This window comes from Chlamydotis macqueenii, chromosome Z (genome assembly GCF_036417535.1).
Source record: "Chlamydotis macqueenii isolate bChlMac1 chromosome Z, bChlMac1.mat, whole genome shotgun sequence".
Taxonomy (NCBI): domain Eukaryota; kingdom Metazoa; phylum Chordata; class Aves; order Otidiformes; family Otididae; genus Chlamydotis; species Chlamydotis macqueenii.
In genome coordinates this window covers 2,475,981-2,746,702 of record NC_141593.1, presented here as the reverse complement: position 1 = coordinate 2,746,702, position 270,722 = coordinate 2,475,981, and the positions used below count along the sequence as shown (strand labels likewise).

The window sequence follows — 270,722 nt, the reverse complement described above, 5'->3', positions numbered from 1 at the left end:
CTCATCCTTAGTTGATTAGGGGACACAGCCCGAGATGAGACACTGGGTCAGCGACCTCAGAGCCGTTCTCAAAAAAGATGAAAGAAGACGCTCTGTGCCGGAAAGCCTGAATCACACCTGCTGCCTCTGCTTTAACATGAGGACAGCTAAAACAGTCCAATAATGTAAAAAAAGGCATTTTCCACTTACTTAAATGAGTGGCCCGAGGCCGCTGCCACTTGGCAAACGTTTCTGAGGTTTATGTGGAGAAAACCAGGTTTGCGTGGATTTTTCTTTCAGTGTTCGTGGCCACCAGGCAGCAGAGGTGGCGTCACATCTCCATTTCAGTCAAAGCTTTGAAGAGGTTTTAGCAACCTCATCCACACATCGGTCAGCTGTGGTGCAACCTGCCCACCTGCAGGCACACAAAAAAACTCCCAAGCGTGAATTCTGGAATAGATTTCCAGGTTTTCTCCGTCTGGTCTGACTGCACTGGAAGGGCTCATCAGTTTGGGCATCACCTGCACAGAGACCGGGTGTTACCGCAGCGCTGACAGTCACATACCACAGGACACCATGCAGAAAACTGCACGTTTCTGGGATTTTTCTGTGATTTTCTGAATCAGCTCTTCAGCTGATTTAGCCAGACTGACCCAACAGAAGAGGGCACAAACCCTCAGCACCAAACCACGTCACCACCACCACTGGCTATTTCTCAGCTTTCCAGCACCCCCCCACGGCCAGGGGAGCCCACAGCACCTCTCGGGACTTGCAGCTGAACCTTCAAAACCATCCCTGTGTCCTTCTGCCGGACTGGAGGGGACGTATTTACCACACAACGCTTTAGTGAGGAAATTATCACCGCCCTGTCACAGCAGAAATCAGAACTCTGGAGTATTTATGTTACAAATAAGTCCCTGTGCAATTTTGGACTGAGACACCTCTGAGCTTGGTGCTTTCTAAGCCTCCCAGCCACTGGTTCTGCAGCTGCATGTAGAAGAAACAAGATGGTGAAAGATGGAAGGAACTCCACAGGAAGCCCTTCTCCGGAAGCACAGCACTATTCTAACATGGAAGCTCTTCCCAGACAGATGTCTGGCACTTCCAGACTTTTAAAAGCGTTTTTTTTTTTTTCCTGTAGTGCAGAAGCAAGAGGTCACACTCTCAAAGCACCGGAGCCGTTACTAGAGAAGCTCGTTAGCCTGGAACTGCATGGAAGGCTCAGATGAAGCGTTTCCAGTTCCAGGTTTGAACTCTGAGGCAGGATGCTCCTGGGAAGGAAATTAATTGGGGACAGAGCGAACAGCCCCTGATCACAGGTACGTGGGGCTCACCCAGGATGAAGGAGCGAGTTCCAGCGTACCAGGTAAAGCTGAACACACCATGCGAAGCGGAACGACTTTAAACTGAACTTTCCCACATCCCAGATGGAAGTTCTGATGCTGAGACCTCACATAGCATGCAGAAAAAGCCAGGAAATGAAATGGATGTTCTGGTATAAACCTCCCCCCCCCCCCCCCCAATTAACGATAGCGGTTTATTGACAGAACTGGAGTCAACTGCAGAGGATGGTGGCGTTTAGATCTCCAGCCGTTACTACTCTAAACGTGCAGCTGTCCTGAGACATGAGGACAGTCTGTTCCACAAGAACCCATCTTCTGAAAGCCAGGCACCACAATGGGTTAGACAGCGAGTCAAAGAAATACGGTCACAGCTACCGCAGCTACAGACCATGGTGAGGTCCAGTGAGTGACCACCCGTGACAAGACAGCGTGAACTGCTTCCCCAGTTGCCTGCCTTTCCCCAACATCAGCTGTCTAACAAAAAGGATAAAAACTGCCAGAGTGACCCCCAGCTCTGTCACGCAGTCTCAGCCACAGAATCCAGCTGCTACCCCTACCCGTTTGCGTAAGGGGAGTTTGATCCACTCAGCCATGAAGATGCTCCCTAATTTTTCAGGGTTCCTTTAGCAAGCGCGTGTCCAGGAGAGTTTAACTGCGGTTTTAAAGGCACGTGTTGCTCAAGCAGCAATAATTTAGAAGAGAGTATACAAGCCTTTTTACATGGAAACGTTTATTCTCATTGAGATCTGTACATTCAAGTCGCACATGCGTCTACGTCTTTGATGGAGCTGGAGCACGGGGTCACAACAACAGCCTGGTGTGTCTGAACAGTTTTAAGAGTTTATCCCTCGAAAGTAGCCAGGAAACTTGTGACTATTTCCTTCAACTTAGCTTCTGTCTGGTCAGAGATCTTCCCTTCGGTCCTGTTGAAAGAGTTCAGTTAGAATTCTAACACAGGTCAATGCCCGACTAAGGCACAGCAAAACACTTTACAATGAACCTTACAATTTCTAATAAAATTAGCAGATGACTTAACACACTTCTGTTTGAAACGTGAACCTGTGCCACTGAAACTAACGTAATGTCCTTCCCCTAAAAACAGAAGTCCTGTTTAAGAACTAAAGTTTGTCAAGAAACACTTTCAAAACAGCTGTGTGTCGTTCAACAAGGCTCTCTCTCTTCTGTAGAGCTACGCCTGAGAGGCGGAAGGTTCATGATCTGACTGGTGACAAAACGAGGTAGGACCAGTTTACAGGACAGATGATGGAAATAATCCCCAACAGTCCACGCAGCGGCATGGAAGGCAGTGAGCAGCTTAAAGCTATAAAAAATATGAACTGACTAAATTAAGTGATTTCAGTATCAGAGTAAGAGGAGGGGTATTCCAGTAGGTTCATTTTAAGCATCAGCTGCTCTCCTAAGCAAAGACTGGAGACACAAAGCTGAGCTCTGGACAGCAGGAAGGCTGACCTAACCTCCAGTTCTGGCATGGGCAGCTGAAGGCCTGACGTAGTAGTTCAGTGACTGTTACCTGCACTCCAGCCATCAAGTCAACACAACACCCTTCGGGAGAAGCAAGATAAACCATCATACCTAATCGTGGAGAGGAGGGCCTGGTGCTGGCTCAGTACATGAGCTAGGAAAGCACTCTCAAACTTAGTGATTTTGCTGGGCTCCAGCTTGTCCAAGTGACCTCTTACACCAGCATAGATGACTGCAACCTGTTCCTCAATAGCCATGGGAACTGCAGAAAAGAAAACATTCACGCCACTGGTAACCCTTACATCAGGACACACCAGTACTAGAGTCCTCTTCCGAGGATCAACTGCACACGGTTCAAATAAACCCACATTTACCATGTCCACAGAACGTCTTAATACTGCCAGAAAAGCCAGCCTCGTTAGCACAAGAGACTAATGAGAAACGCAGGCTGGTTACGTCTAAGACGCTCACCATACTGTCCTTGTTTGAGGAGCTCTGTCAGACGTACACCGCGGTTCAGCAGCTGCTGTGTGGCAGCATCCAGATCAGACCCAAACTGAGCAAAGGCAGCGACTTCACGATACTGAGCCAATTCCAGCTTCATGGTACCTGCCACCTACAACACAAGACACAGGGCAGACTGAGTCTAACCACGTTTTAGATCTGTCTAGTAGTCTGTAGGTTATCTTCAGCTGACAGCTGCCACAAGTCAGCTCTGCCTTGCATACCAGTCAAGTGAATCTCAAGATTCTAATAAACGATTATACACATTTCTAAAAATCCCACTACCTCCTTTCCCCTTTAAGAGGAGCACACCGTTCCTCCCTAAAATGGTGACCTTGATATTAAACATCTCTAATTCCATATCTGGATTAAAAGAAGTCTAGGGTTAAGAGAGCATTCTCTGTTCCTAGTTAGATCAGTACCCAGCTCAGCACAGCGTTACTAAACAGTTCTACATCTTTACACAAATACTATTTTCCTTTCTCCCTCCTCTCTCAGCAGGCAATAGAAACATCAAAGAGATCCTCAAAGTTTGCTAACACTACGGAATCCCAAGCTTCACTCCGTCTCAGAGTGAAATGGGTTGGAAAACCCACGCACTGCTCATTTGCAGTGAGAGAAGCAGCAGTTTCATGCTCACCTGCTTCATGGCCCTGGTCTGAGCAGCAGAACCCACACGGGACACAGACAGACCGACATTGATGGCTGGACGGATACCTTTGTAGAATAACTCAGTTTCCAAGAAGATCTGTAGGAGAAAATGGTTTCATTACATTGGACAGAAGCCTGGAAGCCTCCTCAGAGGCCTTCCAGTAAGTTACACAGAAGTACTGGCATGCGAAGAAGTTGTTCTACCTGTCCATCAGTGATGGAGATGACATTGGTTGGAATGTAAGCAGACACATCACCAGCCTGAGTTTCAATGACAGGCAAGGCGGTCAGAGAGCCACCTCCGAAGGCATCATTCATTTTGGCTGCTCTCTCCAGCAGGCGGGAGTGCAGGTAGAACACATCACCTGGGTAGGCTTCACGACCAGGTGGACGACGCAGCAGCAGAGACATTTGACGATAGGCAACAGCCTGAGCGGAATAAAGCAACCTTTCAGATGTCAGTAGTTCATGTAAAATTTTGAATTCCTAAACCTGAGGTGATCTTACAGCTACAAACACCAATGCCAGACTATGAGGCCTATAAACAATGTTTCCTGACCTGTTTGGATAAGTCATCATAGATGATTAACGCGTGTTTTCCGTTGTCTCTGAAGTATTCCCCCATGGAGCAGCCTGAATAGGGAGCCAGGTACTGAAGGGGTGCTGCATCCGATGCCGTGGCAGACACCACAATAGTATACTTCATGGCATCTGGAAAGAATTGGAGAGACACACCACTGTGAGTATATGACCTCACTGTGCTCGTAATCAGCAAATACAACACGCGTGAGAAGTACCAGTGGCTGAAGCAAGCCCAGGCAGCATCACTACGTGGTCACAGCGCAGACCACCGTACTAGATTAACACATCCGTTAGATCAACTAACTCAAGAAGTTTCAAGAGCAAATTCATGGCAGCTAACGTCTAACACTCACAGACTTATTTCCCATTTAAAATAAGGTTTAAACTTTCACTAAAATACACCTTGATTCTAGAAGTAACTCAGCCTGACAGTCCATGGTTTCCTGGCTGCTGCAAGGCAATACTACCCCACTTTGTTTCACAGTCTCAAAAAAATTATTGTCATTAAAACACGTGTGGGGGTTTCCTGCTAGGTTTGACTCTGCTTGACCAGCAGAAAAGAGGTAAGGTGCACGATCTCTTGCAAACTCTGTTACATATGCAGCCTTGCTCATTGACATCACTGCTTCCAAAAAGAAGCTATCATTTAATCCCGTATGTTTGGGCAGTAAAGCGTTTCCACTAAACTTGCAACTGCCGCTCATGTGGACTCGCATATGTAAAACAAATGTCAGGTCCGTAAATACCTGTAGGCCATAGCTTGTCATCAGGCCTGCCTGACTGCCAAAGGAAAGCTCTCAACTCTGCTGGAAAAAACCCAAAACCATAGGCTTGACTTTTCCAGAAGCAATTCAGCAGTTTTGGGGCCTCGTACTTGTCTTCTAAGCTGAAGCAGCAAAACTGAGGTTTTTTTTCCCTAGATAACTAAAAAAATCTCTCGTCCGCCAAAGGAAGTAGTTCACTCATTTAATAAAAGAATCCTGTCTGTACTCGCAGCTAGGAGGTGATAGTGGGATTCAGCATTATAACGAGAACAGGATGTCACTAGTCGCCAGGCTGAGCCATCTTAAAAACATCTGTACCTGCATCAGTGAGCCTCTTCACCAGCTGAGCAACAGTAGATCTCTTCTGGCCAATTGCAACATAGATACAGTACAGCTTCTTTTTCTCATCTGTTCCATCATTAAATCGTTTCTGGTTGATTATTGTGTCAATTGCAATTGAAGTTTTCCTGTGTAACACAGAGCTCGGTAAGTTAGGCTGCCTACAGTTCTCCCAGCCTCAACACAGTTCTGCGTTCAGCCTTGTACCTCGGCATATGCTGTACTCACGGCTCTGTTGAACGAAACATTTTTAGCTTGGGCATTTAACTTACCCGGTCTGCCTGTCACCAATGATCAGCTCACGCTGGCCACGACCAATGGGCACCAAGCTGTCCACAGCCTTAATACCGGTCTGCATAGGTTCACGCACAGAGATTCTGGGAATGATCCCAGGGGCCTTTAAGCCAACTCTTCTACGTGTCTTAGACGTAATAGGACCCTTTGAAGAAAGGAAACAACCTGTGGCAGTCTGTATCACACAGACACAAGCAGAGGTAGTAAACACCTAGTCACACTTACCTTCCCATCAATTGGATTGCCCAGGGCATCTACAACACGGCCCAGCAGCTCTTCCCCAACTGGGACATCCACAATGGCACCAGTCCTCTTCACAACATCCCCTTCCTTGATCAGTCTGTCATTACCAAACACGACAACACCAACATTGTCGGGCTCCAAATTCAAGGACATACCCTAGGACAAAGATCACATTATCCTGAGAAAACCCATGCCAACATGTTCAAAATTTTGATAATTCAACACCAATATGATTATTCTACAGTGTAGAACATCCAACATAATCTATTTCAATATTTTTTGTAACAATAGTCGATGTTCTGCTTTTATGTACAATGTGTGTATGTTCTTCTGTACTGGTGAGAGAATCTGTCTAAGCTTTCAGCTTACTACATAATTAATTACACTTGCAGCAGTCTAGCATTAAGTCATTTACCTCTGAAAAGAACAGAAAGGATAAGCAGGGTTCAAATGCAACATTTCTCGCCTGCCTAGGAACTGGACAAAGAAAAACCACTGGCTTCTTCTTGGCCTAAGGCGGATTAGGTCATTAAAAATATTGGCAAAGACGTTGCAGTACTCTCAGAACAGTGAGCTTTTTAACTCTACAGTCTACTCTTCAGACTGTAAGAAGCCAAACAGCACAGAGGCTATTATCCAACAGTAAACAGAAAAGTCAGCCTGAAAGCAAAGAAAATCCAATGCCAGATTCATTCTTAATACTTCCTAGATGAAGACAAATAAAGCTCAAATGTTGGCCAAGAACCACATATTGGTACTCAAATACAAAGAATAGTTGCTTTTTGTAGTATTATTTCAACTAGTTACTATTCAAGTTGCAATAAAGTCTGTAAAAGGTCCGTATGGGTAACTCCAAGCATAGTCTCAGATTCTCCTTCAAAAAGTATTTACATTTCTAGGCTAAACAAACTGCTGTATTGAAAGCTTACCTTCAGTCCAGAAGAGAATTCAACCATTTCTTCTGCTTGGACATTTCTTAGGCCGTACACACGGGCAATACCGTCACCAATTGAGAGCACACGGCCAGTCTCCTCAAGTTCAGCAGAGGTGTCAGCTCCCAAAATACGTTCCTCAAGAATAGAGGATACCTCGGCAGTACCTGGAAAGAGAAGTTTCAAAACAGATTTAGCGCATCAAGACACAGTATGAATTCAGTAAGCTTGTCTTGAATTTACAAGCCAAGATACCCTTTCTCAGGTATGCCACAAGACCTAGCAAGCAGCACTCTTCCTTACAATGCTTAAGGTAAATCATAGAATCACAGAATGGTTAGGGTTGGAAGGGACCTTCAAAGGTCATCCAGTCCAACCCCCCTGCAAGGAGTAGGGACATCTCTCAGGTTGCTCAGAGCCTCACCCAACTTGGCCTTGAACATTTCCAGGGATGGGGCATCCACCACCTCTCTGGGCAACCTGGGACAGTGTTCTACAACCCTCAATGTAAAAATTTTTTTTCTTAAGGTCTAACCTAAATCTACCTCCCTCTGTTTTGAAACCGGTATCCCTCATCCTGTCACAACATGCTTCTGTATTCACAGCTTCAACCTCAGCTTCAGTCAAAACACTGATGGCTGTTTAGTTATCAATTTCCTTCAGTATGTTTTACACTATTAGCAATCTCTGCCCCAAGAAAGCAATTAGATTAAATAGGTTAGACTTAGCACAGAAAGAACAGGCATGCTAGCTCCACTTGCAGAGCATTTACTTAGACTGGAGGCATATAAATACCCTGTCAACTGACTTGTAATCCAAGATCCAAATATATTTAAAGGAATTAAATACATCTACGGAGCAAGATGTTCAACATAAGCTATAAAAATGTATTCTCCATCCTCCTCAAATCTGTTTGGCAGTGTACTTCCAACAACTTTTTACCTCCTCAGTTAGGAAACAGTAAATAGCACTGTTAAACTGCTGTTTCCTAATAATACCTTTAGTTACCCTAAACCACTTCAAATATCACACGTGAACCACTACCAAAAATACAGCTATGCAGCACCACTGTCTTCTCTAAATACCAAGATGCTGGCAGCAAAAAAGTTGTACTCAAGGACACAAGGTCAAACCCAGGCAGGCCTGGGAAAGTTATCCTTTCCTTCATACTGTTACAAACAAAATAGGACACCGGAATTTTAGGCATTTTTTTCAGATAATTCTGCAAGAGAATAGAATCCTCATGAAGCGGGTGAGCTGTGTCAGCCAGCTGACATGTGACTACTCCTTTGGTTCGGGCATGATTTGAAAGTTATTAAAGGGAAGTCTCCTGGATGTGACTGTGTAACAGTTCACTGCTAAACACTCTCAGTACATAAATGTCCCGAAGTGTTTTGTCAACTGACACGCACTCCATATTCAAATTCCTTTTTGTCTGATAGAACAAGTTCTTAAACCACACTGTTACGTAAAGATCTCAGACTCACCAGTTTTCTGAAAACATGTTTTGGAGGCATGGATGTTTCTTGTAGCAACAAACGCTGCACCCAGGGTGTTTCTGGAAATCTAAAATAGGTAATTGTTTCAGTAACGGTGAGATTCCCTCAATCATTAAAAAAAAATGTTAAGAGATAATACACTGAAATTTCTGATCATGATCTTACATATCTAATATGTCTCAGTTTTGAGTTATGCTCCACAGCACTCCACTCACAAGTTGTAGTTACAGAACCAAGTCCAGCACTACTGAGCAAGGACAGATCGTAAAGGAGATCGCTCTAAATTACTCAGCTGCATTTTGCTGCATTGCACTGGTGTCACCATCACAGCACCGCAGCAGCTTCCAAAGCAACACCTCCTCTCGTTTGCCACCTTTCCCCTGAATATCAAAAGCTTAGGGCACAAGAAATCAGTGCATCCTTTATGGTACTACACAAAGAAGAAAGAAGACTGTGTCTTCTAACGGTTGTCCTTTATAAGAAAAATCTAAGTGCTGGACTTCTGAAGCATGGCTGGAATACGATAGGAAAAAAAAACCCCAAGACCCTGTGATAATAAATGCATTAAAATATTATCATAATCCTACACGCCAAGCAAAGCTCCCAGTGCAGTCCCATGCAATGTTAATGCTATTTCTCTGAAAGACTGAGCAGGCCTCTCCTCCGTTCACCTTCACAGGGGACACTGGCTGGACACAGACCCTGACAGATCTCTGCATCCTCGCTCTCTCCATAAAAACGTGGAGACAAAAAAAAAAAAAAAATGCCACCTGGACATGCCTCGCAGGTCAAATCCCTGACCCTGATTGGGATCTAGCACCTTTCAGGTATTAACGTGAACCCCAGCAGTGCCAACCCGCATCCCCGGGCAAGGACACGCCGTCCCCAACACTCCCCGACACACGTCCCAGATGAACGGATCCCCGCTCCTCAGCAGCGCAGGTGGCCCCGCTGTCACCCAGCGCTGAGCTGAGCGCCCTCCACAGACACACGGCCCTAGGCTCCCCAGAGCGGGAGGCCGCAGCCCCTCAATGTCACCGCGGCCCCCAAGATGGCGGCCGCCCCCCCTCCTCCCCCGCACCCCGCTCGCCCCGGGGAGGAGAGGAAGCGCTCACCAGGCCGGCCTGCCGCGGCAGGGAGCGGGCGAGGGCGGCAGCCACACGGGCGGAGAGCATGGCGGCGGCAGGCGGCGGCTCCTCTGGACGAGACTGAAGCAGACGCGAGGCTGCTGCCGGCCCCGCTCCCTCTCCACAAAATGGCGGCGCCGCGCTCCGCCCCTTTTGGCGGCGAGAGGGCGGGGCGTGGGCCGGAAGTGTTCCCCCCGCCGCCGCCGCTGCCGGCCGCCCCGCGCCTCTGAGAGATATATATACAAAAATGTATGAAAATGTTAAAAAAAAAGTATTTAAAAATCACGAAGTGGGGGTCTTAGAAAAACACCCCGTTGCGCCAGATGCCCTTGAAATGGCCCTCGGCGGGCGGAAGAGGCGGGGCAGGGGGGTGGGCAGAGGCCTGCAGGGGGTGAGGACAGTGGGGGCCTTAAATTTTTCACCCAATTTGTAGGTAATGTCTGAAAACTGACCCCGCAGGTGCCGTCAGAGGTGGATTTAGTCTGCCGAGGCGAAAGTGGCAAAACTCAGGCAGGCACAGTGTCATCCGGAGAGGTCAGTAAAGCACAGATCCTAGCAGACCTTTCGGGGAATTGAAAAGGTTAAGTGTAAAATCCTCAACCGTTTGGGCATGTGTTGGACCAAACGTGATGCTTCAGCAATGCTTCTTACACTGATTATTTCAGTAATCGCTTCAAATTCTGTAAAACTGCTGGGGAAAAAAAAAAAAAACAACACATTGATTTAAATAGTCCATTTAAGTCTTGTGCGTTTGCACTTTTTCTATATTGCTAAAGAAAGGTTGTTCCTTGATAGCTGTTTCATAGAATCTGTAAGGTTGGAAAAGCTCTCCAAGATCATCCAGTCCAAGCATCAACCCAACACCACCATGTCCACTAAACCACGTCCCAAAGTGCCACATCTACACGTTCTTTGAACACCTCCAGGAATGGCGCCTCCACCACTGCCCTGGGCAGCCTGTTCCAGTGCCTGACCACTCTTGCAGTAACAAAATTTCTTCTGATAATCTAAACCTCCCCTGCCACAACTTGAGGCCATTTCCTCTCGTCCCAGTTTAAAGGGTTTGACTGAGAAGATGTGCTTTTGAGGTGTATTTTCTAATAAGAAGCACAGCTTTTATATGAATTTATGCAAGCAGCGATAAACAAGCTATTCAAATTTCAATTTTTACCCTTTAACTTAAAAACAGGATTAACGCCTTTTTAACGAAAGGCTTTATATGCCTTTATTTGTGATTTGTGTTATGATATACATGAAACATATAGTCCCGTCAAAAAAAACCAAAATGTCCTCGTATTATTTCACTTGTTATGTAATATTGATATAGGGGAAAAGCAGATTATTTCCAAACGTTCAGAGCATTTCAATCCACTTTGGTAAAAATGCTTGCTGCAGATAGTGAATTGAACTGCTTTATTATTATTATTATTATTATTATTATTATTATTATTATTATTATTATTATTATTATTATTACTATTTTATGTGTTTCAATAATTTAAAAGTAGGAGGCTGGCTGAGCCCCACGCCCTCCGCTCCTCACACCCCATACACCACCCCTTCCCACCAAACTACAAGTCCCATCGGGCACCGCGGCGCGGAGGCTGCGCGCAGGCGCGGCCGGGCCGAAGGCGGGAGAGTCGAGGTGGAGGCGGCCGCCATGGAGGCGAAGCTGAAGCGGGTAACGGTCGGGCCGGGGGCTCTCCGGGTGCGGGATTTGTGGAGGTGGCTCCGTCCTGGAGCCGCCTTGAGCAGGGCCCGGCTGCCCCTCACCCGGCCGGGGGCTGCTCCCCGCTGGCCCAGGGCCTAGGAGGGGCCGCCGGGCAGGGCGGCTGCGTTTTCCTGCCTCTTTGAAGCGTTGGGGGACAGGCAGGACGTGGTCGCTGGGCGGGTTTTGCAGCAGTGAAGTCTATGTTCACCTATTTCATCTTCTGCCACCCACTATATAACAGCCTGAGCTCACTGACCTTGAATTGTAAGCTCACAGCAGGTTTAAGATGCTTGTTTGTGGAGACGTTTGGGTGCCTGAAGTTTTTGCATTTCAAATCTTTGAGAGTGGCAGAAAGATGTAATTCATCCTTTGTTCACGAACTTGGCTTTCTTGCAGTATTAGAGTTTTAATCTACATATAACATGTTTGCTTCTTAGGGCTTGATGGTTTTCTTCCCAGTGTAGTTCAGGGAATGTTTACTGCATGCAGTGTATGTAGCTGGTATAGTGGAAGCAAAAAAGGACATGCTAGAAATAAATGTCTTTTTAAGTTATAAGGCTGGGATATTTTTCCATCATCAGGTTGCTTAGATAGCCTTAGACAAAAACTTGTGTTTCCTCAGTCCTCCAAGTCCTCAATTATTATCAGTAATAATCTAATCTTTCCATGCCTCCTGAGAGCACTGGGTTGATCTCCCCCATTTCTGATCTTTTCAGTGGTAGAAGCTGTGCTCTGCAGGGCTCTTTGCCTGCACACTCTAGTAACTCTTTCTCTCCTGTTGGTCCGTAGAGACTATTCCCAGTTATAATGGTTTGGGCACTTCTATCTCACAGTGCTTTAGTGCAATTTTCACCAGCTGCCTAAACACCTGTTTAACATTTCTTGGACCATTAATGGGTCTGTAGCAAACTGATCATGTGAATAAAAAGATAAAATTTTATCACCTGGAGATAAGCAGGTGTCCATGAAGGGGATTAAAAAGGAAATGGTTTTCTAAGCTACAGAGGATGTTTGAAGAAGAGATAAAGGAAACTCTCTCCCCTTTTTCCACCCATGCCTCAACTGTGGTAGTAGGAGTTACTCTTCAGGAACGTGGGGCTTGCAGCACTTCACATTTCTCACATCTGTGAGCTATTTTCTGTTGTTTCACTTGACCGTTTACTCTTTTTTTAAAAAAAAAAATTTATTTTATTTTTTTTTTCCTTGCAGGTTACTTTATGGCTAAATAAAATATATGGGAATCAACCTATTCCACAGTACGAAGTGAATGCAAGGACAGTTGATATCTTGTATGAGCTTGCAGAATGCAATGAAGCCAGAGACAGGGATGTTTCTTTGCTAATAGAGGACATGAAGCAGAAGGCAGCAGAATATGAAGCAGAAAGTGAGTTTGAAACTCCATTCCTCAGTTCCATCAAAATTAGTTTTCCTCAGTGACCCTGAAGATTGTCTTTTGTTTAAATCTGAAATAAAAATACGTATAATTAGAATGAACTCAGCTTTTGTTCTGGTACACCTTTTACTACAATACATCTCGACCCTTCTTTTCAGCAGAATTTACGGTGACATAGGGTTGGTCAAGAGCAATTTTTTAAGCCACCTTGAGCAGACTGTAAATACGGACGAGCAGATTAATTGCTAAAACCTCCTAGCCTGCTGGGCTGAGTAGCACAGCACTGAAATATTGGCTGGATAGACAAGGAAGCAACTCTACAGCTGGTTTAAGAGTCTGAGCTGGTGCTAATCCACTGTTAAGGAAAGCACTTGAGGAATCTGAAACAACAGTGAGGTGATTAAGTTATGCTCGAGCTGCCTAGAGTGAGTGTTTGATAATGTGGTGGGGGTTTTTTTTGGAGCAAATGATTGGTGCAGGGAACCATAATACATTTTTAACGCGTTGGAAGATAGATTCCCATCTAGGCCTTAAAAGAACAGTAATATTAAAAAAAAAATGACTGTTTGGGGTTGTATTTGTTTTCCAGCTGGCTATCTACAGGGCATTCTGACCGAAAGCCTGGGTCTTTCTCTATCCAGTCTGTCCAGTGAAGGCATCAGCTACCTCAATGTCCTGGTAAACAGCGCAATGACACTTGAAACAAAGGACACTTCTCTTACCAGGTAATTGTTCCCACTGTGCATTGGGGGGGTGGTGCTTTGTGCTGTTTCCCTCTGTGTTTTTGATTCAGCAGTTTCAAACTTGACTTTCACATCAGGAATCTTACTTGTCCAGCTTCTTTTGCACCCCTTGGGTAGCTTTAGAGGACACAGGAACTAAGCACAAAGCTCTAACTCCTGATTACTCCAGCAAAAGAAGCCTCTGAAGTCTGAGAAGTGCCTCGGCCACAGTTCAGTCCCCCTTTTGCCCTGGCTTTTGTGGTCAGTGGCTGCAGGATGCTGCCGCTCAGACTGTCATGCCAGGTAGCACAAGCTAGAGCAGGTCTCAAACTGCATAAGCAAAGACTGAGGAGCTGTAACTGGTCTGTGTGTCAGCTCCTCTCCTACCTGTCCTTAGTTAATGTAGGGGGACTTCCTTAGCTCTGCCACAGAGAAACAGCAGCTGTTAGTCTGCTATTCCTGGGCCCCTCTCCCTAGCCTGGCTTTGACCCATAACACAGCAGGTTTGTGCTGAGCACTAGCACTAAGGGAGGGACAAAATCTGCCTTGGAATCCAATTTTTGTGTACTGTACGGGGGCTTGGCTCTTACAGCTTTTCTGAGCTGGAGGGGCGAGCAGCTTTGAACCGTTTGGGAAAAAGAGACTGAAATACTGCTGGGTGTGTCTCGGGGATGTGCATTTTCAGAGAGTGAATACAGTTTCTCTCAGGCGATTTGGCAAGCCAGGAGTGGAGCATCTGATCATGTCAAACCCAGTGGTTATATTCACTAGAGTGCAAGGTCTTTTTCACTTCCTCCTACTGAGACTGATTTCCCCTTCCACATTAAATCTTTGTTAGTTAAGGGAAGCAAATACCCTTAGTGACTTATTTTACTTTCCTCCTCTAAAATAGCTGGCAGTTACCTGACATAGAGAATCATAGAATCATAGAATGGTTAGGGTTGGAAGGGACCTTCAAAGGTCATCTAGTCCAACCCCCCTGCAAGGAGCAGGGACATCCCCAACCAGATCAGGTTGCTCAGAGCCTCATCCAGCCTGGCCTTGAACGTTTCCAGGGATGGGGCTTCCACCAGCTTTCTGGGCAACCTGTTCCAGTGTTCTATAACTCGCATCGTAAAAAAATTTTTCCTAATTCCTAATCTAAATCTACCCCCCTCTATTTTAAAACCATTACCCCTCGTCCTATTGCAACAGGCCCTACTAAACAGCCTTTCCCCATCTTTCTTGTAGGCCCCCTTGAGGTACTGGAAGACCGCTATCAGGTCTCCCTGGAGCCTCCTCTTCTCCAGGCTGAACAGCCCCAGCTCTCTCAGCCTGGCCTCATAAGAGAGGTGCTCCAGCCTTTTTAGCATCTTCGTGGCCTCCTCTGGACCTTCTCCAACTGGTCCATGTCCTTCTTGTGCTGGGGGCTCCAGAACTGGACACAGTACTCCAGGTGGGGTCTCACCAGGGCAGAGCAGAGGGGCAGAATCACCTCCCTCGACCTGCTGGCCACGCTCCTCTTGATGCAGCCCAGGATGCGGTTGGCCTTCTGGGCCGCAAGGGCGCATTGCTGGCTCATGTTGGGCTTCTCATCCACCAGCACTCCCAAGTCCTTCTCCTCAGGGCTGCTCTCAATCCATTCCCCGCCCAGCCTGGATTTGTGCCTGGGATTGCCATGACCCAGGTGCAGGACCTTGCACTTGGCCTGGTTGAGCTCCATGAGGTTGGCACGAGCCCACCTCTCCAGCCTTACTATGAGAACAAAAGCAAGTCATTTGTGTAAAGTGTGTAGAAAATAATGATAATTCCGAGTTTCAGAAAGCTGACTCCTGAGCATTCTCAATGAATCTGTCTTCACCAGCTTCTTCTGTGCCATCAATGATATGACTTCAGAGCTGTATGCAACAGAATCAAAAAACAGAGAAATGGAACTGGAACTGACCGACATTAGGAACAAACTAACTGCAGCGCTGATGCTGGAAAAGCAGTTGGAGGAGTGAGTAGTGGATGAGAAAAGGGAAAGATGTAAGCGGTACTGCTGATCTCTGCAATGTGGACCATGGGCTGTGGTAACTAACAAGAATAACTGAATTGCCAGGGTTTAGACACAATTCACAATATTTGGAAGTATCTATCAAAAGCTGTCTGCTGTGGACACCTTCAGTGATCAAAAGAGATTTGGGGTACCGTCAAACCCATTATTTTAAACTGAAAACAGTCTACAAGCCGTTTTCAGATATGGGCTGGCATCTTCCCCCGGTTGCTTTCAGCTGGGGTTGAAAGCAAACCTGACTTTCTTACTGCATTTAACTTGGACTTTGTAGTCAGAGTGAAGGAGCCACACAAAACAAAAATTCTTCCCAGATAAGAATTTCCTTTAACCATAAAGTCAGAGACATAACAAAAAAAACCAACAGTGTTAAGTCCGTTCCCTGGCGGATGTAATCTGAAGTACTTTGCCAAGGACAGCAGGATCAACCCCTGCCTTGAGTGAGGATTGGCCCAGATGATCTCCACAGCTCCCTTCCAGACTAATTATTTTATGTGTTTTGTCTTTTAAAGCAGTAATTGTGGTGCTGCTTGTAGCAAAGAGACCAGACCTGTGTGCTTTGTGTAGGTTTGCCACAAGAGGCCCCGCTCTGTGATATTAAGTTCAGTTTGTGTAACAGGTCTCAAACTGAATTAGGGTGTTATGCAGAAGACTGCTTTGATGAGGTGGCTTTCCTCTTGGACTTTTTTTCCCTGGCCTTTGGGACTCTGGATGTAACAGCTGTAGATGGTTCCACTGGGAAATCACACAGGGAAATGCAAGTTTTTCTCCATTCTCTCCCTTCTCATGTTGGTTGTATTACAGGATTTAGCTTAGGTAATTAAGCAGTATTTGTATACTGGTATCTCTTTGAATGTAAAAGTGTTTCTTTTTGTATTTTTTTAAGGGATCTTAAAAAAACAGAGGAACTTCTAGAACTAGAAAAGGCCAAAGGTGACAGCCGAGCCCGGAACTTGAAGTTCCTGAAAGACAAATCTGGGGATTTGAAAATCAGGATCAAGGCTGCTGAGGTAGATGGAATAAATTTTCTAACAAGATGTTGTGACGGGATGGCACAGTCATGGTTGGTCAGGCCCAGAATTGCAGATACAGAGACATTCCTGGAGCTTCCTAAACTCCAGGACTGAGGACTCTTGAGCTAACAGGACAACATGTTACTACACTTCAGTTGTTCCTGCTGTATTCATGGTCACTCCCCAGGACATCCTATGATAAACTCAAGGACACTTTCTCCTCTTTCACTGAGAACTGTGTCAGCTCGGACTACCTTGTGCTTCTTGTGAGGTACTGTCATAGGACAGTATACAGACAGCTGCCAGTAGAGCTGCCAGTAGAGCAGCTGATTCACTGGGGTAAACTGTGTGTCAAAATTCTGAATATAGGCATTTTTTTAAATTAATGAATGACTGAATACACAAGGCAGAAGTTGTACTGTCTCCTCCTTCACCTTTCCTACATGATGAAGGGCATGTGAATGCATTATTTAACAACTGGATGCTGTCCAATACCTTGACAAATATGAGATGGAAAATGTGGTATTAGAGTTGATGACATTTTACTGAGAAGCCTCTTCCCAGTCTTGCCCTGTCCTCTTCTCCCAGTAGTTTCCTGGAAAAGCTTCTTATTCTTTATATAAATTTCAGTAGCAAATGGTTTCATATACCAGCTACAGCTGTGTTTCAAATAGTACACATTTCTGTTGTTGACAAACTGCATTCTTCTTTCCTGTTTAGATTAAAACCCAAGGAAATAGTAAAATCTTTCTCCCCTCTGTTATATTTTATGGTGAGTTATGAATGAGCTCTTTCCTCTTTGTAGGAGCAGCTTGCTGCCACGGGGTTGGATGAGTCGCTGACACACGAGGCACTCGTGAGCCTGTCTGAGGTAGGACTTTTGGTCCAACATGGATGTTGTATGGTGGTACAGACCAGGCTTGTTTGTTGAGTGGTTTCAGGAAATACAGTTTGGTGTTTTGTTACTTTAACAAACATTAATGGTAAAAATAAGCATAAGTGAAAATCCTGTAGATGAATACCTCTGAACTGGGCTATGTTGGATGGGTTTGACTCTCCTAGAAACTGAAAAGTATCTACGGGTGCTGAAGTGGTACTATTTCTTCAGGGTTAGATGTGGGCTTCTTTTGTAGTTGGGAAGAAGCTTTCCTTCTAGACCGATTGAGGGGAAAAATTGGAATCTTTTTTTTTTGTTGTTGTTGCCTTTTGTTTTTCCCTCTCTTCGCCTTCTGCTTCTATCTGTAATTGGGAATATAGCCTACTAGAGAATTGCCATGGAATAAATTCCCTGCCACTGAAGGAAAATTGGCAGCCTGTGATATGCCTCCTCTCTGTGGTCTGTGTTATAAACAGAGTGGATATTCTGTGGACTATGTCCTGTTAGGTGGCTGCCTGTGTATTGCTATTACTAGATGGCTCTATTGTAAGCCTAGAAGGATAACTTGTTAAAGGAAAAGGCAGATTTCTTGAGTTACTAGCTACAAATTCTCCTGCACTGTGCTGGAGCATTTGTACATATGTAATATGTATTTGTGGTGGTCTGTCTTCACTCACCACACTTTAATATTTCCTATTGCTGTAACAAGAACTTAGTCTTTCTCCCCATTTCTTTTGCTAGCTTTTCCTGCGTGTTAGTGAGATTGAACAATGAAAATAGGTTTCCTGATTTTTGTTGTCATTCTCCTGAAGCAGCGCTGGGTGGCAATGTTTACATTGCACAGCGTTTCAGAAGAGTACTAACCAAAAATAACTTCTGTAGGAATTTTACATACAAAAAGTCACAGGCAATTTTCTAGACTTGTCATCTTCTAGAACCTGAGCATAAGGGCTCAGCATAAGTTTGACTCCCTGACATTTCTGTAGCTGCTTTGCCAAAAGCTCGGTGAATTGGGCAGCAAAAATTACTTCCTCTTCAGAGTGCATTTTTTTTTTACTTTGTTGATTATTTGAAAACTTGTTATTTGAGGACTGCGAAAAGCGCCCAGTTTTGAGCCCAAAAGAGAAGTTCTTTCCCCTTCTAAGAGAATAAGCAAAGCAGTGCAAGTCTTCTTGCTGCTGCATGTGCAAAGCTGTTTCTACACAGAAGCCATAGGCATGAGAATGTGTCCACTTTGTTCAGGCTCAGTTCTCTCTCTGGCTTACAGTGAGGTTGACAGTGAAAGTCCTCTGTCTTGTGGATTCTCCTTTGAAATCCCCTCTCCTTTCAGGGAGATGAGATCAGGTGGTTATAGTGTAAGAAAAGGCATCTGGAGATGTCTTCAGAACAAAGAAAAATTAACTGATAACTGTGTAAAAAAAGGACCTGGGTTTTACTCACAGGTAACTGAATCTTAGTTCATCTAAGATCTTTGTTAATCTTAGATCTACGTCAGATCTTTAGTTTCCCATGGTTTCTTCGAAGGATCGTGAGAGCTTTTACCAAAATCTGTAAATTCTGAAATGCTGTAGATAACTGTGGATCTATTTCACTGATGTACATCACTTCTACAAGTAAGACTAAAGAATATAATCCGCTTTGCTCTGTTCACAGGAACTTGCTCAACTGCAGGAAGAAACTGTGCCTTTGAAGAAGAAACTGGAGTCCTACCTAGATTTAACTCCTGTAATTATTTTTTCCACTGTTCTATTGTATTTGCCATCAGATTAATTTTAATGGACTTAAGAATGCAAAGGATATTGTTGTAATGGTTTGCGTGGACAGGTGGATCTCCTACAGGTCTATAATGTAAACAGAAGACTTTACTTAAACAGAAGGGTATCTGTTTATTAATCAAAGCCAAGAAATTATGTATGCTTACCAGGCAAACTGTTATGTAGCTAGAAATTAGACAAAGAAATGTGGAAGAAAATAGAATTCCTTAGTATAACTTTCTTTTTTTTTTTAGATTTACCAATATATTAGCTATACATCTCATCACACTGTCTATATGGTGGACACAGCACATTGTGCAGAGTTTGGAGCTCTGAGCAAGATTCTAACAATTATGAAGAAATAGCCAAATGTAGGCATTGTCCCCTAAACAGTATTCTAGCTTGTGTGAGTACTGGCTGCTCCATCATCTTCTGAGGAAGCTGGGCACACAGCTCTCTGAAATCACAGGTTTCTCATTTAGCTGACTGAATTGCAGTTTTGAAAGCTGCTATCTGTGTATTTCTTCTTCATTTTATATTTTGGCTATTGTTACTACTAGTCACTGTGCTAGGAGTTACTATCAGAGTGCTGTGGCAAGCATGTTTTTACAAAAAATATTTTACTCTTTTCAAATTAGAAGAACACTTGTTACAAAAGACTGTTTCAGTTAAGGGTAATTTTGTGAGCAACTTTATAGTGGCTTAAAGAAATTATGAGTAAACAGGGCTTTAGTCCATGAAACAGTAGGCCTTGAGGTTGTGTGATCTCTGTACGCTCCCACCTGTGATATTGGACTACTAAACCCAAGTATTTCCAGTCTCCTTTGGAAGATCGCTGTTGTTTTTACAGATAAGTCTTAAGGACTTTTATATTTGTCATTCAGGGGAGAAGCAGCAAAAAGTGGAGTGAATAGTTGAATGGGGCTTGGTTTTATTAAATACAATTGTGACTGTTTTACAATTTTGTATTTTAGTTACCTGATATGGGTAACACATATGGGTAATACAATATGGGTACCCTGTTACCTCCTCATCTGAGCACCCTACAACCTATAACAGAGCTAACCTCAGACCCTCTGTGTAAGAGGTGAAAAAGATTTTATTCCAGTTCTTATAAATGGGACACAGAGTTCCAGAGACACAGACTTGTCCAAAATCACATAGAAACTCTGCGATTAATCACGCCTCTTGGATTATGAACTAGGGAACTGTGTGCTGGGCCACACTTTTCACCTCCTTAGCCTCTCCATTGAGTTCCTGCCTCTCAGTACATCTTCCCTGTACAACTACCGTTGTCTCCCTCCTAGAAGAAAGGGATGAAAGAAGAGGATGGGACTGCTTCTCTTTTAAATCCATTTTACTCCAAGAGGCAGCTGCCTCCTTTCTTCAAGCTAAACAGGACATTCAAATTGGATTAGGTTCTCCAATTCCCAGCTCCCTCCCATCTTGCTGTCAGTGGAGACAGGAGGAGCCTTGGTGCCTCCTTTCTGCTGCAGGCAGGAGGGAAGAAGGTTTATCCTTGCAAGCTTATTGTGCTTTGGAAAATTCATGCACAGATATGTTTAAAATCCAGTTCCTCAATTGGTAGGTTTGGAAAATTGCTAAAAATGGGTCGGGTTTGGTTTTTGTTTTTGTTTTTTTTTTAAGAGTTTAGGCTATATCATACTTCTGAAAAATACATGACTGCCCAACCCAAACTGCTACTGGGCTTTTAATGTCAGTACCTTTGGCACGTGAAGGGTGTACACACAACTGATTTCATTATCCCTGAATTCCCCTGCGGCATATCATTAGACTCTTGCCAGAATGCAGGGACTCTGTATTTCCAGTTGAAATATTGATTTTTCTGCTCTTTTTCTCTCATCAGAATCCTTCCCTTGCACTAGTGAAGATTGAAGAAGTAAAACGAGAACTGGTAAGAGGTTATTTTTATCTTTCACAGATATTTAAACGAGTGCTGTTGTTCCCAAACAAGTTCTATATATTAATTGGTTGTGGGTTTATTTACCTTGGGTTGTAGTCTTAAAGATCTCTAGAGGGAAATATTGCTCTGGTAAGGCAGAAGCCATGCATGCTGGTAGGATGAACTGGTGGAGGAATGATATCTAAGCTACAAAGGCAATTGGGTGTAGTGGTATCAGTAGGGATTAGGTATCTATATCCCTGTGGAGTTTTTTTCTGCTTCATCTGTCAGAATGTTTATTCACTCAGTTGTGTTGCAGCTTATTGGTCTCACAACCTTCCTTGCTGCTTCTGGATGCTGAGGGCTCTAGGGCCCGTATTTTATTTAACAGCTGCCTTGTAGACTGCAATGGGGACCTTCCCCTATAAAACATAATGCCCATTTCATCCATGCCTGTGTAAGCTGCAGGTATGGTTGTTGGGAAACATTCATATACAGCTGTTTGGGAAGTTCATACGTAGCTTTCCTGAGCGAGCTGGGCCACATTTGAGCATAAAGCGTGTCTTTATTTCTTGGGGCTTCTGTCTGCTTGCTCATAAATAAATCACAGGGTATTCCATGACAAACCGTAAACTGTGATCAAAAATCACAGCTATTTGAGAATATTTTGTGCGTTTTCAGATGGGCCTGCTCAGGTTGGTAAGCCACTTGTTTTTAATTCAGAAATACAAGCTCTCTTTACCAGCCTGAGGCTTCTATCAGGTCAGAATACTCACCTCGGGAGCGTATCTGTGCAGCTTGAAGGTGTCTAATGCCACATTGGGGCAACAGTATAAAGGCAACTGAGCTCATTTAGCCCTTCATTTGGAGATTTCTCTCTAGTTGTCTACAGAGACTACTGCCATTTCCAGTTCAATACTGGAAAGTTAACCAGTGCTAATAATATCCCAAGGTTTGATCATTGTGGATATGTTTGTCTAACAAGTATGTCAGAAAACTGTTTTGTGGTCACTGATTCCTCTTGGTTTTCTTTCACACTAGAACGCCTTGGAGGTAGAGTTCTCAAAAGAGATTGACATGCTGACTCTTGAGATGCCAGAGCCCAGCAAATTCAAGTTCACCTGAAGTGGCCTGCATGGAAGATTTCCCTTCAATTGTCTATTTATTTGCACTAGTAACATAGTTTGGACTTCTTACTGTACTTCTACAGCTTTCTGCCTTACTCTTCTTGCTGTTGGATGGCACATTTGTGACCTTTCAGCAAGTGTGCTCATTTTACAGCTTCATGTAGCCTTGCATTTGCAAAAATCACCTATTTTTCATAAAAATAACCTCCAAACTAACTGTTTTCTTTGAGTTCTTTTTCCGTGTGATTCACACCTGTAACTGACCTCAGGATGGCACTGTCACCTGGAGATGTCCCTGTCAGGATGTGGTTGACCAATAGCCCTTAGATTTTAACTGATCAGGGAGTCTGGTTTTCTTCCTTTTCCCCATCCAGGCTCTGGATTGTGCTTTTTCCCTGCTGGATTGTGCAGCATTTGAGCCCACAAAGGGGTTTTTCTTGTGTGTGTGATGGCGGTCTGCCTTTGTGGAAACAGGTTGAGCTCTGACTTGTTTTACATGCGTTGTAGTACTGGCTTCACTGGCCAACTACTGCTTACAGGTAAGAGATGAGATGTAGCAGTATCGACCTCCTAAAATTCTGTTGTTTCTTTGTCATCTGAGAAAATGGAAGCCCATGTACAAGGATTTGAGAGATACCAGTCTACTATTGAGTGAGTCGCTTTTATTTCTCCTTACATAGAGCTAAGCAAATGAAAGTAGATAAATAGCTTTATGGATAGTGAAGTGATAGCTTTAAAAACAACAACAAAAAAAAGTACTTTCTAGTATGACCTTTCTGTTTCTGAAAATACATGGATATTTTTGCAGAACCACTGTGAGTTGTGACCATTTTGAAGCTAGATTGTCCTTTCCAATTCTACCTCATCTTCCAAAATGGTCCCCAGGGCCTTCCTCTTATTTCCAAGCCACCACCACCCCAGCTTTTAAAAGTTGTTTTGTACTAAAGCCAAAAATCTGCAAGTCTCCTGTGGATGGAGAAAAATCAAAACGTGGAAATAGTTGGCAGCACCTGAGGACATCAAGCATGGACTAGGTAGGGCCCGTTTGTACCGGGCAATGTCCAGACAAATAACAGTGGTGCTCTCAGTGACAATTTATAGCTACATCTGTTTGCAATTAGAGTTGCAGAAGATTGTGGTAATGATTTAGCATGGTGTGCCTGTCCCCAGGAGCTGTTACTTCACTGCAGAAATTGATTTCAGTGATCGTGATGAAGACAGATTGTATTGCTTCATGTCCTCCCTTGAAGCAATAGGATCATGAGATCCGTATCTGATTATACGGAGGGCATATCTCTGATTTCTAAGAAGCTGCAAGCTCAGAATGACACTAGTGTCGGTGAAGTGCCACAGCCTCCTCACCTTGTGACCTTCTTCACCTAGTTTCTTTCACCATGATGGGACAGAATTCAAGGATGTTCAGAGAGCCACTGCTGATGGGAATCTTCAGCCTCATCTTCTGTACACCAGAGGGAGTTGCTGTTTAGTTTCAGGTTTTCCAATCAAGACGTTAGGAAAGGGTTAGTTGCTTTAGTTTCATGGCTATTTGTCTTCAGTTCCTTCTGGGCTAGAAATGGCAAGAGGGAGTTGAAAAGCCATCTTTTGTACGTGGGGGCTAAACCAGCTAAGGTTCACAGAAATAACATGTGAAATCTAGAGCAGGCATAGCAGTGCAGGGATTGCTACAGGTACAGCTGCTGCTTACCAAAAAAAAAAAAAAACCCAACCAAAAAAAGCTCTGAAAGAGGGCAAGAGTGTACTCTTTCAATCTGGAAAGAGCAAGAGCATAATCTGATTTTTCCTGTTGTGGAAGGGGAAAGAAATCGTAGTTCTGAAAGGCATCAGACTATAGCTGGGTAGACAGCAGAGAATGATTTAACAAGAAGGCATTGTAAGGCACTGGAGGTCATGGCCTGACAATTAAGGAATCTTAATCACTGGAAGCTTTTAAGAGCAGATCAGAAATGCTTTGCCTAAGTGTTTATAATGCGTGGGAGCGTTGATCGTGCTTTGGGATAGGAAGACTGATTAGGTGAGGGCTTGAGGATGCTACCAGCCCGGATTTTCAATGAGAGCCTCAAGCCTTACCCAGCTAACGTTAGCTGGAGGCTTTTTATTGCACAGTGTAACCATGACTCAAGGCATGGGTGGACCTCCCGGGACTGTGGCACTCCCTTAGCACCACTTCATCACATAACACTGCACCAGTTGCGAAACTCGGGGAGTGTCCTCCCCGTGCGCCCGCGGGGCAGCTGCACCGCTCCCCGGCTGCTGCTGCCTCACAGCCTGCGCTGTCTCCCATTCCTTGGCAAAGAGCCCGAATACAGGCAGTGGCAGGGCTGGACTCGGAAAAATAGCCACGTGTTGCTTCCTAGCATTGCAAACGCACGGAGGAAAAAATACCCAGCAGCTGCATTTGAGTGTGTGCCACAGCTGAGCCATCTGCAGCACATGCAACATAAATCAGCGGCCAGTTGTCAGGTCTGCCAGTTCAGCTTCTCATGGAAATGAGGAAAGTCAAACAAACGGGATTTATGCCGTGAGTGGACTTGTGGGTGAGATTTCTCAGGTCTTCAGTTTTGCGTTTGCGTGGGCGGAGTGCTTTGCAGGGCGAGCGATGTCCTCCCACGCTGTTGGTGTTTTGGGGCAGTACAGGAATGCCTTGCAGAGGTCCTGCCAAGACAGGAGTGCGCCAGCCTGAATGCTCAGCTGAGGAAAGTGTTTGATTTTCGGGCTTCATCCTCTGCCCTGGCAGCTGTTGAGTGTTTCCACGGAGGTCACAGCGGGTGGTGAGGAGGGGTGCAGAAGGTTGGCAGCTGGACCACTCAGCTGTTGTACATTATGAAATAATTACCCAACTGAGAATGACACAGATGACTGGAGAGGGCTCTGTTGCTTCAGCCTCACTTCAGGTTACATCAGCTGCTCTGCTTTGAACTCCCAGTCTGATTTTCAGAGACATCTGTCTACTCAACACCTGCAAGCTGAGAGCAGTTGTGCTTGCTGGGAACTTCACGTGGGGCTCCCACAGCTCGGGGACAGCTTCACACAGAGTGGGACGCTGTGGGGCTGGAGCTGGAGCCGGGCTGAGCTGGATATCACTTGGTTTTACAGACAAAATGCAAAAGATGTGCATGCTTTATCACCACACACTCAATTAATGGAATTATAGAATAGTTTGGGTTGGCAGGGACCTTCAAAGGTCATCCAGTCCAACCCCCCTGCAAGGAGCAGGGACATCTCCAACCAAATCAGGTTGCTCAGAGCCCCATCCAACCTGGCCTTGAATGTTTCCAGGGATGGGGCATCCACCACCTCTCTGGGCAACCTGGGACAGTGCTTCACTACCCTTACTGTAAAAATATCAGTTTCTCCTCGTCTTTCTTATCAGCCCCCTTGAGGCACTGGGAGGCCGCTCTAAGGTCTCCCCGGAGCCTCCTCTTCTCCAGGCTGAACAGCCCCAGCTCTCTCAGCCTGGCCTCACAGCAGAGCTGCTCCAGCCCTCTCAGCATCTGTGTGGCCTCCTCTGGACCCTCTCCAACAGCTCCACGTCCTTCTGATGTTGGGGGCTCCAGAGCTGGATGCAGTGCTGCAGGTGGGGTCTCACCAGGGCAGAGTAGAGGGGCAGAATCACCTCCCTCGCCCTGCTGCCCACGCTCCTCTTGATGCAGCCCAGGATGCGGTTGGTTTCTGGGCTGCAAGCGCACATTGCCAGCTCATGTCAAACTTCTCATCAACGAACACCTCCAAGTCCTTCTTCAAATGCTTCCTCTAGCCCCTTGGTGAAGATGCCTTTAATGCTAATTAATCAGCACAGCTGCTTAATTAGCCAATATTGGCTGGTAAAACCCAGCAGCAACAAAAGTTTTTATCTCTCTTGCTTCCCCAGGAGATGAGGGCTGTAGCTCAGGGGTGGGTGAGCCCCTCGGTGTCCCAGGTACGTTTCCTGTGGTCCTTGTTCAGCTAGTGGCTGCAGAGGAGCCTGGCTAACTTCACAAAGGTGCAGGAGCACAGTGAGGGGATGGTTTGGCCGCGTTTCAGCAGCACGTTTGGGATTTCAGATGCTTGGCAGCCTGCAGCCCAGCTTGGAAAACAGGCGTTGTTTAAATGTCACTGGGAAGGTGAAGTTTCTATATATTCCTTCTGCAGAGGATGTTTAGTAATGTGCCAATGGATGCCGACGTCAGGTGCATGGCGATGGGCTCTTGAAAAGTCATTCTCCCTGTCTGGAGCTGGGGGGAAATTTTTGGCCAGAGGCTGGAGTACAGACGGGAGCAGGGACAAAGAAGCTCTGCTCCTGCCAAGAGCCGGGTGAGGGAAGCCATCCTGGAAGCCCTGACGAGCCAAAATGGCCTCACAAACAGCTTTTACTTTGACACAGGAGCATGGCTCAGGGTTGCTCCTACCGTCTGCTCCAGCGCTGAGCTAATTTCCTCCCATTGTCTTTGGGGAAGCACAAATGCCGCAGAGGGGATGCGGGGGCGGTGGTGACGGTCCCCTGGAAGCTCAGACACCAGGCTGCATGGCTGGGCCCTTCAGCAGCTGAAGGAGCCTCCGCCGCTCCCTTCCCCGGTGATCCTTTCTAGAGGTGTTACAGCGAGACTCCCGTTTCTCAACTGCATTTCTTCGTGGCAGAGGAGTTCTTATCGCTTGCTCATGGAGGTAACTAATGCTGTAATCATTTCACTCTTGGCACAGGCGGTTGAAGAGTGATAAAACGGAGCCAAAGGAGCCTAGAAGAGGCGCTGGGCTATACTCCCTAAATTCTTGCAGCCAGCACCGCCTCTTGCCTTTCCTCCTCCCTTCCTAATCTTTCAGCCCATCTCCCTGAAAATTCAGAATGAGTCCCCTGGTATTTCTCCTAATCTGGCATTTAAAATCTCAGGCAATAAAGCTTTCACCCCTTCCCTTAGGGAGACAATTTCCCAGCCTACGGATCTCCATTCAAAAGCTTTCCACCCTGATTCACCGCTTAAACATGCCCTTCCTTAATTTCACCCCATTAAAGTCATTAATGTATCACCAGTTTTCTCCCTTCATGCCACTTACTTCATTCAAATATTTACAGATCACTAATGTCTCCCTGCTTAGTTTACTAATTCTGCTGCACCTATGATAGTCAAAATTTCTTTTTTTTTTTTCCTTTCGTAATGCCTCCAAGCTGCCAATTCCTTCAGTCGTGTCTCTTTGCACTCCTTTCCATTTATCACTCTTCTTGCAAACGCGAGGCAGATGCTCACCGCCCTCGCCTGTGTCGTTATGCTTTTCTGTACGCCATCCAAAACTGCGTTGCCTGTTCCTCGCCGCCGTGTGCTAACGCCTGTGCAACAGCGTGCCGTCCTCCGGGTGTCTTTCAGGAGCTGTGCCTCCAAAGCACATCCTTCCCTTTTGATACAGATTCTGGGTTATTTTCCCAGAAGCCGCCGGCTGCGTTGTGGAAGTTGGTTTTAATTGGTGGCAGGGCACAGCTAGAGCTGAGCAGGGAATCACAGCAGACTCTGGATTAGAGCCCCCAGCAGCCCCACGCAGGGCAGGTTTTATCTTAAGTACGGATTTCGTTAGCGCCCTGCTTTTTCCCTCTTATGCTGACACTGCCGATATTGGATGCACCGACAAGGCTGGTGCTCTTGCAAAGGAAGATTTTTACCCGTTTGGTGAGAAATACCTTGCGAAGTACTGTTATAAAATCATGAATTCCTGAATATGTAGCTCTACTTCTACCTGAATCTCTCTCTTGTTCTTATTTCTCCACAATGAGACAAATTCTTCTCAGGTAGTATGTGATGTCTTTGTCCTTGTATGTGATTTTGGGGGGGGGGCGGAGTAGGTGCATACACACGTTTCTATACCGTCAGCCCTGTAACCAATTCTGCGCCAGGAGCAGTGGCTGTGGAGGAGCGAGATCCTCCAAGGCTGCCTCTGCTGTACGATGTGTGTTTAACACTTGATTTTCCCAGCCTTTTGGAGGCCCAGGTCAGGATTTCGGGACTGTACTGAAACGATGGCTGGCACGTTTTCAAATCTCAGAGCACTACCTACCACGTGCTGTGCAGCATATATATATATACCCTGGGGCTGCAAAGCTAACTACTGTGATTAAGAAACAACAGAACGACGTGTAATGTATGCACTATAATGCCGCCCTAATTGCACACCACGCCTCCCTCGCCCAGCCCGCAGGTCTCTGATCTCAGGGAGCACAAGATCACCAGCATCAGCGCTGGAGGGAGAACAAGCGTGGGCCGAAAGACTGGCGAGAGGAGTCTGCGGTGCTGGGCTCCCACTGCCTTGGCCTGCGTCTCTCCTGAGCTCGGCCCTCCTCACTGCCTGAGGGAAGATGTTTCGTTCTTCATGGACTAGTTCGGGTTGGCAGGGACCTTCAAAGCCCACGCAGTCCAACCCCCCTGCCAGGACCAGGGACATCTCCAACCAGATCAGGTTGCTCACAGCCCCGGCCAACCCGGCCTTGAACGTTTCCAGGGATGGGGCATCCACCGCCTCTCTGGGCAACCCGGGACAGTGTGACACCACCCTCAGCGTAAAAATTTTTTCCTTACATCCAGTCTGAATCTACCTCCTTCTATTTTAAAACCATTACCCCTTATCCTATCAGAACAGGCTCTAATAAAAGCTTTCTCCCCATCTTTGTTATAAGAACAAAACAGAACAGACTCTTTAAGGTTGGAAGAGACCTCCAAGATCATCAAGTCCAACCGTCAACCCAACACCACCATGTCCTGAAGTGCCACATCTACACCTTCCTTGAACACCTCCAGGGATGGTGACTCCACCACTGTCCCAGGCAGGCTGTTCCAGTGCCTGACCACTCTTTCAGTAAAGGAATTTTCCGTAATATCCAATCTAAACGCAACTTAAGCGCCCTTTAAGTACTGAAAGACCGCAGTGAAGTCTCCCTAGAGCCTTCTCTTCTGGTTTCCTTCTGCTTCCTCCTCTGCTCTTTTCCCTCCGTCAGCCAGCTCCAACCGCTGCCCTTGGTTTTCCCACTTCTCCTTCTCCGCTGGGAAGCCAAAGCGGTGCGCCATTAGCCCGCGGGTGGCTCTCTGTCCTGCCTTGTTTACCAGCCGTGGGCTGCCTCAGCCTGCCTCGCCAGTGGGGCGACCCCGGCCTCCGCGGCCTACGTGAACCGGAGCGCAGGCGCCTGGAGGGGCGGCAGCCTTAGCCGGGTGAGCCACGGGTGTCTTGTAGAGGCCCTCCCGCGGATGTAAGGGGTGTGCGAGCGTCACGGGGGGGGGGGGGGGGGGCGCAGACCCACGCGTGTCCGTGAACCCAACACGCCCTTCAAGGCGCCGCGAGAGCGGAACCCGCCGGGCCTCCGCCCCGCCCCTGATTCCGCTCTGCGCCGCCAGGGGGCGCTGGCGGGCGGCGGCGCGGCGGCCGCTCTGCGCGGGGCTCGGCTGCTCCGGCGGCGGCGGGAGGAAGTGACGCCGCGCAGCGCAGCCCCGCGGCCTCCGGTGACATTTTCCCGGGCGGGCGGTTGGGGGGGGGGGGGGGGGGCGGGCAGGCGGCGGCGCCGCGGCTGAGACCCGGCTCCTCCCGGCCGCCCATGCCCCGGCTGCTGCCTCCTCAGGGAGGAGGAGACCAGGAGGGGCCCTGCGTCGTCCAGGTGAGTGAGGCCGGCGCGGCCGGGGCTCGCCCGATGCGCGTTCCGGTGGGGCCGGGCCGCGGCGGCGTAACCGTTGCCGTTAGTCAACGCTGCGCGCCGGGCGGGTACCGGCCTCAACTCTCCCCCCCCCGTCCCCTGCGGCCGCCCGGAGCGGGCGACCACGGCCCCATGGCGTTTTGGGGGCCCGGTCCTGCCAGGGCCGAGGAGTCGGCCCTGCCTGCTCCGAGCATCCTCCGCGCCGGCCCAGGGTTTTCAGGAGAACGTAGGTGCCCGGTGGGTGATTTTCAGGGCTGAGCGGTTCGGTAAGGGGCGACCCCCCTCACGGCCCGACGCTGTGCTCGATACGCAGGAATCCAGCCTCGCCCCGCCGCTTATTTTTTTTTTTTTTTTTTTTGTCCTAACCTTGCTCGGAGTCAGCGGATGGAAGCCTTGCCACGGCTCCCGGGAGCCAACTTCTGGCCGCTTTGTGCTTCCTAGGACTCCTGTAAGGTGGAGTGGGGTCCTGTGAGCTGTTGGGAGGAAAACTCTGAAAAACCAGGCGTGTAACCACTCGGGTTTTACGCTTCTCTGTTTTATTTTACTTCAGTGTTTACCTTGGATGATGTGGGAATATGTATTTTATGTGGGGGAAAAAAAAAACAACAAACTTCAAGCTGGTCGTTGCTTATCTAGCCTGAGTTGCCCTTGAGCTCCCAGCATCTAATGCGTTGCAGATGTGGCTTTCGGCGACGCGGCCGTCGGAGGAGAATACAAACTTTTACTGTGCTACTTGTTCTTTTTAAAAAGGAAAAAGGCGGTCTGAGCAGACTTGTAATCTTTTAACTGTTTCCCCAGTTCCAGTATTGTAACTCTCTTTGCATTGAGGTTATTGGACTACTTAAAAGGCCACTTTTTTTAAAGACTTGACAGGGGTTTTTTTTTTGTTTTACATCGTGCAGCTGGCAGGGAGAGCTTCCCCCCTTTGTTAAATAGCATCTAATTGTATTTGTGTCTTAGTTTGTTAATAGTAGAAATCGGCTACATGTATTAAAGTTTCTAGGTACCTTTATGAATCCGTAACTGCAGTAACTTAGTTAAACAAGATCTTGGCTGTAACTAGTTACGTATTTCAAACTGGCACTTTCCCCCTAGCAAGTCATTCTAGCTTTTAAAAATGAATGGATAGTCAGAATTTGAACCCTGAAGCATTGATTGAAAAAAGGTAAAATTTCTCTTAATCCCCCCAATAGATTTTATTTGGTTTTAAGTTTTCTCTGGTACTTGTCAAGCATAAGACCTAATTACAGGTTCGCTTACAGGCGAGTTTTTGTATTTCCAGTTTGCAAGCTGAAATTTTAAGTACAAATAGTAATAGCTCTCCCTGTAGAACAGCAAACAAATGTTATATTTAAAACGTTTCTCTTAAAGTATTTTATGTTACTTAAGTCTATTAAAAAACTTAATGTTTGACCTTGAGGTGGAAACTGGGTATGGTGCTCTTCTGAGGTGTTCATCTTGTGGTTCTCCTGCCCTAATTAGCACCTGTAATTGCTGTTTCTGCGACAGAAGAGCTGAAAGTCAGGCAGTCACAACAGCGCAGGTTCCCCTGTTGCCCTGGAGGAGGGAAACATTGCCTTTGTGGAGCCAGTAGGTTTGTAACAAGCTCTGAGGAGAACAGTAAGTTGCTTGTTCTGTGTTTGCTAAACCCAGACGTGCCCCTGCCCCAGAATAAATGTACGATACAAAGGCAGTGAGGTGAGGAACGGAGAACTCGGCTATCCAACAGCAGTCATTCTTAAGTGTCGTTTTCTGAGTATTTCTCACGTCTAGTGATCTAGAGGAGTCTGGTGCTAGCAAAAGAAGCTCCAAAGTGGGTGGCTATGTGGCTACTAAAAGCTAATAAAATACTGCTTTCTGTGGTTCTGGCGTACCAGTAACACTGGTGTTTTGTCTAGGAGATTGGGAGGAGGGACAGTGGGGGTGATGGAAGGTAGTGTGTGAGTTTGGGCAGCTGGTATTTATGCTGAAGTATGAGGATAACCGTTCTGACTCACTTTTAAACACTTGAATTTTTAATTATAATGTGTTGACTATTTCTGTTTGCTCTGCAGCCTAATTGCTAGTTGACATCGTGAAGAGGTGCGATGAGAAATCAGGAAGAGGAAAGGACTGTGGTCTTACACATTCAAGCGTATGATGTGTGTTGCAGTCAGTACAGCCTGGCCGTCTATGCTTGCGCTCGATAAGTGCATGAAGGCTGCCTGCTTGGTAGAAATTAAAGTGCACAAACAAGTTGGGAAATGAGTGGATACATTAAACTGGGTGCTGCGGAGGAGGGGGAAAAGGGAAGGAACCTGAAGCCAACCGCAAGGCAGTTGAGAATGATCGATATGGAGTGGTCACAACACACACAGACCAAGCGCTGCTCTAACTGATAAAAGAGAGGTGGGAAGGATGTTTGTGTGTGTTTGACAAATGGGCAGATCGTGCTGGCAGCTGACAGTGTGGAGGAGGTGGGGATTAATGAGGTAAGGTAAGATTGGATGAACAAAGAGTAAATATAGAGAATCATGAGGGCCTTTGAACACTAAGCGTTAGGGAGATAACTAGACGGTGTAACTTGATCGCAGCAACAAGAAATAATTGCCTTGGTTGTCCTGACCCCCCATCTTCTTGCTGTGTATTTACCTTTAAAATGCAGGCTTCTTTGCCTTGCCTTGATTTTGTTCACTTTCTTTGCTTTCTCTTGTATAATACCACGTCAACTCCCTGCTCCGTCAAGGACGGAGATGCCATCTATGACCCATCTGTATATCAACATCTCACTCAAACATCTGTTAATGAGATGGGAGTTTCCGCGTACCACACTGTGAAAGCAGCTGCGGCCCGAGCATTCGCAACTGTCTAGTTGCCCTCTGACAGAAATGTCACTGCTAGATTTGTTAAAGCTTTGGAAACTTTTCAAATAACTAAATAGTTTCAAGCAACCTGTAATTTCATTTTCTATAGCATTTTAAAGATGGTGTGTTGATGTTACTTTTTGACAGAATTGGGTCTATGGTCAATCTCAGCTTCTGTGTTTTTATCTGCAGTTGATTAAATGACTTACAAAACTGTAAACATTGACAGAAAGTGAGCAGCAGATTTAATAACACATTTACTAAATCAGAGTGAAAGATTTAAATACCGTATTTGCAAGCATATAACTCGCACCTCAGAACAAGCACTCTGGAAAAGAAGTACCAAACCTTGAAAATCGTGGCTGGCTGGGGAACCAGAAATGAAGCAGCAGTGGGAGAGAGGGACAGGCATAGTGCTGGCAAAGTGCTCTGGGATAAAGTTATGTGGTAGGGTGCATGTCACTGTGCAGTTACAGCTCCGAGATAACCCATGGCTTACGTGGCAGGGAAACCACTTTTGTCTCTGTTTTCTCGTATGTGAATCGAAGTTCAGCAGAGAACCGACGCTCATGCCTTTAACTTTGGCATTGTAACTCGCAAGTAGCTGAAATGTTGTGACAGTGGAATGTGTGGCAGCAAATATAATTGCAGGGAGCTTAGTATGGTTTTCATGGTGATTTGTGTTGTCTTTCTGTCGCATCTTTGTTCCAGGTTTTTAATGCGAATGTGGCATCTACAAGAGTGCAATTCTGAGCAAAAAGAAAACTGGATGAAAGAGACTGTAAATAAAAATGTGCACACAGTGTAAATATTAGCTTCTGCAGTTGCTCTCTCATAGCACACTACATGTCTGAGCTAGACTGGCGTCACTGATACCTTGTCAGTGTTACTTCTGAGAGTTAGAATTTAAATTTGTGGTTGCCCGTTCCCATTTGTTAATGTTCCCTGCTTCGCGTGTCTGATCAGCATGAATAGAGCCTCTACAGTACAGCAGTTTCTCCACGGACATGACTTACGCTCTGCAGGTCGGGCACACATCGATTACTCATTCAGGACCGAAAATGAGATGCCGCTCAGTCACTGAGGTGTCGCCATTACACCGCTGCAAATGCGTTACTGAACACACAGGGAGGTCAAGTAACATGTGGTGAGTCAGCTTTAGATTCAGAGTGATCCAACCCAATATTTCTTTTTAGTTAAGAAGGTATTTAGGCTTTTATATCAATTTAACCACGTCGTCTGTCTCTTGAATGCTCAGAAATTGATTTAAGTAGCAGAATAGTGTACAGACTTCAGCCATCTCATGCCTTGTGGTACTTGGTCTTCATGAAGACGGCTTAAAAGCCAGTAGGACTCAATCTGACAGCTTTTTAATCATAAGCAGAACAAGTAGTCACTTCTTAATTAAAAGCAAGTATTTACAACACTTTCAAGATAGCATTTTTTGTCAGTATAATTGGATCATGGATTTGACTTTATAGTGAGGCTTCTGCTGTGTCCTGCACAATGCTCTCCTGCTTTGGTGCTTCAAAGTTTCCTGGAAATGCACGGCAGAGCCTGACCATGGTTGGATAAGTGTTGTTCTTGCTACGTTTCTGCTGTAATGTCTTGTTGCGCAGTGGTTGGTCGTTAGTCTTTCCAGACTTATTTTAGAGAAGGCAGATTTCACTTCCATTCATCCAGAATGGGTAGAGACGAAGTGACTCACAGTAGCAGAGCTGGGGATAACTAAGAGCCAGACTTTATAATACCAGTTGTCTGTGTGATTATGCAGTTATTACCATTTCAGTAATCTGTTTTTCATTGGGAATATTGCATTTCCATGATACCAGTTTGAGGTTGGTACTCTATGCTCCGATAGTATTGTCATACTTTCTGAAGTAAAAAGAAGCAACTTAATGTGATAGCCAGGTAAGTTAAGACAGTACTGTTCTCTTGTTCTGTGGCTTTCTCATCAGCTGGTAATGTTCTTCCTGAATCCTCAGCTTACTCTCCCAGTTTTGCTCTCTGGGAATGCCAACTCTTGCTAAAGAGAAAGTGCTCCAAGTAACCGGGATAAAGCAATATGTTAGGGAAAAGGAGGGATAAAGACTAGGTCAGGAAGCTGTCTGCTAATTCCGTACAGTTGTGGTGGAAATACAGTGTAAGATAGGGGGTTTTAGAGGCTCTCTCCTAATGAAGTAAGTTGGATGAAATGCTGATAGCCTGAGGCCTCATCATGTCTAATAAGATGTCTTTTGGAAATGAAGTTGTCATTATGGGTTGGAGTGGGCTTGTAGGTAGTAGTGCTTATGAGCTAAATTACTGGTAAATACAGTTTGAGTTGTCAATAGCTATGGTTCTTCCGGAGCTGATACCTTTCGATCAGGACTATGCAGAATCTGTGGGGGGTCAGAAGAAACATTTCTCAGTGTATAGTTTTTAAAAAGCCTTTAAGGTGAGGTTTTATTTTCCGTTGTTCCAGTTACTAATATTAGTAAGTCATCTGAAAGGTAATTTGGAGGCTTTGGATCTGCTCACTGTAATAAAGGAAATCCAGAAATTGTTGCATACCATAAAACTAAGCTAGGGACATTTAGTGAATTTCTTACCAGAATTAGCTAATTATTAAGGGCTTATGAAGTTACAGACCTCACTTAGGTCAAATTAAAGTCAGTTTGATAATAGAGACTTGATTTCAGGTTTGTTTTTTTTTTCCCCCACAAGATCAAAATGTTTTTTCTCCTTTTTAACACTTGTAGTGGATTTCACTCTTTATTTGTATGGAACTCATCAAGCTACAGCAATAATAAGACTGAGGTTTAATTAATGCTCCAGACTTGGTGTTCTTTTTTCCTATCTTGCCTTTTGCCGAGGAATTTGTATATATTGTTTAATTATTACTAACAATTAGTTTTATTCTTAAGAAAGCTCTGCCAGCTGAGCTTTTTTTTTTTTCCTAAATCAAGAACAATAATGCAACAAATCATTTTTGGGGAAATGGTGCTTTTACTTAAGAGTAAGTAAGGTTATTTTTGTTAGGGTTTTTTTTTTTAATTTATTTTCTTGTCAGTACTTGCATGGTACTGATGAAAAGGACCTTTTAATTTTCTTTTGCTCTTTTAATAGCTGTTATCCTCTTACATGCTGCTGTTTAATTCTGGTAGTCAAATACATGCAAAGTCTTCTGTGTGTTGTGGGAAAGAAGTGTCTGTTTCCTGGTCTGTCTGTTCCCCTCTCAAAGTAGAGGTCAAATTTCTTCACCTCTGCCAACTGGGAGTAGGTAGTGTAGGAAGTATCTGATAGTAAAACTCATAACGCATACGTAACTGGCTTTTGACCCAGTCAGTTTTGGTTTTTTGAAATACCCAAAGTAGCTTTTGTTCATTTGTAGAACCAACCTGTGTATACTTCGTACTGTTTTTGTAATTTGTTGTTTGTCAACAGCTTATTCTAAGTTAACCCTCTCCTGCACTGTCCTTTTTTTTCTCCTTCTGTAACAGACCGTGCCAGTGTCCACAGGTGTTTGTCTATGGCTGTGGTGTCCTACAAGAGTTTAACTTTTTTGTTGCACTTGTTTCTTAGAAAAGCTCAATTAATGAGAAGAGTGTTACGATTTGTAAAGATACAGACTCAAAGGTTAGCTACCATGAGTTAGTTATGCTCTTGAGTATAGTTCAGTGGCGCAGGTCAGCTTTGGTGAGAAGGTAGTGGGTTGTTTCCAGTGAAGCTATACCTGTTCCTTGCTGAGTCCTAATTAGGTCCTGACAGACCAGTGTCATGAGTGCTTCCTTCGTTAGGAGCACCTTGGACATGTAAAAACTACAATATCGGTTATAAGCAGCCTGGTGAATGCTAAAATCAATGGGCAGCTCTTACTGCTGGTCCAAAAATGATCAAGGGTTTGATGTCAGGAACAGACAAACAGCAGTTGGTATCTTACTGTTACTAAAATTGTCGTAATTTAAATGCAACATAACTTCGCCTGTAGTGCAACGATACTATTTATTTTTTTCAGTAGTGTACCTGCTGCAAATTCATGTTGCAATACTGAGGTTTTATACTACTAGCTTAATAATTAAAGTGACAAATAAATAATATTGATGGCTCATGGATGAGAAAATGACTTGAGATCGGGGTTTGGTTGGCTTACAGCACCTTTCCAGCCTTTCTGTAGAATTTGGACGTGTCACCTGATCTCTCTTCAGTTGGCCGGATGATAAACCAGGTATGTTACTGCCCTGTGCCAGGAAGATACTGGCTGGAAGCAAAGACACAGCACTGGTATTGAATTGAAATGTCTGAAGCTTTAAAATACCTGAGGGTCCATTGTTTATTTCCTGTGGCAAAGATGTATAAAAAGGTCTGATCATAAAATACTTTCAAACTGAAGAGTCCCTTAATATATCTTCAATCATCTTTGTTAAATGACTGTCATAAATCATTTCTAGCTCGGTGACTCAAGCCCTTAGATAGCTGTAAGAGATGGGAGATGCTGTGTGAGCTACGGAAGTGCCACGAGACAGCCTGGGCGGTTGTAGCATCCTTGATCAGGTAGGGTAGGCAGCACTGTTAATGGAAAGGAAAGTTGTAGAGAACTTGACAAAACGACTCCTTTACCTGCTGAGAGGATCTGTCCTCCTGATATTAAGAGTTGTGCAGTTCTGGAGTGGTGTTTTGCAAGATCAGGTGAATCGTCCAATGCTCTTCCTTGCTCCAGGCCTGTCCCTGCTGTCCATTGTGTAAGATGCTCACCTTGCTCTTCCTCCTGGACGCTGACTCTAGTCTCATTCAACCAGCTGGCTTAATGGTAAAGGTGCACAGCTTTCCTCTGGGAGGCTGAATTACAAAAGCACTCGATGGGTGCTAACTGGTCCAGCGGGCAGGCAGTTCTGCCTCTTCACTTCTAGAATGAATTCTGCAGTACTGAGATGACTTAACTACTTTAAAGTTACTTTGCAGTTGTCTTGATCTGCCAGTTGGAGCTATTAACAGGTAACAATTAGCAATGTGTGATTATTTTAAGGATATTTCAGATAAATATTGTTAATAGAAAGAAAATCTGTGCTTGAAGATCAGGATTAATTTGTTAGTGTTACTTCTAAGCAATTTAAAACATGATTTTTCTGTGAGCATTACTTTATTGACCATGGTAAAACAATAGACCAATGGTTCTTGAGAATCATAGACTCACAAAATGGTTTGGGTGGGAAGGGACCATTAAAGGCCACCCCGTCCAATCCCCCTGCCAGGAGCAGGGACATCTCCAACCAGATCAGGTTGCTCAGAGCCCCGGCCAACCTGGCCTGGAATGTTTCCAGGGATGGGGCATCCACCACCTCTCTGGGCAACCTGTTCTATTTATGTAGCATGGCATGAACCAGCAGAGGAAGCATGGAATACATTTCCTTTGAGTAACAGAAATGGATAGGTGAAGTAGAAAAATTTGTTGAACTAAATATCTTAAAAAAAGATGGTACTTCCATATGACTATTCTCAGTAGGTGATCTTGTGCCAACTGATACATGGCAGAGAGAAAAATAAATGAAGCATGGCTATCCTAGCATTGATTTCTACCACTAGTTTTGTTGAAAGAATAATGAAAAATCTAAGAGCAAGTCACTTAAATTTTAAGGAACAGACAGTAATAAAAATATGCCCCCTATAATTTTTTTGGAGTAGAGAGCGTTGTAGACTTTAAATCCCTGTGCACTTGAGAAGAATGGTTTCACTAGGAGAAAGAGATTAGATTTTATACGAGTGAGTGCAGCCAACCCTGTATGCCGTTATCTGTATGCTAATGAATTTATTTTTACAAGGGTTGTGATTTTTTTTTTTTTTTGTGGGATTCCAGTGCAGCTGGTGAATGTTTCTGGAAGCCTGCGTGCAGGCTTGTGAACTAACCCATAGCTGGTCGTTACCTTTCATTTGAAAGAGGCAGAATGTGTGCATTAAGCATTACAATGCAAAAACCTATATTCAAATGTGAAGTCTTGCTTCTTATTTACAAAGAAAAAGGATGCTCTGCAAACCTTTAACACCTGTACTTGTAATTTTTATTTAGTCTTTGGTAATTTGTATATGCAGGCTGTGGATGGCTCAGTACGAGCAGCGTATTTTTAACCTTCATTTGTTTATGCAAAACCAGTTGAAACACAGCATTAGTTTAATCCTTTCTTCCTTCGTTTCGCACCGAAATTATCTTACCAGAGTCCTATTCTTTAGGTTTGCTACCAGGCCTGATTTATGAATCATCTGATGAAGCGCCAACTCCACTCCCAGAAATGTGCCTGAGGTAGAATTGTATCCCAGTGAGTCAGCTTCAGGGCAGCATTTTCAAAGGAACACTATATAAATTACACAGTATCCATGTGGGGGTGGCTTAGTGTTATGAGAAATCTGCTCTCGAGCATCATGCACATACATCCACACAGAGCTGAGTCAACTGTCTTGAGTTAAATTGAGTGCTGGTCACGCTTCTGTTGGTTTAAGTGCATGGATATGTGTGCCACTTAGAAGAAAATTAAAAAGAATGTGTGGTATCTGGGGGAGGAGGTGAGCAAGTCCGAAAGACAGCAGTGGGGAAGAAAGCATTGGTATCTATGTTTGGGTTACTGTCGAGGTTTTGTTAGTGGGGGGGGGCCTAAGGTGGCAGCTTCTGTAGGAAACTGCTAGAAGTCGCTCCCCTTTGTTTAGTGGACTTGGCCGGGCCTAGAGCGGACCTGCTGCTGGCCAAGGCCGAGCCGATTGGTAGCAGAATGTCTTGGGATAACGCCTCTGCGATAACGTATTTAAGAAGGGGAAAACAGAAAAAAAAAAAAAGAGGAGAGAAGATGTGAAGTAGCTGAGCGGTGGCAGAGGCGCAGAGGGGGAGGCGCAGGCCTCATGGGCCTTGCAGGCCTCACCCTCTGGCCTCTCGCCAGGCAGCTGACTGGGCCCGACTCAGTCCAGCCCGGCTGCAAGAAGTGGAAAGGAGATGAGAAGTGAATAAGATGTAAAAAAAGATCCTGAGAGACATCTACCAGCCTGTTGTGAGGAACGGCTGCAGACGCCAAGGTCAGTTTGGAGGAGGGGGAGGAGTAACGCGGCTCCTGGCCAAGATTCCCCTGCAGCCCGTGGTGACGACCATGGTGGAGCAGGTTGTCCCCCTGCAGCCCATGGAGGTCCACGGAGGAGCAGAGATCCACTTGGAGCCCGTGAAGGACCCTGTACCGGGGCAGGTGGATGCCTGAAGGCAGCTGTGGCCCGTGGAGGCCCCGCTGGGACAGCTGTTCTAGAGGGACTGCACCCCGTGGAAGAGATGACCCACGCCGGAGCAGTTCCATGAAGGACTGTGGCGTAGGGGTGGGACCCCACAACGGAGCAGGGGAGGAATGTGAGGAGTTCTTCCCCCAACCATGAAGCAGCGGCGTGAAACAACATGTGATGAACTGACCACAACCCCCATTCCCTCTTCCCCCCTGTGCCGCTCGGGAGGGGAAGGTAGTAGAGATAATGTTAAGCTCGGGAAGAGGGAGGGGTGGGAGGAGGTTATCTTGTTCTCTGTCTCATTATCCTGCTGTTTGTAGTAATAAGTGAATAGTTTTCCCCAAGTTGAGTCTGTTTTGCCCGTGACGGTAACTTTAAGGATTTCTCCCTGTCCTTATCTCAAACCTCGAGCCGTTTTTCCTTATATTTTCTCTCCCTGTTCTCTCGGAGTGTGGGGGGAGTGAGAGAGAGACTGCGTAGTCTGGTCCGATCGGGGCTGAACTACGACAGTTACTTAGACATTTTGTTGTTCAGCGTGTCTGTATGTGTTATTCGTACGAGAATGTCACTGGCGAGTTTGCCGAATTAAGCATGTTCGCTTTTAGTGAAAAGGAGAGTGACTGGAGTAGGAAAAAGAAAACATGACCAACACACAGATACACTTGCAAAGGTTTTTGGTGAAGCTTTGTAAGTGGCCAGAGTCATTCGCACTTTACCTCTGCAGAGTTAAGATCCTCTATCAGAAGTGGATATAACTTTGGTATTTTTGAAAATTTTTATCTTGTATCATGAAGTGGACTTGTGCGTCACGGTCAGCTCTTCAGTATCCATAGTGATGTGCTGCTTCTGTCCTTTCCCAGCCCACCATCCTTAGATACATAGTCTGCCAAGTGTTTGATTCAGAGTTCTTGATGGGCTTGCGTGATTGTTTTCATTTACTTCTTTTAAAGTCAACTGTTCTAAACAATTTGTTAGCCTGGGTTGTGTACATTAGTCATTACCTCTCTCGCACCTCTGATTTATTCCATCTACACTCAGTTATGTTGAGTAAATGTGAGATAATGTAATCCACTGGTGATGGAAATAATTGTTTATCTAAGTCTGAGCCGCTATAGTCTTTAGTTCTGTATAAATGCCAAAACGTATACAGATTTAGATGACAATACTGATTTCCATGATGCTGGAGCTATAAGGTAGTAGGTGCTCTGGAAGGATCTCTATTGTTAGCTGTGTATTCTGAACAATTAGCTCCTGTACAGCAGTGCAGTTTAACTTTTGATTTACATAGTTACAAAAGCTTAAAGAACATACTTGATTTTATTTTCTACTAAAATGTAGGCACGGTTGTGAATGTAGGTACAGCTTGTGAATGAATGGGTAGTGGTGCGAGGAGGTAGGTTGTTCAAACTGTTTTTCTTTTGGTGCTAAAACGACATTAAAAGACAATGTTCTGCTAGATAATTTTTTTTTTTTTTCATTTAAACAGTTGCTAAAACTGGCACAAGAAGGTGATACAGTTGCAAGCAGGGAAAAGTAGGCCTCTGAATAAGAGGAAATGTGTCAGTAGTAAACTGAAGTGACTTCAAACAGTGAGTTGCCATGATCAACTTAGTACTGTTGAAGTAAGAATCTGTCCAGAGCTGCTGAGAAAAAGAGCTGGTTTACTTCATATAAACTAGGCATTCTTTATCATGAATCAGTTCAATAACACCTAAAATGATAAAGTACAATTAAGGTTAGGGTATCGTGGTATTTATTAAGTATTCCAGGCCTTATCGTTTGTTTGAGTGAAACTCATTTCCTTCTGACATTGCAGGATATACAATTATAAAGAAGAACATTTACCAAGAGCAAAGCAAACAAAAATATTATGAAGGATGTATGAGTGGCCAGTTATTGATTGATAAAGGGCATGCATGCCATCTTTGATATAACTCTTTGTGCAGTAGTATATATTACTTAATAGCATACACTCCATGAGAGTTGTTCTTTAGAAAGCTACTGAAACCTCTGTTTGAATTTAATTTTTTTGCTTTTTAATAATTTTTTATCTTCAAAAATCTCTTCTCAGAGCAAACAGTGCTGTGAAAGAAACACTCAGTACCTGCTCCTGTGTCTAGTTGGAACCTTTGAGTTCAAGGTGTGATGAGACCAAACAGCAGGTAGTTTTTAATCAGATTTGTTTTTTCATAAAAAGGGATGACTTGTTGCTTGCCCTCCCTTCCCGTATCTTACTGACAACTCTGGCAGAAAATTTCACTTATTTTGTTTTCTGCTCACTTAGTGAAATGAATCTGCCCAAGAACAGATGAGGCAGTTGTGGTGCAAAGGAGGGAATATGCCTGCGCAGTCACGATGAGGTGGTGAAAGAACAGGGGGTAAAACCCATTCCTGTTAGGGGCAGAGAGCTGTTAGGCTGGCTGGGCTGTCTCTGCTAATCAGACCTTCAGAATCCTTCTGGATTTCTTCACTAAAATGCCGGTTTCATGGTGTAAAAATTATATACTGTTACAGATAAATCCATGATTTGTAAATATTTCCCAGGTAAAGGTACAACTAGATATTTAATGGCTTCTTCATGCTAGTGTGCTCTGTGTGGCCCAAAAATAAAATAATTTGTGTTGGAAAAATCTAGCACAGAAGTTTTTACAGAATGCCTTCAGAATCATCGGTGCAGTATCTGTGCATCAGAAAAAGGAGAATGACATTTCTGAGCAGTGTCTAATTAAGTATCCATCTGTCTCTGTAAGCATCGCAGCTTATTTTTCAGTGCTCTGTTGTTCTCATTTAAGTAAGAAACTGGCCTTTCTGTGGCATCACCTTGAGATTAGCTTTTCTAATACTGTTACTAGAAAAGTGAGTGGCAGGAAAGGAATGGGAGTTTTTCACTACAGTTTCTTTCTCTCTCTGATCTGTCAATTTCTCAAGTAAAACTAAGTCAATACATTTTTCCTCTTTGAGACAAGGCTTTCCTTGGCATAGAAATTTTCCCCTGAAATGTCTTATATTCTTCCCTGCAGCAAAGTCTGTTTGAGTCACAACAGCCTTTTTTTCCCATTGAAGTAAATATCAAGGTTTTTTTTATATATATATGTACTAACGTGGATTTTTTACTTTTTAAATAGCCCATTCAAGGGACATGGAGAGTACAAACCTCCTCAGAGCAAGTATTTTTTTCCACACACATGTCTAAGTTGACTAGATACACTTTTGTGAAGTTACCGGTCCCTGTGCTGCCTGCTCACTGAAAATACAATTCACTGATCCCCGTGTGAGAGATCTGAACAACGTGGCTTGAGTAGTTAAAGTAAGATCCTCCTTAATAAATCTTCTTAAGTCGTTGAATTAGACTATTAGCAAGGGGGCAACAGGCAGAGGAAACATATTTTTTTCTGGCTCGTAGGCCAGAGAGACGGAAAGACAACTACAGGTGTTTTTGTATTCCCATCGGGAACTGTGAGGTAGATGATATTCCCAAGTAGGGCGTTTGTGAAAAAAGTCTCTTGTTCACTTCGGCTGCCCTTCAGCTTTGTGTTGAGCTCTGTGCTTTGTGCTCCCCAGGCTAAGAAGACAAATACTGTAGAGGCTGTTCTGCAGTTATTAGTATGAATATTGAAATAAATTTATTTTGTCTGGGCTAATATTCTTCTGGTATGTGTTTGAGTAACCAAATTTTTCCTTGCATGTACATTTCAAAACTATTAGAAAATACGTTTTTCTCTTCAAAGTACATGACCGGAGGAGAGCTGCGAGTTGCAGTAGAAGGTGCAATACATATCCCACTGTCTGTAACTCTTGGCCAGTCATTCAGTCATCAGATCTCTGTTTTACTTATTTGTATAGCAGAATTATTTGATAATGTAGATTTGAGGGTGAAATATGTAGAAATACTGATTTTATTACGGTATTGGGATGCATTTATGTCTCGGAACATGTGTATGCATCGTCTGAGTTTGTTGATGCTGTGCTGTGGCTTCGGAAATAAATGGGTTCTTACATGATATTTATTGCCTGCATTAAATTGCCATTTCCAGAAATTCTTCTTTTAAGTTGCTTTCAAGAGAGTTTTACTCGGCGCAAGTGCTGGCAAACATTTTTCATTATGTATATGTTCCTGTATTTTACAGGATGTATTTTATTCTTTTTTTTGGAAGTCAAGCGCTGGATTTACTGTTTGTTTTGAGGTTTGGGGTTTGGTTTTTTTGGTTTTTTTTTTTTTGGTTTGGTTTTTTTTTTTCCATATTTAGCAGACCTAGAGTTTTCATCTCTTTCTTGTATTGTTTGATATTAAGTAAGCTTTCTTTCCTTAGCTGGGGTTTCTATCCCATAAATATTTTCATAATTCCCTTGCACCGTACTGGATTTCATTCATTAGCCTGAAGGAAGCGTTAACTCTATTTTTGTATTCTTTAAAGATGAAGTTTCAGATTGGTTAGGGCAGACAGGACAGCACTGAGCTTTTCACTGTACCTTTTAGAAGCAGGGAAGTAGCCTTATTCCATGCTGCAGATGGAGGGGGAGAAGCAGCATAAAATTACATATTTACAATTACAGGCAGTTTGGGATGAATCAGGAAACTAAAAGAAGGATTGCCGAGGTGCACAAAATCGTCTCTGAACCATCCATGCTCTCTCAGGCTACTCAAGTATGAGTTGCCCTTGTTTGCAGAAATGTGAGTTTTTAAAACCAGTAGATGAAATCTTAACACTGTTTTCTTTTTCTTGTCCACACTTTTTTTGAGGTGCCATAAATATGTCATTCACTGTACTTCTAAAGCCATCAGCAATTTGTTCCATTCATCTGTAAGTGAATGTGGTAGTTAAAAGATCTTTATTCTGTGTTGAATTCCAAGTGAAAATTTAGGTGGAAGGCAAAGTGTGAATAAGGAAGGTAAAATGGCAGATACTAATCTCTAAAACAAGATTTCCTGAAGGTGCTTCAGGTGCTTTTGAGTTAGTTGATAGTGTGCAAGTTATCAATCTGAGAAATAGCTTGGGTTTTCTTTGCACCGAAGCAATGCCTTTTACTAAATTATAACTTAAAGTAGAATGTAGGATACTAGTGTGGGTGGGTAGAGTTTTGTGCTTGCATACTACTTGATGCTGTTTTCCTGGCAGATTTGAGAGAAACTAGATCAGCCTGTAGGTTCTCATGCAACCAGGACTTGTATGGGAGGCACTTGAGGAGCACTTGAATGGTGTATTAAATACTCTAAAAAGCCTTCACATGACTCACCAGCACGGCGGGTCTCTGCTGAGAACAAATCTGAGTTACACGTAGCTCATGCTTCTAAAGGCATTGCCTGTGGATGTCGTAAACCCGTGCCCATGACAATTTAGTATCACTTCATGGCACTTCTTCTAAATACGTGTTTCGTACGTCAGATCTGCTGGCAGAGCAGTTCCACTAGAAAAGGAAAGTGTGTGTAGTCTTGCTCTGTAATGCTGAGCAGCTGCTTGGTTTCTGCTCAGAGTGACTGGATTTCTCCTGTGTCACATTGGTACTGTAAGTTTGCAAATTACCGTAAAAATGTTATCATTTTATAAGGTTGAGGTCCTGTTCAACTGAAAGTAGATTTCTCGTAGATATGGAAGTTGCACTATATTCTGGTTTGTCCAGGTGGATGACTACGAAGTCTGGGAATTTTCAGGCTGACATTGTTCATAAAGGCTAAAATTCTCCATTACAATATGTTTAAAGTTCTAGGTAAAGAAGTTTAGCGTATGTTGCTTATCATATATTGATTTAAATTTTATAAAGTAAGAGTTTAGAAATATTTTTATTATTTTCTGATCCGTTTTGATTTTTCAGTGAAGGGAACCACACTTAATATGATTCCAATACCAACTTTCATGTGTGTGTACAAGGAAGAATAGTTTGGTGTAACAGGATGAGTTCACTAGGAAAAAATAAATGAAGAAAACCAATATGACACTAAACTGTGCTGTCTGGAACTGAAAGCAATGAGTTGTTTAGGTAGTACTGAGAAGAGTAGGACTGAGTTATGTGGGTAAATTGTTCTTACTGTTCTGTTCTTGTGCAGGCTGCTGTACTGCTGAAGTCCGAAACTAGTTCCACGCATCTTCGAGACCACGTGCTCCATGCTTTGAGACCAGGAGGACCTTGGTTTTTCTGAAATGAAGATGGAGGCAGTGGGAAAAGCAGAAGAACTTGTTGATTCGGAAGTTCCACCAAAGACTTCTGAAAAGCAAGAGACTGCTCCTGACGAAGATGGACCTATAGAACTGGAGACACAAACTGAGAAAGACACCGTGCCCACTGCAGCAGACTCTGCAGTGCTCTCTTCAATGCCTTGCTTACTGATGGAACTGAGGCGAGATTCCTCGGAGTCCCAGCTAGCTTCTACAGAGAGCGATAAGCCAACGGGTGGTCGAGTTTATGAGAGTGACTCTTCTAATCATTGCATGCTTTCCCCTTCTTCTAGTGGGCATTTGGCTGACTCAGATACATTGTCTTCCACAGAAGAGAATGAGCCCTGTCAAGCTGAAGCTGCTGTAGAGGAAGACCCTTCTGCAGTGTCTGGAGTTGCAGTTGGGAGGAAGTCCAGGCGATCCAGGTCCGAAAGTGAAACTTCAACAATGGCTGCCAAGAAAAACCGACAGTCTAGTGATAAGCAGAACGGTCGAGTTACTAAGGTAAAAGGTCATCGAAGCCAAAAGCACAAAGAAAGAATTCGGCTCTTAAGACAGAAACGGGAGGCAGCTGCTCGCAAGAAGTACAACCTGCTGCAGGACAGCAGTACCAGTGATAGTGACCTGACGTGTGACTCAAGCACGAGTTCATCAGATGATGATGAAGAGGTTTCAGGGAGCAGCAAGACAATCACTGCAGAGATACCAGGTAGAGGATGTTTTTTAAACTGAACTGTAACGCATCTGACATCGTTTCTCAGCTGTCATGCTAAATTAGATGAGTGACACTTGAGAAAAACCAGGAGAACTGCAGCTCTGTAAATTTGAAGACTGCAGTGTATTAATGAGACATGGGCAAATTTTAAAATCTGTTCTGAGGTTTCAGTGCACTTTGGCACACCAGCAAAGCATTAGAAATGGTAAATTGCAGGAAGGACTATCTTTGAATTCTGGAGTTTTCAGATCTTTTCCTTTGTAAGCCTATGTGAACTCCGATCAGTGCTGTCGGATCCCATTAGATGGCGGTAATCTAATAAATACATCCTTAAGATAAGTGGCCAACTTTGCTTTAATATATTAAGACCACAGCTCACAGCTGTGTTAGAAATAACTTAGCGTACCTCTTGCCCGTGTTACAATAAGGCCCTGTTCACTATTGCACTTACGCTGTGCTTTCAGCTCTACGTTTCAGTGCATGACAAACCTACTTAGCCTTATCGTAAATTCTTGCAGATTGCAGCTGGTCGCCTATTTTAGGACATAAATATGAATTTGTTTATGCAGGTGCCCAAGCTATGTCCACACCTAAATTTTCAACGTTTTAGACAAGGCTGTTACTGTTTTCCTATGTTATAAAGATCTATAATTTTTATACTTTTAACTTTCTGACATATCCATGTTAAGATGGGAGGCAGCAAATTATAAAGGCCTTCTCATTTTATTAGCAAAGGAATGATGAATTCTTCAAGTTTTTTTTTTTTGTCTGCTGAGTCTGTTATTTTATTAGCACAAGTGCCACGGACAGGATTTTATGTGAATTATTCTTGCAGCATATTATACCATAGAACCATCATCATATGACAATCTTCATATGGCAATCAAAAATAAAATCACATAAAAATAAACTTTTTGGCTTGCCAATTTTTACTGGGTTACATGCCTTTTTGCCTCTTGTGCTATTTTTTTTTTTTTTTTTTTGGAGATAAGTATCAGCTTATGTAGGGCAAGAACATTTAAAGGAAAACTGCAATAATTAGTCTTAAGTTGCCAAACTAATGTTTGCTAGATGAATTATTTAAAATATTTGCAGCAGATTTTACAAATAACTGTGTTTTAACTGACTTGATTGTAGTGAATGATTCTTTCACCGTGAGAACTGGCGTTTTTCCCCATGTATTGCTAAGAAGCAGGTTGTATAAAGGAAGTTAGTATTTATTATTAGAAGGTCTGGGAAAAGCTTAGTCCTTCTATAATTATTGTGTAGTAAACTTTTAGTAGATATCTAAAATTATTTTTACCAATTTAGTAGTTAGTCAGACTTCTAGCTTTCATAGTTTTGTGCCTTTTTATTTACTATATTTACACTTTGCTAGGCAATTAAACCATGATTTAAAGCCCGTTGAAGAAGACTGTTTAATTGAGTTTTGGGACAGGTTCCTCCCCACCCCCTAAAAAACCCAAACCACACAATAAATCCCCCAGGTTATATTTGTTTTTTAAGTCATAAAAGTACCCTGTGACCCAGATGGTATTTTCAGATCTGTTTAGACTTCTGCCTTCCGTTGCAGAGACCTGAACCCACTCTAGGGTACTTTTTCTGTGTTGCTAGGCTCTTCTGTATTTGAGCTCTCGGTCTTAGCCGTGAGAATCTCGCGGTGAAAAGATCCCATTGCAGCGCACAGAAGAACTTGATGATTTAGTGGTGATTACACCAAAGCCCAGTTTTACCTCCGATGCAAGATGTGGGGGTGCAAAAACCATCCTGAGGAACAGTTATATTTATTCTTATTTCGTAGCATGGTATCTGCTTGATACTAAATTACATTTAAGACATTAAAACTTCGGAGCTGTCGTTTTGGAATGAGATGCAATAAGTACCCTGCCACATTGCAGTTTTCCTTTGAATAGAAACAACTTGGGTTTGTAGGAAACAGTCTCCAAGTACAAAAGAAAAATATTCTCTATAGAGATAAGGACAAGGTTGGCCAAAAATGCATCCAGTGCTACTTGTGGGTTAATGAAATGTTGTGGTCTTAACAGATGCAGTGGAGCTCTGAGTCTGAGTAGGACTCCTAGCTCTCCGTCGCAGTGGTAGGTTCATATGCCATCTGTGATCCCTCTTCTTGGAACTGGCAAAGTGCTTAACTTAAATTATTTTTTTTTTGACCAGAAAGCCATTTTAGTGCACTTAGCATTACACTGTGAATATCCTCAAAATTTAGGGAATGAACGTGTAGTTAGGACATAATACAGGGTATCAAAAAGCATTATTGGAAATTCAGGCTGTGAGTGTCCTCTGCACACGGTCAAAAGCTAAGAGTTTTAACTTGAACTTGAGTGTCAAGAAATTACAATGCACCTGACGGAAGGACATAAGCATGAAAAAACTTTTGCCTTTGCTTTTGAAGAAGTCTGAACACATTGATGGAGAAGAGTTTTACAGGAAGCCTTGTGTTCTCCTTAGTCTTACTGTATTTGGACACTTCAGCTGTAGTGTTGGTTACTGTCTCAGCAGAGCTTATTATTGGGACTGATTTTCAAATGTCTGTTGTCTGAAAAATAGTTTTGCCAACAGAGAGGCTCTAAAATTTTTAGTGATAGTTTAACGTGGCCTTCATGTACAAAGATTGTACATACTCTGGCTCTTAACTTTCTATCAACACATGTAGTGTTACAGAAGACAGTTTGCTTGTGTGTGGTCTGAAAATTAAAGTGCCACATTTGAGAATACAGTAGTAGTCTTTTGTGTCATGTTACTAAATCTTTTCCATCTTAATAGTGCAGTTATTTTTTTAAACCATCCACGTCACTGGTTCTGAAATATGTTTGGCTAAATTTGTAAGGTAAATAAAATGTTCAGTGAAATATATAACACCATGAAGTTGTGAACTGAGCATTTGTGCAATAGAGTCAGTTCTCTCTGCTGAACTCAGATGTAATGTGGATTAAAATACTGGCAGACTTGTTTGTCTTCTCAAGAAAGATTGAAGAGTAAAGAGTTGAGCTCTTACTGGTGATACTTCAGTACAAATATTGTGAGCTCAGTAGGAGCTAGCACAATATTCGTTATTCTGAACGCATGATATGGTGTTAATTTAAACCTGAAAATACAGGTTCAATCTAAACATTATGAGTGCTACTGAGAGGCTTTTCACTGATGTGAACAGTCATAATCTTGGGCCCTTTATTTCAGGGAATGCCATGATTTTTGAATTATTGCAGATGAGGAGCAACCTCTTATCTTTTAATGAGTGAGCCTCTTTGTTGGCATGTAGGATTTTACCATTCTTAAACAAACACCAGATAGCATTCATGGCATAAGAGGATGATCTTTGAGTCCTGAAATAGGTTCTGCTACACAAAAGTTTTTCCTTTAAACAGTTTCAAATTTGACCATGCAAATTAATTCTGAATGAAATTGGCATGAGAGTGAGTCTAGGAATCAATATTTATTTCTGTGTAACCATACTTTTCTTTGGAAGAAAGGAGTTTTAAAAATTGAAATATAATACAAAAAAAAAAAGTCATTTCACCACCATTGTGCTTTCTACAGCTCAGAAAAATCTGAATTGAAATAGGGATGACTGATGTTTTAGGCTTTCAAAAAAAACTGTTGAAAAGTTTGAATATGCGGAAATTCAAAGAGAGAGACAGAGTGTATGTGAGGGACTCTCAACCAGGTTACTTCCTCCTAAGAATTGTGCATAGACCTTGGATGAAGCATCTTGCAGGGAATGAATTTGGTTGGTAACTCAGAATGACAATTGTATAAGAACAGGGGAAAAAAAAAAAATCTGTTGAGTGATCTGTGGTAAAATATTAATTTGGAAATGTTGGGTAGCATAATGACACAGAGGAATCCACCGTTGCTAATTAGAATGAAGAAGTGGCATATCTTCTTAAATTGTTAGATTGTCAGATTTTCTATATTAAATAACTTTGGATTTGGTCATTATTTGAATAGTACTTAATAGATCCCATGAAGAGACAGCATTGGGGACTTTCTTAGGTGCTTTTCTGCGTGAGGTGTCGTCCTGAAAGTAAGATATGAGTCTTGGATTCTGACTCCTTTGTGATAGCGGATTTCTTTGCCTTTTAACTTGATGTGACTTCAAAAACTATAGAGCTGTAAGTTTACAGATAGCAAAGGAACCAATTAGGTAAATGTTAGCATTTTTAATATAATAAAATTGCATTTTTAGACTTTTTAATACTAAAGGTCAGCAGTAAAGAGAAGATTGACTAAAGCTTTTGTTAGAAGAGCTGCAAGGGAAGCATATGAAGCATTGATTTGCTGCCACTGTAAATTGTAGATGTACTATGAATTATACTATGAATAATATGAATTGTACTATGAATTATACCTTTTAAAAATAGTATTGCAGGGTTATAATGTTTCAATACATAGTCTCTTCAGTTTACAAAGCAGCTTTGTCAACTTTGACCACGCTAGTTCATTCTTGACTTTAAAAGCCTACCTACGTTATGTCTCGCCTGTTGCCATCAATAGTTTTTATTTAAATTGCAATTAAAACTTACTCAACGTTACTTAAAAGTATCTGATTGTAAGTCTGTGGAAGTCAGGAAGACTGCCGCTTAGTTACTTGATGTGGGGATAAGATCCCTGACTAAAGATGAATAAACAGAATCATATTGGATGTTGGATACTAGGACTATATGAACAGAAGGGTTATTTTTTTCAGGGAGGAAAAAGACATTGAATATACAAAAGGAACCACAGTTTAGGAAAGAGGTACCATTTCACTTAATTACTTGTAGTTAAAATGCAGTCAGAGGGATTTAAATTAGCTGCTGTAAAGTTATGTATTCTTGAGCCGAGGACCAGAATGCTGGCTTTCCAGCCTGTCTGACAGGTAAACAATTGGGAAGGAAGACTTAAAACGTAGGGTTTTTAGTGGAAGGTTTTTGGCCCTGGTGGGTAGCATTGCTACTGCTCAGAAATAAGAGAATAATCCTAGGCTTTGTTTAGCTGTTACTGAAGGAGTTATGTTTACCTCATTTAAATAGCTTCTAAAAAGAATGTATTGTTTAATACTGTAATTTCATGTACACAGTGAAATCCCAATAAAAATTTAGTGCCTTATGTATTTATTAGTAAATATTTGCTTAGGTTGTGCAATGATTTCTCTCATTCTTAGGATATTTTCTATTATTGTTAAGCCAGGGGATCTCGCAGGTTTCACGTTTACGTATTGAATTGTCAGCTTCTGTAGCTGCTTTGTGTAGATTAATGTGATGCTTGTCTTGCTTGAATTACCTTAGGTAATGTTTGTGTGTTCAGAGGGCATGCACACGCTGTTTATTATTCCTCAAACATGTACAGAGCCTCCTTTTCTTGGGGTTTTATTGTTTCCTAGGGGATTCTTGAGTGAAACTTAAAAATATAGATACCACTGCCTTTTCTTATTGATATGTAGAGTAAGATAATGAGGATGACCGTCTTTTCTTGCTGCTAAAGTTCTTCCTGGTAATCCCAAAGCCATTTTAACCATCTTTTTGATGGATAGGGGGAAGGAGAACAATTTCCTTCCGACTGTGCCCTGTCTGTTTTCTGCCTTGCCTAGAATTAACTCTAGAAATGCTGCACAGCCCATGACCTGTGCGATGAAGGGCGCACTTTAGTTGGTGCGAGGCTGATCACTCCTGTGTCCCGTGTTGATTACCCTGTGATGCAGCTGTGTCCATCAGACCTAGCAGAGGGTGCTTTCACCTCGTGTATTAGCATAGCATTCACGTAGCTTTTCGTGCTTGTGTGTATGTGCTCGTGTTGTGTATTCTCTTCACTGGTGTTCAGTGTGTTTTCCAAAATGAGACCAAAAGCGTTCGGCTTGGCTCCTTTAGATCTGCACTCACTATATCAGCCTTTATCTCTGTTATCTTGTGTACAATTTTGTGTATGTTTAACAGTCCATTATAAAAGGGTTCAAGTGTCTAAGTAAAATGTGCATAATTACTCAGTTAAACAGTAGTATTTTTGCATTGCAGCTTAACAGAACTAAGTATGTTATTGTATAAAGGTTTTGACACCTTCAGATGAACTCAAAATAAATTCAGGGAAATTGGACTACTTTGATTTGTTTATTTAAAAAAAAAAATACTTTTGTGACAGAATTGTCTGAGAATTCTAGAATAAAAATAGTTTTGAAGCCAAAATTTCTATTATAACCTCAGTGAGTGTAAAATGTTGGGCTTTTTTTTTTTTTGACGGCAATACTGTTGGTTAATATTTTCTAATTCCTTCCCTGTTGTCATATCCAAGGGACACAATTAGAAAAATGTGTTTTCCTGAGTTAACATGCCTTAATAAACAATATTATGTTCTTACTTAATGATGTCTTATCAAATGGCCTCAATGTCTTTAAAGCTGGCTTCAGTCGTGCTGGGGGATCTGGAGGAGCGACCAGGGAAATTCCAGGATTGCTTGACAGGGGCACCGTGTGGGATAGGAACTGCATAGGCAATGTCCTGGAAGAGGCCATGAACTGCTTTGCCGAGATGCAGAGGCAGACAGAGGAGAAATTTCGCATGTGGATAGAAAAGCTAACCCGTCTTGACACGGATGAAGAAAGCAAGCAACAACTGGAGCCCAGGGAACCTAAAATTCAACTAGTTGGCCAAAGAATCCCCCCTACCACACAGTCAGGGGCTTTCATACAGATGCCTGATAGCCAAGTACTTCCACAGCAGTCGTTTAATTCTTATGTGAGCTATCAAAATGTCGATGCTACGCTAGAGTTTCCAGCGACTTTTAATAACAATTTTCCACCTGTCTTTCCAGAGAATGGGAATATTGCAGAGCCTGATTTGAATCAATCACAAACGTAAAAAAATCCGATCTTTGCGATCTTGCTATTACTTTGGATTATGCTAAAAACAAGGTTTGCTTTTCTCTTCGTATATGTTTGTTTTGATTTTCTCTTTTGGGCTTTATTACCATGGTATCATTTTTTAAAATTTATAGATAACATACGTGTAGTTTTAAAAAACCCGCAGTATACCCATGTGCATGTGCCAGCAGACGCATACAAACACCTTTAAAGGTGTGAGGGGGAACCACCCTAAGCTTTCATCACCAAACTTGGGAAAATACAACTTAGAATCCTTGCTTAGATATCTCAAAATCAGAAAAGCTATGTTTGCTACAATAGGAGCATTCAGAGTATTCCTTCAAATGCTCTTTTTGCATGTTAAAACATTTATATAAGGAAATAAGTTTTATGTTTAAAGCTGTGAAGTACCCTAGAGAACCAGACTACAGACGTGTAACATTTCCGTAACTGTTTACTCCCAAGTTTTGCAGCTTGAACATGTCACGCATTAGTTTTTTCTTCTTCCTTTTTAGGCAGAAGTAATAAATAAGCTTCTCCTAAAGATTTAGCTATATATACCAAATGTGCACAACTGATTTTTTTTTTTTCTTGTCTCCCATTTAGTAGTTCATTTTCTGTCCAGAGTTTTTATTAATGTCACTGCTGTGTTGCACATGGCATATTTATGGAAGCAGCTGTTTTATTTTGTGTGCACAAATATGGACACGTATACTTATATATATATGTGTTTGATTTGGGTGGAAGTAATCTCCTCTAATTTTAGGTGTCTAGCTTGCTGTTCTGTGCATCTCCTCAGTCAATGGGAAGAGGTGAGCACCTACAGAGGATACCTCCTGGCGGTGTCTTTCTCTTCCATTAGTTGTCTAAACCTCCCTTATAAACAGTTTGGAGTAGACAACTTCTGGCTAAAGTTAGGTGAGGTGAATCACACCCAACTGAGTGTGCATGCACAACCTGTACACGCAAAGCACTGCTGCTTCCTTCTGTGTATATACGATCAAACTGCATCCTTCATGCTGGAATAAAAATAGTCCTGTCAGTCCTGAGATAAGCAGCCGTCGGTGGATGGATTGAGCCTTGGCACAGGAATTTAAAGGAAGACTTGACAGTCAGATTAGTAAACACTGTGGTGGTCTGAAGGGAGAGGTTGCTGGTCTGGGTCAGGCAGCAAGAGCTTCTTCTGAACCACATTTGAATGCCACTTAAATCATTATTTACTTATGATGGGGAATGCCAGAGCATTAGTTTCACTTTAAATAATACAATAACTTGCTGTTGTGTAGATTTTTTTATACTGATAGTTATTCTGAATAGGCAGGCTTGAAACTGTGATGTTTAAAGTAGAATTAATTTAAACTATATATTAGAAATCTCTATTTAATTCTTACTGTTGTCATTACACACAGGGATTTTTTTTTTTATCACCTCTCCATTAAGGCCTTTCTTCGTGTTAAGTAACTTCTCTGTAGCTACCAAAAAGGGATACTTACCATCAGTTAGAACTTGCTAAAAGTTTCTAATGCAAATTAAATCAAAATTCTAATAATGGAAATTGAAAGTCCTTGCATAGACATAGTTTAAGTAAAGAGAACACTATAGGTCTCCTTTAGCTCTGTTATTTTGCTTTGTAAACCAGTCCCTTTTTTTTTACTAATTATTTTAGTGTAATTCCTTTTCTTCCTGTTGGAGATGTTATCTGCTGTAGGTCTGATTTTTTTTTTTTTTTTTTTTTTTTTTTCCTCCCTGAAGTCAGTGGGAGTTTTTCCATCAATTTGTAAGGGGCTTTGGGTCAAACCTGTAACAGGAACTCAAGAAGTGCTTTTTGTTATCAGTATAATACTAACACTGCTCTTTTAACATTATTCTTGGCCCTGACTTACTTTTTTTTTAAGTATGTTATACCTTCATTTTAAAAAAATTGAGGTTAGAGAGCTGTATTATTTTCAGAGTAACTGTTTGAAAGACTATGCAGGACATAATTTTTAGGGGGATAATTTTTAAATACTGGAATAAATTCTTTACAAATCACCTTCATGCCTAATTTTGATACAAAGATTTTGATACAAACTTGTAAGAAAACTCCCTCATCTGAAATTATGTGCATTTTTAGCTATAGGTAAAAGTTAAATGGGCTATTTTATGTTTGATTACAACTGAATCAATTTATCCTCATTTGTTTAAAACTTAAGATCCTTCAGGGAAGATTATTTGCTGATATAAAAAAAAAATTGGATCTTTCTGGTGTTCATAGATTTGAGAGAGATACATATATACAGACACACCCTTTTATGACGATGTTAAGAGCAGCATATTTTAAAGCATGACAACTTTACAATTCTTCCCATGCATGCAGAAGCAGCTTTTTGCAGTGACTGGTTTCTTTTAGTGTGTAAGTCACTTAACTCAGTACGTCTGTAAGCATGCCCTTAACTTTTTTTTTTTTTTTAATAAAATAGTATATATGGAGCAATTAGGTATTTCAAAACAAACTGTCTAAAGAGATCAGTTGAACTTATTTATCTCTCAGACTGAAACAGACTTTTACGTGCTGATGTTGTAAATGGTTGATAACTTTGTTAGAGATGTAAGCCAGTAAAATTTCTGCCAACTTTCAATATCTCGGTTAGGTAATCTCTTAAAAAAAAAAAAAAAAATTTGGAGTCATTCGGTGTAATAATAGATTAAAAAAAATTATTTGGTTAATACTTGCAAAATTGAAAAACTGTCAAACATTTTTATCCATTTATGTTAATTGTTTTGGTTTCTTTTCAATGCAAGTAGCTGTGAATGTGAAAGAACAAGCAGAGGGATTGTAGCAGTTGAGCCTACAGACTTCAAAGCTATACTCTTTCTAGGGTGAAATTATTTCAAGGCACCCAGAAGACTGAGGGAATAGTTCACATTAGGTATAATTTTACCTTAATTTCCCCACAAAAGCCACCTAGTGTTAAGAACATCTGTGCAAGACCAATGGTTTTGTAAATGGTAAATATTACTTTGGTCACTCTTTTCACTTGCCTCAAAACTGGAGCCAGATCTTCAGCCCCTTGGCAATGAAAAGCATGTGTTGATTTACACAGTTGAATATCTGGTCCATTAGCTTGTTTTCCACATGAAGAAGTATGTTTCTCCTTCTAGGAGCTGTTGTTCAGGTGTAGTATAACTTACCTGATGAAGGATTTGGCAGGCTGTGCAGTTGAACAGGAGCATCTCTCTTCTTGCTCTGTACTGTGAATTTGAAAGATGCAGAGCACTGAGAAAACCAACCTTCCCATACTGATACTAGTGATGAGTCTGTGTTTTAAATGTGTGTGCGACAGCCTTTGGCATCTCTTTGAGAAAACAGATTTTTAATACACAATTTAAGATTTGTTTTTTTTTTTCCTCCTGGAAATAATTTCTCTATTATATGACTGCAGTTAAGTTTGTCTTGATTTCCATTATGAGCTCTTACTTTTGAAGGGCTTTGACTAGAAACTTTCAGGGAGTTAAAATTTCTTGTGCTGAAATTTTAACACACATTTTAATCTCATCCGCTCTGTATTTCATTAAAGCAGTCTGGCCTTACATAAGACTATCTTAAGATGACGAGAAGGAAACTCTTCTGCTTTCCAACCCAGAGTTACAGTTTGAATGTACGTTTATGCTCACATCTCAACAAATTACTTCAAAACCACCAAATTTCACAAGTAGAGGAGAAATCAGTAGGACTTTTGCACAGGCATGGAGAATTGCAGATGATAATTTAGAGTTTCTCTAATTACCCTAGGTTTTATACTTCAGAATGGAGTAAATAAGCATTCTAGTTTCTTTAAAGAATTATTTTATGGTTTTGAAAGAGTAAATGCATCAAGTCAGACCAGCTGGTGTAGACTGGTGTAATTCCAGGGTAGATGGTGCCAGTTTAAACCCAGTTGGCCTATTGGAGTTTCTGTATTGCCATTTTTAAGATCAAATTATATGTTTTCCATGTGCTGTTTCTGCACAGGGGTACTTGAACACCTGTGTGACTGCAGTCAGGATTTAGTAGCAGGGGAAACACAGCTATTTTGTTAGCCTTTTTTCTGCAAGTGCAAAAGAAATAAGTCTTTATATAAAGGCTTAATTTAAATGTCACTAAATGTCAAACTGACAGTTCAGTAAATGAAAAATTAAAGGATCTGCCCCTGGAATTGGACCTGTGTAGGAGTCCTTTGAAGTCTAGGGGCTTTAGTGTGCAGTGTTTTTTGCAGACTTGGCTGCTGGTTCTTCCCCAGGCGTTTGTGCCGCTTCTCTCCTTCAAATGGGGTTTGGTAAGGAAGGTCTATGGGAAATTCCACCCTTCACACATCATTTTATCTGAGGGTTTGGGGTTTTGCTTCGCATGGTTCTAACAAAACATCTGAATTTTCAAGTTTTACTTAGAATTTAAAAAAAAATATAAAATGTAAAACAAGTTCAAGTAAAGGCAGTGAAACTTTATTCGGTGCTTCTATTGCAAAAAAAAAAAATGAGCAGGGAAAAAAAAGAAAAATCTTAAATATTTCAGACGTACTACTCTTCAGTGTTATTTTGAACAGTATTAGGATAAAATAATTCAGGCAGAAGTATACATCTATTTTTTTAAGTTCACAGTGTCTTTTAGTGTTTTTGCAGGATTGTTAGGTTATTTTATCTGAGCTGCTAGAGTTGAGACTGGAGGACCAATCTTAACCTCAGTGAAACGGGATTATATTTGGCAGTTATTTTACAAATTCAAATGTATTTATTATCACTGATTTAACTTGTTAATATATTTTGTCTTTTCCTGTATCCACATACTGTAAATCTCTTTTTAAAAAAGAATATTTCAAGGGCATTAAGAAATTAAATCCTAGCCCCGTTAAAACCTGTAGAAAATTTTTATTAATTTCAGTGGGGCTAGTATTTCACCTCATGAGAAATTGAATTTATTCTGCAGTTTTTGGTCAGAGAATCCTTTAGCTGACTTTAAGGGGAGTCTTTGCCTGATGAATGTGTGTAAATCGGGCCAGTAGAGCAGATGTTTTAAAAATAATCAGGATCTGCATTGTGACCACTGCAGTTACATTTGGCAGCATTAGAACTAATACACTGTTTAATTTGTACTGTAGAAGCTAAAATATTCAGGCTGATTGATAGAGATGGACAGTACCTTGCAAAACATGAAGCTAGAAACCGGTCTTTCTCACAAATTTGATTAGTCTCATAGTGTTTGATCAGCAAAATGAAGGCACATGGAAAATAGGCTTATTAAGTTAGAAGTGATTTCAAGTGCTCTGTTAAATCTCGCAGCCGGATCAAGCAGGGGTTAGTCTGGACCATCAAAAGTTTTGCATTAAGCCTGTACTGGTCCTTCCATGGGAAGATGCAATTTGTACTTGCAAAAATGTGATGTCTTCTGGAGGGGTGCGTATGGAGTGCATGTTTGCCTGCCTTTTCCTAATCTAAATTCTATTTATATAGATAATTTTTTTTAATTGTCATAGCTATGTAAGAATAGGGTGTGATGATTTCCAAAGCCGTCCTGATATGCTTTTGCAAGTAAAACTGGGGAAGAGGTCTGGCTAGTATATCTGCTTCCATAATTAATGCATCGTTGGGTGGCATCAGTGAAAATAAATCCTATCATGAGATATAAAGTGCACACAGCACTTGCTGGTATTTTCAATACACAGCCGTGTTCCATGTGCCTTTGCTTAACGCACAATGAAAAAAAGACTTTTATTATGCCTTTATGTACAATTTGATAAAACAAAACCAAGATATTTTCCATTTTATCGTCAAAAAGCCTGAAAGAATGAATGTTTATCAGTAACACTTGAATTTTTGAGATCCCTTCTGATGTGATGTATTAAAAATGATCCAATCTGAGAACAGAAACTCATTTGGTCATGTTGTTTTGATTTTATTATTTTATTATTATGGTAGAAAAAAACAAACACAAAAGCTTTACTGTGTGAAATGAAGGAAAATGTGAAGAAAGTGGATTCATTGTTAACTTTTTGTTCACTTTATGATTTTAGAGAGAATGTTGTTACACTACTATTGATTTTTATTGTATTTACAATGTATTCTTTGCCTAACCCTGTAAATTTTGAAATGTAACTATTGTAACCTGGAATAAATAAATAAATATGAATAGTAATGAAGTGTTTCATGTTACTGAACAACAATAAAAAAGCACAGATCTGCTGCCCCTCATCCTGCTCTGGGAGTTGTTTTAGCTAGTTTATGCCATTTGAACTGCACGTTCTTTATGAAACCGCAGCTTTGGATCATGTCTTAAATAATACCAGGTTTGTATTGTTTGTCTCAAACAAAAAGCCTGTCACTTCAGCCTGTAGTCTTGTATACAAAGCCTTTCTATTTGGATAAGGTACTGCTGTGTCTATTGTAAAACTCCTTTGGCATGTCACTTAAGATGAATCCTTTAGTTTTTGGCGCCCAAAATATGATTATTTCAATCACTGTAGCGATCATCTAATCTTAAAATTTATATATATTTGACTTAATCTTGGAGTAAATGGAGTTATCTCTGAAATGTAAGTGTAAACAAAGGTGTTCTTAGATCTTTTATTATTTTTAAAACATCTCAGTATTCTCTCTTTTTCTATAAAAATAAATGCAATTTAGTTCAGAGGACTGAGATGGAAATAAAGCAGTGCCTGCGTTCACAGCGAAGGTGCAGAGGCGAGGCTGGGAGAAGCTGTCTCTCCTTGGGTTGCCAGTACTTGGGTGACTCTGTGTGTTACCTTGTTAGCTTTTGAATGCTTCACGAAAGCTTTCCTAAATAGTATTTTAAAACTCGTCAATAATTTAGTAATTAAAAATAGCCCAGTAACTTGAGCAGAGTGATGTTTTCAGCACGGCTGAGCTCCTCTGCTTGTTAGCCTTGAGCAAGCTGCAAATCTCTGCTTGCCTCAGTTTCCCCCACAGGCATAAGGAGGTTAATAACCACCTCAGAGCTCTGAGATCTACTAATGGAAAGGTTTTTGTAAGAATAAAGTGCTGTAATTATAATTCTAACCTGTTCTGTGTCTTTTAAAGCTTAGGGTGATATTCACACCTAAATAAGGCAATTCAGACCACCCAAATTAGGCTTTTAATTTTCAAATTATTTCAATCAGGATAGTCCTCTGGAGATTTCAGTCTTTTTTTCCCTCCTTGTAAAGAAAATATAGTGCAGTTTATATCCCACCCACTAAGGTTGGATTTCATTTTGGTGCATTTCAGCAGTGTCAAAGTTAGGTGCCTTGTCCAAGGTGGAAGGAGGGGAGATGATGCTCCAGCCTGCAATTTCCAGGCTGAGATGACTTGGCCCTGAAGTTCCTCTCTCTGGCTACAGCAGGAGGGAGTTTAGGTGGCGAGCTGGGCCTACATGCCTAAATTTAAGAAAGCTAAAGAGAAATAATGACTTAAAGGACTAAATTCCTCATTCAGATTCTGCTAGCTCATGTCTTTTGTTTCCTATTATAAAGTACGGCTGTGCATTGATACACAGTGCAAAGGTATGAGGCTTTGTATAGGATTGCTTCTTTTAACCTACAGATAAAATTTTATGCTTGATTCCCCCTTTTTCCTTGTGCTGCCACTATAATGAATTAAGGGATAATAGGAGTGTGGCTCTTACAACACAGTTTAGACCACTGAATGCTGAGATGTGGCTCTATGAAATGCATGGGAGTGGCTAACAAATAAGAAATTATTGAATTTTCTATTTCGCAACGTTAAAGTTGGTATGAGTAGACCAGGATTTTAGTGCATGTGGCTTCTGATTCAGTTGTCGTGAGTGGAATTAGTTTTGATGAGCTCCGTAAATATAAGGGAGAATTGGACACTTGGAAATGCTGTCCCCATGATGACCTCTGCCTTTGAATTCTTTTTTTTTTTTTTTTTTTAAAAAAAAAAGCAGTCTTTCCCTCCCCCTGTTAACGTTAAATGTCAACAGCTGTATTTTGCTGCTGGTACTTATTAACTTTCAGCCTTGTCTTTTTCAAGCATTCTTTGCTTTAGAAATGAATTAAAGCTTATCACCAGGGAAATGTAAGTCTTCCAGGCTACCTTGGCTTCTCAAAAGATGTGTTTGTTTTTTTTTTTTCTTAAATAGATTGTTTAAATTACTGACTAGGAACCTCCTAATTATGCTACATTAAATTCTGATTGTGGCATGGTTTGTTTTGGTGTCTATTTTTCTATCTGTTGAAACACCATTACAGTCAGTAATTACAAGGCGTGACTCCATTGTAAAGAAAAGATGATAAGTTATGACTATAGTTGTAGTTAATCCTTTTACCTTTTTAACCTGAAAGCATTTTTTCCAGTTCTTATTTCCTAGTTGAAGCCAGTTGTCCTGATTTCTTGGTACTACACATTCACTTTGCATCACATCATTGGATGATCACGTAGTTGGCCGGGGAAATTTTATTTATTTTCTAATTTAACCCATCCTGTCCATCCTTGTAGACTGAAAAGGAAGCAGGCTTTTGGGAATGGAGGATTTTTAGAAGGTTTTTTTTTTTTTTAATATGCCTTTGCTGCCACTTTCATCTAGTTATATTTGTCTACAACCTGTATATTGTTTTTTTTTAATTTAAAAAAAAACCACACATAGACTTTTATTGCTTTTTTCTTCTTTTATATGTGCTGAGAATCCTAGGATTTGTTGCAGCGTTGTGGCCGTTATCTTGGCCTCGTTGGCCATTTACTGGTGATAGGTATGGATAACCCTTGTGTCAGGGGTCGTTCCAGATCTGATCCTGAAAGGCAAGGCTGAGAAAAGCGAAAATACATCTCTGCTGTGGTTGCTTTGTAAATAGGCAGCTCGTCTTTTCCAGATTGTTAAATTGGTGGCTATTGCACTGACAAATATAATTACAGTATGTAAATTATATTGAAAATATTTTTGTCTGTTTGATGCATACTAAATTTAAGCTAAGTTATAAGGTGTGCTGTTTGGAAGTGTGGAAGATACAAGAGTGGAGCTACAGATAACAAGTTTATGCTTGTATTTCCTACTGATGAAGACTTTCACACAAGTTATTTCTATGGGTAGGTGATGAGAATATCACTCTGCATGTATATACATTTATTATACATTTTTGCATGATTATACATGTAGGAGTGGTACAATTTTGACTTGAGACTATTGGTGCCTTGTGTCCAAATATAATTTCACTTGTGTAGACATGTCTATCTAAAACAAAATTTCGCTTCTGCTTTCGGAGAACTTAGTGAGAAGCGAGAGAGACAAAGAGCTGAAGGAAGAGTGCATAGCTCCTGAAATTTTGACAACCTATTGAAAAAATGGTCAAATAGTCAATATTGTACTTGACCCTCGTATCTTCTGCACTGGACTGTTTATTTTTGTAGATCACATTATATATGTTCACGCTGAACTCTGATGATCAGACTGAAAGAAAACATGCCTCTCATGATTGAGTCCCGTTGTAACTTCTGCATGTAATCTAATCACCAGCTCTCACAAATAATTAACTCAACATCAGCCAGCTTAATTTTGAACTTGGTATTCCATTATTTTGTAATTGCCTTTTAAAAAGACAAAGATTGCCTCTCAGTTAATTATCAGGACTTCTTTTCCAGTCATAATCATCAGCGTTTCATGTTATGAACAGTTTGGTCTTTAATACATTGGCATTTAACTACCCATTTATTTTTGTTGGGTCTGTTTTAAGTTTGTAATATAACATTGTTTGATGAAAGTGTTGTTTTGGAGGCGGGTCTGATTGGAAATATTTTGTGAATTTCTTCATACCTTGTTGCAAAACTTAGCTTTAGTATGGCTTGAGCAATATGGTCACTCTTTAATGAAGTGTTTTGCTAATCACAAAATAGATGTTTCTTAAAAGAGTGGGTTGAGTTATGTTTCAGGGACTAAATTACAAGGGGAAAAAAAAAAAAACCCACACCACAAAAATACCCACCCTAAAAACCTTAGTGGAAACAGCTTTTCAGAGAACTAAGTTTGAAACTTTTAGTTCATCGTGTTCTTTCTGTCTTCAGCAGCCACTAAACACTCCTAAAAGAAACCAGTCTTTCCTGAAAAAATCTTGTGATTTTATTCTTTGTGACTTTTAAAGATTTCTTCAGTAATTTTGTTGCTCTGAAGGGCTTATCTTGCTGAACACGTTATTAGTTTATAATTATTTTATATTATCCCATAGAAATTAGAACCTCTATGTATCATACCCCTAAAGAAAAGGCCTGCAGGCACTCAACTGCCGGAACTGCCTTGGAGTTAAAGAATTGCAGTAGCAAAGCTGCTGAGCTTTGGCCCAACTTGTTTTTCCATTTCATACTTATTATCGTGGATGAAGTCTTGGGCCAAAGAAAGTTTTGATTCTGCCATTTGCATTTGGGGAGTGGGAACTCCAACCACGTTCATCCACTGTGAATTGATAAGCTGTAGCTGAGGTTAGGCATTTGAGTTAAAAACATGCATCCTTTCAGAATTACAGTATTTATCCATTCTCTCTTTGCTTCCACATTAATCCTTGTCTTGAATCTGACTTTTTTTTTCTGACCCTCTTCTGTTTCTAGCATGCTTTTATTTCTCACAAGAAAATAATCTGTCATAACAAAATAGACCATAAATATCTTTTTGCTATTCCTCAAGAATAAATTCCAGAATCCTGTAAGCAGTTTTCTCCCTGTTTTCCCCTGTAACTTTGGTGACCAAAGATGCACATGGTAATCATATTGAATTAAAAACATATTTATCACTGCGCATTATAGGTTTTTTTTCTTGTTATTCTTGATCTTAAAAAAAACAACACCAAAAAACATAGCCACTTTGAAAAATTCCCTTGTCCTGGAGAGGCAAATGTTACGGAAGGGAAGTTGCCTAATGTTAAATTTATTGTCACTGGATCAGTTATATCAAAAAGTTAGTTTTATTTAATCAGCACTAAAGTAATGTAAGCTATCACATTTACATTGAGTTCTGTAAAATTCTCTAGATAAATATCTTGTCTTGCCAAATTTAATGTCCTGTAACTTACTATTTTTTATTTTAAACCTAAGGCTTTATCCTTTTAAGACTGTAAATGTAACATTGTCAGATACAAAGATGTTTATGTGTTAATGTAAAAGATAATACACAAATAACTGATACATTTATAAATGTATTTTTCTTACATTTGTATTTTCTGTGTATGCAAAGGTTAAAATGTCTCTGTAATCTCAGACTGAAGTTTAATAATTAATATAATCTATAGTTCTTTAAGAGCTTTGTGTAGGAGATTGCATTAATCCTTAAACAGCTTATTTATACTTTTAAAAGTGTCTTTCACGGTATGCTGAGTTCTAATCCACATTGCTTTTTCTCTCCTTCTGCAGATGGACCTCCAGTCATAGCTCATTATGATATATCAGACACAAATTCAGACCCAGAAGTGGTAAATGTGGACAATCTGTTGGCGGCTGCGGTAGTTCAAGAGCACAGTAATTCTTTAGCAAATCAAGACTCAGGATCTACCTGGAGAAACAGAGGGCTGCTGGATGAACTGAGTGCTGACAGAGGTTTGTTCTTCTCCTCTGATACTTCTTCCAGCGTCTCAGTCGGTGTCTCTCCCTTTCTTGCTTTCAGTATTTCTGTAGTTTATACAGTTTTAAAAGCTCCCTGTGTGGATTCTGCAATAAAACGGTATAGGTGCTTCTAAAAAATCTCTGACATGTATTCTGAAACATAACTGATAAAAATTGACAAAGATTCCTGCAATGTATTTTTGACACTAATTTTCTTAATTATTTCTTCTCCTCCTTTTCCCTCTAATTAATTCTTGGAACTTAGGTCTGGGGTTTTGGTGTTGGGTTGTTTTTTTTTTTTTTTAAAAAGGAAGGTGAGCTAAGCTTGTCAGTGAATGGTTGATTATGACGACCCATGCCACCAGGTAATAAACCGACCATAATCTCATTTTAAGTACTGTAGTTTTCTGTGTATGTCTTTTTTGTCTCTTTTGTTTGTCTCTATTTCTTTAAAATACAAGCATTAATTATTCCCATATTCCATCTGCATTTCTAACATACCTTAGAAAATTGGACAGACCAGCATCAGATAAAGATGACAGGTGAAAAGGTGCTGGTAAGTGGATTTAGCATCGAGAGGCAGCAAAGACATTTCCTTCAAGAAAGCAAGAGCAGGAATACTGTCGAAGAATTCAGAGGAGTTCATGTAGCTCATAAAAGTTGGTCAGCTTCACCAAGTGATGCAACTCTTCATTAACAGAAGAGTTAAGCAACAACGTGAAATGCTACTATGCTCTGGGTGCAGAGAGCTAACAGGGAATATTTCCTGTCAACTTCATTCCGTAGCCTTGTATGCCAACGTACTGCCTTCCTTTCCACTATTTTTTTTCAGTACACATGCTAAGATTTTTAGCTGCATAAAGCATGGATTTTTGCCTGCTGTGGTGGGGCACAGCAGTCTTTTGTTTGATGCTGTGTTTTCCAAATGTAAGCCTGGCAAAGGGCACCCTCATTGGAAGTGTCCTGAGCTCTGAGCTACTTTTCAATGTATATAAGGCTTAAAGAAATACATGTGGCTGATTTTGAAAGAGATGTTCCATTATTATATAGTGGACAAATCCATTATTCGAATATGAGAATCTCTGTTGCATTATTTTCACTGTGGTCCGTGGCTGGATGTTGTTCCAGCCTTTTTGAAGCTAGCTGGTGTTTTCCAAGCTCACTGGTATTGTCTGCAGGATAGCAACTGACTGGTAGTTAGCTGTTTGACCCTTAACAAGCCCACTCCCTTATAAAGTGGTTTATTAAATGATTAGAACAGCTGAATTTAACTTTATTATATAGCATTAACAGATTGGTGCTTCAAAGGAGTGTAAGGAAATAAAAAGTAATGTTTCTTACCAAGCTTTCCTCCACTTTCCACTTGTGTGTACAATGCTGCGATGCAGGTTGAAATTTGTCTTCCTTCCTCCACCTATATCCAAGGGAACTTGTAAGGAAGAGGTTGCCAGGTAAAAGAAAACTAGAAAACTTCAACAAACTTCTTCATCCCTGACCCTGTGGGAACATGTCCAGGCAAATTTACTCCTGGTGCTACGGCCGTGTCAACGTCTGAAAGGACGAATCTCTTTTTCTTCCTGCATACACCTTGCCCCAGAGCCCTGGAGCCTCCGTACACCTCCGACTGCACATTTGTCGGTACTGGCCTTTTCTTACCATGTCTGGGATTGCACGTTTGGAAAGCAGAATTTTTCAAATCTCATTCCCAAATTTAATCTTCAACCACTATCTAGGTTAACAGACATTAAATGATGTATTCCCATGGGAAAATAACAACGTAAGCTTTATCTAAGTAAAAAATCTTTTTAAGACACACTATCACATCTTTGTGCATGGGCAAATATTTGGGGCTGTTTTGCAAGCCCTGATGTTGCAGGGCAAACAAAATATCTCCTTTGGGTGTCGTCCTAATGTTCGTGCAAAGGAATTAACAGTGTAGGCATGTTATTAGGCATGAAATTTGTATGGCCAGAGGCTGTAAATCTATCTGTAGGATATAATCCTGATTTACACACAGCTACTGTTGCAATATTTATGCTGCTAATCATGGTTTGTCTGCTGCTAATTACGTCTTTGTTGTCTGAATGTAAAGCTATGGTAATACATGAAAACTCTTTTGGAGCGCTCATTTATACCTCTGGGGATTCATTTGGGGGCTATTTAAGAGGTGGTCTGCTTTGCCCGTCTGCCAGATGTTACCCTGTCTAGCACAGGGTGCAGGATGATGGCACGTCATTAATGCATTAATACAATATTTTAAGGCAAGTTGATATCCACACCGGTTCACGTGAATAAATGACCGAGGGTTGTGTTGCTGCTCTGCTGCCTATACTGTAGCAGCAGTGACGTTCAGGAGCGGGGCGATGCGAATCACCGGGGCAGTGATCACGTAAAGTTCCTGATTTGCATCGCCAGCACATGAATCAAAGCCTCCGAGCACTTCCATTTCATGTTTCACAGTGTGCCCAGCCGCTTCTATTAAATACCCATGACCTACTTGGGGGCTTTCTGGCAGTTGGTGGTATCTGCCAAGAAATGTTCAGCTGAACAGTAATGTCAGGAAAGGTCTGCCTGGGCTATTAATTCGTTTTAAGTTCAGCTGACAAATCTTTTTTGTCTTGTGAGGTGGAAACTCCTCCTTCAGGTACGTGACAGCACACAGGTTTCCTTCCCTTGCTAACTCTGATCAGACGTTGCACCAAGGGTCTTTCCTTTCCAAAAACTGAACATACCGTATGGACTATGCCCCTCTGTTTGCTTGCATCCTTTCCAAGTACTTCAAGCAGTCATTAAGTTTCCCTCACGCTTGCTTTACGTTTAATTTTTCTCTTTGTGTCCTCTTCATCTACCTGGGGGTATAATCAGTTCTGCATGTTCGCACACCTTTGAAATTTGGTGGGCCGTTATTGCATCCTCCTCCTCTCGTCTTTGAAGAGGTATCCAGACAAACTAGATAGACGTAATATATTATTCTAATCTCAAATTCCCTGCTCAATAAATTATTCTTCCCCGGTGTAATACAGCTGAGTTAGTGGTTTCAAAGAAGTATGTAGTCTCGTCTGCTTCAGGGCTGCCCAGCATCCGCCAGGTTACTGCTGAAGAGAGACAGTAGAAGTAATTTTTTTTTTTTTTTAGGAGGGGAAAAAAAAAATAGAAGCTATATTTTAAATTGAATTTTTTTTTTAATTGATTCTTTAAATAACTTATTTTCTGTAAAACAAATAATCATTTTGGCTGTTTTGAGTTTTCCATGCAAATATTATTGAATCTGTCACAACACAACTTCACTGATTGTGGTGAAGGACCTTCTTTGCAGAAAAGGCAAAACCTGCCACACTTGTTGTGAGTATTTAGAGCCGACTTGTTTGACAGACCAATGAACTGGAGAGCATTGAGGAGCTGCAATAAAAAAACAACGCTGCTATATACGGAACTTATGAAAAACAGATTTTTTTTTTTTCCAAGTATTTGTAATAATGTTAGCGCAGATGTGTGAAGCAGTGTGACCAGAAACTGATGGGTTTGATGTTTTTTTTTCATTGACCAACTTCCCTTATTTTTTTTTTTAAAACAAAAGAAAGTTAATTTTCCTTGGTGTGTGTGATGTTTCTGTCCAGCCTATAGGCTTTGTTTGCCACAGTACCATTGAGTGTGATTTATTAACAATCAATTGTCTTGTTTCTTTATTTCAAAGAGGTTTAGGCACAGTCTAACTCTTAGCATTGTTGTAAAATAACAGCTGGAAAGCCTAATTACATCAAGCATTCTTGATGCGATAGTCTGGCTTTGTCCACATTTGTGTGATGATGCCATCAGCAGAGCTGTTGTGACTGGATCAGTCCAGTGGTCATCCTGTAGCAGGTGTTGAACTGAAAATTGGATAACTTGATCTAATAAGATTTTCCAATCTCAGTGTTTCAGCCTTTTCTTTTGTTAGCTTGGAAAATTCCTTTTCCAGCTGATTTCTGAGTTGTGTAAACAATTCAACATTGGCTGTATTTGCATTTTTCCCATCTGTAGGTCATTTGGATGCAGGCTTCCTTGCAAGCGACAAAACCTCTTCTGGTAATGTCCAGATCAATGAAGAAATTAATATCGCCTCTTCTGATAGCGAAGTAGAGATTGTTGGAGTTCAGGAACATGCCAGGTACGAATTCCTTTTTCTTGTTCTACTGTTTCTGTTATTTCGTCAGAATATCAGTTTTGCCAAAATTCATAAAGATAAAAAACCTACTGACTTTCACTTCTGTAGTTATCCGTCCATGGCTGATGCCCAAAAGGTACCAAACGTTGCGACTCGACATCAAACATTAACAGGCTACAACATATGTAGTATTAAAATACCAAATACTGAGTTACCAAATTCATATAAATCAGGAATTAAACTATTAAGGGTGTAGTGTGAATATGCAAATACATAAGCAAAAATATTTGTGGCTTCTTGTTTCCTTTCAAAATATTAACTTACTTTAAGCATTTAATCAGCTTCCAGTTTATTTAATTTATCAGTAGTTGTAAAAATGCTGTGAACTTTTCAATGGTTAATGTCATAAGATAGCCTTTTTAGATTAAAAATTGGATCCTTGTGAATCTTGTTTGTATTTCAAGATACAAGAGAGTTCAAATCCCCAAAGCAGATGAGGGTAAGGAAGCCAGAGGTTTCTCTCAAGCTCAAACAAAAAGCTGTCCAGCTGTGCTTTAGCTATATTCTTGATAGGCATTTTTTTATGTTACTCTTCATCTTTATTTTATTATCTTTCCTTGGCTTAAGGTATTATGAAGCAGTTGAAGACTGCCATTTTCATGTAGTATGGAAAGTTAATTTGGTGGAATAAAAGCAAGTTAAAACAGTATGCAGACAAGCTCTTTCTAAAACTAGTCTACTACTTGGTGGTGCTTGGAAGCAGAAAAGGTGTGTGAGGGACAAGGAACAGAGCTGTTCCTCGTTGCCTTGAGAAAAGGAAGAAGGAAGGTGTATGGGACTCAGTTTCCCAAGCAGGAAGAGCGCAATCCAGTGCTGTTGGATGTGAGAAAAGGAAATTCTGAGGTGCTGAAGGAAGAGATTTAGTCATTGCTTTTAGAATACTGAAAGTCCTTGCATGGCTAACTGTTTTGGAAGATGCTAATTCCTTAGGAAGTAGCTCTCCGGGCTGTTTACCCAGCAGACCTAGGGCTTGGAGAATCTTTTTCCTAGTGATAAGCCCCGTGGACTTGTCCTCCAATAGTTGTTCCTGTAAATCTGTCTAGCGCTGTGTACACACAGCCCTTCTGCTTGTGGTCGCCTGTTCAAAAGCTTCCAGTGCTGCTTGCCTCGGTAATAATTTACCGTGTACAAGAATGGAAATGTTAAGTAAATGCAGAGGTGCTGTTTAAAATCAGTTTTAGTAGATGCGGACCAAAATAATTTCAGCAAAGACAGACATAAAGCGCACTTCTGTGCTTTCCTTCATTTCCATCTCCCGAAGACTAGTTCCGACCAGCTCCGTTGAATACTCACACATTTCAGTTGTTGAAATCCTATTGAGAATTTTATTTCTCTTGCAGGTCTAGGCTTGCAGTTATGAAGTATTGATGGGCTTCTGACAGGGTTGTCGTTTGGAAAAGGTTTAGGTTTTTGATCAGTATTTTTTGCATGCTTAGTTAGTATGGTGTTTGGATTCAGTTCTTTTTGCTCACACTGTTTTTATCATGCTGCATATTCCATGTCGTCGTTGGACTGGTGTGAGTCGTGAAACCCTAGAGTTTTTCCATCATCTGTAGTTTTTCAGATTGCTAGTGAATTGGTGGCGTTTCTCATCGTTGGAATATTACTTGGCATCTACTCAGGACATCAAGTCATGATTTTCAGTTTGTTTATTTTTTGTCTAATAGATTTTATCATGCATGTGTATAAAACAGTCTTCTTCTGTTTTTCCCTAGGTCCCCCACCCACCCTCCCTCCTTTTGTGGTTGCCTTTACTTGATCTCTTCCCTTAGCTACAGATTGGAAAGCATGTTCCCTCAGCTAATGTTTGATTGAACGTTTTGCTAGTGGCTGCTTGTGTGACTTGCTTGAGGATAAACATGTTTATTTTTGCAAGGTATCATTTCTATGAGATAATTTACAGCTTGCTTTTTGTCATCTTCAGGGAGAAAAATTAGTATTAGCTTTGCCTAAGTGTTGAGGACTGTTCTGTATCACAACGATGGACCATAGTCCCTGAGACCGAACATCATACTTAGTTGCTTTGGCTACGAGCTTTTATTGTCAGTTATGCTTAAAAATACTTCTTAAAAGAAAAATCCTCTATATTTGTTAGAGTTCCAGTCTCTTATTACTAACTCTTTGCAAATACGTACTTTAACTATGTATTTTTAAGACTGAAGAAGTAATAAAAAAGTCATTCTGAACATCACATCCAAAACTAAATACCATATCTGAGAAGGAAATGAGATATTTGTATTCAGAGAAGTTAGATCTCAGAGAATGAGATTTTTCATTCTATTTCACGAAACTCTAACCAGAGCCAAGAGAGATAAGCCTAACCTCTGTAGTTCTGGAGAAAATAAATTGCACTACCTTAAATTAAAACACATAAAATGTAAATGTCAGGGATATTTGACCAGTGCAGAAAACGTGGGTTCCTAAAATACAGTACACATGCCTTTGTAAAGAAACAGGAAAAGGTTACCCCAGCAGCCCAGTATCTCCTACGTATGTGTGCAGCCAGGAGCAGCTACAGCCACCACCAGTGCTTACAGAGCAAACCAATTTTCAGAGCACTAGGTACAAAGTTTTACTAGCACTTGTTTAAGATTTACAGCTGGGAATGCAGGGACCATCTTAAAGACTCTAGTAAATTCCTGTCATCACTTCAACGTATTAAAAAAAAATTAGTCTGTCTTTCATTTTGACTTTTTCTAATTGTTATTATCTTGTACTTCAGTTGTCACGTATCTATGATGAATATAGTAAGTAAAAATACTGTGTAAATAAGTGGATGTGTACCTCACTTCAGCCAGGCACTTGAGTGTGTGCTTACCTTTAAATACTGTTATCAGTGAGCATTTCCCAGTGTGTTTGTAATTTTTAGTTACGAAGACCAAAGAAAAATCAAGTGTAATGGCTGTAATAACGTAATTACAAGATGTCTCTTCTAATTATTGTAATGAAAGTTTCATTTTTTTCTGTATTTTAACATGGTTTTGATTTCACATAGAAAGATAGCTTTTCTTTTTGCCTCATCAAGCCTCACATAAATTTTTTCTCTTCTTAAAAGTCCAGTGGGTAAAACTGCTATCAGGAAACTATGCTTCTGAATAATGCATGGTATTACACATGATGGGGCAGACTTCTTCAAGATCTTTGGGATCCATGCACATATGGGTGTGTGCATAAAAACACACATTTTATACCCACTGGCAGAATTCAGTTCTTAAAGATAATGTAATCCCACCCCAAGTTTAAATTTAAGTTTAGTCTCAGCTTTGTTACTGGGTATTTAAGATGTCATGGACTCTACAAATGGAAAATCCAGGAGGATGTTTTGGAGAGGGACATGTTAACAAGATGCATAAGTGATAAACCCCTGCAGCTAAGAATCTTGTGCAAGAATTCAGCAATAGCTTTAATACTTTGTGGTTTTTGTGCCTTGCTACAGGTGTGTGCATCCCAGGGGAGGTGTGATTCAGAGCGTGTCTTCCTGGAAGCATGGCGCAGGCTCACAGTACATTAACACTCAGCAAACGCAATCATGGACAGCTGTGACTCCCCAGCAGAATTGGTCTTCGCCCCCAGAAGTAGTAGACCTCACTTTGGATGAGGATACCAGACGCAAATATCTACTGTAATGCAGTGTCACTGTGTTTCTGTCCCCGACCCCTTCTCCCCTTTGTGGCACCGAAGTTCATTGTTAAAGCTTCAGCTTCAGAAGTCCTGTTCCTGGCATTACAAAATTCCAACTCACAGAGTTTTTCATTTCCATAAGAATGTAGTATAATTTCAGTATCATTTAAAATGTTTTTGCCTTCTCAAAGGAGGATTCCTTCCAGCATTAAAACCCAACAGCACCAAATTTAAAACTCATCTACACTTACTAACTCGTGTATGTGTTAATCTAAAGAAATAACTGTGTGCAAACTTACGTCCTCCCACCTTTTCCCACCTCCAACTTCAGAACAGTTTTAATCTATCAGTATATTGAGTTTGTTAGTAGAAATTAGTGTTTTGCTGTGTGAGCATCAGTGATTTTGAGAAATGCTGTGTCCTCACTGATTTCAGTGGAACTGGGGGTATTCGTCAGTTCCGAAAACTGGGCCAAGAGTGTTTATACCTATGCTGATTTGGTTACGTTACCAGCAGGAGGGACTGACTTACATACAAAGGCCCATAACATATGCACTGAACAGCTTTTAAGTAAAGGATTTTTATTTTCAATGTAATTTATAGTTTACACTCTTTTCAGTGCTGAGTCTTCTGTCTACTTGACTACTGTGTTTCACTGATCATTTCCCACAGCTTGTTATGGTTTAAAATAGTACCAGTAGTGACTGAGTAACAGCTGATTATTGCAAAAGCACAAGAAAAAGAAAAGGAGTAAAAAGGCCCCGCATCCCTCTCCTTTTTAAATATAGCTGAACTTTTTTACCTCTGTCTGAGTCTTGCCTGGAGTAGGAGAGAAACTAAACATTTTGTTCGCAGTCCTCATTTCTACTCTTGTTTATTTGCTTCATTGACCATCTCAAAAAAAATCAAACAAACAAAAAAAAAAAAAACCCGAACAACTTGCAAAGCCCCGGTCTGGCAGACCACTTCAGCAGCTGCGTCGCATTCAGCTCGGACAGTTGGCTGAAACTTGTGGGGCCATTCAAGTGCTTGAAACTCTGTCCTAAAGACATTGCAGGATCAGGGCTTAAGGTTTTGATTTTTTTTTTTTTTTTAAAAAAAAAAACCCCTATATCTGCACCATTTTCCTAGCTTTAGGTCATGTCTCCTGTCCTAGTTCTGGAGTTGTTTTTAGAGTATGATCCAGGAAACACTTTCTACCAGAATATTTACTCTGCCATAATCAGTGGAACTCCTTACTTGAGTGGGCTGCGGTTTCTGTAGCGTATATGGGAATTCCTGCCCCTCGTCTGTCATTCTGAGCCTTTCTCAAGGCAAAAACCAAAGATAGACTTTAACAAGATGATATTCACTTTAAATGTCTATTGTGCAATTAAAATGTTCCTTTGTATTCATAGTGTTTCTAGTGGGAATTTTGTACAGCTCTGTCATCAGATGTTTTGCCATTTAAGGCTGAGCAGGGGGTAGTCAGGACATGGAAAGTTCTATTTTCTTTTTATGTTGGCTGGTTTTTAAATTCATTTGGCTTTCAATAATTTCATCTGTGGGCAGAAAAATATAAATAAAATTACCTATGTTGTCACATAACTTAAAGGAAAAAAAACCCCAGCAGTGGTGGTATGTTTAGTAACAAACAGCTTTTTCTTTAACCAGCAGAATGGTTATGGCTGCACTTCAAAGAACAACTAGGTAAGGGATTGATATTCTAATTTCAAGCTTTCTAAAACATTGAACATAAGTGTATTGCATGGCCAGAAAAGTGTATGTGGTGCTTCTAGTGACCGATTTCTTTCTCTGGGGGTGGGAGGGAGGGAGGGAGCAGCACGTGGATGGCGCCCGTTCACATTGCGGTAGGGAAAAGCCCTGTACCACTGGGGCTCTGTATCAGTAGTGGCTGTGCATCTTTTCTCCGCCTGTTTTCACCACACGACTCAGCCGTCGTTTCAGTGTGCTAGCACACGTGCTGTAAAGGTAACTTTGGAACAGTGATTTAGTGTGGCTGCTTTTTCCTGTTTCACAAAGTCTTTTAAAGATCAGTTCTGAAGAAAGCTGCAGGGACCCATTTGTAGTCCTTCCATGAAAAAATGCAAACTCTCCTGTTTTTCAGTTTGTATATGATGTGACTTCCATGTATATATAAAAAACGACTGCATCCTAACCAAACTTCCTCCAATTGTGCACTGTGTTTGTTTAAACAATCCATGTATTGTAGTCTGATGCAGGTTTTCTTTTATTTAAAACACTACATATTTTCTCTTATTCTTCACAGCTTTGAAAGGGTAGCGATCTGAAAACCGCAATCACTGGATAGCTTGGAAGTGGTTTTGGTTTTGGTTGGTTTTTTGTTTTGTTTTGTTTTGTTGTTTTTTTTTTTTTTTTTAAAAAGAGCAAACAGTGCCTGGATCGTTTTGCTCTTCTCAGCAGGAAAGAGAAATGCTAGCCGTTGTATGGCTAAGACCCAGTGCACTTGGGGCTGGATCTGGAACCCTCTGGAGCTGATGCGGGGCTCCCCATCGACTTCAGAGTGCGCTGGCTCAAGCCCGTCACGGTTTAGCAGCTCCTGAATTGCTGGAGTGTGAACTTGGAATCTTCTGTAGTGAAGACAAATCATTGCTTGGAATATAAATGTTTAAAATGTGCGACTCTAGTTAAAAAATTTGATTCTTCTTGACACTCATTATTTAGTTCTCATTTTCCATCTAGTATTTAATGGTCTTTGGAGAAAAAATAATAATAAAACAGAGTGTTATATATATATATATAAATATATATATTTTTGGTGCAAGATGAGACCTTCTGTTTTTTTGAAACAAGTCTGTAGCATAAACTATTTTAAGACAAAATAAAATAGAGTGTATTATTTAAACAATACCAACTTGTTTGGGATTTTTTTTTCCTCCCACTTTCATTCAATACATTGCTGTTTGTCACCTCCATACTGGTATTTGTCCCACTGCATCCCCTCGTCCCATCCTCAGCGGGTCTTCTGCTGAGACCATTTGACTGAGGGAGCGATGTTCCACTCGGATTTTCTCACGCAGCCAGGTAGTGCTGGCAAGCTCGGATCTACTGCCATTTGAAGTGGATGCGTAGATCAGCTCTGAAACTCTGGGCAGATCCTCGCACACCACGAGAGGTGGTGCCAGGCTGAACAGTGTTTGGAGAACCACTACTACACCGGGGAATTTACAACCGCAATCAAAGAGAAGGACGGCAAGTATAACTGCACTGTGCTAAACTTAGGGTTCCGCTGCCTGCCGGTCTTCTCATAGCCAATATAGGAATAATAACAACAAAAACCCATTACACCTCCAATTTAAATAGGAGTTTGCTTTAGTTCTGATGTTTTTACCACGTGAGAAGGCTCTCAGTGGAGTGGATAAGGAAAGACATTTATCCACGTATTTTAAATGTCAAGATGGATAACGAGAGTGAAGTGAGCTGGCTTTTCAGCCCCACTGAGTTCTTGGCTTTTGTGAAGTTTGAAAATCCAAATTCTGGGTCTGGTGATGGCTGCAGAGATGGACGCCAGACTCGGATTTTATTTCATGTGTATCACCAGCTGTGGGAGAACAGCAGTGTGGGCTTCGGTGTAGATGTGGAAAGATGAGAGCTGAATGAAAATATTCTCCTGAATCTTTTCTCCATCACCAAGAGAGACCCAGAGTCTTTGGACTTCAGGATACACTGAATGGAAAGCTTTAAAATTTCTCCTGCAGCAGTCGGCACATCCCACATGGCTTGGGCCGCTTTGCTTTCGTGTAGGAGCCTCTTGGCTTTGTGGGAACAGTCATTTCTGGGGCAATAAAAGAACTGAAAAAAACTACTTGCCCAGGTTAGATTTTTCTCTTGCTTTCCCCAGTGAACTCATTGCAATGCAGATGGATTTTGTAACTGAAAATTCAGTTTGCCTTAAAATGGGAACTGAAAGGGTTTTACTAAGTGGATTAGTTCCCTGGTTCCCTGGAGAATCTCTAAGCAATGTCCTCTGCTGCGTGCATCAGCTCCATTTGCTGGAATGCTGCTTGGTTTTCCCCTCTCCTCTGCAGGGTCATCATCTGTGAATCTCAGCTTTCTCTCCAGAGCATCGCAGGGATGCAGTTGCCCTTCTGTCTGCAAAGGAAAGGAGCAGCACGCCTCCAAAATGCAAACTTAAGATGGACAAACCCTGCATTTACTTTTGTCTCTGGTGCAAATATGGTGAACGCCTTCTTTTATTGAAACTAAAGAGCAACTGAAGGTCCAACTCTCCCTGGTCTTTATCGTGATACCAGGGAGTTTATGAAAAATATAAAGGCATTCCTGAGAGTCCTTTCCACTGCTGATTCATAAAATGCCCCTTGGGAAGTTTTCTCTTGGATCTGGTTAGTCACCTGGATTTGTAATTCAGTTCAAAATTAGAGTTGAGTGCCAGCTATTGAGAAGGAAGGATCTTCCAGACAGCAAATCATGGGGCAAAGCTGGAGTGGACAGGAGAAAACTGTCTGAAAGTTTAATTCCAGATAATTTTCTACACGTATTAGCTGCATCAGCAGCTTTGGGTGAATCCAGGGCAACCACATCAGAGCCAGAAAAAGAAACAATTAAGAGTCCCCTGTCAAATTAATTTTTCATTGCTGTAGGTGATGCAAATTGAATGCAAAACTCCTGGAGTCTGACCGGTACCTTTTCCAGGGGGTTTCCTACGCGTGCCTCTGACAAAAAGCCATCTTGTACAGCTGAGGATCTCATTTACTTTGTCTGTGGCTTCATGGCATTGACAGCTTTTGGCCGGCCCATGATCAAGGACACCCAAATCTTCCCCACTTCCCTTCTGCTGGGTTCTTCTGTGTCCACCTTAAATTTGAAATGACGGAACTCCAATGTCACGACCACCGCTCCAGCTCGTCTGAGCTCATCCCCTTCTTCCAGTATTGACAGTGCTGCACAACTCTGTGTGATCAGCAGTTTTCAGTAGAAACCTTCAGTTCTGCATGCCAAGGTCACTCATAGTGACTTTCCACTGCTGCTTTGGAAATGCATATTTTCTAATTTTACCACCTGCAGATTTAATTATCTGCATCCTAAAATACTCTTGTTTTCCCCCTTCATTACAATAGCCCTCTGGATGCTCCAGCACTCGGCAGCATGGACCTCGAGGGTCCATTTCGAAGAAGGGCACATTCAAATCCTCCCTCTGGAGCTGTAGATACACAGGAGATGTTTATCTGTGGTGTTATGAGCCAGCAGTGGTCCTGTAAACCCAAAGAGGAGCTTTCAGGTCAGAGGTGGTTGGGCTGGAGTGATGCTTTTAAGATCCTAATGGGAAATGTGTCACTTGCGTTACGTGTTCTCACTCAAAGCTCAGCTTACCTGGCGCAGGATATGACAGAGATTCATTGCTTTTCCACACGATTACACTTTCCATTTGGGCCCATTTATTCACACTCTCCTCGGACCGCATGTGACAAAACCACCAAATAAAAACACCCCTCACAGGAGCTCTGCCAGGTACAAATCACCGGCCGAGCGCCCCACATCTATTTTCTGACATCTCACTAACACTTCTGCTCATGTTTAATAGCTTTAACGGGATCCATTGTCTGCACAAAGAACCACGGCGAAGCTCTCTGCGATGTAGCAATGGCCTGGGAACCACCTTGGCTCTCCTTCTCTTGGCCAGCAGCACATCCCCAAGAGGAGGATACCCCCTCCTCATCTTGCAGCAAGAGGGAAAGGCACCGTAGGAAACGCATTTTGCACTTTATTTAAGCGGTGACGCGGCTAAATGAATAGATTTGGGCAAAGCGGTGGTTATTCTGAGCATTCGGGGTTGGCTCTTGAAGGCGAGGGACTGCACTTGCTCAGCTTCCCATCTCCGTTGCATGGGAGCAGGGAAGGATGGAGGCATCTTCACAACGTGGGGTACCAACGAGGATGGGACGCGTGCGAGCGGGACATCACTGAGGGCAGCTGGTGAGTAACTCCTTAACTGCTCCACCTTTGCCTCTTGCTTCTGGAGGAGATCCCCAGCCCCTGGGCAGAAGGGTCATCTCCAGCATGGTGGAGAGAGGAGGCCAAAACCTTGGCTTGTAAACACATGCCTGGTGGGGATGGTCTCTGATGAGGACCAGTTCCTCAGCGAAGTAGGGAGACAGGCTCTGCCTGTCTTTGAGATGCAACCCAAGGAGAAAAAACTGCAGGTTTGGGTATTTTGTCACATCATTTTCATTTCTGACGATTCTTTACATGTGCTGGGTCTGTGAGTGTCACCTTTCCAATCCTATGCTGAACATTAGGCTGGACAGGTGGTGTTGGGATCTCACCCTTGGTCTGTGGAAGGAGCAGAGCTCTTCAGAGCTGTTTTCAGCTCCGGACAGGTGAGAGATTATCCAGACAAAATTTTTGGCGGACAATAAGACACGGGAGCACCAGCTTGTAGAAACACCCACATTTCTGTGCTTCGCCCAAGCAGCCTCCCAAACACCTCTCATTAGAAAAAAAGTCCCCAAAACGATGAAAAACCCAGTCACTGGAGGACGCTACGTATCCACAAACCACATCTGTCCCAGGAAAAAGCCAGACATGGGAGCCAGGAGTGTGCAGGGGAAGCAGTGTATATAGGGTACGACCTTTCCGAGGCGCTGGGGGCCGGAGGTTTGCTCCAGCAACCCCAGGACACACTAAATAGCCAGACACTCAACCCATCCCTTAGCACCTAACAGAGTCTTGTGGCTTTTTGGTCTTTGTTGGCTCCAGGGGAGGTGTGAAGCTGCTCAAATGCTCATGCATTACTTAAGCTGAAGAGAGTAAGCAGATGCCTTCCCTTGAATAATTGAAGACTGCGTGTTTGCCTGTGCCGATGCACTCATTTGCCACGGGCGTGCTGTAGATGGGGTCTGGATGACGAGCACCAGACAGCCCCAGTAGAGTCCTTGGACTCCTCTTGTGCAACCAAGCCCATGCCACCGCCTCAGGCCCTGACCCATGATGCCTGGGATGTGATTAAGATACAAAACTGGTCTCAATATTGTTCTTCATTCAGTTTGGTTTATTTCTTACACCTTATTTTCATCAGTCAGGATGGGTTCCCCCTAGGTTTGAAGACCACTGTCCCCTGCAGAGGAGGGGAGATGGGTGCAGGTCACCTTTGGGGTAACCCAGGGTGAACTCAAGCCATTAGAAGTCAACAGTGGGAAGGTGAAGAGCAGGCTGGAGGTTTAAGACATCCAGAGAAGAAGACTCAGTGAGTAAATCCTAATGAAAAAAGGGATTAAGGCCAGGTTGGACAGGGCCCTGAGCAACCTGATCTGGTTGGAGATGTCCCTGCTCCTTGCAGAGGAGTTCGACTGGGTGGGCTTTAAAGGTCCCTTCCAACCCAAACGATCCTGTGATTCCATAGCTTCAAAAGGCAGCTCACAGCGTGTCTCAGACATGACTTGGCAAGTTGAAAATGCTGTTTAGCAAAAGGAGGATGAGCTCCTGGTGCACACCTGACCATCCTCCACACCTCCTGAGAGTGTCTGAGGACCTTTTCTGTGGTTGGGATGCTGCTAAAACAAAGTCTCAGGCCATTAAAAACCCCAATCTCACTTGGAGCTGCGGAACCAGGGGCTCCTGGCACAATCTCTCCTTCCTCCAGCTGCTTGTTAAGAGGAAGAATTAGGGTAATTTTTAAAGCGGTCCCACCTGGGCATGGCACAAGGCAGGAAGCGTGCTGTCCAGGAGGGTCTGAGCTCCCTGCCGGCCAATCAGGTGTTATTGTAATGCTTTATACCCCAATAAACAGCAGCATGCAACAGCCAAGTTTTTGGAGGGGTGATGCTGAGATCCCCCACCCTTCGATGGCCAATGTGAGATCCTGCCCTGGACCAGTGCTTCCAGCTTGCGCGAGGGTATAGCAAAACTCTAAAATGCTCAGAAAAGCTCTTAAAAATGCTTCAAAATTAGTTTTACACCTCCTTTCCCTGTGTCCCAGGGAGGAATCGCCTTAATTCCTGGTTCTCCAGGCTCTGCCCCACAGAAAGGCTGGGAGGGGGTCTTGTGGACGGAGATGAGGGCTCTCAGCAGCACCCAGTCTGCAAAGGAATAATATCCATAATTTTAATGCAATTTGGCTACAGAATTTTAGCTCAGAAATCAGCCCGTGGGAAGACACTAGATGGCACCAAAGCCGGTGGATATGGGCCCCGGGCTGCCATCGCACCATCTGCAGCATCTTCCAGAATGGGAGAAAGACCTCCAAAAACAGCCAAAAGAGCTAAAATTAAATCCCCCAATTGCGATTTCGAGGTGATTAACTACCGACAGGTCTGACAGAGGGTTGTTTCTCTGGGTTTCCAGCTTGTGATCTGGGAATGCAGACAGAGGTCGCTGACCTTGCCTTTTTTTTTTCGTCAGCGCAAAGGCACCTTGAGAGCAAACAGCGAATTTCGTAAATAAAATATTGCAACATCCTCGATCAGGGGTAGAAAATGTGGGGTTTTGCAGGAAGGCTGCTGCGGAGTGTGCTGCTGGGACAGGGCTTTCCTTCACCCCGACTCCCACACCGGCCGCGGTCGCATCCCAAAGCCGCTGCAGAACGCTGGGATGGGGAGAGCACTGGGGAACAAGGAAAACACACCAAAACCTCTGCTTCCCAAATACGTGGGCAGGATGGAAGAGAAAGGATAACTTTCGGGTCATTCTTCTTGGAAAAGGGTGATGCAAAATATCCTAAAGCCCAATCCCCGCCCGCTCCATAGGGTTGATGTGGAGGGTGTGCAATTAAAAGTATAATTTGAAGGAAGCAATTAATCAGCCCCAATATCCTACTCCAAATTCGCCAGAGCAAGACATCGCCAGCCCCCATTCAAAGCAAAATAGTTCAATTTTAGCAAAATTACGAGATGTAAGTGGGAGCATCACAACCCCTTGTCCCCCTTCACCACAATACATTTTGTGATCCCTCTTACATGAGCTCAGAGGGCACTGGGTGGGCACCGGGTCCCTCCGAGCAGCCGTGAGCTCCCAAAAATCCCCGCTCTTGGGGGAAGAGGGAAAAACTGCCTCCTGCTTTCCTCCAGAGAAAGTCCTGGGCTGCGTATTTGAAGTCTGCTCTGGCAAAATGGAAGCATGGTGTTTTCTTTCTCATCCCCCAAATGGTTGCTCTTTGGATGAGAGGTTTTAACCTTATTTTCTCTCCATAAGTCTGGAAAATTTAAGTGCTGAAATATTTCATTTTCATTTTAAGGCATACAAAATTATTTTCTCTACCTCGCCTCTCTTTCTGTTTTTAAAGAAAAGAAAAGAAAAAAAAAGGGGGGGAGTAAAAGGCAGAAGAGAGAAAATTACAGGGAGGCAGAAAAGAAAGGAGCCAAATAAGCACAGGTTAAACTTGAGTGTAAATAAATCCCAAATAAAGCCCTTCCACGAACCAGGAGCCCCCCACTTTCTGGCTCCCCACCTGGGCTTGGGTTGCTGTTGCTCCAAGGCACGGTACGACGCTATGGTGCTTGCTGGAGAGATTCCTCCTCCCTTCTCACCCTTTCTCTACCCATTCTTCATTTTGCCTTTAATTTTTTCCACCTTCACCTGTCCCTGTAGGTTATCATCTTCAGTGCTGGTCTCCCAAGCCCAGGAGGCTTTTTGTCTGCCCCCATCTAAGACTTGAGACCCTCAAAACCCCAGACTTGTTCTTCTTAACGGGGTCTGTAAGACCCACCACCCTTGCCCTGGAAGCACCATCAAAGATCCAGCCATGGCCACGCCGTGGTGGTATCGCCATTGACGTCAAGATGTGCTCCCAAGGAAATTGTTATCCAAAATGTAGCTGAAGATCAGAAAATAATCAAAAGCCCACACCACCATCTAGCAGAGACATCACACCATCTATAGCCTTCATCCCTACCAGAAGCAAGGCATCAGGTCTTCTCACGCCGTCAATCCCACTGCTCCCCATCCTGACATAAAATGGCCTCTGCGGATGCCAGATGTCCCTCTTCAGCAAACCATGGCTTCAAAACTGCCAGAAAAAAATCACCCACCAAGACTTTTCTGCTCTTTTGCCAGAGGTCAGCCAAAAAACCCCCAAGTCTGAAGGACACTGGCTCATCAGTTTTCGAGATGGTCGATCCCATGCCGACTTCCCAAAGGATTTCACCCAGATCGGTTTTGCGGAGAAGGTGGAAAATCTCGTACGGCATCGAAATTACCGAGGGCTTTGAGGCGGGCAGAGGGAGAGTGCCAGGCCTGGCAATGAGCTGAGAGTTATGGTCACCCCCAGACCTGTCCCAGGACAGTCGCTGATGTGCCATACATGCCCTAGGACTTCTCAACCGCTCTGCATCACGTTCATATTTATTGAACATCCCTACCCTGCGTACCTGGCTAAGGGGAGAAACCTTCCCCGTGGGACCGAGGGGTGAGACAGCCCCGAAGTCTGTGCCACAGCATCTCCAAAACATCAGCTCCATGGGTACGCTGGTGGCACATGTGACGTCCACAAGGCTGGAGAACATCACGTTGAAGAAGAATTCCATGGTGTTAATTTTTAAACAGAGCTTGAGGCAAAAGTGGGAGGATGCCCCAACCTGGAGGTGCCGGGACCCCAAAAACTGCACTGGGGGACACTGACGGGCACTGGGCTTGCGGGTGGGAGGAAGCCCAAGGGCTAATTTTAACGTCAACCTGTGCCCGGGGCATCTGCGCAACACGCAAAGCCCCAGCGACGGATCGGGTGTCCCGGAGAGGGGGGAGCGCGTGCGGATGAAAAGCAACAGCGGTGAAGGCTGAGCCCCACGAAATACCTTCGACAACTGCCGCGGCAGGGCCGGGGGCCGCGGGAGCAGCTGCTGAAGGCAACTGGAGCTGGCAGCGGGGCTGCAGCCCCCGGCCCAGGGCCAGCTGCGGTCTCGGGGGGCCAAATGGGCTTTGCAGGGTCCACGCACGTCCTGGGAGTCCCCCCGGAACCCATCCTGGAGCCATCAGGGTGGGGACGGGCGAGTGGGAGCAAAGTGGAAATCTCTCCTTGGTTGATTCACGCGTGGGTTCGGCTACGTTACCCCCCTCCAGGCTTCTTAAAGACGTGTCCCTTGTAGGTGTGTCCAACGCAGCGTCGTCAAGCGGATCACGTCTTGCCGATGGATATGGTTTCTTGCCGCTGGGAATGGGTGGAAAGTGGTAATTTTTCCGTGCTGGACCACAAACGGGAAGCATTTTGTTACAGCATAAGCCTGGGAAAACAAACAAACAAACAAACAAAAAACCCCAAGTTTGCCCCATCCTTGGAAATATTTGTGATGGGGCAGACGACGTGTGGTACCTGCAAATCCTGAGCGTCGCAGAGCGGGTCTGGCCAAGCCGTGGCATCGCTCAGAGCAGCAGGGTGACAGCGGGGGGCGAGATCCAGCCTTCCCCCCACCCACGGAAAACCCCTCCGGGAGTCGTGGCGGCCTCCTGGGAGGCAGCAGGAGGGAAAATCCCGACTGAGATGCAATCGGAGGCAGTGGGCACCTGGGAGTTTTCCTGCGCCTGTCCGAAGGGAGCTTGGCGCAGCGGCGGGTGAAAACCCACCCAAAATTGAGCCCTTTTGGGTGGGCGTCGCAGCTCTGGGGAGGGCGAGGAGGCAGCAGGCCTCAGGCTGTCGGGCCGGGAGGGAAAGGGTTAAACAGATCCTATTTTAATTCCGATCAGGTCAAAAAAAAAAAAAAATTACAAAAAAATAAACCACAAAATAAACCCAACGCCGTCACCCAGGCGAACAAACCCGCGCGGCGCAGACGTTCGGAGGCTGGAACCTGCCAGATGCCGGGGCCGGATAAAATTAAGCGGGGATTAAGGGGGCTCCCCACGGCGGGGAGCGGCCAAAAGCACCCCGGGCCCGGCTGGGGTGCACAGGGCCACCCAAAAGTCGTTTCGCAGCGGGGTGAAACGCTTCCCGCGACCCCGAAAGCCCTCCGGCACGACGGGGTCCTTCCCGCTTTGCTAAAATAGATTCAAATAGACAGGGGTGAGCTTCTGGTTCTTTGGTGTTTTTTTGTTCGTTTTTTTTTTTTTTTTGAGGGGGGAATCTGCCGTGTTTAAGCCACGCGGGGGGGTTCTTTGAGGGCGGCTCCGAGCCTCGGGGGGGGGTTTCCACACGCTCTCCGCGCCCCTCCGGAGCCATTTTAGGTCCGCGACGCCCCCAACGAACGTTGAGTTGTGTCCGTAACCGGGGACGCGGTGGGTGACGCGGTCGAGTACGCGGTCGGGTACGCGGTCGGGGTCGGGCCCGATCCCGCGCCCCGGAGCCCCAGACCACGCGCGTTCCGCAGCCGCGCTGGGTGGACGCGCCCCCTCGCGGCCGCGCTCCCGCCCGGCCCGCCCCGCCTCCTCCCTCCTCCTCCGCCCTCCCCTCGCCTCCCATTGGCTCTCCCCTCGGAGAAGGGGCGGGGCGCGGCGGCGGTCGGGGCGCTGCCATTGGCGGCGGGCGGCTTTGTGTGCCGGCGGAGCGGGCGGCCGCCAGTCGCAGCCGCGTCGGAGAGGCCGGCGGGACCGGGGCCGCGCCGCGCCGGGCCGGGCCGGGCCGCTCCGCGCAGCTCCGCGCCGCTCCGCTCCGCTCCACAAAGGCCGCAGCATGGTCCTGGTGCACGTCGGCTACCTGGTGCTGCCCGTCTTCGGCTCCGTGCGCAACAGAGGTACCGCGCCGTGGGGTCGCGTCTCGGGTGGGTGTTGTGGGGGGCGGGGGGGTGTGCGTGGGCAGGCGCCTCGGCCCGGGCTGCGCGTTCCCCGCCCCCCTCCCCCAGCCCTCTCCGCGGGCGCGCAGGGCTCCGCGCCTCTTCCCCCCCCTCCCACCCCCCCGCTCAGCCCCCAGCAGTGCCCGGTGTGGGGGTCCTGTCCCCCCTCCGCCCTCCCCCGGGGCCGCCCCGGCGCCCGCCCCGCTCCCGCCTGCAGCTCCAGTCTGTGCTTCGGTAGATCCATTTTTCCTTCTTTTTCTTTATGTTAAATTTTATTTTTATTTTTTAATTTAACCCACTTCCCCACCCCACCCCACCTCCCCCTCTCGCCGTGTAGCGTAGCCACCAGGCCATTCCAGCGTAGCCGTAGCCGGTAACAGCCATTTTTGTACCTTCATCCTGTGTAGCTGAGTACATTGCACTGTAAATTCCTGTTAAGTGGAGTCATTTTGCTGTGGTCCTTGGGTGCAGAGTCCCCCTTTGGGGTCGGGGGGGGGGGGGCGGGGGCGAACGCCCCCAGATTGCGGCCACACCCCCACCCCCCCCCATGCCCCCCCTCCGAAAAATTAAACTGGGGAGGGGAAATCCAGCAAGCACGATTGGCCTCAATACCGAAAAATAAAATTGAGAACGGGTCGGAGAGCAAGGACTGTGGTTAAACGGGGCTGAAGTTGCCCTCCCCCAAAACCCGCCCGCGAAGGGTGCAGCAGCCGTGGCCCCGGGCTCCATCCCGTCCGGTCCCATCAGCCACGAGTGTCCCGTCCGGTCCCACCAGTTCATCTCCGACCTGAGCAGCAACACACCCCCCCCACCCCCCCTAAAAATCTGACCGCGAACAGAGACGACTGGCAAAATGGTTTTCCATTAAACAGGGATAACATTTTTTTCTGCTGTGCTAAATTACTTCCTGTTCTTATTTTGTGGGTAATTTTCTGTATCGAATATCCTTTGGTTGTGTATCTTCACCTTTTTCTTGTACTAAAACTAAAGCATGGTCTGTATTTTTTTACATTACCTAGTTTCTGATGTAAATCTCTCTGTAGAGACATACCCTGCTGAAATGTAATGTGCTGTAGCCTATACATCTGCTCAGTGTACGCTGCTTTTGTTCTGTTGCCCTTCCATAGCATGGTGGGCCTTGCCTTTTTGTATTGTGTGCATGATGACATTGTTACACACGATTCCACTAATACTAATATACGATCTCTCAATAAAGAAACTAGTTTTCCTATATTAACCTAGTGTGCTTTTTCTATTGCTGTTTTCCCATTTATTGTCGTATCCTGCTGTTTAGATTTTTTCCTTGCTTTCCCCCATCGTGAGGTTTGAGTGAGTGGATTTTTTTCCCCGTAGCGCAGATATGGGGGCTTTTTAATACATAATTTTTTTTTTTCTCTCCTGTCCCATATCTACCCTCAGCATTAGTCTGTGTGTACATACTCCCTAGATGCACAGTCCGTATTATCGTTGTGCCCGTGCAGAATTCTGTTTTACCACAGAATAGCAAAAAAAAAAAAAAAAGTGTATAAATCCAAGCCCTCATATTAATTAAAAAAAAAAAGATATTTGATGAAGGGTCTGATGCTTATTTCATTCTAGTTACAACATTACACATTGCCTACCAGATACCAAAATGAGAGGGACAACCTCTGGATGGATGGGAGGAGTGATTAATTTTTTTTTTTTTTTTTTTAACTGGTGAGCAAGAGGTAAATGAACCTGTGGAAAAAAAGAAATCCTTCTAATCTATTGGCTGTATATTTAAACGTATACATGTCGGCGAGTGCCCTGCCCACCATCTGCTAGGCGAGAAGTTGCTGTGCCTCAGTCCCGCGGCGGCTGGCACGCTATAAATATCTTCGCGAGACCCCTGCAAGGCAGGGCTCGTAAAACCGTCCCAGCTGCTAATGTTGTAACTACATTTCCCTGCTTGAAGCCCTCCAGGCCCACCATCTTCTGAATAATCCGATTTGGTCAAAAGACCAAGCTCAGGGGTTGGGAGAAAGTCTCTGGGAACCTTAAAATTTTGAAAGCAGGGAGGGAGGGACAGCCAAATTGTGGTCAGCACGCAATTTTGCTGCAGCTGCAAAGCGATAATAATACCGGTCACCTCTCCTTGTTCCTGCGCCAGACCTCCTTTCTCAGGTCTGCAAAATGGTCCTGTAAAACCTCCCCGTTTTGGGTTGGAAGCCACCAGGAACGGAGGGAAGTCAGGGCTCCCGAAAGCAGGAGATGGGGCTGGGGTTGGGGTGGGGGGCCAAGGGGGAGTATCTTGTCTGAATTGCATTTCTGCAAAAGGGGGAGAGGCGCAGGATTGGGTGCTTGCCTTTAATGAGAGGAAGGCAAATTCAAGCAGGTCTGTGGTTCCCACTGCTAAAATTCCAAGAGGAGCCCCTTGCGAACAAAACAAAAGCAAGTGGCTCCAGCAACCCGCCCTGCCTTACCCCAGCATCCCTCGAGAGACGCATCATTCCGCAAGGCCCTGCCTTTCCGCCTCCCTCCTAGCTTTACCCTCAGTTTGATTGCTTTTTATTTATTTTTTATTTTTTTTTTTCCAAACATTTATTATTTCCTTCTCCATATCTCCTTTTCCGTGTATCTCGATGACTGTTTGGCCATCCTGTTCCCCACCCTGTATGAGCACAAGCGGGTTGCCCCCTGCTCCCCCCCTGGATGTAGTGTATGCCGCGGCCCTTTGTTCTCGCTCCATCCTCGCCCCGGGCCAGCGCCGAGCTCTGTGCCTGACACATGTCCCCGGACGCATCCCGAGGAGGGAGGCTGTGCTTCTTGCTTGCATGAAGGGAGACATGCATGCCTGTTGGGGCTGATCATTTTCCAATGTGATTTTTTTTCTTCCCTTTTTTTTTTTTTTATTTTTTTTATTTTTTTAATTCAAACTTCCCCCCCCCTCCCAGCACGTGAGACAATGAAATCTGGGCTATAGCTTGGAAAAAAATGAATCCGTCCTCTCTACCCCACCCCGAAACCCCGACATGGATAAACCCAGTCCCCTCCGAAACGTACCTCGTGCTACGGACACCTGCCAGCAGCTGCCCCTTTGTTAGGAGCAGCGGATTCACTGCAGCGAGTGCAATAACCCCCCCCTCTGATCTTCCTCTGCAAATTAGCGCTAATACAGAGCAAAACCGTTTGGTCAGTAGGCTCCGCGGATGCCTCGGTAATCTGATAATACAGAAAGCTGCTGGGTTAATGGCAACTCGTGCTAAGCAATTCATCATCCCCATCATATTTTGACCTGTCTTGTTAGAAACACGTTCTTACGAGAGGAAGCATTTCCCCCCGCCCCGCTTCCACCTCCCAGCCTTATTAGCCGGTAACCAACGGACTTTCGTAGCTCATAATCCATCAAATGCATCCACAATTTAATGACTTCATCCCTTTGACACTCAGGAGTCTCGAGAAGCCACCTGGTACAAAGAAAATAATCTTTTTTTTTTAAATTTTTTTTTATTTTAGCCGAGGAAATCCAAGATGAGTCACGTGCTGGTGGTGCTGTGGGTGTGGAGGCACATGCAGTGATTTCTGTAAAGCCTCTACATCTCTCCAGCACCAACCTGTATCCCTGGGCTGCTTTAAATAATGCCTTTCAGTAACAGCGGGGTGGATAATCCCGAACACGGACAAAACGGGCTCTGAGGTTCATTTCTGCGTGCGTTTAACGATGCCAAATGGGAGCTGGACCCATGCGTCTCACACGGGGTTTGGGGCGTTGCCGCAATTTCCATAGTTTTTAAGGAAAAGGTAAACAAACAGTGGTCCACGTTTTGCTCATGCTGGGAATTGCCAGGAAAGTTTAAGGAAAGCTGATCTGGATTTACCGTGCTGTGTGCAGATCCGGCCCTGTGGAAATGCGTTATTTAAGAACCGGTGAGTTGGTGCCCGAGCGAGAAAGCAAAGGCAGCTGCAAAGCTGGTGTGGCGGGGGGGGGGAGGTGGATTTTGAGGTGTTTGCCCCAAAAACTGGGAACTGCCCTGGCCAGGGGGGGATAAGGCAGTGGGGACACAGTAGGGACAGAGTCCGGCATCACTCGTTGCGTCCTGGATGGAGCGTGGGGTACCAGTCCAGGAGGTGAGATCCGTAGGTGCCCGGACGCTGCCATAACCGCCTCCGGCCTTGGTCCTCACCGCGTCACCGCTCTCGTGCCGAGTCCTCCTCCGTGAACCTCCTGGAAGTAAGTCCTAGAGTAAGTCTGAGCTTCCTTTTTTGTTGTTGTTGTTTCAAACCCTGCTTGTATTCTGGGGATTCTTGTATTCGTTAGCAGAAAGTGGGGGATGGAGCACTGCTGGGGCAGGCGCCGGAGCCCCAAGCTCCCAAATCTGTAAGAGAACCTCTCCCCAAATCCTGCGGGGAGCACGTGTAGCATCCAAGATGGGCTCATCCCTTTCCAATGACCAGATGGATGATGGTTGCGGCTACTGGAGGCGGAGGGGTGGAAGGAGAGGGGAGCACGGCTCTTTCGGGTGCCCTGCGGGGCACAACACCGGGTGATGGGGGCCCTGGCATCCCCTCCAGCCCATTTACACTCTGGTTTGAACCCAAACCACGCGGTGAGGCTGCCTCCTGTCAAAACTGGAAGATCCCTGCCTCTAGAGGTGTCCAAAAAGGGACACATGCTGCGGCAGGTCAGCAGAGAAAAGCCTTTCCCCTCGCTTAACCTGGGTACGCTTATTTTGGCGAGCATCACGTAAACATGCTGGAAATGCAAGGGGAGACTTTGCAGAAGGTCTTCTTCTACACCTAGATCATCTTCAGCATCTGTAACTGCCACGACCAGAGTTGGTTTTGCGATTGAGAGAGGTGTGGTGGCACCACCAAGTGTCGTATGACTCTTGGGCGCCTCACGGTATTTGGGTGTTTCTACGAAAACCCGCAGCCCAGGTGAAAGCACAAGACTTTTTTTAATTAAAGGGTGGTACATAACGTAAAGTAAAGCTTCAAATCACTGCTTACGGCAAACTTGGCGCTCAAAGCTCAGCTATGACGCTCGGGAGGTTCTTCAGCCGACGCGGTGGTTTAAGAAGGAGAAGGGTGACGTGTGGCTGCGGTGGGGCTAGGGCAGCAAGAGCGGAGCTAAGAGCCGGTGGGGAAAACAATAATTTTCTCCCTTTTTGGGTTCGATTCAGGGAGATGGAGTGGGTCGGTAGAGGGGTTGGGGTTTCCCAAGTCGTGCCATGCCCATGAGCAGCTCCGCACAGGATCTCGTGGGAGACCCCCTCCAATTTAATCCTTGCGTGGGCTTGTTTTATTCTTCAGCCTTCTTAGGGAGAAGCTCAGGTCTTTTGGGAGCGGCTAAATTCTCCCTCTGGAATTAAAAAAACCCACCCAAATCACGGTTCAGCCAGAGCAGCAGATCCTGGTCGCTGCAGGGACCAAGGTCCCGTGCCGGAGAGCCAGGACACAGGGAAAACAAACCCATATCTGCTCCATGGCTCCCCACCACTTTTAATAAAGCCTTCCTGCTCCTCCTCTGCTCAGTTTTGGAGTCTCCTGGGACCTTTTCTCACCCATTTTCCTGCCTGCTGGTCCTTCCCATTTCCCAGCCCCAGCTGGGTTGGGCTGGTTGGCACGCTCTGTGGTGGATCCCTCTTGGTAAGTGTCCTTAACCGCTCTTCTTTTCTCTCCCTCCCTTTAAAGGCTGTGAAATGTGCCTGCGGGTTGGTTGGTGGCTCTTTAATGAAGATTATCACTTCGTTTTGGGTGAATAATCCCAGGTTATTATTCGCCCCCAGGAGCGAAGATGCAGCTTATGGGGAGAGGCGATGAGGGGGAGCTTGGCGGGCTGGGCCCCTTCAAAGTCAGGACACCCCTGTGGGGAGATGGTCAGATGAGGAATTCAGTAGCTCGGAGAAGTACCTGGATGTCTCCATATCTCGTGCTGTACCGCTATGCTCCTGGCCATTGGCAGCAGCTGCCCTGCCCGGAGGTGACACCCTGAGCTGTGGGTGACCATCAGCTTAGATGGAGCCATTGGCTGTTGCTGTTCTTCCCTGGGGGCTCAAGTGATGCTGTCGAGGTCTTATCGTGTGTTGATCCTCCACCTCCTTCCCCAAATGGTAGAAGGAGCAGCTGTTTCCCTAAACAAGGAAAAAGCCAGGCCATGCGTGCGTTCTGGGACTTAGAATCATAGAACCACAGAATGGTTTGGGTTGGAGGGGACCATTAAAGGCCCACCCAGTCCAACCCCCCTGCCAGGAGCAGGGACATCTCCAACCACATCAGGTTGCTCAGAGCCCCGGCCAACCTGGCCTGGAATGTTTCCAGGGATGGGGCATCCACCGCCTCTCTGGGCAACCTGGGACAGTGTTTAACCATCCTCAGTGTAAAAAATGTCTTCTTTATATCAAGTCTATTTTAAAACCATGACCGCTCATCCTTTCACAACAGGCCCTGCTAAAGAGTTTCTCCCCAGCTTTTCTGTAGCCTCCTTTAGGCACTGGAAGGCCGCTCTAAGGCAGCCCCAGCTCTCTCAGCCTGGCCTCACAGCAGAGCTGCTCCAGCCCTCTGAGCATCTTCGTGGTCCTCTTTGACTTCTTTGAACCAACGTTATGCAGGACTCTGATGGAGCTGAACAGCCTGGTAGGCCAGATGTCCAGACGCCCAATACTAGAGCTGGGTCAGGAGGTGCTCCAAAAATCTGCTTTTGTCTTCTCCAGGCTTGGGAGTGTCTCTAAAAGACATTCAGAAACACAGTCCCTCGGGCAACTGCCATGCTGTGGCTGCTCCCCACTTTGGGCTCCTCCACTGGAGGATGGGATTGGGAAATCCCATAGCAAATCCCTGCATAGCAAATGTGCCCTCTCAGCCGTGCTTCGTGTTGTGCCTCTAGACTTTCTCATTCCCCTGGTGGCATCTGACTCTTCCTTTGGTCCTGCTGCTAGCTGAAGGTCCTGGTATATCCAAAGGGCTCTTGGTTCTTCTGGAAGCTGTGGATGCGTGAGGAGGCACCACTCATGAGCACTTTCCTGACCAACCTGTTTCCATGATATGTCTGCTTGAAAACTGAGTGTCTACAGATAAAAGGAAGCTTTCTCCTCTTTTTTTTTTTTTTTTTTGATAGCAGAGGAGATGCTTGTTTTTATGCAGCCCTTCAGTGTTGGGTAGGATCTCATTTGTCTGTGCTCCTTGGGGCAGTGGAGGATGTTTGTCTGGTCCGTTCAGGGCAGATCATCATCAGCTGGTGGGAGCTGAGGCTTAAACAGACTCTGCTGTGAGCTTCCAACCTCAGTGAGGAGTCAGAGGTGGGTTCCTGGTGAAGCTGCCTGGAAGTGGGATCGGACACCAAGCTGAAAAGGTCTGAACTTGTTTATATGTGTGTAAATCAAAAAAAAGTCCTCAACTGGCATTTGTACTGGGATGAGCAAGATGGTAATGTAGTTTAATTTGGATTTTTTTTTTTTAAATTTAAAAAAATAATTGGCAGCAAACTAGCTACAGTCTCAAGGTATTTTCTTTCCACGAGAGTTTGATATTCTGGTTACCTTCACAAAATTATTGGTGCATTTTCAGCCCTGGTGTGGCGTTTGTTGGCCAACTCGAGCAGGAGCTTCTTAAATCTCAGGCAGCATCTGAAGGTAACGGGGGTGCTAATGCTTCAGGAGAGGTGTTCGTCAAGCCTGGCAGTTTGCACAACTTCCAGATGGAAAATACCACGTCTCTAATGTGCCCGGCAGGAAAGGAGCTGTAAATCTCGGGCGGATTACCACCCTTGTTGTTGTGGTTTGCTAAATCCGCGCTTCTCTTTCTTGTGGCCTGGCCTTTAATATTAAATATCTTTAACTTCATTTATAAATTCACTTATCAGCTTTCATTAGTCATCCCATTAATGATCCCAGGCAAGAAATTTGTCATTTGACGTCAAAAGGCAGATTAAGGGACTTCTGGAGCCTTGGGAAACGGCTTCATGCCACACCGGAATTATAACGGTTGGCGTATGAGGCTAATACTATGTGTAATTTGCATCTGCTGCTCAGGGGGATGAGTGATTATTTTATATATTTAGCAGAAAACAAGAGCATTTCTTAATCATTAATGGTGTTACATTTCCTACAAACTCTGCAGTATTATGAATCACAGGGATATAAACATCTCGTCGCCGGCACGCCTGGTTTCGCATTACCGCGGTGGTAAACCCCGGAAGGTTGAATCTTGACAGCTCGCCTCCTCCTCGGGGGGTTTTACTGCACGAGTGGCTAATTGAAATTAAGAAGTTCCCTCAATCCTAGGAGCTGGAAAGGACTGGGAGTGGATTAAGGTTTGCTTAGCCAAAATGGAGCTGTTTTGGTCTCTGCTCTTCCTGGTAGGAGGCAAGGGTGTCGGTTGGGTTTGGAGACAGGCATCTGAGGTGTGAGAACAGGACAGGAAAAAAACCAAAATATCTCAAAACATTGGGAAAAGAGCAGGGTTAGACTGAAAATGGATGAGATGTAGCATCCCCAGGCACCAGTCTGTTCAATTCCATCACAATGAGGCTTTACAGATATTAGGAGCAACCAGTGCGTTGGAAGAAGCCTTGTCTTGTCCAGTCATTATTTGTGGTATCCCACAAATCTCCAAGGGCTGAGATAGTGAGCGAGGAGGCTTTCTGTGCAGCGATAGCATGACATGAGTGGGCTTGGGGTTACACAGCTTTTATTTTTTTTTTAATAGTGAATGTCTCAGTTGCGTGCAACCCTATAAAAAAGGATCCCCTCCACCCTGGCCACCTGCAAAGCCCGTCAGCACCCCCAAACTCCCTTCTCTGGGCAGGGCTTCTTTCAGGATTGATGGGCTGCAGCATCTATGATGCTGCACGGAGAAAATTTTATTCATCGTATACAAAAAGCACTTACTCAGCTGGTTTTGCTCAGCCCTTGTTGGCCTGAGTGGGAAACGTCTGTAGCTGAGGTGATGGTTGTGTCGTGTGTCAAGGGCAGCTCTGGGAGATCCTGGAGGTAAGCAACAAAGCTGGCTGGGGGCTGCACGCTAACCTACGCCGTCTCCCGGTTTGATTACTGGTGTGTGAATCTGGCCTGGGTGGGAGATCATGGAATGGGTGCACCTGGGCGGGCAGGAGGCAGCTGGAGGTTGCGGGGATGTGGAGCCCCTCAACCTCTCATGTGCACGGGCTGAAGGGTGACCCACAACCTAGGGAGTGAAATACTGAAATACCTTCTTCCTCTTACCACAGCAGCAGTGAAACCCATCATCCATCTCTAAATCTGTTGCTCAGCTCTCTGCTTGACTCCCCACTGCATTAGATTAATGAGTGGTGGCCACACTCTTGTCTCTGAGGTAGCTCCTTGAAGCTGTCGGCGGAAAAAAAAAAAAAAAAAAGGCAACTCATTTTTGACGTGGAGGAGTATAGCATGGGAACTGGGCCCCAGAGCAAGGGATGTTGTGTCCCAGCAGCAGCGGGGGGATGCATGGGTGAGTGACGGGTGGTGAACCAGCAGCTCAGCTGACGGCACTTCTGTTGACCTGAGCTGCTGGGGACTAGAGCTAGGTGAAAACAGAGATATCTGGTTTTGATGATTATTTTTATTTTCCAGTTCACTGGCTGAAAATTTATTTCCCTGGTTTTATATTGTCTTTCGAGTTTTTCAGCAAAAGAGGGGGGGGCGGAGGGGGAAAGGCTTTTAAATGGTTCATTTGAAGTGAGATGAAATGGGCCACAACTCCAGAAGTGAAGTGCTATCTTACGGCAGGAAATGAAACAGCACCAACGGGATGAAGGGAATAAAACAAACTCATCATAATCTTTCAGTTGGGTTTTCCGTACAGAAGCGTTTTACCTGACGTATTTTTTTTTAATATCTGAGAGATGGATTTGGTGTTTTGTACTCAGAAAGCACACAATGGTCAGGGATAGACTGCCCCGGTCCTCCGTGTTCTCGTACCGTGGAACCGTGTTGTGACTTTAGTGTGCGCAGGAACCAGATTTATTTAATCAGTAGAAAGTGCTTCAAGGCCCAAGATGAGTCTTGGAGAAGCAAAGACTGTGTTCCCAGTGTGGGAGGTCGCAAAATGTTGTTGGCCCCTTACAGAACAAGGGAGGTGGTGTCAGCCCCTGCCTCTCCTTCCTTCTCACCTCTGTTGGCAAGGAGGGTGGGTTTCCAGGCTTGCAAGGACCGGGGATGGTTTCAAAAATGAAAATGAAATGGGTTACTTCAGCCTGCAGGGACAAATAGTATCTTCTCCATGGCCTTGTTCGGTTTGAGTAGGAAAATCTATCTGGTACATGTGCAATGACAAACTTCCAGTGGAAATTCCGGGTGTTTTGCCAAAGTAGTCCCTGGAAGTACCCTGGAGACAAGCACATATCATCTTGCCCTGGGTCGTTTGTGAGGAAACGCATTATGAGGCTGGTTATAGGCCAGATGAAAAGTCCTCCTGGCCAGCACTACTGCTGGTATTATCTTCACTTGATTGCTTCACCTTTACATCTCTCTTTTTCCCACCATGTTTTTAAATATTGCCCGTAGATGTGATGGGTTTTTCTGAATCACTCCTTCCTCGCATTTGTTCCCCAGGCACTGAAGTCTTCCTCAGGGCTGGTGCTGGCTGGGGGGCTCAAACCTGCTGGAAACACTTGAGATGCTGAAGCGTGCTGATCTGGTGTGTGTTGGTGGAGGGGAGGGTAAGGCACTGCTGTCCATGGAATGGTGCGTCCAGAAGATGGGCACTGCTGTCCATGGGATGGTGCGTCCCAAGACCTCCTTGGGAGCTCTGTATGGGCTGAAGGGATGAGGAGGCTGAAGAAAAAGTGTGATCTGGCCGCTGCATCGGGAGATGGCTGTGATTGATGCTGTAATAACGGGTGTTGGGAATGCCGTGATGGGCCATAACCAGAGCACAAGCTTTAAACGATGGTCACACTGGTCATTTGGCCGGGGGAGCATCACGGTGTGGTGCCGAGTGGGCTCTAGGCAGACGTCCGTCACCTGGCTTCGCTTCTAGAAAATATTGCTTTTGGGCGGGGAGTGGTATTGATGGATGCTCTGCAGAAAGTACCTGTGCAAAAGCACTGCTGCTCTTCCGTCACGTTGAACAGGGAGTGCTGGTGCTTCTCCTCTCCCCCACCTCCTGTTTTTGGCGGTCACAGCTTTCTGACCCCACGATGGGAAAATGGAGAGGCAGCAAAGGTCGCTTCCCAATGCCCTGCAATTCAAATGGAAAACAGAGGGATGGCCATGCTTAGCAGAAACCCAACTCACTGACAGCATCACTTGATGGGGAGGGGACATCCAGGCCAGTGCCAGAGCCAAAGAGCATCAGAGACATGCCAGGGCCCTCCTGTCAGCCGGGGCTGGGCAAGTGGATGGTGCAGGGGAAGAGGGACATACCAGGGCACACAACAACTGACCCTGCGTGGAGCTGCCGCCTCTGCAGAGGACTTTGGGGAGTCCTCTTTGAAAGCAGCCCGTTGGAGGTAAGTTTAAGGGATGGGTGGGTGTGCAGACTTGGCACCCTGCCCCCTGGGCCACAGCGCTTCTCTCCAGCCCATGAATAGACCTAGCTCCTGGTTGCTGGGTTTGTTTTTTTTTTTCCAGTGTAAAGAATAAGTCTGTTTCTAGTGATGCCATGATGCACGCACTTTCACATCACGCCAAGGGGCTGGAGCTTTGAGAAAGCTGAGAAATATAAGAAGACTTTGTGATTTAAAAAAAAAAAAAGGAAAAAAAAAAGGGATAAAAGCCCAGAACACAACAGTAACATGAAAATGCAAAGTGTTTGCCAAGGTTCAGACACCAAACAGCCAATGAAGAAGTGCTTTGTTCTTGTAGATGCCTGCTGTGAGGGATCTGCTCCCCACATCTCCTGGGGTTTGGGGTTGGCTGTGGTGCAGTCCTTAAGCTGCAGGAGTTGCTTTCTCTGTGTGTCCACGTCCATTACCTCCTTCCACGGTGAGAAAGGTGGCTTTCTCCTGTGGCGTCCTGTTCTCCCCAAAGAGCAGGTCTTAAAATTCCTGGCGAATTTGCATCTGCGGGAGAGGTTTTAGCTGAGATCTGGTGCGGAAGTACTGGCTGATGGTGGAAGAGGGAGGGTAACATGCAGGTGATGGATGAGAAACTCAAGGAGAAGCAGGAATGCACACTGTGGGCTGGGGATGCTCATCAATGGGGCTTGGTAATGGTTAGGAGAACTGAGCCACCACTTGTCATCGAGAAAATGGGGCATTCAGGAGTGTGGCACCCCTGCCCGCGCTGCGCCTGTAACTGAGGTCCCAGGAGGAAGTTTGCCATCCATACAGCTTTCGTTCTTTCTCTAAAAAATAAGAACAATCCCACTGTAAAACGTCAGGAATCAGGATTTTTGCCCATCCAGCTTTCTGTCTGAGGGTATTCAGGGCCTGGGGACTGCCTGCAGACATTCTTTAGAGCTAGGTGCTTGCAGATCTGTCAGATCTTGGACAACGCCTGAGCCAGCCAGCACCTTCTAACGAGAATCAGTTTTATTTGCTTGGTCAAAACACTGCTTCTGAATGGAGAGACAGGATTAAATGCTTGGTAAGTCCATCTTTCTCAAAAGCACGAGAGAAATTTTAGAAATGCACCATGCAGGTCGGCTGGTGTTCTAGAGGCACCCGGCTTTAATCAACATCACTGAGCAGTTCAGATTGCAACTTCAATTATTTTTTGTTTGGAACAGAGAGCTCTGAGGAGTCAACAGATTTGGGAGCTTGAACAGATATTGGCTATGGTTGTTTTTTTCTTTTATTTATTTATTTTTTTTCTTTCCCCAGCGCGGGGTTGAATCTGAAATACACCTTTACAATTTCTGCCTTTCTCTCTTCTACTGGATGTCTGCCAGAACCGCTGACCAAAGGACACTACATGGGTCAGTGTTATTCATGCTGTGTTATTTCAGCTCAGGCAGAAGTCTTCCGGATTCAGCGCTTAGTGCTGTGAAAGATCTTGTAATCTTTCTGGGTTTTTTGTTTTTTTTTTCTCTCTCTAATGGTTCAGTTATGCTGTGAACTGACAATAGAAATGGAAGACACACACCTAGGATTATCCTCATTCCAGTCTTTGTGTGAATTCTGCACTCCTTGTGATGCAGAAGTGCTGCATCGCTCTGTGCATGGGTGTGCATTTGCAAGCACATCCCTTGCAAGGGTAGGGGAGGCTTTTTCCACGATGGTGCTTTCAGATGGGCACATAGCTGCTCCAGAAGATGCTCCTCTGGTTTTGGGTTGGTTTTTTTTCTTTCTTTTTTTTTTTTTTTTTTCAGAGCATCTTCACTGGCTGATAGACTTGCAGAATAATTCAGCTGGGAAGGTACCTCTGGAGGTCTCCAGGCAAGCCTCCTGCTCAGGGCAGGGCTACCCTCACAGTTATTGAGTGTCCCAGGCTATCGCTAAGCCAATCTGGGACGCAAGGATGGAGACGGCAGCACCCTGAAGGTGCCTGCTCTCTGGTCAGCAGTCCCTGGAGGCACCCCTGCTCCCAGGGCTGGATGGGCAGTCAGACGGTGTGGGCAGGGGTGCAGATGTCCTCTCCCTTGCCATAAAATTTGATGTCGGACGCTTTTTCTGTCCATTCTGCACTGGGGTTGTCCCCTCCAAACAAGGGCACTTTGCAATTCCATGGCCACATCTGCGTGGGGAAAAGTCCAAACCACCGCGGGTCTGGTCCAAGGCCAAGCAGCTGGGCTTGGCCCAGAACAGAAACCGGCTCTCCCCAAAGCGTTGGACATGCTCTTGCTTGCCCAAATGGCCCATGGGGGTCTGGGTGGGCAGCAGGCACAGTATGCTGACCCCTCAGCTCCACGGATCCCCTCTCAGACCCTCTGGCCTTCCCTAAGGTTGAGGAACTGCTTTTGGTCTCCCACCTTCATTTCTCCATCTGTACAACGCACCAGTGCCCATCTCGCAGGCCATTGGTTATAAAACTTAGGGAACAAGGAGAACGCTTGGATTCTCCTCCTTTGTAGGTACAATTCCTGGGGAAATGTAAATGTGGATGGGGAAAAATAGATTTCTGGTTTTCATCCTCCTTTCCGTGGTCACTATTGAAGAAATGTGTTACAGGAGATGTCTGAGGAATTGCATTTAGCCATAAAAAGTTGGTCAGGTATCTCTGCTTTCTTCAGGAAATATATTTTGAAATGAAAGGGAAAGCTGACAAAGCTGAGAATTTTGGACGAAAAATAAAGACTTCAATTCTTTCTTAGTGTCATAGGCACATATATACTTAAGAATGGTTTTAACATTATGTTTTTTTTAACTCAGTGAGGCACTTCCCCAAGGTCACCGATTGCCACAGTGGGAAGAATGACTCAGGCCCCATCTCCTCTATGAAATCTGCTTAAAAATAATGATCTGAGGGAAAACCTGGCTGCCGACACTAACCGTATGACTTCCTTATCTAGCTGCTCTGATCAATAAGTTTGCTTTCCCCATGTAGCTGGTGGATCTTGACTTTTGGAGTCCGGTAGCAGCTTTTTGCAACGCCGGCTGATAGAGGGCCGTGGAGACTTGTGGCCACATCTCAAGAGCAGAGGATTTGTCGAAGTAAATCAGATCTGGAGTCACTGAGAGGGAATTAACGTGAAATGCCGTGATGCTAGTTTTACAGTCACTTTAATAGGCATAACTACGCCATTAAACCGATCTGCCTGTATTTAACTCTTATTTGTTCCTGAGTGGAATGAATGTTTTCCTTTAGGAAAGCTTAATTTTACAGAGTGAAAGAGCTATTATGAAACTCCCAAATGCCTCAGCAATAACGATGTGACAGCTTGTAGCCTGAAATCCAGACTCCTTACACTGTGGTGGTGCTGTAAAGTCCTATTTGATACCCTTCTCCTCCTCCTCTCTTCCCTCACCCCAGTTATACTTCCAAAGTATCTCTGAAATGATGGTGTTAGGCACACAGCTGGTGAGACCTTGGGTAGTCACGCACAACTGAAATAATCATCTTGCTTCAGCAGGGCAGCTCCTGACCTCAGCCCAAGTCAGCTTCTTTTCCACGTTGTTGACTTATGTGGTTGAGAACGTCCTCTCCTTGACACCCGAACAGGACTCTGATAAATTGCATCTTGTTGCTGGTCTGGTGTAGACATAAGCTGACTGTACCCTTGGATTTGGGTTAATTGTGCTGAGGAGTAGGAAAAGTCTTTTCTGATGGTTTTAGTTGTAGGCCCACGAGTGACAGTTGCTATACCACTTTGTTGAGGAAGGAGGGAAAGAAACTGCAGATGAAGTGGGCCACCAGCTGTGGGGCCGTGCCAGGAGGGTATGGGCAAATGACAGGGTGGAGGGTACCTGCACTGCTCACTGCCCAGCTGTGTTGACCACCAGCTCTTTGAAGCTGCTTCCCAGATGGGCATGGAGACCAAGTGTCGGTGGCTGTTGGGCTGTGAGAAGCAGAAGGAGGGATAGACCCAACAGACTGGGGTGAGCTCATCCAGATCCAACGTCCATGGGTCCAGCAACAGGGAGGATCTTCCAGCATCTCCAAATCCTCTGTACCATCTTTGTGGCTGGCAGCTGGGTGAAAAACCTTTAATCTTGCTCATAAAGCAAGGGGTAGAAATTCATGCCTGGGAATGAGACCTGGAAACTGAGACAGAACAACTGCACTGAAATCTATTTCTTGCTTTTGGGATTTTTTTGTGGATTTTTTTCTTTTTTTTTTTTTTTCTTTTTTTTTTTTTTTTCCTCTTCTTGGCTCTATTTTTCAGCTGAAGCTCGTGCAGATTTGTCACAGGTCAGAAAAACTCAAGCCATGATCTGTAGAAGATGAATGGACTTTTAAAATCAATTTTGTGGTCCCCGGTGTCAGTGGGGTGCCAATCACTCTGTGCTGGTGCTGCCCGGTTCCTCTGCCAGCATCATTAGGAGACGTGGGCAGCGTTCATTACAGGGAGGCTGAGCCTCGCCTTCTGATAATGGAATTGAGCTGCCTGACCTTAATGTGTGACTGATATTTAATTTGAAGTTTCTCTGGACACCAGCAAGCTGTAACAGAAACAACACAGGGCCAGCGAGGGGTTGTTTGTTTTTTTTTTTTGCCACTTTGCAACTGTACGGGTCCGTGCAAGAAAGATGGGGACAAACATTTTAGCAGAGTCTTTTGTGGTACAATAAGGAGTAATGGTTTTGAAATAGAGGGAGGTAGATTCAGACTTGATAGAAGGAAAAAATTCTGTACTGTGAGGGTGGTGGAGCACCGTCCCAGGTTGCCCAGAGAGGTGGTGGATGCCCCATCCCTTGAAACATTCAAGGCCAGGTTGGCCGGGGCTCTGAGCAACCTGATGTGGTTGGAGATGTCCCTGCTCCTTGCAGGGGAGTTGGGACTGGATGGTCTTTAACGTCCCTTCCAACCCAAACCATTCTGTGATGATGACTCTAGGATGACACGGTCAGCCCCCATCCCTGGTGTTCAGCTGCAGTCCTGGCTCTGCAGGGAAGTGCAGGCAGCAGGCTGAGAGCATCTGTGCAGCTGGATCTGGGCTTGATGGGGACCATCAGCCATGTTTATGCCCTCTTCTCATGAGCCACACTTACCCTTGGTGGGCAGGCAAGGTACAGGAAAGGGGTTCCCAGCATGGGGGTCTTGCAGGAAGAAGTAGAATTGGAGAATGAGCCCACCATCCCAGCTGTTTGGCAGGGAAAAACGTGGTCCCTCCTCAGTCTGGAGCAGATGAAGGCGTCTCTCTGGAGTCAGGAGGAAGCTCTGGGATGGCGTGGTGCCAGTTAAAAATTGAGTTACGGTTTCCTAAATGCCTCCTGAACGTCTAGGGCTGTGGCGTTGTAAAAGGTGCTCTGTCATCCTTTGGGATGGAAAGGTCTCCATGCAGGAGTGATATACACAGACAAAGCTGAGCTGTCTTACAGTCCATAAATCAGCTGTCCCCCCTCCCTGGGGCTGACCCAGTGCTCTCCAGGATGAATCTTGTTGTTCTTCTTTGGTTCATCTTACTAGCAATGGTAGCCCTTGGTGGAGTGGTATCTGTAAATGCCCTGCGAGCATGGGGTGATGTAGGAGACCTTGGCTGGTTGTAGGAGGAAAAGTTGGCTTCAGTCCCTGAAGCATCACGAAGAGGTGGTTGGGAAGGGAATGGCATGGCAGTGACCCGTGGTTGTATAAACACCTTCTCATGGGAGACAGGCAGAGGAAAGGGTCTGGTCCTGGGTCCACCATCCACCACTTCTGCTGCCTAGGACAGCTTGGTCCTCTGCCCAGCTCCCATCTCCTCCTCTGTAAAAGAGAGCGCATCAGCCAACCCAGTTCTCACTGCACTGGGTAAGTGTCCCTCCGTGCCATTTAAGTACAGAAACAGCTAATTTGGGTGTGCCGTGATTCACCATGGCACGAGAAGTCTGCTTGAAGGCCCTGCAGAGGAATTGAAATCAAACACATTTCAGATGGTCTCATAAATGAAGCTGAAAGGTCGTACCCTATTCAAGCAGGAGGTTGTGTGTGGCACCACAAGCCTCTGCTAAATATCAGCCAAAGATTAGTCCATCCTCTCTGAAAGGCCAAGAGCAATAAAGGCTCCCAGTTCCTTCTGCCACATGTTCAAACTCACAGTGTCTAAAAATGGCACAAGCCCCCTGTGAAAGAGAGATGCAACTTCAGGAAAAGCAAATCCAAGGGAAATGTCAGGCTGGTGAGGTATGCGAAAAAGAATTTTGAAAATTCTTAGTTTGTTGTTTTTTTGTTTTTTTTTTTAAAGCCAAAAGGGACTGGTAGATCATGTAGCTAGCACTAATTAACTTGGCATTTTGCCAACCCTCATCCTCCCAGTTTAATCAGCAGCTGTGAGACAGTCTTATCTGTATACCAGCATCCCGACCTGGCTTCTGGGCATGGCCTCAATGGATGGACAACCACTTTGAAAGATGAGTTTCTGGGGGTGGAGGAAGGCTTCAGCCAGTCTGGGATTGATTAACTGCGTGTTTAGGCTCCCAGGGAGGTGGGAACGGTCCGTCCTGTTGGGCTATCATCTGCTGCGTGGTTGCATCTGCTTGGGTCTTTGTTTCTGGATGTCCATTGGGTACATCACCACATCCTCTATTTATTTGAAAATCTGGTCTTTTAAAGGCTTCATCTGACATAAAAGTTGCCCATGCAGGAACTGTACTGGTGACTAATTTTTTTTCTGGGAAAAGCGGAGTCAAAGCATCAGTTTAAGCTGATGGAAAGAGGTCGACAAAGCTGCAGACTTTTCCCCCAGGCCACCAGCCTTCTGGTGTTGCGCTAATTAGCTGGCAAATTCCTCAGCTCTTGTGCTGACAACGGATGGCTGGTCTCATCAGGTTCAGTAATTCTCCCTGGACTGATTTCTGGTGTCCGACAGTGGGTCTCCCACAACATCCAGTGGTCCAGGAGCAGGAGTTTGAGAAGCAGCTGAATCTTATACCCATTAAACCCACTCAAAGCCCATATGAGACACCCTGCAGATGAGGAGGAAAGATGGAGTAACGCATCGGCATGACAGAAATCTCACCTTGTACATGGCAGGAGCTGACTGATCCTGAAAATACGTGGGTGGATGCATCATTTAAGTTGGGCTTCTCAGATGGGGTTTGCTGGTCCAGCGAGGCTGAGGGCTGTATAGCCTACTCTTGCCTACTGTGCCTGCCAGTTATGTTGAATGGCAGCGTGAAGGTTTGCAAGGTAGATGCAATGAAAGCAACATCCATGTGACAGAGGAGAAATGTTTCTGTTTGAGTGGGCTCGGTAAAGCCACTGTCAGGAACAGTAAAAATCAGAATGGGAGGTCAGCTCGGGTCCCAGCCGGGCGGTTTGCTCCTGCGTGCTACAGGAGGAGCAGCTCTTTGAGAGAAAACAGTGAAGAGAGATAATCTTGCCTCCCATTGCCTTGGTAACCCTTCCTTCGGGTGACTTAAGGCCGCCTGGTTTGGTTTATCCCCTGCTGAGAAGTGTTTTCTTCTCTCAGCAGCTCCCCCAGGTCCTCAGTGCTGTCCATCTCATGAGGTGCCCACCATGTCCAACCAAGGGGTTGATGCGGTGCTGGGTCTCTGGGCCCAGACCAGCCTCCTGCCCTGTCATGCTCGGTTTAGCACTGCCTGAACTCGTTTGATGGGGAGCAGACTGCTAGAGGTTGTGTTTTGCTCGAAGGAGGGAGCAGACTTTCTGACTGGGGTCCCTTTCCTCCTGATCTGTTCAAGCCCCTCATTCCTCCCGTGGCAGCCAGAGAAGACCTGAAACCAGGGGTTACAGGTTTGCGTACGGGCCTCCCTCGTCACCTAGCTTGGCTCGTTCTGGATTTGTTCATAGTTTCTGTGTCTTTAATATTGATGTGGATTAATCTTTTAGCTCTGCAGCAGCTTTTCTGTTTAAGATGGCCGAGTTTGCTTCTTTAGACTCCCCTGGTCCAGTGTGGGGTCTCTCCCATGGGCTACAGTCCTTGGTGGGTTGTTTTTCCACGGGGTGCCGTCCCTCCTGCCCCAGTGCGGGCCCTCCATGGGCCACAGCCTCCTTCAGGCCTACACCTGCTCTGGCGTGGGGTCCTCCCCAGGCTGCAGGGGGATCTCTGCTCCTCCGTGGGCCTCCATGGGCTGCAGGGGCACAGCCGGCCTCACCATGGGCTGCACCACGGGCTGCAGGGGAATCTCTGCCGGGAGCAGTGTTACTCCTCCCCCTCCTTCTGCACTGACCTTGGTGTCTGCAGCCTTCCTCTCACCAGAAATTCTTCACAACCGGCTCAGGCAGACGCCTCTCAGGCTCTCTTCACATCTCATCTCCTCTCCACTTCTTGCAGCCAGGCCGGGCTGAGTCGGGCCCAGTCGGCTGCCCGGCGGGAGGCCAGAGGGTGAGGCCTGCAAGGCCCACAAGGCTCGCGCCTCCTCCTCTCTGCCCCCGCTCAGCTGCTTCACATCTTCTCTTTTCCTTTTTTCTGTTTTCCCCTTCTTAAATACGTTTTCGCAGAGGCGTTATGACTGAACATTCTGCTACCAATTGGCTCGGCCCTGGCCAGCAGCGGGTCCGCCCTAGGCCCCGCCAAGTCCACTGAACAAAGGGGAAAAAACCTCTATCAGCTTCTTACAGAAGCTGCCACCATAGCCCCCCCTCACTAAATAAAACCAGAACAGTGGGCTATGCCACTCCTCCTGGAGACTACACATATGCGGGGCTAATGGCAGACTGGGACCTCCCAACCAGTAGATTCCCTGTACCTCTCTTGCAAGTAATTCTTCATTGGGTCTGTCAGGATTTGGGAAGGATGAGACGTGGGACAAGGGTGTGGAGAGGCTCTGTGCATGCTGTTGGGTTGCAAGCCCAGCATTGAGATGGAGAACTTGGTGGGAGGCTATTCTGGGGGAAAATTTCCAACCGTATAGGGTTGCCTTCGATCCTCCTTCCCAGTAAATGTGGATGTGGCTCAGAGGGGACTACGGGAGGATCCTCACCCTGATGAAAGAACATTTTCCTAAACTAGCATCTGCGTCATCCTCCTTGGTCTGCATTGCATGACCCTGACCCAACATCAGCCCAGTTCCCCAAACCAGTGCAAAGTTCCTATACCTGGCAGTCCCCCACTGCCACCTGCAAAAATCCCAGCCCCACAGATAACAAAGCATTTGGACAATGGCACCCGCTGGGCAGTAGCCCAGTGTCACACTGGGGACCCTCCAATGTCTGGAGCTGACCATATGAGCAAAAATCACTGCTATTTCTCTCTGTTCCAGCTGAGCTGGACTTTTGAAGGGCGGCCAAGCCTTTGGGCTGGGGGCTTGGGGCACCTCCTTGGCTTTTGGCCACCAGAAAGTAGCTGGCCTCAGTAGAGCAAAGTCTGAGTCTGGGGTAATTCTGGAAATGCTAAAATCCCAGCAGATAGCTGATGAAGACCAACGCTCACCCAGAGGCTGGTTGGAAAGTGCTGGGCTGCAATAACTGCCTGGACTCTGGAGAAGTGGGGTGTCACAGGGGTGCAAATAAAACAGCAATCCATCCTTGAAATGTTACCGACATCAATTGGGGCATTTTGCTGTGTTTTAGTTCTTCCCAAACATCAGGCTTAATGTGCCACTGATTGAATAACCTGGTGTTGTGAGTCAGCCCTAGAAATCTCAGGCTGCAGTGCCGGTGCTGCGCTGGGCAAAAGACATTGATCCTGTTAGAGAGCAGATATTTAAAAGGCAACATACGGGTGAGAAATAGCATTGTGGACTGTGTGTATCTGAAAAAAAAAACCCTTCCATTCTTCAGCACAAGCTATTTTTCCAAAATTATCTGAAGGTAGGGGAAAAAAAATCCCACACATTTTTCTTTTCCCATTTTACTTGTTTAAGCCAGAAAAAAAAAAAAAAAGGCTTATGAGATTTAAGCTATTTATTACCAAATAAAACTGCATCTAGGCTGTGTGCTTCTGTGCCAAGTTTTGGCCTCACAAAAGCACGAGTGTCGGGAGTTACGGGCCCCTCGAAAGTGAGGTTGATGACGGAAACATTGACTTAGTCTTGACTCTCTGAGTCTTGACTCTCTGTTTCAGAGGCTGGCTGCAGGGAAATGAGATGCTGCCTTGTGATGTGGAGCCATACCTGCAGCATCCTACCTGGTTGCTGCTGGGCCACCTGCAGCCCTGCAGGATGTCCTTGATGGAATAAGCAGGGAACCTGATTTCCTATTCCCATTGAGGTGGAAAAATTAGTTCCTTGCAATCAGCTTCCTTTGACTTCAGCAGTGGGGGGAGATACCCACAATAGGGTTGATTTTCGTGCCAGAAGGGACGGCTGTCGTCACCTTCTCCATCCCACATCCCAAAATTAATTCTTACCCAAGTGAGGGGATGTCCTTTAGGAAGCCATTCAGCCTGGGCTTTGTCAGCCCTGGTGCTGAGGAGGGGATTTGGGCTGTGGGTATGTGGTGCCTGGCGTTTCAGCCCATGTTGACTGCAGGTTGGTCTTGGCCAACGGGTGTTGATGAGCCTCATCCTGCTCAGCCAGTGCAAGGCACCGTTTTAGGCTACGCTCAACCATGGTTTCATTTTTGCTCTTTCTGACATGGAGACACAGGTTTCCTGCGGTCCCTCCCTCCAGGGCACACACATGACACCCTTGGGCTCCTCTACGAGCCTCCTTTCCTGGCATTGTCACCAACACAAGCAGGTTACTACTCCCACGTAACCCCACCTCCTGCTTTTCGTATAGCGAGCCCTTGTGCCTCGGGATGCTGCTGGTGCTCTGTGAGCTCACGGTTTGCTGATTACCAAAAATCTCTTTCCCTCGGATAGCCTGCAGATAGGACCTGTATGGTTTTTCTTAGTTGGATGACTTTACATTTAGCCCTGTAAAATACATATTTCTTGCTGTCTGGGTAGAGTTTTTGCTTATATGTTATTACAGCAGGCTTAGCAGCACTAACTCGTGCAGAAATGTAAAGGAAGAGCTATTTCTGTATCGAGAAACTGATGTTTTACTTGTACTTTAAACACAGCTCGCTCGCTCTCAGTGAGAGAGAGATACCTATAAAAATACATACCTATAAAATTCAGGATATTAAGTTTAATAGGGAACAGGCTTCCAGGGTCTTTGATTTTTAGCTACAGACTTCTTGTTCATGGAGCATAAAAGGGGAATTGCCAGGACATGGCCCGTCAAGACTCATGGTAGCTGGGCTTTTCCCAGTTCAAGCCAGTTCAGCATAAGGAGCCACTGAGCCACCCTGACCTGCGCCAGCTTGCTGCTGGCACCCACCGCATCTCATGCGGCTTCTCTTCAGCTTTGGTCCTTCGGATGGACCAAGGCCCTGGCTGCTACCGCGATGCTGGGAGGGCAAATAGGTCCAACCTATTTTTTGGTGTGGTTTCTGGGTGGTGTCTAAAAAAAAAAATCAAGGAGGACCATACAGTATATTGGCTTCCCTGGGCAGCAGGTACCACACATGCTGCAGTGTTGCCTTCCTGAGGGTCTTGTGCAGCCTGGTTAATGCTGCGCATGGCACCTGGCATGTCTCTGTGAGGTTTAGGATGAAATCCAGAAGGTGACCTGCAAGATGGGATTGACCAATCCCCAGTCCAGGAATGTCCCATGTCCTGACTTTCATCTTTACCTCTCCCCACTACAAACTTAATTAGCCGTCAGCGTTAATAGCTGCGCTAATGACACAACCAGCGCTTGCCACCTCCTTTTCTTTAATAGGCAGCCTGACTTCTTGCTGCTTCCCAACACTGTGCTTTCTCTGTGAGGTCACACAGCTGGTTTTGGTGGTACATTTCTGCAGATGCTGGGAAAAACAAAACTGAGCTGTTCTCCGCTGTCAAAAAGTTCTGGCTTTGGGGCTGATTTGCCAGCGAGCCAGCAAAGAAGAAAGGCTGGACTGCAAAAACATCCCCCATCCAATCTGATGTGCCGTTCCCAGAAATGGTGAAACGCTCCACCGCTTTCCCAAACCTGCTCCTCAAATCACTGCCACTCATTCTGGAGCGGTACAGACGTGTTGGGTGGGATCTCCCTCCTCTGGGCTTCAGCTGCAGATAAATAAATCCAGCAGAAAAACCTGGATGGTTATTACAGTCTCATTTAAAACATGGGTTGGGGGGAAATCAGCACATGTAAAATGGAGACGGAGGGAGGGGATATTGGGGCCGGCACAGGTTTGGCATGCTGTCCCTGCATCCCCAGAGCCTCATGGGGCAGAGCAGTCCCATCCCCGGGCTGTGCCAGGACTGTGGATAAGCCCTGGTTCCTGCGTGCCCATGGGATGAGTTGCTGCAGCATGGCAAGGACTGATGCTGAGAAGACGCAGCTTTGAGACCAGGTGGGGTCACAAAGCCTTCTGCTTAAACAGGGAGAAGATACAGCTGAGAGCACTGGCTCTTCCCGTTAACGCCTTCTCCAGAGAAGGGTAAAGTTGCATTTGGATTTCAGACCCACCAACTCTGGCAGCATTTGGAGGGAGGGTTTTTGTTTGGGCTGTCGCAGAATTAAGGGGATCCATGAGCAATGCAGCACAACACCTGAGATCCCGCCAGGTCCTTGCAACATCTAGCTAGGTTTTTCCCCACAATTTTGGCTTTTTGCCTGTTTCTGAATGTCCCACATATCATTACTGATAGGAGGGAGCTGCTGCAAGCCCTCTGTCTGGTCATTAGGAGAAGTTAAGGGTGGTTTAAGGCAGGTGCTGAGCACTTCCAAATGTCTGGGGAGGGATTTGGACACTGTGAAAGCAAGGAATCACTGGAAACCCAAGTATTGAATTTCCCTTTCCAAACAACTGGCTGCAGCATACTGCTGCCTGTCAAAGTCGAAGGCTCCTGCGTGCAAAAGTCAGCACAATTTTACATTCCCAAGGGCAGGGATAGGGCTCACTCCAAGTGCTTCCCCATTTCTAATTGCGGGCAGAGCGAAGCAATAGACCTCTGTCAAGTCAGGACTTCTTTTTTTTTTTTAAGTAAGTCAAGGAGTAATTCTTTCCTCGGATTAATTTTCCCATTTCTGGATTGGGGCTTAATTCATGTGGATATAACATCCTTCTAGTAATGTACTACCACAAAAAGATGAGCTCTCTCACCTCCGTTGGCTAAAAGGACCCCTGGCTCCCACCAACTCCATTTTCAACTTTTTTTTTTTTTTTTTTGGGCTAACAGTCCAAAACTTGGAGAAGAGTCGTTGAGCCCATGTCCCTACCAATCAACTGGGAAAAGCTCCAATGCTGTTTACCTTCCCTGGACTTGGGTTACACGAAAGAGCTGGCTGGGGTGATGGTGAGGGAGAAAGGACGGGTGAGCACATTGGGTTGCATGGCTGATAAGCAAAGCCTCAAGAGTTGCCTTAAGTTCAGGTACCAGCCAAACCCTCTCTGCCCTTGGCAGCACCGGGGTTTGGAAATGGCCAAGTAGCCCAAAAATGTCATTCAGACCTGAGATGTGGCAGTTGAGGAGAGTGATTCCTGTCAGCCATTCATTCCCCATCCTTTCTGATGCCTTCAGACCAAACAGAAATGAGAAGCGTTATAAAAAAAAACGTTGCAGAGGGGTTTTGCAACATTCCGAAAATCATGTCACCTCCAGCACCCTTTCCTGGCAGATATGTGGAGCTGGGCCCAAAACCATGAGAAACAAGGGAGTCTGGGGAGGAAGAGCTGGATTGGGTGGGAAACATCGTACCAGGCTACCAGGGCCACCCATCCCTCAAGGCACGCGAGAGCCTGGGTGGGAAGGAGTGAAACTGGGACTGTTAAATGTCAGAAAACATTTTATTTCAGTGCTATTTGGCTTTTTTTTTTTCCTTGGTGTAATGATCCAAAAATCTTAAATACACCCTTGAATGCCGTACATGAAAATAAAGCTATAATTAAAACATAGTGTGAAGTATAAAAGCAAAAAGACGGATTTAAGTGTAGCAACGCTGCCGAAGTGTTTCTCCTTCCTCCTTGGAAAATATTGCTGAATTCAACATGTTCCTGTGAAACATCATCTTCAACAAAACTTTTTTTTTTTTCCCCTGAAGCTAGCGGAAAAGGGTTGTGGGGAAAAAGCCCTCATCCAGTGCTGTATAAACAGACATCTCTCTCCTGTGATGGGTCCAGGCTTCCTGGCCATATCCCATCACTTGCTCTTGCTGCTCCCCACCCCCACCACTCAGCATCGCTTCAGTGCTGACTTAGATATGCTGACAAATATGGCTTATTGCCAGTTGCAAGTGTTTTATTTTTTATTTTAATTGCTGAGTCTAGGCTCTGGAAGGAGTCCCACCTTGGCTTTTTTGGGGGGGCATCAGGGCTGCATGTGGTTTCACCCTGTGGTGTGCAGGAGAGGAGATGCTCTGCTCAGTGTCAGGGACCACGGGTGTGTGTGCGAGCTTGTGCTCCAGCCATGCCGGCTCATGCCACTCAGCAATTAATGAGAGGCTTTGTTAGGGTGAGAGGATGTTGAATGATGATAGATGACCCCTTTGCAGATGTTTTCCTTCAAATGTGCAAGACTTTGAGCAGGAGGATGATGAACCTCCAAAACCTTATATTTCCACCCAGGACCCAACCGTGCCCCACCGACCACCACAGACCAGCCCTTTGCCCAACCTGACTCTCTCCCTGGTGCTGCACAGCCTGAACAAATAAGGCAAATGAAAATGCTCTTTATCCTTCACTAACTTGTGCCAGGGATGCTCTTTGCCCAGCCGCGGGCTGGCGCTGGGGTCTGCGACCTGTTGCATGACACTAGGTGTGTGGGATGGTTGTTGCACCCTGGGCTGGGTTTGAGCTGACTGCCTGTTATTTTTGGCATGGTTCTTGCCATTCACTAAATGAAATGATAAAGCTGTTGGTGAAGGTGCTGAAAGTGAGACAGATTCCTCCCCGTCTGATAAACTTTTCTCAAATTCTTTCCTTCTCCTCTTCCACCCTCCCTGCCCCAATCTCTTCCCTCTGCGCAAGACCGCTAAATTTTTATGCAGATGACTACACAGTGGATTTGGTCTGGAAGTTTATTTTTGTGTTTTCCAAGTGCATTGTAGCCCCTCCTTTCCCACTAGTAAGTCAGTTTAACTCATTTAATAAGGGTATATTCACAAATAATTTGTGAATGCAGGGCTAACACGCAACCGATGGCGCCAGGCAATCTGTAGCTCGTTTGCGCCTGTCCCCGCGGAGGTCCTGCTCTGTGTGCCACTTGAAGCTGGAGCTGCTCTCACGGTTTATTGGCTGTATACCATTGGGACTGACGCTAACTTCCCACCGCGTTACTGCCTCCGAGGGGAATGTTAATGGACATCCAGGGAAACAATCTGCAGGCCCCTGGGCTGTTAAAAGCTTGGTAGACTCCAGAGCTTGGTGCTGGTAGAGGCACCCAGATGGCTCTGATTTATGGGGTTTATCTGCCTTCCCAGGGCAGGAGGAGGGATTGTAGGGGTGAAACGGCCGAGACGGCGCGTCTCCGTCCCCTGGCTGGACCGATTGCGATGGGCAGATCTTCCACAGCTGCAATATCTGTCAGTGAGTGAAGCCAGGGCTCTCTGGGAGCTGCCATCTCCCTCTCTGCCATGATGGGATCGAGAGGCACAAACAGCTCCAGCCTCCCCGCCACCCTCCGGCCCTCGCGTACTCACGCGCAGACCGCGAACGCCTCAGCAAGCCGGCCAGGTTGCCTTACCCAGGGGAAAAATTCACATGCATCACAGGCGGCCTAACAGCATAAGACAGATTTTGTTTTCCTTTTGAAGGCAGCTGGGCTCCCTGGGCTACAGCTGTCTGCTCAAGATACCTATCCCCAGCAGCACCGGGCCTGATCCTGCATCCCCTGCCTGCAGCCCAACTGGATAAAAAATATTGTTGCCACGAGTAAGGGAGGTGGAAATAAATTGTTCTGCTTTCTGGGGTTTTGTTTTCATAAAAGCTTGTAGCATTCCCTGTCTCTCTGCAGGGATTACCCTGGGGCTTTGCATCTCCGAGATGGGTCAGTGTTTAGCGAGCACATGGATCCCTTGAGCTTTTCTGGGTGAAATATTGGTGGATGGATAAATTTGCATGTGCATATGCATAGTCAAATCCTGACTGATGCTAAAGGAAAATCCCTGGTGACGAAAATACTCAGTATTAGACCAGTAAATCTCTGTGACTCAATGTTACATATCAATCTGCAAAAATATACGAACTTGTCATTTACAGGGTTCACCTGGGGGCGTGAGGAAATTGGGAGCATTTCTTTTAATGAAAAAAAGTCCAGGCTGCTTCAGATAATGTACAGAAACAATAAATATAACTGTAGAACCTACGGGGAAAAAAAAAAAAAAGCTGTGGAAGTGAGAAAGCGGTGGCGAGTAGGACGTGATGAGTTTCCCCGCGGGTTTCCGCCGCATTCGGAGCCTGCTTGAATGAAGGGTGGAAGCAGCGCGGTGGTTAGCAGCCGAACAGGTTCAACTATCCACATGCCTATATCATCTCTTGGCTTTCTAAAAACAAATTTATACCTCCTCGGTTTGAGACTGCAGCCTGTAATGCCATCTTCGAGCTAAGTGTTTTGGGTGCTTTGTAAATAGCTGTTAAGCAATCTTCCCCGCGGGCTTTTTAGTAGAAGATAGTCCTCACGGTGCAGCTAGGAAGATGGGGCCAGGGTGTCACTGAGCTGCGTAGCTGTGGGGAATGCAACAGACCCAGCTCCACGGGGGCCCTCGACATCATGGCATGAAGCCACACTATCTGGCATGGTAGCAGAGGTGAGCCAGACCAGTCGGGGCAGCCGTGGATCTGCATTCCATATTCTGGCAGTGGTGGGGATTAATGAAGCGCCAATTCCACCACCCCTTAGAATCACAGAATCATGGAACAGTTTGGGATGGGAGGGACCTTCTAAGGCTGTCCAGTCCAACCCCCCTGCAAGGAGCAGGGACATCTCCAACCACATCAGGTTGCTCAGTGCCTCATCCAACCTGGCCTGGAATGTTTCCAGGGATGGGGCACCCACCACCTCTCTGGGCAACCTGGGACAGTGCCTCATCACCCTCAGTGTAAAACATGTCTTCATCATATCTAATTTAAATCTGCCCTCTTTTAGTTCAAAACCATTACCCCTTGCCCTATTACTACATATCCTTGTCAAAAGTCCCTCTCCAGTTTTCTTGTAGGTCCTCTTTAGGCACTGGAAGGCTGCTCCCTGGAGCCTTCTCTTCTCCAGGCCGAACAACCCCAGCTCTGTCCTCATAAGAGAGGTGCTCCAGCCCTGGCGCTGACTTTAGCTTTGTGATGTGACAGAAGAATCCAAGGGGGAGTAGATGCAGTGGTTATCAGAGCATCACACAAGGCAGGAAGGTGTTGCTGGCACTCACCCAAAGGTACAAGGTGGATGGGGCACCCACTGCCACATGGTCCTATACCATCACACTGTGCCGTAGCATCTTTTGAGCCAGGCTTGGCCCTAGGCATGTCAGAAGACAAAGTAGCTCCTCTTTCCTACCCCACAGATAGCTTGGCTTGCTGAAGACCAGATTCATGTCTCCACTGGATCCCATCTTTGCCTCCATGTCTTAGGGCAAACCTTTAGACTTTTGCAGGGCACTTTTTAGACCTGGATTAGTTGGGCTCAGACATTATCTGTCTTTGAGGCTTAGCTGAAGCCAGAGGGGTATAAGGCAATAAGGGTTGTCCAAGCTGGGAGAATGGGTGGCTGGGCAGGCTAGAAAGACAGCAGACTTTGCAAATGTATTGGGTCAACAGAAAAGCTTGAGAAAATAATATGGAGAGGGAGAAGAGAGGCAAAGAAGAGGGGGAAATACTCTGCCCCTGCTCTGCTAAGAAATAACTCTGTTCAGATGCTTACACTGAGACAGAAGTCTCTGATCCCAGTGACATTTGCCCTCAACCAGTTAATGGAAGGCTGCACAAAACTTGGTTATGTTGTCTGCTTTGCTGACACAGATGTGACGCATTGCTCATCTCAGAGCTGCTGATCTGATGTTGCTCTGAGCTGTCATCATCTGCCACGGCAACAGCATTTAAATGAAAGGAAGAAGCAACAGGACAAGGAAAGAAGGATTTCTGGCTGGTGGGCAGCCTGAGAGCAAGCCCAGGGAAATCTGTCCTCCACAGCTCCAGGTATGAGCAGCTGGAGTTACTCATGCCACTGGGAGAAGAAGGTCAATGAGCCTTAGGCAGCAGGGTGGACCTTGACCTCCTGACCAGGCTGGACACAGGGACACATGTTTCCAGGTTGGCCTCAGGTCAAAAGCTTCTCAGGGCTGGTGAGGACTACATCGCCTCTGCAGCAAGGACATGGGGCTACCCCCTCCCTCTTCAGCTGGAGGAGAGAAGTGTTTGCAGCAAAGGCCGCTGAAACTGATCAACCTGGTAGATGCCTTTGGGCTAGGCCGTAAAAACCCATCCAAGATCTGGCTGACCCCTCTTCCTGCAAAATCAAGGTATCCCAATGGAGAAGGATAATTCTGTAGGATGAGGGCCAAAACTTGAGCTCATTGAGCTGGCAAAAGGTCCCTGCCTTGTCAGTCCCAGAGCAACACTGCCTTTCTGCAGCCGCCACTGGGGCAGGCGATGGGGAACGTGGTTCATGGTGGGTGCGATTAGTGGCTCTGGAGCTTGATAGGAACAGTTTCCAACCTCATCATCTTTGCTGCAGAATTGTCCTCAAAGCTTAGCTAATAAAAATATCAGCGCTGCCCTTATTCTGGGGAGTAAAAACAAAAGCTGGAGTGGGGTATCTGGAGTGGCTTTTAGTCATGGATTGCCCTCCTCTGTGGCAGACACTGCTATCCAGGCAAAAAGCAGATTAAACCCATGAATCAAATTAGCACTTTATTGGCAATGCTTGTCCATTCCAATGCAAACGTGACCTAGCACCACACTGCAGCTTGGGAAAGAGAAGGAAGATGTGCCAGCAGAGTAATCATTCATGGACATTGCTAGCGTGAGATCCTCCCTTATGCTGAATAGCGGTGAGCGTCTGCGAGCCAGATTCTGGTGTTGGTCATGGTGAGTTACCGGGAGCAAGACTGCTCAGCTGGTGTCTGCAGGATAAACTCAGAGATGAAATGTTGTCTTGTGCCCTGTTATTTGCCAGGGCTTTCTGAGGTCCAACAGTACCACACTTGGCAAGGACTGGCTCTTTGCTGTGCAAGCTGCTTCGGTGATGCCAGCTGTACGATTTGATGACTGCTAATAAGCATAGATTTACTGAAGTATTCCCCAAAGTCTTCGCTTTGCTGTCAAAATGCTCATCAGCAATTGGATTAGTTGTAGGGAATGAACAGTTACAACACAAGATAATGAATTATGTTAAGACAAATTGATGGGTTTTATTTAATCATATGGTCTCGGTCATATCCTGATAGTATGTTTCCTACAGAGGAAAATGCATAATTGCACCAGTAGGTACCAGAAAAAAATACTAAAAAGTGCTTGTTTTAATTGCCTAGTGCCTAAAAACAAGGCAAATTAACTCTCTGTACCAAAACAAAATGGGTTAGGCTTTTACTTTAGGTTATGTTGGCTCTACACGGGCTGTGTATGCCTTCCTGCCCAGACATGAGAGGTAAAGTTTCCACTTTCTGGATCTCAGGGACATGTATGACCAAGTTCCTTGCAAGACTGTCTTGGTGTGGGAGGAGAAATCCAGGTCAAAACCTCTGACAGGATGGTCTGCCCACCCTGTGATCTTTAGTTCATCATGGCCCTGGCATCAATGGCCCTGCAGATGTTTCACTAAATTAGACTAAGGCCTCCTAAGATACAGCAAAAGGCTGGAAATCCTTGGCTAAGGTTGCACCAGGCATCAAGAGATGAGAGAAGCAGAGGATGAGACACTGGCTTTTTCTGCTTTACTTATGTACTACAAAATTTGCCCCAGTAAATGTGGGGCAATATCACTAAACTTAATTGTCTTGTGTCCTCCTAAGTCAGTTTTGTCTGAAATACAGCTAAACCGCTGGCTGGTGGCACAGGCTGGTCTGTTTGTGTGTACAGAGAGATTAGCACTCTAAGCTGCTCTAGCACCTTGTCTTCAGGAGCTATGAAGACCTGGAGGTGTAAAATGGCTCACCTGTGATGTTCCGTAGCCATTTTCAATTGGGAGGACTTGTGGTCCTTCACCATGTGTTGCTCTGCACGTACCCAGCAAACACGGCCGTTAGGAGGCATCTCCCTGTGATTGTGGTGTTGCTCAGCTTGAGCAATGGGCCAAGGCAGCACAGGACCCTCATTTCTTTGCTCAGCCTTTACCTGTCAGTGGGGTACGATGAACTGGGCCCAAGACGACGGCAGCAAATATAACGTGCAGTACCAGAGGGATGGGGTACATGGATGGCTCCTGGGTCTGGGTTTGCAGCTCCATTGTTGAGAAAGGGCAGGTCTCATCCCACCTCCTCTGGATTTTAATTAATAAGGTAGTCGAATCATGCTGTTGTCTGATGGCATGAGAAATTATCTCTAGTAGTTCTACTACTAGTGGCACACGCGATTGTTGCCTGCTGGGCAACAATCCACTACAGAGGATTATTTTGCATTTAAGAGATACCATGTGTAATTACTTAGGCACGGTTTTGCAAACCATTTGTTTCTGTTAGGTCCTCTCCCACTGTTTCTTTTTCTGGCATCTGGCTCGCTTTGTGCATCTTCCATTTCCATATGGATGTGAATAGAAAGTACTCAGGGCTCCCTGAGCTACTGTGGTGGACTGGCTGGCAGAAGTGAGATGTGAGCAGAAGGGATCTGGGCAAAGAAGGCACCATGGGCATGTCTGGCCTGTGTCTTAGGATGGCATTCTGTGTCTCTCGGCGCTGATGTTCCTTGGGAAAAAAAAAAAAAGATTATTTTTTAGGAAGATGAGGTGTTCAAAAGACTGCATAAAAGAGTAGGTGTCCTATCCTGGGGTTGATCCTCAGGAGAGAAGCATCTCTAAGAGCCTTACTCAAGTCTCATCCTTCACCTCTGAGCTGCCATTCTCCCTAGTTTAAGAACAAAAAGTTTTGCTGCGATGCCTTTAAATGCTCCAGGAACGTTGGAATTGATATGCCGGATTGGGCCAAGGGCCCATCCAAGCAAGGATCTTGAGGGAGGTGCAAGCCAGAGCCAGATGTTTTGCAAAATGCCTCTGCTGTGGATATCTTTCACACCTCATTTCTTCCTCATTGCCATCAATTTCATGGCTGGTCTCATAGCAGTCTGGGTTGTGTTTCCTGCGGCCGCTGTCTCCCTGCAGGCTGCTCATGAGGACAGGTTATTGAAGGGTCTCAGCAAAGACCTACAGTCTTAATCCCAGCTCTTAGAGGTGGAAGGTGTCTCATTCATGTCCTGCAGTCAGCAAGAGACAGTTTCTTAGAGCAGAGATTATTTCCTTGCCTAAGAGATATTTTTAGGCAGGCAAAGAAATACCTTGAATTGTGTGAGAAGTCAGCAAGCTTTGAAAACTTCTCTGAGCTCATAACCCATGAAAATATATTTTAGAAAAGAAGATTTTTTTTTTTTCCCTTTTCTAAAATGTTGAGGCTTTTTCATAAAATCACAGAATGGTTTGGGTTGGAAAGGACCTTTCAAGGCCATCCAGTCCAACCCCCCTGCAAGGAGCAGGGACATCTCCAACCAGATCAGGTTGCTCACAGCCCCGGCCAACCTGGCCTGGAATGTTTCCAGGGATGGGGCATCCACCACCTCTCTGGGCAACCTGGGACAGTGTTTAACCATCCTGAGTGTAAAAAATTTATTCCTTACATCTAGTCTAAATCTGCCCTTTTTTAGTTTAAAGCCATTACCCTTTGTCCTATCGCTAGAGGCCCTATTAATTTATTTGTTAATTTTCTCTTTAAGACAGGCAAATCAAAACAGTTTTCATCAGTATACACTTCAATTTGGAGCCAAAAAGTCACTTTGAACCCAAATCCATGTTTTGGTTCCAAAGTTTTTTGGAGGAGAGAAACTATTAGTCAAAATCAACATTTTTCCATGTAATCAACATTTTTTCCATCTAATCAACATCAAGTGACCTGTTCTCTCTTTTTTATACCTTTTGACAGAGGAGACAAACAGCTTTTTGCTGAATTCTTGCCCTAGTTGGGCAACCACAGGGGCTGGGGTGCCCTGGCCGCTACGAGCCCCTGTGACAGCTGTGCTCTTCTCTTCCAGGTGCTCCTTTTCAAAGGTCTCAGCATCCCCATGCTACCTCCTGCCGGCACTTCCACCTGGGTCCCCAGCCTCAGCTCTCTGCCGACTTCACCCTGCCTCACGCAGTGCAGCCCCAGCCGGGGCTGACCCCCCACATGGCCCCCACACACCAGCACAGCGGTCCCCTGCACCAGCCCCTGGCCCCGGTGCCAGCCCTGCCCTTCCAGGACGTGGCCGGACCCTCCTTCCTACCTCAGGCGCTTCACCAGCAATACCTCCTCCAGCAGCAGCTCCTCGAGGCACAGCACCGCCGGCTCATGCCCCATCCCAGGTAAGGGGGTCTTACTCTTCTTGAAGGATGCTGGGAAGCTACATCACTCAGCAAATTGGCTTCTGCAAAATCCCAGTGGTATGTGTTGGCAACATTGGGTTTTCTTCAGACGTTCATTTGTGTACTCCCGAAGTTCATCCACCAGAAGGGAAGCTGCAGGGCTTGGACCTTTCCCAACAGGCTCCATATAATGCTCATCTAGTATGTCCTAAGGTGACCTATAGGATGGTAACACCGTGATGCGAACACCTTGGTGTCACAGTGAACTTGTCCTGCATGACAGAGAGAGAATAGACTGCATCCATGAGCTACCTCCTCGTAGCTGCTGTTTCAAAAAACATGTAAGAAGTTGTATCCACCTGTCCTGTCAGGTTTTGCACATAGAATAATAGAATCAATAGTTTGGGTTGGAAGGAACCTTTAAGAGACATGAAGAGTGTGCTCCTCTAGGTCTAGGTAGGCTTCCCAACTCCATGAGGGAATGACACCGTTGACCTCCAGCACATTCAGTCACGGAAAGCAGCCTAAATTCAGACTGGGCTGATGACTGTGGAGAGAATTACTGTAACTCAGCAGAGGTGGAAATGGATGCCTGGTCTTGTCCTGATTGTGTTTCTTGAGAGAGGGTTTTAGATAGCATGTAGGAGAGGACTGCTTTTTTTGGAAACATATGGAAGCTATTTGTGGGTTGTACCCACGGATCAAGAATCAGAGGAGGAGTCTGCGATAACGCTTCAATGCTACAGACAGAAAACACTTTATTTCCATATCAGATTTTCTTGCTGAAAATTGTGTGTTCTCATCCTTGTTTTGTTTTGCATAAGCTGGATTTTAGGTGGTTTTAATGATTAGTTAATAACTGGGTAGCAAATATGTGCGAGGCTGAGGCACCGATGATACAAGTGTTTCTCTCTTAGTCATACGCTGAACTCAAATAAAAGGATGGCACACAATTCCACGCAGGAGCTGCTTTGGTAAATGCTGTCAGTGTTGCATTTGCAAGTGGGATCTGGTGTGGAAAAGGGCAGGAGCGCCAAGCAGCTCCTGATCCTTCCCTGAGTAATTCAAACGGCCGATAATCACCAGAAGAGACTCAAATCCCTAGGAAAACCTTGCTATATACTCTATCACTTTCCCTTTCCTGCCTGTAAAGGCAGCACTGCCGGGGGGGAAGGAGCTGGATCCCAGCCTGGCCTGTCCATCATCCAGAGAAATGTTGGCAAAGGCCAGTGAGAGTAAATTCTGCTTTCAGTTACTCCTGAGCAATCCTGTTATGAATGAGGTTCCCCAGGAGTTTATGGACTGCACAGGGAGACGAGACAACCTGCAGCTTCTTTGTGATGATGGATAACGGCTGAACCAGGGATGTGTTTTATCTTGTGTGTTGTTTATGGGGCTGATGGTGGAGAAAAAGAGAATGGTGCCAATGGCACAAAACTTCCAAGGAAGAAGTTTTTTGGTTTCTTCTTTTTCTCTCCGTGTTGCCACCAAATAGCATCTCTTTTAAACTGAATGTACATGGACACCATGGGGCTGAGAGTGGAGATCTGTGTTATGTCCATGGTGACCACGAGTAAATGACGTAGCTCTGGGTTCCTCTTCCCACCATCCCTGACACCTGCCTGGACTCTTTTGTCTTGCACACATGTTCACAAACCCAACCATTTGGGTTTTCCTCTGGTTTATAGACATGGGCTCAGAGCAGGAGCTGTACGTATCAGTGCCAGCCCCGGGGCTAACTTACTTGCTGGTCTTCTCCTCCACGCAGGCGGGCTCAAGAGCGCATGTCCGTTCAGCCTCACCGGCTACACCCCAGCTTTGACTTCAGCCACCAACTGCAAACTCCACAACCCATGGGGCCCCAGCCCAGGTATTTAGCAGAAGGCACGGACTGGTAAGTCTTCCACATTTCACTCATGCGTTGAATGAGGTGTTCAAAAAGTCCTGGGGAGGCTGCAAGGGTGGGTTGGTGAATGTCATCATGGAGCAATGCCTTCATGAAAGTTAATGGTGCACCTCAACAGAGACAATGTGGGGAGTGTGCACTGGGAAAGCTCACCTCTGGAAGGGCCATGAGTGCCTGCTAAAGCCTTTATGCCTATATGTGACAACATTGAGGCATCAGTATTGCCCATAACTCTCCCTCCATTGGTGTAGAGTGCTGCCAAACATTAGTCTTTCTCCAAGGGCTTTTCCTGCTGCAGGGCACAGCCAGGGTCTTTTTTCCTGTAGACTAACATCTCTGCCTGAACTAGATCTTCTGCTGTCCGCCAGGCACTCAAAAAGAAATGGCCACAACTTCTTCTGTGGTCTAAATTAGGGAGCACAATGTTGCCCTGCCCTGCAGGGTGGGGTGAATTAATTAATAGTTTTCAATCATTCTCTCACTGAAGTGTCTGACACCCTGGAAAAACTGAGCACAGAATTAATCCTTTCATTTTCAGAGCAGATTCTGAGCTCCTGCACAGTTAATAAGGTACTGGGCCCTACGTGGAAGAATGAGAAAGTAAAAACATACTTCTGAGTAGCTGCCTGTTGGCTGAGCAAAGTCCGTTCTGTGCACTGAATGGAAAAAACGTCTTGTGAACATGTAATTAGAGACAATCGCAAAAATATACACACTGCAAAAATCACAGTGTGTATGCACAAGGGAACCGAAATCAATGTCACAGGGAATCTTAATTATGGCATTTCCTAACACCTGAGCGCCTCGCTCTGCAAATGCAGAGCCCTTTTAACACAGAGGGTTTTTTCCCCCTCTGTGGTAATAATATACAACTTAAAGTATGGCCAGATCCCTCTGCCATTTTCTTCTCAGGTGTTCCCATTACTGGTACCACCATGAGCTGAATTTGGCCGGGATGACATTGTTCAGATCAGTTTGCAAAGCAGTTCACGTACCATTTGGATAGAGCCATTCTTTCTGCCTCTCTTTCAGTGCAGAGTGTTTAATTATAATCATTAGAAGGATCTGATAAAGCACTGCTTTATGTTTCCCTCCTCCTTCCTCCTTTTTCCCCTTGGTGTTGCTCCATCGCCTTGTAGAACCTAAGGAGTGGGGATGACAGAAATCAGACACTGTGTGTATATATTTGGGTGACTCACTTCCCCTCGGGGCACATGCACAGTTTTTCCCAGTGACAGATACAAGAACTTTCCTCGCTCGGAAGCAGTAGGTGGTAGGCACTGTTGCGGGAAACGGGGACGGGTGGAAGATCTGAGGGTGATCAGTCTCCTTGGACTGCCAAAAAATCTGCTGGCGAAGAAGAAATAAACTCCCATTTGGTTCGTTAAATCATCTTCTGCACAGTGACAACCATCCAGCCTGTTATCTGGAGCCTTACCCTGCACTTTTTGGTTGTTGGCAGCCCACGTGCTGTAGGCATCACAGCTCTGGAACCTCGCATCTGAGCATCAGGATGCTGTGCAGTCAGCCACACAGGGCAGGCTAGGAGGTGATGGTCAGTTTTGGTTTTCTTAGCTTATGAGCTCTTGTTATTAACCCCCAAAGTATGGGAAAACACCATTTCATGCAGTGTTCTGCTTTGAACACTTCTACAGACCCACAGCACTGCTTCAGGAACTTCAACATCCGATTTTAAGGCTCTAGACGCACAAACAGTTCAGCAGTGCTGTTATTGCAATTACTTGTGCAAGTTAATAATGGCTATTCATCTTTGAGAGATCTCTTTGGTCATTGATCTCGAAACGCTCTGCAGACTATCCCATCTGTTTTGTAGGCAGGGAATATGGGAAGGCAGAGAGGAAAGAGTCAAGGCCATGCTTCAGGCCAGTGGAAGGGCTGAGCACGGACTCAAAACCTCCAGATTTCCAGTCAAGCCTTCCATCCACCTGGGAACAGTCTTCAGCAATGGGATAAATCCCAAAATTGCGACACAGGAGCTGGAAAATGCCCAGTCCTGCTGATTCTCACCCTGGTTGTGTTCCTGCCGTTGTCTCCTTTTTTTCCGCTGCTGCTTTCATCTGTCTGGGACACGGCTAGCACAGGGCCAGTCACTGTCTTTGATTCTTCTTGGTGTCGGGGGGTTCTTATTCAGGGGCACTAAGGCGCTGGAGCTACTGCCTGGTATTCAGGCTGTGCTGGGTAAAGGATTCCTGCATGTACTGTTCCTTCACGTCCGTTATCTCCCGTTGTGTGAAGTTTCACAGCTGCTGGAGGATATGTCTGGGTTGCTCTTAAAAAGCCGTAACGCTCGCCACTGCTGTCCTCTGCAGAGGGGAAGAGAAGTTTGAGCCTGAGACGGGAAGCCACCCCTGCACTCTATTTAACTTTGCTTTGGCAAATGTGAAGGCAGTGGTTATTACAGCGCCGGCTTTTGTAATTATGACAAAGCGAATGACGTTCAAAGCGCTTGTTTGCCGAGAGACCCTCCGGCTGGAGAGACAAGGGATCAGCTAATGGGATTACAGATGGAGATGCTGCGTTAGGTCTCCTCCTGTGCCCTCCACGCGGCGTGGGGATGGGGTTTGCAGTTTGTCTCTGTGTGCCGGATTGGGCAGAGCTGTGGTGTCTGCTGGGATCTCCGTTATGCCAAATCCTGGGATTGATCTGGGTTGGTTTTCTGGAGGGATAAGGTGCCCAGACTTACCAAACTGAGCCCCAGCCTGGGTGAATATCCTGCTCTGCTTGCCTGGGCCAGGCTGCATGTGGGCCAGTGGGACCATCGGGGAGGTCCTTCTTCATCAGCATTGTCCTGCTGGTCATGTGACACCATTTCCTACAGCAGTCCCATCCAGAAATTTCTTAGAACCTTTGTATGTTCTGCAAAAATAGAAAATCTGGAGTTTCCTGAGGCTGGGTTCAGGGGAAGTGCAGTCTCCCTTGCGTCCCCAAGCCTTACCATCACCTGGGCTGGGAGACGTCCAAGGAGAGCATGGGCACATCAAAAAGCCCCCGGACAGTGCCTTGCTGGCTCCTAACAGCTACCCAGAATGGTTCACCAGTGTGTCACCTGAGTGATGGGCTGTATTCCTGAAAAATATTCAAGGCAAAATGTAATTAGTGATGGCAGCAGAGGCAGGACATGGTCTGGCCGAGTTGAGTTACTGAGCCTGGGCATCCATCGAAGCCACCAAGATGCTCCGAAATTGGCAGGCAGCATCTGTGCAGCTCTTGACCTGGCTAACACAAATCCTAAAAATTGGCATAGAAACGACTCCTCACTCCTTTGTGCTGCCCTGGTGGGCGATGGCCCAAATTGGAGGAAACTCCCTTCCAAGCAGTGGCATCATCCCCAGATCCCACAGGTGGAGGTTGCTCTGTGAGCAAGATCTGACTTGCTGTGAGCCGTACGGCAAAACCGTGCAGTCAAAAATCTTTGTCCTCACCCCCACAGGGACCTCAGCGTCGACGCGGGACTGACTCACACCCAGTTCCAGGTCCGGCCAGTCCCTCAGCCCTATCAGCATTACTTAGCTACACCTCGGATGCACCATTTCCCCCGGAGCACATCCTCGACGCAGATGGTAAGTGAAACGCTTGTGCCGAGAAATGTTTTATGCATTGTCTGCCAGAAGGCAGTCAAAATAAAGGCTGCTATCTTTCTATCACCCGTCTTCTGCAAATCCCACTTATCTCCGGCCGTGGGAGGGAGTGTCTGAAAGGATTATGTTGCATCATTGCACTCTGGATTAGAGAAAGGAAAGAAAAGCTCAGCTGCTCTGGAGAGATTCAGTCCGTTGCATGCAGCACTGTGCTCACAAGCTGGTCTGCAAAACCTGGGCAGGATGTGAGAGACTCAGCAGTTATTGCTAATAATATTAATAATGCTGGAACAATTTGTGAGCTCCCAGGACTTTTTGTATGCAGAAGGATTGGCAGTAGGTAACTCCTCGCGCTGGGCTCAGCCCTGAGGACCATCCCTCATCAGATCACTGCTCCCTACACCAACCATGGTGCCATCTGTAGAGGTTTTGCATGGTGGTGTTTGAAGAGAAGGTGGGCTGACTGGCACCCTTCTCCTCGCAGGGTGCTGTGTTTGGAGCTGGGCCATGCCAAGTGCTGCTCATCCTTACAGCATCCTTAGAAATCCCACGAGGGTGTTTTTTCCCTTGTGCCCGTAGCTGGACCATGACACCTGTGCACTACAGCGAGGCTTGAAATATCGAAGCTTGGATGAAGAGAAATCCATCCATTTTAAACTACATAAAATAAAACCTCCTTTTGAGCTAATCCGTGTTGAGAGTTTGAAATGGCAACATTATAGACGCAACAGGAATTATTATAACAGACAGTTTATTCAGAAGAAATGCATATTCATACTTATCACTTATAGAAGATCTATTTAATAAAACCTCATATTTTTTTTTGTTATTAAAAGGCTTCCATTGGGGAAGGTGCCATTTCACTCTTTCATACTGAGTTTTTAAAGCACTAGATTTAAATCAGGGTACACAGGGGATTTCTAAGTGCAAGTACAGGTGCCTTTATTTTTCTCCCTCGCTTCTCACAGGTTGTTCACGAGATCAGAAATTACCCTTATCCTCAGCTGCAGTTACTTGCTCTTCAGGGACTGAACCCAAGCAGGCACACGTCCGCCGTGCGGGAGAGCTACGAAGTACGTACCACGAGGACTGGAATTATTATTAATTTTTTACAAGCTAGGAATCTGTGCAAGCTCTGGCACAGACTTGTAAGGTTGTTTTGTGACCTGGTGGTTGCATTGAGCCTTGCAGCAATTTTAGTAATAACTGGGAGGCAAAGGGGTTGGGTGGGTTTGGTAAAAGATGGTTTACTCCAGGGTTCCTGGGTGTGGCTTGTGTTGACTCTGGCTCACTTCACGTCCATGAACAATGTGCTCCAGTTTTGCAGGGTTTTGTTTCCCAGTTTGTCAAAGAGCTAGGATTCCACCCTAACTTCTGAAATATTGGACATCAGCTCTTTGCCTTCTGCCCTTAGTTACTAGAGCAAGAGCCAGGGCTTAAGTTCATCACTAAAACACGGCTGATTTGGGTTTGATGGACATTTCCACCAAGCAAAGGGCAGGAGCGAGCCCTGGTCCCCAGCAGGTGGGGTGAGATGGTGGAACCTCATGCCCCAGGAGCAATGCTGATGATGCTTTGCTGCTGTTCCTGCTCCACAGGAGCTGCTGCAGCTGGAGGACAGGCTGGGCAACGTGAGCCGGGGAGCCGTCCAGAACACCATCGAGAGGTTCACCTTCCCCCACAAGTACAAGAAGGTGAGTCCCCCAAAACCGTGATGACACCCTCTCAGTTGACCAAGGGTTGTGGGCACAGAGCAGATAGAAGGAAGGACTTTGGTGGGTTGCAATCCCCAGGGTTGGCAAACCGACACAGTCAATATTTCCTGAAATCCAGAATTGGTACTTTGACTATCTTGTGGGGCTCCTGGGCTGAAGTGGTGGTGTAGCTCGGCTGGCTATTTCTCACTTCTAGGCTAGGAAGATGCAGGCCAAATTTTCAAAAGGGTCTCAACCTTCTTCCACCCAGCGGGTGCAAATTTCCCCCAGGTCTTCACCTGGCAAGAAAGTGCACACACCAAGGGGGCGTCGTGCATGCAAACCCACCCCGTTATGTATGCAAGTGGCACTGCTCGCACACCCTGCCATGAGGGTGCTGGCTCCATGGTGTGGGGAGCTTGTCCTCCCCTCGTTTTGCAAGAGGTGTCTCCGCTGTTGGAGCTGTTCTCCTGCCTGTGAGGAAATGGGTGCCATGTTTTTGGGTTGCACTAAATATAAAATGGGAAAAGTGCTTGTTGTAATGTCACATGTTGGTCATTCCTGGTTCGGCAGTAACAAGTAGGGACGTTCCGTTGCCCAAATTGGAAGTGAGTCAACTCCTGCTGCGCTTATTTCTGACCTGCATCACCAGTGGATCCAGAAAAATGACATTAATAGGAATGATGTGTAGGGGGAAGAGAAAAGGGGAGAGTTGGCAGACTAAGCTCTGCCCCACGGCACAGTGTGAGGCGGGGCCATTGGCCAAGCTGGCATGAGGCACAGTGGTTGCTCTTCCTGGCAGTGGTGGCCCCACATGAGAAGACTCCGGCAAAGGAGACTACAGGGCCATCTCCACTGCAAGGAGGATGGAGGAGCTCGTGGGGGGCTGTGTTAGGGCAGCAGAGGACAGGCTGCTCCTTGGGGTACTACCACCAGCCCCACTGCCACCAGCCCCAGGAGAAGAGGTACTGACAAGCAGCATGTTGGTGGCATCCCCCCCTCCCTGGCTGTTTGGCTGGGCTGGCTTCCTCAAGGTGGAGGATCTGACTGATAGACAAAGCTCTTATTATTTGCCTTCCTTCAGCTACCCAGGCTTGGGAGAGCATTAGAAAGTCAAGTCCTAATGAAATTATTTCTTTAATCTTGCTGCAGAGAAGACCGCAGGAGGGCAAAGCTGAGCAAGAGGACGGAGAGGAGTCAGACACTGATGAGAAATGCACAATCTGTCTGTCCATGCTTGAAGACGGAGAAGATGTCAGGTATGATTCTTCCATCTGCCTCTCTACCTCTCGGTGCCATCTGAGTGGTGTTTATTAGGATCAATACCACCATGCGCTGGTGGGGGGTTTTCCCTGTTCTTGTCCTGACAAACTCTCTTGGGCTGCTGTGGGGTCTGGAAAACCAAATACTTTTTAGTTGGGCATTAGTATGGGCTGTAGGTAAGAAGACCATGAGGGACAAGTTTTTGTAGTGTTTTCTGGGATCAGCTGCTTCAAGGCTGTGCCAATGGGCCAGCTGGCCAGTGTCAGAGAAGGACGGGTCCTAGGTCTCAGACAGCCATCTGGAGCTCGGGGACATCAACGTCTGAGCTTGACAAATGACCGAAGCATGATAAAAGGGAGTCTGGGTGTGAAGTCCAGGGGAGTCTGTTTTGTGGCCAGGATGGAACTGCTTTATTGTAGAATAAGTGAGATTACTCCACCCGCACGGTCTCAGGGAGCCTTCCTGAGCCAACAACAAAGCCCTGATGATCCTTCACAGACATCTCCAGGCTCTTAGCTGGGTCAAATCTCTGCTGGTGATGGAGGATTTGGACAAGCAATTGCAAGCGGCTGAGCTCCTAGGGCTGAAGGAGCTGCAGGTGTGCAGTGCAGTTGTGCTACCTGCTCCTGCTTCTCACCCTTTCATTGTCTCAAACCATGGAGAAAAACTCTGATCCTCTTGCTGTGGGTCCTTGTGGTTCAGGGTCCCTCCAATTCGTGAGGGTGAGCAAAGTGGTGAGAAAGGTGAAGTAGACAAAAAGCAACCACATTCTCAGGGGCACACCAGACACCCACATATGAGCAATGGGGATCCACCTGACTGATAACAGGTCACAATGGTGAAGAACCAAGAGGTTTCAGAGTATAACCTAATACTCTTGAAAGGTTGAAAAGCAGCAGACAGGATAATTCACAACTGGAACAACGTTTAGGAGAGTGTGGGGTTTTCTAAAAGGCTTTTAGCTAAGAAGGACATCATCTCTGACCTACTGCCCTGCATGAGCTGGCATGGCTTGGGGAGGGTGTAGGACCTGGTGTCACTACATCGGTGCTTCCCCATGTGTGAAGTTGGCTCTTCTTGTTCCCCTGGACCTCTTCCATCCTAACAGGATGGTACTTCTCTATCTGCAGGCGGTTGCCGTGTATGCATCTCTTCCACCAAGTGTGCGTGGACCAGTGGCTGGCCACCAGCAAGAAGTGCCCGATCTGCAGGGTGGACATTGAAACACAGCTCGGCTCGGACAGCTGAAAGGACTGACTGGACACACCATTTTCCTTACCAGGTCGTATGGCCATAAACCCTTGCAGCAAAATTTTTGCCTTCTGAGCCATTTGATTGAGAGGAAAAGTCTGCAGGCACGTTAGCGAGGAGGTGATGGTACAATATCTAGCGGTAGGAGATATTGCACATACGCAGGATACGGGCCCGGTGAAAGGGAGCTGGCATTCCCGGAGCTCAGAGACCCCGTGCTGCAGAAGATTTAGTGTTGAACATGAAGGAACTAGTTGTGGTAGTCTGGCCTGTCAATCCTGCATTTCATGAGGATTGTATATATACCTCTCGAATACGTAGAAACATGTTAGGGGTCCTTTAGCTATTTCTATGGATGGCAGCTGGAGCATGTTAGCTTAAGAAATGTTGTGTTTGATGCCCTACTCATCTTGTGGTGGACATGTTGCTGTTACCTAATTTGCACCAAATATTTTTTCATAGATTCCTTATTTTGGTGCCTGACCTAATACATTGCAGAAGGGGAATAAAGAGGACAAGCTTTCCCACCCTGGAGGGGGATGAGGCAAAAAAGCAAAATCCTGTTTACAAGTCAGAAGGGTTGTGCTCTTTGCCTCAGCCACGTGTGCTTCCTTTCCTTGCATTTACAGTGTGTGGCAAATTTAGAGAAGCTTAAAAAAAATAAAAATGGGGAATTCAGTGAATGAAGCAATAGGGAGAAGCTTCGTTCCTGCTTATCTGCTGTTGCTGGATGCTTTCTGTAGGGACACAATATTGGAATAGATGCTGTTTCTTTGCTTTCTGTCTCTTAATGAATTAGCTTGGCATATCAAAGTCCAAGGAAGGGCTGTCCAAGGATTGCCGTTGTCCATGATGCTTTCTCCTGTGAGCTGTGAGGTTGGTTGGCTTCAGCAGCTGCTGCCAGCCCTGGTCCAAAATGATGGTTACTGGAGCTGGTGCCTATAGCTGTGTTTTGGGGTATAAAAACACCGGAGAAGGGCTGAGAAGTGTACGCTGCCGACTCTTCTCCCATGTGAAAGCATCTCTGATAAGAGGACAGGAGAAAACTCGACGCTTACAAGGCACTGCTGAGGCCATGAGCATTTTGACGTGGGAAGGGAAGGCAGGTTGGAAGGGGATTTGCTGCTTTCCAAAGCATGTCCACCTGCACCTATGTGTGTTTGTATACATGTTCAGGCTGTATCCGTACGGAGAATGGGGTGGCTGGTCAAATGAAACCTAATTGCATTAGCACGCAAAACGGAATTGGGAGGTAGTCCCCAAAGGAGTGAGCTGTTGCGATCCAAGCTTCTCCTGAAATAAAGACCTCAGCACCCCAACTGTAGGGAACAAGCCAAAAAGCCTCTGGAGAACTGGCATTCACAACCAAAAACCTTTTTTTTTTTTTTTTTTTTTTTTTTAATACTAGAGGAGCAAAAGGAAGATGCCAAGGAGCAAGGGGAATTAGGCAGGAGCATTGTATACTGAAAATGCTGATGCGGTGGGGATGAATTCTGGCTCTCCTGAGCACCTGTTTCACCGGAGCCAAGTGATGCTCTCCAAGCAGAAACAATCGTAAATTACAATCAGAGAGATCACGGGATTTCCCTGACCTGTAGCTGGAAAACACCAACCTTAGACCTACCCCAAAGATTTTTTGGTTTTTTTTTTTTGGTCCTAACTGGAGAGGAGAGGAAAGAGGGGAGCCCTGCAGGCTGCAAGGATGCAGGAGCCCATCTCTTGCTGTGCCCATGCATGTAGGAGGGAGTGGAGGGGGACACATGGTGGCATATAAGGAAGAACTTTTTTACGCTGAGGGTGGTGGAACACGAGAACAGGTTGCCCAGAGAGGCAGTGGATGCCCCATCCCTGGAAACATTCCAGGCCAGGTTGGATGGGGCTCTGAGCAACCTGATCTGGTTGGAGATGTCCCTGCTCCTTGCAGGGGGGTTGGACTGGATGGGCTTTAAAGGTCCCTTCCCACCCAAACCATCCTGTGATTTTATGATGCGTTTTCTACCCAGCACAAGCGATGACTTCTTAGTGGATGCAGCAGTCCCAGCCCTGACCAAAGGGCTTGAGGACTCCTTGGGTGAAGGAGTGGTCCATCAATACCTCTGGGGCTTCCTCCAGCAGCAGCAGATTAAAGCAGCCTTAAAAATAGTACTAATGTTACTAATATTATGGACAAGCAAAGCAAGGCTTTGCTGGTAAAATACACTGTAAGCCGGTCTGGTGTGTCCAGGTGCGAGCTGGGGACAAAGCAGGGGGAGGAACAGGGTGATTGGGACCCTGGCTGGGCGGGGAAGGAAGGAGGCGCGCTTCCAAACCGCGCATTTTCTTAAAGCCTATGCGAAAGTATTACTATTTGCCTAATGAACAAGCACAGTTTTTAAAAAACAAAACAAAACAAAAAAAAACCTTGGTGAAGACAAGCACCAAACTCCCGTGGTCTCGTGTGAGTGACTGATCCCGAGGTGCGTGCGAATTTACAGCGTCTGGAGTTGCATCGGTGTGTCAGGTTCCTTTGCGTTTAAATAATTTGTACAAGTAGGTTGCGATAATAGGGTGAGTCTAAAAGCAAAATGAAACAAACGACAAAAAAAAAAATCTCTAGGAACAAAACATTGATAGTTTACAGGGTTTTGTGAGTTTAAATGCCTTATATTTAACAATCATAATTTATGACTAACTTGTAGATATTGTGGGTTCTTATTTAATTATTTTTATAGTTGGTTTTTGTTGCATTTTTAATTATAATTTATTTATTTAGAAATTAATACTAATTTTTTTTATTACTCCTATTACCTCATTTTTGCATTGTTTCTGGGAATGGAATGCTTTGCATGCATCGGTACTTTAAAAAAAAAGAATTAAACATGGGATGTTGGGGGGTAATGCTTATCTTGTCAAAAAAAAAAAAAAAAGAGAAAAAAATCAGGGTGTGTGATTACAAACTGTATTACTGTGGTGCTGTTACCTTGGATACATTCCATAAAAATGCAAACCTTTGATTCTGTATGCTGTGACATAGTGGAAAACTGCAATATAGTGACTGTGTTTAGCACATACATATGAATATTATTTGCACTCATAATCAAACTCTGGTGATCCTTTCACTTGCGTCCTTGAGCATTGAAGGCAGCTAACGGCGCTCTGCAAAACCAAAACATTTCGGTCGATTCCTGCCCCCGCCCTGTCCCCGGCGCCGCGGGTGATGCTGCTGCTGTTGCCGCATCTGTTACTCTGCAACAACACCCGGCGGTCCCCCCGCTACCAGGCCATGCTTTGGGGCAACACATGCATTTAATGTGAGACTCTGCAAATTGCTTCCAAAGCCAAGGAAGGAAGCCCCAGCGTGGTGGCTCTGTCCTATTTTTGGTGTCTATCGGTCTGGCTCTTTTCACCCTCCGTGCACGGACCCAGCCGGGCGCTGCAGGGAGGATGGAGGAGGCTATCGATGGAGCCTGAGCTTGGAGACCACAAAAACGAGGGATTCATTGCAGTTTAGAAGGGTTGTCCCCCTGGTCTAGCTGAGAGGGATTGGGACGGACACGGGAGCGATTTGGGATCCCTTTGTAACGCCAAGCCATGCGCATTTGCTATAACCCAGCTGTGAAACATGCATGGAGCAGAATCCCTCTTCCTGAACACTTGTTGTTTCCAAGTTCATTATTCCAGTTGGTTTCATTCCCCTTGTTGAGGGGGAAACCTCAACTTGAAGCCTTTCAATCCTGAGCTGACATCCCGCCTCCGGCAGCGGTGGCCAAGCGTCCCCATCCCCGGCCATAGCCATGCCGTCGTCGCACCGCACTGCCCTTTCCCAGAAGGCGCCCGAATATCAAGTGCTCGAGCCTCGCAAGAGGGTTAAAGCATCCTTGATGATTCTTTAAGCTTTAAGCCATAACCGCTCTCGGTCAGCGCAGATGCTCGGCCATGTATGGACAGAAGCAGGGTTCGACGCGTGCGCTCAGCCAGTTGCCGTCCGCCCCAAAAGGCTTCAGATTGAATTCTCTTTTGGGTTAGAAAGGCACAAAATGGCTTTACGGTAACATTTTTCTCTCTCTGTCCCTTCAGGGTGCTGCTCTGCTTTGCTGACTTTGCCTTACCCTAGGTTTAAAACCTCTCCGTGTGTTTTTTTTTCATCTTGCTGCTCTGTAACACTCCTCCTCTGTAGCCCGGAGCTGCGGTTTTGAGCCGTGCGGGGACAGGGGCTCGGTTGTTTCCCCTCCTCCCAAAGACACTGCAAAAGGGATAAGTAAAACAAAAAGCGAGCGAACAAAAATTCTCTCCTTTAATGACCCGGGCTGGTGAAAGGATCACCCACATTTTTGTACTCCTACTGCTGTTCTGTTGTGCTGTGCAACATTTTGCTACATAGACTATTTTATAGAAGAAAGCTAGAAAAATATTTATTATTAATATTAAAGCAATAGTGCATTGAAGAAATGAAAAGACATTAGAAATTGTGTAAATGCTTAGATTCACTTTTGGTGGATTTTTTGTACTTTATTTATAACTAATAAAACAAACTGCATTGCTAACTATAAACCCGTGCCGTGCAGAAGTCACCCATCAGGGCAATCGTTTGGTCTTTATTTACTGCTCATTGCTCGTTTCTCTGGGTCGGAGTAAATTCTCCTTTCACTGCTTACACCTTTGGACTTCGATGTGCCAAAGAGATGCTGCTGGGGTATAAAACGCTCTGCCTAAATGGTTTGCAGAGGTTGTTGGTGCTTCAGTTCCACGGCACAGGCAAGGTGAGGATCTCCATGCTGGGCAAACTGCCATGTGTGATGTCCTGTGGCACTGGTTTTATCATTAGGTACCAAAATCACTTTCTAGTGAAAATTGCCTGTTAAAGGGAGTTTTCTCCTCTAAACGCAGCCCATGGTGCTTGTAGGAGATCTCTGGTGAGTCCTGCAGAGGTACCAACACATCCTCCATCCTCCCAGCGGAGAAGCATCTCCCTCCTTGTTGATGTTTTTTTCAAAAAGCTAAGGAAAGAAAAACTTATTGGAGAAAAATAAAACTCCTCCAAACCGATGCAGATATAATTGGGAGTATTTTCAATCCTTTTGTTACCCATTTGAGAATTCAATGGGCCGTACACCAAACTTTGCATCCTCTTTTCATAGGTTCTCTTGAACTTTTATTTTTTTCCTACGCTGAATGGCACCAGTCTCTCCTCCTACCTAGTCTTGTTTCGGCTCTTCCTAGGGACAGCCTGAGGGGTAACGGCTTTACACTGGAAGAGGGGAGATTTGCATTAGACATAAGGACACAATTCTTCACTGTGAGGATGGTGAGGCACTGGCCCAGGTTGCCCAGAGAGGTGGTGGATGCCCCATCCCTGGAAACATTCCAGGCCAGGTTGGACGGGGCTCTGAGCAACCTGATGTGGTTGGAGATGTCCCTGCTCCTTGCAGGGGGGTTGGACTGGGTGGGCTTTAACGGTCCCTTCCAACCAAAACCATTCTATGATTCTATGATTCTATGATAATTCCTCATGCATTTAATGCAGAAAGACTGAGACCAGTCCCCAGTTTTGACTGTGTGGTTGGACTAAATAAGCCCTGGAGACAGGCGGCTGCTCATCATAGAGATTTGGTTCCTGTAGCCAAAGGGAATTGCCAGCTCCTCCAGCATCCAGCAAAGGCTTCATAAGGGATGGACTGTATTCAGGCAAGACAAAGCTCCCATTATAGGAAGCTTTTACAAATTCAGAAAACAGGTTAAAAATGATGTGCTGGTCCAGCTGGGGAAAATCTCAGTTGCTCACGGAGATCTTGCTGATGTCCTTCAAAAGCGTAATAGCCCTGAGAGAGTTGCTTGAGATGGGAATCGGTTTTTGCTTCAAAGCTGCCGCAGCAAATGCGCCGCCACGATCTGATAACAGCCCTGCTGAGCGCAGCGAGCAGCAACCGGCGGCTGTGCTGGGGAGGGTTTGTGCCCGTTCAGGTGTAACAACACGGGCCAAGACGCAACGTCTTCATTCACTGCGAGCCTCTGCTCTCGCCCCAGCTGCCGGGCATCAGGAAGCTTAGCCCTTATTTGTGTTTTGTAGTATCTAAATCCTCAGCTGGCCCACAGGTTGCAGGTCAGAGCTGTAAAATTTCATCAGTAAATATAAAGGTTTTTGGTTTGGTGTTTTTTTGTTGTTTTTTTTTTTTAATGGGGCTTTTTTCTATATCAAGATGGACCTCTACGTATAATGAGGGGGCAGGGGAGATTATAAAATGGATGAATGGATGCTTCACATCCCTCAGTTTTTCTGCTTCACGCACAGAAGATTGGTGTGAGTATATGATGCTATCAAAAATGTTTCGTAACAGTTTCGTAGAGGTTTTCAAATAATTCTCTGTGTCCTGCAGTGAGAAACAACCGGTCCCTCCCAGCATCCAACACTGCAGAGGACTCCTTGGTTATACGTATTTTTCACTGGTAGCACCCAAGTGCTTTCATAAATGTGGCACTTCACTGGGCTCCTAAAATAATGAGGACCGCACTGATGATGGGATAGCCTGGTTTTGAGGAGTCCTGCTGGGTATCACCATCCCTGTTCTTTGCTCTTTCTTCTCACCTACGTTAACGGTCTTGGCTGAAGGCATGTGCACTAAAACCACAACAATTAAGAAATGAAGAGGTAAAAAAAAAAAACCCATAGAAAGTAGCAGGGGATGCAAGAGCTGTTACGAACCCTGCACCAGCAAACTCCCCCTCGGCCCTTCTCAGGGCAGCACAGCTTTTGCATTGAATGTGACAATTTTGGGATGGCAGTTGGTTTTGATGGCAACCCAGGTATCCACAATCCCATCTTTCACCTACACAGTGGTTTGGTGACCTCAAAGATCTTTGTGCTTGCTTCAATGGGACCTTGGTCCATGGCTGTAGCTACTCGCTACGTGTGATTACTCCCAGATGTGACCACGTCTCATTACACAAGCTAAGGATTTGTCTTTCCTCCTTGCCCCACACAGGGAGGGTGTGTGGGTCAGGAGCTGCCCCACTGCTCCCGAAGGCTGGAAGCATGGAGCAGCACAGGTCCCACGCGAGTCATGGTGAATTTTCTCAGGGGCTGGCAGAGGTTAAACAGCTGCGATACTCGGATGCTGCAAAACGGCCATCTCCGGCATCTCCACACCAAGCGGGTGCTGACTGGAGCCAACTGGAAACACTGGGACTACAGCATTTTAGTGCACCAGTCCGCAGTGAGGAGGGAGAGCAGAGCCAGCCAAGGCTGCTATTATTATTCCCATCAGTGAGTAGTTGATCACTGATGAGGTTGATTACTGGGCTCATTTAAGCAACTTGCTCTGCTCCAAAACCATCAGTTTCCACAAAGGTTTCTAAAATGAATTAGTCTGAGCTGTTATTTGTGAGCTGGCACAGACAGCCCTGAACAAGCTCAAGTCTCTTTGGTGGTGCCTGCTGCAGAAAATAAAGATGAGACACTTGCCTGGTGGGGCTTTGGTGGGACACAGCCACTTTCAAATATCCAGGAGCAATCGACAGCGCCCGCAATACACCCCTAACTCCGGTCTCGGCATCATCAGCATGTGCCCATGACCAGGCAGGGATTCAGCAGTGGGACAGTCCTGCCTTGTGACCAGGCACATCCAGGTCATGTCCCAGCTGAAGCATCTTCCCAACCCAGGGACTGATGGGGTGGGTGGGCTCGGTGAGTTTAACCCGCTCTTAACCCATTTAATCCCCATTCGCACAAAGTGCTTGTTTAAAACCAGCTTCTGAGAGGGGGAAAGACCACTCCTAGGGCCAAGAGGAAAGTCTACTCATGGTGGCTCAGACACGTTTCTCCTTCAAAGGATGTGTCCTGCTGCTTTGCTCCCTGAGGAGGGAGAGCGGGTTCCAGAAGTAATGATATTTAAACAGCTTTTCTTGTTGGTACGTGTAGAGATGTGAGCAGCTGGAAAGAGCTCACCTACAAGAGCACCAGCCCTTATTGTGGCTGGGAAATCCCTCCTCCACCACAGAAAAAAAATCAAAACAGCAGTTCTTATTAAACGAAAAAAAAATAAAATGAACGGCAGCTGCTCTGAAACAGAGTCGATATTCAGGTCATATAGGGTAAGATTATCCTGAGGCAGCTTTGAATATAGTTAGCACAGCTTCCTTGCAGTGGAATTGATTGTTAAGTTGGCTTGTGTGTTTTGGTTTTTTTTTTGTTGTGGCTGCTGTAGCTGTTAATCTCGGCTGTGGGCAGACCCAGGTGAATGCAGCCTGAGAGCTGGGTTTGAGTTGCTGGGGAAAAGCCCGTGCGTGGAAAACATCACCCTGCTCCTACCACTTGAGACCTGGCTGGGTGGACAACGGTCCTTCCCAGCCCTCCCTGCAGAAATCCCTGCTGTGCCCATGGCCTCCGATGCGGTGCCTTCTGGAAATACGTGCGTGTGTACAGACATGCAGCTCTCACAGGTGCCAGAAGTGGGAAAAACTGGGATCTCCAAGCTCAATTTTCTTAAATGTATCGGCTCAATTCCCTTATCCTCCTCACTCACCTAAAAGGGGAGCTCATCACTGGTGGAGGACAGTGGGCGTTCCCAGTTCCGGCAGGGCAAAGCTCTGGAAGCAGAAGATGGCATCTGAGATGTTAAAGGACGGTTTATGACTCTGCCAGTTGTGGCTTTGGATCATAAATAAGAGAGAAACGCATTTATTTCATTCACAATTTTATACGCGCTTTAAAAAAAAGCGGTATTGCTTTTACAAAATTTTAACCCAGGAAGAACATCTTGCTACTAAAAACCTCTCGATATAAAAGGTAGCGTTTTAAAAAGTAAAATGCAATATAAAACAGTATAACGAGTAAAACACCTGTCCAGAAGGGACTGAAACCCTCTTGCAGCCCTGTCCTCCTCAGTACCTAGGAAAAAGTTCCCTCCAGGTTAACCCATCGCCCCGGTTTTCATCCAGCCACTTCCCGCAGGGAAATATGGTGGTCACGCCGGTTGCCGAGTTGGTGATCTCCACCCGCTCCACCAGCCAGCCAGGTGCCAGACCGCTGTTGTCATGCTCAATCCGGACTTTTTTCAGCTCTCCCATGTCCAATGTTTCCAGATAAAACCTGTTGGTTTTGCCTCGCTCAAAGAGGTTCCTGAACTTCTGCTTCAGCGCCCGCTTTCCTGAGTCCCCATTCAACCCGAAGATGGTGATGAACACGTTTGCGTCGGTCCCCGCACCTTTTTCAAAGCCTGTGACCACGATGGTCTCATATTTGACTGGCACCAAGCTCCGGGCTTTGCTGGCAAAGCTCTCGGTGACCTTGGCACACTCAAAAACTTTGTAGTCCCGTCTCTTGTAACGCAGAGGGATTTTCACGTTGCACTTGAAAAAATACCTACCAAAAGAAAATGAGGAGAATATTAATTATAGAATCATAGAATGGTTTGCGTCGGAAGGGACCTTTAAAGCTCATCTGGTCCAACCCCCTGCAAGGAGCAGGAACATCTCCAACCAGATCAGGTTGCTCAGAGGCCCGTCCAACCTGGCCTTGAATGTTTCCAGGGATGGAGCATCCACACCATTAATGGTGTGGATAGACACTTTACTGGGCAAATGGACTAGGCACAATACTAAATTGCCCACTATTAATGTTGTTTCAGTACTTTTCCATATATGTGCTAGCACTAGAGTTTCTCTCTAGAAAGCCGTGATTGAACATTGCAACGGCAACTGGAAAACCCAATATCTCCCTAGAGAGCCACAGACACCCTGCAGATGTGAGGGTCAGTGGAGGGCACCTGTCATTTCTTTAACGGGTCTGAGAGCAGGGTCTCATCTGTGCAGCTGCTCTTGGACGGAGCTCAGCAATGATCCTCACTGATGGTATAGTTAAGGTTGGGCTAGGAAGTAGGAAAAAGGGAATGGGAAAGATGGGAGGAGGAGGAGGTGTATATCCCTCTTTTCTCCATCTGGATCACTCAGCCCATCCTTAGGAAGTGAAAAAAAAAAAAAAAAAAAAAAAAGCATTGAGCACTTTGATAGGTACCAGATGCTGAAAGCCCTTGGCTCTGCAGTGCTGCCCGCGGTGATGTGCAGGGAGCACGCAGCACATCCATCAATTCCCGCGGACCTGGCAGGCGGCCAGGGGCTGGAGCACTCTGCTTTTAATGATGTATTTCATTTCCAACGATGCAGATCATTTCCAAATGAGTTTTTCCCCCTTCTCTCCCCCCCACCCCTTTGCCCAACAGCAGCGGATTTTCCTGGAGGAAGTGTAGCCGGATTGTAGTGCGTGCATGTAAAATAAACACCTGGAGGAAGGGTTACGGCAATTGCAGCCATGCTGCGCTTCGTAAGCACTGCCAACATTTTCCGCAGACAAAGTAAAGCTATCCTTTCTCTGGAAAGCTTTATAAATTAGAAGCTCTGGCTGGAGCAAAATTTTAGGCTTAGGGACAGAAAAGATGCATGAGAGTGGAATGGAGGGGCTGCCTGATGCTGCAGTGTTATTTCCTGGGCTACGTAACATCTCATGGTCTGGAGTTATGAAGGAGCACGCCAGTCTTCATGAGAGGCAGCAAAAAAAAAAAAAAGATGACCTTTCTAGCCCTGGGATTTGCAAGAAAAAGTTTCTAAATACAGCCCTCTTGCATACTAAGATCTACTAAAAGGCAAAAATCCCAGTATAATTTAAAACTATTGCTGCACCATTCTCATATGTCTTTTATTTTGGTCTTTGGCTTGACTGAGTGGGGTTTTCTGGATATTTGGGATCAAGAACACCTGAAGCAAGGACTTACTCTCATGGTGAGATCTGCTCCAGTTCATCATGCACAGAGCAAGCACCGCTGTGAAACGCTGCGTCTGCAGAGCCAGAGCCCTGATTCTTTACGGGTATCTCCTGGCTGCCCTCTTTAATTTAAAACAACTTTTTTTTTAAAAGAAGGGTCTTTATAAGAAGATCTTTGGCCGCTTCAAAACATCCCATTTCAGCAGTTTCAGTGTGCTCCCAATGAGTTTAGTGCATGGACTTGATTGCATAGACTTTAAGGCTTCCAGGTTTTTCCCCACCAGGAGAAAAGAACATGTTTTAGTATGTCATAGATTGAGTTTTCATTCAGCAAATATTATTATAGCTCTTCTGCTGGCTGATTAATTTGCTAGGAGAGACTCTTAGCATCTGAAAAAAAAGACCACTTCAAGGATTTCTTCTTAAACACTCAATTGTCTCAGCTGGAGCAAACTGCTTATAGTTAAATACTTTAGCAGCAATGGAAATATCACGGAGAAGAAAAAAAAATCCATAATTAATATCATAGCTATTTTTCTGAAGAGGAGTTTGTTCTGCAAACTGACGATCTGCTCTGGTTCCTGCATAGTTGCTGTGCTATCTGCTCCCTGAGTTGTGAACATCACCCCTTCTAAAAATGGGGCTCAGATCAAAGCCTGTAGGACCTGACGTGCTCTGGGCTCTTCAGACCTGTTCGTATTTCATCTGCGGAGATTTCAGTAGTGTTCAAAATAGAGTAGGGGAGCTGTTCTGGTTTTGTTTAGTGAGGGGGGGCTACTTCTGATTTGACAGGTGACTGCAACCAGGGGGCTTTTCAGACCATCCTGGAAGGATCTTGCATCCAAACTGGTGGGAATCAGAGGTTCAAGTTTTGCCTTACTCTCTTTTTTCTAGGAGCTCTTTTACAAGACTTACCTAAAGGCCAGTCTGTGCAGGGCATCCTACAAATCCCCTAAATTTCAGTCAGTCTGAGCATTTTCTGCAAGGTGGGACATTAATTTGTCATAGCTGCGAGATTCACCCAAGTCAACTTGTTCATAAACTTATGTACAGGTGCAAATGCCTTTGCTAACAACTCAGAAATTGCACAGGCAAGTCAGGAGGGGAAGCTGTGTACCAGACAGCTTGTCCTTAGCTTTCAGAAAGGGATTAAGATTCGGTAAAACTTTCCAGTATTGCTTAAGTTTGAAATGCTTCAGGAGGACGCATGCAGAGCTGCTCAGCATCTCCACACCCTCCTGCAGCGGCTCCTTGCAGATGAGAAGGCACTTACTTGTTGCAAAGCTCCATCTCCGTTATGATGATCTCTTGGACATGCCAGAAGATATCAGCTTTTGCAGATGACTTCTTCCCATCTTTCGGGCAGTGACCGACACAGATGGCTGCAATATCACCAATGTTCTTCGAAGAAAACTGAAATGTGTCTGTTGCTCCCCTACAAGAAACAGGGAGCAGTTTCAGTTAGCATCTTGAAGGACGGCAGAGACTTGCCTTATATGGACATTAAGTCATTTGCACATGGCTACAGAAGATAGAAGATAAGCCTTCATTTAAAGTAATTCAATTTAACCTGCAACCATTCAACACAAAGTATAATTTCCATATGTAAATTTAGTATTTTCTCTGATTAGAGGTGACACTTTAAATTGTTGCCACTAGGACTTCCCAGGACAAACTTGAGCTGTTCCACATACAAAACCAATTTTCCTCTTTATAGATAAAGCTGAAGAATGACTAATATCCCCTCTGGCACTAATTCATTCATTCTTGACAGATACTGTATCTGTTACCCATCTACCCACCATAGCTGTTTTAAATTTGCTAATTCAGCCACCCTTCCTGAAGCTCAGCTTGAAAACTGTTTAGAGAAACAATAGGTCTCTGTCAAACCTTTGGCTGGCTCCCTGTCATGTCCCCTGTGTATCTATCAGGTTTATCTCCTTGCACAATTCCTTATTCCAACCTGCCTCCAAGGATGGGCTGTGACTAACACTTCGGAGAGTGGTGTCTTTAACTCCACTGTAGACACCATCGGCCGAAGGCTGGGAGGAAGTTCCTCCTGGTCTTTCACATTTCACATGAAATGTCAGCCATTCATACTAGAGTCCACATCAGTTGCAATTTCACCTTCCTTTACAGACTCGCAAGAAACACCGTTCCTCCCTGCAAAGCAACCGCACATCAGCAGTGTCCGTGATTTTGAAGAGGTTCCTGTCTCCTAAGGGCGTGCTGTGTCCTTAAACAAAATAGAAAACCCGCCTCACATCTAGAGCACCTTGGTCCCGCATGGGAAAAGGAACATTGCCCACATTACATAGATCCGCCTCCAGCTCGTCTGCGCACGGGGCTGATATTTGGCTTTCCTCACGCGACAGTGATCTTTCAGCCTTACGCCCCAGAACCGTCTGGAAAGTCGAATCTGAGCAGCTCTGACAACATTTAGCCTCCAACTATTTTCACTTTCTGTCTGATTCCCACTGCCAGTGAGATGCTGCAAAAGGAACTAAAAACACCTCCGGCTTCCTTCTGCTCCTCCCAGCTCAAAAACACACAGCCTCCCCAGGGGCTCGCCAGAAGCCCATTTGTACGTACTAATACAAAAGGACACACACGCACACACGCAGCATCTACATTTCCTCTCAACAAATGCTTTTTCTTGTCATTTTTAAACCTGCTCCGTCAGAAACTAATTTTACATCTTCCTTTTACTCCAGGTGAGAAGACGTTAGGCTTTTTGGAAGGAGGATGAGAAACAGCATGGCACAAACACAACTCTGTAGACCATTCTGGAGAAGAGGTGGCATTTGCAGAAGACACACAAACACAGCTGGTGGGGAGTTCCTCTGACCCCCCATCCAGTCCCACTACCTTTCAAATCGCCTTTTCTTGGAGGAGTTTTCCATAAGGAATTCTTTCGAGCGGCCCAGCTTGCCTTCTAAGATGATCCAGATGTTTTCCTTTGTTTCTGCGTCCTCTCTGTCGCTTGTTACTGTGACAACCTCATAGGCTTTAATGCATAATTAACACACACGTTAAACAGAAAAGGAAGAGCAGATGGCCAGAAAGATCTCTTCATTTGGCAGTCAATTTGCTTAAAAACTTTTTTCCTAATACTTATCACAGCTCACAAGAAAGCATTTGCAAAAAAAATAAAGATGTAATCATGCCAAAATCTGTGGGACTTTTGACTTCTACGTGTTTTGGATTTCATGCAGGGATAGAGTGCATGGAAAATACGAGTAGCGCTCGATCAGTTAGCAAGAGTGGATGGAGCTGCTCTTCAACAAGCTGTGTCCAGTTCTCTGCTGTGCTAAGCAGCCCAAACCCTACAGTTTTTGTGCCACTGTTCCTAACAGGGACAGTGAGGGTATCCATGTGCTCAGATGCTACGGTGGCACGTAAGTACCCAAAACAGTGACCACGAGGCTGGTTTTTCGCAGGGGCAGAGTGAAATCAGACTGAGGCGATGTGATTATTGACTCTCCAGGACTTTCCTAAAGAAGAGCAGTGTGATGTAGGCGTTCTTGAGATGCACTTTGCATATCACCAGTGCAGTTAAATAACTCTTGCTTGTTTGCTCACTCACCACATTTGACACCTTGGACCCAGTGGAATTACCCAGAGCCGACCCAGGGCTATGGGCTGTTAAGCTCAGCTGTCATGTTCAGCTGGGATACTTTAGCCAGTAGCCCAGAACATGTTAAGGAGGAAGCTAGAGCAATGTTACTTGCAAAGCTTTAAGGATTGAACTTATTTTCCACCTCAAGGACTCAAGCCCATTATTTCTAATGAAACCATAACCATGTGTCCTTACGGCTTACTGGATTGAAGCGTTGCAGATGGGCCCCTCTTAGGTTTCAACCTAGAATGAGATCTTTTTCTTCCTCATAAATCCTGATTTGTTTCTTTCTTATCACAGCATTGCCCTTCGAAACTAAAGAGTACCTTCAATAATCCAACCCAAATGCCTATTGCGTGGGAACCTGTAGTGGAGCAGCTTGCAGGAGATGTGGTCCTGTGGCCTCTGAGGTCCCTCTGCAAATGCCACGAGTCAGCCCTAAACTTACCAGTCCGTTCCTTCAGTTCCAGGATGTCATTGTTAGCACAAGCCAGTTCTCTTATGAGCTGCCCATCATCTTCACCTTTAGCCAGCCAGCGATCACACTGGAAGCGAAATGTCTTGTCCATGGTGGAGTCCTTCACGTCAATATATTCCAAGTGCCAACCTGGTGCTATTCCTAGTAAAACAACAAAATAAAAAAGATTTTTATATTTTCACATAGGTTGGGTAAGGAGGTGAGACACCCCTCCTTGGTAGCACCCTGCTGCTGCTGGAAATTATCCATCTTCGCTTCAGATAATGTCACCGGTGAACATGACATCATTCTGATACCAAAAGCATTGTCGACTTGCTCAAGACCATAACCTGATCCCCCTTCTAAACTCAGGCCACGGTTTGAGGGAGTCACTGGCTTTAGATCAGATGTAAGGGTGTTGGAGCATGGTCTTGTATAACCTAGATTTCTGGGTAAGGGACCACTGGTTGTTCTTGCCTAGTACTTTGCACGAGATGGGGCTTCTGCAATACCAGTAGCAGCACCAGTGAGCAGGGAGAGCCAGGGCCAGCGTGCATGACCCTGTCAACACATCGAGACAGGAACCGTCCCAGGAAGAAGCACTGCGGTGGCTTAGGGACCACAAATCCGTACAAAGCCCCAGGGAAATCAGGGCTCTGCGGAACTGTTTGCCCAAGCCAGAAGCATGAAATCTACCAGAAATTAGAGTGTTTGGGGGAAAAACTAAGGGAGTAGCTTCTGTCACAGAAATCTCTGCTGATTCTTCCTTCCATTTTAAGGGAAACAAGAAGACTTTAAGCCCAAAGGAAGATATGAGTTCATGTTCCACCTAACCCTCACCCCTCTGCCACACATGCCGGTAGCTATGATAAAAGACATAGCAGTATGTGTATGGTTTGGTCCTTTCACGTTTTGGGAGTGCTAGTTGGTCACAAGCTCTAGGGTTTAGTGTCTTTTTCTACAGCCTGTATTACCCCTAAACCCTTCATATCTGAATTTGAAGGTCAGAAGGTAAATTACAACTTGCTTCTTTGACCCTGCCAGCTAGCATATGCAAGGAAATTTCCTCATGCTATCCCGACTTTGACAAGGAACCAGGGTGAATTAGTGAATGCTGTGACGGGACATGAACATAGGACAGACTAAAGTGATGGGCGCTCCAGCAGGAACCACCAAATCACCTAACTTTTGCCTTAGGGCCTTCTGAGGAGTCTTTGCTCCCTTCTAGTTTTCTACTTCCTTTTTTTTTTTCCCCCTCCCAGTGAAAAAGCAACTTGAAAATGAAGAAAAGGGCAATTGGGAACATTTTCCTGATTTCATTGTTGAAATAGAAGAAGCTCTTGTTGTGCTTGAGGGGACGGGAGGTTCTGACAGTTCCACTTACAAATCCTGTTATTAGACAGACAAAGAAAGGTTATGTTCATGATGAGCCATCTCTGCTGACTTATTATTTACATTCCAGAGATATTAAACAGCTCTTGCTTTTCCAAGAACTCACTGGCATGTACCTACTTCCTTAATTTGCAAATATTCATCTTCTTTAGTCCTCAATAGAAAATGATGGCAGCTTTTTGAGTTAGGTCAACAAGTCACTCTGTTCGTGTAGACTGTGATCCCTCCACACTATGAGCTGGCAGCTCTCTAAAAGCTTCATAGACATTTCTGTTTTGGACTTGGGCTTCTTGAACCTTCTTCAGGCCAGGAAATTACTTGCTACAAAGCATAGATCTCAGCCAAAGACACAATTTGCCCCTTAAATTTTAGGGGCTCAGAACTGCAGAGTCATTGTGTCTGGGACTTCATTGTGGAAGGGACTTCTGGAGAACATCTAGTCCAATGCTCTGCTTAGAGCAAGCTCAGCTAAAGGACGTTGTTCAGGGCTGTGTTTTAGGGTCAGGTTTTGAATATCTCCAAGGATGGAGACTCCACAACCTCTCTGGGCAACCTTTGCCAGTGTCTGATTACCTGTACAGAGGAAAAAAAAAGCTTTTTTTCTTGTGTTCAAATGAAATTTCCTGTATTTAAATTTGTGCCCATTACCTCTTGCCATGTCACTGGGCACTGGTGAGAAGAGTCTGGCTCCATCTTCTTTACTCAGATACTTGTACACTGAGCCTTGTCTTCTCCCAGTTGAACAGCCCCAGCTCTCTCCGCCTCACCTCATACAACAGATGCTCCAATTCCTTCATCATCGTAGTGGTTTGTCACTGGACTCTCTCCACTATGTTCCTGTCCCTTGAACTGGGAGGACAGTGCCGCGTGCCAACGACAAACCTATGCAAACACCATGGGTGCAGGACCCAGGCAGGGGAGCGGGATGCACCACCCAAACATGCAAGACCTCCTCCAGGCTCCAGCAGCAGAACAAGGGTATGAAGGGACTCTGGGAGGTAAGCTGGCATACGATACCCTCACAGATCCTCACCAGTTTACTGCCTCCTGGGCAGATCCTACCAAGTTCCCCAGGGCTCCCACCATGCTCTAATTGGAGCAACTCGCTCTTTGGGGCTGCCTGGAAATTTATTCTAAGCATCTTGGCAGTTGTCAGCCGTTAATGTTTTTGGCAGGCTCATTTCCATTTAAGTTCAATGAACGTCTCTGCAGCATAGTCAGGAGGATGCTCCTCTTCCATCACAACTTTAGTTAAAACAGTATAGGATGAAAGAAAGAAAACATCTCAGCCTTCTCCAGCTAGAGAGATCAATGACTACAGACCGGGATAGAACAAATTGACAATCTTAGTCTGTTACCAGCAGTGAACAGCATGACTGGGACAGGCTCAGTGCTAATCAGTGGTATCAGAAAAGAGACTGGACGAGATGCAGTAAAAACCTGCTTTATCACAGGGAAAGACGGGACAGAGCTGACTTTCCAGCACATGTTGGAGTTGAAGGTAAAGTAAGCACAAAGTGTAGCTTTTCCTGTTGTTCCCTACCAAAAAAAAAAAAAAAAACCATTTATCAGCTCTGGGCTATTTAAAGAGCAAGCTCTGGGCTCTGTCAGGGGATCAACACTGGAAAGCAAATACTAACAGGGTGTCCCTTTACAGCACGAGGGTACCTCCAATCAAGGAGCTGGCTGGTCACTCTTAGAAAAAGGCTGCGGCCTCAAAGCATCCTCCTGCCTGCTTTAAGGAAAAAAATAGTTCTCTTCCCCCTCACTAGAACTGCTCTTTCCTTTTTTCTTTGTTTCTCCTCCTGATGATTAGCCATTTAAATTAGACTGGGAGACCTGGAAGCTGTAGAAGTATTCTATATTGCTTTTCATTTACTGAGATAAATGATTCACCCCATCTGGATGCTATACTGGCACATCCTCCTCCTCTGTCCACGTCCCCTGGTGCCAGGAGTGGTGTCACATCAAGGTTTTCACTGCCACAGCATTAAACTCCACTTAAAAGCTGATGGAACCAATGGAAGGGTTGGTTTGGGGCTGAAGAAAGACAAAGCATTGGTTCAGTCTACTGCTCACATAGCCTGGGCATGCTAGAGAAACTGGCGGATCCCTGCAGCGATGGCTCATCAGCCTTTTCCCTGGATGCTGCTGGATGGTGGATCCTGATCCACCACGAAGGCCACAGCTGCTCCATCACTTAACTTTCAGCCGTTGCAGAAAAGCCAGAGCAGATCTGTTTGCGTCCCTTTGGCACCTTGACCGACAGTACAAGGGCTCCGCACAAACCAACGGCACAGACGCCTTGGAGGGCATGGTGGGCTTTGTCTCCGTTACTGCTTTGGGGCAGAAGGGAAGAAACAGCACACACCTGAGCAGTTCCTGTTTGATAATGTGGGTCTCGGTCTTTAAAATAGTTGGGCCACCACTGTGCCTTTGTGGAAGATCCCCTATCACCATCACAAGTGTTCAGTGTTTGTAACAAAAGGTCCTTCGCTCCAGGGCTGTTTTGCTGCCATCCAAACACTCAGCAGCAAACCTGCCCTAATAAAACGCGTGGCTGTGCCACGTAGGCTCCTTAACGGTCCACAGCTGGAAGTGACATTTTCACTAGCGTGCAAAACATCTCAAATGTAATTAGAGGAGGAGAAGAGCTTTGGGGAAAACAGAATCACTTTGCTTGCTTGACTCTGTCAGTTGTATAATTTAGTGTCATGTAGGGAAACATACTCCTTTCCCCAACTGTCCCTAGCCAAAAGAACAGTTATTCGTCCCATTTATCCTCCTTTCCAAAAGGCTTCAAGCTGACAGCTGGGGGATGCTGAGCAAGGACCCTCTGCGTACGTCTGCAAGGTCTTCACACGACCATCTTGCCTTTTTCCCAGGCGATGCTAGAAGTCTGTGCTTTCCAGATGTTGGACAGACAGGTGGGATTGTAAGCACCTTGTCACGCGTCTCTGCAGTCATGAGCGCGATCAAGTCTTGACTTTAGAAGATGTAACACAGATAATGATATTACTGCTTTGTTTAGCTAAAACCCCAACTTGCAGCACCTTCCTTTGCCCCTCTTGGGAACTGCCACCACCTGCCCCAGCCTATATTCACCCCTAAAATATCAAGCTGTCCTGACACATGCAGAAACATGGGAAGACGGGATAAAAAGAGGGATAAAGAGGCGAACCTGGTGGATTCACCATGCACCAGGCACCTGGTTCCTGACCTTGCTTTAGTGAATATTTACTATTTTTCGCAAAGCAAAAGCAGGTGGGATCAAATCCTTGCTGGCAGAACCACATCCAAGCTTGGATACAGATGTGTCCATGGAAGTTAAACTGTCTCCACTCTTCGTAGCCATATCAATTGATTTTCCTTTCCATCCCTTGTCTATCCCTCACAGATCCTTGGTTTGGTTTTGAAAACCATTGATGCCTGATCAAGGATAATAGTTGTCATTACCGGTGCTTATGTTCCCATAGGAATAAAAGAAAAATCCTGCTTGGGACATTGACTGCTCAAGGGCCAGTGAAGAACTGGTGCTGCCCAGCCATTCACAACCATCAACCAGCACTGCACAGCCTCCTAATTACATTATTTTTTTTTTAATTTTCACATTTTCTGAAACATAAAGTAATGACCATTGCAAAGACAGTTGATCAGCCTGGTGTCCTCTGACATTTTTTATACCCTGCCTGGTTAGATGACCATCCATCCCTAAACCCCACCACATCAGGTATCACCCAGAAAGCAGTAGGAGTTTGGATAGCAGTGTCAGATCACTAGAAATGGAGCGTTAATTGTGAGGTGTTAAAAATTACAGCATCTAGCTTTGCATCAGTACATCTCAAAACACTTTAAGAAGGTGAATAATTTTTATCCCTGATTTACATAATTGAAAATGAGGTACAGGGATGTGATTTACACAAGGTCATTCAGCAAACCAGTGGCAGAATAAAAATAGATCCGTTTTGTATCTCTCTCCTTTAGGATCACGTTAGTTCACACCACAACATTTCTCATCAGAGCAGACAGACAACGCAAAACCTCTCACAACCTTTGAGAAAGCAAAAGCTTAACATTTGGGATGTAGGTCCCCTGCTCCTACCCCTCCCCGTTGTCTATGCGACTTGTTCAGTCCAGAACTTGACTCAGGTCAAAAACCACTCATAAATTACTCTCAGACAACCTCCCCCCCCGCCGACCCCGACACACACACACACATCTTACAGATAAACCACTCCTGTGCAAAACCACTTAACAGCTCAGAGTGAAGATGCAACAATTTCTCAGATGGTATTCTCGCGATTGAAGCACATCTAGTGTTTTATTGAGGCACACTTGATGTAAAAGCATTTAATAAAGGTGCAGGATAATTCATCCCCAGGAGGAGCAAAGGAGGCTTGTAGAAAAGAGAAGCTTTTACAGAATGGTAACTCTAGAGCTAAATCTGGCCCTTTGAGCTCTTTCCACTCTGTACTGAAGTGTTCTGCAGTTACAGGAGATTGGGAAGAAATGAATGACTGCGCAAGGTCAACACTGAGGTCTTCACCTTCTTTCCAAGTCTGCCTTTTTATGCGCTTGCATCTTTTATTTTTCTACTTTATGTCAACTCTGGACTGTGAGATCTTTGCAGTGTCTTCCACTTCTGCTGTAATGCCTGTGTCACACCTTTGTGACGGGACTGTTGAGTGTAAGAAAAAACCTTCCACTGCAGAGAGAGGAAGGTGCATGGCATGTCAGGAGGGCTCTGCAGGTCAGTGCTGGGGTCTCCCAAGGGGCTGAAGCCAGATTTCAGCAATCTGAAGGACTAAGTAGCCATGATGTGGTTGCTGGCGTGCTACACAGGTCTGCAGCTTGCATGCAGCTTGCATGCCTCTGAAGTGTTAACTTCAGTCCATCCAGAAAGATACAGGAACCATCAACAAAACAGGGGGCTTGATGGACTGTCCTCCCCTTGGACAGTTTTACATGTCCATTTATCTTCATCTCACTTTTTATTTAAAGTAGAAAATACTCCAGAAATCTTCCCCATGGATAAACAGAGTTTATGAGGCAATAGTCAAGCACTGAGAAGAGGGCTTAGAAAAATCCTTCTCAAGTCTGACAGCTGAGGAAAGTCTTACAAAGGGTTAAAAAGGCAGATCTTTAGGTTTCTTTTAATAATTTATGGTCTACAAGTGCCCCAAAGGCTTGGAATCACGTCTGTGATTTGCAGAAACATACCTCTGGAAAAGTCACGTGCTGTGAGCTCAAGGCCTGGGCAACTTGAGATCTGACTCAAGATGGAGAATCCTTCAGAGAACGAAAGGAAAAAAAGGGCATGCTGGTGGTGTTGAGTTGGGTCCAGATCAAGAAAGGAGAATAAGATACTTTCTCCTTTGGAAAAGCCACCCAAAAGGAGTCACTGGGGCCGTTAGGCTGTTTAAAACTCAATTAGACAATGCCATAGTCATCGGTGTAACTGAGAGAAGAGCCCCGTTAAGGCAAAGAAGAAGTTGGGCTGCATAACCTGGTTATTTACTTCTGTCTTTGCTCCTTTAACAACACAGAGAAATTTAGCTTATCCATAATTAGACTCTTCCTGGCTCCCCTTGGCTGATGGCAACTGAGATAATAGAGAATCTGAAATTAATTACTTTAGAAAGACTCCTTATCATATGGTTTCAAATCTACTCAGGCAGGTGAGGGAGCTAAATCCAGATTTCCCATATCTCCTTGTTGCAAGGAGAAAAGGGCAGCAAAAAAAAAAAAGAAAACAACAAGCTTTTTCTAGGTAAATTATTCTGTTACTGAGAAACTTCAAGTCATTCTTCCAAAATGGTGATTTAGTCCTGAAATCAGACAAAAAATTGAGGCTTATATTTAGAAAGCCAGCATTTCTACAACCGTGCAGATACTGATCTTGCATAAATGTAGAAGTAAATGAACTGAGATATGAGAAAATACATAGTGCCTATCTGAGATCAGGAGATGGGGAGTCTGGAAATTTGCTCAGGGAGTCTAAGCATATGAGGTCGAACATCAGTATCTCAAAGTAAACAGGGGCAAGATAAAAGGATATGGAGCAAAACTTAAAACTACATTTCATTCATTCATTCATTGTTACCAGACTCCTGCTGGTGAGCTCTAAACATTTGAAAAATCAGGAACAAGTTCTTTGAAATCACAGTTGCAAAGTCTCTAAAATGTTTGTTTTCAAATGAGCACTGATTTCCTCCCTAATCAATTTTACTGAAGTCAAGAGGAATTTGATGGGGGCTTCATCCCTCCTTTATATCTCACACACAGATGCCACTCAGCAGTTTTTTGGGGAAAAATGGCATTTGAAAGCATTAAAGTGGGGCCATAAAACCGGCACACTTTTCCAGAGGAAGAAAACGCAGTGTTTGCGATTTAAAGACCTTCTGATGGTCTTCGCCATTGCAATTACTCTCTCTTCAACTCTGAACACCCTGCTGCAGTCAAATTTCAGCGAGAGGATAAACAAAATCGGGATGTGAACTGGGAGCAAAGCCACTCCAGCAAAACTTCGCTGATGGGGGTGGACGTGGAGCTGGACTTCATGGCAAAGAAGCCACCTTGGGCAAGCCTTTTAAATGTATTTCGTCCTGAAACGGGGGCAGGTTGGTCAACTACATGCTGAAATCAGGCCGTGTTTGAAAGAAAGAGAAGCCTTGTGATGGTCAGCAGTTCCCTTAACTAGCCCATAGGTGCTAAAGGCACCTACTACGCCTCAAAACAGGCTGATGCTGTCATTGAGGCTGAGAATTAAGACAATTAGGAAAAGAACATCAGTCATGTTCCACGTATTCAGCATATGAGGAGCAATGGGGTAGGACAGTGCGAGGCTGAGTCTTCCACAGACCATTGACAAAGAACTATTTAGTACAAAAAAAAGAAAAAAAAAACCAAAACTAAGGAAAGAATGATCAACATCTGATGCCTCAAAGTATTGGTAAACACAAGCACATTTTTGCTTAATATCCAAAGTCCCCCAAGTGTCCGACAAAAAACATACACAGCCCTCGACCCCTGACTCCACTACTCCTTTCCAAAAAAAAAAAAATCAGAGCCAGGAATTTCTAACCAGTGGCACAGCCAATTTACATAAATTATATAGAGAGAGCAGGCGTACATGCAAAGGAGAGCTACAGCCTGGGATCCCAGCAGTAATAAATACTCTACCCTCCCAAGAAACTGTCACGCTGCATGGTGTGAAGTTTTAGATAGGATTTGCCTTTCACGTTACTAATGCAAGAACAATGAAGACAACATATGTTATGATTTAAACTAGAGTTGTCCTTCCTTCGGAGGGGAAAAATAAGTACATTTTTTCTGAAGAAAACCTGAGCATGTGGTTAGTCCAAGGCTTGCAGATCTGGCAAAAACTCTATTAACTATTATGTAAAAATGGAAACAAGTGGTCTGAGGGAAATGAGGAAAGAGAATATGAGGTTGCAACGTGTATTTATATTCATAAATATGAAGTACTTTTTTTCCAGTTCTGGGCACATAGTTTACTATTTTAGTTGACTTGCAGTGGCTGTCTGGGTACCTGCTCTTAGCCCACGGCAAATTTAAACTAATTGAGCCTATTTACTGCCTAGCCTAAGGCTAAACTCTGTTCGTTCCCCTTGCCACTAACCAAGAGCACGCAGGTAGCAATTGCCACAGCTCAGCTGCGATGTGGTAACTCCCCGACCTGTATGAACAGCATCATCAGTGGCACGGAGAAGGTGAACCCCCATCACTCGTGCAAGAAGGAAAAGGCAGCTAAATCACCTAGATTAACAGGATTTGCTTGTCACGCAGCAAAGAGCAGACCCATGGGACTCATTGCTGTGGGATGTTGTGGAGAGTCTGGACAAGCACTTGAACGAGAAAATTCACTTAAAGTTACTCAATGGGCAAAAATTATATCAAGTTTCAGAGATGCCCTGGGCTACACACAGTAAGATGCAGAGGACTGGGGAAGGATTACACCTGCTTGCTCAGTTCCTCCTCTTCCTCAAGTACCCAGTGATGTTGCTGTTGGAAATAGCTGCTGGGCTCGACAGACCCCCACTCTGACCCCGTTCTCATCTTCCTACATCCCAGCCTGTTTGCCTGCCTGAGCCCTACGGATCAGCTCTGATCTGGTGGGTGTATTTCATCCTGTTAGCACGACCAGTTTTCAGGAAGCCACAATATTTCTTGAGGAAAATGTTTTTTAGTAGACATTTTAGCTGCTAGTATATTTGAAAATGAGTCTGGCAGTCCGTGTTGATTTTTTTTCTTCACTCAGAAGGACACCTGAACCACCCTTGCACCTGTACAGACATGTGTTTGATGAGCTAAAACTCCAGTGGGTATCTTGATAGCCCATTCCATTTCTGCATCTAAACTGCCAATTCCAAGAATAAGTGTTTTGGCAACCAAAATCAGGTAAAAGCAGCTCCCTTACCGCATTCAGCACCAGCTATGTAGCAGGATATTACAGAGGCCAATCAACTAAATTGTCCTGTGTTGTGGGAGTGATAAATACAAGCCCAAAGCTGGCAGTGGCTGGGAGTAAACCATCACGTGCGGTGGTTTGTTGTATTTCGCATATTTCACAACAGAGAGAGGCTACAATAAGAATTATTTTTTTCTTTTTTTTTTTTTTAATGAAAGTAAGGAGGCAAATTTCTAGTGGGAGAGTCTGATCCAGAGGTAGCATCTTTCATTAATATTGCATGAGATGCAGCCTTCCCCATCTGCCACAATTTGGAGAAGTCAAGAAGATGATGGCCAGGACTTGTCCATACTGACATGTAGCCCCAGCCCAGCCACAAACCAGCTGCCTCAGTACAACCAGGTAACGATGGTGTATTCCTGCTGCCATTCCTCCCAGGACTTCCATAAATACTTCTGCCCAAACCGCCTCATTAATGCTGACCCAGGTGGGTCTACAGGAGCCATCAAGCTTCACCTTTGGGCTGCAGCAAGGGCCTGCCGTTAGCGAGCAAGTAACTGTTAAGGCAAGATCACCTCCTGTAGATGAAGATGGGATGGGATGAGATGTCATCACAGCAGTGCGAGTGATGCATTTGTTACGAGATGCTGCTCGGTGCCTGAATAACAACACCAATGACTGTGATAGCATCACTGAGCACTGTTCAGCCATTTATGAATCCAGCCAGGGTGTCCAGCAGCAGGGAGATGTCAGAATCTCTCAGCAGGACACTGCACGCTCACTGGCTTATGTAGTGATTTTAATCAAGACAGACACAGATCTTTACTTCCACCTTCTAAAGCTCGTTGTGTTATGCCAGGCTGCATTACCCCATGTGTCGGTGTCAGGCTGATAGCATTAAATTGCTGGGAAAGTGCTGTACTGGCCTGTGAAAAAGGTATTGCATTAACAGAGTCAGCGTGTTGGAATAAGAGGCTGGATGGCTTTGCTTTGGAGGAGGTATCATTATCTGTGCTGTGGTGGTGGCCATAAGCTCGGACTGAAGCTGGGGACACATTGGAGCAAATGCTATGGGAGATGGTCTCCTGCACGGCGGGGCTATGTCTAGACAGGAAAGCCAGCACACAGGATCCAGGTAAAACCCTTGAGATCACCCAGCCGGCAGCAGAGCTGGGAACAGTGCCCCACGTCCATGGAGGAGGACGTGCTTCCTCGAGTGAAAACACCATCCCGACCTCTCCCACCCTGACCTGACCTTTGTTGTCGTGCCAGATCCGCACTTTGCAGAGATCTCCCAGGCTCAGCATGTCCGAGAAGTTGAATTCGTCCATCTGGTTCCTCTCAAACTTGTTAGACTTGTTGGACTCCTTCAGAGCCAAGGTCCCGCTGTCCCCGTTCTCCCCGAACAGGATCAAGGACACGTTGGCGTCGGTGCCTGCTCCTGGAAGGAGAGAGCAAGGCACATCGTCATGGCCAGCCTGCCATGTAGGGCTGACATCCAGCTCCCAGTTCCATGGAAATGGAGGCAGCAAAGGCAGGCAGGAAAAGGCTGCAGTGATGCTAAAGTTTCTCTGGGCACATACAACAAATTTCGGTGAATTTCTGCAGCATCCTGCAAGGAGGACACCCCAGGGTAGCATGGTCTCCTTCTGCAGTTCCACAACCTGCCTTTTGGAGAGTTCAAGGCCAAATCATCACCTGCAGTGACCTTATGAATATTTTAGCTGGAAGCGTTACAACATTTTTACCTGGCATTATTTATAATTTGACCAAAATTATTGCTTTCTATTTTTGATGCCATAATAAAAAAGCAGATTTATAAAAGAAATTTGATTCCACGTGGGCAGTCATTCATTCAAAACCCTTAAATTTTGGAAAATGAAAATGAGAACATCGAACCCAAATGCGTCTTAGAAAGAAACTCAGCCTCTGCTGCCCTCAGTTAGACAGCCCAGCTTTGAAATCTCCAACCACCTGCCAAGCTGTTTCTTACACAAGAGTATCGTAAATCCACTTTGGGCCACACGGACAGTATTTCCCACAGCTCCATTCACAACGTAACGCAGAGACAAAGTTGGGAGGGACTGAAAACTTTTTGAGAAAGCTACCACTTCTTCAGGATAATTATTTTAATACAGAAATTAGGAAGAAAGCACAACTCTTCTTATACAAGGACTGAAAAAAATACTAAAAGAGAAAAAAAAAAAGAGGAGAAAAAGCATCATATAGAGAAAAAGCAAAACAACATTTGATGTCCACGTGAAAAATCACCTACGTTAAATTGCAGCTAATTTTCAGCAGTTCCCTGGGAAGGACTTCAGAAGGAAAAGAAAGCATCAGAGATTCAGGCAGTTCATCTGACTGTACCTTTTATGACCCTAAAGCTTGCTGAGGTGAGGAACAAAGCAAACTGAAGTCCATTTCCTTACAAGGAGCAGGCTCCCAATTAATGCAAGGTCTCAAAAAAGCACAGAAACAACTGTTTCTTAGCAAAACCTTCCCTGCAGGAAGAAGCTTATGAAGGCCTCACGCCGTGACATTTCCCTCAGAAGCAATTAGCAGGAGATGGGAGAGAAAAGAACAGAAATTGCTGAATCAATGTACATTTCATCTGTTTGGGTCTCTTGATTTTGTTTGCTGTTGTTAATTCCAGGAAACTGTCAGGCACATTTGGGAACTGTAGCAGATTTGACAAATGGGGAGATGATGGAACTGTGGTTGCCTGAACTGGCAATGAGTGCAACAGCTCATGGGTCGATACAGGGGTCTGCAGCGCTGAACTTCATCATCGACACCCTGAACATTGACAGAGTGGTTCCTCAGCAGATTTCCAGATAACGTTAAATTTGGGGGAGTGACTGACACGCTGAATGGCTGGATTCCAACCCAGATGGACCTTGAGAAACTTGAGGACTAGGCAAGCAGAAATCCCAAGAAGTTTAAGGGGAAATGCGAAGTTCTGCCTCTGGGGTTGAATAAATGCTGCACGTGTACACACTGGGGAGCTGAAAAAGACCCAGAGGTAACATTCATATTCAGGCTGAATCTGAGCTAACAGCAAGTTCTCAGTGTTCAACGCAAACCATGTATTTGGCTACATCAGGAAGAGCACGGTCAACAGCTGAAGGGAAGCTCTCATCTCCTTTGCTCAGCACTGAGGAGCCCATATTTAGACCATGGTGCCAGTTTGGGTCCTCAGGTCACGTCGAGACACTGAGGAGGGCTCAGCAGATGGTTGCCAAGATGGACAGGAGCTGGGGCATACAACTGTGAGGAGAGGCCAAGGCAGATGAGCTGGGGCAGGTGAACAAGGTTCCCTTGACCACGTGGAGGGACAGTGATAACAACGACAGGGTCGTGTGCTGCGAAGACGTCAGACTATACCCCCCAGAGCCACAGCCACAAATTGCTGGGGAGGTTCAGGCTGGGCATCAGGAAAAAAAAAAATATATATTTCTTAGGCAAATGGTAGAGGTCTGGATCAGGTGCCTGGGGAGATGGTGGCATCACCATCCCTGGATGTGTCTGAGACTCAGCTGGTCAGACTTTTAGCCGATTTGACCTAGTGTTGGCAAAAGTCCTTTGAACAGGAAGATGGATGAAATAACCTCCAGAGGCTCCAGACCAACAAATGTCTATGATTTTATGACTCTCGCTGAGCAGCTGCATCATTTTTAAACAAACTATAGGCTTGAGTCACAGCCTTCTGAGGCCAAAGAATGTCCTTCTTTTGACTTAACAGAGAATTGGATAAGGCACTAGGAAATGACACCAACTGTCCTAAATTATGTAATTTGTAGGCTGTAGTGAGCTGACAACATACTAATTAGTCTTATAACAGCAGAGATAAAAACCTCCTACTTCATTAATCCTTGGAAAATGAGAAAGCAGTATTTATTCTTTCTCCATCTTTATTGCATTACCATGTATATGATGCCTGCATATAGAATATAGAAAGTCTGTGTAAATTTAAATTAACAGGTGAGGACATTTTTGTGCCACAGAAAGAGCTACCAGGTGGTCCAGCTCTTATTGCAGCTGTGTCTGTGGGGCATACCTTGAAGAAAATGAGATTGTGAGTTACTTCTCTAACAAGATCAAAAGTAAATCAAGATCTTGGTTTTCACCGAAGATTACCCATCTAACTTGGGATGTACCTGCTGTAACAACCTCTTCTGTCCTTATCTCAGTGGGTACTCTGAGAGCTGCCATCTGAGGTACTTCTGGTGGTCTCTGGATTTGACCCTTGAAAGACAGGAGATTCAACCTTCGCAAGAGAGGAGTCTTTCCCTGATGCAATCTCTGTATGTTACGTGATCGTCCAAGTTGGAATGACTTCTGGAAAGCCAAGCTGTAACTCAAAGGTTTCTTTAAGGAAAAAGTAAAACAGAATTGTTGACTGCTGCTTCCTAGTTTGCCGCAGGACACTTTTTGTGGAATTAACTTTCCCTAACTCTAGCCATCTAGCCTAACCTCATTGTGCTGGCTCTGTCTGAATCTGACAAAGATAGACTGACAGAGACCCTCCAGAGGATGATTCAGACCACTGATTAAGACTTCTCTCCCAGATGAAATGGTCACAGACAGTCTAGACTGGAAGGAGTTAAGCCTACAAGTAAAATTTTTGTGAGAGTGATAAATGGGTGGGACGAATCCTACCCTACACTTTCTTTTGCTGTTTGTTTCAACGCCTCTCGTGCACTGGAAAGTTGAAAGCTGTTGCAGAGAAAAACTTTCTGCCTAGAAATAAACACGTCTGATTCTACTCACTGCGGAGCATTGCTGTCCCTAGACTATGTCAATGTGGCAGAAGACGACATAACAAGTTTAAACTAAATGTCAAGGATGAAATCCAAAGATGAAATGTCAAGGATGAATTGGTCCAACCGGAAGTAATCATGGAATATATAATGGTCAAAGAGGGGAGAGGGTTCATGACTTGTACCCTCTTTAGATAAGCTGGATCAAGTTCAGCGTTATGTCAGTGTGCTCTGTGATCTAATCCTAAACAGGCTCTCTGAAACCTCTCTGTAATCCGCTCTTTCCTACTGTTCCTCACTGTTCGGAACGAAATAAAACGTGTCATCATTAATACCCATCATCCTTCATTCAATGGGAAGGGCAGATCTGTCTGCTGTTGCTGTCATCTTCTAGTCTCCTCTCGTTTCTCTTTCCATTGCCTCGGTGAGGTAGGGACAGATTTCACAAAAAGGTCACAGAAAGATCTTCCATTATACTAGATGGATTGCCACATACATGAACAAATCTTCCTCTCTCTTTTGTTTTTTTGTATGTCACTACATGTTTTCCAGACCAGCAGCAGGCAGAGCAGATAGATAGATCAAAAATGGTCAGGTGGTACAAAGACACTCTGCCAGGGGAATTTTTATATTCTCAGATCACACCTCACAGGCTGCATAAATTACCACTGGTAAATCCAGAAAGAAAATTAAAAAAAAATAGAATAAGAGGTAGAGATCAGGACATGATTATGTGAACTGGTGTGGCAGAGTCCCCTTTGAGGCTCAACCTTTCAAACAAGCTGTCTGCAAGATAATGTCTAACTTGCCCCGTTTTGGCACGAGGCAGCTTGTATGTGGTTGCAGCTTTCATCCAGCAGCCTGACAGAAGTTCTCATGAGAAGAGGCAGCGATCCCAGGAAATGACAGAGAAATCCCATTTCTTGGCTCTCGAAGCTCTACAGATTGTTTTATACTCCGTTCCACCTCTTCTCTCTGGTGTGCATTTAGGGATGGTTTTGCAAGGCCTGAGATAAATGGTCTCAAAATGCTTTGAAACGGAGGGTGAATTATTGCTCCTCTCTTTGGCCAAAGCAGATAGTGCTGACTGAAAACTTGGACCCCACCAGCTTTGACTGTAGCCCTTTTTTTCTATCCTACGTGGATGGACCTGACCTGACCAAAAAGAAAAAGGGGCCTCCTGACCATTGCAACATGATCTAGCAATAGGTTCTGTTAAAGTGTCTTCAGAAGAAGCCCAAACATTTTATGCCCAGTGCTCAGATAAGGATGAATCCCACAGAGTAGCAGTTATGATGAACAGCCATCCAAAATGGAGGTGTTCCAGCATAGTAGGGCTAAATTATGCATTTTTAAACATAATTTCAAATTAAGTAGGAGATGTTTGCCATTGCTAAAAATCAAACTTCATACTAGAAAAGTCATGAAATATCCACCATGGACTTGCCTCCAACATCGCTGGTTTTAACCTGAAGAGTGTATGTGGTGTCCTCCATCATCTGCTCCTCATTTATCACAGCTGGCATCTCACACACAAGACTTCCCTTAGGATTTTTCAGCTTTGACAGCCATTCACCATACGTAAATGTGGCCACTTCTTGATTAGTCAGGTTCTTCAGGGTGATCTGTGAAGAGGCAAAATAGGGGAAAACACTTCAGCAGAACGTCAACCACCAGCTGAACGAGGGCAAAGATCAAGCCTATGAAGTGCACAGTGTGGTAGGACATGGGTAGAGTTTGGTCACAGTTTCAAAACCAATTCTGGGCTAAATGAGCTCTTTGCCACAGGTAATATTTGCTGTGGTGACTTGTCCTGAGGAGCGGTCTTCATAATGTTGGATCTTTTCATGCACGGGGAGAAATTTGGTCCTCTGACCTAAGTTACAGACAAAGCTAATCTGTAAGAGAGTCAGACCTTTCCTGGAAGATAGTATGGATGGAATTAAGTCTAAAGAAGAAGTAACACAGAGTTATTGAAAACCTCACTACCTCCCCTTGAAGTACACGGTGTCATTCTTTTGCCGGCCCCCTCTGTGCAAACACACAGCAATCATTGTAGAGATACACAAACCAACCCCAAACTAGTTAAAAGCAAGGCACAAGATAAAATTAGGCCAGCAAAACTTAATGCTTCACACCCTTCTCCCTCTGGGAAAAGGTGACAGAACAAACAGCATGCAACAGATATTAGTCACGCTGTCTAATGTGTCATGAGAAGGAGCTCAGATGCTGTGGTGATAAGAACAGAACAAGAACATATTTAGAACAAGCCAGTGAGTTATTCCAACAAACACCTAATAAAATACCCGCTTTTATGTGTCCTGTGGAACGTGGGCTCAGTGGAGCACCAATCCACTGGGAGAAAGGCTTGTCTACAGCAAAAACTTAGCAGTAAATTCTCACTAAACTGGGGGAGCTGGAGGGACAGAGCTGCAAATTACCAGTTTTGTTACCATCCAACAGAAACAGAGCCCATACCTGATGGAACCAGTGCATCAAGAAACAGTGCACATCTGCAAGGCACATCTCTGCAAAGGCCATGGAAACACGAGCCCTGATGAGTCAGAGAAGTGTGACATGATATTAGGAATAAATTAATCACAGAGATGTGGAAAATGGTAAGTTACAAGGGACACCTGGACATGTCTAGTCCCACCTTCTGCTCCAAGCAGGGCTAACTGCAAGGCCATGTCCAACTGAGTTTTGAAAGTCTTCAAGAGTGGATATCCCCCCAAACATTGTGGGCTTCCATCCTAGGGCTGCATCACTGTCCTTGGGAAGATTTTCTTTTTTTTTCGTTATATCTGATCAGGATTTTCCTTGTTGCAACATGTGTCCATTGCCTCACACCCTTTCACTGATCACCTCTGAGAAGAGACTGGATCGATGGCCTCTACAAGAGACGGCAATTAGATTTGCCCTCAGCCTTTTCTTCTCAAGGCTGAAAAACACCATTTACCTCAGACTTTCCTGGTATGCCATAGGCATCAACCCCTTGACTATCTTAGTCACCTTCTGCCGCACTCTCATATACCAGCCTAAGAAACGTATAAAACTTCTCTTCAGATAAAATGTGCTCAAGTTCTGTCCTCAAACTGCACGTGTTCCAGTCCATGCACTTCTGTTGACCCCAACCAAGCTTTTCCAGAGCCTTTAGCATGTCAAAATAAGAACATTGCTCCAGTTTATAAAAAAAAAAAAAATATTTTAAAGAGGGCAGTGGCTACACCGAAGCTGAAGCACTAGTTGTGCTGTTCCTCGAGTAGGACACCCATCTGGGGTTTTTTTCTCTGTGTGACGCTAAACAGGGATCTGTAGGACCCCACCTTCACCCCAGCGGTACAGGACATTTTGGGCTGTTGCAGCTGCCCCACTTTTCTCAAAAGCCGCTTATTCACAGCCGGTGATGCTATTACTTTGTGGTCAGAAAACTGCTCTGTGAGTCAAGAGACGCTGAATCAAATCCTTGCTTTGAACCAAGCAGAAATCAGGTCTCCACCACCCCAGCTGGTGCCCTCTCTGCTGGGGCACAGACCAGAAGGAAGTCTCCTCTCTCAAGGATGCGTGAACAACGCCTACACCCTTTTAAGACTCCAGTCTAGAAACTTTACTTTGGCTAAAATGTGCAAATTTGAACCGTGAATAATCTCAGGTTGACTGAAAATGCCTTTCCCCCCGGCCTTGGTGCATAAACTCTTTGGTATAAAAGGTTCAGCCAGCTCTACCTCTGCCCTGTGCTGAAATGAGCGCGACACTTAGCAGCAAAATGTCCTGAGCAAAGCTTGCAGGGAAATGTCAGGAAAGCAGCGGGGGGTAGAAGCAGATTACAGCTGCCAGCTGGAGAGCACTCACAGACAGAGAGGTCAGACCTCTCGCAAATAACCGGCCCATGCCCAGCGCTCCAGATGCTGTCTGGGAAAAACCTGTCTGGTTACCAAAAGCGCCAGAGCAAAACGCCCTCTCTTTCCACCCCCACCCCCTCACCCAGGATGAGCAATTTCATCCATACACAGCTTCACGTGAGCAGTTGCACGGACAGAGTGAGCAGCCTCTGCTCTCTGGATCCGGGACGGTGCTCCAGAGAGAGCGGACGGGATCCGTATATACGAGCTCTGTTTGCTCAAGGGAGATGGCAGCACAAGATGTGGAGGCAGCTGATGGCCCACTCCCAGGGTGGAAGCGTTGCCTTACCTAGCACGGACCGCCTAATCGCTGGGCATCCAGCCCAAGCGCATGGTGCTGGCCATCCCTACAGTCGGTGGTCAGAGATGGGTGTCACCAGGGAACCAACACGTCCCACCCAAGCTGGGGACAGGTCAACAGCCGTGCAAGGCATCTCTCCCTGTCTCAGATGTGTTTCTCTGCTGACTACAGAGGAGGCCTAAATAGTTTTGTAGAAGAGGTGAAAGCTGAATGAAGCTTTTTCAGCGACTAAAATAGCACAAAATGAATCCCATCCTACAAGGAGATGTTTGCAGGTGCTGCACACACACAGGATGATGCAGGATTTTGATCATAAGGGTCAAGAAAGTCATCTCAGGTTGCTGAGCTGAAACTATTTTTATTTTCTATCTGTTCTTCTCAGAAAAATTAGCTACCGCTTAGCAATGAGACTGCTGCTTTACATTGCATCTAAACTATTTTTTAGGATATTTTTAGGATAAATTTAGGAAATTCTTTTAAAATAGAAGGAGGTAGATATAGACTAGATAGAAGGAAGAAATATTTTACGCAGAGGTTGGTGGAACACTGTCCCAGGTTGCTCAGAGAGTTGGTGGATGCCTCATCCCTGGAAACATTCCAGGCCAGGTTGGCCGGGGCTCTGAGCAACCTGATCTGGTTGGAGATGTCCCTGCTCCTGGCAGGGGAGTTGGACTGGATGGGCTTTAAAGGCCCCTTCCAACCCAAACCATCCCATGAGTCTGTGATTCTATACCTAGAACTTGCTGTGGACATCCTGCATGCTTTTAAGCTCAAACTTTATCACTAATTACGCATGGATTTTCACTGGACTGTAGAACACCTATAAAAAAAAAAAACAAAAAGAAAGCAGGAGTAGTGTATGTGAATAAGATGTTGATCATTTTCTTTGTAGCTGAGCAAATACCAGAGCTGACAGGAACTTTAAACGAGCGACATGAAATTAATAGTGTGCCGTACGCTGTAACAGAAAGGTTTGCAACACCCAATCATTTGATTTACCGCTACCCAGCTTTCTCCCAGCTGCAGTGTAAAATGGTAAAACATGCTCCACAGCAGCTCATGCCCCACAAACACCAAAATACAAAGGCCCTGGGTTTCATTTTTGAAGACTCAACCACACGTTTTTATGGTTCTGTTGCGTGCCGTTAGTCTTCGCTTAAAAACAGGGTCCTCTGATTGTAAAACAAAAAGACTTTCCTCTGTTGCAAAGAACAACAGCCAGCTTCAGCTACACAATGAATTGTGTCAAATGCTCTTAATCTCCTTTATACAAAGGAAAAAGAAAGGAATAAAGCCCAAGTCCCACATTCAGGATTATTGGTGACGTTTGAATGCAATGCAATTAGTGCTTCATTAAGACAGCTTCTTATCTGCCTGGCTTTGACAGCACAAAGTAACATTAAAATTCTAAGGGAAGCAACTCTGCAGAATTCGACAGTCTTACAATTCCTGTCATTTCACTCACAGAGCTTTCATCCCTTCTCATTTCTAGCTTTTCAAATTCCTATCTAAGGCACTGGGCTGTGTGTGAAATCACCACGTGCTCTGAGGAATCAGCTACAGCAGGAGGAGGTTTCCAAAGCATTCATTTAGATAAGTTTCCTAAACAGAAGTCACTATTTTTTTATGCTGAAGGTGGTGAGGCACAGGCCCAGGTTGCCCAGAGAGGTGGTGGATGCCCCATCCCTGGAAACATTCCAGGCCAGGTTGGCCGGGGCTCTGAGCAACCTGATCTGGTTGGAGATGTCCCTGCTCCTTGCAGGGGGGTTGGACCGGATGGCCTTTAAAGGACCCTTCCAACCCAAACCATTCTGTAATTTCATTATTCTATTCTCTGATTTTTCAGAAACACAAAGCAGTGTCGTGGTAGCGTCGATGTGGAAGAATGTCAGATTCAGCTTTAGGTTGAAGGCAAATATCCCAACTCTGTGTCTCTCCCAGTAGTGGTGAGATCAGAAAATGTTGCTCAGCTGCAGAGAGCTTTCGGTGTGTATTTCTGTGCAAAACTATAATCAATAATATTCATTCTGGCCCAGCACATCACTAATCAAATTTTCTTCCCTCCAGAGGATTGTCAGCATTTAAAACTTATTGCCACTTTCAGTGCAGTTTGAATCTGTGGCACCAACTTCATTACTTCACTGAGATTCTGAATGAAATGTCAATGTATTTTATCTAGACAGGAAAAAAAAATACTACTTCCTTGCTTGTAAATTGAACCTTTTGGCTGTGTACAACATAATTGATAATTCATGCATTTTAATTGGTATTTATGCACTTCTATTTCTGGTAAACTAAAAGCAGTATAAATTATGGCCAGCAACAGTTTACAAAAAGACCAAAGAGAATTTAAAAGATCATTTATTGTTATTTTAATGGAAGAAGAAAACTGAGAATATCCTGTAGATAAATGGAGCAACAAATGGTTAATTACAGGGTTGATGGCTTAATCTAGCTTCTCATTTCACTGTGCTAGTTAGCACTGACTGTGAACCATCTGTCTGAGAGTTTAGCACTACCCCCACAAGTATTTCATTATGCGGTTTTAATATGCACTTTTGACAGAAATGGAAGTGGGCTCAGATCAGTTTTCATGTCACACCAGGCTACATAAGTTTTCAAGGCTGGAATACAAATCAAGAGAACACAAATCCTCCCCCCCCCTCTTCCAGAGCGCTCCTGTCCCCACTTTCTGCCTGGGAATGCAAATGCTATGTTTAACTTTGCAGGGAAGGTGGGAAAGAAAACTAATAAATAAAGTTTTCTACGTATCACTGGAGCTCGAAGATCCTCCATGCTCTGTTTCTCTAAGAAAAATAGAAACTATGGGTATGATTTTCAAAAGCTACTAAAACCCTGGTCTGAAAGAGTTGCGTGCATGGTCTGCCTGTTGCTTCGGTAGAGCTGTAAGAGGGCTAGAAACCCATCATCTGGGTCCAAACGAGAGATGTTTTTGCCCAGTTCTCTAGGAAAGCCTTGTTTTTTGTAGGACGGTCCAGCAGGCTGGACAACCAGACAGAGCTGGCAAGAGGAAGGTGGGAAAGTGCCACCTGTCACTAAAGATGCCACTGTGCCTTGCCTGTGAGCTACTGTTAATTCATGACTGCAAGATCAGGAACGTCTCTGGATGAATAAGCTTTATTTGATTTCATTGTATGTCAATACGATTTATAAAACTCAGGAGAAAGTGTCTGGGAACTGGCAAAGAGAGTTTGACCAAGGTGACTGAATCAAATCAGAGAACAGATTGAGTTATTTCTTAGGCACAGAGAGAAAAAAAAATGTGTGTCTGGGGCATCTATTCTGAAGATACATGCTGAAGGCCCAATGCTTTGGAAAGCTGCACAAAAGTTGCTGGAAAAAAAAGTTAGAAGTGGCAAAGCTCAAGCACAAAAAGGTACTGTGCTGCAGAAACACTTTTCAGACCATGCTGACGGAGGTGAAGAGCAGTTCATCACCTCACTGGAAACTGGTGGCCACCTAGGACCAGTGTTTAGAAACACGTTTTTTATGGGAAAAGGAGAGCTTCAGAATGGTCAAACAGGATAAAGGATCCAGTTAAAACACCTTGCACTATTCTTTCTGACCACAGGTTAAACTATTGGGTCTTAACCTATTCTCATTAAAAAGTCAAGATACAGAAATCCAGCATGATATCTTCTCCAGAAAAAAAAAAAAACATGCTAAATAAAAGCAGTAGAGATGTGTTCCTCCCTTAAAGACATCTAAAGGTGTGGAATCAGCACATCACTCCATCGCTGTCTTAGACAGATAATTACAGGGACCCATAACAAGCAAACAACATTTTACTGCCCAAATCTGAGTGACATTTACGTGGGGCTGGTGGTCTGGTAGAAAAGATAAAGGCAAGCACAGTGGGGCCAGAGCAGGGCAGGGGTCTGCAGGAGCGGGGTCTGGTGGCAAGCCAAGGCTCTTTCGCAGAGAGGAAGAGTGAGACGTGATAGCTGAGAGTGTGGTAAAATGTGGCACAGCTTTTGTCCTCTCTCTTTTTTGACTCAAATCCTGCAGGAAAAGACTATGAGAAACCAAATGGAAAGAGGCAGGAAATAAAAACGAGTCACTCGCTGCCCTTCTCCTCTTTCTCAAGAGCTGAGAGGCTTCAACACAGGCAGGGAGCAGAGAGACGCGTTATGTGGAGGGCATTACCGTTTCCAGGAACCAGTGCGGGCGAGTGCCCTTCCCGTCCGTCCGGATCCTCATCTTCCTGAGGGGTGCGATGTCAGCGATCTCCAAAATGAAACTGTCCTCTTGGCCTCGCTCAAACCTGCGGGGATGGGAAGACCGAGGAGGTTTCCCGCTGCTTTACAGTGCTGTTGCATCGCGATCCCTGTCCGTGCCGCAACTCGCACCTTGCCAACAGCCTCAAATCAAAAGTTTATGAGTGCGTGTTATTGGGCTTGAGCTTTTCCGTCCTGTGGTCGTGAGCTACTGTGTTTTTGGCAAGACACCCCAGTGCAGATTTGACAGGGGTTCCTCCTTCCCTGGAAAATCAAGCCCATACGAGGCCGCTGGAGCGGTTCCAGGCAGCCCCTAGCATACGCTATTGCTCTGTTTGTAACCAGAAAAATAGAGACTCACAGTCAGGTTTCCCTGCATCACCTTCCTCCTGGCATCTGCCCATGTGCCTGCCCTCAGCCCATCCCTGCTAGGAGGCAAAGCAATTTTCCTTAATCTTCTTTTGCTAAGATGCAGCACAGACGAAGCCCATAGCTTCACATCTGCTGTGGTGACAGACAGTTGCTGCAGCTGAACTAAATACGCCACCTTGGTCACAAGTCAGAGCCCAACGCCTAAGTGTAGTAGGTGCAGGCAAATTTTGTTAGAAAGGAGCCAAAACCTACCGGCCCATACTCCTCTCCTGAATTTGGGGAAATTTGGATTTACAAACTAGCTGGGTCTTTGGTAAGAACCTAAAGATCTTACCCTACGCTTGGCTGCTTGGCACAAGGATGTGTAGGAACTGCTCATCCATAGCAATCAGCAGAAAGCAGGAAAAAGGGAAAAACTAACATATGTTTCTTGAAGAATATATTACACTGGCTAGGACTGCAGGTACCTTGCCTCCCTCTTAGCACCAATGGTGCCAGGAAGAAGGCCTTGCTCTGGTGCAAGTGCTGCCTCAGGCTCAATACTACTCTGTTTAGAGTAAGCGTACCTTCTAGGTTTGTCCCCCAAAATACTCTGACAGACCTGCTGTGGGCTTGGAGATGGAAATCCAACCCTTGCTAAGTAGAAGGGTGGCCAAATCCAGGGGGTCTGCCAAGCACTGCCATGACCGCTCTACTGTTGAGGTTCCTCCTCCATGCAAACTTCTCCCTGTGAGGGACTTACCCCAATCTACTGAGAGCTTTGGAGAGAGCTCTGCAAACTGTGGGCACTACAATAATACAGACAATCCATAATGATGATATCTCATTCCTGGCAACCTACTTAGCCTCCTACAGCTGTGAAGTGCCAGGATATGGAGAAAATAAAAAAAAACCATTTCTTTACCAACATCTGCTCAGATTACACCCTGCAGCATGAATGTGATTATCCTCGAACCATTATCTCAGCCTGCATAGCTGCAGATGTTAGGAACGGGCATTGGCTCGAGCCTCTCAATTTTCGTCCAGTCATTGCTTACCCTGCACTCCCGGAGGCATTTGGATAGGGCACTTTGGTCCCCGGCCATTTCTAGTTATTAAGGGTTGTGTTTGCTATTTGAAAACCTCCCCTCTGTTGTTATTTGTCTTTCTGTGGTACCGGATACCAAGACAGCCTGTCTCACTGTGAGAAAGAATGTGCTTTTGTGCCTGGACTGGATTGATTTCCACTTCTATTTAAGAAAAAGGTGTGACCCTTCCAGCCTGAATTATCCCATGATCTTGTGGTCAGTTTTCATTACAATCACTATTACCTACCAAGCTTCATACAAGTCTCTCACTCTGCTCCTTTCCAGGCTGAACAACTCTAAGTTAAACAGTCTGTTAGCAAAACAAACCGTTATTTATCTTCAGTAAATGCCCTGTTTAGAGTTTGTAAGGCTGATACTCACCTGCTACTTCCAAGAAGTCATTGTACTAGAATGGAACAATTGCTAAAGTGACAAACTGGGTGACCCAAGAGCTCTTTTCTGTCCCTAATTTATATGAACATGAACATAAGCCTGAAAAAAAAAATTTTTTTTTGAGAAGTACCCAGACAGACTGACTGCCACTATTCCTTTTCCAGGACACTGAAACATTTCTCTGACGGATTTCATTAAGCTTTCCTACCCATGCCTGCACTTCTAAATATTTCTGTTGCCCAGAGGTCTTGGCAATAACAGTAATGTAGCTAAAATTGCCTTAAATCTGCGGCAGGTTCTTCGTAATGCACTAAGCCGCTGTGAGTGAATTGGCACTGGATGGCCTCGATGGAGACGGAGCTGGATGGAGACTGGTGGGAGCGGTGTGGAAACAGGTAGTATGTGTGCTGGGGGCATCTGGAGAGGGTGCTAATGAGATGACAGGAGGTCTGTACAGCTGGAGGTGTGATACAGGGCACCTCCAGCCAGCAGAGATGTGCCAGTAAATCCTCAAAGAATAATACAGCATCCTGGGGATAGTAACATATTAGTAGCTGTATTTTACATGTCCTCCTTCTTGATACAGCCCCAATGAGTTTTCAATAGCTTTTGCAGGTCTTCTACTGAGAGAAGACAGTCCAAGCAACTAATAAGATACAAAGTGTGTGGCTCTCCTTTATCGCATTTTCTATCCATCCCACTCATGTAGACAAATGTTATTTTTTTTTATAGGCCACATAGTTTGGGGATATCTCTTGCCTGTCCAGGTTGAGTGAAACTGCAATCCCTCTCTTGAGGGCTTGGAGATGTCTTGGTCCCTTTTAGATATTTTTGGTTGACATACTCTGATGTGAACTTTGCTTTACTTGTAAATACAAACAGTATTGGTCCATTTTCCCACCTACTAGAATTGAATTTGGGCTTAAAATAGTGGAAGATGGATCAGTCTGGGATTGCCAGACACTGGTAACTCAGGTGCCTTTCCCAACATATTGGATGTCTCTGTGATGCGGAGAAGGGCCAAGAGCTATGGTTTTCTGCATGACTCAGCCATGTTTCTCATGGATATTTTAGTCAACAGCACCTCTGCTACATTTCTTTTCAGAGCAAACAAGACTCATGCTTGTTACTAACCGAACACATGAAGGTTTCAAGCTTAGCTGAACACGTTTGCCCAGACACCCACTGTGCTATAACAGCTGGAAGTAAAACATCCCCTGAGCAAACACCTCTATGCAGGGAGCCTTATCTTCAATTACCCACCCCACACGCGATGCACAAAGCTGTGGCAGAGGAAGTGCCTCGCCAGGAGGCTGAGGAAGAGTCCAGCATCACCTCAGCAAGCTGAGCTCGAACCATGTGGCCAAATGCTCCAGCCCTCCTGACGCTCCGTAGATGCTTTGCTGATTAACATCACAGGCAGTCAATTAATTAAATTTAAGACTGATTAAGCCCATTTTTTAAAGATGGTTAGTGCCATGTTCATTCTTGCCAAAGCTTTCAGTACTGAGGGAGGTGCTAGAAAGGAACAGGAAAGCTTCAGGAAATGGATCAGTGGCACGTGGGGTTTTTTTTGGCTTATGGAAGTGCTGGCATCAGACTAGGATTACAGTGTTTGTTAGCTGTCTCTGCTGAAGAAAACATGAGATTTCACCTTTTTAGGAAAATCAGAGCACGCAATGCAGCACTCTGCACAGCTCAGAGCCCACTTCCATCTCTCTGCACCATAAAGCCACGTCTGGGCAGACAGGTGTCATTGATTGTCCCTTTCGTGCCAGCTGTGGACAAGGTGGCTCTGGTTCAAAAACCACATGGTTACGCTAGTGTGGCACAGAGCCTGATCTAAGAAGCCTGCTTCTCAGCAGGGCCCTCAGGCTCTGGCGTCCCTCATGAGGCTTCTGGACCAAGCTGGCTGACATCTGGCTAGCTCAGCAAATGGGAGGAGCAGACAGAGGAGAGTCAGCACCTTCCCATCACAGGCAATTCCCAAGGCAGCTGTGTGCATGTTGGCTTGTCTTTCTTTCGTTATGCATTTACTCATACATTCCCACTAAATAATGATTAAATTAAATGACTTCTTTTCCCACCAAAGATGCATTTTGCAGAAATTGCACCTGTGGTTTCATGCAGCATCCACAGTTCCTTTTGAAGACGATGCAGGACTTCACAATTCACAATTTTTTTTTCACTGTGCTTGTCTCTAAAGCCACTGAGTAACAGGTTAAACGAAACTCCTGCAAATGACAGAGGATGGTTTCCCTGGCTACACAGTGCTCTCCTTTCCTCTGCTCTGCTAAATACATTACGATAACACTTACAGGGGGCCCAGTTCTGAATCTATAACATCAATGGGAGTTTATCTTTGTGTTTCAGCAGGAGCATGATCAAAGCTTCAAGTGCTTCTTGACTTGACACTAGAATCTGTTATCACTCCACTTCTAACCGAGAAAAATGACATAGTTACTGTACCTGTCTCCATTTTTATCCAGTGGCATCTCCTCGGTGTTCCCATTGGATCCAAAGACAGTCATGAAAATACTGGCATCAGTACCGCCGCTCTCGATGTCTCCAGTCACAATTGTGACTTCGTAGAGGATCTGGTGAGGATTTCAAATCATCAGAAGGTCTCTTGTGAACAGTTGTCCTTAACCCAAGCGAAAGCCTGGGCAAAAGGCTAGACAGGCTTTGCAGGAGATCTACTTCCTTTGCCAGAAATGGTTACAACACAGCTTTGTGGTTTCTCTCCACACTGTGGTTCTCAGAGGCAAAGTTAGAGAATGAGACTTGAACTTGCTATAGGACCTTCCTCTTTGCGTCATCTATGACTTTTTCTGCAGAATTTCCTAGTCTAGCTAGACTCATAGAGAGATACATTCATTTTGACAACCATTTTGCTTAGGGAGTGATGAAGACTTGGTAAATTGCTTCTCCACAGGAGTCACAACCCTCACGAGTGGGAGGGTCTCCAACCCTCTGCTACTAGCATCTCCTCCTGCCCCTCCAGACCTCTATACTGAACCAAACTCTTGCCATTTTTAAAAAAATAGCTCCCAAAGGCACAATTGTTTTTTTCCTTTGATAACAAAATATTTCTTCCAAGTGTTCGATGTCTATCTGGACAACTTTTAGTCCAACATCGCTAATAGCTTTGAAGTCTGTACATGCAAATGCTCTCTAGAGCAGAAAAATGCAGCTATCCTGTTTCCCACTGGGATGTGCACAGCTGCATGGAATTTAGAGTGTTCCCAGATCTTGTACGTTAAAGGCATGACAATTTGTGAAAAGATGTTTTGCATCATTTTCACCTAGCTTTTTTTTTCAGCCTAATTTTGTTCTTTGCTCCTGACATGAATAATAAGATTCAGAATAAAATATTTCAAAACTGTGCAAGTCCCAGTGGCTGTCAGAGGCATTAAGACTTTTAGGCCACTTAGATGCTTTCAAGATTGTGCTTATGGTAACAAGGATTTAAGAGGTGGAAGAATATAAAGGAATAGCCCCAACAAAACATATTTCAAATAGTGCACTGCTAGGCAAGTTTTATAATCCTGAATTGTGATTGCCACATAAATAAAGAGTGCAAAGGAATAATGTCACGGAAAAAATGACATTTCACATTTGTTCAGTCCTGAGTAACCTGTCCATCACATACTTATCCATGCACACTTTACATCATAGCAGGGCATCCTGTTTGCTACAGGTGGGAGAAGAAAAACTCTTGTAAATGCATTAAAGGTTTTTAACAACTGTAGTGGACATTGACTAGTTTCTCTGTGTACGGGGAGGCAAATGCTCAATTTGAAACACAAAGAGGGAATATCAAGCCAAGAAGAAAATTAAATTGAAATGGGTATGTATGGCTGTGCAAGAGTCAAGCAAAAGTAAAACAAAAAAAACCCACTGATTTTCCCAAAGCTGTTAAAGGTATTAGTCTTTTTCGAACTTAAAAAAAAAAAAAAATTAAACTCATTTTCCAGCTACAGCTATTTACAAGGAACAGTCCCAAATTCCCTCAACTATGTTACTGATCAGAAAGTCAAATGCACATTTCTGATTTCATGTCTCAAGCAACTCCCCTGATTTCCCTCAAATCTTTCAAGAAGTTTCTGGCCCAACATCATAGCAAACAACTTAGTTAGATGTTTTGGCATGCTTATGAAAATAAATATGCAGGATTGGGCTTTTAAAGGAAGACTGAATACGAGTCTTCATCAACATCCACTCCAATCAACAAGCACTCCACCTCCCTGATAGGAGTCTGGAAACCTTATCCAGGAGGTGAAACTACTGATGGGAAGTCTTCATGAGATTGGGTTTTAACCTTGGTATTAACTCCGAGTTTATTCTCCCTCTTAGGTCAATTCTACTGCCAAAACCTGCACTGAGTTGTTGAATCCTTCACTGATGCTAAAAATGTTATAATGCTTTTTGTGTCTGGGGAAAAAAAATATTTCAGGAGAATATCTGTAGCTTGGGAATCAAGAGCGGCATAAAGAGAAAATAATGTCCTATGAAAGTGTAATCTCACTGCAAATAGAAACACATCTGTAGAGATTTTAAATTGCCGTACAGATATTAAACACAGTATTATTATGCCATTCATCCAGGCTGTTATTTCTGTTATAAATCTTACATCCAAAATCAGCATAACTCAGCTTTCCAATTTGTACTTGGTTGAAATACAGCATAGTAGACATTACTTCAGATTTCATATATATGGATGAAAAGACTGTATAATTTTTTTCACTGCTTAATCATTTCAAAGATCAAGCTTACAAATGTCTCCATGTTTCAACAACTTCCAATTATTATTGGTTTCTAACTGAATTCAGTTTCCCTATCCCATATTAGAAAAGCTGATGTGTAGCCACACTATGCCAAGATTACAATATCTGCACTACTCTGAATTGATGAGTTAGAAGTATCTCCTCAAAGAGATCACGATGGAGTTAGATTACACCAAGGTGTTCACCTTGCAGCTGCCCCCACTCTATGGGTTCCAGGTGATGCAGTGGGTACTCCAGGTGTGCTCACAACACAAGGACACGCTGCTGAGCTGCCTACTACCTACTCTGCCTTAGCTTGTCTTTACGCCTATGCCATGGCTGCATCCAGCTAGCATTATTAAACGGTGCTCTAAGTGGTAACGACACTAAATCATTCCTAAAGAGGTTTCTAAAGAAACAAGAAAGAAACTCTCCGCAAATGAAAGGCTCAAACCATGTCCAGAAGTCAAAGTATGAGAACTGCTGTCACACAGTCTATGTCAGCACAGGTCCTTGTAACAGCTAAAGATATAGGATAAGCCTAGAGCCTACCTTGAGGCCAACGTTAATACAGTCAGCATCCAGGATGTTGAGGATTCGTGAAGTGAGTCCATCACCTTTGTCTCTGGCCAGCCAGCACTTACAGACAAAGTTGTACATGACACCTTTGGTGGGCACGACGATGGTGAGCTCTTCCACCAGCCAGCAGCTCTCCGGAGTAGCACCATCATGCCCCACCTGTGAGAGTCAGCAAGAAAACACCTTCTGGTTAAACAGAATTTCTTCAGAGGAGAGACTTTGACCAGGTGTTTTAACCAGTGATGAAGGACTAAGAGTGTTGACTACATACACTGTCATGCAAACCCCTTCCACAGTGGAACAGAACAAGCTGTGAAATAGTTTGTGCCATTGCTGCCCAACAGGCAAGACATCAGTGTACATGGTAGCTGATGTGAGCAAGGAAGCTCAGGGCATTGACTACTGAGCATGAGGGATGGCAGGACATTGCCAGTCCCAAAAGTAAGCCAGGGGAACACGACATAGGTAGACAGCACTGACCTACATGAAAGCATGTCCACTCTCTTACTACTCGACCTCTGCTCCATTGACCTCTACCTGCTGGTTTGCGGCTGTCTGCAGATCCATTTCTCCATCTTTCCAACACCTTCCACTGTTGTACCACACTTAAAAGTGACTATGTAAAGCTTCATAGCCAAGATGAAAGACACAGCTAGGCAAACACCCACAGGCATTATTCAAGCACTCCTTCCCTCACAAAACCATATCTAAGTCTACTATATGTATCAGGCTATTTTGCCGCTTCCCATCTCAAACTGCAAAAGCTCCATGTTGCATGGGAGGCAACAGATGGAGCTTACATTTGTAGCTGGTTCATTGATTTTCAAGGACCACCTTCTCCAAGCTCAAGAATGGTCCATCCTGTAGAGCAGGAACTCACAAAAGACGGTCAAAAAGACTATAGGGATGAACAAGGGGCTCCTGATGAGAATTAAATGGAAAAAGGAAGAATACAAGAGGTGGCAGCAGGGACAGGAGACCTGGAGAAATACAGAGACACTGCCCAAGTGGGCAGGGATGACGTTAGGAAAGCCAAAGCCCACCTGGAGTTGAATCTGGCAAGGGCCATAAAGAGCAACAAGCAATATTCCTCCAGGTATATCAGCAGCAAAAGGATGCTGATGGTGCAAATTCTCCAAGAAACTGCATGTGCCCCTCTTAAAGAACATGGGCGACTCGTCCCAGGGCAGACTTATAAGCATAATTATGTATCCCACTGATGTACAAAACTGAGTCAGCCAGTCATTCCATAAACTATCTGTACCTAAAAGGTTGAATAAAAGTTCATTATTTTCAGAGCAAGTGTTGTTTGTGTCATTACTAGGAAAATTAGGTCCTTAGCTCTTGATTTTTTTTTTTTAATTACTAGGATACTTAGGGCTGCTCAGAAAATAATTTTTAATAACAGGTTCATCTAGGGTGATATATCTGTAGTGTCTTTTTTTTCCCCCCCAAAAGCAAGTGATCTTTTTTTATCTGACTGTCTCAGCCATCACTGCTATTAGGAGTATTATTACTATCCTAACGTCTGTGCAGCTGCAGAAAATTAGAGTTAACCACTAGGGAAATTCAGGTCTACAGTGGATGCATTAATTCTCAGATTCCTGGAGTGTGAAGTGAATAGGAATATAACACTTGCCTTCCCATGCCCTCTCTGCCAACTTGGCTGCCCTTCTCCAAACCCAGAGTCCTTCTGAGATGCTGCGCACAGCCTCTCAGGACCTGTTGCAGGACGGTGCAGATGAGGTGGTGGGGAAAGATTAGGGCAATGGCTCTGCAGTGAAGCAGGGACAAAGCAGCTGTAGGGAAAATCCCAATAAGCCCACTAAAGTCTGCTGCTCTTTTGAGTTCATTACAGCTCCCTCCTAAAGCATCATTCCAAGGCATTGCTAGGTGCCAGATTTTTACAGCAACCTTTAACTCTTTTGGTATCAGTAGCTGGCCAGAAGAAAGCATCTTGCACATCCAGCTGCCTTGGAGAACCTGCACACAAGCAGATTTCCAAGGTCCTCAAGAACAATGTTGTAAAGTCTGGGATAAATTCATTCGGTTCTGAGTCTTCCTTACTGTGGGTCTTTTACATCAGGGAACTGGGATTTGTCTCTCAATTCTAAGCAAATCTTTAGACAGACCATGCCAATACAGTGAACAATCCACAGCCATGGCCACACCAGCAGTGCAGCCTGGATGTGCATACCAGTACCACAGCAAGTTTTTGGGCTGAGATGTTTGAACTAAGTTAGAGTGTCAGAATTTCAAAGGCAGCTAGATCTTTGGGCTCTTTGAAGATCTTGGTAACTTATTCCTGCTGTCCTTGAGGGACTGTTGAGTGCTTCACATCACCAAGACTAAGATGCACAACTTGCACTGGGCAGCTCACAATCACACTGAAACGAAACACAAAAACAGGGGGAAATGGGAGAGAATTTGACCAGTAGATAGAATGGGATTTCTTGGTTGGAAGGTGTAGAGAGCATTAGAAAGATCTGAGGGTCTTCTAGGATCAGGTCCCAAGTCAGTGAGGGGCTGGACTTGCAACACTTTACACTCCATCACACTTTATTTCGTGCCTGTGATGGAGAAAGGCTCTGCACCAGAAGTGGTTCAGAAGTGCAGACCAATGCAGAACTCCTCTGGACATACCTGTGTCTCTGTGCAGCAACATCAGTCCAGGAACAGAGATACTGTCCTTCATTAGAAGAAGAAATAGTAAAATTTGTTTTTAAGAACACGGTATAAAGTGCCTATACCAAACAACCCGTATTATTTATTTTCATGTCAGCGTGTCTATTAAAGTACACCAGTAGTAAATATTATAGCTGGAGGCTTACAAGACAGGTACAAATGAGCCTCTTTCAAATTACTTCATGTTCCACTGTTTCTGCTTTCACTAGAGTATATTTGCGGCAGGAGAATAATACCAAACTAGATGTGGCATCATGCTGCAAATCTTACGATCCTACTAAATCCTGCAGCCTGCTGCCTGGGACATACAAAGGGCTTCTGGAAACTCAATCCCCATGCCATGCTATTTTCACATGGTAACTCAAATTCAGAACTTCTTGCCTTCTTCCAGAAGCAACCAAATACCAAATCTGAGAACGAACTGTTCTTCACTTTTCCCAAGTAGAAAACTAGCAATTTTCTGCAATGTCCCTGAACACTGCAATTTTCTACAAGGAAAATATGGACTGATTCCATGGCAACCACAGCAGACTGGCACATGGATGTCATCGCTGGGACAGAGATCAACAAGAAGAGCCCTTCCAAGCAGAGGGCACTGCACAAAAGAAGGCAGAAGGCCAGGAGCAGATGCTTCCTCCAGCCACAAGCTGTGGGGGTCACAAACTAAAAGGGGAAAATGAGCAAGAGGTGAGGCCATAGATTGGTGAGATCACTGAGGAGAGGGGTGAAAGAGTGCAGAAGAACATCATCCAGCTTGAAAGCTGTATGTTATTTCTTTTTTCAAATGATTTTTTTTCCTTGTTTCTGCCTGTTTCCAAGTGTCTGCTCCTACTTTCTCACATTCTCTACCCTTTCCTTACCCTCCTCACTGACTCATTTCCAGTATCCCTTTCTGTTTCCCTCTTCATGCAGCTCCTTCTGCCTCTCTGACACTGAAAGGTTATACCGGCTTTTCCCTCCCTCTCTATCCCAGCCTGTGGCTGTTTCCATGCACACACAGTCTGGAAGACAAGGATTTGTGCACTTGCTTCACTTTCAAAGTTTTTCCTAGAGATAGCCTAGATGGAAAGTGCCACTAGTACTCATAATTACTAGGCACTTGGAGGGAGTTAAGAAAATGGCTTGATGATAAACTCAAATCTAGAATGGGGACTACTCAAGGTGCCAGAATCCACTGCATGAATGAAAGCTAATGGGAGCACTTCAGTCTATCAACTGTCACTACAATTGCAAAGATTTTTAAATTAGGATTCTCTCTTTCTCTTTCTTGCACTCATCTCCTTCTGAATACACAAGCATGTGCACCAAAAGTTTACTGCAACGCAGGGGTAAAAATAAAACTGAATAGGCTCTTGAAGTCCTCAGGTGCTGTGGATTTCAGCTCTTAGGGGCTGGAGCAGGCTTTCAGGAGATGGAACTGCCGTATGAAACAAGAGTGATGTACATAAACATGCCGGAAGATTCATGTGGAGTTTAAGCTCAGTGATGGAAAGTCTATGCAAATTCTGTCTCCTTGAGCCACAGCAGAAAAAAAATGGCTCCTGTACAGAAATCTATTTGTGTACGTTACTTATGAATGATGATTAATCTTCTTTTCTAAGCCTAGGTCCTCCAAGCTGTAAAAACAATTTTCATGTTTAGCTAGAAAATTATACAAGATGTGTTTCTAGCTGCAGGCACAATTTATGAAACCCAACTGGAAGCAGTGCAAAAATCAACGAGGAAAAAGACTGATAGAAGACTGCATCCTGGGAACCTTCACTGCATCTGTCAATAACAGGGTTTGACTAAGGAAAAAAAAAAACAGTGCCAGAGATGGGACAAAACTGAGACATGTTACAACTTCTTTATAATTTAAAATTCTCTTCTGCCTCCCAAAGATCTTGGTTTTGTGAGCTGTAAAGCATATTTATTGTCAGTTTTGGACACATGTGAAATCTCATTAGCACATCCCTGTTTACATTCCTTTTAGACCCAAGTGCCTTTCTTTCACTACTAAGAATAACAGGAACATGTGCTTTCTCTGGCCACGTATTTCATATGCCTCCAGCGCTTGCGCTGCATTCACAAAGTACCTCCACTTTTTTTATCTCTCCAACATCTAGGCCCCAAACAGAGAACTTCTCCACGGAGCCGTCTGCAAACTCGTCTTTTCCTTCTGGGAGATCCAGCCACAGCCTCTCCGTCTGCACTTTCTGAGGGCCCATGATGATGATGTACACTCGGCTGTCGGTGCTGGAGTCGTATTCTGTGCCCGTCGTGATGGTGATGTGGTATGGGATCACTGCAGCAAACAGACGTTTAATCATCAGAAAACCCACACACGTACACATTTACATGAGATTTCAGACCACCAGGCACTCATCCCATCAGAGGGAGCAGTTGCGTATACTAAATAGGTTCACATCCCATTGAATTCATTCGGAGAAGGGATAATACCATGCTGCATTGGGCTACAAATGTGCATGGGAGACCACTTTCCTGTACACACTTGGGATGGAGTTCTGCAAGGGTTAATTTCCCCAGACAACCCTACTGGCTGCAAGGAGGTTGTAAGTCCAGATTTTTTTCCCTAACAGATGACAGAACAGCAAAGGGCTTGAATCCTTATTTACATCAAGAGACCTTTCTGAAGATGAGACTGAGCACCTAAATCTTAAATAGGCTATTAAACCAAAGAGGTCTTACGCTCAGCGTTCAATAAAGGCAAATAAATCTATGCTGACTCCAAGGTAAACTATCATTGACTGAATTTCCCGTTACAACTGCAAATGTTCTCCTTTGTGCTTCATTCAAGGATTGCTGTGATCTATGGGGCAGCTCAGGGTTTCAGCATCCCTTTGCAAATCCAGGCAAACTATGAATAATCCTTGTATTAAAGGCAGGTCACAAAATAATTTTATACATTGTATAGTAATACTGATTGGAGAAAAGCCTGCAGGCCAAGGCTTGAGACTTAGCAGGTTTTTCAGTGGTTTGCAGAAATGTTTCAGCTGTTAAAAGGGAGGAAGTGCCAGACTGCTTTTCAAGAGCTTTCCAAAAGCTCGTTTGGTTAAGCAGAGAGGGTGGTGCGGAATTAGACGCTGAATAAGTGTTTGATTTCTCAGAACATTTGGGCAGGGCTGTTCAAACTGTTCTGACAAGACTCGGAGCTCTGAATCTTGCCTTGTCACAGACTCGAAACTCAGCCTGCCTTCATCATCATTTTTTCCATTTATAAATCAAGTTTTATAAACCTTGACAAAAAACTTGGTTGGATTTCAAATAGCCCAGGATTGACATCTAATTTTGCTTTATGATGACTAACAACGTTTTTGGGGTGGGGATTGTACTAGAAGCTCACATCAAGCCTAGAATATTTTTGCAGTATCAGGGAAGTTATGAATTCATGCTGACAAAATCTGTTCTTATCTCTGGACAGAGGAGAACTCAAAGAGATTCATCCAGCCCCAGTTTGAGGATTTTGAGTACCAACACAAAATGAACTGATGATTAGGGAAGACTTGTGCTTCCCTTTATGGTATCATTTACATTTCAGTGTGCACATCAGCATAATGATATGCAATGCACTCTTCACAAAATAACCATTGGAGATGCTGGTATTAGCGGAAGAAGGGGTTTAGCTGTAGGCAAGACAGATTTTATAAGAATATGTTGAGGGGTCATGTTTAGAACAGCTCCAGACTCCTCTTTTAAATAACGTATATTTTGAATAGGGACAAAACTTTATTTTATACAGTTTTTACCCTGTTCTTCTGTGACAGACTAAGTTCACAGAACCTCCAGCATTTCCAATTGATGTTGCATTCTCAAGCCGAAGTACTTGTGTCGTGGTTTTGTTTAGTGAGGGGGGGCCTAAGGTGGCAGCTTCTGTAGGAAACTGCTAGAGGTCGCTCCCCTTTGTTCAGTGGACTTGGCCAGGCCTAGGGTGGACCCACTACTGGCCAAGGCCGAGCCGATTGGTAGCAGAATGTCCCGTGATAACGCCTCTGCGATAATGTATTTAAGAAGGGGAAAACAGAAAAAAAAAGAGAGGAGAGAAGATGTGAAGAAGCTGAGCAAGGGCAGAGGTGCAGAAGGGGAGGCGCAGGCCTCATGGGCCTTGCAGGCCTCACCCTCTGGCCTCTCGCCAGGCAGCCGACTGGGCCTGACTCGGTCCAGCCCGGCTGCAAGAAGTGGAGAGGAGATGAGATGTATGAACTGACTGCAACCCCCATTCCCTCTTCCCCCCTGTGCCGCTCAGGAGGTAGTAGAGATAATGTTAAGCTTGGGAGAGGGAGGGGTGGAGGGAGATTATCTTGTTCTCTGTCTCATTATCCTGCTGTTTGTAGTAATAAATGAATCGTTTTTCCCAAGTCGAGTCTGTTTTGCCCCTGACGGTAACTTTAAGGATTTCTCCCTGTCCTTATCTCAAACCTCAAGCCATTTTTCCTTATATTTTCTCTCCCTGTTCTCTCGGAGTGTGGGGGGAGTGAGACAGAGACTGCGTAGTCTGGTCCTGATCAGGGCTGAACTACGACAACTTGAAACACTTAGATAAAAAAAAGACAACTATGAGAAATTGTTAGCATTTGTCCCTTTAAATGATGGATACAGAGACATAGAGTAGCTTGCTACCAAAGAGCAGGCAACACTGTCTGCTGTTCTTTCCTCTAAAAACTAGAAAAGTGATCATTTAATTTGTTCATCTCCGCTCTCCATTGTCTTCCTCTTTCTCTGGGACTCCATAGTTCTGCTTCTTCAAACATGGGAGAATGTAAAACCTGAGGTACGTGGCACAGGTCCTCCAGCCCATCTCCACTTGCCCCTTATTTCCTTGGGTTCCTGCGCAGAGTTCAGGCTGTTTAAGGGCACATGCCCCCCTCAAAGCATGCAAGAGTCAGAACTGGGCTGCTCGAACTGTCACTCTCTTTCCCAGGCACCTCCCAGTACCACTTCCCCATATCAACTAATTAACAGCTGGCTTTTTATCCAGCTCAGGAGGTGGCTGTCTGGCTCACACAGTCCATCTTATCTGACATTCCTGCAAGATGCAGTTTCCTTAACGAGGCCATGGCACTGCAACAGAGATAGCGGTGACAGCAAGCTCCAGGACTCAGAAAGGAAAGACCACCCTTGCACAATGGGGATGACGGGAACTATCCCAGCTCTGCTGGAGATGGGTTCTCATGGGAGATGCTGATGTTTTACCCATTATTTGTGAAACTGCATGGAATGCCAACGGGGCAGATGTTATCCATTGTCTCACCATGGAAGCAACATCAGAAGAAACATGGGAATAGCTTATTTGTCATTTGAACACAATATGAGATTACAAAAGAAGGATTGCCCCGAGACACATGGGTTGCAGATCAGGTTAAGCAATGAGCAGCATTATGTCTGCTTCACAACTTAAAGGTGTGGGATGTGCAACCCAGGTATCACATCACAGCAAGATACCAGGCATCAGCTGAGCTGCAGTAACTGTTTGTGTGAGTTCCCTTGGACCATGTCAGTGAAAGCTATCGTAAACTCCTAAGCCAAATTACATCATTTTACCCTTCGCTAACCATGGAAGTTTAAGATAAGTTTAATTATTTTGCAGTTGCTGTGGACAAAGAGCACATATACAAACAGTAACCGTGACTCAGCTGCTGCCCAGTGACTCGTTACAACACAGTATCTTGATCATACATCTCAAATCTTAATCTAAAGCTAAAAGACCCCATGTAGGATGACAAAAAAAACTATAGGTGCAATTTAGATGATAAGCCATTGTCCTGAAACATGGAGGTAGTTAATCAAAAGGCAGGTAAACACACAAAGTCTGTGTGGTAATGAAGTTATAAGGAAATACTGATTGAGTAGGGAAGTTTTCCACAGAGGATAACTTCAGCTGATGGACACCGATCTTCCAGACTTCATTCACAGCCGGGACAGAAGCAAAACCTGCACAGTTTTCCCACTTCCTATCAGACACAGCTGAACAAGACTAGCCTCCCTGTGTGAAAGCTGGCCTTTGCAGATACGGTCCAGCCTGTTTCACTTCCTGTAACTTCCAATCCAGAAACAGATTTTTGTTTTATACACAGCTTTGCTTTGTCTCAGGAACCAGAGCCTAAAGATGAAACTACGCTAGAGCCATCAACTGCTTCCATTAGTTATTTGAGCAAGATTCTCAGTGCAGAGTTCATGGACTCCTTGTCTTTCAGTGACAGCATTTGCAAACTCTTCTCTTCCGCTCAGTTATAAGACAATCCATGGTATAGAAAAGAACAAACTTGCCTCAGTGCTCCCAGTCAAAGCTTGTTCTCTCCCCTCCCAGCCCAACAAGTGCTGTGATGCAGCTATGTGTCATAAGAAAAAATCGTAAGGGTTCTTAAATAAATCACATTTAAATTAGTGTTAAACAAAGATCCTCAGTGATGAGGCATTACTAGCCTGATCCTGGAAATGGGAGATGGCCTAAGAGTGACAAATAAGGTCTCAGGACATTCAAAGACTTCTTTGGTAATTCAGACCTAATATGCTACCTGAAACATCACGTTGACACTTCAGATAAAATTATACAAAACTTGCACAAATTCTTTCCTTAACTCTATCAGACCCTGCCACTCAGAGGATAGTGTCACCTCTCCCCACTGAAGTGCTGTCTGCAGTGAAGTTGGTGGAGAAGGAGGAGCAAGAGGTAGTATGAGTCTTCAGGTCAGTGGGTTTCTTTCCAAGAAGGACCTATTAACGTTGTTGACTAGCTGCTTTTCCACATTCAGTGTTGTGGATGCACTCATCTAACTTTAGGCATCTAAAAGGCACAATTTGGGATTGTAGTTGCCCGTAGAGGTCCCCTGTGCCTTTTACCTTTTCAGCAGAAAACAGTGTACCCATGAATAACCACCTACCTAACGATACTGTCACAAAGCACCACTCTGCCTGGAGAACTTATGTCTGCTGGCAATGGAGAAGTTAATTCTGACAAGCTACAACACCACAGATTTCCACAGCAGGGAAAGAAGAGGCTTGGAAACACTAAAGTTGCTGTGAACTTCATAACTCATTCCACTGTTAGAGTTGAAGAGCTATAGGAAAAGCCACAGACATAGGAACACAAGCCTTTCCCAAAGTGGTCACAACACAAGCTGAAGAGAAGCAATTTGCTGTTCTGCCTCTCCTTGCTCTTCACCAGGATGAAGGCAGACTCTCAAGCACTGAAAGCCAAGAACACATGCATGCATGCAGTCCAACATGGTGCTCGCTCACGTGATCCTTCTTCTGCCGCCTTGACCAAGCTGGATTTTTTCGTCTCCTTCAGATTTGCGTTGCTATCCTGACTCGACAGGCTGAGAGATGAGCCATCCAGGCTGTTTCGCTCGCCGTCGTAGCTCTAGTTGGAAGGCATGGACAGGAAGGTAATGAGGTTGAGTGCTCAAGCATTGTCAGTTGTTCCCATGTGCCTCCAAGAACAACATCAGAAGAAATCCCTGCAGTTCCCTAGGTAGCTTTTTGTTCAGTGCAGCTCAAATAAATGCGACTTGTAATTTACTCCAGGTCATCATTTGCTTCATTGGTAACCTTGATAGGCCGTTTTGGATGTGTTTTATAATAAAAGAAAATATAATGGACATGTGTGTTGTGACTGTTCTCTGCTACCTGTGTGAGGAATAGCCACAGAAAATTCAGCTGGATGGGACGATGCCAGATTTGCTTATCAGGGCACACACTGTGATGTCAGAATAATGCATCTGGTACAGGTCAAAGAGCGTAAGATGGAGAGTACGGCAAAGGCGGATGATACAAAACATCTATTGCATTTGAAGAGTTACTGCAGATGCGTTCAGTGTCACTGTCCAACAAATGTGAGGCTCTTACCACACAATCACATAATTTTTTTAAAAAGTTATTAGCTTTGCCTTATTATGAATTAATACAAGCAATGGGGTAAGTGTGACCACAAGCATTCATAGCATTGTCTGCTGCAATTTATGAGGGAGCATATGACAATACTCATCCATGGTGTAACTCTTCTTACGTCCGTTCTGTTGTATTCAGGATTAGTCTGGCCCAATTTCATTGATGATCATTTTAGTGGTAAGTGTCAATTAAAATGTCACTGTATTTTGCAATGTGGACTCTTCAAATACAATGGACTTATAATCAGCTGCTTCATTATGCCTCACTGTATAGAAGCAAGAGAGGTCTATTAATCTTTTTTGCAAATTTTAATTAGCGCATGTACCTTGAATTCCAATTAGCTATATTAGCCTGATAAAGCAATAGAGAATGTGCAAGTAGCAAGGGCATTTTGCTAAAAAACATTCAGTACTTTGAGTGGTTGCAAAGAAACTAGATTTTATTTTTTTTATATTTGGAGGTAGAAGTTGCTGAAAAGATAAATCTGTTCAGTCCAATGAGGATGAAGTCAAAGGACCCAATATTTTGGCTTGAGGACCCACAGTGTGACCCATAACTAACCTACTTTCAGCACTTGTCTGAAAATCACAAATTCATTTTGGATAAGTCAAGAAGCATAAGTCCCTAATGATCTATCTTGGACTTCAACCAGATATTAAATCAATTTGTATTTATTAGTAGTAGTGCGTTGTGATCACAGCTTTGAGCTGTAACCGTACCTGTTCGTAAAGCGTACGCTCTATCTTTTTGTCCTCTTTCTTTTTAGAGAGCCAGCGTTCACACAGGAAAATGAATGACTCCTCTGTGGTCTCATCCAGGATCTCTACTTTTTCCAGGAACCAGTCAGGACTGAACATGCTATTGTCATGACGAATCTTGATCTTGTACAAAATGCCAAGGTCCACAGCCTGTATAGTGAACGTATCCTCCTGCAGAATGTTCAAGAGCAGTTGCTTTGGTTAATGAGCTCTCAATAGATCATTTACCAGACAAAAGGAAACGGAGACTACAGAGGACAATATGCGTTTAAATTTCGTCTCACACGATGGTGTTTGGTTAAAAGCTTTGCAGCAGTCTATAGAGGCATATCTGTATGCTAAAACTATTCTGCAGGGAAGCGTTTTGAAGCCTGCTTCTGCTATGAGGGGAGCTGCACAAAATGTTACTTCTGCAACTAATTACAATACTGAATTCCTGCAACCTTACATCCTGGTTTTTAAAGTCTAAGTAAGACTTCCCTTTCTAATCCAGCTAGACTGGTATGGGCAATCCAGACAGGACAATCTTTGCCATCATTATGTGTGAGTATCTCCATGTGAGGCTGTGAATATGACTAGGGGATTGACCGCAGAGTACCACTTTTGGAGTTATTTTGTCAAACACAGCCACAGTTTAGGTTCCATCGATTTCTCACGCTCTGCTGTGAACTACAATATCTATTCTGTACACGCAAATCCATTTACAGAGGCTAAGGGAATGAGATACCTCAGGTTTTGTGTGCTCTCCAATCTGCAGCTAACAATTCAAGCCAGTTTACATGGACCAAGCTCATAATTTGTCTATCAGTGACTTCACAGAAACATCTACCCATTTGCTGCAGTGCCTGTCAGTCGTAATACCCAGCTGACAATCCATATAAAGCATTTCAAGAGGTACTGAACATGGTAAATGGAATCAATCAATTCATCCATCATAGGAAAGCTCAGCCTATAAGACAGTCACAGACTTGGTAGGTTAAAGACTGCGAAATGCAAAGTATTATTAACCCATTGCATTTGTACCTGTCCTCTTTCAAACTTGTTGAAGTTTGTTTCAGATTTGCTGAGTTTCCTCTCTCCTGTGTCCCCCAGATCTCCGTAGATGTTTAGGAAAACATTAGCATCTGTCCCAGCACCATAGATATCTCCAGTGAACACGCTTATCTTGTACGTGTGAACTGCAGAAAGAAATGGAGATGTGGTTTCTGGCCAGGTGAATTATCAAGGCCTGTCTTAGACACTGAATTTACTTAAGAAAATGGTCCCCAAACTTTCTACTCATCAACCTGATCTAGTTGGGGATGTCCCTGCTCCTTGCAGGGGGGTTGGACTAGATGACCTTTGAAGGTCCCTTCCAACCCTAACCATTCTATGATTCTATGATTCTATGATTTCATTCTAAGGCTGAAAATCCTGTATGCTTCTGGTAATGATTCAAAGGTTGAGGAGTCACGGGGCTGAAATTTGCTGACTTTCCTTTCTTCCATCTAATCAATGCCTCTGTATTGCTTTGATCACAGAGTGTGCCATTAAAAATGCAAAGAATCATTACAGTTATTATCGGATGTGATGTCGACAGAGGTGGGGGAACTCAGCACCTTTTCATACCGAGGCTCAAGGGACCTACATCTGAGAACAAGGGATTCAGTGCAGTGAATTCTTAGTACTCCATCTTCCATAAAAAAAACCTCCAGGGATTTGGATGTGCAATTACTACTAGAGTTAATGGCACGTATCTCTATAAATTCCCCAAACAGAAAGACAGCAGGTTTCTAGGTACTTTTGCTGAAACAGTATTTAATTAAGGAAGCTTTAGAGCTGTCTCTTTTAAGTACCCTTTCTCTTTAGCTTGCTCGATGATGATCCAATAAAACCTCATCAAATCTTTAGCAATGTGCTTTACTAAACCTGTTAAATACTCCTATTTTAATTTTGCTGCTCTCTTCCCAATTACACAGGGAAAACAAACAGTTACCAAAAGCATCCTCTCCAGGAAAACAATTAGGAACTGTACAAGTCTCTGATTACCCTGGTGGCACACATGCCCCAGAGCATGCTTCCTTGCAAATCCCAGGGCAATGCAAATGAGGAAGAGGCACAGAGTCTTAGTCAGGTTTCTTCTTTGTACATTATCAGCATCAAAGAAAACATCTGTATTGCTTTTTTCTTCTGCCCCTAGCTTTCCCAGTAAAACAGGGCCTATTCTCTTCACAGTCCATGAAAGAATTCCATCCAATTCTCTAAGAAATGGATCATGAGCATTCAGCAGGCTAGGTGCAGTGCCACGCTTTCTGGTTTGCCTTTTGACATTACATCCTACAGAATTACAGCTTCATATTTGTGAGACAACTGCTACATTACTAATAAAAGAAGAAATGCATATAGTTTAGTTAGTCAATTCACCCTTCTTTGGTTTCCACTTGCCAGTTCCGGAGATCTTCAGGACTGAAATGCAGTCTACTACGTAAATGACCACAAGCTCATTTTCCACTGCTGTCACTTACACTGCATCAATGTCCAAGATGTATGCGGACTCATAGAGATGCAGATCCCATGCCAGATATTTTATATATAAAGCAAAAGTTCCCAAACTTACCCCTCGCTCCCAGCCAAAAGGAACCTTCAGTTATCTAAAAAACCTGTAGATTGCAAAACTTTTTTTAAGGCTTTGCATTTAGAAGGAAAAAAATGAGTCACCTAGGTTAGTTAACACGTGGTAACTAATGCAAGGTAAACCAACAGAAGCTAGTAAGTTAAAGAAAATGCCATAGCAGTCATGCTGCTAACTAACAGATATTAAAACTGTCTTTGCCCCTGTGGGAAAAAAAATCTCCCTTGAGCTATCACATAGTTCCTAACAGGGGAAAAAGTACACCTCTCTCTTCTAAAGGCACAGAACAAAGGCTCCAGCCTTCCTCACAGCCAGGCACCTCTTCCCTTGGCCATGGAAAACACATTCCATATAAATTCCACCCTGGCAATGGTGTACCGTAAACACAAATCAGACCCTGAAAGAAAAGCAACGGGGAGAGGAACAATTTTCTCTGTTGAATTGTCTTGCTGCTAGATGCAAGAACCAAGAATGAAGATGGCAGTTGAGTTAAATTTGCTCTGCTCAGGATGTAGGAAGGTTCACAACTTCTTTCAAGGGCAGGGGGAACACAGGGTGGAAAAAGGAGCTTCTACAGGAAAACAGTTAGGAACAGCTGGGCACACAGAGAAGCAATGAGTTTATGATGAAAATTTGGGGTTTTTTTCAGTTGCTTTGGCTACCAGGAAGGCCAAACACTGAATGTGGACACTTTGTAAGATGGGCTCAGAGCTGAAGAAAAATTTATTCTCCTTCCCAGAGGTACTTTAATGAGGTGACGGCCACTACTCAGAGCCAAAATTTTAGAGAATGTTCATATATACCTGAAGAGCCGTAGGAAAAACAACTTTAGGAAGAAATTGGAGCATGAATCAGGCTGTTAGGGTAGGAAAAGAAGGGGCAGAGTGCACATCACAGGTGAAGCTGGGCAAACAAGTACAGATGTTTGCAGGGTCGGGAAGACAGGATTTTGTTAGACAGTTTTGTTAGGCATCAGAAGAGATGTGAAAACTATGCCTGTGTGAAAGGGTGTCTGTGATAGGTTTGTAAATGGCCTATAGGAAAATAATGGTATTATTGTACAAAAGTGCTTCAGGTATAAGAGAGGCCAGAGAATAGGAAGGGAAAGAAATGTGAACAGTTGTACTAGTGTTGCATTTGCTTAAACCACAGATCTACAAGTTTTGTTCAAAAAAAAAATCAGATTAACAGGTCCCTATCTACTCCTAGGATTGTATTACCTTCTAATGGGTCTTCAACTTCTTCCTCTATCTGCTTGAGTGTCCCATCCTTCATGAGTTTTTCAGTAAAAATATCAGATGGTACCAGTTCTCTGACAATCTCACCATCATCTTCAGACTTTGCAAGCCATCTTTCACATGGAAATGTGACAGTTTCCGAGCCCTGAAGTAAACATGACAGAGATAACATCTTCAAAACAACATGAACACACGTTTGCATCTCCCCTTTGAAAACACTCGGACACGTAGACAAGGATCTTCAACTCATGTATGTATGCATGCGTATGTAGATACAACATGAAATAGTACATAGAAATATATGTCCTCCAGAAAGAGGACATCTGAGGACTCTGAACATGTAGCAGGGGACAGTATTCCCAATGACTGCGTGAGATAGGCTGTACGATGCAGTAATCCCTGCCCTTCCCTTTTTTATCTTGCAAATCCCTGATCAGGACTGCAGCATTCGCGCTGAAGCTGTGTTTTACTGAGACTCTGCAATCCCTATCCAATCCGTGTTCAAGCAGCATTCTCTTTGAAGTCAGTAGGGATTTTTTTCTGTGTCAACACTTTGAGATTTTGCCCTATAATTCTGTGACTCAAGCTGCTTTCCAGGCAATTCCCATACGTGCATTAGGAGGAGTAAAAGAGAAGAGTGATTTTAATTTTTGATCTTTTGTTTTGACTTCACTTTGGTAGCAACAAATATGATTTATATCATCAAACAAAAACAAGCAATAGAACATGTGTTTTCCACTTGGTAAACACAGTCAGTCCCAGACTACTCATTAAGAACAGAGTCCCCCAGGATGGTAAGAGGCAGGCGGCTTTCTGTGTGCTGGGCATGATGCAACTTGCAGAGCCCACAAGTCTGAACAGGAAAAAAAAAGTTAGTTTTAATCTAACAGTGACTAAATAAAGGACGAAAAAAATGGCCTGTTCCTCAATGGCAACATCAGCATTTCTCTTCTATGTAGCTTTCTGCTGGTTCCAGTACTCTGTGTGCCACCACTTTATAACATTTACATGAATACTGTCCACCTCCATTATTCTCATGTAATTATTTATCAAACCAATACAGTGCCCTTTCTTCACTATTTTTACTATTTAAATATTAAAATATTAATACATAGTAAAAGAAGGGAATAGCTCTCGCTGCAGTAATACTGAATATAGTTGTCACTGTGCACTACCGCACTGTAGTGCCCCCAGCTGCCGGATCCAGTCCGCCCTGACGTGCTCCTTGGGGAGGAACAGGTTGTGCGCCTGAGATCAGAGATGCGCTCCCGTCACTGCTGACCTGGCACGAACAGGTTCATTGTACCGCCGTGCACAGATTCCAGAGTGGTGGGTCCGCAGGAGCTGAGCCCCTCCAAGGGGCTGGTGTGATCCAGTGCCTTGAGTCTGTGGGTGAACCGTCAGCCCAAACCTTCTGCTATCAATAAAACACCATTTCTTGTCCCCTCTGCTGCTCCCTGAAGCTGTTTAACCCTGGGCTTGGTTGCAATTTTTAACTCCATAGGGCAGTGTGGAGTATGACTTGTACAAAACAGTGTCAAACAGAATGGGCAGCACTTTAGCTGGTTTCAAATATGTTACTTTGAAGTGTTATTTGTGCTGTACAAGAAAAATACAACACCTAATGACTGGTGGCACTACTACTTCTGCCTCCTCGTTTCTGCACCGGCTGCCTGACCACGTAACCTGTGTTATCTCACCGTGCGCAGAGCCGATGAACGTTGCTTATCTCTCCGCCTGCAGCCTGGGAAGAGAGGGTTTTCCAGAACGATGCTTCAGTGCTGAAACTCTCTCCTCCCAGTAGAGTTCCCACTTCAGTCACCTCTCTCACGGAAGCTTTTAAGTGCTCCTAAGCATTGATAATGTTGGCTGTACATGTCATTGATATGAACACTGTTCATTGGAAATGGGATATCCAGGGACTTGAGTGTCGGCACAGTGGGGCATAATGCGCAGTTACTGCAAGAGTTTATTGTATCATTATTGTTAATCACCATGCCATTGTCACAGCTTTTATTGGAGTTTCCTTGTTAGTGATTGCATTAATATTTAAGTGACGTAAAGTGCACTGTTTTGTGTTACCCACGGTAAAATCCTCTCGCAGCTCTGAATAGAATTTGTTTCACTGGAGTCTGAGTCCGGCCCTGAGCTAGAGGCAGGGTATGATAGCGTGCTAAAAATAAGTGCTTTGCCCTTCTCTGAGTTGTAACAAATGAAATATAATTATTAGATATAATTGGCATGCCAAGACAGAGCTTTATTGGCATGCAACAATCCCAGTTTCCTACCCAAGTGCTTTCAATTTAATCGGAAAAGTTACTGACCTCATTTTTCTTTTGCAGCATTACAGATACATCTAGACACATCTTAGCAGTCTAATCAGGTAGCACAGCTTTTAGAACCGTTGACAGCATATTGCTATCCTGTGGCAGGTCATAATATCCTGCGGCTGATCAGCGGCATCATGCAGCGCTCTGCTTTCTTCTTTTTTTCCCATGCCATAATCAAAAGATCAGCAGAATTGTAAATCTTTCCATTTATAAGTTGTTCATGGTTTTCCTCCCTTCCTCCACCCTCCCAGGTTTCTCACCCTCTGTCCTTCAAAGCGGCTGTAACGACTGCGGAGCCGCGCAGCCCCAACGTCTGTTCTGGGCTAATGGAAAAGCACCCAACACGGAGCTCTCGGGAGCTTCCCAAAGTGCTCTGTTAACAGTAGATGTAGGAAGAGACAGCTCAGGAATCTCTTTTCCCTTGGTTTCCACACCTTTGTGCATCCCCATCTTCGTCTTCCCTAGCCTATGACCAAAAATATGGACCAATAACATGGACCAATATCTCCAAACCCAATGTCATCTTGTTCATTGACCAACGAAGCTGTACAAGGCAAGGGTTAGTCAATACAGAGAGAGCGGGTGTGGTAATAACAGACCGGCAACGAGATGATAATGAGAAACAATCAAAGGGTATTGGCTTCTGAAGGATCTTGTGCAGGAGGATGCAGGCTTGAGCATGATGAGGAAGGTTCCAGGCAGACCTTTGAGTTGATTGTGAGGCAAAGAGAGTAAAACATTCATATGTTTTCATATGAAAATTTTGAAGGAGGAAGCAAGATGAGAAGTAGATTCACCACGACTGAGCAAGCCATGTTTACACTGCTACTTGGTATTAGAAGTCAGTTCAGGAGGGGGCAGACCCAAGCAGTGAGGTGGAGATAAAGCTGGCATCTCTTCGGAATATGGGCAGAGGAGGGAGCCCAAACACAGCTGCTGCTCCAATTCTGAACCGGTTCTGAGGAGGGGATTCTCTTGAGAACTTCCCTGCAACTGGATTAATTCTTGTTCCTACAGCCAGCATCTAGGCCAAGGAACATTTTCTTATGGGGACAAGATCAAGATGACCAATCTAGCTGCACTACGTTAATCCTGTTGACATGAGCAACCGAAGTCCTAGGACCCAATTTGATGTTTTTTACATAAGTGATTGAGCGACTTGTGCTGACAGACATTTTGCTTGTCTCAATCGTACTGGCTCCCTGCATTTATTCTTCTACAATTAAGAGACTGATGGAATTATTTCTTGTCCATGTTTAGCAACAATACTTTTTATTTTAAAATGGTACACCCACTTCCCACACCTCCTTCCCTGTGATAGCTCAAAACAAAACTACAAATGAAAATATGAAGCTTTGGCCTCTCATGTCACCCAAAATCATCATTCTCTAAGTTAGCCTTGGGCACTCAGGGACATCCAGCGATAGTGGTGCAGTGCAGCACAGGGACATCTGCTCAGCCCTGTAATTCTTTAGCTGTATTTCCACAGCAATGGGTACAAACTCAGGAATCTCCCCCTTCAGTCCACCAAGAGAGTCATGATAACGTTGCCTCCAAACCCAGGAAGTAGATCGCTCCTTCACACAGAAGATAAAGAATAGAGAACACTTCCAAAAGACTGAGGAGCAGCATCACTGCTTTGCTCCCATCCATTGCAAGGAGGAAATTATTCTAGTCAAAAGGTACCATGAGAACAGCATTTTTTAAAAAGCAATGATTGCAGAGTCTTCTAATCAACATTTGAAGAATAAAACTTGGTAATACATGATTGTTGTCCCCTGTTCCCCAAGCTCTAGCAAGTTTATTAGTGTGCATTGCTCTTTAGGGAATCATTTTTCACTGTTAATCATGCTTCGTATACAGAAGATGCGCTTTGGGAAACGGAAGTGGCTGCTAACGGAAACATATCGCAGAGCGCTGGGATGCACAGCCTACCTTTCCGTTTGGCAACAGCCTCCGAATCGCCACACGGTCCAAATGCCACCCGGAGTTCAGCCCTCCACCCTTGTGTCCTATGCGAATCTTTTCAATAATGTCACCAACATCCTCCAGCTGCAGAAAAAAGAAGAGAAAAAAAAAAAAAAGAGAAAGATTATAGCGTGAACAACAGGTGGCTTTTCAGGTGGCTTTTGAGACACAACTTCTTTAGCTTATTTCCTATTTCTCCAGTCTGCATGAATTCCCAAGGGAGTGAATATCAGCGTTGATGCCAGTTATGCCCTATCTTGCATTCTAGCTAGGTTTTCCTGAAATTCAGTTACAAAAATGGAGAGAATCTTGCTGGACACAAATTACCCACTGTATGAGAAAGGTTTGGTGGCACAGGAGCCATCCTGCATCTCAGGATTCTCTGTATGAGTGAGAATAAAGGTAATTGTCTAGAAACTGCAATGCTGCTGCATCTTAAATTGTTCTTTTCATATCCCTTTTTTTTTTTAAACACTTGTGTGCATTCTTGTAACACTGGAAGAACAGCTTTGAGGTCAAAGGACAATATTAATAGCCTGATATTTTATATTTATATTTATATCTTTCTCCTATTCTACCACAGAATCCTGATGCCAATTCTGAGCAAGTCAACAGGACCATTATTTTATAAAGTGGCTACTGCTTTTTTATGCCTCACCTTATTACTTGAGTAATTTGTTCATTACTTTAAGCCACCTGCCTTCCAAAGGCTTGAACAGGAAAAACGACATTTGGTCCTAAACAATAGCTTCTGGTTATTTCAGTGCAAGCCTTTGTATAGCTGGCTTTTAAAAAAACAAGGCTGGTTGCAAACCTCTTTTGTGCGTGGGAGAAGTACACTGAGCTGTTTTCTGTCCATAGGGACTTGGAGTCCTTTTTTTTTGGAAACATGAGAAAACCGAACATCTCAATTTGTACCACTGGAGACTACTCCCTTCTCTTTCCAACTGACAGAATCGTCCCATACTGACGCAAAGACATCAGTAATTTTAGAAAACTCCTCAACTCAGTAAGACTGACTGCACTACTCGAGGATTTCACACTCCAAGCAGTCCGGGTTTGACTTCACCAGCCCTGCCCTGACTTTAGACAGCATAAGCATGATTGCAAAGTAAGTAAATGATCCAAACTCATTTCTAAAACTCGTGCGTGCATATAAGTATACACTAGGGGAAAACTATTTTATCCTCTTTTATCCTGTCCAAATACCCATCTTTCAATGAGGCTTTTAATCAATACATAGCAATAAAGTGATGCTTGACCAGTAAAGAAGTAAAGATCCATGTTAAAGAAGAAGTGGTCCTTACCCTGCTGTAGGGATCTCTAGCAAATCATCACTTGGGAGCATAGTTGAGAGCAGTCTCTAATGGGGTTTTTTTTCCTTTTTTTTTTTACAAAATACAAACAGGTGGAAGCAGTTAAAAACAATAAAACAAATGGGCAATTCTCAGTTTGTGTTTCCTGAGATTCCCAAATTGTTTTTAAGGTCTGTTGAACTCCAAATTATGGCTCTACACAAGTCAGTGAAAGAAGAATATATTTTGCTTCATCCCCATCTCCCGCAGCAAGAGGAACCGGTGAAGATAGAATGAAGTCCAGGAACAGGTTAATATGATGTTATAAATCTGGACAACAAACTGAATTTTCTCTCACTTCATCTAAGAGAAGTACTGATGTTTCAGATTCTACCAAGCCTAAAATAAATCTTATGGAATAAAGAAATAACAATGAGACTCAGTATAAGATTTATACCTATGGATTAATGCAACCTCTAGTATGAAAACCTGTGCGGAAACTCAACCAAAATAAGTCGTATTCTTTGTTTTGAAGGAACCACACAGGGAATTTATTTTGTGATTCATACCATATAACAACAATGTGGGCTGGAAGCATTTTAAGTTGTTAAAAAGCTTAGTTGAAGATTTGGCTTCAATTAGAAAAACAAACCAAGCTAAAAACACAGAGATGTTGTAAGGCCCTCTATGAAATCAGTGATGGTGTTGCAGGGAAGTTAAAGGTGTGAAGTACCAAAAAGGATAGGCCAGAGCTGGACTGCCTGTGTTTTTTCCTCTCACAAATTCTCAGCAATAAGAACGTTATGAATAGGAATTGCTGGATCCTGTAGATGTAAATGAGCTCACTCATTGATATGCACTGGTTTACTATTTGCATAGAGTCGTGCAAACAGGTCAGGAAATACTTGACAAGATCTTCCAAAAGTTGGCCTTGGATATTCAAAAATCATGGTGTTTGGAGCATCTGTCTGTCCGAGGATACAGAGAAAGAGAGCATGATGCTTAGGTTGCCATAGGGTAAGAATAAATGAACAGACCATCAAACCCAAATGAAGTGCTACATAAATAGTGAGCACCATGGACCAGCGCCTTCAATGTGATCTGCTGAAACAGGAACATGAAACGATGCACAGGGACCTTAAACACAAGGCAACTAGTTTCAGCAATACTGCAAGCATTTGGCTCCTGTTACCTTTCAAAGAGCTGCAAACTGCAAGAGAAAGCAAATAAGCAAACAAGCAAGAGTGATGAGAAGACGTCGATGTATTAGATCCAGCATGCATGGAGACTGATACCCTCACTTTACCAAGTATGGTCTGGGAAATGGAAGATGGAAAGCCTTCCAAAGGGGCTCTCAACTTCACCTGCAAGAACAAGCCTCTGTATGCATGTGTTGGTACATCTCAGCTCCATGATAAAACTGCACCAGCCTTTACAAGGCTTAACATGGCATCAGGCCACAGGGACACTGTATGTTGATACCTTTGAGCTGCTCCCAACTGGAGGTCAATAAGAAAAGATTTGATGGATACACAATAAGTCCGTTGCAGAACAGAGTTTTGAACCTACATTCTTCCAGTAAAAGAGTTGAATAGCTTTCCCTAAAAGAGGAAAACTTCCCACTTCACTCTGTTTTCTCTTGTTAATCCCTTTAGGGTAACCTAAGGTGAGAGTGAGCATCTTTGATCTTACCTCCACAATGAACTGATTCACTGAGTTCCTTTCGAAATACATCCTCTGCTCTCTCTTGTTGAGGCACAGGGATTTCTGCTGAGTGCAGATCCCATCACTTCCATAGAGAACAATGAAGACATCTGCATCCGTGCCAGCTCCAAAGATATCGCTGGTGTAGACCGTGATCTCATAAGGAACAACTGATTTAGGAAATGGCAGAAAATCAAAACAAACCAACAGAAGTTAGTAAGCAGCATAGCAATGCTCCTAAAAAAAAAAATAATTCTAATGAAACAAAATCTGGATTAGAAAACTCAATAGTTAAAGAGGACAATGTAGGAATGACACACTTGTGGTCATTCAGCTATCAAGCTGGTCAGTACTATGAGAACCCAAAGGAATTTTCTTTAACTCTATAAGGTCAACTGACCTTGATGCATGTTCTTTTCCTGAGATCTTGGGGTTAATCACATGATCAGAAGGTACTCAGTATACTTATACCTACCATCTAAAGTAATTGAAACAGGATTTACTTCAACAGCTCAGCTCTTAAAGCAAAACAAGAATTCACAAATTTTCTGGCAATGAGGCAGATGGATGAAGTTAAGCCAACTGGAGGCAGTATATAAATATTCAAGACAGCCTTCTTGATAAAAAAAAATCTCCTATTATTTTCGTTACTAAACAAGTGACAAAAATCAATCATAAGGAAAAGAAATAAAACCTCTACTGTCCACTCCAACCTAGTTTTCTTCTAGTATCACCTTCTCCATAACACCAAGGCCGAGAGGTTAAATTACCACCAGATAAATGGTGAATGCAAAACAGTAAGGATCGAGCCCCTGAATATTTCCTTATTCTGTTCTCTTGGTTTCTCAAGAATATCCCATGATCCCAAAATCTGGTGCCTCCTTTCATTCTTTTCCATCTCACGGCTTCTCAGTCCTGAATCCTACTGAAGCATGACTCAGACCTGCCCAGATTGACCCAGGAATAAGACTGGGGCTTTGTTCCTGGCTCTGCTACAGATTTCCTGAAAATCCTCAGTTTACAAGGTGAGATGATGTTTAGCACACAGAGTAAGAAATCCATCTTCAGATGTCTGCCCATCAAATAGGTGCATACATCTCCAGACGTAATCACCAGAGTCAACGCAGTTCGAAGAAAGAATCAGAGAAGGAAAAGCAGGCGTCTTCCTCGTGGTTAGCTGACTCATTCTCCAAATCCACTCTCTGTGAATGACCAAACATTTATTGATGGTAACAGGAATTCAGACACTCCACTGTCACAAGGACAGGTAAATTCAGGTGTGCCATTTGGCAAACTGAATCCTGTCCCTATCTCCTTTAAAAGGTTTCTGAAAAGTGTAGATGAAAAATACCAGAGGTAAGGCTTGGCCACCTCTAATTATCTGCAGGGACTTCTCCTGCCACAAGCAGACACAATCGCTGTAGTCCACATTGCTTCCCATAAGCACAGGCTTCAACACCCAGCATTATCACCGGGATCCGCTCCCGGCCATCCCTCTTCCGTACACCACCCACCCAGCCTCCACCATTTCCCACCCCGCACTACAATATTCTCAGCTGCTTGGCATCTTCATCGTCCTACGCTGCAGCACCTTCCATCATCTTTGCTATTTACACTACAGCGCTTTGTGTTGTATTTCAGATTAAGCCTCTCTGCTAGGGTAGAGAGAAGGCTCCTGGCACCGTATCTGTTACTGTTGGAGCAACTCTGATTATGTGTATCAGAGACTAATCATTCATTAAAAACCCAGGCTCTCTAAATTTGGCTCTCAGGAGAATAGAAATGAAGAAGTTTTCTTCTACAGAGAGTCAGTCTGAAGGTACTTAATATTCTTTCTGCCCAACCCAGTGAGATCTGCTCTACCATGCTGCAAGTAAACTGGAACAGTTTCTTCACCATGTAAGAGGGAGGGGGAAAAAAAATATCCTGGAGACCAAAAATCACATGCTTATGAATTAAAAATGATCTTCTCTGCTGAAGTCTGTGGCACTTGCTCTTATTCCTTGAATATTAACGTCAGCTTAGAACTGAATCAGCAAAGCGGCACCGTAACAAAGTCACTAGCAGCACAGCTTTCGGCTGTCACACACCCATTCCATTTACACAGCACTTTCAAAGTTCTCTCCCCACAGGGATTATTTTAATTGGACTGCTGATGACATGTCTTCATCGTTTGTTCGGCATGAAACAATTCTGGCATTGTAAAACAAATCAAACTGGCTTAGTTACCTCTGGCAAACTGAAACCCCCAGGTCAATAGTTAGGGAACCAGAAGGCAGTAAAGAGCACAGTGGGAACAGTTTAAATGGTGAAACAGCCTGAGCTGACACTGAACCTGGTGCAACCTTTTTGCCAGAGAGGCCTGACTATGTTCAAAGGCTGAGCATGGACCACTGACAAAAATCAGGTTTACACTAGCTGTGTACTCAAAGGCATGATACACCAGAAACTCTCACATCATTGTAATATACAGAGACATTAATAAATGATATAGTCAACATTTGCATCAAAATAGATTGGGGTAACACAGAAAAACCTGATGAGAGGCACGTACAAGGTCTCTGGGTTATATTCACTGGGTTATATTCACTCCTATTCACTATGTCTACCAGTTTATTTTTTTCAGACACAAAAACTACTATGTCTCCCCATTTACTGACAAAAGTGAGGAAGGGAGCAAACAGTATCTGTTCTTCTGCCCTAGACTGTTTAGGAAAGGAAAGGAAGACATGAGAAATAAAAAATAGCCTGGTCAAGGCATGGGGTAGGCACACAGAAATGACATTGGCAGATCCTCAGAGAAGAAAGAGGATTTTAGCTTACAGACTGCAGGATATGAGGATCTGGACATTGGAGGGCGGGCCAGCCAGTGTGAAGGAGACCTTCAACATGAACCACAGTGTTGGCAGCGAAAAAGGAGCCAAAGCAGCTGTAGTCTTCTGTGTGGTTATTCTCACAACTACTTATGAACAAGAAAACTGAGGCAGAACAAGAGAGATCAGGAAGCTCTAACTTTTGATGTCTAAGTAAGGAACTGCAGGAGGTACGGCTTTTGATATAGCCAATGCATACAATGAGGGATGCAACAAAATAGGAGACAGCTTTGGTGTGAACAGCTTATCAGTTGTCCAGAGTGACCTAGGAAGCACATGTCAGGGCATGGGATGGAAATCAGCTCTCAGGTTACAGACCTCATCCCGCATCACCGTGGCATGCAACCTAACGAAGGGAAAAGGCAACTTCGACAGCCTGTTGAAGGTGGGTCAGGAAATATTTGTCAACAACTTGAAATGAGGCTGATCAGGGAGGGACAAGTCAAATACTGTCCCAGGGCTGTGGCTTCCCTGCACACAGTCATGGATGCACATGTGAAAAGGGACCAAGATGGCTACAAAATAAGCAAAACAATTTTTCCAGTGATTTATTTGAAGAAAGCCATGTTATCTGATTTTGATATTCTGCTGACAGGAAAAGATGTTGCCCGAATAGAAGAGTTTGAGGTGCCACAGCAGACTCAAAAATTATAAGCTTAGTACTCAGAAGGAGCTCCCAAAATACACTGGCTTTACCCCAAGCATTAATTTAGAGGGGAGTGAAGTGAAAAGGAGAAGGAAAAATTGGAGAACAGTAAAAGAGGCAGACTGGTGCAAAACTATCAGAAAAGCACCACACTGAAGAAACTCTGGAAGAGGGTCTTTCAGCAAGAGAGGGGTGTGCAATGCCAAAGGCACTGGGGGAACCAAGGCTTGGAAGCAAGACCAAAGCATCTACTTTGACACCAGAAACAGCAATATTAGAATGTCACAAGATCAAAGGGAAATTTGAGACAAGGAAGACAGCTTAGAATGAGCTGAGGACTTGGAGATGAAAGGCCAAGAGGGAGCAGAAAGACAAGCATACCCAGTCACATAGCTTCTAATGACTCTCTGATTTGACAAACATAGGAAATGTTAGTCTAGACCACCCAGACGAACTTTCTTTTAGTAATTGGAACAGTTGGCATGTGATGCATTTACAAATTTTTTAAAGCCAATTCAAGGGAGAGGCCAGGCCTATAAAACTGCATGAGCTAGTGAGATTTTATCTTCTGTAATGATGGGTGTATCCTGGGGAAATGGCATTCTGCTCACATGGGATATATTCTCTTGTCTGCAGTTCTGCAGGGAAGATAATTCTCTCAATGGCTCCATCATCCTCCGATTTATCCAGCCAACGGCCACAAGGGAACCTGAGGCACTTTCCCAGAGATGGGGCATCAATCTCCACCCATTCCAGAAACCAGCCGGTGGAATTACCTGTGGTTGGAGACATACAGTGAATAACCCACAAAGCCTTTACCGACAACAGCAAATGAAGCATTGCATTCCAGACCTCCGAGAAATAAATCTTCCTCTCTTTTGCCAATGGAAAAATAGAATAGAAATCACAAAGATCATTGAAAGCGATTGTCCAGGGTGAGATAATGGACTTTACATTTCTATCTGCAGCAGGTTAAAAAGTGCATGGGGAAGCGGTAATTACTCCACCGCTTGTATTAATTTGCCTCTGCAATAGGACAGAGGAGTTATCAACACACATGTCCCTTGGTGCCCCATGGGGAAGGAATCCATGCGTCTGTCCACCGTTTCCCTGGTTTTAAGCAGAGAGACCTCTGTGTCTAAGAAGCAGCTACGACTTGATGATGAAAACAACAAAAATATTGATAAATAAATGAGACAAGTCTATATGTCCCAAGTGTGACAAGAAAAAAATACAAGGTTTGGTGATGTATGAGAAATCTCTCCAAAGATGTGGCTGCAAAACTAAAAAGCCTCTTACAGAGAGAGAGGTTGCAAAGCTACTTGCAAGCTGCCACCTCCGTGCTCTTATTGCCACCACCATGGGAATGGTTTTAGCAGCAAAGACAGTGGCAGCAACAGCCAAAGTGACAGCAAGGATCCGTCACCAAAAAGTAAATTAAGTTTGGAGTCTTGGAGGCAGGTTATTTTATACAGCAATATGCCTAATCCACTAGAAATACTACATTACAAAGCAGATTACCTTACCTTTATTGTCATGGCCTATCTTGATTTTTTTCAGGTCTCCAATGTCCACAGACTCCACCGTAAACTCATCTATCTTCCCACGCTCAAATTTGTTCTTGTTAATCTTTGAGGACTTTAGGCTGACTATCCCTGTTGTGGTGATGCAAAAGGACATTGTTCAGCAGGTGAAACAAATCCTCTGGGAATGTCAACAGCAGAACAGGGGAAGTGGCTAAAAGGTAAAAAATGGTTTTTCATCTCAAGATCTGAGCTTTGTCCCTCCCTCCCTCCTAACCCAAATCTGTATCAACACCAAAAATATATATAATTCCTTTCTTGAGTGATCTCCTGGCAGTGCCACAGGAATGATGCTATTGTGCTGTGTTCACAGCTAAAGAAATTACTCCTACCCACCAGCTCCCTGTCACTCTCACAGGCATCCGAGCCACTGCACACACAGCTCAGCTGCTTCCAAGAGGATTTGCTCATCAGCTGATTAAATACTTCTGGGCCACTCAAAGAGGCAGAGGAGAGCTGGATTTTAGGAGCATGCCGATTCATCGCTGAGGAAAGCAAATCATTCACCGCATTCTCTACTCAGTAATGTAGTCCCAGTCAACTGTGCCGTTTCTATAATTGAAATTAAAGCCTTTGGATGGGCAGCTGGTGCAAATCAGCACCACGAAGCTTGACAGTGATTTACAGCAGCTGGTGGTATGCTCCCAGCTATCACGACGTATGCGGAGACAGCAAGAACATGAAGTTGTTCTAAAAAGGAGTGAGGAATGGTTATTGAGGAAAGAAAAGAAAACCATGACCTGTGTTTTCAGGTATCCAGCAGTGAGGTGCTATCCTGTTCCGTCACATGAAGCCATACCTGTGTCATCTTTACTTCCATAGAGAGTGATGAAGATGTTGGCATCTGTCCCAGCATTCTTCTTGTCCCCAGTTTTCACTTTCACAGTGTATGTTGTTGATTTAGCTGTCAGATAGAATATCTCAATTTAAGAGTGTGAATTCTGAGCAGGAATTAACTCTACATTTCATTGCCTGTGTGTCTTTGGTTTGGGTTTTATTTTGACTGATTACAGCCATGTTGTAATCTCTAATTCCTGTCATACACTGTGGGAGTTCCTGGGCTATCTGGTTGCAGAGTCTTCTACTGCTCCAGTCATTTAATACATTGTCTGCATATCTACAGATAAGAAGTGTGCTCAAGCCTTCCCATTTGCTTCCTAGGAATCTCTAAGGCTCCTCTAAGCTGCCCCTGCCTGTACTATTTAATTTAAAAGCCCACCCCCACCCCTTTATTCTATTATAACCAAATAATATATGTGTATATAACATATAACAGAAGGTATGTGCACTTTGACATATGCAGTTCACACGCATGAACACACCCTTCACAACAGCATCGTTAGAGAGGTTTCTATTGCACTGTCATCTAGGAAGCGAAGTAAACTCATAATAAATGTGGAAAAATCTAATATAGTCTTCACTGCGCTGCAAAAGCGTACTCAAGATTTCCAAAATAGAATCTTTCTTTCATAGTTAGACAAGTGTTTCCAAGATGCTGCTCAGCGAGCAGGTCCTTCTGAACCAAAGAGTTAGCCAATTTGTGGAAATCAGTTGGCTACACAACTTGTGGAAATTATTCATGTATTTGAAACCATCGGAGGGGGGATTTAGGGGAGAGTTTCATATGTTTCACTGGCAGTGAAGACAATGGGAGTGGTGGGCACTTAGTACCTTGCAGCATCAAACCCAAGAGAGACAAAGCTACTTCAGAGGACAATGGACGTGAGCAGCAAGATGCAAAATGAGATAGATTTAGGTGCCTTCCCTTTCTCCGGTCATGTTGCTCTCTGCTCGGTTTCATGTTGAAGCCTTTCACTATTCTAGTCCATGATAAGAAATGGCTTGGATTTACGCCTTAGCTATTAGCAATGAATGTGCATGTCAGTTGAGAGATGATGACTGGACATGTTATCCACCTTCCTAGCTTTCACACTTTGGGTCCAATCTTGCAAGATGATTAAATAACCTAAAAATGAGGAGTGTCCACTCCTCACTGGCTGGCATGCACTTCACACCTCATTCACACCTGAAAACCTCATGGTTGAGGCAGAATTACTCACATCCCAGTGAATGCTAACTGCCAATACCCTCAGCAGTGCTAATAACTTGGCTCCTTTTCAACCCCGTACTGGAAGAAATACAAGGCTAACATAAACCTTTCTGTTCCAGGCCCAGCGTTGCAAGAGACTGGCCATCATTTTCCGAATCTTTCTTTACAAATGCTTCATCCACTGGGACCAGCTCCCTGACAATCTGACCGTCATCTTCCTCAACTGCTAACCACCGCTGGCATGGAAAATAATACCTACAAGAATGACAGCAGCACCCAGCACTTACACAGGACTTCATAAGATTTAATAACATAAATAAGCACAGATCAGAGGCTACTTAAAGAAAACAAGATTACTCAAAGCTGAACAATACATCTGTTTCCATCCTTGAGCTTTGGTATTGTTTGTGGGAATTTTTGGTATTGTTTGTGGGAACTAAATTCATAAGTAGGTTAGTGAGCACCTACTGAGAAGTGCTGTTTCTGAGCTGTCAGCCCCATACGATTGATTGATTTTTATTTTCAGTCCCAGAAGTTAAATAACTCGAGGGAACCTCTGGTCTCCCAGGCATTTTATGTTTACAAAGGGTGGACCCATCTTGAGGTCTTCATGAGCAGTCCCACCCACCAGAGCATTGTGCAACTTTTAAGAGTGTGATTTCAAGCATGTTCCAGCTCAAAAGCAAATCTGTATTCTAACATAGAATCATAGAATCATAGAATGGTTAGGGTTGGAAGGGACCTTCAAAGGTCATCTAGTCCAACCCCCCTGCAAGGAGCAGGGACATCCCCGACTAGATCAGGTTGCTCAGAGCCTCATCCAGCCTGGCCTTGAACGTTTCCAGGGATGGGGCCTCCACCACCTTTCTGGGCAACCTGTTCCAGCTAAGCCTTGGCTTAGCTCACCCAGCTGTCTGTGAAAATCATGAGGGTTTGCTTAGATCAGGACTTGCTTTTGCTTTGCATTAGTACAAAAGACAAACAAAATGTGGGGTCAGAAACTTCCAGAGTGGAGCCTTGGAAGGAGACGTGAGTGCAGGTTCTGCAAGGGGGATCTCTTCAGAAGGGAGAGTCCCTCCCAGGAGAAACAGAGAAAAGCCGAAGTTTCCTTCCAAACATCACTGCAGAGATGCTGGGACAGCAAAACCCCACACAGAGGTACCCCAGAATGGCCCCACGCTCAGCTTAACAGCACAATTATCACAAGGCTCCCAAAGGATGTCTGCTGCCTGGGAGTTGGTGAGGAGCCATAGCGATGCCCTTCTGCATCTCCTCCACCTTCCTGCTGTTCTGCAGGCCCCTGAGAACGTGCCCCCCTTTTCTGACCATATGAAAACGGTGCGACAGGCTGCTCACGTGGTGCTCTCCTTGAGGTCAACAATCTCTACCCTCTCCAGGAACCAGCTTGGGCTAGCACCAGAGTTATCATGGCGGATCCGCAGCTTCTTCAGCTCACCCAGGTCAATGGCTTTGATGGTGAACACATCCACCTGCACAGGAGACAAGATAAATGACCGTGTTTCCTACAAAGGGGGAAAAGAAAGGCAGTAAATGGCCAAGGGTAATCTTTTTTCCAATTAAAGCAAAATGTATTTGTAAGTCTCCCTTGTATTCTCAAGGTGGATGTTCTAAAGTAACTATGGAGCTATGTCCTGTCCCCATAACACTCATGCTTGGCTTCAACAAGGCAGTAACAGCCATGGAGATACATGACCCTCCACTCCTTTCTTTACTTCATCGGCATTTCAGCTTCCTCTAGGTTTAACTCATCTTTCCTAAATCTCATTCCTTTCAGGCTTAGCATTTTCCCCCAGACTGAACCTGGAATTGGACACAAATGTATTGATTCCAGGGAAACTCTCTTGGGCACCTCCTTTTGCTTTAATTCAAACCACAGAATTTCTTCCTTTTGTCATTTACTACAATCATGAGGTTCATTTATTAGTTGTATTAGTGTGCCAGGATGGACCTTGTTATGATAATATTTTCAATATCTTAATGTGATTAATTTGTTGGTAGACTTTCAGTTTCTACTCCCAAGAGCAGAGCACATTATAGTTGCAGCTTGGAGCTCTTCCCACTGAATGAAGAATCACGTGCAGGTCGCAGTTTCACTGGTGCCAAGCTTATAAATCACAGCTAACAGCTTATTAAATAACCTTAGGCTCTTTTTTTTGTGATTGCAAGTTTTCTACAGCTGCTTATTGTTTCCATAATTCTTCGTTATTCAAAATTATTCCTCAAACAATTCCTGGCTATAATAGTAGCTTGTTAATTGTTCATAAACATTTTTATGGCAAATATTCAATCTACAAGATATGCTGTTTAATTGGACTGGATTATAATATAATTATAGCACACCATGTGATATTGCTTTTATTCCCTGACTGGTTGAGTAGAACGTTTAGCTTTGTACTTGCAGTCTAAATACTGACATACTTGAGCTGCCTCACAAATGCTTTCCAATATTAATTTAAAGTTTGCAGTTTTCAAGGATTCCTGGCAGGAAATATTATTACCAGAATGCTTACAGGAAGCAGACGCAAAAGGTGGCTCTGATGTAGAATTGGTGTCCAGCTTATTAAAATGAATTTCCTCTGGAAACTGTTTTAAGGCATTTTGCTTTAAATAATGTGTTCAAGAAATAAAACACATCTGAGCTTTAAGCTGAAAGACGACAAGCCTTGCAGAGAAGAGACTGTAATGAAAGGCCAGCATGGTGACTGAGAGAGCTCTGTCAGCCTTCTGCTCGCTTGAGTGAGTTGAGTTCATGCATTACCTGGCCCTTTTCAAACTTGTTGAGGTTATTTGACCTTTTCAGCTGGCGCTCACCCGTGTCTCCTCTTCCTACACCATAGATGCTCAAGAAGACATTAGCATCCGTCCCAGCCCCCCACACATTCCCAGTGAGAACGTGGACTTCGTACGTATTCTCTGCAAGTAAAATTACAAAGGTATATCACGAGGATGCCAGAAATAGCCGTATTTCATCAGATCCATGGCTCACCATGAAAGCACATAGCCCAGAAATGCTGGCACAGTTGGCTTTAAAAGTTAAAATATTTGCATGTGTCTTAAAACATGAGGGGCACTATGTTTTTCCAGCTCTTGTCATTAACCAAATAAATAGTTAAGGCTTGCAAAACTCCTAGCCACAGTGGCAACTTGTGGGACCTGCGACTCAAGTTCCCCAGACAAGCCTTGGAGAATCCTATAGCAGTCCTTTAGGATACTCCCATTTCAGGCTGTCTCCTGCGTCCTTTGTCTGACTTTAATGACTGTCCTTTTGCTCCCCAGAGCAGATCAACCAACTCACAGCGTAACCCACACTGCGGGCCTGGGCAATGGGATGACTAGGGGGCCATAAAGTTCCTAACAGGCACTACAGTGTGGTTGTCATCCTTCATGGAACTGCTATATCTGCACATTCCTTCTGATATTTACCCTCTAGATCAGATTCTCCATCAGGCACCAGCTCTACCACAAGCTCCTTATCTCCTTCATCTTTAGCCAACCAGCGGTGTGCCACAAACGTATAGACATCCATTGCTTCTTCCACCTTCATCTCCTCTTCTTCCTCCTCATCAGACTTTTTCTTTTTCTTTTTCTTCTTTTTATCAGACTCCTCCGTCTTTGTGGCAAGCCGCTTCAGTGTGACACTTTCCAGGAACCAGCCATCCCCAATGCCTTTCCCGTCATGGCCTATTCGAATCTTATAGATCTTGCCAACATCTGCAGCCTCTCTCTGCCACCAAGGGAGAGAGAGTCAGCACCCAGGAGGATATAAGGCATCATAACTTCATAAAGCACTTTCTTAAAAACGAGGAGCATTGCCTCTATCACCAAAAACATGTAAGCAAGGATAAGATTAATATTTTTTTTATGCAAGTTTACCTTTACTTTTTCCTTCCTGTTTTCATACTTCTCATCGCCAAACCTCACCTGAACAGACTGAGCTGAAGACATTTAGAAAAATGAGGTCAAGGATAGGAGCCAAATCCATATTTACTGGCCTTCCTACTTCTTACTTCTCCATTACTCTCCTCACCAGTATTGTCTCTATGTTGGCACTAAAGGTGAAAATGCCAAAATGTCATACTAGTTTATTGGATTCTTAGTGCTTGAGTTCTTTTTTAAGTGAATAATAAGATATATTCAATACTTAGCAAGAGGCATGAACCAAACAAGAAGCAATAACGGTGTAGCAAAAAGGCAGTAAACTTGGACTTGGATAACCTGATCGCTGACCTGGATCATGAGTTTGGACAGCCCATCTCCTCTCTTCTCATCTGGAAAATTGGAAGAGTATCTTCTCACTTCGTTAGTGTGCAAGGAGGATACAATCATTAGTGATTACCATGCATCAGTGGCAGAAGGCTGTATCAGTAAGATTTCCATCTCTAGTCAATACAGCAGATACAAAACTTTGTTGGTTTAGATTATTTGTCCAGCTTACTATCTAATGAAGTTGGATTGAAGGTCTTGCTCCACACAATCCTTCAACAACCAATGACTTGTTTCTGACGATTACTTATGCTGTTAGGCAGTGTTTATACTATAAAAATTGCAAACATTTGCTTCATGCTGAAATCTGGCAACTTGGCAAATAGGCTTTCAGTCTAGAAGCATTTTTTTCTATAGCAGATTAAAACAAAATCAATTGCACACAAGATGCTTATCAGAAAACTAAAATTGATTGTCTTTCCTTACACTGCCTTACCCTTAGATTTGCTATAATCATCCTGCGTGCTCTGGCTATAACTGATGGCATTTCCTATTAGCATGTAGCTCACACAATCTTATTCTTGCCCACATCTTTCTGTAAATATTCATATCATGAAAGAAAGAGAGGATCTGTGTACTAATGCTTCAGAGCTTCTGCCTTCTGTGCTCATAAAAAAAAAATCACAGAAGACGGGCAGAACTTTAAACTCTGGCAATGAACATCCAAGAGAGGATATAAACACAACTATGTAAAGAGAACACTGTACATATGGCTTTATTATAAACCTGATATTGGCTAATAGTTTTTACTCATACATTTTGGAAAACTTATTTCCTTTAAAATCAGAGAAACCTAATCTTAATATTGTACAGAGTCTTTTAAAAGCAAGCATTTATAAGGTGCTAGTCATCTTAAATCCCAAAGAACTCATTAAAAATGGATGAACATCACTAACTCTGTCCTATAAAGCAAGAAACTGAGGTGAATTGATCTCAAAAGTACACACTACAAAGCTGTGGTAACGCTCTGGATAAAGGCACCTCCATTTGTCCAATGACAACAGGAAGAATACAGCAGTCTTGATGAATCAGGGGAGCTTCTACAGCTAGCTCCAAGTAGGTGCTTAACTGTGTGATGACATGGATCTCATCTGTGGGACTGCAAATTCACGAAGAGACCTACGCACTGCGGTGCTGAGCCTTACGATGTGAGGACATACGACAGATGTACCCCCAAACATCTTGTTGATGTTTGCTGAGGTTACTTCAATACAGAAGGATGTGGCTCTGACATGCCCTGACAGCAGGTCCTGTCCCCACTCTGATCCCTACATCAAAGTGAGAACTAAGGCCATTCCTTTCCTCCAGAAAGGGAGGGGAAAGGTCTGTTTCCACCTTTGGACAGAAAACCCAAGCAAGCAAGCCAGAAGAGGATGGCAGTTCAACATAGCCAGGCGCTGCTCAGGGAACAATGCCCAACCACAGCTGCTGCTCTGCCTTGTCCACCCAGTACCTCTTGCTGGATTACCTAGGTGTTGGCTCACACACTTGAGTTACGCCTTAGGCTTTTCAACCCTGAAAATACTCTGCTTACTGCTGGGTTGCTCAGGAAGAGGTGCAGACTCCACAGTATCAGCCGACAGCTGGAGCAGCGTGCTGTGCACCTCGAGCACAGTGTCCGTGCAGTGCATGCTGGATTAGTGCTATAGGCAGTAAAATCCATGGGGCACTCACACATTCACGGAAAATACAGCAGGAAACACCTGCAGGGTTGGGCTGACAACACGTACCGGTGGTGAAAGGCATGTGTGATTACAGGCAAAGCCTGGATTCCTTATATTTTGTATGGGCTTTCTTTTTCTCCAGGTAGATAAAGAAACGGGACAATAGCATGTGGTCAGGCCCAAAATGTAAATGTAAGGTCTTTTGAAGTCTAACATAAGTACCTCCTTTTGAAATTAAAGGTAAACAGGAGCTGATATTGGACCATATTCTTCATCATTCCACTGTTGCAAGTCCCTCAGAAGGTGAAAGTTACTCCAAACTTCCTCAGAGAAAACTAAAACCTCCCAAAAGTATGGATAGGGGACACCAGATACCAATAGATCTGTCAATTTTGTTTTTTATGATTGGGCCGATTATTCTGTTGATGTCTCAGTTTTGGCTGGTCATTTCTTCCCCCTCATAGAATTGGCAACAACTGCCTCCATCATACCTTGAAGATATCTGTGGTTCCCCGTTCAAAGTTGTTCGATCTGTTTTCTAGGATGATCAGTTCAGTTTTGCCAGTCTCGCCATAAATCTGCATGAAGACTTTGGCATTGGTGCCTGCGGCCCGCATGTCTCCGGTAACTACAGACACCTCGTAGTTTATCACTAGTCCAAAAATAAAGCAATTAAATCAGCAGAGAGGCTCAGATAACAACATTCCCAAGGGCTCAGGTTCAAAATTAAATTGCCTTATCTCAACAAATGACCACGTAGCCGACCATTTGCTCTTATCCAAACCAAATGTGAGATAACACAACTCTTCACTGAGGACTAACATAACAGTTTTCCCTTTTACTAGTATTAAGCCAGTGTGAAAGAGGTGGAAAACAGAGCCTTAAAAGGGAATTTCATTTCAGTATTAACTGTAGCATGGTTAAATGATCTCCTTAATATAATACAAGGGAGTGAGTTACACAGAGCAGAGGAAAAACATATATTTTCTCAGGATCCCCAGGCGAATTTTAAATATAACCTTAAAAGAAAATCTACTGATGAAAGTCAAATAAGCAGAAAGAATTTGGTCCTTATTTATCAAACAGCCTCTTTCTTCCAGAAAATGGGGTAATATAGGCTGAATGGAAGTGCTTGTGCAGGACTGGGGCAGCGAGGCAGGCAGACGTGAAAAAAACAGAACCCACTGATATTGTCACGAAGCAGCACAGTGCATTGTGCTGTGTTACACTGCCCAGGATGTAAATTTTTCATACAATCTCAAGGAATGCACTTGGAAAACTCTAACATTTTCCCAGCTGTTTTAGAAAACAAAAGTAGAATAATTTACTTTGCTTACCAACATAACCTCTTTAGGACAGAGACTTTTTGATTTTGGTATCTAACCTGGTCCTTGAAAATGCTAGTAATACAAATGTAGTCCTAGCTATAAAAACCCACACATTTCCCAATGTGTTTTATCTCACATTTCTCAATAGGCACAATCTCACTCGGGTAGACTTCCACCTCCACCCTGCCATCAGCCTCATCTTTGTCGAGCCATCGGTTGCAGGGGAACATGTACTGCCTTCCCTGGACTGGAACGGTGATCTGGACACTAGCCAGGAACCAGCCAGATCGAAGACCCACGTTATCGTGTCCGATGAGTATTCGGTTGATCTTTGAAAAAGCACACAAAAACCAAGAGGGCAGAAAAAATCCCAGTGCAACAGAATTTACTTAATATATAAAAATCTCCTTTCGCTGGCATCCTGTTCTTTCACCATGTTAAAGTAATAATTTATATTGTATTTAACTATAAACGTAAAACACTCTTCACATGCCAGCATGTACACTAGACTGCCAATGTCTATACAAAATGTATTTCTTATTATCCAATGTAAAGGTCAGAGATTCTTACATCAGATTCAATCCTGAGTGTAACATTGATTCGGAATTCAGATGCTTGCACAAAGTACAGAGCCACCTGCAATTAACTCTTACCTTCCCAATATCCATCATATCTAGAGTAAACTCATCCACTCGACCACGTTCAAAATAATTGCCTAGATCATTATCGGAGACCAAGAGAAACTCTTTGCTGGAGTCGCGTTTTTCACCGTAGAGTTTGATGAAAACTTTGGAGTCTGAGCTGGCACCAGGGATATCTCCCGTCTTCACGCTGATGTGATAACTGACATCTAAAGCGAGATCAATGTACAAAACACAGGGATGTGAGTGGCATTTCCAGCACTCAGCCAGGCAATTGGCTTCAAACTGATATAGGGGAGTAGGGCTCCAGCTACAAAAACAGAAAGGATTTTGCTCCTCAATTCATGCACCCAGCATCCTAGGGCCACAGCAGATAAGCTGTCACACCTTGGAGGTATTCACCAAAACATAACAGATGGAATGGTTACACTAATAAGCAGAAAATAGCCTGCATTCCTTCTCACTCTTAGATGATTACCAAGCCACAAAAAGGAGCTTAGGCAAGAGAGTTAATTGAACTTCTTTTCTATTTACAGTTTAATTCAATAGCTTTGACTTTTTTTCTAAAACAAAACAAAAAACATCTCAATCCAAGCTCTGTAAGCACTGTTTTCTAAAGAAAACCGTAGTATTGGAGCCCTGGCTCTCCAGAAAAGGACAATGTAAACTTTTTGGTGATTTTCTTCTGGGAACACAAAGTTATTCAAGGGAATTTACTCTACTAAAGCAGTGACAATTCAAGATTCTTCAGAGAAAGCAATTCTTAAACAAATCACGACATTAAAACCCGAAGTTTCTTTCCACATATATAATCTTGCAATTATTCTCTTTTATACAAATTAATCCATTCATAAAGTAGGATTTAAGGGTCAGAGACATTTCCCCCCTGAGTGACCTACTGCAGCTTCTTGCATAAGAATGGCAAAAAAAAGCCCAGTAGATTTACTGTGAACTGACATGAATAATTGAGTAAAGCAAATAAATACGTGCATACGCAGCTCAGTCCCAGACCTCCCTTTTTTTCAAAGCTAAACTCACTTTTTAGCATTGGTGACTCCCCAGCAGGCACTAATTCTCGCACAATCTGACCGTCATCCTCATTTTTGTCAAGCCATCTGGTTTACAAACAGAAGTAAGTTATCTTTGAATAATCAGGGACTGTTAGACCTTGCAAAATCTAGGCTGGCTCCACACATAGTAAAAATCCACACCATAGTAAAAAATATATTTTTTACAGGGCTCTGTATCCTCTGTTATCTTTGCAGGAGCTTGACTAGACCCTACAGCAGTCACAGTTTAAACCTCCATTTTTCTGAGAAGAGAGATCATGAGAGGCCTGCTCGCAGTAGATAAGCATCTGCTGTGAAGTCCATCTGCCTGGAAAGCACAGACTCCATAGCCACAAGTTATTCCTGTAAACAGGCACTCTCAGTCTCTTGAAAGCCTTGACCTTCATTGACCAGAAATACTTGCACCCTCTCTTACTAGTCACCTTGATTATAACGTTTACAGCATATAAGTTACCAAAACCTTTCCATTTTTTTAGTGTTTCCTTACTCCAATTTATCCTGTATAGGTAAGTATACAACCCTTTTTTCCCCAACAGGAAGGAGGTCATTGATGTTCCCATTTTCAGGGCTGGGTATGTGGAGGCAGCTGGCACCAGCATAAAGAAGGATTTCCTTTGTTTCTTAACATTAATCTAATGATCCAACTAGACTAATTAAGAAGAAGAGCCGGACACAAAGCAAACTGTAGCATGATATCAATGGAAAAAAAAAAATCTGGAAGGAAAACGGAGGAGAATCAATCGCTAATCTGGTAACCTTCACAGCTGCTCCTTCAGCCTCAGGAATGAAGGAATTACAACCCCAACCACATCCTATGCCATACAGCAGCAGTTGTATGACAACAGCAAGGCCCCTGGCAGAGTTTTCTCACTTTCCACTTCAAACCCAGACTGCTGCAGAACTCGGGATATTCCTATAAGCATCTGCTTAGGGTCAGGATTCCCACAGTGGTGTGGTGGGACCATTGCAGTCCCCAAACATCACGTGGTGAGAGCAGGCGCGTTTCCCAGAAAGCTGATTGTTGCCAGGTACACAGCTATCTGCGGCAGCATTTTTGCAGTTAAAAAATACTGCTTAAAGCCAGCGGGAGTGAACAAAGCGAGCAAGCTCTGGCAGGTCACGCAGGGTATTTAAATTGCTATAATAATTCCCAGAACTAGAAAGAGAAAAACAAATCCCCAGAAACCGTTTCTTTTTAAAAGCGGCCACACAGCTATGTGAATGACACAAGACCACAAAAGACGTGCTCCTGCACAAGCACTTGCAGCGCAGATGGGCCGCAGGCTTCTTACCATGTCACTACGTCACACGCGTTCCCCTCAGCTGACCCCTCACGCCAAAAGGAAGGGGAGCTCGTTCCCCATTTGAGTTTCCACCTTTGATTTTGCTGATGAGCCAGCACACATGGAAACCCTCATAACAGAGATCTGGGGACATGAACAAATGCCCACTGAGAGCAGGATCAAACCTATGGTATCTCGCTGGTAATAAGCCAGCACATCTTAAGTGTTGTAACCAGCTGGACTTGTCATGGTGACCAAAAATTTTGGAAGACCAAGGGTGATAGGCCTCCATTCCGTCCATCTGCAGGAAGGTTATCTTTTTAGTCTCCTCTCCCTTCCCACACACAAGAAAGCAATAAGCGCAAAGAAACCATGCCAAAAACCAGCACTGGGAGAGAAATCCAAACAGGAGCTAGAGCTGGCCAGTCCCAGAAGCACTAGCAGCAAAGTCCCCATGCAAAAGAGGTGCACACAGCCCCACCACACACATATCTCCATCCCAGCTCCCCTCTAAGCTTTGGTGGATTGTCGGGTATGCAATGTACCCCGTATTCTTCCCTTTCACTCTCTAAAGCGGGTGGCTTGAAAAGGGCTAAAAAAGCTAAAGTGGTCAGTATGAAGGTGCTGAACATGTGATGATCACACCAGCACCATGTGAGGACATCAGGTGTAGTGTTGTGCTTCAGTGGAGGCTGACAGGTATAGTGGGGACAGAGGAGCCAAAAAATCTGTGGGGAAGACCATGAATGGATGTGAAGAATGAGCAAGGGTGGAGTGAAAGGAAAGCAGAAGAGGAGCATGCCAAGACATCACATTGTCTCAAGAAAAGAAGCCTTTGTTGATGTTTTGGGATTGGAAGATTGCTTTTACCTGTTAGAATTGGTCCTTAATACCTTTGTATCATGGAGTTCTTGATGATGGCTCAGGATTCACGTCCTTGGGCAGGTATCCAACGGCTAGGGGACCGCACCATCGCAAAAGTCAAGATGCTTCTGCTTACATGGATGTTAACTGGCAGGACCCACAGAAGTCGAGCCTGAACTCCGTCACCCCAGGATCACTGAATTCAGTCTGGCTTTCACAAAAGCAGAAGCTCACAAGGTAGACACTTCTGCCCTCCTGCTGCTGGTTTTTGTGTCCTGCAAGCTGCTGTTTCTGCTGCCCGTGTACACGCTGTTGTTTTCTGTCACCCTCGCTGTTGCTGGTGTGTCAGGGAGATGTGGGACAAACCTGGGTGAACCGCTTCTGCACCAAGGTGGCAGGATGAAAATACATCCCAAAAGAAACAGATCTCTTTGTGCAGCACGGCAAATGTTAACTACTTTGGCAGTGAAGACAGATGAGAAAAATTAATCAAAACAGGAGGACACTCCCCTAGATAAAGAATTTCCCTCTACCAATGTTGGTATCTACTGAGGAGGAGTAACTCTTGGACTGGAGGAGGAAGAGGAAGGTTTATCAGCAGAAGTGGCTCAAAGCTCCTTACATTGTTTCAGCCAAGAGAACAGGCAGAAGTGGCAGAAGCACTATTTTCTCAAGAAGATTACTTTAGTGACAGAGGAAGTATTTGGATGAGCAATGCCACTGTGTTCCTTCCCTCCAGCGCATACACTGCAATATCCTAATTTCACTTCAACGTAACTCCAATAGTATATCACTGAGCAGCAGATTGCAACCAGGGGTTTATAATCTTACACTGAACACGAATGGATTGACACATTATAAACACATCAGGCTGTAGAAAATAGAATTTTTCGGTATATAGTGCCATCATATTCCTAGTACAAAAGATCTGCCAAAAGTCTTTTATTTTATCAGAGCTTCCATACAATTTCAGTGCATATAATTCACATGCCACTGTGGGTTTTGCAAGGATGTAGTCATGTCCTGTATCACATACTTGGTTCTCAAGAGATATTGTACATCCAATAACCCAAAGCAGACACAAATGAGACACGAAAGCCACTTCAGAGAGAATTTCTAGAGGATCAGAGAATCAGGGAAGCACTGTAAAAATATATGGTGTGATGTCATATATAGCATTAGAAGTCTAGCAGATGATACCCTGTGTGCAATTAGAATGATCAGCACATCCATTAGATTCAGAGATAAATATGTATTTTGTATGTGTCTTTAAATACAGCCGAAGTATATATGTGTAAAATAGACATTTCAGTCTATTTTTAAACAAAAGGAGGTCTCTCTGGATCCTTTGTTTGGTGAACACTTTTGGCATTTGATTGAATAGATGTTCTTTCACAGGAGCCTCCTTAGTGCATCATCCCATTCATGGTCTGTCTGTTGTTCTTCAGAGAATTAATGATGTTCCCTTATGCTTGTGCTGGAGAAAAATCAGGATAGTGCAGTCCATATGCTTACAAAAAAAAGGTAATGAGTTATCATTGAAGACTTCAGTAGAGCTGTAATGATTTATAGCGTATAAAATTCTATCCTATCACAAACTCATGACTTTGCCTGATTGAAAATTCATTTCTGTCCAGGATATAAATACTGTGAAAAATAGACTGTTTTAGAGAATGTCAGCTAGTCCATTCCTGGACTTCTACAGAGCCTTGAGAAGAAAATGAAATCTGAAGAAGTCAGTTCTGAGCTTCAAAAAGGTTTGGCTCCAATTCTGGGGCAAAAGGTGATTGAACTTTCTAGCGGTATTCATAATCACAATATCTAAACCACATCAGGTGTTGTAATGTATAGATGGTTCAGTTGTGCTACTGAATGATTCAGTGTAAGAGCATGGATATTATAATGCCATATGGTCATAAGGGAGCAATAATATTGCAGTGCATCCAAGCGATGTACTAGTAGTTCTGCAAATAACGCTTGGAGAACTTACTTGCATTTACTTCTTGCAAGCACAGATCAGAAGACCGCTTTAAAAATCATTGACTTTAAGAACAGCTACAAGCCATTCCCTTTACAGCCAACTGTGTTAAGAGTTGAAAGCACAGGCCTGGGAGTCATTATTTCTCCATGCTTTTCCTGAATCTGACACAAACTCACAATTAATCCACTTAGCTTCTCTTTATCTCTGCTGGCTCCCTTGTACAGCAAAGACAGTTCTTCTCGTGGAGTTTTCGTGACTATTAGGTAATAGATGTTCCTATAGAGTCATAAAAAAGCTTTCAAATTAAAAAGACAAAACATAGCCGTGTATATGAACACGTAAACAACAAGAACAGAGACTTCAATGAGGTATATGTAATGAAGATCTACAAGGATATCCTACAGACATTAGTTATAGTGGAAGCTGGTTACCCAGCTCTTTACTATAATATCTGCTCTCCACATGCTGGTACAGCCTAGTTTTTACAGAGGTAAGAAGCCCATGAAGCTTTCTGCACAGGTGAGATGTGTTTCTGCTGGAAGGCATTTTGTCCTCTACCTGCCTCACAGTAGCAGCTGAGCAGCAGAAAGTCAACGGAGTAACTTTCAGTAAGGACACAGCAGCAGAAGTTGTTTTCTCTAGACCGTGCAATTCTTTTAATGTACAAGAGTAGAAGTCAATCAGGTCTTGGAGATGAAGGCAATGAGAACATCAGCATGTCTACTGTCTGGTCATAGACTGGTCAAGCAGAATTAACCTCACTCCCATCAGTTCGCTAAAAGAAAGCTGCTCTTCTTGGCCAAGTCTTCTTCAAAATCTTGTCTGTGAAGAAGCAGGTCTCCCTGAGCACCTGCCAAAGCAGCGAGGACATGAGCTGTCCTTGGCCTACAGAGCTGGAGGGGAACATCCAAACGCTGCAGGTCATGGAGATATTTAACCCTCATGTGGAGGATGCAGTGGGTGAGCACCTTCGCCCTCAGATCTCTCCAGACTCCATGACGACACCCGTATACTGCGATGATGCCCCAGTCTCTCAAGAGACACAGGCACCAAAGATAGTGAGAGGGAGCAGCTGTCCCTGTGTTTGAAGGCGATCAGTCATGTTACCTTCTCAATCTGAGAGGAAGAGATAATGCTGGCACAAGGACAGCAAATAAAGCCGCACAAACAACACTGATATTGCTTGGAAAAAGAGACATTAAGAAAAGTAAGAAGAGTGGAATTCCATCACTTGTGACTTGAAGTCTGAATGCAGTCCATGAATACTTTGGGGATAAGGTCTTGGGTTTTCTTTCTCCCTCCTTTTTTAGTCCCTGGCATGAGGGGAATGCCCTGTGGGCTCTGATACCTCTGACCCACAAGTGTACAGCTAAGGGGAATAGGGTCGAGGTAAAACACCCAATTATATAGTCAAGGAAGGCACCAATTCAAAAGGAAATTTTTAAAATGAGCCAGCTCCACAGTGCAGCTAGACACAGAAATCTCTCTGAGGAGTCTGAGCAAAACAGCTCTTCACGTGGACACTTCATGTCCAAGTAAAAACCTGTCTGGCTTGCCTGCTTAACTCAGTAAAACATATGGTGGTTAAACATGTATCAAAAGGCAGCAGTGACAAGATGGCTCGTTCTTTGAAAAGGGAGAGACAGGCTTGCTTTTCACAGCCAAGATGACATTGCATCTGCTGCTCCCTGCTGTCTCCCCAGTGAGTTTGCTCTCTGATGTGAGGTGGCTTTAGCAACGCAGAGAGGCTGGGGCTGGCTCCTGTTTTGTTTTTTTGGCTGACTCATTATAGTGGAGTTTTCCTAGTTTACAGGGACAAGAGAAACCAATTTAGTGCTGTTACCTTTGTTTGCAATTCAAAAATAATTGTGTTTGTGTTTTACAATTCCACTTGTCCCCCAGGAGATTACTTTTTAGAGCAGGGACTTGATGTTCTTAAGTGGAGCTCAAAGAACATCCATCCTACAGGCTGGACATCCTGAAAGGGCAAGTGGGACTTTATGCGACACTGAACTATGCTGAAGTTACTCTCATGTTTTCACCCAGTTCTCTCTAGCTTGTGCTGCAATGCTGAGGCAGACCCTGGCTAGTGCCAGGACAGATGGTGCATCTTGTTCCCTATGGGTAGCCTCAAGCACAGCAGATTTCTTTTGGCCACTTGACTGTCTAGGAAAGAGAAGAATACATTTTTAACTTACCCATAGGGGTAAGTTACAGCCCTCTGCTCTACTGCTATCTGTTACATTTCCCTTCATGCAAGGAGCTCTCAAGACGGAAGCATAACAATTTTGCATTCTCCCAACATGAAAATAGCATCCCATTTCTCCTAGAAAGATGGGATGTGCATGTGAGGGACTAGAACCTCATCCCACACATGCAGTAAAAACTAGCAGATTGCAGTGGATTGCAGAGCATGTTTCTGCAGCAGGCAATTGCAGATGTGGTACTGGAAGGTGGCATTTTACCTTTTGGAAATTCTTGGTATTACTGAGCTAATTGCTGAGAAATTCGTAATTCAGATTGCTATTCATTTGGTAAGAGGAGTTAGCCATATCTTAAACCTCCCAATCCACACTCTTTGCCTTCAGGCTTAGCAAAAATAAATAAATGAATAAATAAAAAGGATTAAAGCCGTGCTCAGAAAATTCTTGGAGCAACAGCTAGGCTCTTCAAAGTCTAGCAAATTCATAGATGGAGGCACAATTTACAAGCATTGTTTCCAGTACCTGTAGCAGGGGAATTCCACAGCCTCACTTTCTGGCTGTCCTTCTTCCCTCACTATCACTTTGGCAAGGTACCAGCCACTGCTTCCTCCTTTGCCATCATGCCCTATCCTCACCCTCCTCACCTGCTTCAGCGTTACGGCTTCAACGAAGAATTCATCAGCCTTGGAGAAGGAGGGGGGAAAAAAAAAAGGTAAGGCAATATTTCTCCTTAAAAAAAAACCAAAACAAAAAAAAAAGCAAACCCAAAATTATTATTGCAATCAAACCAACATCATCAGCATGCTGCAAGATAATCCTTCACAAGATGAAGGAGAAAGTACAAATTAATTTACTAAAGAATGAAAGCTTGAGTACTTGTGCTAGATGTATAACACTAGATTTACAAATATATGATCTGCCAGCATTTTAAATCTCCCATGTCATTGCATGCCCTCCACAACTGTAAAAAAAAAGAAAAGTAATTTAATTATTAAGAAATTCATACAGAGAGGCAGGAAATCCAAGTTCAAGCCCCTGTGCAGATGTCAGATTTTTGGGAAATCAGGTCACTTCAGAACAAATCCACAGAGGTATTTAAAAGTACGATTCAAAGGTGTTACCCTGTATTAAATTCAGATGACATGGACTGCTGAGCACAATTTAACCCCAGCCATTTCCTGGCGTGCAAGACTTGGGTATGGCTGCACTGGGGTATTTCCAGCTGCTACATGAGTTCTGTTCAGAGGTTGGTGTGAACCTTACCCAGCAGCTAAATATTCTTAATACCTCACAAGAGACATTAATTTTACATGTTTGGTTTTTTTTTTTTTATTTTATTTTCCCCCTATAAAAAGGCTCGAATCACCAACCTACAGATTAGCCCAAATGATGGGCCCTCAGGACCAGAACGCTGTTACCCAAGAGTGTACTGGGAGCAGCAGTTCCCAATGGCTGAAGGAAGAGAGATGTATTAAAAGAGCAGATTACTCCTCTGGGAGTCGGGCCAGACAAATATCTATGGTACACGTACAGATGTACACACACATACGGTAAATACCTGTGTAAACACAGAGCATATCTGAAGCATAGAGACTAACAAACACACGGCTGCTGTGGTTAGCATCTGGCTGAGACGCCCCGCTAGGTACAAGAAAGCTAACCAAACACTGCGATTCCTTTGTTCTTCATCTCCGAAAAGCCCCCAAAGCACATACGGTGCAAGCATATCTCCAGCTAGCTCCCAGAAAGCATGGTGGCAAGGCAATGTTTATTCAAATCTTTAATTTTATTAAAACAATCGTATTTTTTTCCATCACTCAGGATTCCAGACTGACCTTTAAAATAAAGACAACTATACATATTGCCACTGGTTTTAGTGTTAATGATGGGCTTAAACACTTGAACAAGAGTGAGTTACTTACTCAAAACTGTTGAACTGGGGATTTAAGGTATCAAAACTGAGTCAGCCTAAGTCAATGAAGTCTAATTCATTAGGCCCGATGTTCATCTTACTTTTTAAAGGCTGATATAAATTAATAAGTAGCTAACTAAACGGAACTGCAGCAGGGCAAATACCTAATTTAGAGGCATCTTTAAATTTTACCTTCTATACAGGCTGTTAGTTTGCATCTGCAAGCAAAGTTTTCAAGTTAAATTGGTAATTAAGGTACTATTGGTTTAAGTGGCTGTAGATTAGAAACTGCACTGACTTAGCTACATTTCCTTTCAACAGGGCATCCCAGTTAATATGTGTGGATATACCCATGCAGTCTTTTGAATATATGAGCTCTAAGTTTGTCAGGATCAGTCCTTCAAAGGCTTCAAATTCATTCACCAGCTTTCAGCTCCTCATGCTGAAAGAGTAATTTTTCATTACAGATTCCATTTTGGTTTATAGCATCTGGAATCTTTTAATCATATTGACTTCCAAAATTATTTTTCCTTGTTTTTTTTTCCCTTCATACAAGTTGCCCTATAACATATTTTTGGGAGTAAAAATAAAATAGTCATCATCTGTGTTTAAAATACTTGTCTCTTCTGTAAACAAAACATCTTTTTTAGGAACTCTATCGAAATACTCTTCAAACCACCAACAAAACAAAACTCATTTAGGTACCGTGTTGACAAAACAAGACTTTGCCAAATGACAAAATGCTGTCCTTTACAGCTTGGATCTACCTTTTAAAATTAAAAAAATCTATAATGTAAGTGCATAGGCACAAATATGAGATTTGCTATGTTCGTGTCTGCAAATATTTATATTATTTAGAAGCAGAATGAATTTTCCCATTATGTAAACGCCACGTTTCCACGGATGCATCTTACAAGCACAAAAAAACTCATGAAAGTCCTTCTAAAGTCTAAAAAACTCAGTCATTTCAGTGAAGAACTGGAAATTCTGGACAATTAAAAGCAAATTCAAAGTGTTAGTGCATAGTTCAGAAACCTAAATTCAATGGTCAATTTTGAAAATGTGACCTCCTTTTTTCCTCATTTTCTTTTCACTCCAACTCTTCAATCAAATAACAACACAAAAGATGGGAAATTTGCAGAATTCTGTGTTCAGATTCCTAAAATATCCCCCAGGAGACATTGATGCATTTTACCAGTTTAAGCTGGACCCTAGAGATTCAGATGTGCCTCATAATTGCATGCATATTAAGTAGGTTGACCCCATAGATCAGATCAGCACACTATTTGCTTGTTAATTCTGCCAGGGTTTTAACTACAGTTCCGCCTCTTCATTATCTCCAGCTTTCCACCAAACAAGCTCAGTCTTCATTTCAGGCCATTTCCACACACCTTCATTCGGGACACGGGCATACAAAAACATGTTGAAAAATAGATTGAAAATAAGAAGCAAAAATTGAGTGCAGCACAGTTGAGGGGAGACTGGAAGAAATACAAAGGAAACTCGCTAAGCTTTCAGTTCTCATTTTCACATTAAATAAGATGTTCATTCCTCCTTTGCCCTGGGAGACAAATTTTTGACATATTAGAGTCTGGGGAAAAGGCTCACTCATGTTCTTAAAAGATGGACAGATTTCCTGGAAGCCTTTCCGAATCTGAAGATGTAATTTTAACAGTCAGTACTTAGATGGGGAGCAAAGAAGGAGACTCTTTAATGAACATACCAATGTCAAGTAAGGGCACACTGTCCCTGACCTAAACCTTCCTCCAACTGCAACCTGTTACGATGCTCTGTGGACATGATTTATTTCTTCCCACTCCCAAACTGGCAGGGAAATCAGCAAAGTTCACAAACGCACACCTCAAAAAAAAAAAAAAAAAAAATTTCTACAAACCATCATACGCTTTCAAATCCATCTTAAGGAGCTGCTGCGTGAACTTACATTGCCTTTTTCAAATTTATTGACAGTGTTGATGCAGTTGTAGAGAACGCGGTCTCCTGTGTCTCCTTGGTCACCAATGAGGCAGACAAAGACGTTGGCATCTGTGCCACTCCCACTTACCGTCCCAGTGCAAACTGTCACCCGGTATTTTATCACTGTGGAGACATAAATTAATAAAACAATTTCAGCAACACAATTAACTGTCATTTAAATTTACTGCATTTTCCACACACTTGCAATTAATTTGAAGTGTTCATACTTCCAGTTAGTGCTTCTGCTGATGTATTGACTTATATACTTCTACGTTATCACTAGGAAAAGAAAAAAAAAAATAGGAAGGCCTGAAACATTAAGAAAACTCACAAAACCCCTTCAAAGAAGCACACAAAAATGCCATCTCCTTCAGGTAAAACCTCATAAATTGGAGTGCACAGCCTCTTTGAAGCCCCAGCCGTCCTACCTGCCATCCCGCCTTCCTGAGAAGGCACAGGTGATGGGAGACCTTCTAAAAATGTGTTTGGGGAAAAACACAATTTTCAGCATCTAGGGGCATGGCTGGCATTCAAAGAGAGTTAAAAAGGGCCAAGCACTCAGGGACCTGAGGAATGGGTTCTTCATGTTGATTTTATGGGGCAGGACAAGCCCAGTTGGCCATATCACCTTGGAATCCTCACAGTGCAGAAGTCTGTATTCTGTCTTGCCTCCTTTTCACCTTTGAGATCTTTATTTAGAATCATAGAATAGTTAGGGTTGGAAGGGACTTTTAAAGGTCATCCAGTCCAACGCCCCTGCAAGGAGCAGGGACATCTCCAACCAGATCAGGTTGCTCAGAGCCCCATCAAACCTGGCCTTGAATGTTTCCAGGGATGGGGCATCCACCGCCTCTCTGGGCACCCTGGGCCAGTGTGCCACCATCCTCATTAGAATTCTGCTGGATGGATTTTGAGCTGCCCATTCTGCCCTCATCTCCTCCTTCCCATCCCACTGGGTGAAGGATTTCTAGAAGAAATTTCACAATGAAGAACCAGCCTACAGACCAACCTTCAAGAAAGAGAGACCTTTTTCCCCGGCATCAGGAAGGTACAAGAAGCAATGCTCCCACCCTCCCTCCCAAACCCGCCTGCAAGCCCAACACATGGGCACTGCGTCTCACCTCTGCTCAACACAACTGCTCCTCACGGGAAAGTGCCTGCATTTGAACTCAAGCAGCCCTCTCCACAGTTGATTAAAAATACATTTCAAAAGCAGGTTTATTTACATTTTAATAACATCTGCAATTACAATTACTCTTCCTCTTCTGAGGAACTGCTCAGCTGCATGCAGATCACCGAATGCATCAGAAATTTCACAAAACAGGGGGCTTGTGGTCTACAGAGTGTGGAGCTCCATTGCATGCTTTGGTGGAAATAGAAGAAATCCTCATGGCCACCTTGAGGTATTCTGCTCTTCAAAACTCTCCCGCCAAGTACATTTAATTCTTGTGACACAAAGTCAAGACAGATGTGACCACTTCAGAAGCCAACAAAAAGTTCTGCAGCTTTCCTTAATTAAGCCTTTAGCTTGAGCATAGTTAACCCCAAAAAAATTATTTCCAGTTACTCACATGCACTGAAAGGTGCCTATGCGCTTGCACAACTGCTTTGTGCAACTTCCTATGCATTCATACATATAGCTGCATAAACGTGCATATAAATAAATAAAACATCAAAGTCTAAAAATTACTGTTAAATTTTGGATTGTATTTTGGCTGGGTACGCTTCCCATGAATATCCCTTCAAACCTGGCATTTCGTATTTTAAAGGACACCAGAAAAAATACAAATTAAAAAAAAAAAATAAAAAGATCTGTAAACAATTGTGCTGCAGCAAGATCTCTCCCATCTCCCACCACACAGAAATCTGCTCAGAATAAGAGCCTGGGATTTCTGAGGCTTCATGCAGCTAATAATGCGCACAGAAAATACTGCAGAGAGAAAGTGCCAGAAAGAGCAGCTAATTGAATTGCATTGGCCTGCCCGTGCCTCCCTTACACAAAGAGGGTTTCTTTCTATTCAGGTCCTAAGCGAGCCCCTCCACAGAGCCCGTGGGTCTCACCTGGCATGACTTCAGTCACTAGAGATCCCTCCGCAGGGAGCTCCCGCACAATCTCATTGTCTTCTTCATTTATATCTAGCCAGCGGCCGCAGTTGAATGAGTATTTGTCTTTTGTTAGCGTTTTCAGCAGCGTTACCTTCATCAAACCAAAACACCACGTGAGTTCAGAGGCTTAAAGACAAAAAAAGCAACAAACTCCTGACAGGTTTTTTTTCCTGTGCTGCTACCTGCTCTTGCTTGCCAGGCAAGCACATTAATAATGAGACCGTCATTCAGACTCATGCACCACCACAACGCATGGAGCAAAGTCCATCGTAGCCAACGGCTTTTCATTCCTCCTTTTTCCAATCCCTCCATGGTGTTGTGAAAGTTTTGACGGATACTGTGGCTCTTGGTAATCACTCATCATATGCCACCGTATAAATCCACAGAGCAAATTGTGGATGGTGCTTGTACCGTTGGTCTCCACAGCTCAAAACCAGTGCATGGCATATTTAGAAAACACCCAGAAAATGGCAGCAAGCATGATCAAAGATCTGCAGTAGCTTCCAAAAAAGTAATGAGCAAATAAGGTGGGGCTCTGCAGATGGCTAGAGAAGTGGGTGAAGGAAGGGTATGAAGGTCTACAAAATCACAGGTGGCATGGAGAAGGTAGAGAGGGCCAGCTAATCACTCTTCTGCTACAAGAAGTACAGGGCATCAAATGATGCTTGTAAAGCAAAATTCAAAGCAAGCAAATGGACACAATCAACCTGTGAAGTCCTTGGCAAAAGCTATTACAGTTGCTAAAAGTTTAAATGTTCAAGGGGAGACTGGAATCTTTGAACAAATAAATGGAAGAGAAATCTACTCAATGCTTCATGTTTAGTAGGTCTGTTCAGGAAGTAGGTCTCCAACTGGAAAGAGCTGCAAACTGGAAGAATATTAGGGGCAAGTATCATAAATGTTTGTCCTTTTCTTACTGTTCTCTAATCATGCACTTAGGTGACACAGGAGAGAGGATGCTGGGCTAGACGGACTTCTGGTCCAATGAGTATGGCTGTTCTTGTGTTCTTGTAGCAGAAAAAGCCTGCCCCAACATGAAGCAAGCCTGGCATGAAATGTGTGATGACTGGAACAAAGCACCGTTAAGGCTTCAGCTAAGTTCCTAGATGCTAAAATGGATGCACAGTGATGGGATTCATGTGTCGTGAGCCTGGTGTATCCAGAAAACATCTGACTGGCTGTATACATTCACGGTGTGGTTTTTTTTAGGAAATTCCTTCTCCTTCCCGTCCCACTCAGTTCAGCCCAGGTTTGTTTAGACAATTTGGCCCAAAGTGAATCCTAGACACACCATCAAATCCCTCTTGTCCTCCCTAAACACAATTTCTGTGCGGGAAAAGAGGATACCCCAGGGAAATGTGGAAGGTCTATGTGTTCTTGCTCATCTCTTGTGAACAAATTAATAGAGATGATTGCAGTGGCCCGAAGTCTGACCAGCACTTTCTTTTTGATAAAGACCACAGCCAGACACCTTCTCCCACCCATATGGTGGTCACAGCAGTACTTGATGTCCTCTGCCCACTGGAGAGGTGTTTGGCTGTGTATGATTTTGCAGCTGCCTGACAATGGGGGCAAGCAGGATCTGTCAAAACACATTAGAGGCAGGCAAAAAAAAAAATCTCTAAGTGGTAAATCATCATAGATATTTGTGGCTGTGGAGAAAAGTGCATGTTTTGTTAAGTGCAGAGAACGTCTCCCAAGCTCTGTAGCAGCACGGGTGAAACAGAGATGGACTTGCTACCTTGCAGAGCCAGATGAGGGCTGACAGCGTGGTAATCATTGCTGGTGGAACAAAGGAAATGCGACTGAAGATCAAGCAGATCACCCTATTTATTTCCCAAAACAGCACAGGGCTGCTTTCTCTTGCAGAGTCTCCACAGGCTTCTCCAGACTGCAAGTGTCCACCTCCTGCAATGGAGCTGTTAGCACTTTAGGGCAGGTTATGCTCCACTGTACAACTGGTCTCTACTGTAAGTTTTTTTGTTATGACCAACTTAAATAGGTCATAGAAGGAATAGGTTTGCCTCTCTGTACAGTCATAATCTCTAAGAGTAGGAGGCTTCCTGAAGAGCAAGGGAAAAAACCCCTGGCAGCAGTGACAGGTCTGACAGTGGAAGGGTGGGGAAACATGATTTTCACCATTTTTCTGGGCTGTTGAGAGCTGCCATTTCCCATTGCTCTCATTTCCCATACATAGTGGGACTGAACAGAGTGGGACGGGAAGGAGAAGGAATTTCCTCAAAAAAACCACACCATGAATCCTTCTCTCCCCATATATTTTTGCAAACACTATGATGTGCTCTCTTCACATTCCATTTTCATGCAGGATTTCCACTTCCACCCCTCAGCCAGCACCGTCTGTAAAGGGAGGCACCTCCAACCACTGCAAATCCAACCCAGTTGCCAGTGATCCAGGAATCAGTGCACATCTCTTGATGAGCCTGGCTTCTCAGATCTACCTCCGCTTGCTGTCCTCTCACCTTATTCAGATGCCAGCCAGCAAAGGGATTTCTTTTCTCATGCCATATCCGAAGTTTGTAAAATGTGCCCAGATCAGGCAGCTCAATCTATAGAGGGGAAAAAAACCTCAACAATATAAGTCAACAAAGCATGCACACAAAGGACACTTCTGAACAGCCAAATCATAGAGGAGTCAAAAACTAAGTTAAAAAAACAATTCTATTCTTTAAAAGTAACAAACCCTACTCCACAAAGATAGCTTGATGCCTCTCAGGAGAGGAGAACATGTAAGTTGAATCCAAACAGTTTTGATCATGAGAGCTCCTTGAAACCATTCCTCCCAGTGAGAACTAAGACCAATTCTCAAGCTTCAACTATTTCTCAAACAGTGTCTGTGAAGCACAGCCGCACTTCCTCCAGAAGGCATCTACGGCTCCTGGTGCAAAGGGGATAAATGTTTTCGTCACAGCCATGCATTAAAAACCCATGTTTCTCAGTTTTTCTCTGACCAGTCCCCACTTAACTTTTGGATGTATTTGTTCTTAAACAGAAGACAACTCTCCCCAGCCTCCAAACTCAACCTGCTGTTGAGCTGAGCCCCAAATATTCATGGAGGCTCACAGCCAAGGAGGCTGAAGACCAGATCACTAAGAAGAAACACCACTATGAATTCTCCTGTAAACAGCTAATGACCACTCCGGCAGTGGATGAACAACAGCTAAATTATTAGCTTTAGAGAAGCATGGTCTAATTGGGTGGAGGAGTCTATAACATAAGTGGGGCTGTGTCTGAGGAGACCATCTGCTTCAGGAGCCAGAAAGGAGACGTGGTACTTAGTACCACCATGATTTGAAGTCATCACCACCTGAGGACCCAGAAGCAGCAGCTTAAGCCCTGTTTGGAGAAGATAAACCTGATCCACAGATGGGGAAATAATTTGCTTCACCATCAAACTGAATGGTCTATTGAAGTAAAGATCTCATGCTGCTGGATTTTCTTTACGGGGCTGAAGCTAGTACCCTGGAAGACAATACCACGCCAAATTTATCACTAGCACGAGATTCATACCATGAACTTGTCAGTCTGTCCAGTTTCAAAGTTGTCTGAATTGTTGTCCAGCTTCATCTCGTCTGACTTTCCCTTGTCTCCATAAACCTGGAAGAAGATGGTGGCATCTGTCCCTGCATTCTTAATGTCACTTGTCCAGATCCACAGAGACCAGGGGTTTTCTACAAAGAAATGTTCGAGACATTTTGTTTAAAAAGTTATTTTTAAAGGTGTCCTGGTAAAAAACCCCATAATCTTTATTCTTTTCCCTGGGTGGTAGAGAGGGAAGGATGCTATGAAGGAAGACAAGGACATTTTATCCTTTTTTGCACAAACATGATCAGCTGCTACATGACATCCAGGAATCAGATTGCCTGGAAATACAACTCTGTGTTTCTATTTAAAATAAAATGAGACAAAAAACATAAATCACCACTTTCTAGGTGAACCATTTTCCTCTGTATCATACATTACTAACAGTGTAATCCAGGAGTGTGCTCCATCTCTGTAGTTTCAGTATACTTCTCCAACACCTACAACCCTACCTTCAAAGACCATTTTAAAGACAAGGAAATACTTCTTTGTGTCAATGAGAGTCTCCAGTTACTGGCATACAGCGCCAGGCAGCTCCAGGTAGCTTCGAAAACTTGCTTCAGACAATCTGTATCTGGAGCAAGGAGAAGTAGGGAAACAACCACATATCACTTAATCCTGAGCTAATGAGCCTTCCTGAGACTGGACTAATTACCCCAGACCTGCCTTTTGCAGGACAGGCTGGCTCAGAGCCCATTCTGATATCTCTAGCCAGGCTGCGTCACCTGGGCAGACCTGCTGAGAGCAATGCAAAGATATTTTTCAACAGTTTTTAAATTATTTAAATGCCTGAATCCCACCCGACTTCAGGTAGCACTTACGTTACTCCAAGTTACGTGCCCAAAGACCATGGCAAAGCTACAAAATTTTTACCTCTTAAGTCTTCACCCAAAATTTAACTGTAAAAGCAATCCACCTGCAGCAACTTTACGTTGCTTTTCATACCAGAAGGTGGTTGCACATATAAAGGCGATATTATTTCCTCTGAAGAGCCCCTCATCTGCATTCTTTATTGATAATAACGTGTTTCGCTTCTGCGGGCCTTGCAGCAGCTACAGAAGAGGGAACAAGTTTTCTTCCTGACTCAGACATCAGCTGAATTATTAACAAATCCTAATGAAAGAATTGCTAACCCTTTTGGTATCCTCCAGCCCACACGAGCACAGCTTGACCTTCAGAGCCCAGAACGGAGTATAAAAATACGATGACATGCAGATAAATTAGATTTTTACTGATCTACTCAGCATTTGACTGTAAAAAGGAGGTAAGAGCCACTCGTAAAAATTAGGGTGGAAGAGGAACCCAACCCACTTTTAGAAGAAGTTTGGCCCTTATTTTAATAATACACAAAATGTTGATAGCCACTCCCTTCTGAAAAGCACCGACAAGTTTTACCTGAGCAGAAATGAAGCAAAGGCAAGCATGCGTGCGGCATGTGATAGAGCAGCCTGCTCTCCCAGGGGAGAAGAGCAAGGGCAGTCCAGACACCAGAGATTTCCCTTGTCTGTCTGCCCTGGCCTCCCTGACCTCTTGCCAAGGGAAAGGAGAAGAGGAGTGATGCACGCAGGGAGGGGGAAAGGGGAACTTGTACCAGGATTAAAGGCTGATAGAGGAGAAACCACACAGGGAGAAACGTGGGTGAGCCAGGTCGGCAGCTGTCAGAGGAGAACAGGCATTCCCCCAAACACCCGTCGTCATCATCATCCTCTCAGGGCTTGCTGGGCACGTTCCCCTGTTTCCTATCCCTTCACATCAAGGGATCCAGGCAGTTTGGAAATTCTCAGAGCCAGAGCAAGCATTCCCCAGGGCACAAACACCAGGCAGAGCTAGACCTGACACAATGGTTTCTGGGATAACATTCAAGATAAGGGAGGAAAAAAGTAAAAAGTGACTCAGAATAAATACAAGTTACGCGTCGAGCTGAAATCCGCTGGGGGAACAGCTTGCAAATGCTGCACAGGGAGCCGTTTCACCATGGATACCCAAAGCAAGGTCGAACCAAGCTTTGATCTGCTCTACAGAAAGGGACAGTCCTGCATGCATGGGGAGATAGGCAAGATGATATAATAGGTCTTTTCTAACTCCAAGTCTTACGCTTCTATAATCTGGCAGCTAAAGGTCACAGATTTCTCAAGGCTAATGCTCTCTGTCTATCTCCTGCACTGCGGCAGCAGGGGAATTAGCCTGTCAATAACAATCAGAGCTGATAATAGAGGGTTAAAGGTTGCAGATGCTTTAGTTAAATGGACCGAATCAGAGGTGCAATGTGGTCCTAACACTAGCTAACATCTAGATAAAGCTTATTTAAATGAACTGCTGTTTAAGCAGGAGCCCACCCGAAGCATTCAGATTAAACGGGATCTATTATCCTAATTAAAACATTCTGCTTACAGATACACGCTGGCACAGGCGGGATGGCAGTGATCCAGTTTGCTCGGTGCACCTCAGCCAGCGAGGCCGGGTGCTGGAGTGGTGTATGGATGGATGAACGTGCCGGTACACTGCTCTGCATGGAGCAGCATCTCCCAACAAACGTGTGCCATTGCCTTCCTCTAGAGAAGAGGCTTCAAAAGCCTCAGGAGAAACCTTTGGCAGCTGGACAGGACTAAGAGCTGTTTTTTCTCCAAGGCCAAGAGTTAAAAAGTTGAAGTTAGTGAGAAGAGTTTGGTTCTTCTTCCTGTTTTCCCCCAGGTTTGTCTTTTTGTTATATTTAGGTTTTGTTTCCATCTGGACCAGAGAAGTTTTTCTTCTGTAGTGATAAGAAACGTAGCCTAGCTTGTCTGCAAAGGGGAGACAGTGGCTGAGGCAACCCTAAACCTACTGAACCTAGGAAGGCTACCAGGTCCAATTTCTTCCCTGAGGAAAAATGACTGCAATTTTTCAAAATATTTTAGAAGTTTCATTTTAAACTTCCCAAACTAGAATGTTCAAAAGCTGAAACTTATAGAACCACAGAATGGTTTGGGTGGGAAGGGATCTTTAAAGCCCATCCAGTCCAACTCCCCTGCAAGGGACAGGGACATCTCCAACCAGATCAGGTTGCTCAGAGCCTCATCCAGCCTGGCCTTGAATGTTTCCAGGGATGGGACATTCACCACTTCTGCAGGCAACCTGAGCCAGCGCCTCACCACGCTCGTAAAAAACTTCATCCTAACGTCTAATCTGAATCTACCTCCCTCTATTTTGATACTCATGCAGGACTCAATTAACTTGAGCCTTTTCCTGGCCATGGGTCTGCCCATGTCGTATTGCATGGGTGACACTCAGGGCTGGGAGGTCACAGGGAGGTCACAGGAGGCTCTGGAGCACTTGTACCTACTTTTCAGTCTTCTCTGGCGCAGGGAAACCATTTCGTATAGCTCCCGCTCTATGAGGCCATCTCCTTCATCTTCATCCAGCCATTTTCCGCATGGGAAGGTTTGCTCAATGCCGGTGAACGGGCAGTAAACCACCACCTAGGCAAAGAGATTGGGAAGGTCAGTTTGAATATTCTGTTACTGGCATTCCACAGGACCTTGATACTGAAAACTTAAGAACCCAAAGCAAAGACAGAGCTGGAGATCTTGGTCCTGCTCTCAAAATCAGGTTTTCTGGACCAACGTGAATTGGACTAGTTGCACAATTCCCAATTTGGAATATAGCTAGGACCCATCTGTCCAATTATTCCTACTTTTCCACAAGTACATTAAATTGGGTCAACAAAAAGGAGGCAAATCACCACCAGAGAAGGGACTGGGAACAGGCAGTGTGGGAGTAGGAGTGAGTGTCACATCAGTGCGCACGACATGTCCTGCACCACGTCAGTGCACAGGAAACACAAGATACAGAAAGCCTCCAAACACATCCCAAGCTGATTTTGCTTTCCAGGAAAACTGCCTTTCCTCCCAGGTTCAGGGTAAGCAGCTGCCTCACTCTCCACCCTCCTGTAAGCTCCTGCTGACCTTGTACACGATCTCACACCACCTCACTACCACCCAGTAACAGCTGTGGTCAGACACTTTTTTTTTTTTTTTTTTCCTTCTGAGCTCCAAAGCAGTGTCTAAAAACTTCAGGAAAGTCTGAATATTGATGATAACTTTGAAACGCTTAGCACAATCCAAGACTGCATTTCCGTCTGGTCCCTTGGGCGAACATCTGAAGGTGCTTTTGGTGCTGAGCAAAAAATAATCTCTGTCTTTCTGATGGCAAAGGGGCAATCAACCCAATTAGTGAGTGATTGACTTATGCATCTAATGTGCCTTTGAGGCAATCAGCTTACTACCATGCATTATGTATAATATTGACTTGTTAAACTGGGGATATTGTCATCCAGATAATGGCAGGAGGTTTTAGGGGGGTTTTTTTTGTTTGTTTGGGGTTTTTTTTGGGGTTGTTTGCATTGGGTTATGAATAGGAGACAGTCTGAGAGCTGCCTACAAAACCTTAGTCTCACCTTCTCACAAAACCAGCCAGAACTGACGCCGCAATTATCATGCCCAATGGTGACTCTGCTGAGAGGGCTGAGAAGAGCAGCTATCTCCACGTTAAAGAGATCTGTCCTGGCACGCTCAAATTCACCTCCTTCCAAGAAAATCTTCCCACTGTTCTTTAAGCCTTTGGAGCCGTGGAGGATTACGTGGATCTTGGAGTTTGTGCCAGCTCCTCTGATATCTCCTGTCACTACAGCAACGTTGTACACAATACCTGAAGGAATCGAGAATTCAGTTAGGAAGAAAAGAAGGGAGGAAAAAAGGCTGAGAGTAACAATTTTGGTCAGATTTGCATTGGTTTCCCATTGGTGTTTCTAGCTTTTGACTTACACACAGTGAAACGCTTCATTTGGTTTTGTTCCACATGTACCTCTCAGAAATGCACAGCTGTCCAAAAGAAACAGGTTTGAGGTGACAAAATCCCTGTTGCATGGCTCAACAGAAAAAAGGTATGGCTTTTTAAATCATCATGTGGTGATAATTAGGCGAATAAAGGTAAAAAAAAAAATTGAATTGGCAAGTAAGTCACTTGATTTTGAGAGGTACCAAGCACCAGACATATCAGAGGACGTTTAAAGATGGAGAGATGTTGCTTTAAACAGTGGTGGCAAGACGTGTAGCATCCCAAAATTCTGGAAACATGGGATCAGCAGCACATAATGATGGTGAAGCCAGAAGCACCTTCACTGTCACTGTTAGAGCCCAAAGATCTCAGCAAAACAAGGCATGGGAGAAGTATTAGCCCAGCTCGAAGAAAGAAAAATATTTCTGAGTAGAAGTCCATATGCATAAAAATTCACTTGTTTCCCTCTAGCTCTAACTGCTGATCTAAGAAAGGGAACATTTCTTCCTACAAGCCTTACTTCTCAGAAGGCTCACTGAAAGGTATATCTTAGGGCTGGTATTGAATAAGGAGACACATCTGTAAATATAACCATGTTTTAGGGAGCATGCATAAAATAGTTGGGGCCCAGTTTAAGTTCTTCCTTTGCTTAAGTCACCCAGAAATTTCATAGGGACTTTGGATGAAGTAGAAACATCAGAACTCACCCTCTTCTAAGCAATCCTTTCTTTCTTTGAAGTTTACATTAAAAATAATGTTCAAGTATGTTTTACTCTGCATATATCTTCAACAGAACTCATGAGAGCAGGAAAAAAATTGCAGTCATGAATGGTAAATGAATAAGAGAAGCTTTTACTAAGTAAACTGATCTTTTTAAGATTTTTTTTTTTTCCCCTGTCTTTGCCTAATTTTTCCCAACATGGATCCTGCAGTTAGGACTCTGCACTCAGATCACTTTCCCTGCACGCGTGTGGGGAGGAGCATGAGGACTGCAGGTGTTGAAGACCTGTAAGAGTCGGTCAGAAAATCAGTATTGTCTCAACCTTTTCATCGAGGACTTCCAGGTGGACTATGGACTTGATCTGGCCTAAAAGTTAGGCTCACAACTTGACATGAGTTGCTGCAAGCAGGCTGCCTGAGATGCAAGTTGTTTGTTTATTTTTCCCCAGGAACAGAACAGAACTGTTATGGACAAGGCCGACTCTGGCCTAACAACAAAATGTACAACATCCTTGAAACGGCAGACAGACTGGCGCAGAGCTGTTGTCAAAACTGGCAGAGATAACCGTGCAGCTGCTATCGAGGAGGATGAATCACAACTGCTGTCTCAAAAACAATGGTGAGAAAGTGCCCTTTAAAGGAGCTTTGCTCATTATAATGTCCAAAAACCACACTTCTATCCTAAGGGCCGAGAGCAGGCAGCGATACCCAGAGTAAGGAGGAGCAAGGTTTGCCACTTGGCATAAAAGGTCAACCCCTAACAACGAGACCTCCGAAGAGCTCTCCCCACCAAGGATCGACATCAATATCAGTCATGAGGACCGGCGGGACACTGCCTGGATCTGGGACCATAGGGACGCCTTGGACCCGTGGTGATAGCTATTATCTTCTTTTTCCCTTCCCTATCTTTACTTTTCATTTTCACTCCCTTTAAACTATTGCATGCCGCTTTACGGGCAAAATAATAAAGTTTGTGCTGTTTGATTGAAACCAACCCCTTTGGCGTGTTCGCCGTAATTTTGCACTTCGAGATCGCATTAAAAGAACCATCACAAGCCCTGAGTGGGCCGTGACAAGACCTTGCAATGAAGTAAAGAACAGCTGTTATATGCATAGTCAAAGGGTTTACCTTTATGCTAATGAAGAAATACAGGCAGAACACTATCCAAGTAATCTTCTGCCTCAATAGTAATTTGTTTTCTTGGCTTTACATCAATCAACATGTAGGTCCTGCACAGCTTAACTAGAGAGATGTGGAGGTGGGAAATGCAATAGTAGTTCAGGGACCCTTGCACAAATCTGCCCATCACTAGCAGATAGTCCACTGTAAGTTTCTCTGAGCATAAGGCATTCAACCTTCTAAAAAACCCATGGCTAGTAGCATTATTTATGCCTTTGTATCTTCACATTTCCCATCACGGATTCAGCCCATGACTTTACCTGTGGCTTCAGTGCCCCCAACAAGAATGTCCCTCTGGATTTTTCCATCATCTTCATCTAAAGCAAACCATCGTCCAACTGGGAACTGGTACACACACTTATTGCCAATGTCTTCAATGATCACCTAAGAGAAAAGAAGCAGCATTTTGTGAAATACATGTTGAAAAAGCAAAAGTATTGCACGAGGGAGTGACAGAAGAGCAGAAGCTTAATGTACACACTCTTACTTGATATTTAATGTATTCAATACTCAAGCAGATCCCTCTCCGCTCCCTAATTAGTACTGATAGAATTTCAGACAATCAGCAAAAAAAACCCAGGCTTTTCTCTTTTCTTTTTTTATCCAGTCTGCATCTCTCACAGTGTACAAGACCAGATGTCTCTGCTAGCAAGACCAGCTGGCTGGCTTGTCTTCCTTCTCTCCAGAGCCTGTTTGCTGGCTACTCTTCTCCATCAGCTGAACGGCAGCTCTTTGTTCTGCTTTGGGAACAAGGCTGTGTCTTCTTTCTCTCTCAGTTTTAAAGCCTTGTTATAAAATAATAACCAAGGAATCTCAGAACAAATCAAGACCATTGGATCAGCTTGCATGACCTAGTTATACCATGTTATTCCACTCAGTTACTCCAGGATGGAACCACTGCAAAGACAGCTGTGAAACTCTGTGGTAGGAATAGCTTCTAACTTGTAAGGATTTGGCTCTTGGCCCTGCTCTAGAGAGATATTCCACTGACACTAGCCAGGGAACAGTCTTTGCCTTTAAAGCAGTGTAGCCACTTGGAGTTTCTTGCACCTCTTACTGAGGCATTTCTTACCAACATCTTCTTGGGAAGCAGAGCTTCCCCTCCTGTCATTCATCCCACATTGTGCTGTTGCCTGTAGCATTGCCAATTCTCGTTAACCCTCCGTAGGCATAGACAGTGTGTGCCAGGGCTGGCACTGTCAGTATGAGAGAGCAGTGTTGTACTGAATGTTAGAGACTAAAATACATGAGGTTCTGGAGAAATATCAACATTATGTTTTCTCCCTACCTGCTGATTCTCTTTGGGTTCCTGTAAATATCTCTATTCATACATTCAGAGGTGAAAAAACAGCTCTGAGTATAAGCCAGACTGAAAACACAAGAAACATGACAAGAACTTCTGATGATGCTTAGCAATTTCATCCAGGAGTGACAACACTAGAGTCCCTAAATATTGGAGCTTACTAGAGAAAAACATCTACCAACAGTAGAAGATAACTGGGTTATGTTTTAGCTCACTCCTCCAAGCTACCAGTTGAACTTGCAAGGCAAAAGTTGCCTTTTAATTAATCACAAATGTCTCAGCGATTCCTTTGGAAGAACATAGGATTAATGTGTTGGCTGCAACTAGTCACTGCTTCAGGCTTTGGGACTTAAACAACCTAACCAACATCAAAAATCATGCTGTGCAGACTTCATCTGCAATGTGAGAATGAGCTTCCTTTTCTGCAGGCTTTTTCCCCCTCTATTTATTACAGGGAGAACAACAGCTCTGTTTTTTATCTTCTGCATTTTTCATGGGCAACCAGCATAATAACTTTTAGTACAGTATAGGGGGTGATGGTGGAAAAGCATGTGCTAATATTTGTATTTGTAATACATCAAACCACCTTGTTATCTAGGACTTACAAATTTGGGGTCAGATCTTCAGTGGATTAAAGCCAGCTGTGTTAAACTACACCAGCAGAGGAAAGAAAATGAGATTAGAGTCATAGATTTATCCTTTTAAGATATTCCTTCAACCATTTCACTAAAAGCTGCAATACCTTCACGTCTTAAAGCAGGAGATTAAAATGAGGAGGAAAGTGGAAGAAAAGGATCTTTGTGGCAGGTATATCTTTTTTGCTCTACCAACGACAAAACACTTAAATTTGGCCAAGCTAGAAGTATTTGCACATTTCCAGTGTGAACAGACTCAATAGATATTTCTTAGAGTCTGGTATCTTTACCATCTTGGTAATGAGTTAAGTCAACAGAGCGAGGAGGGGCTTGGAGGACCCAGCTTCGATAATTCCCTCTCATCTGTCAAAGAAACTGCAGTAACTGAGACAGAAGAAACATAATTAGAGCAGGCAAGTTCAAGTCTTAACGACTAGATTTTCTCACTGCCACAAAGTCCCCTGAGATGCTTGACAATTTACCTAAAGCCAGAGTGCCCCTCATTTTCTAACTACCCAATCTGAATCTGCTGCAGCTGATGTGGATGCACCACACTGGCACGCACCCAGCTGCTGCCAGCTCTCCATCAGCCCCCAGTTTTCTCTGCAGAAAGAAGTGAGTGCTGGAGAGGATACTTCTGGAACACTGAAAACCTGATTTGTGCCTTTCTCAGTAACCAGAAACCTGTATCGTCAGCAAATATCCTTGCCTTTCTTGGCATCAGACTAGCGAGAGGGTAAGAAGTGAGACATTTAGATCCCACAACGTAAGTTAAACATTTTGCGAGCAACTAACCTTTTCGAGGAACCAGCCAGCAGAGCCACCCTTGTTATTATGACCTATATTAATCTTCCTCAACCTTCCCAAATTCGGAGCATCGAGTGTGAACTTGTCCTCTGCTCCCTTTTCAAAGTTGTCTTTGTCATTGTCCAGTTTCCTCACACCTGAGAAAAAATAAATATAGAAGAACCAAGGAGGAAAGGGTTACTGGCACATGTGTGTTTTGTAAGTGAGGAAATACTTAGGAATATCACCACTAACTGAATCAAATATTCTCCAGGTACTAGCTCTCTGCAACCAGGATTCAGGGTAAAGGCAGAGGGCTTCATATTCTAATTAAAAATGTACCTTTTCTTGAGCAAACAAAAGATCAGGATTTCACTCCTATGTCACAGTTAATTACAGCTCTCAGAGTTTTCAGAAATATATATCCAGATGGCTCCCACATCTTTTTTTTCATACCACCACATTTCCCTTTTATTTTTAATGTCTTTAAAAATCTCCAAACTGTTTTTAAAAGGATTGGGTTACAAGCTGCGGATTTTGACATTTCAGGACATGGGAGTCTTTGCTGTGTCACGCAGGAAGGATTTATTTTCTAATTAGAACCCAACCAGGGGTATTGCCTTTTCCTGATCTCACAGGAGCTTGCCTTTATGAAAAGTATTAAAGCACTGACCTCACTGTTCCTGTGTGAGTGATGCCACGAGGGGGATTCAGCCCACCCAAGGTACCGGTTGCAGGGAAAGGTCTCAGAGGGCAATTCATCTCACTTACCTTAGAAGGGGATAAATAATTTTCTAGGGCTGTTATTCCTCTGTGTAGATATGACAGAGTGCCTGGACAACCAGCTTAGATTTAGACTCCCACTTTCAAAAGTTTCCAGTGAGATCAGACAAATCCCCTTGTAAAAGTCTGGAGAATTAATCAAGGATGAGACCTACACACTAGGTTTCATAATCTATTCAAGGACACTTGGCAGACAGCATATCATTATTTCTTGAATTTGACAGGATAGGTGTAGTATAGAAGAGACAATATGCACTCTCTGGGTCTACAGGAATTTGTACCCACTCTTCTCCACGGTGTGACCCAGAGAATTTGGTCTGGGCTTATCTTTTACTATCATTCTGTTCAAAATATTTTTTTTAAATTAAACTCAATTTATTTGTTCCTAGACCACTGTTGTAGTCCAATTCACATAAAAAAAAAAAAATATAAAAAAAAAAAGCTATCACCATTAATTTAAAGTCAGCTAATACAAACCTTGGTTAGATTATCTTTCTAAACAGCCAGGCAGGCTCTGCAACAAACTTTGCCACACTGAAAGGACAGAATTCCAGGGACACAGAAAGATGGGAAATGCAGCTCTCACTGCATGCACTGTAATTAACACATTGGTGTTGGATCCCTCAGCGGGCTGGCACTTCATGCACTGGTTTATACTGGTGGTTTATGCTGCTTTTTTGGTCTTTTTTTGTGGCAGGGAACAACAGTCATGTGCACAGCTCAGCCACCACTGCTGCTCTGCAGCTACCAGGAGCCGTGGATGCAAGACACCCCAGAGCTAACAACACCATTTGTTGTGCCTTTCACTCAGCCAAATTATTCTGCATTTGCCAGATTGCTGCTGTGTGCTGTTCAGATCGCAGGCCTGCAGCACAGGAAGAAATATTTTAGGAAATTATTTGCATTTGAATACCTGTGTCTCCTTTATCACCAAAGATATTAATGAAGACATCCGCATCTGTTCCACTGCCGCTAACTTCACCGGTAAAAACTCGGACCACGTATTTGTTGACTGCAAGGAGAGAGACAGAAATCCCAATACGTTAATAACTCAATGGCTTGACACAAAATAACACAAACTAATTCAGGATGTGCTGATGCTGTCTTGAAAGCATGTCTGAATCACGGCTCCTGGATTCCGTACACTGACCCTCTCCTCTACAAGAGGAATGAAATCCATAGGCAGAGCTCTGACACTGGGTGTTCACTACCCGGGGAAAGAAGAGATCACTCGGTTCCTGGCCTTGACACTGAAAGTGGAAATAGATGAGAGGAAGTTGCAAATTTTGATGTTGGTATATGGCCATTAAATGAACTTGGACCTAAACACCAACCTTGCTTTTTCAAAACATCAATGAGTTACAGAGCCAACTATCTGCCCAGGCTCAGACCTGACCCTTCTGGTCCAAATGCTGTCCTAGAGCTATTTTTGCCGCTTTGCTTATATTAAACCTGGCTGGTGACAACATTTTGAGGAAAGGTCAGTCACACAGCATGAGCAAAAAAAATCAAAGGTGACCACCCTGTTACTCTACCCAGTTTAAAATAAAAAGAAAAATCCGGTCCTTTCCATTTTAACGGAGAAACAGGAGCAAAGGCAGGAGCTGTCACGTTACGAAGCTACATCACGTGTACAGCACCAACCAATGCAAAAATCATGCAGGTGAGCTGCACCACAAACATTTCACACACACTGTGTCAGTGAGTTTGAGAAGCAAGGTCTTCAGAGGGATCAGGATGGGACTAACGGCTCTAAAGGACAGCAAGGGTGAGCTCAGATTCTTTTGAAATGAGTGAGGAAACTCCCATGGCCTTCAGTGTGACTCTAGCTGGGGCAAACACGAGAAACTTTCAAAATCTACTGCCAAAGTCTACCCAGCTGCCTCATTCCTCCAAGCAACCTGAACCATGACAGATGTCAACGGCCACATCTCTGGCAGAACTAGTGCTGGAGATGGAGAGCAAAACACTAAACAAAACTGATAGAGATTAATGCAAAATCTACTACCAAACAGTTCATGATGTCATATATGCCCTCAACAGAGGGTTTGTCATATTCTGTTATTGAGCCCTGGCTAGCTGGTACTGCAAGCTCTGTGTTATGTCACCTTTTTATTTCTGAGTCCTGGGCAGGATGCTTCTGCAAAAGGGACAAATTCACAGTCCACATCACACATACCTCCCTTGCTAAAATAAAACTTTTTGCGCTGTGATCCATGGTGAGCAACTTTTTTTCCCTTTGGCAGGTGCAAAGTTAGGGGAGAAGCTTGTCTGGGCTTCCCAGCCAACACCAGAAATGAAATCCCTCAGGAGCTACAGATACCACAAACCCTGGGTCACCTGCCTCCTCCACCGTAATCAGCATATATTTAAAAATATTCCAAAAGACAGCAGACACTTTGGTGCACATGCTCCCCCTGAGGCAGAGGATGTGAGAGCAAGCGTATGAAAAGTGGTTGTTGGACCAGCCCCTGAATTACAAAGATGCGCTCAGCTCCCTGGGTGAGGAGCACAAGGGCAGAGCTCAAACAGAAGGGAAAATCACCTGCCATGGTTTAATGAATGCGCTCTGAAAAGGCTTAAAATTGAGCCGACATTCTTGGCGCCCCATCACAAAACATGCCATTACAAATAAAATAATAATGATAAAAGTGCAATAAATACTAAACAACAAGAAAGAGCAGGACAGAGCCCAGCTCAGACAAGAGAGAAAATACCGTAATGTTTCTCTTTAACTCTTTTGCCTCGGTTCATAGAGCTCCTACAACCTGCCAGCACCAAAGGATTTCATTTGCATTAACTAAGGATGGAGAAGGTGCAATTTACAGCTCCCATTTGGCCACAAAGCTGCTCTAACTAAAAGTGACCCATTGTACACTGGGATTTTTAATCACAGACCACATTTTTCAAGAAGCTTTGCTTTTTGCACCTCCTCTAGAATATTTATTCTGATGTCAGTGATTAATTTTCCACTCCATTTTTCAGGGGCCAGAAGAACCTGATGGGATAAAAGGACCCACAAAAGGACAAGCATCAGCAGCTGAAATTAGATTACCCTTGTAGGACCAGGCTTTATGCCTCTGAAGTGTAGACCAGAAGGATGCCTGAACACATGCAGAGCACCAAGGGGGAGATGTGGAGAACAAGTCACTGAAGAGGAATCAGCAGCAGTGACCAAAAACAAGACAGGAAGGTCACCTTTTACAGCTTCTGCAGAAATACATCTGTCCAGCCAGCAAAACCCAGGTAAAATTGTTTGCCAGACTCTGGTAAAATTATCTACCAGATCCAATGACTTGGAATATTTTTCAAGATTGCTCTATTTCAGATCTAAGATTTATCATGACATCATTTGACAACCTTCTCAGAACACCAAGTGCTCCCAAGGGCCCTCCACACACGGTGTTGTGTCAGACTGTCAGCACGGAGACTCCCATGATGGAGCCCTGCAGAGCTGGGCAATGTGTTGGGTTGTCACTTTGGGCTGGTGGCAATCCCAGGGCACTCTGCCGAAAGGGTTTTATGTTGTCCCTTAAAATGTAAGCAAGGTTGAGGTGCATGACATGCGCTTGCATGCCTCTTCTCCATGGTCCTTGCCAGATATTCCACAGGCAAAGCTACACCAGGAATGTTAGTGGTCCTTGGCTTAGGTCATAGCTCATCCCTGCCTCACGGACCACAGGGTCATGCCTCGTGTGTGATCACCAGGTCTTTCCCTTCATTGTTTTTTTTTCTATATTCCCAACTCTGAAACCGTGTGCACTCAAGCCAGGTCCCACACATGCCCCACTCAGCTCTGCATGCCGGACAATTTTAGTCCCATCACCTTCCGGAAGGAAACAGGATTATTCCTGAACTATGCTGAATTTTTGCCAGTGCTGTCTCCCTCTCTGAGCAATTCAACGCTCAGCTGCAGCAGAGAGAGCAGCTCTTCGTTCTGCTCAGGGGTCCTTCTGTGCTTCATACATCAGCACATCTTACAGAATCACACGGTGGATGTGCATATTTAAATAGAAAGGGATGCTACCGCTCAAAAAGGCCGTGAGGATTCAGCTGCTAGAAGCATGCAGGAAAAGGCTCTCATTGCACCCAGGCAGAGATCTGGCTGAAGTCAAGCACTCTTCATTTTAAGCATGGGTGGATGTTGTTCCCTGTTCTGTAAGCCCTTAATCATGCATTATTGAAAACAGCAACATCATCTTTTCAAAAATACCCACTTGGCTTTTTTTAACCTCAATACACGGCTCTGAGTTCATCTGCAAAACAGAGATCAAGATGTTGCCTAGATATTCTTCTGTTTTTTTTTTTTTCCCTGAATGCTTCTCCTAGCACAGGGAACATGCAAAATGCTAATGTACGGCTGGTGAAAGCTGTGACTCCATCTAGCAGTGCAGGCTTGCTGCAGCACAGGGATGGGGAAGGGAGCCTTCCTAGATATCAAATTAGCAGCTTTGGAAGCACGAACTGAAAGATGCCAAGAGCAGAACAGCTAACAAAAATTCAGCAGCAAGAGCAGTAACTATTTTCTGCTTTCTTTCCCCTTCCCATTGCAACACACAAGCGCAAGAGTCCTGTACGGTTACAGCACCTTCCTTTCCTTTACAGCCTTACAGCTCCATTAGAGACAATCCAGCTCCCCCTGATGCCTCTCATCCAACGTGCTGATACACACACAGCCATCCCAAGAAGGCTTGCGGAGACGTTGCCAGGATGCCATCCCAGGGAAGCAGTGGGGTGTCACTAACTGATATGACCCCACTGCATTAATTTAGCAGAGGTGTGACAGTCAAGCAGCTCATCTGTTACTAATCAACTCAGCCACAGCTTTCATCAGCTAAAAGGAAAGATTAATAATGCACCGTGGGATAGAGTCAGGCTCCTTCCACCGAGAGCCAGGGGGTTTATTTTGGTGAAGGGCACTCCTGACACTGCTCCTGGGGGAGGAAGGGCATGGGGCCGCAGCCCTCCCACCTCCCAGCACTGATCGCAGGCTGCCTACATCCAGGCTGGTCCCCCTGCCATCTCCATCCCAAGGAGACAGGGTGCAGCCCTACCCCAACATCTCGCCCAGGATTTTTTTGTCCAGCTCCAACATCCCTGGGTGCCTCCAACCACGGAAAACACACGGACGCATCCCAGCCCCATCCTGCCACCTGCAAGCTCCATCTGACTGCTCAGCCACGTGATATTCATCGGTTACTGCCATTTATTTAGCAATATGGTATCATGGTCACCTGAAATGCCATAGGATGGGATTGCCTAAGGAAACCTCGTAGCAAATATTATCTGGGGCATTGGATAGAGTGTTTACACACAAGCTGCTGAGCTCATAGCAGCAGGAGCACTGGATTTAGGCAAGGGAACAAAGTCAACCTTGCTTCATTATCTTGAGTTATCACCTCCCGCAGGGCACAGCGAATTCCCTGCTAGACATCCCTGCCTACCTCCCTTCCGCACAGCGCACCACGGAGCAAGCCAGCAGCGCAGCATCCAACGGCTGAGGAATGCCACAGCCTTCAGAAAGAAAACACACAGAGGGAGCTGAGTCGTAGGCAGCAATGGATTCTTCTCATAAGGCAACTTCTAGCAATTATCCTTCTGTTTTCACAGTGCTCCCAAGGGTGGCAATGTTGAAGATCCTGCCTGAGCAGGCAGATTTCAGAAAGGGGTGGGGGGAATGGGTAGGGGAGAAGCACCGCTACTGTCTCTGAATTGCTGCTGGCAAAGAAATACATTTGTGGTTAGTACGAAAAGCAAAAAAAAATTTGTTGCTCGAGGCAGGGGCAAGGGGCTGGATCTGCAGGCAAGGCGAAGTTTGAACCAGTCTACCACAGCCTTTTTGCACATTCTCGGGAAGGTGGGTTGATGTCCGCACGCCCTGGTTCCTCACTGTCGGAACATGTTGGTCGTTCCAGCTCACCAGAAGCTGTCTGACAAAATCTCCTCTTGAAGGAAAGCTCTGACTTATCAAAATGGAAGCTCCTTTATACTACTTCTGACAGCGTACTCCTCAGGGGCATCTTGGTCAGAACAAACTTCAAAGGTCAGACAGCATACGGTTAGGGCACAAACATGCTCGATTCACCGCAAGCTTTTGAATTTTGTTCTCATCTGTCCTGGGAGAGAATCCATTCCACCAGGCTAACACCATCTCTTCCCAGATGAGATTCTCCTGACTTTCTGGGGGGAAGCCAAGTGCAAGGTCCTGCATGTGGGTTGGGGCAATCCCAAGTACAAATACAGTCTGGGTGGAGAATGGATGGAGAGCAGCCCTGAGGAGAAGGACTTGGGGGTGCTCGTGGATGATAAGCTCAACATGAGCCGGCAATGCGCCCTTGCAGCCCAGAAGGGCAACCGCATCCTGGGCTGCATCAAGAGGAGTGTGGCCAGCAGGTCGAGGGAGGTGATTCTCCCCCTCTACTCTGCCCTGGTGAGACCCCACCTGCAGCGCTGCGTCCAGCTCTGGAGCCCCCAACATCAGAAGGACGTGGAGCTGCTGGAGAGGGTCCAGAGGAGGCCACACAGATGATGAGAGGGCTCAAGCACCTGTGCTGTGAGGCCAGGCTCAGAAAGCTGGGGCTGTTCAGCCTGGAAAAGGCTCCAGGGAGACCTTAGAGCGGCCTTCCAGTACCTAAAGGGGGCTACAGGAAAGATGGAGAGAAACTCTTCAGTAGGGCCTGTTGTGACAGGACAAGGGGTAATGGTTTCAAAATAGAGGGAGGTAGATTTAGTTTAGATATTAGGAAAAATTTTTTTACACTGGAACAGGTTGCCCAGTTTCCCTGGAGACATTCCAGGCCAGGTTGGATGGGGGTCTGAGCAACCTGATCTGGTTGGAGATGTTCAAGCTCCTTGCAGTGGGCTTGGACGGGATGGACTTTAAAGGTCCCTTCCAACCCAAACAATTCTGTGATTCTGTGATTCTGGTGGAGACGCCTTACTGCATTTTCACACACAGCACTATCTCTGCAAACACTGCAGAGAAGAAAACTCACCCAGCCCCAATCATTACACCTCTCTCTACTGCGCTAGCAGGGACCTTGGAGACAGCTATGCAGAGCAAGAGATAGTAAGAACCTAAAGCAACTCCTGTAAAAGCAGAAGAGCCCTGCTGAGTTCTCCAGGAGCCAGCTCAGTCTCAAAAGCACAGCTTGTTCTTGCACGAAGCAGCTGCACACAGTTAACGAAGAACTTTTTTTCCCCATCCAGGAAAGGGTGGAATTCAAATGGTTGGTTTAGAGCTTGCAAATAATTAATCTCTGTCAAGAGTAATCGACAACTATCTTTCTTAATGAGCTGCGCCTTCAGGGGCGGTGAAAAGCTCCTTAAACCAAGGGTTCAAACTGGAAACACAGATTACAAGCACACTTGGCACGCAGGGGATGTTGATGAAGAAAGAGCTTCGCATTGCTTTTGGCCATGAGCACCCCTGCCAAAACCTGGTGTTTGTGGAGGAGGAACACTGAAGAACCTTTGCATGGCTTTGAGGTGCACGTCGTCAGAGGCAGCATCGGGGAGACAAGGCTGGTGTGACCCCAGATCGGCATTTCATAATCTCAGAAGAGCTCCCTTAAAGTGTGTTCTTAAGAAAGAGATGTTATGACTGCCACTCAAAGAGGCATAAGACATGGGAAAATTAAACTGTTCTGTTTGCTCTGCTGATTATTGCATTATCCTCAACCACTGCCTTGTGCCCCTCCTATAAAGTGAACTTAGCCACTTCGTCTCCCCTTCCAGCCCCAAGATCACAAGATCCAGCCCCATTTTGCGTGGCTCTTACGTGAAATCAAAGTATGCATCAAAACAGTTAATATATTAGGATTCAGCCGGGATCATCCCTCTGCAGAGCCTATGAGAGGCAATCTACCACATGCAGGAGTCATTGCTTGCAGGCTATGCTAAACTGATGTTCCTACTGCGACTTCAAAGTGACGATGACATTTCTAAGCGAGCTTTAAACGACCTTGCTCAAGAGACAATAGTGGTTTAGTTGCAGAGGCATGGAGCTTAGCAGGTGGCAACCCACCTTCTGACAGTGGTGCGAAAATCCTTGTTCATCTAATTCTCCAAGATTTCTCATTGTTTTTCATTAGTTCAGGCCTAGAGTGGGAGCCCATGAGAAAAAAAAAAAAAGGCAGACATTTCACAAAAGAAATATCCACTTCCTGCTTTAGTCAGAACTGCTATTATCAAAACCGGGGAAATCACTGAAAATAACCTCTTGGGCAAAACATTTCTGCTTAGAACCAAGAGTAAAATAATTTTACAGTACCATTTAAAATCATATTGTTATCACTGTACTTCAGTCTTGCTTTGTATAAATAATATATTTAAATAAAGTTACTTTCTTGCAAAACTGATAGTTGAAATAATTACAGTATCTAGACATAATTGGTCAAAATTATCCCATATCTTCACAAACATCTTTTGCTATCTGTTTTGTATTGGATATATATGGATCCAACGTATTGGACACATAGAGATGTCTCATGCCTCTCCAAATTTTTTTCTCTTGAAACATGAGTTTCTTTATAAGAACTACAAATCTCTACTTTATTCTCATTTTTGAGCTCTGTGCATCTTGTCTTCCTAGTGGTTTACAAGTCACCAGTGTTACTTTTTATTTCTGCATTTCAGTTTCTCATTGCCCTTACCTATCCTTAGAGACAAAACAACAGGCAAAAAAAAATACGTTACAAATAAAATGTCCACAGCTGCCTTGTTTTAGACGTGGTGATATAAGATGGGCAAAGTTTGCAGGGAGAGTAAAATCCTTATTAGACCAACTGAAGTATTTCTGAAAACAAAACAAAACAACCCAAAAAACCACCAGACATTTTTGGATACTCAGTGTGCCAGACAGCATGACTTTTTTTTTCTCGGTGATATCAATGGGGTAGTAAAAGTTATTACTCCCTCTACAAACCTTGTTTATTGAATATCTCAGCATGCAGCAAGACCTCATCCTTAATACAGGGGGTATTCACCATTATTCAAAAGTAAACAACTAATATTTATCTCATAAATATATTTAACTGCATTTTCCTGTGCTAATTATACATTTCCAGTTCTCAACGTAAATAAAGATGAGTTCTGACGAGCAGGCAACACCTATAAATTTCATTCCCCTCACATTCTACATGCTCAGAAATAATCTTTTCAGCTTTTCTGATCAAGAAAGTTTCCAAAATACGACACTTATTTTGAATCACGACTGAGCAGAGACAGGAGAGAGACCAGTCCCACTCTCCAGGCCTGCTACTTTGTAAAATGAGGCTGCAAAGCCCACAGGGCATCATCACCAACCAGTGCCTCACATCCGAAACGCTGCTTCTTATCAGAGCTTCTAGTGCCAGTATATTATTGAGAAATATCGGCCACAGCTTCAGTCCAGATCCAATCCAGCCCGGAGGGACATGTGTTTCCTTTTGGGACAGGAAGGATTTAGCTACTGACTCAAAGTCAAGCATGTGCTTCAATACCTGCTGCCCCAAATGTTTCCTCAAGCTACAGCCAGGTTGGTGCCTCATAAGCCTTAAGCCAGCCAGCATTAAAACTCTGGACAATAAACCATGAAATCTTAACACAAACCTCCTTTGCAGAGGAAAGAAATAACACAGCTCATATTGCCAGCTCAAATATATGAGTTTTAGGTCCTAGTGGATCTAAAAACCTCAGAGTATATCTCAGGCATGTTAACTCTGCACGTGCTTGCACAGAGGCTCTCGAAGGCACACCAGGCAGAGAAGTCCACCACAGGCTGCTGCTTTGTGTACACAAACTGCCTTCATAACGCCTACACGGACTGCCTTTCCTGCCTTCAAAGGAAACAGTGGTCTTCTCCTCTGACCCACCATGAACACAAAGTGTCCAAGTCTCCTCGGGTGATCTCATTAGCTCTGCCCCAGACAAGGACAGACAAATAATTCAGAGAAACTTGTGAAAGACTAATGGATTGGGGCTGACCTGCAACTTGATCGGCTGAGCTTCTCTCATTTGTAATTATAATAAATATTGTTCTCATTTTTCAAAGGCGAGACTACCCCCTGCATGCACAAGCACACGGGCACATTTCACCACTCATCTGCCTTTACAGGAATCCAGTTCCAAATCGCTCAGTGTGACCTTACAGCCATTACCCCTTAGGATATACCCATGCAAACTCTTAGATGCACCATACATCACCCCCAAATCAGGCCAGAATGGACACAACCACCGACCTTCCAGTTCAAAGCTGGTTCTTGTCTCAGCAAGGCAGAAAACTCATGTCTGCCTGCAAAACACCATGCAGAGGTAGCCCTAGATACAGCACAGCTACACCTGATCTGGTCTTGTGACCCGTTTTTGACATAATATGAATAGTAATAAAAACCAATAGACGACCACTGGAAAAAATAAAGGCAACACAATAATGTTGGATGCTCCCATCCTCAAGGTCTGGATGTCCCGTGCACTGTGACGGCCCTGTTCCTCAGTACTGTGCCGTGTTACGCACCCATTATAAACCCATTCATTATTCACAGACCAAATAAGACTAAACTTTACCCAGAAAAAGTAGAGAATGGAGGAGTTTTACAGTCTGAGGTCACACACGTGGTTCTGTCCTACTGTGAATATTGCAGCCTTGAAACAGTTTGCATGAGCTACTGTCCCATGCAAATTTATAGCCCATCATGTATAATCTTGAGCAATTCCAGGGCGCTGATGGCCACAGAGCCAGCTGGAAATCAGTCCTTGGCTCCGAACCTCATTTGCAACTGGCAGGTCGGCAAGACTTGACCAAAATTTGACAGAATAGTATAAATTGCAATCACATAGAAAACTGAATTAAGGTATCTGTGCTCTTGAACATGGTTGCAAAGACCAGGTGAGTAAAGGCACCCTTTGAAAAATGAATATTCCTGCTTTCTGTCAGTAAAAAGTGAGTATAGAGAATTGTTTTGATTAGTGAGAGATTTCAAGGGTAATCAAGAGCAGCCAATATGGGTTGGTGGTACCTAACCACAACTTTTTCCCCTGCTCTGAGGAAAACAGGAGGTCACACTGCAGAGAGACTAGCCTAACGTCAACCAGTTAAATCATGATAACAGCCTGTTGTTGTCCCAGAGAGAAGATGGCCCACGGATAATTAATATATCATCTAACCCAACCAAATCTCAGCTTCTTTTATGAATTAGGACAAAAGGTAGCCTTGCAAAAATATTCCAGTATTATGTCTTGAGACACCCTTCAATCCACCTGAAGACCAAATCTCAGGAGCCCTTGCTTCCCAGCTGGGTCATAAAAGCTGTACCCCTCACAGGCAGGGACGGAGAAAGACGCAGCCCTGGTGTCCCACCTCAGTGGGTGCAGAGCAGCTCCAGGGCTGCAAGCCACCAGGGAAAGCGGAGTGAAGTCCAACCAAATGAGAGTCACCATGGGGTGGGAGACACAAGGTTCTATCTACAGAGTGGCGTGAGCGATTCACGGCCAGTCTGCAGATACCAGACAACAGGTTGAAAATAGGCTTCCAAATTTCACCTGCTTTTGCATCTCTGCTGGGTCAGTAATTCTTATTAGTGCAGCTACAAGCTATGCTCTCCTCCCCCACAGCTCTCGTAGGACACCAGACACCCTCAGAGTGATCCAAAACCCACAACACTCAAAGGAAAACCAGCACCTGACTTCAGCTTTGAGCCGGTTCCCTGCATAAAAGCACACAGTCATACAATCCTAAGGCTTAATAAACTCAAGCGAAGCAGCATAAGGCTGAACAATAGCCCTTCCTTGTAATTAATACCTGTAATGTAAATTAATCCAGGCTGCCTATAGCAGGTGCTGGGTAAATAAGAATCTCTGGCACTATCACTGTCAAAGGGCCATGGGCATACGATGCCGTGCATGTGAATACAGGGAATAGAGGTTTATTCAAGCAGGAACACTTAAAATGTAACCTGTTCTCCTGGAGAAATGTGTGGCATTCAACAGGGAACCTGACAGGAGCCATTTTATTCAGGTAAGTAAATGCAATCGCCCAGGCATCTGCAATCACTAAGTATTCCTGCCACCCTTGGTAACTCTATCTGGATCATGAAAAGAACTCTACTTTTTTTGTGTGTGTGTCCAGTTTTTCAATTATACATTGACTATTTTTCAAAACATACTCTTTTTTTTTCATTTTTAATAATGTCTCTATTTTTTTACTTTAAATAAAACTCTTCAAAGCCTACAGGGTCCTGTGTTGGCCTTTGGCCCAACCAAGAAAGAGGCTGAGTCTTCCCATGGCTTGATAGGTTTTGGTTCAAGCATCAACAATCCCCTTCAAACGTGCTGCAAATGTCTCTACAGAGCTTCAACAAAGCAAAGAATACGACAAAGCATCATTTAATTTTTCTCCAGTCCACATCCCGCACATCTCACAGAGAAGATACACATCCTAGCCGTGACCTCAGGAGAGGAAGGTGAATCCTTATGACAAAGATGAGAAAGCTCTCCAGGAGATCAGAAGCTGAAGATGTTGCAGGAGAGGGAACATGGAAGAAACTTGTTTGGTTACCTCCAAAAACATACCAAACTCTGGAAGTGAATGGAGCATAACAGCAAAGCACAAGACTAAGGTCTGTAACAACAGTGCCTGGGCGGTTTACAAAGAAGAACTAAAGAAAAAGGGGAACAATGACTGAAGGCACATCCAAAAAGGAGAAGAGTACGGCACTGAACAGTGCTAACAGGAACACAGACTTCAGAGGGAGTAACTAATCCTTCTTTACAAGCACATAAAATCACCAAACCACATAATTATTCATTTGTCTAGTAGCCTGGAAAATATTAATACACAAAGAGTAAACACCACTATTTAATCCATTTGCAAGGAAAAAAAAAAGCCAACCAAGTTTAGGGCAAATGACTTGTTTGTAGAAAGAATATCATATCACAATCTCATTTCAGACCTTTATGGATCCAGAGGGAGCCAAATGAATTCAGATAAATTTACATTTGCAGTTGACAGTTCACCTCAGCAGCCTGAGAATGTTTATCGTTCATTAATTATGGTTCAAGGGGAACTGCAACTTGAGATAGCTGAGCTAACCCTCTCCTCTTACAGATTCAGACCTGCCGCCTGGAAGGCATCCAACCCTTCACCCGTGCCTCTGGCCTCAGCCCAGCTCCATGCATTTATACCGACGGCCGCAGAGCATCCAGCCCGTGCCACTCAAAAGTGCCCTTTTCTATCTCATAAAGGTGATGAGAACAGAGACATTGACAAACGCCTGGTTAAATCTCTTCTTTCATACTCTTAAGGCAGGAGAAAACTTATTTGTATTTGTCTGGGACTTGGCACATAGTGAGCTGTTGATCTACAACCCAAAACCACTTATGCAGAAGAGCTAGCGCATGGGACTAGATTTTTGGCTACAGCAGTTTTGTTGGAGCTGGACTGATTTTTACCAGCTAAGGGTTTAGCCCACAAATCTTTTCCTTCTGAGAGACAGGTGTTGAACAGGATGGAGGAAATCACACGCATTCCTTTGAATCACCTCTCCCAGGCAGGAGCAAGAATAAATTCAGAGAAACTGTGATATCAGTTAGAGGTCTATTAAGATTGAATGGTTGACTTGCTCCTCGAGGGAACCTCTCCTTAATTGTGTATTACTTTGACTCATCCACTACCTTCTGCTGTCCCTCCTGCCCCTCGAGTGTCCTTAACTCTTCCATTTCACAAACTGAACAGATTAAAGAGCAGCAAAGGACTTTGGCACACACAGCCCCGTCAGTAACGGGGTGGGTTTTTGGCAGAGCGTCTCCAGACGTTATCTCATTCCCCTGTGGCATCCACCCTGGCGAGGTCTGCATTTATAAAATGCTCCCAGATACATTTCTTGTCAACGGATATTATTTGTGCATGCTAACTCACATGTAGCATCTTTTAATACTTGTATCTTGAACATACTAAACTGGTTTAGGAGATTGTATCTTAATAGAGCAAAATTATTTAATAATTCAGGAACAAAAAATGTCATGATCTATTGTTTCGCTGTTAATGTCAAACAGGATCTCAATAGAAATATAAATACTTTGCTCTTCTAGAGCATCCATCAATGCTCAAAGCACTGTATTAAGTCTGGCAACAAGCCATTTTTACCAAAAAAAAAAAAAAAACCCCAAAAAAACTCCAAAGTGGTCATGTCAACAACACTAGTCCAAGAATTTTAACACTTATTCTCAGAGAGATGTAATACTAGCAAAAACACAAGTCTCCCCTCTTTTGCACCAAACTGTACCTCTCCTTTTCCTCAGACCTGTGGCTAGTGGTGCGTGTGCTTCACTTTCCATGCCCAAGTTAAACTCCCAGAAAGGAACAGTGCATTGGTGAGGTCATCAGGAAAACACAACTCAGTTTCCTCATTAGCACTTTTTAGATAAACTACTGACATGCCACCTGAGGCTGGTTTGCTGGCTCCACTTTCACATCTCCATCGTCTTCCCACTCACGTTACATGCGCCATACCTCACCACATGGCCTACACGCTGATATCAACTTGGGAGTACATGTCTGGTTTGCAAGCTGTCCTGGCTTCATTTCAACATCATTAGCTTAAAACCACTCTGAAAAATAGGCACCAGTTCAATATGGATATCATACACATACAGTAAACCGGTGTAGCATTACAGCGAGAGGGTTGGCTTGTTTATGGAAATTTCCTGCAGGTCATCACCAGAACCTAGAAACATTTAATTTTATACACAGGACTGCAACCACACTGTCTCTTCTGATAATACAAAATGATACAGGCTACCTCTTCCAGGCTGCGATGCCTCTCATTTACGTGTAGCCATTTAACCTAACTTAGTCATTGCGGATCCTTCAGCACGCAACCAATGAGCAGAGCTTCTCCAAACAGTGATTTATCCCAGCCTAAGATGTCACGTCTATCATTGGAAGAAGGAATTACCCTCTGGAGGCATCTTGCATCTTCCCATTTCTCTCTCTACCAACTACAAAAACTCAAATTAGCGTAGACTATGCCATTACCTTTTATATGGCTGAAGTAATCTGAAAGCAACCCTGTCCTTTCTGACAAGGCACCAGAAAGCCAAGCTTTTTGGAAAACCCTTACTTTTGGGCACATCCATGGGATTCAGGCTGCCGATGAGGTCTCTGACATACAGTCCATCCCCGTCCTCCTTGCTCAACCAGTTATTGCAGGGAAAGTAAAAGCGGAGGTGAGGTCTGTTCATGTCAGTCACAATCACGCGGTCAAGGAACCAGCCGGCATTCAGTCCGGTGTTATCATGCTCAATCCTAGAGGAAGAACAACCCTGGATTTGATATTTTGATTAAGACTGGCCACTAGCACTATAATTCTGTGGAATACTTTATATTAGACAAGGCTAGAGCAACTATACACAAAATGCTTGTTTATAGCTGTCTATCCAAAGTGTTTCATAGGACTTACGGGCTTTTACAGGGTATTTTTAAAATAACAACCTTCTCTGTCTATTTGTGGGCAGATATAGGTGTGTCTGTGGGCTGTTATCTGCATCTGGATGCACACAAACATACACGCACCTGCATGTTCATTCAACATATGTATTCATTCACGTTACATTGCATATCTAAAACGTAAGTGACTCTCCTCCCACCCTGTATCCCTCCTGCTGTTTTTTCATCTTACTTTCTTTTATTCACCTTTTCCCATTTTCTCAGCTTTCTTTGTACTACTTACTAATTTTTAATTTTATATAGGTCAGGCAGATGGTGGTTAAATGCAATAATTATCATTTACATTACATTAATTTAGCAAAATAGGATAGCAAACTCCATTTACCTCCATTGGGACATAAAGCCAATCCTAAACACGTTCCTCTGTGACTGCATATGACAGAAACAGAATTCTTGGTGGGAAGCGTGGATAGTTATAGGTAATATCGTAGGTGATTTCACACCTCAGTTAAATCTGAGGCATTAGACAAGCTTTTACCACCCCTTAACTTCACCTTAATAAGAGCATAGTAACAAATAACGAATAAAACATGGCAACGTTACAGCCTCTACAGCCTGACATTCGATTAGCACCTCGCAGAGCAGGTACCGTGGTAGTAACGTTGTACGAGTACCTTATTTTCTTTATTTGTCCAACGTTGTTGGTTTTTATTCGGAACACATCTGTTTTGCTCCTCTCAAAGGCCGTGCTGCTCCTGTAATACACATGCATCAAAGGCTACGGTGAGAAAACAGCAACCTTGTCAGCAAGCACGCCTCATGGCCTGACAGAGTGCTAGCGTTTAAGGATGAAGAAATGTCATTTCTAGCACTGAATAAACCTACTTTTCAATGTCCTCTTTCCTGTGACAAGTTTTAGATAGCTCTGAGTACTGACATTTAACAGGCTTTTTCCTTTCTTGAGCTCTAAGAGTCCCTCCAGAAACCGAGACGGAAGCTTTGGGGGAAATGCAATGCTGGCCCAAGCAGATGCAAACCTTGGATCACATTCCATATCACCTCCAAGAACAAAACATGACAAAGGTTTTTCAAAATCCTAACTAAATCACCACTAGATGTAAGAGCTGGGGCAGTCTCTAAGACTTTCCCATCAGTAAGTGTCTCTCAGAGGTGTCTAAAAATAATCTTTGGTGAAGATATTTCAAGGCAGTGCCAATGAAGCAAAAGTTAAGTAAAGAACTCCAACTCTTTGGTAACATCTCGTCTGTGGTTCCTCAACTCTGCTGGCCCACCCATTGGTTGCTAAAATGTAGACATAATAGCAAAAAACACGGAGATGTTTTGGGCTGCTCCCCTCCAGGGTGGCTAGAAAGTGTTCATTTAGAGCAGTCAAGTCAGAGATTCATTTCACCCTTATCAACCAGCCCTTTTCAGCCAACAAATGTGGAAGACTGGTGAATCTGGACCCCTGCACAGCTACCTCAACTGCTTTACAGGGCCTCAATATGCTTTCAATCTCTGTTTTCCGCTTCCAGAGGAGTCCTCTACTGCCATCCTAGCCCCTGGCCACCACTGGACCCACTCTTGGTGATGGAGCAAAGGGGCTCCACAGTCTGGTGTGTTCCTTGCAGAGCTGCAGATCTGTCCAGAGCTCAGCCAGCGATAAAAGCATCCAACTGCATCAAATGTTTCTTTCCACGCCCATCTTTCAATATTTTTTTAATGACCACTGAAACTTCCTTTACAGCTGTCTCCTACAATTTATATCTCATTTAAAGCAAAACAACTGTAAGAAGGTGACAAATTTGATCCTTTTGTGAAATGTTAAGTGTGCAGTTTGTATTTCACAGGTGCAAGTGGAAGGCAACATAAAGTATATTGGCCCAAGTCAAGGGATGTAGAATTTAATTCCCAGTTCTGCCTCTAGCCTGTGGTGTGATCTTTGGCAAGAACCTTCATTCTTTTTAAGCTCATGTTTTCCATAAAAACACTATGAATAACATCAAGGCAAAACCCATCCTTGCTCTGAAGACACAGCCTCTCCCACCAGCCCTCCCTGATGGACCCTGATTTCACCCGGGCCACTAAGCATTGCTACAGATGATTAAACACAGCAAAATCCACAAGTCATTAAAATGAACAAGAAACCACAGCACTTCAGCAGCATAAAGCCGCAGTGACAAGCAGCTTGTACTCAGAAAGTTAATGAATATTAATAATCTGAACAAGGGGCTTCAGTTTTGTTCAGCTCTGTTCTCTACATCATTGAAGGATCTGCACACGCCTTAGTTTAAAGGTTATTTCATGTTCTGCAGCCTTCCTCCTCCTCCTCCGTTCTGGTATTCCAGATACCGCGGCCAGGAGCATCACTGCTACATGAAAAGGCTAAAAGAAGTAACCTTGCCGTGAAGACAAGAGACAATTAAATCCAGCCCAGCCTCCCCCAACCTGGCTGTCGGAGAGAAAACAGTCAGTGAGTGCAAGGCAATTAGTCTGTCAGGCTTAAGCAAGCATTGTAATGACAGCGGCTTCTCCCCCCATCAGCTCCGGAGATCGATGCAGTGCTGCAGATTGCTACGGAGATGGCATAAAAGTATTAAATTAGACTAATTAGCCCAAAGCTCTCAGCACAGCGGTCCCAGTGGCTGCTGGTTTACCAGCAGTCCCACCACTGTGTCAGGCTGTTTCGGTCACTGGGATGGTTGGGGAGGAAACCCACTGCTGGAGGAGCACCGAGTGGGCATCCGAAAGCACCCACCCAGCAGATGCTTCACGCATCTTGAAAGAGCTCGGGGAAGCACTTGGGAAACGTGATGTAGTTCATCAGTCGAGCTCCTGGGAAGTCCTGCTATCAGAAGGTCATACGAATTTGATAAGTTTCTTCCCTTGAGATGGATATGCAGCATCAACAGCACAGAAAAGGGGAATGCTTTAAGGAAAAATCCAGTCCTTCCTTCTAGCATTGCCAATTAAATAGGAAGAGAGAAATTGAGGGAATATCCCACAAGGAATGGCTATACTGAAGTTCAGCCAAAAAAAAAAAAGAAAGAGAGGGAGAGAAGGAGAAATTACAGCTGGGCCATGTCAGAGTCTGGTCCAGGCTAGGGCTGGGGTTAGAAATTCACAGCATGATTACCATAAGGAACTCGTTACACCAAACAATGCAGCACGCTGGCTTGCACAGCTCCAGTGACAAATAAAGCAAGGGAAAAAAAAAAATCTGACTTGGAAACTGCAGCACTAAGTTTCCAATGTTCAGGATTGACTGGGTTCAGAGCCTGGAACTGGGCACAGCTCTAAGCTTAGTCTAAAAATCAGCAGAATTTCACTCGGAATCCCATCATTTGGCTGGTATACCAGACTAGGGCAACTTCAGAAATAGGTTTCAATCTGTTGTAGTGTCTTATCCAATTTCTGTTTAAGAAACGTCCAAGGAATTTCACTGAAAAATATTACATGAAATTCTCAAATATTTTTTGTATCTGAAAGCATTTTCAGATTATTTTGGTTGAATGATTGCCTGCAGGCTTCACTCCTCATGGTACTGCAAATGTACAATGATCTAGAGCACTATGTCTCCTCTTTGGGTAAGTCTCATTGCTAAAAAGCACCACAAGAACTAGTGCACATTTGAGCACAGTATTTATAAATCCCTGCGTGCATCTCTTCTGTAGGCTGTTGGCACAGACAACAGAGCCAGTGTCATGACATCTTCGCTACTACTTGGTACGTTGACAGTAAGAAACTATCAATGATGTAATTTTAAATGTAAAAGTACAGAAAATGAACATTTGTGGTAGTAAAGGACTGTTAAAAAAAAATAGAGGGACATAACAAGAGTTAGTCTCACCACCTAAATGAAAGTCATATTTGAAATTGAAATTTTGAGTCTCTGTAGAAAGTAGTCTTCACTTCTAACCAGCTAACAGCATCCTTTCCAGAGCTGAGCTTTTAGGAACAGAGGGAAAACCTAGATACTGATCACAGCAGAGGCATAAAAATAATAACCTTTAGCAGTGATGGAGTAACCTGAACCAATTTAGCTTTGAATCACTGCATTAATGATCATTTAAATTGCCTTTGTATCAGGTGTTTTATCTGGCAATGCTTTGTACAGACAGAACCGCCTGCAACAGTGCCGTGCACAACAGTGCACAGAAGCACAAAGTGTAACTGTGGATGTCAGTTCAAACAAAATTTTAAAGATGCTCCACTAAATCATCAGAGTCAGTTCTTGGTGGCATCTCCCCACATCCCTGCCCACAGGTCCTCCTGCTCCTGCCACTGATGTTTAGCAGCAGCAGGAGGGAGCTTGGTACCAGGGCGACCTTTCAGAAGGTCGCACAGCAAAAACCTACAGCCTGCTACTCGCTAGGGAAAAAATAATGCCGTTTGGATGACCAGCTATCTCACAGGGGGCAAGTTCCTCATGGACTAGGGGTAGGTTTGACATACAGAGGTGGCAGGGATGAGCAGTGGTCTATCCCTGCTGTTTTCCTGGCTTGACAGTGCAGACAGCTTTGCTCATCCTCAGCTTATCCAATACACATTATGAGCTGCGTGAATCTGTGTTATCAGGCCTCCGGCTAAGACGGCAGCATGCCAGAAGATGCAAAAAGATATTGAAAAAAACGCTTACTGTGTATTCGCCTCATTCATCTTTTTCTTCTTACACATCCACTATCCATCACTCCTGGAGAGAGGACACTGGCCTGGATGGACTTACAGACAAACTGCAAAAACACACAATATGTTCAAACCGCATTTACTCTTAATGCAGGGCTCCAACAGCAGCATCATTAACCTCCTTCTTGGAGCAAGGAATACTCCAGGGAGTTTGGTCTGCAAATATTTTGCCAAGACTGTTGTCATGAAGCTGACAACATCAGTCAACGGGTGGCTGGAAATACGATGTAAAGGCAGCGTGCTTCCAAAAATACTCCAGATGGAGAAGAATCTAGCTGAAAAGAACAGCGACTGCAAATGTCTCTGTACCAAGGACATTATTTCCTTTTTCTACCAATAACCAGCAGAAAGAATCCTGCTTAAACAAGCACAGAAGGATTAGTGAAAAAAAACTGTTCCCCTTGGAAGGATTTAACTAAATGAGACAAATTGCTCAGGGGTGTAGCAGCGTGATGACACCCAGGAGCCAAACACCAGCCCAAAATTTTGAGAGCCCATGTCTGAACTTACCCTGAAACATGACAAAATGCCATGGGGCACATTGAAATGGCCCCTGCCTCATCCATAAGCGTTCCTAGTAGAGATTTCGATAGCCTTAATGGCATGTGTTGGGTACATGCTCCATCACTTTGTATCACATGGACAAGCAGTATCTTAATATCAGATTTCATCTCTGATGGCATGATTTGCATAAAGAAAATAAAAGAGCGGTATTTAATTTAGGTAATCATAGCTATGCTTTATGGCTCTGTTATCTGCAATTTGGTGGTTATTTTGCGAAGAAACTGTATACAAAGCAGATAGCACCATCAATCACAATGCAAAGGTTGCTCAGCATTTCCTAATACCAAATTACATTTTTAATTGCACCTACTTTGACAACTTTGAGGGCAAATTTTGCTTCACTGAAAATTTGTATCCCATTCCCATGGAGAAATATTTTTGAAAAATCTAAAGAGAATGAGGTCAGGCATTTTTAAGACTGGAATTAATGAGTTGAAGATCGGGTCAGGACTTTGAGCAAGGCAGAAAGGTTGAGTTTGTTTCACAAAGACACCTTATACTGTGGGGAAAACTGGCCAGGTTTTACAGTCTGAAAAGTGCTCCTGGCACTTGATCAGCAGGGAGCTGGTCTATCAGCTCAATTCCCTTAAAATCTGCGTGTTTTGAGTAAATTCCTGTTTCTCCCTCTAAGGCTTGACCTTCCTTGTAGCACCACCAGCTGTTACACACGTAGCTGCAGCTGGATTATAATTTATATATACATTAGTTCTACCGGCTCTTACCGTTGGGTTGTTCAACATCACTACCCAAGCACCCTCTCAGGTGATTTTTGTTCCTGAAATGCTAGATGCAGGCCAGCCAACAAGCCTGAGCAAGAGAGAAAAGGAATTTCCCACTTTGTTTCTTTTTCAGAAGCGAATATAGACTCCAAAGCATGCTGTCACTTAACGCTGCCACAGATCGTTAAGTCTTCAAAGAGTAAGTGCTGCAGATTTGTACAGGCATAAATCAGGGTACGGTTAGATACATAAGAAGCTTTAAAAGAGGAAATATCCCTCGTCATTAAAAGAAAAAGTGTTGCAAATCATCTCTGAAGAAGTGCTTCAGCAGCGATGTGAGAAGTCTTCCTCTGCCGCATTTGGGGTTCATTGGCTTCCTAGCCTGAACAACCCCTTCTACACCAACTTTCTAACACTTCCTAACTCATTATATTAACTAACCAGAGTAAATAAGCTTGGTTCCCTTTATTTGTTCATTTATTCCAGAGCTGTTAAACAATAAAAGCAGGTCTTCTGCAACTCAGTTTGGCTCAGATGTAGTAGAGCTATAGCATTAGCATCCTCTGAAGACCACCACATAGGTACTCTGCATTTCATCTGTATTTTCTGGCATTAGGAACACGAAAAGCTCTGTATAGTGACTTAAGACCAGGTAGAAGGAACGGTTGCTACATCTTTTCTACCTTTTTTTTTTTAAAGAAAAAATCTCCCTATGAATATTTATTGCAGTCATCACAGGCAGGACCAGGTAGGCCTGACGCTGAAAAGTGGATTCGCTTACACCATCAATAAATAAATAAATTTGCCACCAAACACAGTGAATGAGCTGTCAGCAGCATTCCTGGCTGAGTTTTGCTTTTGGTCCTCAGGCCCAGCATGGTGGAAAACACATGAGCAAGGAGAAATAAAATGCTGTGGAGGATCAGCACTGTTTGGACAGCGCTGGGCCATGGAGAAGCAGCTCGTGCCTGTAGGAACAGTCTCAGCTGCTGCCAAAACACCGCTGAGCAGTGCCTTGCTGTCCACCCGTGTGTCTGTGATGCAGCCCGTGGAAAGAAACCTGGGTTTGGTAGCGCTTTTAGAGTCTGGCTGAGCTGTAGCTGGTGCAGGATGGCAGGTGGGGATGCAAAGAGTTTCATGAGCTGGGTTTCTAAGCGGAATTTTACCAAAAGCAGCCGGGGCTGAACAGCACTTTGACAGCATCTATCCACCACCTCCAGCACCAGTGGGGAGGCTTTACTGTCCCTTTAAACCGTCAGAGAGCAAATGCAGAGGAAGATTTATTCCAGTCCCTCCCAGACCCAAACACTGCTTGGCCAAACCTCCTGGCCTAAATAAATGCATCTTTTGGGACGGAATTTGGGTGCTGCCACTTCCAGAACTGATGCTCCTTCCGACAAGTTATGATGAAGATTTGGGTCTGTTTTTCACAGTTACCTTATTGTCAGCCTATGTTAAAAACACAGGGTATTTTGTCAGCTTGTCGTGCCTCCCCTTTACTGTGCGTGACAAAAAGATCTGAAATGTCATCTACTTCACTACCAGCACACAATCACAAACGAAATAAGAGAAGCCTATTCTAACCAGAAGCTGAAAAGGTAGTACCATCTCTAGGCAATGCATGATATTTTAGCTTTCTGTCATACACTGGGAAATGTAAACACCTATAAAATGTCATGCATTTGCAGTCATAAGTGAACTCGTGTAAACATTTTGTTGAAAGATACATGAGATTCCATCCTTTTGCCATATTCATGAAGCTGCATAATAAATTTGGGGGCAAACTGACTATTTCCATGGTTTGCTTCACATTTAGGGGAAAAGACTATCAATTAAACAGATCCGCAGACAACTCCCACGCTCAGACTAGCTTTTCTCTCGCAGCTCCTCGACGAAGCACTGTAACGCGCCAGACTTTGCGTAGAGAGGCAGAAATTTCGCTGATGTTTGGAAAACCCCCAATGGAAAGCTGTAGTTGCAGTTCTAGCAGTCACCTCCTACGGGACCAGTTTTAAGAGCCCTGAGGTACGAAAGGTTGGCTTGCCACACCTTTCATCCTTGCTTAACGACACCTCAGCCATCTGCTCTCTGCAGCAACAGGGACCAAGCCCAGAAAACTAACCCAGGCCTGAACAAGCTCAGATGGCTGCTGCTGCAACCTAAAAAACATCTCCTTTCTTTCTTTCTGTCACAAAAAAAAAATAGTGGCAAGCCCAGAAGGAAAGAGCAGGCAGCAAAGACGACTTGTACAACAAGTAGCTCTTTTAAGGTCACAGCTGATTAAGAAATCTATTATGGGCATCTCTTGACTTCTCTAAAGGGTATACAGTATTTTTTTTTTTAAATAATATTGGATTCTTTCCATAGCCACGTGCAGAAGAGCACTTTTACAATTAAATGGCTCTTTACGGAAATGCTGACCACAAGAAAAAAAAAACTCCCTGGAAAGCAGATGCTGCTTTGATGACTTTGTCACATACTACGGGGCAGGTTTGGGTGCTAGAAGCTCTTTCCCGAGCAGAGCCGCTGCTGCTCCCAGCTCTGCCACTGACCTGCTATGGGAATGTCATCTTCTACCTCCTCACCTCAGTTTCCTTCTCTGTTAAATCAAGAGAAACGGTATTCCGCTTTATGAGTTCACTGAGATGTCTGGATAAAAATCACAGAACAGAGATGAACCTTTTTGTATAGATATATAATATACAATCAGCAAGTTCTCCCTGGTGCTTCTAGGGGTGCTGGGATAATAAAACTCCTTTGCCTAGCTCTGATTTCTGAATTTCAAATATGGCAAACAGGGCTGAAATTTCATGTATTTTCTTTACCATTCCCATATCATTTTCTTTACAGACTCTCATGTTTGAGTTGCTTCACTGGGAAGAGAAGCTCTTTTGAGGGTAAAATTTAAAATAGCTGCAGGTACCTCTTGTCGGTGCTGTAGAAATGGAGAAAATGTGAAGTTACCGTGTGACCTTAGCATAGGATTAATAATTCTGAAGCACATTTTCAAGAAAACCAAAACAATAAGAACACTGAAAACCTGAGACACTAGACCCCATGGAGAAGGGATTTCTGCTTTATCTTGGTGCAATTGTCTGGCTAAGGGGAAATTAGTACACGCAGAGCTGGGACTTTGTTAAAAGTCACCTTGTTTTCGTGGGAATTGAGCACCTGCTGGCCCTGATGCTTGCTATTTTTTTTTTTAAAAAAAAGCTATCAAGTGAGTCAAAAGCCTCGTAGTAGGTTCTTAAATTATAAAATATGGTTTCTATTAATTTCAACATAGTGGTAAGAATTGAGAAGTTGCATCCAGTTGCACTGACACTGGCATTAGCTGGAGGAAAATAGAGCAGTGCCACCACAGTGATGTGCAAACACAGCGGTGTGCTACCGAGCATACAGCAGGTAGGATGGGAATGGTGTAAATTGGGAAGCAGCTTAAATTCTTCCATTTCTGCTTGCCTCAGATTTCCTATGGCTGGATGTGGGTGGTTACCCACATAACAACATTACTTCAAACCCACTGAGTTACTGTTCAGAAACATTTGAGGACACTTATCTCTGTACCTGACTTAGCACGGAGACCTCAGTGGGATTTAGGCATGCGAACATGGCCCATCATGCCCACTCCAACAAGCAATGAATATTCTCAGCCTTTAAATTAAAAGCTTAAATATAAGCTTTAAGAAAAGCAAGTATCCTCGCACCTTGCAAGTGTGAGCCTTATATAATATGGATCTGAACACACATTTCCACCTACAGAAATGAATGCAGGTTTGCAAGGGATTTGGTAAGAAATATGTAATGGCAAAAATTCAGATTTCCCTGGTGATCTCGAAATACCTTTTAGACTTATTCCCTCTGCATCCATCAGCACAATATTGCGTTTCATCAAAATGCAATAAAAGTTACAGAAGAACAGGCCTCAAAGATATAGATTTTCTTCCAGATACTCACTTGCTTGTGAGATGAGTCTTGGGAGTAATCCCAAGCTCTCCAAAGAGAGTAACAAAGACGTTGGCATCGGTTCCTGCTCCCCGGACATCTCCTGTCACTGTCACCACTTCGTAAACTGTGGAAGGAAAGAAGAAAGATCAGGACAACAGGAGAAATCCCTCACCCTGTACACGATGGATCGAAGTCATCCCCAAACCTGAGCTGAAATACAGACCCCCAGAGATGGATCTCTGCACCCACCACCGGAACAAATCCTTCTCTTGGACAGGCCATAGTCACTGCTAAGGATCAACACAACTGGTGAAAATCATCACATTGAACTAAAACATCAGCAGAAAGGGATTGAGTTAGGACAGATTTTGCTGAAAATAACACACTTCTCTGTGAACACATCACCTTTCCTACCATAATGCATGTACATGTCTTGCATATAACAGATGAATTTATGTGAAGTGTTAGAGTGAAGCCGTTAAGCCATTTTTCATTTATGCACACATCAATGCAATGCACGCTTTCCTGTTTCCTCTGATAATATATATGTATGAAGCTGAGAAATCACTACAGCCAGAAAGTTAGCATTTCAGTTGTTCTGAAGACTTCCACAAAGACCAAATGGTAAATCATTATGAGAATAAGGTAGGGAAATGCTTAAATTAGAGTCTCAAAGCTCTACCAATTTATCTTTCCAAGTAGTAGATTGAGTGGCAACTCTATTACCACACATCGATATCTTCTTGGGAGACACATAAGTCAAAAATAGCCTTTTACTGAAGTGAGGAAAAGCATTACAAGATCCAATGTCCAGAAGGTAAAGCTAGATAGATTCAAATTACAGTCAGACACATATTTCTTAAGCGGGATGATGAGTTCCCAGAGACCTTTCAAAAGCTCAGGCAGGTTTTCTAGTGAGAGCATGGAGACAGAGTGCTAGAGTAAATCCCAGGTCACTCATGTAAAACTGATTAGAAACTACTCCTCATTTCCAGCAGCTCTATTGTGCTGGGACAGAAAAAATACTGAAGTATTTTCCTCACCTCACCTTTCCATGAACATAAATGGGACAGGAAGGGGTCATTATTATAATAAATACAGTAAGTTATGATCTGTGCTTGGCTAAATTTTAAGAACCCCTTGGCTTGGAGTATATTTTTTTAATGGGCTCAAAGGAAGAGATTTCTTTGCCAAAAAAAAAAAAAAAAAAAGAAATCCACAGCTTGCATATGAGTAATACATATGAACAATGTTTTCATTTCACCTTCCTCCTGTTAGTATTCACACATGCCAACAGGAGATGTTTGGCATAGCGTGGAGAGTCAGACAACGTCCTCGCATCGGCCATTAACAGGAGGAAGACTCGTAATCCACCCCGTCCCAGTGATTCACCACTGATTCTCCATGGTTTCCAGCACTGTATCCACTTTGCTTCAGAAACAGCGAGCTTACGCCATTAAGTTATAATATTGCTGCCCTCATTTATAGCAGCCTTTTATGTTTGGCCATCTCAAAGTGTATTGCACCTTATCTGTACCACAGAAGTACTTGTCACTGTCAGAGCATCCTAAAGGCATTGCCAAAGTGGCAGTTACAGCTGAGCCTCCCTCTGCAAGCTTTTGTTCAGGAATAGGGCCTTTAACACATTGTCCCAACCCTCCCCAGAGAGGCTCAGCAAAAGTTAGCCCTGTTCCTGCCTTCAGGGGGTGAAGACAAGTTGTGCCCAGCTTCGTGCAAGCAGGCATAAAGCTGAAGGCCTTCTTCCTGTGAAAAGGGAGGAAAAAAGTGTCATCACGACACTCCATAAATTCCCAGAGACCTTTCAAAAGCTCAGGAAGGTTTTCTAGTGAAATTTTTCTTACGGCTAGGACTTATAAGTGGCAGGCAGAGCCTGTCATATTACATCTACCCATGCTACATCATGTTAAATCCACTCTTGAACTGGTCTGCTGCATCTCTACGGGTATTGACATCACCTCATCTATACATCTAACCTTAATTTCCTTACAGAATATATAAGTCAGACTGATCTACCTCCGTAAATCCTAAGAAATGAGATGATGGGATACAAGGAAATTAAGTACCTAAGACAACATAATCAACAAGCCATAGTGGTCCCCTCTTAAAAATCAAAACTCTTCTCTAATACCCACAATGGGAGTCTCACAGTTGCAAGAAAACACAAGCCAATTTGGGGTTCACAACCCCAAATTCAGCTTCCACGAATCACAGCAAGCAGGCAGCGCATGGATGAGCAGTTTTTAGCGGGACAGCTGTGCTGAGCTCTGTCCGAGTAGCATGTGTCATTACTGAGCACACGCTGTGGTTAGCACCATTTAAATTAATTTGGAACAGAGGGACAAAAAGAGGGGAAGGGCTGGTGACCACAGCATGTCACTGCACTTGACAAGTGCCACAGTGCACCCCTGGAAGGGGAAAGGAGCCCTGCCACCCTTTGCCAGCACTACAGCTGTGTGACCAGCTGTGCAAGTAAACAATGTCACGGCTTTCCATTGATATCATGGACACGGAGCCCATGACTTCTTTTGCAGGAAGAAAATAAAAATGTAGTGCTAATATTGATGTTAGTTCTTTCTGGGAAAGGCACTTGGAAACAAACACAGCTTATTTAGCCACTTAGAATCAAAGAATCATTTAGGTTGGAAAAGACCATCAAGATCTTCAAGTCCAACCATTAACCTAACACTGCCAAGTCCACCACTAAACCATGTCCATAAGCACCACATCTACACATCACTTATCTGCCTCCAGGGATGGTGACTCAGTGTCACAGTTCAGCCCCGCTGGGGACCAGACTACGCAGTCTCTCTCTCACTCCCCTCACCCTCCCAGGGAACAGAGATAATACAAGAAAAAGGCTCGAGGTTTGAGATAAGGACGGGGAGAGATCCTTAAAGTTACCATTATGGGCAAAACAGACTGGACTTGGGGAAAACTATTCATTTATTACTAAAACCAAAGAAGGATAGTAAGAAAGACAAGATAACCTCCCCCCGCCCCTCCCTCTTTGCGGGCTTAACATTATCTCTACCTCCTTCCCCCTCAAGCGGCACAGAGGGGGAAGAAGGAATGGGGGTAATGGTCAACTCATCACATGGCACTTCACGCTGCTCCTTCCTCGTCAGGGGAAGAACTCCTCACATTCCTCCTCTGCTGCAGCGTGGGGTCCCGCCCACGGGCCACAGTCCTGCGTGAAACTGCTCCGGCATGGGGCATCTCTTTCACGGGGTGCAGTCCCTCCCCAGCAGGCCCTCCACGGGCCACAGCCTCCTTCAGGCATCTGCCTGCCCCGGCGTGGGGTCCTCCACGGGCTGCAGGGGAATCTCTGCCCCTCCGTGGGCCTCCATGGGCTGCAGGGGGATCTCTGCCCCTCCGTGGGCCTCCATGGGCTGCAGGGGCACAGCCAGCCTCACCATGGGCTGCACCACGGGCTGCAGGGGAATCTCTGCCGGGAGCAGCATTACTGCTCCCCCTCCTTCTGCACTGACCTTGGCATCTGCAGCCGTTCCTCTCACCAGAAATTCTTCACAACCGGCTCAGGCAGACGCCTCTCAGGATCTCTTCACATCTCATCTCCTCTCCACTTCTTGCAGCCGGGCCGGGCTGAGTCGGGCCCAGTCGGCTGCCCGGCGGGAGGCCAGAGGGTGGGGACTGCAAGGCCCACAAGGCTCGCGCCTCCCCCTCTTTGCCCCGACTCCAGCTTCTTCACTCATTATTATTTTTTTATTTTCCCCTTCTTAAATATGTTATCACAGAGGTGTTATTGCTGTCACCAATTGGCTCGGCCCTGGCCAGCAGGAGGTCCACCCTAGGACCGTTCAAGTCCACCAGACAAAGGGGAAACTTCTATCAGCTTCTTACAGAAGCTGCTACCTTAGTCCTCCCTCACCAAACAAAACCAGGACACTCCACCACTTCCCCGGGCAGGTCGTTCCAGTGCTTGACAACTCTTTCAGTGAAGACATTTTTCCTAATATCCAATTTAAACCTCTCCAGGCACAACTTGAGGCCATTTCCTCTCATCCTATCACTTGTTATTTGGGAGAAGGGCTGACCCCCACCTCCCTACATCCTCCTTTCAGGCAGTTGTAGAGAGCAATGAGGTCTCCCCTCAGCCTCCTCTTCTCCAAACTAAACAACCCCAGTTCCCTCAGCCGCTCCTCATCAGACTGGTGCTCCAGACCCCTCACCAGCTTCACTGCCTTTCTCTGGATGCGCTCCAGCACCTCAACGTCCTTCTTGTACTGAGGGGCCCAAAACTGTACACAGTATTCGATGGACAGCCTCACCAGTGCTGAGTACAGGGGGAGTTCATTCCTCTGAAGGCATAAAAGTTCAGGAATCTCGATCCAGGGTTGTTTCCTTTCTTTGCGTTTCCCTTTTTGATCAACCACTGACAGCTGATGGGCATCATCTTTGCTGGGAACATCTCTGCAGGTTGAGGACCCAGTAGGCAGAAAAGGTTAGCATGCTGGGGTGGAGGTGGAAAGCGGGCAGCATTTTGTACCCCAGCCCCTTTGCTGGGAACAACATCCGTGATATAGAACAGCAAGAGCTATAGACTAGTGCCATTTCTTAACCACCCCAGGAGTTTGCTCCTGAATAATCGGATGTTCTGGCTTTGAAAGAGTATGTCCAACCTTAGCAAATTCCAAGCATAAACATCTTGTACTTTATGATTTGGGACAATAAAGCCGAATTAGCTGAAAAGCTTGAAATTGGATTTCAGTGGAAGTTACACTTCTAACCAAGGGTTGACTCTGGGCTAGAAAGATCAATTTTGATACTTCGGTGCTCCAGCTGTGAAGGAGAAAATAGAGAAGTTGAACATCTCAAATATCATATCTGCTTCATCATGCAAGCTAGGTCTTCCATTCCCACCAAGTTTCTTATTCTTTTTTTTGGCTGGTCTCATGGGATTTCCAATCTTCTCCTCATTTTGAGACCCCGTGTTTCAAACCCCTCTCTGCCACTCAGGAGGTCTGAATTGCCTGCTGAGGATCGCCTCAATCACTGTAGTGAATATTCTCAGGATCGTGGCCTGTAATACTCAAAGTTTTGCCCCTATGGTGCAAAGATGCCAGCCCTTAAAACCCCTTCAATGATGGAAAATATCTGCCCAAATTCTCCAGAATCTCCCAATTAATTTTTAACAGGACCAGTGTGTAAATAAGTTTGGCCACCTGTTTATTCACTTTTCTTATCCTCCACCTTCACGAGTCTCATGTGGAATATAAACAGATTACCAGGCAAAGTTAAAAAAATAATCCATCTGGTTTATAGTGTTGAATTGAAGGGGGGAAAAAAACCCAAGCCAACAAAACTGCAATATCTCTTTGCAAATTAATGAAGTACAAAGGTTGCTATTTTCCCCATCCTTTGATACTGATAGTTCAGGATTTATTTTGCGGCTGTTGCTTGGTCCAACAGCAAAAGACAAATTATAGCAGTTTTTCAGAAAAGAAGGAGGTTTTGGTATATTATTCCACATTTGGCTATCTTCTACTGTTTAGACTCCTCCTCAGTTGAAGTAATCACTGAATGCAAATAAAGAGAGCATCTGCAGGAATTTTATGGTTACCCTTGAAGTTTCCACATGCATCCACAAAGTCTCCATCTGCCTCTTACTAATTTATGAGATGTCAGTATGGTGGCTTTGCTTTTAGCTGTCCGACATCAGTGAGAGTTATACTTTCATCTCCTCAAAGAGATCTGCTATCAAAGTGGAATTTGGGAGGTTCAACCCCATTGACATCTCTTCCAGGGATCCAGCTGAGAGACCAGTTCTAAACAGAGACTGTTTTACCAGCTGCACACCTTAAGAGTTTCTGGTTTTCCTGTCTTAGTCAGCAGGACTTGAAACATGAACTTTTTTTCAGAGCTTTGCAATTAATTTTGGCTTCCATAACGTGAAAAACAACTCCTTATTTACATTCCTGCTGGTCTTATACACCAAGAGGTACTTTGACAGAAATATCTCTGCCTATTCATGGATGGATAGCTTTGCACCCCCTATTTCCTTCTTGGTCAAACATAAGATGCAAACCATGACATTCTCATGTCCTCTTCTTAAATATTGGCATTGGTAAACCACCTCCCTCCAAATACAGACAGGATGCCCCAAACATCCATGCCTTCTCACCTAAGATGCTGCTCGGTCAGGCCATTAAGCCAGTGTTAAGACGCTTCTGTCCATCTGTGCTACTCCTTAATGCTTTTCCTACCAGTGTTGGCTGAGTCCATCACACACTATGAGTAGAGGAGCCC

At 44.4% G+C, this 270,722-nt stretch overlaps 5 protein-coding genes across 12 annotated transcripts; 3 read left to right on the top strand and 2 right to left on the bottom strand.

Annotated features, from left to right (window-relative positions):
- Positions 1-2,033: 2,033 nt before the first annotated feature.
- Positions 2,034-9,885, bottom strand: ATP5F1A (ATP synthase F1 subunit alpha). Its single transcript, XM_086770317.1, has 12 exons — positions 9,728-9,885; positions 8,601-8,679; positions 7,111-7,280; positions 6,164-6,337; positions 5,917-6,083; positions 5,624-5,772; positions 4,519-4,670; positions 4,164-4,388; positions 3,949-4,056; positions 3,276-3,420; positions 2,916-3,066; positions 2,034-2,245 (listed from the first exon to the last, which is right to left on the bottom strand). The coding sequence occupies exons 1-12, from the start codon at positions 9,785-9,787 to the stop codon at positions 2,164-2,166; spliced, it is 1,662 nt and encodes a 553-aa protein (XP_086626443.1). The 5' UTR covers positions 9,788-9,885; the 3' UTR covers positions 2,034-2,163.
- A 1,484-nt stretch (positions 9,886-11,369) lies between these two features.
- On the top strand, positions 11,370-22,485 carry HAUS1 (HAUS augmin like complex subunit 1). The gene is made up of 9 exons (XM_086770812.1): positions 11,370-11,420; positions 12,660-12,834; positions 13,433-13,568; positions 15,409-15,543; positions 16,484-16,607; positions 17,416-17,481; positions 19,141-19,212; positions 21,109-21,156; positions 22,186-22,485. The coding sequence occupies exons 1-9, from the start codon at positions 11,400-11,402 to the stop codon at positions 22,267-22,269; spliced, it is 861 nt and encodes a 286-aa protein (XP_086626938.1). The 5' UTR covers positions 11,370-11,399; the 3' UTR covers positions 22,270-22,485.
- A 4,299-nt stretch (positions 22,486-26,784) lies between these two features.
- ARK2N (arkadia (RNF111) N-terminal like PKA signaling regulator 2N) lies at positions 26,785-73,527 on the top strand. 8 transcript variants are annotated; one of them, XM_086770392.1, is made up of 6 exons: positions 29,793-29,895; positions 31,986-32,402; positions 46,045-46,862; positions 65,080-65,262; positions 69,289-69,415; positions 72,909-73,527. In XM_086770392.1, exons 3-6 carry the CDS (start codon positions 46,139-46,141, stop codon positions 73,096-73,098), a joined length of 1,224 nt encoding a protein of 407 aa, XP_086626518.1. In that variant the 5' UTR covers positions 29,793-29,895; positions 31,986-32,402; positions 46,045-46,138; the 3' UTR covers positions 73,099-73,527. The 8 variants fall into 8 exon arrangements, 7 of the variants coding, with proteins under 7 accessions (XP_086626521.1, XP_086626517.1, XP_086626518.1 ...); XM_086770395.1 differs by lacking the exons at positions 29,793-29,895; positions 31,986-32,402 and adding an exon at positions 26,785-26,933; XM_086770391.1 differs by lacking the exon at positions 31,986-32,402 and having other exon boundaries at positions 29,781-29,895.
- A 12,079-nt stretch (positions 73,528-85,606) lies between these two features.
- Positions 85,607-130,138, top strand: ARK2C (arkadia (RNF111) C-terminal like ring finger ubiquitin ligase 2C). Its single transcript, XM_086769818.1, has 8 exons — positions 85,607-85,728; positions 119,304-119,613; positions 121,382-121,507; positions 124,971-125,100; positions 126,087-126,191; positions 126,717-126,812; positions 127,965-128,071; positions 129,206-130,138. The coding sequence occupies exons 1-8, from the start codon at positions 85,668-85,670 to the stop codon at positions 129,321-129,323; spliced, it is 1,053 nt and encodes a 350-aa protein (XP_086625944.1). The 5' UTR covers positions 85,607-85,667; the 3' UTR covers positions 129,324-130,138.
- An 8,044-nt stretch (positions 130,139-138,182) lies between these two features.
- On the bottom strand, positions 138,183-264,568 carry LOXHD1 (lipoxygenase homology PLAT domains 1; the record flags this gene model as incomplete). The annotated part of the gene is made up of 39 exons (XM_086770808.1): positions 138,183-138,663; positions 141,332-141,493; positions 142,927-143,065; positions 144,126-144,296; positions 155,213-155,398; positions 160,165-160,342; positions 167,088-167,205; positions 171,460-171,587; positions 174,309-174,494; positions 179,096-179,304; positions 184,257-184,380; positions 185,627-185,836; positions 186,689-186,843; positions 189,497-189,659; positions 193,780-193,896; positions 196,800-196,981; positions 201,857-201,985; positions 202,713-202,817; positions 204,070-204,218; positions 205,320-205,453; positions 206,743-206,897; positions 207,408-207,708; positions 210,403-210,563; positions 211,376-211,568; positions 211,893-212,089; positions 212,919-212,995; positions 219,805-219,965; positions 223,137-223,291; positions 225,230-225,365; positions 227,755-227,841; positions 228,803-228,963; positions 232,194-232,329; positions 233,307-233,557; positions 235,847-235,970; positions 238,320-238,468; positions 240,007-240,105; positions 254,192-254,376; positions 255,192-255,272; positions 264,444-264,568. Coding segments are annotated over 39 exons (6,360 nt in total), but the record flags the coding sequence as incomplete, so codon positions are not given.
- Between the last annotated feature and the right edge of the window lie 6,154 nt (positions 264,569-270,722).

What these genes read in the sequence shown, in the direction of transcription:
- HAUS1 (XM_086770812.1), top strand. Translation starts at nt 11,400, where the DNA reads ATGGAGGCGAAGCTGAAGCGG. An exon ending in TGGAGGCGAAGCTGAAGCGG is followed by an intron (nt 11,421 to 12,659) that starts GTAACGGTCGGG and finishes TTTTCCTTGCAG; the next exon opens with GTTACTTTATGGCTAAATAA. An exon ending in AAGGACACTTCTCTTACCAG is followed by an intron (nt 13,569 to 15,408) that starts GTAATTGTTCCC and finishes TGTCTTCACCAG; the next exon opens with CTTCTTCTGTGCCATCAATG.
- ARK2N (XM_086770395.1), top strand. Translation starts at nt 46,139, where the DNA reads ATGAAGATGGAGGCAGTGGGAAAAGCAGAAGAACTTGTTGATTCGGAA. An exon ending in TGAACTGAGTGCTGACAGAG is followed by an intron (nt 65,263 to 69,288) that starts GTTTGTTCTTCT and finishes TCCCATCTGTAG; the next exon opens with GTCATTTGGATGCAGGCTTC. An exon ending in GGAGTTCAGGAACATGCCAG is followed by an intron (nt 69,416 to 72,908) that starts GTACGAATTCCT and finishes GCCTTGCTACAG; the next exon opens with GTGTGTGCATCCCAGGGGAG.
- ATP5F1A (XM_086770317.1), bottom strand. Translation starts at nt 9,787, where the DNA reads ATGCTCTCCGCCCGTGTGGCTGCCGCCCTCGCCCGCTCCCTGCCGCGG. An exon ending in AATTCTCTTCTGGACTGAAG is followed by an intron (nt 6,338 to 7,110) that starts GTAAGCTTTCAA and finishes TCTTTGTCCTAG; the next exon opens with GGTATGTCCTTGAATTTGGA. An exon ending in ATTGGTGACAGGCAGACCGG is followed by an intron (nt 5,773 to 5,916) that starts GTAAGTTAAATG and finishes TGTGTTACACAG; the next exon opens with GAAAACTTCAATTGCAATTG.
- ARK2C (XM_086769818.1), top strand. Translation starts at nt 85,668, where the DNA reads ATGGTCCTGGTGCACGTCGGCTACCTGGTGCTGCCCGTCTTCGGCTCC. An exon ending in TTAGCAGAAGGCACGGACTG is followed by an intron (nt 121,508 to 124,970) that starts GTAAGTCTTCCA and finishes TCACCCCCACAG; the next exon opens with GGACCTCAGCGTCGACGCGG. An exon ending in TCCCCCACAAGTACAAGAAG is followed by an intron (nt 126,813 to 127,964) that starts GTGAGTCCCCCA and finishes ATCTTGCTGCAG; the next exon opens with AGAAGACCGCAGGAGGGCAA.